Genomic DNA, 237,650 nt, shown 5'->3' with positions numbered 1-237,650 from the left:
AACAGCTGCAGCAAAAAGATGTTTAAATGTAAGATATTTATCCTCTTTGAACACAATTTCTATGTTGCTATTAAGAAACCGGTAAATGATTTGTATATGTGATTGCAATTTGATAATAATAATAAATAACAGTAACAATAATGCATTTTCTAGTCAATGCCACTCCAGAACCAATGCATCATTTAGAAATAGTTCTGGGACGGAAAATAATTCATTATTTTATTTTTCTTTCTCATGAGAACCTCATTGAATTTGTAATGCATGTTATATTTTTTGGCAAAGAACCATAAGGCTTGATCAAAAGCCCACTGAAGTCAATGGCAAGGCTCCCATTGATGTCAGGAGGTTGGATGTCAGGAGGGGGGATTTGATAGCTGCTTTCAACTACATGAGAGGTGGTTCCAGAGAGGATGGTTCTAGACTATTCTCAGTGGTAGAAGAGGACAGGACAAGGAGTAATGGTCTCAAGTTGCAGTGGGGGAGGTTTAGGTTGGATATTAGGAAAAACTTTTTCACTAGGAGGGTGGTGAAACATTGGAATGCGTTACCTAGGGAGGTGGTAGAATCTCCTTCCTTAGAAGTTTTTAAGGTCAGGCTTGAGAAAGCCCTGGCTGGGATGATTTAATTGGGGATTGGTCCTGCTTTGAGCAGGGGGTTGGACTAGATGACCTCCTGAGGTCCCTTCCAACCCTGATATTCTATGATTCTATGATTCTATGATCAGGCCCCCATTTATTCAGCGTCACTTTTGCTGTCCCAGCATCAGGTCTTCTTGAACTGCTGCTCACAAACCGGGAAGAATTAGTAGGGGAAGCTAAAGTGGATGGGAACCTGGGAGGCAGTGACCACGAGATGGTTGAGTTCAGAATCCTGACAAAAGGAAGACAGGAGAACAGCAGAATACGGACCCTGGACTTCAGAAAAGCCAACTTTGACTCCCTCAGGGAACTGATGGGCAGGCTCCCCTGGGAGAATAACATGAGGGGGAAAGGAGTCCAGGAGAGCTGGCTGTATTTTAAAGAATCCTGATTGAGGTTGCAGAAACAAACCATCCCGATGTGTCGAAAGAATAGTAAATATGGCAGGCAACCAGCCTGGCTTCACAGTGAAATCCTTGTTGATCTTAAACACAAAAAAGAAGCTTACAAGAAGTGGAAGATTGGATAAATGACCACGGAAAGAGCATAAAAATATTGCTCAGGCATGCAGGAGTGAAATCAGGAAGGCCAAATCACACCTGGAGTTGCAGCTAGATCGGGATGTTGAGAGTAACAAGAAGGGTTTCTACAGGTATGTTAACAACAAGAAAAAGGTCAGGGAAAGTGTGGGCCCCTTACTGAATGAGGGAGGCAACCTAGTGACAGAGGATGTGGAAAAAGCTAATGTACTCAATGTTTTTTTTTGCCTCTGTCTTCATGAACAAGGTCAGCTCCCAGACTGCTGCACTGGGCAGCACAGCATGGGGAGGAGGTGACCATGTGGAGAAAGAAGTGGTTCGGGACTATTTAGAAAAGCTGGACGAGAACAAGTCCATGGGGCCGGATACGCTGCATCCGAGGGTGCTAAAGGAGTTGGCGGATGTGATTGCAGAGCCATTGGCCATTATCTTTGAAAACTCATGGCGATCGGGGGAGGTCCCGGACGACTGGAAAAAGGCTAATGTAGTGCCCATCTTTAAAAAAGGGAAGAAGGAGGATCCTGGGAACTACAGGCCAGTCAGCCTCACCTCAGTCCCTGGAAAAATCATGGAGCAGGTCCTCAAGGAATCAATTCTGAAGCACTTAGAGGAGAGGAAAGTGATCAGGAACAGTCAGCATGGATTCACCAAGGGCACGTCATGCCTGACTAACCTAATTGCCTTCTATGATGAGATAACTGGCTCTGTGGATGAGGGGAAAGCAGTGGACATGTTATTCCTGGACTTTAGCAAAGCTTTTGATATGGTCTCCCACAGTATTCTTGCCAGCAAGTTAAAGAAGTGTGGGCTGGATGAATGAACTATAAGGTGGATAAAGAAAAGGAGTACTTGTGGCACCTTAGCGACTAACAAATTTATTTGAGCATAAGCTTTCGTGAGCTACAGCTCACTTCATCGGATGTATTCAGTGGATAGAAAGCTGGCTAGATCATCGGGCTCAACGGGTAGTGATCAATGGCTCCATGTCTAGTTGGCAGCCGGTATCAAGTGGAGTGCCCCAAGGGTCGGTCCTGGGGCCAGTTTTGTTCAATATCTTCATTAATGATCTGGAGGATGGTGTGGACTGCACCCTTAGCAAGTTTGCAGATGACACTAAACTGGGAGGAGGGGTAGATACGCTGGAGGGTGGGGATAGGATACAGCGGGACCTAGACAAATTAGAGGATTGGGCCAAAAGGAATCTGATGAGGTTCAACAAGGACAAGTGCTGAGTCCTGCACTTAGGACGGAAGAATCCCATGCACTGCTACAGACTAGGGACCGAATGGCTAGGCAGCAGTTCTGCAGAAAAGGACCTAGGGGTTACAGTGGATAAGAATCTGGATGTGAGTCAGCAGTGTGCCCTTGTTGCCAAGAAGGCTAACAGCATTTTGGGCTGTATAAGTAGGAGTATTGCCAGCAGATCGAGGGACGTGATCATTCTCCTCTATTTGGCATTGGTGAGGCCTCATCTGGAGTACTGTGTCCAGTTTTGGGCCCCACACTACAGGAAGGATGTGGAAAAATTGGAAAGAGTCCAGCGGAGGGCAACAAAAATGATTAGGGGACTGGAACACGTCTGTGGAAGAGAAGAATGAGGGGGGATTTGATAGCTGCTTTCAACTACCTGAAAGGGGGTTCCAAAGATGGATCTAGACTGTTCTCAGTGGTGGCAGATGACAGAACAAGGAGTAATGGTCTCAAGTTGCAGTGGGGGAGGTTTAGGTTGGATATTAGGAAACATTATTTCGCAAGAAAGGTGGTGAAGCACTGGAATGCGTTACCTAGGGAGGTGGTGGAATCTCCTTCCTTAGAGGTTTTTAAGGTCAGGCTTGACAAATTTCTGGCTGGGATGATCTAGTGGGTGTTGGTCCTGCTTTGAGCAGGGGGTTGGACTAGATGACCTCCTGAGATCTCTTCCAACCCAGATAGTATGTGATTCTAAGGTCTAACCCCCTCTACCCTCCCCCACAGCAGTGCCAGGAAACCTAGAGACCTAATCCCCAGAGTAAGGATTATTCACTTGTGTAAGGTTAATAGGGGTAGGGAATATTGGTTTGCCTGGTTTTAGTTTAGAGGACACTGGGTGTTTTTACCGTCTTTAGTATTTCCAGTCTATGCTCCACTAATTGTGGTAATGCCACAGGGCACCATGGCCAGGACGCAGGGCACCTAGGCAGGGCACCATGGCCAGGACGCAGGGCACCTAGGCAAGGCACCATGGCTGGGACACAGGGCACCGTGGCCGGGATGCAGGGCACACATCATAGCATGGATGTTGTTCTTGGCCTGTAGTATTTATTAACATATGAATGGGGTGGTTTCAGTTGCAGCAAGACCCTAATGCTGGATTTCCTGCCCTTTCTGCATTTCCCAGCTGGGACCCAGCACAGGGGAGCTTTGGGAAGGGAAGTCCCACAGCTTCCTCCAAAATAAAGGTCCCTGAGTTGGTATTAAACTAGGCCAACATGAGCCCTCGCCTGGCTGCTCACTCCTGCTGCCTCATGCGCTGAAGTGGCCTGTTTCATTGCGGTGTCTCCTGGCTGGCAGGGAGCAAGGGGAGAAATTGGCAAACTTTAAACATCTATTTCTTAGGAGTTATGAAATTCCGCTTTCCAGTGGGTGCAGCAGGCACAGCTTGCCTGGCTCTCTGGGGCAGGGCCCTCGGCCTGTCGTGCCTGCCCGGCTCTCTGGGGCAGGGCCCTCAGCCCATCGTGCCTGCTCGGCTCTCTGGGGCAGGGCCCTTGGCCTGTCACGGCCTTCACAGCAGCTGTGTGTTAATTTCCTGCTGTTTCCTTGCTCAGTGTTTTGAGCTGCACACACCTTCCTTGGGCTGCCAGGCCTCCACCATAAGGAGCCAGGAAGGCAGCTCTTAAAGAGCTAAACTTACAGAGGGGTATGCGTGTGTGTGAGTGTGTGTGTGTGTATGTGAAATGCCAGGTGTTTAGTGAGGATCCCGGTAGAATGATAACGTCCCTGAGGCTGAGCTCCCCAGCATTGGCCCGGGCAGAGGGACATGTGGCCATGGGAGGCTGGCAGCGTCTGCTAGAGCTTTGTGCTAGAGAGCTGACGGAGTCCAGTGCGAGGTTCCACCCTGCTGCTGCACTGATTCCTCTGTAAGGGCAAAGCAGCTGCTCGCTGAGACCCCAGCACTCGCTCTGCCTCAAGCAGCTCTCACAGCCCAGCTGCCAGCCCCGCACATTTACTCCTCCCAGCATCATGTCTCCCTCTTCTCAGCAACCAGGCAAAGTGTCACATCAAAGAACGGAGCTTTTTGTTTATTCCCCGTTTGAAGTGCTGCTAATTTTCAGTATGCATGCAGCGGCGTTCGGCTCTCCTCTCCCAGAATGGATGCTTATCGCATTGCTCTTAACTGGCTGGAGACTTCCAATTTTAATCTTTTATTCATAATCTTCTTGCAGCTCAGACACAGAAAAAACATGTACATTCAAAACCTCTGGGAATTGAAAATTTCATAAGTGCTGCTGACCCTTCCCTGGCAGCGCAGGATGTGAGAGATATAAAGGAATGCTAATGAGACGCTTTTCCTTTGGCTAACTGACTGAGAGGGGCCCAGCACTGCTGGGTGCTGCTGTCCTCACTGGTCCACACACACAGGGAGAGCACAGCCAGGAGGGCTGGAGCCAGGCCTGGGGACTGCACACTCTGAATACATGCTCCCTCACATGCACACTCCCCTGCTTGCACCCTCACCTGCTCACACATATAATCACGCTCACATCCAGCTATGAGCGTGTGCACTTAGTCACCGACACATGCACACATGCCTGTTCTCCAGCACACTCACCCCTGCTTACTGTTTGCATCCACAAACGCACACCGGCTAACCCTCCCAAATGCATCCAAACTTGCAGGCACACTCCTTCACTCACACATGCTCCCTTGAACATGCCCATTCACTCGTATGCATGTTGGATTACACACTCACCCTGTTGTATGCCCAGCTCCACAGCCATCTATACACATTCACCATTTGCACTAACTTGTCCGCAGTCTCTTGCACACTCACATGCTCAGCCTGACTTGCTCTCCCTCCACATATGATCTTTTATGCTGAACCCTTGTGTGTAGTTGTGAAGGCTGGCGGGCTCCTCTGTATTAAGTGATGAATACTGTATGTGCAATATGATTGGCCCATTGCTGTAAAGGATAGCTTCTGGCTGACTATCTGGAGTTAATCTCTCACCAGCAGAAGTTGGGCCACTAAAAGATATTCCCTCCGCCACCTAGACTCTCTCTAGGGCTTTAAGTCAAAAGGGATTGTTAGGAGAAAGAAATAGGAAGCGAGTCAATGCCTAGAGATAAGATGCCTCTGGGGTAAAACCTTCATGGTCCTTCAGAGACCAGTGACTGGGCTGTTAACTGGGAAGAGCCTGCCTGCCTTGGGACCAACCGCAGAAACAAGGACAGCTACAAGCAGATTGCATGGGGGATGCAGGAAAAGGGGTACACCACAGATCAGCAGCAGTGCCGCATGAAAGCAAAGGAACTGTGCCAGGCATACCACAAGGCCAGGAAGCACGACAGTAGATCTGGTGCTGCCCCCCAAACCTGCTGTTTTTACTATGAGCTGCAGGCTATGCTTGGCGGAGACCCCACCAGCGCCATGCAGACCACCATGGACATGTTGAAGGAGCCAGAGGCAGAGACTCCTGCTGTGAACAGAGAAGAGGAGGAGGAAGGGGACTCCAGCCATCCCGTGAGCCAGGACCTCTTCAAGACCCCACCACAGTCTAGCCAGCCCCACCAGTTGTTCATGGATGAGCCTGATGAAGAGGCAGAGACCTTCGGTAAATGTGAGTGCATTTTTCCTTACGCTGTTTACGTTTAAAGATGGTGCCTGGCCCATCCCCAAGTTAACAAGACACAGGTGTCGGAGGTTTTATTGCTTTACTGATACGAAAAGAGGTAGCGGTGTAACAAACAGAGGTAGCGTTGGGATCTGGTTTTCATTCCCTTGTTGGGCGGGCAGGGGGCAGAGTAGTTTATGTACACATCGGGGTGACCCTTTATCTTCCTGAGAGAACTCAATGAAACATTCATGGAGGAACTCGGCCATACTCTGTAACTCTCCTGAAAGTTTCGAGGGACAGCAGCCTTATTTCTTCCTCCGCTGTGGGACGCTTTCCAACACCACTGTGTGACAAGTTCGGCTGGCACCATTGCAGTAAACAGGCTAGCAGCATACAGGCCTGGGCAGTTTTGGGTTGCCAGTAGCAGCTGTGTTCTCTGTGCCTGTGTGACCCTCAGCAGATATCAGCTAAAACCCCCACTGCCTGTGGACCATCGTGCCAATATCCTGTGCCATTGCCCCATACTCGTACCTGGGTCACTACCTCTGGCGTTGTGAATCCCAGTGATTTTCAAGGTGTGGCGCTGCTGGGTGTCACGTTTCTCAGTGAATCAAGTGCAAGGAGTTTTCAACCCAGTAACTCCCAGGGTGTCACTCAAGTGGGGGTGGCCCCAAGCAAAACTGCAGCGTAGACAAGGCTCCAGCATGCTCAAGACTTTTTCTCATCATGTTCTCTGGGTTAGACGGCCTCGTGGTGAATGCCCCAGCCCCTGGCTCTACATACAGTCTGCGCTAGTGCTGCCACTCGGGAAGCTGCACCCTCTGGGAACTGAATCCAAAAATGACAAGTGTAGACACAGCCTTAACCTGAGGGGGTTGGAAATCTTTCGCTACTTTTCCGAGGCGAGTCTTAATCCCTGTGATCCCGAAGCACTTCCTCCCGTTTGACTAAAGCTGAACCTCAGCTTGGTGCACGTGCCTTGCTTTGACAATTGGGCACAACCTTCTCAGCAAGTGGGAAATAACTCCAGGGTGTAGCTCTGGCCTCTGCTCCCGCTCCTGCGATTACTTGAGGCTCTCCAGAGCCAAGTCTGTTTCCAGACTGGGATGAAATGGGATTATGAGCTTTCAGAATGTATATATTGATGTCCTCTGAGGAGTTCTCAGGCTAAGAGACATGTCTATTGTGATTTACAACATGGATATTGTTTAAGGGAAATTTCTAAGGCAACTGTATCTGTGGAGCCAGCTTTTAACCAGTTTAACTGTTAGAACATCGATAGTGATGTTTCAATCTCCTATCCTTTTATGCGGAGTAATCTTCTTGAACACACAGCTAAGTGTAAAGCGAAGAGGGATGGGGGCCAGGAATCCAGTGTCCTCAGCAGTTGGGCTGATATGTGAGCAGATAGGAATATCAATAACGATCAAGCAGAAATTGCCCTTTGTTCACTTTAGCCACAGAGCGTGTTTGACCTCAGAAAGATTTCATAAAACTGACACAAAGAAGAGGGATTGTGCACGTGTAAAGCCAACGTGGGCAATGTCACGTAGAACTGCTGGGCTGTTTTAAAGTCCTGTACCACAGTGACCAAGCACCTTAATAATGCTGACAGCATGCAGGGGTTTGTATTATTAATGATGTATCCCAGTTCAGCTTGGACAGATAGCAAAGCAAATATAGTGGGATTGCCTGGTCAGTACCTAGAAATGGCACTATCCACTACTAGAGAAGGAAATCTAGTCCACCAGTGAAAGAATGGATTACTTGCCTTGATGCCTGGCTATCACTGGAACAGGATGTCTCTGCTTGGGACACAAACTGCCCTGGGGCCGAACCCTGTGAGGTGCTGGTGGGCACTGGCTTCCACTCTATGAAAGGAATTGATTTGGGCTGCGAGACTGGGCGTGACACTGTCATGATCCTTTCTACCTTTGCTTCTGTTCCATGCAGGGCCGGCCCACAACACTTTGGCACCTGAGGTGGGGAGCTCAAATGATGCCCCCATGCCCCCTTGCTTGGGCCAAAACTTTGAAAGGTCTCAATTCTGCCTTCTTCCTGTTCTACTCCTCTGCTACCAACCCCAATAAAGGAGAACTAACAACTTAAAATGCCTTGTTCAAAAATCTTAAGTAACACTTCACTTTCAAATGCCTGAACAGCAAATGTAACTTTTCCTGTCTGCATAGTAAACACTGGCATTGTTATCTGTTTGAATAATCAAAGTGGTGCTTTCCGTGCTGTCTTGGTTGCAGAGATTTGAACTGCTTCCTGCTGAAGGTCCACAGTCTGCGCCAGCTCATGCTCTATTGACCAGCCTCTCCTGTGTCATTGTGGAGCGTAGATGTGTTTTTATTAACTTCAGCTTGGAGAAGCTGCGTTCTCCACTGGCAACTGTTACAGGAAGTGTTAGACGTATGCGCAGAGCAACAAAAGCATTTGGAAAGAGGGTGGTCGTCTTATTTGTGCACATATATTCCAGAACAGCCTTTGGAGTTTTGTCTTTCAAAAAATCAGAGAAAACTGATGCCAGCTGAAAAGCAATTCAACATCTCATAAATTTACTGGCACAATAGGAATTCTGTTCTGTGTTCTATGTCCTGTCTTGTGGTGTTTGTCTTGTGGCCAGAATTGCTGTGTTTAATTTTTCATAGGACAGTTTAGTTTAAAACTAAATAGAAGGGTTAAATCAAAATGCAGATACTTGTTTTATTCAACTTGGAATATATACTAAAGTTTAATACATTTGCTTAAGTAAAAAAAAAAAAAATTTCATTGGCCAGATCTTTTAATTAAAAAAAATTGTTGTTAAAATTTGCACACCAACAGTCTTTGGAAGCAAGGACATGAAAGGTTAACCCACTCCCCATATTATACATGAGATCCTTCTGGCTACCTCACATTTCTAGCCAGAGGGCTGGGGAGGGAGGAAAGCTATTGGACACCAGAGGTTGTACCAAGTAGACTCTTCAAAAGTGGGTGTGCTTGTCCTGGCTTGTTGCTCCAAAGCTCTGTAAAAAACTCATTTTCCTAAAAGGGTGTATGTGGCATACATTAAACAATAAGACTGAAGTGCTGTATAATGGGCAATGTACAGGTGTTCCTTTTTAAACAAAGGTGTATAAGTAAAAAGTGAAAGTTTCCTTTGCAGGTTAATAAAAGCCAAGAAGGGGAAAAAAAATAAAACGGAGGACAAGCTAATTCAACGCTGTAGCTGGCAGGCTCGGTCCAAAGATAAGACACTGGCCTGCCCAAGGACACTACTTACAGCTAGGATTTGGCTAACAGCCAAGAAAGAGGGGGGCTTGAATGTGCCCAAGCAGCTGTGAGATCTGCAACACGCTGCCAGACATTAATGAAATGTGTTAGGTCTCTGTATTTACAGGTAAAAGAAGTCCTGCTTCAAGAATCCTGAGCAAACCTGCCATTTGTTAAAACCAGGTAACTGGGTCTACATAAAGGTCCATCAACAAAAGACTACTCTGGCCCCATGCTGAAAAGGCCCTTATTAAGTCCTGCTAACTACCAACACCACTGTGAAGTGCCAAGGACTGACTGCCTGGACCCATGCTTCTTACTGCAAAAAGACCCCTCCACCTCGAGATGACTTCACTTCGACTACTGATCAGCCTGTCCCTCCTTCTGGGTTTTTTTTTTCTTTCCTCCTTTTGGACAGCAGGAAAAAAACCAAGGTGAAGTGCTAGTAACCTCTCCCTTGTCCACTGACAAAGCTAACCTGCATTCAGTATTTGCTAAAGAAACCAAAGCACGACAGGGTGACGTGCTCGTAACCTCTCCCCTGTATAATGCAAAACCATGACTGTTCCAAAAAAAAAGAAGAAACGCCTGCTCTGCTAAAACCACCAAAATCCAAGGATTCCTGACTGCAAAAGACACTGAGAATTGGCCTTGATGGCAAAGACGAAGCATTGTACATTGGCAGGGAGGAAGTTGCGGGATGTATTCTTGGGAATGTGAAGTAAAGTGGTGGGGTGGGTTTATTCCAGAGGCTGGAACCTGTGCTTGTAGGCAAGCATAAATACCAAAAACGCCTTACAGCCACGAACATTACTCCCACCATCTGCCACCACTCCTTTGCAGGTAAAGGTTCCTGGATCCATCATAGCTACGTTAAGTTGGAGCTGGGACCCCCACCTGACCCTGACAAGCCATTGGACAAGCCACTTCACGAATAAACACCACGACCAACCCGTGGACTAAGCTTTCCAGCTACTGGGACCTTCACAGCCCACCAGGACTTTTTGTGTTCCTGTTTATTGGACTTACATTGGCTGTAGTGTTTTTTGTATGGTATAAAGGAGGATGCCGACATTGGTATGGTTTGCCTGGGGGGTTCCTCTCCCTATTCCCAAGTCCAGTACAAGGATGGGAGGGTAATAGCTTCTTGAATTTAACCCGCGCTATCAAACAGGGTGTAAATCGAACGCAGTGTTGGATTGGTATTCATACCCCCACATATTTAGGTCAGGGGGTCCCGTTGGTAGGGGTACCTATCCCCCTTAATCGAACACTCTAAACTAAGCTATGGGCAAACACTACATTTAACTGGAATGTTACAATCCAAATATGGTCTATTGATATGGTGGCCCAGGGTAATTATGCTTTATGTGTATCATGACATAAGGGCATAGAAAATACAGTTTTTGTAGGGAATTTTGTGGGGTGCAAGGACACCACCCAAATCAGCTCTGGTGCGGGAGGCCCCTCTACCTACTCCAGGACCCCGTGGCCAGTCCCCGAGGGGTCTGGCTGATATTGGTTATGCAATCACACAGCCTATAAGGTTCTCCCAGCAGGATGGTGTGGTCCATGTACCTTAGGGGCTATAGTACCCGCCGTGACAGTACACCAGAACCTGATCCGGGGAGTGATCCGCAATCTAGTATGGAGGGACAGACGAAGTATTCCTTTAAACCCCCTGTCTCAACGGCCCAAAGGCTTTCACGCCTTTGTGCGTTGGTTTCTGCCATGGTTGGGAGTAAGCGAGCTGGAAAAAGCTATGGTTAACATTTCAGCTGCTTTGAAACTAATGGCAAATGCTACTGCAGATGCTCTATCTGCCCTTCAAATTGAAGTCACCCAGCTATCCCAAACTACATTGCAAAACCGCCTAGCCCTGGATTATCTCCTTGCAAATCAGGGCGGGGTTTGTGCTCTGGTCAACTCAAGCTGTTGTGTATTTGTAAATCAGCACCATAGGGTGGAAACTGACATCCACATCCTCAAGCAACAGGCAGCCCTATTCCACCACATCAGCCTCGACACTACCAGCGCCGGATTCCAGGAGGTCTGGGACTAGCTCACCTCATGGCTACCTGATGTGGGGACTTGGGGACGGTGTATTTTGTATTTACTTTTTTTGACTGTTACTGTTTTTGCGTTATTTTTTGTATGCCTACAATGCTGCAGTATGTGCTGTCGGCAGTTGCTAACCCTGCAGCGCGGTTACTCAGCCCCAATATAGCTTACTGACGTACAAAAAGAAAGGGAGGACTGTTAAGGAAAAGTTAGCACATGTGACTCCATTTTGGTTTGGGGCCCACCATTGTTTAAATGCCAGCACATCATACACCAGGAGGAGTGATCCTTAGATACTGAATCCCTGTGAAAATCCTCCTCCTTGTCTCCAGCCTGCCTTGACTCCCAGTATCTGGTTTTTGTCAGTCTCTAACTCCCTGTCTCTTGGCCTTGATGTGAGGCCTCCCATCCTGATAATAAAGGTTACTGATGCATGGCTTTAGGACCATGCTGTGTAATTAACATACTGGTATAGCACGAGGAATGCACCAAGCAGGGATAGGTGGTAGATAAGACAAGGGTTTGTTTATTGGCTAAGGTTTCCGATGCACGAGGGCAACATGCTTTGCTAAAAAGTATATAACCTTTGTATAATCTGTATTCAGGGTCCCCTCCTGGCTAGCAGGGGGGCACCACGCTCGAGCGTAATAAACTTAGTGTCTTTTGGGAACTCTGCCGTTGTGGACTTTGTTTATGTGCCTCAGCCTAGATTCGAACTGTGCATGACCTATCAGGTATAATTCGCAGTATTTGTGTGCGTGTCCTACCAGGTGTAATTCGTAGCATTTGTGTGCGTGTCCTACCAGGTATAATTCTCAGCAGTTGTGTGTGTGTCCTCTCAGATGTAATTCGTAACAATTGTCTTTGGGGAACATGAAGTTTTTCACTTGCTGTGGCCCATGCAGTACAAGGAAGTCCCTCAGGCTACTGCTCAAGTGGGTCCACAGTCCTGGATCATCTAGACTTAAGGAACTAAACTCAGCAGCAGCTGTTTCTTGCGCCTCCACCACACTCTTCTCTGATCTACACTTTTCTTCAGGAATGTGCATGGCTACATCTATTTGAGATGGAGATATGGATGCTGCAGTAGCTGCCAGGTCACCTGCATTCTGACCGGAAGATCAGGCATCTCCTCACCACTCACATCCTCACTGGGGCCGGAAGGCTCACCATGAACATTTGTGTCTATGTATCTCAGGAGAGCTCCTTCCTGCTTAGATAGAAAAGCTTCCTTTGCTTTCTTTCTTTTTGTGAATGCTGCCCCAGAGGGGCATTTTCTTCTTGCGCTCATGACTGCTGTTCTGGGCCAGCCATAGTGGCTCTCAACACCAGGGGTGAAAGTAAGTTAGAGGATTTACTGGTATGTCGGAGTCCTGAGCAGGGGGCATGGCCTCAACCGGAAGAGGCAGGGCCTTAAATCCCCGGGCCCTTTAAATCTTGATTTAAAGGGCCAGGGCTCCAGCTGCGGTAGTGGCGGCTGGGAGCCTGGGGCCCTTTAAATCACCCCCGAGCTACCAGCTGCAGAGGCAGCTGGGAGCCCCGGGGCTCGGGGGTGATTTAAAGGGCCCAGGGCTCCAGCTGCCACTACCGCAGCGGAGCCCTGGGCCCTTTAAATCACTGAGGAGCCCTGGGGGCTCCCGGCTGCCACCGCTACCCCGGGGCTCTGGGCTCTGGCACAGCTTTAAAGGGCCTGGGGCTCCGCTGTGGTAGCAGCTGCCGGAGCCCCGAACCCTTTAAATCCCCACCTGAGCTCTACCGCCCTGGCCCTCTTATGTCTGCTGGAGCCCCACCACCACTACCCCAGGCCTCCGGCAGCAGGGCTCCGGCGGGGATTTAAAGGGCCGGGGCAGTAGCTGTGGCTGGAGCTCCAGGGCTCTTTAAATCCCCACCAGAGCCCCCCCACCCCTACCCCAGGGCTGGGGCAGCAGGGCTCAGGCGGGGATTTAAAGGGCTTGGGGCTCCAGCTGCCGGTACCTCCCCGGCCCTTTAAATCCTCTCCGGAGCCCCGCCGCCGCTACCTAGGGCTTCAGCAGCAGGGCTCAGGCGGGGATTTAAAGGGTCCCGGGAGGGTAGCGGGGTCTGGAGCTCCGGGGCCCTTTAAATCTCCGCCAGAGCCCCGCCATCGCTACCCCAGGGCTCGGGCAGCAGGGCTCAGGCGGGGATTTAAAGGGTCCCAGGGGGGTAGCGGCAGCTGGAGCTCCGGAGCCCTTTAAATCCCCGCCAGAGCCCCGCCACCGCTACCCTGGGGCTCGGGCAGCAGGGCTAAGGCCGGGATTTAAAGGGCCCCGGGGCAGTAGCAGCGGCTGGAGCTCCAGGGCCCTTTAAATCCCCGCCGCATCCCTGCCACCGCTACCCCAGGGCTTTAAATCGCCCTCTCGGAAAGCCGGTCCTGGTACAGCGCACCGGCTCTTACCGGTTTGCTGTACCGGGGCGTACGGGCTTACTTTCACCTCTGCTCAACACTCAATTGAAGGGGACAAATAAGCAGGCTCGTAGCAGGTCCTGAGTGAGGGAAGATATCAGCGTCTTAAGGGCCTAACTGGCTCCTACTACTTCATTTGACTGCCTGGTCTCCTCAAGTGGGTTCAGGGAAGCAGCAGGAAACAGGAAGCTCCCTGAGAAGTTGGGGTTAATCAGTCCAGGCTCCTGGGGTGCTAGTGAGGTACATAAGAGGCTCCTCCTCCTCTCTCTCCCTGCAGCTCCTGCTGCTTTCTGTTATGCCCTGTCACCTTTTCTCCTGCCTGCCTGTTCTGTCTCTTGTGCCCTCCTTCCTCCAGCACAGCACTCCCCCATCTCTGTGCATCTCGAGCAGAGAGAATCCAGATGCACCAGCAGCAGACACAATTGTCTACACTCTGGGTCCTAGTGGCATTCCCCCCAACCCCCCCAACAGTCTGGCACCTGAGGCGGCCGCCTCAGTTCCCCTCATGGTAAGGCCAGCCCTGGTTCCACGGCGGTTTCAATATAGTAATTCTAGAGACTGAGTGTTTGCAGGTTGGTGTCCCTGGCTCTCTGCTGGGGATGCTCATGGGGGGGGGGGGGGGATGCTGATTGCTGGGGTTTATTTCTGCGATAAATCTTTGGGAAACATGTCAAATTGATACTTGGATGCACAAGCATCTCCGTTTGGCATTGTAAATATGCTGAGAGCTCTGTAGGGGCTCCTGGGTTGGGAGGGTTTGTCTGCTTGGCCAGCTGGTCCCCCACAGCAGGACTGATTTTAGGATTCCCATCTACAACCCCTGGTTTCTTTCTAAACAGATAGACAACATGCCTGGCCTGTGTGTCACTCCTTGGATGCCCCCAACCCTGAGCCCATGCAGCAAAACATCTGTTCCTGTCTGATTAATTGCCCTGCCCTTCCCACTGCTGCTTCCCAGGGAGCTCAGAGATACCCTGACAACGTAGGTAAATGGGAGCACAGGTGGCCTGAACCTGCCAGGCCCACCTGAATGTACAGTCACCTGCCCCTTTGCCCTGCTGCCTGGCTGGCCCCTTCACTGCAAGAACATAAGGACTTGGATAATCTGAAAACTAAACTGTGTCTTCTGGCTTCAGCATCCAGTGGGGCCATGCTAAAACACATCGGGAGATAAAACACATCAGGAGCGAGCCTCTTGGCCCCTGGTGGGCTAGCCCTGGCCGGGACTGTTTTTCTCAGGAGTTGCAGGTACCTCTTAAAGAGGGGGAAGGGAGAATCGTAATGTTACAAAACTGTAAACTCAGGTCCCTTGTCACAAGTGGGGGCTTGGGGGAGGCATCTATCTAGTGAGCGGCTATTAGCATGGACACGTTTGTTTAATTTGCAGAGGTTAATAATATTGTAGCTGTGCAGAGGGCTCTGAATAGTATTCCCCTATAACCCCATGGATATGTCACCCTACACGTTGCACGCTTAGCTGTCAGCCAGGTATGCCTAGGCCAGTCTCTAACACACATAAGCTCCCTGGGAGCAGGTGCTTGCTTTTGGATTGAACGCCTAAGGTGAAACCCCCTAAATCTGGCAGAATGTGAATGTCAGCTTTATGAATCAATGCAATGTGGAAGCTTAACAAACACCCGGCAAATTTCTGCTCCCCACTTCCTGGGGTGAGTGATGCTTTTGACGGGCATATGAAATATCTGCCTTTGACATTTTCACCTTAGTAAGGGTGGCGAGCAGCATCTGTTCACAATAATGGTGCAAGGAAACACGTGCTTCTCATGCTTTAAACACACACTCGTCCCTTTTTGCCCCTCCAGATCTGCAGATTCCTCCGTAGAAGATCCTGGTGGCTTTCTTCTCCGTTATAGCATAGCTAGGGTCACAGGTTCATTGCTCAAAAGCAGTTCGCCTGCCTTTAGTTTGGATATTTATAATGATTTTTGAATTTGCGGGTGGAGCCGGGTATTGTGTCTGCGTAAATCTGCAGTATCCAGAACCTACCGAAAACTGACAAAGGCTACAATTCAGCCAGGCCTGCAGATGAAATTGAACAGACTTGCTGTAGCGACTCCTTGGGACCCTGGCTCAGCGTTAGTGCTTGACATAAGCCCGTTGCTGAGGTTATTCTAGGCTAGGCCTGTTGGAGCCCTAGCAGGAAATGTGCATCCTTGGAGTGTTTTACTTTTCCATTTTGCGTTGGTCTTTTTGTCACAGCTCGTTTCTCTGTCAGGCCCAGAAAGGAATTGCTGCTCTATTCCTGTGGGGCCTGTCGTAGTAACTGGACCTACAAGCACACCCTCATTGTGGGTTCCGCTGGAAGAAGTGAGGGGAAGTTCAGATGATGGCGCAGTAACCGATAACAGCAGGTGGTGATGGGAAAAGGTATGAAAGGGAGACAGACAGACAGCCTGAATGAGTCCAAAGCCAAGCACTGCGGTCAGATCATGCCTGGTAAACTGGAAAGTGCAGAACTGGAAATCAGTGAACCAAAAGTGCCACGTCAGAAACTAGGTGCCGTTGGGCTATTGTGCCCATCACTCCTGTTAGGATATAGATATTCAGGCCTGTCTGTAAAGGCCTAGACTCTAAGAATTTAAGTGTATTCTTATCACTTAGCTAGTTCTAGAGGTATAAAAGAAAGAATCAAAATCACTGTCTGCCGGTGTAAGAGCCTTCTCTTACTGTGACAGTCTGAGGCCCTGTGCTTAGGCTAAGGCCTTTGGCTAAGCAGCAGAGGCAGCCATAAGCTGGGAAGCGACCGGTCACCTCCTCACATTCCAAACTAGTCACACTGAAAGAAGGTGCTATTGGGCTGTTAGGATACAATCCTGTCCTGATGATGCCTATCGCCTCCAGAGAAAGGGAAGTGCCTAGAAGATGTAAAAGGGAAATTTAGGCTGATAGTTTTCTGTTTGGTAAGAACTCACTTATCAATAGCTGAGATGTGAAATCCTCATTTCTTTGTTGTTCTATCACTGGAGTCCCCATTTCCCCATTGTCTGTCTGCATAATCTCTGTCTGGTTCTGTGATTGTTTCTGTCTGCTGTATAATTAATTTTCCTGGGTGTAAACTAATTAAGGTGGTGGGATATAATTGGTTAAATAATCATGTTACAATATGTTAGGATTGGTGAGTTAAATTTCAGGAAAATGATTGGTTAAGGTATAGCTAAGACGAACTCAAGTTTTACTATATAGTCTGCAGTCAATCAGGAAGTGTGTGTGCGCGTGAGTGAGTCGGTGGGTGGGGAAATTGGAATCATGTTTTGCTAAGGGGGAAAATGGGAACAGGGAATGGGGGTGGGGAAATTAGAATCATGTTGAGCTAAAGGCAGGAAATGAGAACAGGGACACAGGTGTAAGGCTCTGTGGTGTCAGAACTGGGAAGGGGACACTAAGGAAGGAAACTGGAATCATGCTTGCTGGAAGTTCACCCCAATAAACATCGAATTGTTTGCACCTTTGGACTTCGGGTATTGTTGCTCTCTGTTCATGCGAGAAGGACCAGGGAAGTAAGTGGGTGAAGGAATAAGCCCCCTAACAACTCCCTTTGTGGGGCCTTAAAGAAAGAGATGTAGAGGAGAAAAATTGGCTACTGGACCAAGCTTCACCATCACGGCTGCCTCGTCCACCATCTCCTGGGACCCAGGGCCTTTGTCCTCCTGGTCCTGAGAGAAGTCCTGACCACACCTGGCCAGAGAGAGGGACCCAGGTGACTCCTCCATCCAACCAGCACCCAGGATGAAATGGGATTGGACTGTAACAACAACAGCAATGACACTAACTCTTCTCTTCCCACCCACCCACACATACAGACACATTCATGCTACGCGCACACACACACACGTGCATGTACTCACACAGATACGCACATCCATGCATACTCATGCTAAGCACACCCATGCTATGCACACACAGTCATGCTACACACATGCCTGCACTTACACACACATGCACATCCATACACATTCACATTACTCAGACACACATCCATACAGTCACGCTATGAACACGCATGCACATCCATGCATACTCACACTATGCACAAAATGCACATGTGCTTGCACTCACATACAAGTGCATCCATGCACACATATGCTTTGCACATACATGCACATCCATTCATATTCATGCTATGCACACACACACATCCATACACATGCTATGCACACACAAACACACCCATGCACACACGTGCATGCACTCACACACTCATGCACTCACACTATATAACTCATATTGGCTTTGCCACCCCCCATTTCTCAGCTCAACATGCTCCTCGAGCAGGGAAACTGCCCACAGAATCTCACACGTAAAATAACCGAAAGGCCTGCCCTGTGTGTGCAGTGCTGTGTGGGGCAAGAGAAGGGAAGGGGTGCTGACTCCTCTGGGCAGGGCCCCTCGGGCGGCCCCATGCCTCCCGGAAGGGATGGCAGCAGCCGCCTGTGGATCCCTTAGCAGCTTCACCAGCCCTTGTGCTCCATGCGAGCAGCCCCACATGACACATTTGTCAATAAGAGACAGAGAAATGGGCAATGGGAAGAGTTTTATTGTCCGGGAAGAGGTGCAGACTCAGACCATAAAAGGGCAAGGAAGAGAGAGGCAAGGGCCATTTAGCAACTCCCTGTCCCTGGGGACCTGGGCCCATCCAGCAACACTCCTCTGCCGGGGACCAGCACCTGGCCAGCAACCCCCCATCCTCTGGGTACCAGGGCCCATCCAGCAACTCCCATCTCCAGGGGTTGGGGCTGTCCAGCAACCCCACCCCCCATCCCTGGGTACCAGGACCCATCCAGCAACCCTCCCTGTCCCTAGGGACCATCCAGCAACCCTCTGCCCTCCGGGAACCAGGATCTATCCAGAACCCTCCTGCCCTTATACCTCCCATGTGCCGCAGGGCGGGTAAGGCCCAGCCAGCACCCTCCCCCGGGCATTCCGTGTGCTGCGTAAAGCTCCGAGTACACAGACCCCAGGATTGGCGCGTGAGGGGTCTGAGTGCACAGAGGGTGCAATGTACCTAGAACCACATACTGCATCTAGCCCTCGTTCGGAAGAGCTTCCATAGGAAGCAGTAGAGTGCCCACGATACAGTCCTAGAGTAGAATTGAGATGTAGACGCCCTGGATAGAAAACTAAACCAAGCCCAGGGAGGGTTTAGTTTAGCCAGGATTATTGCAGATTGGAAAATGGCTTTAACCCCTCCCCCCACATCCCGCCATCCTCCAGTTCATCTGGCGCTGCTGGAAGGCGACCTCGGGCCAAATCCTGCTGTCACATGTGCTGGTGTAAATCCAGAGTATCCCTACTGGGACCAACGGAGTGCCTCTGGATTTCCTCTGCCATAACTGAGAGCGGACTCTGGCCTCACCTGCGAACCGGCATGGGTCTCAGACACACAAGTAACAGCAGCATTGGGTAGAGCTCTTCGGGGCCCCTCAGTGAGCTCTGGCTACACGCCCCCTTGAAGAGTCTTGGCAGCGCGGCCAGCCTCTGGGCTGGGCTTTCTGTGCTTTGAGACCATTTTTGCATGTCTAAAGTCAGACATAGTAAACCAGCTTTGAACACGGTAGAAAATCGTATTTACAAAGGGGAGCAAGAGGCCCGCTTTCCTCTCCAGCCTGTGCCAGTCCCTCCGCTTCGAGCAAGTCTCTGCCTCTGGGGACAGCTCAGTGCATCCAACAACCTCAGTGCACTGGCCTGCTGCCTTCCAAAGCCCCGCATCGTGCCAGGGGCGCGCTCACCAGCAGGGGGCGCAAGCAAGGAGCTGGCGCAGCTCCTGTCGGGGTGGCGTGGAGAAGCCCTCACCTGCTGGGCAGCCAGGATCTGACAGCTGAGCACAGCCTTGGGCAGGGGCATTGTGTGTTCGCAGCTCGGCGTGCTGCTGGGAGCGGTGCCGCTGGTGACTGTCTCCAGGGGAGGCTTGGCCAGGCTCTGTGAACACAGTGAGGCAGACTGGCTGCGGGCAGCCCCTGGCTGTTTTTAGGCAATGTAGGAACAGAGTTCAATACAGCCCCCTCAGATGCGGAAAAAGATGTGACAGGACCGTGAGAGGGGACACAGCCCCTCATGCGGCACAAGACTGACCTCTGCTCCGGAGGAAAACCTGAGCGTGTAGCCCTAAGGCACATGCTCTCCCCTCGCCCTGGCCTGCCTGTGCTAGGTTCAGTGCTGGTGCATTCAGGAAGTGGTGACTTCCTAGCGGGTTCCGGATTCTCCTTTGACAGCACTTCTCACATCTCCCCGAGCATGCGCCAGCGCTCCTGGGCCCCTCTCCCCAGCTCCAAGGAAGTCCCCTCCGCTCACAGCACCAGTAGAAACTACCGCAGGAGGCTCAAGATGGTCCAGTTTTCCAGTGACCCTCCTGAGAGCAGTGGCAATGACCCTGGTAGCCTCATGGTGGGCAGAGGTGAGGGAGGGGCTGGTCTGGAGGTCCTGGGTAGAGCAGGAACCATCACAGGGTGGTGGGAGTGGGCGCTTTGCTGTCTCTGCCATGCAATGGTGTGGGAGGCCCTGCTAGGCTCAGAGATCCAGCTAAGCCTCCAGGTAGTACAGTAGCAGCTCAGACACAGTTGGCAGCAGCGCATGGAAGAGACTTGCCCGGCTGCTCCCGCCATCGCTGTCAGTCAGTGCAACTCCCTTTGCAGGGCCCAGCCTGGTCAGCACGCCCCGTGTGGTTAGCTTGCTGGAGCAGCTCGGTAGTGCTGCTCCCTTCTATGGCACAGCCCCTAGCTAGGTCATGCTAGGAGCCCCTGCCCCGCAGGGATACAGGATGGAAAATGAAGTGGCCTGCCCTGCTCTGGAGGCTGCTCCTACCTTCAGCCGGAGGAAGGAGCCAGCAGATTCAGCAATGTACCTGGAAAGCTCTTCCACTTTCCCTTGGGAGCGCGACTCACAGCAAGGCAACAGAAAGCCACAGTGGCTCGAGGTTCTGGCTCGGCGCTTCTCCCACTGGCTTTGCTCGCCACTCTGCCAGGATCAGTGCTTTTGGACTGCCAGCTGCTGGGTCTGGGGAGCTGGCGATTAGAGATGCCGCCTGGGGCCACTGGTGTTCAGCAGCTGAGACCTCATGATCTGGATGCTGCTCAGAATCTTCTTCTGGTGCCCCATGAGGGTGATCCCCAGGCTCCGAACGTCACTGTGAAAACAAAGGGAAGGTCAGAACCCCGGCTCCCCCTGTGCTGCAGGCCAGGCCACGGGGCTCCCCCTCCACTGGCTCCGCTGCACTCACCTGCCAGTGGCGGAGCAGCCATTGTCTGGTCCTGAGGGCTGACGTGCTGTTCTCAGGAGTGACGCTGTCATTCTCCAGGGCCCACACCAGGGCCCCTGCCCCTGTGCCATCCCCAGGGGGAGAGGGAGGCAGAGGGGAAATGGCTCCTGACAGGCTAAGAGCAAGTAAGAGCGATGCTCTGAAATTGGATTCTGTTTAATGAGCTGCTCACAGATAACCCAGTCAGACACACAGACCGATGGACAGACAGCTCTCTCCACTCAGAAGCTTCTCCGATGTGTCCAGGAAACTCCGATTAGCATCCCCTCATTCTGCAATCATGCTGTGCAATGGCCTGACTGTCGCTGAGCTTCCACTGTGTAGCCTCCCATCCAGCCCTGCTGGACACACCATCTTGTCACACACACACAAGTGCACAGAGCCCTATGCACGCACGCACACACACACACATGGAGCCCTACGCATCACACACAGCCTTATGTATGTGACGCAGCGGGGGGGGAGGAGGGGGGGAGTGTTGACCGGGGAATGTGGCAGGGGAGTCTCACTGGGGATGGGATACCTGAGGGCCTGTAACCTGAGCCAGGAGGGGGAGGGGAAGGTAACACCTCTGCCCGGGAATGTGGACAGAGGCTGCAGGAGAGAGCCTGCTAGGGGAGTTTAGTTTTCAGTTTGGTGCTGGGTGGTGGAACGCAGGGAACCCCAGGGCTGGGGTCTAAGGTCCCTGCTCCCCCAGAAGGACTTGACTGAGGAGTCCTGGTGGTACCCACAAGCTCTGTTTTAGACTGTGTTCCTATTGTCCAATAAACCTTCCGTTTTACTGGCTGGCTGAGAGTCACAGTGAATCCCAGGAAGAGGGGTGCAGGCCCCGGACTCTCCCACACTCCGTGACAACTGGTGGCAGCAGTGGGATCTACTGCACCCCGTGAATGGCGCTTCCTGCAGTAAGTGACTGGGGAACAGTAAAATGAAGGGGGATTGACGGGGACCAGGCATGCTGAAGATTCAGAGAGAGACGGTTTCTGGGGGCGGTTAACCCCTGGGAGTGTGTGACCAGAGAGAAGGACTTTTGCAGTAACAGGGTCCCCTGGGGGATTGCAGCGAGCAGTCCCAGGAGCGGAGGAGTCTGCAGCTCGACCCTGGCAAAGAGGTGGTGACCTCAAGAAGGACTGGCACACGAGGGGTTCTTCCTGGAAACCGTGGAAAGCTGCCCCAGCCTGCGAGTGGCCCGCAGGGAGATGTACACTAAACGCCTTAAGAGCAACCTGGTGGAGTTGTGCAGGCAGAGGGGGCTGCGCATTGGGAGGTCCACCAAGGAACAGCTGATTGTCCAGTTGGAGGAGAGGGATCGCTTGGATGACCCAATCCCTGTCCCTGAGGGAAGCCGCCTGGTGGATGCAGGGTGGGCCCTGTGGCCTGACCGGGCTGGGAGGGTTCAGACTGCCTCCGAGGACATCCCGAGCCCCTTCCTACCTATGCCTAGGGGAGGGGCTAGGGGAAGCCCAGCGAATACCGAGGGCACCCTGACCCCGGCAGCCGGCAGGGGATCCTCCCGGCAGAGCTCCCCATCCCTGGAGCGGAGGCGGCTGAAATGGGAGAGGGAGATGAAAATGAGGGAGCTGGAGGATCATGAAAAGCAGCATCAGCATGAGCGGGAAGAGAAGGAGAGGCAACGTCATCATGAACTGGAGCTGGCAAGGCTGAGGAGCAGTGGGGCCCCGGCTGCCGTGAGTGCGGGGGGACCCAAGACTGCAAGGACCTTTGATAAGTGCCTCCTGGCCCAGCGTAAGGAGGGGGAGGATATAGATAGCTTCCTGACGGCCTTTGAGAATGCCTGTGAGATGCACAGGGTTGACCCTGCAGACAGGCTCCAGTTTCTCACCCCCTTACTGGACCCCAAAGCCATGGAGGTGTACAGCCGAATGAAAGGGGCGGAGGCAGGGGACTACGAACTGTTCAAACAGGCCCTGCTCCGTGAGTTTGGGCTGACCCCCGAGATGTACTGGAAAAGGTTCCAGAGTCAGCATAAAACGCTTGAGGTCACATACCTACAACTGGTCAACCGAATGCAGGGATATGCCCACAAGTGGACAGCTGGGTAGCAGGGAGGAGTCCCAAAAGAACAGGCCCCCCACGATGCAGAGAGAGTCACCATGGGACCTCCCAGTGGGGAAATGTGGAGAACCCCCTCCCAAGGGGAACGTCTGGCGTCAGGACCCTCCGACCCGCTCGAGGGGACCAACGTGACCTGAGCTGCTATCACTGTGGCCAGAGAGGCCACGTACGGACCCAGTGCCCCAGGCTCAGGGACAGACTGAGCAGACCCAACCTACCCAGGGTTAACTGGGTAGGGACCCAGCTGGACGAGGGGCAGACGGCCCAGGCAAGGGGGGCTGCCAGCTTACCACCTGCTCAGGAGGGAAGAGTACCCCCGGCCAGCTCCACCAGAGGGCTGGAGGCTCTGGACTCAGGGTTGTCGGTTTACAGGGTGGGCGCAGGGCTGTCCCTCAGGAGAGAGTGCCTTGTTCCCCTGCAGGTGGATGGGAGGAAGGTCAATGGATACTGGGATATGAGCGTGGAGGTGATGCTGGCCCGGCCCGAGGTGGTGGCCCCAGATCGGGTGGTGCCCAACACCTACCTGACCCTGACGGGGGTGGGTGGGACCCCATTCAAGGTGCCCGTGGCAAGGGTACACCTGAAATGGGGGGCCAAGGAGGGCCCCAAGGACGTGGGGGTGCACCACCATTTGCCCACTGAGGTTTTGATGGGGGGGGACCTAGAGGACTGGCCAAGCAACCCCCAGACCGCCCTGGTTGTGACCCGTAGCCAGAGCCGGCGAGGGGCACTGCGCCCTGACCTTGGGGAGGGTGCCACACCGGAGGCGCAGGACCCTACCCTGGTGGGGAGGGAGCGCCGAGGGGCACGGCTCAGAGAGCCTGTGACCTCAGACCCAGCCAGTGAGAGGGAACCGGTACCCATCCCTTCCCCAGCCGCTGAGTTCCAGGCCGAGTTGCAGAAAGATCCCTCCTTGCGGAAGCTCAGGGACCTGGCCGACCTCAGTGTGGTACGGACCATGAGGAGAGGTTGCCAGGAGAGGTTCCTGTGGAGAAGGGGTTCCTGTACCGAGAATGGGCTCCCCCAGGGGAAGTGGAGTCCTGTGGGATCAGGAGGCAGCTGGTGGTCCCCCAGAAGTATCACCGCAAGCTACTGAACCTGGCCCATGACATCCCCCTCTCAGGGCACCAGGGAATCCGGCGCACCCGGCAGAGGTTGTTACAGAACTTTTACTGGCCTGGGGTCTTTACCACTGTCCGGCAGTATTGCTGATCCTGCGACCCCTGTCAGAGGGTGGGGAAGGCCCGGGACAAGGGGAAAGTGGCTTTGAGACCTTTGCCCATCATAGAGGAACCTTTCCAGAAGGTGGCCATGGACATAGTGGGACCTCCCAGCAAGACGACCCGGTCGGGGAAGAAATACATTCTGGTGGTGGTAGATTTCGCCATCCGCTACCCCGAGGCAGTGCCCTTAGCTTCCATTGAAGCCGACACCGTGGCAGATGCGCTCCTGACCATTTGCAGTCGAGTGGGGTTCCCCAGGGAAGTCTTGACAGACCAAGGATCCAACTTCATGTCGGCCCTGCTCCGGTGCTTGTGGGAGAAATGTGGGGTCCGGCACAACTGGGCCCCAGCTTATCACCCCCCAGTCCAATGGGCTGGTGGAGTGGTTCAATGGGACGCTAAAGATGATGCTGAAAACCTTTATGAACCAGCACCCGCAGGATTGGGACAACTACTTACCTCACCTGCTGTTCGCATACAGGGAGGTACCCCAGGAGTCTACCGGATTTTCGCCTTTCGAACTGTTATATGGAAGGAGGGTAAGGGGCCCCCTGCACCTGATGAGAGACGAATGGGAGGGGAAGGCCACTCCCAGTGGAGAGTCAGTGGTGGAATATGTCCTGATCTTCTGAGAGAGACTTGCTGAACTCATGGGCCTGGCCAGGGAGAATCTGGCCAGAGCCCAGAAGAAGCAGAAGGTCTGGTATGACCGCACGGCGCGGGCCCGTGCCTACGCCACCGGGGATCAGGCGATGGTTCTCATCCCCGTGAGAAAGAACAAACTACAGGCCACCTGGGAAGGCCCTTTCAAGGTTGTCAAGCAGCTAAATGAGGTAAACTATGTGGTGGAGCTGTCGAACCGGGCGCAACACCGCCGGGTGTACCATGTGAATATGATGAAGCCATATTATGCCAGGGGGAATGTGATGTTGGCCGTGTGTGGACATTGGGAGGAGCAGGGAGATGACCCTTTAGTAGATGTATTCCTTGGGACCAGAGCGGGTTCACCCCTGGAAACAATTCCCCTCTCGGATCAGCTAACCCCTGCCCAGCAAGCTGAGGTCAGGGGGGTGCTGCATCCGCACCGACAGCTGTTTTCCAACCAGCCTGGATGCACTAATCTGACTGTCCACCGGGTGCAGACAGGATCGCACCCATCGATAAAATGCTCCCCCTTCCTAGTCACAGGGAAAACTGCTCAGGACCTGGAAAGAGAGGTCAGGGACATGCTGGCTTTGGGGGTGATCCAGCCATCTGCCAGCCCTTGGGCCTCGCTGGTGGTGCTGGTCCCCAAAAAGGACGAGTTGATCCGGTTCTGTGTGGACTATCGGAAGCTCAATGCCATCACTGTATCTGATGCCTACCCTATGCCCAGGCCTGATGAGCTCCTAGACAAATTGGGAGGAGCTCGATACCTTACCAACATGGACCTTACAAAGGGCTACTGGCAAGTGCCGCTGGATGCAGATGCCCGGCTGAAATTGGCCTTTATCACCCCTCTGGGGCTCTATGAGTTCCTGACCCTGCCTTTCGGCCTCAGGGGAGCGCCGGCCACCTTCCAACGCCTGGTGGATCAGCTACTGAGGGGGATGGAAGACCATGTGTCCCAGGTTAGACAAGTGCTGGACCGATTCCAGGGGGCTGGGCTGACTGTAAAAGCAGAGAAGTGCAAGGTGGGGATGGCTGAAGTATCTTACCTGGGCCATCGGGTGGGGAGCGGCCGCCTAAAGCCGGAACCAGCTAAGGTGGAAGTGATCAGAGTGGCCCGCTCCCTACACCAAAAAGCAGGTTCAAGCCTTTATTGGTTTGGCAGGATACTATCTAAGGTTTGTGCCCTGCTTTATCGCCATAGCCACCCCCATCACCGAGCTATGCAAGAAGGGGAAGCCAGACAAGGTGGTCTGGACCAAGCAGTGCTAAGAGGCTTTCCAGGCACTGAAGGAGGCTCTGGTCAGTGGCCCAGTTCTGGCAAACCCAGATTTTGACAAGCCCTTTATGGTGTTCACCGACGCCTCAGACATGGGACTGGGGGCGGTGTTAATCCAGGAGGATGAAAAGGGGGAGAGACACCCCATCGTGTACCTGAGCAAGAAGTTGCTATCCCGGGAGCAACACTACGCAGCCATCGAGAAGGAGTGCCTGGCCATGGTGTGGGCCCTCAAGAAACTAGAGCCATATCTCTTCGGGCGACACTTCACCGTGTACACCGACCACTCTTCCCTGACCTGGCTGCACCAGATGAAAGGAGCCAATGCCAAACTCCTGAGATGGAGCCTGCTCCTGCAGGATTATGACATGGACGTGGTCCATGTGAAGGGAAGTGCCAACATGACAGCGGATGCGCTGTCCCGGAGAGGGGGCCCTGAACTTCCCCAGGTCACTGGTCAGAGTGACCCCGCTCAGTTCAGTCTCAAAGGGGGGAGAGAAGTTGTCACTGAATGTGGGGGAGTCCGGGGCCTGCACCCCTCTTCCTGGGATTCACTGTGACTCTCAGCCAGCCAGTAAAACGGAAGGTTTATTGGACAATAGGAACACAGTCTAAAACAGAGCTTGTGGGTACCACCAGGACCCCTCAGTCAAGTCCTTCTGGGGGAGCAGGGACCTTAGACCTGAGCCCTGGGGTTCCCTGCGTTCCACCACCCAGCACCAAACTGAAAACTAAATCCCCCTAGCAGGCTCTCTCCTGCAGCCTCTGTCCACATTCCCGGGCAGAGGTGTTACCTTCCCCTCCCCCTCCTGGCTCAGGTTACAGGCCCTCAGGTATCCCATCCCCAGTGAGACTCCCCTGCCACATTCTCAGGTCAACACTCCCCCCTCCCTGCTGCGTCACACACACACACAGCCGTATGCACACGCATGCACAAACACACACAGCCCTATGTATGTGCGCACACACAGAGCTCAGCATCAACTTGGTGCATTAGCTCAGGACTGACTCATAAAGAAGAGCACCAAGGAGAGATGCACCAACTCCACTTCCTTCAGTATCTGGATTTTCTCCCCTCCAGGTGCTAACTAGGCCTAACACTGCTTAGCTTGTAAGATCTACAGAGCCCAAGGTAGGAGGGCAGCAGAAGGTGATGGGGTGACCAGTGGTGCCATCCCCTACATCAGTCACTTCTCCCCCTTCATACTCACTCGATGTTCATCCGCATCACCATCCCCAACGAGGAATACCCCGCCACAGCGAAGTTCTCCCGATAGCGTCCCAGTTTGATGGAATCCAGCCAGTCGTCCACGGTGAAACAGCTCGTGAAATCAAAGAAACCTCTGTCAAAGGGAGTTTGGGTGAACCTAGAAGACAAGAGAAAAGGCATAAACTTAGCGCTAAGGGGCGGATCAGCGAGTGGAGTCAAGGTACCAAGAAAGCAGCCATAGCCCAGGCTGTGCAGCTGGGGATGGCAGTCTGACACCCCAACATTATTCTATCATTGCACAATTACCGCTCCCCACGGCTTGTGTTTCCACAAGAAGTGAAGGTCAGGGGTAAGAGGGCTGGGGCCCTCTCTGGTCAGGCAGAGCCAAAGAGAGGGTTACTGGAGGGGTGTCCACATTGCCAGGGCCCAGTATTGTGTATGCACTTCGGTGCCCGTGTGTATTTTGTGTGTACAACTGAGCTTTGTGTGGAGATGGGCTGGGCATGTGAATCCAAGTGTGTGAAATGCAGCTGCTCCACTCACGGCTGAGCTTATTTTCAAGAGACATCTTTTCCTGGCTGGTGTTAGCCAGGCCTGTGGCCAGGACCGCGCTGAAGCCATAAGCACCAGGCTAGGAGGCTAGTGTGGCTCATTATAGTTATGGCCTGGACTGTGTTAGCCATAAGCTTTAGCTTGGACGGAGGCTTTAAGTAGGTCTCTGTGGCTCTGATCCATCCGTTGTGTTGCCCATCACTGTGGCATGTGAGTGCTCAGAGCCTGGGCTTGGCTCGGTCTCTGACTGTCTCACTGTGGTAATGAACTAGCTCACTGTCCGCTCTGGCGTGGTATGAGACTCTAGCCAGCAAACAGGCATAAAGTGGCCAATGTTAGTCAATGAGAAGCCATTGTTGCCATATCGGGCAAGAGAGTCTCTCACCAATTCACTGTGGCTATGATGCACTGACTGGTGCTGTGGCTGGCCCTACCGGGTCACTGTGGCTGTGGCTGGCCCCACTGGTTCACCATGGCTCTGGCTGGTCTTACCAATTTGCCGTGGCTGGCCCTACTGGTTCACCATGGCTGTGGCTGTCCTTACTGGTTCACCACCAGTTTGCCGTGGCCGTTGCTGGCCCTACCGGTTCACCATGGCTGTGGGTGGCCTTACCGGTTCACCATGGCTGTGGCCGGTCTTATCAGTTCGCCGGGCTGTGGCTGGCCCTGCCGGTTCACCATGGCTGTGGCTGGCCTTATCAGTTCACCATGGCTGTGGCTGGCCTTACCGGTTCACTGTGGCTGTGCACTTGAGATGCTCAGGGTTGCGGATGAGCTTGTCCAGGATGCTGACGATCTGGGAGAAGCGTGGCCGCTCGCTGCGATCCTTCTGCCAGCAGTCCAGCATGAGCTGGTGCAGGGCTGTAGGGCAGCCCATGGGAGCAGGCAGGCGGTAGCCCTCCTCCACTGAATTAATGACCTGAAAGATAGGTTTGCTTCGGGTGAGCACAAAGCCCTCCCAGAGCGCACTCTGTGAGGGCCTGGCTCTTTGCTCCAGAGCTCTGTGTAGCCAGCCACAGACTGAAGTCGCAGAGCAGCTGCAGCAGCAGCTCAAGCAGCAACCAATGGCCACCGGTGGTAGCAGGCCCCTGTTCTCTGGAGGTCTCACGCTGAACACACCATCCCTTGGGCTGACTGGCTCTTTGCGCCAACCCCCTCCCACTCTCCAACCCCTCCCTTCCTTTGTCTTTTCCATCTCGGCAACCCCCTAACACAACCTCACCTAAAGCACATACATAACACGCAGTGGGGACACCCAGTAACAAGCAGCGGGGCGGGGACACCCTGTCACACGCAGCGGGGCGGGGACACCCAGTCACACGTAGCGGGGCAGAGACACCCAGTCACACACAGAGGGGCGGGGACACCCTGTCACACGCAGCAGGGCAGAGACACCCAGTCACATGCAGCGGGGCGGGGACACCCTGTCACACGCAGCGGGGCGGGGACACCCAGTGACACGCAGCAGGGCAGAGACACCCAGTCACAAGCAGCGGGGTGGGGACACCCAGTCACACACGACGGGACGGGGACACCCAGTCACAAGCGGCGGGGCAGGGACACTGAGTCACTCGCGGCGGAGCGGGGACACTCAGTCACACGCAGCGGGGCGGGGACACCCAGTCACACGCAGCAGGGAGGGGACACCCAGTCACACGCAGCGGGGCGGGGACACCCAGTCACACGCAGCAGGGAGGGGACATCCAGTCACACACAGCGGGGCGGGGACACCCAGTCACACACAGCAGGGCAGAGACACCCAGTCATAAGCAGCAGGGCAGAAACACCCAGTCACACGTGGCAGGGCGGGGACACCCAGTCACAAGCAGCAGGGCAGAGACACCCAGTAACACACAGCAGGGTGGGGACACCCAGTCACACGCAGCAGGGCAGAGACACCCAGTCACACGCAGCAGGGAGGGGACACCCTGTCACACGCAGCGGGGCGGGGACACCCAGTCACACGCAGCAGGGCAGAGACACACAGTAACATACAACAGGGCGGGGTCACCCAGTCACACGCAGCGGGGCGGGGTCACCCTGTCACACGCAGTGGGGCGGGGACACCCAGTCACACGCAGCGGGGAGGGGACACCCAGTCACACGCAGCGGGGCGGGGACACCCAGTAACACACAGCGGGGCAGGGACACCCAGTCACACGCAGCAGGGCAGAGACACCCAGTCACACGCGGCGGGGCGGGGACACCGAGTCACACGCGGCAGGGCAGAGACACCCAGTCACACGCGGCGGGGCGGGGACACCGAGTCACACGCGGCAGGGCAGAGACACCCAGTAACACACAGCGGGGTGGGGACACCCAGTCACACGCAGCGGGGAGGGGACACCCAGTAACATACAGCAGGGCAGAGACACCCAGTCACACACAGCGGGGCGGGGTCACCCAGTCACACGCAGCAGGGCAGAGACACACAGTAACATACAGCAGGGCGGGGTCACCCAGTCACACGCAGCAGGGCGGGGTCACCCAGTGACACGCAGCAGGGCAGAGACACCAAGTCACACGCGGCAGGGTGGGGACACCCAGTAACACACAGCGGGGCAGAGATACCCAGTCACACGCGGCGGGGAGGGGACACCCAGTCACACGCGGCGGGGCGGGGACACCGAGTCACACGCGGCGGGGCGGGGACACCCAGTAACTTGTCGCCGTGCGCCCTCATGACCTCTCCATTAACATGAGGTGCCGCCCCTAGCAGAGGGAGGGAGGGAACCGGCCTGATACCAGGCCAGCCGGAGGCAGGATGATGCTCCCTTACATCCCGGTTGGTCATGTTCCAGTACGGCCGCTCCCCATAGGCCAGCACCTCCCACAGGACGACGCCGTAGCTCCACACGTCGCTGGCTGAGGAGAACGTGCGGTACGCGATGGCCTCGGGGGCCGTCCAGCGGATGGGGATCTTTCCCCCCTGAAACACAGAACACAGGGTAACCGTCCATGACAGGCGCCACCCAGGGCAAAGAGCTGGCGCCTGGGCAGCAAGTCCATTCCGCAGTTATCGCGGAGAGCTGGAGCTGGGGTCAGGCATGCATTGGGAGTGTCCACTTGCATCGGCCTGGAACCTGCCATTGGCATCTCCGTGACCGCCAGCACGCCCAGTCTGTTACAGAGACCCACCGACTCTGAACCTTTTGTGCTTTCAAACACCATGGAGTCTCCCGGCTCTCCCAGCAAAAAGCTCCCAGGCCTGATCTTGCTTAGCCTAGTTCCCTCCATTCTTTGAGACCAAACAAACAGGCCCCAAGCCCTGTCAGTGCTGAGGGTCCAACCCGCAGCCACTAGGTACACACAGCATTATGTAAGGGGACTGTTGCCCCCTTACTAACATTCAGTGGGGGTGTTTTGGTTGCTAGCTCCCAGTACTCAAAGGGGAAGGGTCGATGGGGAATCAGGACCCTGAGACTGACAGACCCCAGGAACAATGGGGAGAGGCCAATGCTCCAGGTCAGCCTGAATGACAGGGCGGGCAGGCTAATCAGGGAGTCAGGAGGCCAGGGAGGTCCCCTCCTCCGTGTGAGCTGGAATTGCCTGGGTCAGACAGAGGGGGGCCGAGCTAAGGAGAAAGCAGGGCCCAAGCTAAACTGGGGAGCAGAGTTGTGCCAGATCCAGAGAGAGCAGACCCTGTCCTGGGAGCAGAGCTGCAGTCCCAAAGCCAGAGGCACAGCCCAGAGAGAGCAGACTTGCCCTGGGAGCAGAGCTGCAGCAACCAGATCCAGAGGGACCAGAAAGCAGCCCAGGAAGCAGGTCAGGGCTGGGAGCAGAGTCACAGAAGCAGCCTGCAGAGCAGACCTGTCCTGGGAGCAGAGCTGCAGCAACCAGAGCCAGAGGGGCCAGAGAAGCAGCCCAGGGAGCTGGAGGCAGCAGGAGCAGTGCAGAGACAGAGTGGTGGAGCTGGGGCTGGAGCAGTCCGGAGCTGGGTGCGGTGAGCAGCTGTGGAGAGCGAGGGGGACCCTGGGCAGCGGGCCCAGCACAGGGAGACACCTCAGCCAAGAGGCTCTGCAGGCCAGGCTTGGATCGTAACCCCGACAGGGCGGGGGCGACACTGGGAAGAAGGGTCCTACCACTTAGAGCCTGAGAGCTTGTGGCCACCACCAGAGCAAGTGTCCAACCCACAGCATCCCTACAGCACAGCCAGGGCCGGAGAAGGAGGCCTGGGACTTACAATGAACAGACTGTGAACTGCCCTGACGTTCCAGGGACACTGTTTGTGATGTTCCCTGCCACAGAGCGGGGTGATGTGTTTCCTTTAACCTTTCCCATTTTCCTTATTCTTTTAAAAATTAATTGTTGATTAAATAACTTGCATTTGCTTTAACTTGTATGCAATGGTCAGTGGGTCAGAGAAGTGCCCAGTGCAGAGAACGTACCCCGGAGTGGGGACACCCTAGCCACTGTCCTAGGTGACCACAGCAGGGTTGGTGGTCGAGCCCCCCAGGAATCCTGGGCCCAGCCTTGCTGGGGTTACGAGGACTCTGCCAGACAGGAGAGGGGAAGGGTAGTCCTCAAGGGCAGGGAGGCCTCTGTGCAAAGGAAGTGGGAGCGAGGACTCAGATCCTTTCGCTAGCCCACTTCACCGGGGTCATGCAGAAGCCGGGACAGTTCCCCCGCTTACAATTAGCTAGACTTATAGCAGCCCTAAGAACCAGTAGACCCCGGGCAGGGCCTTTCCCAGTGTAACGTTGCTGGTGGGGCTATAGAGACTGAGCCTAGAACAGGCAGCTCCCCACTCACCCCCTCAGGACATGACATGGCTTTCTGGTTCGGTGACCGGCATCAGCAACACTGCAGGGCCTGAATGTAAATCTCCCTTCCTTTCGCTGGGTCGGAGAGCTCATCTAACTGGGAAGGGAATGCGGTTCCTCCTCCCTCCCATGAATTGTTAGCAGCTCTGTTCTCTCCTGGGCCTTGTCTACACTGGCAAAGTGGGACCCATAATTCACTACCGGTAGCAATAGTGTAGGCAGGGGTCAGGCATTTCCATCACTGTGTCAGCTACTCCAGCTCAGAACAGGGTTAGCGAGAAGACACGCTGAGCCCTAGCCTGGCTACATGGGCGCACTCCCAGGGTGAGTGAGGAGTCCTGGCTTTGCCAGTGCAGATGCAGCCCTGCCATCCTGTCGCAGGGGTAACTCTGGAGCAGTTAGTAATGGCAGCATGAGAACACAGGATTGGCTTCTAACGCCGGACTCTGGGCAGGCGCTGATGCTGAGCAAATGTGTTCATTTCAAATATGACCTGACCCAAACCTTGGTAAAGAGGCTGAATTTTAAACACCATTTCTTGCCCCTGCATCAGGCTCAAGACCGGACGTACACCCATCCCTAGCACCCACCGAAGCAAAGCTGAATGAAGTTGTCTGCCCAGAACATCTGGAAACCCTCATCTAGTGACTCTCTCAGTGGCAAATGCCCATGTTGGGTAAAGCTTGCCCTAGTCTACCCTAGAGTGCCCCCAATATATTCAAAGCAAGGGCATGGGACAGGTGGTAGATCTGGAAACTGGAGCAGGATTGACAAGGGCCAATGACCAGCTCAGGGCTTGTGTCATGTGACACACCCCAGCCCTGCCAGGATAATCTCATGGTGTCACCAAGGCCGAGTACCGAGAGTTTTGCTTGCACGCAGGACTGAACCTGAAAGCACCAAGAATTTAGCCTGGCTGCTGGAAGGCCTCCACCAGCAGCTGTCCCACAGAGCTGGATATAAGGAAGACAATAAGGCAGAGAGTGGGCTAATGTTTAGACTCCCCAAAGCCTAGACTCTGGGCCCCTTCTCCCTACACCTCACTGAGGAACGCAGCCTCTGCCCTGAAGGTGTCTGGTGCGGTGCTGCAGGGTGTCCCGCATGCAAGCCCGGCAGGGAGAACAAGCCCAGAAATTATTAGTCATTGGAAGATGCATGTCCCTGGGCAATGCTCTGGAACTGCTCCCCATGAAGCCAGTCAGGACTCTGGGGCAGTCTCCTTTCTGTGAGCAGCCTGTCTTCAGGACACAAAGCTCACACAGCTTCCACCTTCCTGGGTCTGACCTCGGAGCATTCAGCATCCTCTGCCCCTCCGTGCGCTTCCCACAGCGAGTCCACTCAGGCGGGGCTCCTGGGGAAGGCAGAGGGTCCTGCCCCCCAACTTCGCAGTCAGACGTGACTCTCAGCAAGTCAGTAAAACAGAGGTTCATTAGACGACAGGAACATGGTCTAAAACAAAGCTTGTAGGTACAGAGAACCGGACCCCTCAACTGGGTCCATTTTGGGGGGCAGTGAGCCAGACAACCAGGTCTGCCCTTCACTCCATGTCTCCAGCCAGCCCCAAACTGAAACTCCCTCCAGCCCCTCCTCTCCTGGGCTTTGTCCCTGTCCTGGGCCAGGAGGTCACCGGATTCCTTTGTTCTCCAACCCTTTAGCTCTCACCTCGCAGGGGGGAAGGGCCCAGGCCATCAGTTGCCAGGAAACAGGGTGTCGGCCATTCTCTGTGTCCAGACTCCTGCACACACCTGCCCTCTAGGGCTCTGCAACAATCATACACCCTTATCCCACCACCTAGATACTTAAGAACTGCCTAGGGGAAACTGAGGCACCCCCACACTATTCAAAGGAAACATTAAGAACAGTCCCACTTCGTCACATCTCTCCCCCCTTCGAGATCGAACTGAGCGGGGTCACTTTAGCCGGTGACCTGGGGAAGTTCAAAGCCACCAACGTTCCCATGGATGCCCCAACATCTCTCCCATTCCTTGGTTGGAGTTACACCAGGCCCTTCCACTTTCACGCCCTCCCTTAGGTCGGGGGTGATCGATAGCACTCGCAGGCCATATGTGGGAAGGTTTATGCGGCCCGTGTCCTTTGGCCACCCCAAAACCCCAGGGGGTCAAACTGGGATTGAACAACAAGCTGGCCAAACACTGCCACTTGGTTATAGGACTGTTTAACTTTCTTAACAGCTTTCACTCCATCTGAGACCTTCTCAAAGCTATCCACACTGGATCTTTCAACAGGAAAGTCAGTGGCTTCATTCACAACAGAAAATTTCTGGCTGTTAGGAACTGAAACTTTCTTGATTAAATCACTTTCACACCCTTCAGTTGCAGTAAGCTGCTTGCAAAGACTCCATGAGGATTCCTTTCCCTTGGGCTTTTCTATGCAACAATTCACCCCTCACAGAAATTCTGCTCTTACCCTCTTTACCTAGGGCTTGCTCTAGAGGAACACTTTCCTGAGCAACAACAGACTCTTTCTGGGTCTCCCTTACATCCAGAATTACCTCTGGCCCATCCGGCGGATTCCTACACAATCCCCTTTCAGGCAAACTTGCAGACTTCCTAGATAAAAGGTCAGAAGCATTCTCCTTCCCTTTGCCACACACAAGTTCAGGAATCTTTTCCTTCTTGCTACAGGTTTCCACACCCTCAGTAGGTAACACAATCAAATCACCTTCATGCTCTCCTTGTGCCCCGGCTATGATCTCACCCTGATTAGACAGAGTTGCTACACCCTTTCCCAACAACACACTAGCAACAGGCAAAATACAAGCACCAGAATTGTCTGGTCTCTGGGATTTTACATAGACACTAACTGGATGCAACCTAGTTACAGTGCCATTCTCCCGAGCAGACACAAACTTAGGACCCTTCCCTTCCTGGGCTTTAGCTGAATCCAGAACCAGCTCTGAGACAACTGCACTACCCTCAACTGTCACAGGCTGAAAGGCCCCTTCTGTCTGCTCCACAGACAAAGAAGAGCCGGACACACTTTCTCCTTTACCAGACACACAGCTTGGGATCTCATTCCCCTTGTTCCAGCACACAAGGCTGGTCACAGACAACTGCTTGGAGATCAGGGTAGCTCCCTCCATAGGCAAGTCAGTACCCCTGACAGACACAGGCACATTTCCTTCACTGTCACAATTCTCCACCCAGGTAATAGGTAAGGTCCAGGGACACTCATCTTCCACTCTCCTCGCCTTCCCACACTGCTGACTAGACACAGCCATCAGCTCACAAGGCTGCCTAGGCTCATCCAAACTTTCCTTACCAAGCACCTTGCCACTCCCAACAGATACCCTGCCCTGCCTGTGTCTCCCCCCACTCAGCTGAGGTCTCAGCTCCCACTGTGCTCAGCGCTGCCCTTGCTTTCCCAGTGGGGGTAGGCAGCGAGCTCGCTGCTTTCCTCACGGCATCAGAGCCAGCGTGAGCCCCCTCTCCGGTGTGCAAGGGGGGCGGAGAGCCCCAGGGGTTTGGTTACAGGCAGGCAGGTAGCCTGAGTCTAGTAGCTCCTCCCTGCTGCCAGCCAGGTCATCTGCATTTTCACTGACCATTTCCCTCTCCACCAATTTGTTCCCTGGATTCAAATTCAAACCCTTGACCATTACAGGAGAAGGGCCTGGATCCTGTCCCAAAGAGACACAGTCACCCCACAACAGGGTCTCACAGCTGATATCCTGGAGAACCCCAACGGCCAGCCAGCCCCACCCCTCCTGGGTCTGCACAGGGATCTGGGCCATAGACAGGGCGAGGGGCTTCATCCCTGGGACCCTCACCCAGCTCACACAGCCCCTCAGCATCTGAGGCTGCACCACCCAGGGCCTGACAACAGTTCTCTCTGTCCCAGGGTCTCGCCACCCCAGGAATGTCTCCCCATTGACCATCACCTTCCGCTCCCACTGGAGGTCCGAGGGGCCCAACCCCAGAAGACTCCACACAGACATATAAGTTGGGGTCAGTATTGGGAGCCTGTCCACCTCCCCACCCATCTGGCTGACAGAGTCTATGACCTTGGGACCCAGCAAGGGAGCTAGACACCAGGGCTTTTCCGCAGGGTCCCCCTGGTTCAAATTGCCAGCCTGCTCAAAGGCAGTGAGGTGGGCATCCACATCCCCCCCTCCTTAGCCAGGGGCAGCAATTTAGTCTCGAGGTTCCCTGCGGAACTGGCACCCCGGGGTCTATCCCCACTCATCCCTGGGAGGTCCCCTATGCCTCTCCACTCCACCACCGCCAGTTCATGCTGCTGCTGCTTCTGCAGGTCTTTCTTGGACTCTTGCTGTCTCTCACCGTCCTCTTGCTCTCTCAGACTCAGCTCCAATCCCGTCCGTCTCCGATCCCCGGATGGGGAATCCGATCATGAAGACCCTCGTCTGGTCGGGGACAGGAGTCTTGGCGATGCCTGGCTCCCACTCCAGCTGCTCACAGATCCTGCTATAGCCCCATTTGGGGTCAGGAATCTGTTCCTTAGAGTGGTCATCCTCCTCCAGCTGCACGATTAACTGTGCTTTGGTGAACTTTCCAATGCTCAACCCTTCCTTTCTGCACAGGGTTACAATGTCCTTCTTAAGGAGATGGTGACAGGCCATCACTCCGCTCTTCCCGAGTTGTTGTGAACTCACAGGCCTGTGTGCTCTCAGCTTCCCATGGTTTCCAGGGTGAACCCCTAGTGTGCCAGCCCTTCTCGAGGTCACCACCTCTTTGCCAGGGTTGAGCGGCAGACTCCTCCGCCCCTTGGACTGCTCGCTGCAATCCCCAGGGGAACCCTGTTACTGCAAAAGTCCTTCTCTCTCCCAGGGCCAAGCCGCAGGCTCCTCCGCCCCTGAGACTGCTCATTGCAGTCCCCAGGGGGACCCCATTACTGCACAGTCCTTCTCGCTGGTCACACACTCCCAGGGGTTAACCACCCCCCGAAACCGCTCCTCTCTGAGCCTTCAGCACGCCTGGTCCTCATCAATCTCCCTTCGTTTTACTGCTCCCCAGTCACTTACTGCAGGAAGTACCATCCATGGGGTGAAGTACATCCCATCTCTGCCACCAGTTGTCACAGAGTCACTGGGTGATGCTCTGGAACTGCTCCCCATGAAGCCAGTCAGGACTCTGGGGAAGTCTCCTCTCTGTGAGCAGCCTGTCTTCAGGGCAAAAAGCTCACATGGCTTCCATCTTCCTGGTTCTGACCTTGGAGCATTCAGCATCCTCTGCCCCTCAGTGCGCTTCCCACAGCGAGTCCACTCAGGCGGGGCTTCTGGGGAAGCCAGGGGGTCCTGCCCCCCAACTTTGCAGTCAGACGTGACTCTCAGCCAGCCAGTAAAACAGAGGTTTATTAGACGACAGGAACATGGTCTAAAACAGAGCTTGTAGGTACAGAGAACTGGACCCCTCAGCTGGGTCCATTTTGGGGGGCAGTGAGCCAGACAACCAGGTCTGCCCTTCACTCCATGTCTCCAGCCAGCCCCAAACTGAAACTCCCTCCAGCCCCTCCTCCCCTGGGCTTTGTCCCTGTCCTGCGCCAGGAGGTCACCGGATTCCTTTGTTCTCCAACCCTTTAGCTCTCACCTCGCAGGGGGGAAGGGCCCAGGCCATCAGTTGCCAGGAAACAGGGTGTTGGCCATTCTCTGTGTCCAGACCCCTGCACACACCTGCCCTCTAGGGCTCTGCAATGATCATACACCCTTACCCCACCACCTAGGTACTTAAGAACTGCCTAGGGGAAACTGAGGCACCCCCACACTATTCAGAGGAAACATTAAGAACAGTCCCACTTCGTCACATCTCTCCCCCGTTCGAGATCGAACTGAGTGGGGTCTCTTTAGCCGGTGACTTTGGGAAGTTCGAAGCCACCAACATTCCCATGGATGCCCCTGCATCTCTTCCATTCCTTGGTTGGAGTTACACCAGGCCCTTCCAGTTTCACACCCTCCCTTACGTCGGGGGTGATCGATAGCACTCGCAGGCCGCATGTGGGAAGGTTTATGCGGCCCGTGCCCTTTGGCCACCCCAAAACTCCAGGGGGTCAAACTGGGATTGGGTCTTCTCCCCAACAAGCTGGCCAAACACTGCCACTTGGTTATAGGACTGTTTAACTTTCTTAACAGCATGTTTACCCCAGGGGAAGGAGCAGCCAACCACAGAGATCCATGGCTTCTCGCTCTCCCTCTTACTTCCCCGTTGGGTGGATTTAGGTAAGACGTGAAAGACCAGACACACACACATGCAATCTATGTTAATAGAACGCTGTCTAGATTGCAAAGTTGAGCACTCAAAGGTTGAGAAATGTCAGCATTACAGTTACACATGTGGCCTTAATTCTACACCTTTGTGTGTCCCTTCTGTGCACTGAATGAGGCAGGGTCCCATGGAAAATATAGTATGTGACCATGTTCCTACAGACTGTATCAGAATACAAATCATCGCTTTGGCCAATACTTCAGGGACTGGAGCAGGAAACCCTCCAGAGCTGAAAACATGAGCTAAATACCTAGGGTTTGTAATGGAGAGCTGTACCAGACCTATGCCCCATGGGGAGTGGGCTCAGAGGGGACACATGACACAGACTGGCACTGACCAGTGGGTTACGTATGGAAACGGGGGTGAAATTGATGTTGTGTAGACAACTGTAAATTTGGCATTTCCTAATTCTTGCGTGCTTGACTTCGTAATCTAAATCAGTGGCTCTTAACCTTTCCAGACTACTGTACCCCTTTCAGGAGTCTGATTTGTCTTGCCTACCCCCAAGTTTCGCCTCGTTTAAAAACAACTTGCTTACAAAATCAGACATAAAAATACCAAAGTGGCACAGCCACGCTAGTACTGATAAATTGCTACTTTCTCATTTTTACCATATAATTATAAAATAAATCAATTGGAGTATAAATATTGTACGTACACTTCAGGGTATAGCATACAGAGCCGTATGAACGTTTAGTTTGTACTGACTTTGCTAGTGCTTTTTATGAAGCCTGTTGTAAAACTAGGCAAATATCTAGATGAGCTGATCATAGAATCTCAGGGTTGGAAGGGACCTCAGGAGGTCATCTAGTCCAACCCCCTGCTCGAAGCAGGACCAATCCCCAATTTTTGCCCCAGATTCCTAAATGGCCCCTTCAAGGATTGAACTCACAACCCTGCGTTTAGCAGGCCAATGCTCAAACCACTGAGCTCTCCCTCCCCCCAATGTACCCCCTGGAAGATCTCTGCAAACCCGAAGGGTACACGTGCTCCTGGTTGAGCACCCCGATCTAAATTATGTGTGCAGTGTGGTTGTAGCTGTGTTGGCCCCAGGATATTAGAGACTCAAGGTGACTGACTTGTGCTGGTCCAATACAAGATGTTACCTCATCCACCTTGTCTCTCTAGTCTAATGTATGTTTGTTTAACACAGTTTTTGTTTGTAATTTCAAGATTTTCTTTAAAAGAAAAACCAAATTCTGTGATGTATAATTGTGTCAACCCAGCCATCCCATCAGGCATCACCAGGAGGATTTGAACCCTGAACTTCCATGATTGTAACACATACTTAGACCACATTACCTACTGTACCTGCTATATGAGGAGAAGGGTGCTAGCTCAGAGGGGAATGGGGTGGGATCTCTCCCCCCTCCCATGCCAAGAAGCAATAGGCTCCTGCCCCATGTGGTGCCCCTAGAGTGGGGGATGGGCTCCTACCCTATGTGCCAGGTCTGGGAAGGAATGTGGTCTGGGTGGGAGCCTTGTCCAGCTCTCGGCCTCATTCCCAGCACTCCCTCTGCTCTGGCAGCTCCCCGGGCTGGGGCTTAGTCCTTAGACTGTTTATTATGGCAAGCTGCCAACATTTCACTAAGCCATGCAGGCCAGAGAACGGAAATGATGATTTTTATGTTTCTGTCTCAGCCAAACCACAACAGAATTTTATGGGACAAGCAAAAGGCTCGTCTCTAGCCCCGGTGCTTTGCCCCGGCGGAATGTCAAAGGCCTGCACCATATAATGGAGGGGTGAGAGCACCTCAAAAAAAGGTCACAAGAATCTTCTATAACCAAAACATTAGTTTACCTAAATCTAGGAGTCACTGCTAGCTCTTCCTAAAATAAGAAATCCTTTGCTCCAGCCAGCAGTGGGACTCAATAACTTTAAACCATTTTAAACTACTGAACCAATCTACTTCAAACTCAGCTTGTTCTACCGAGCATAAGCTTTCGTGAGCTACAGCTCACTTCATCGGATGCATACTGTGGAAAGTGCAGAAGATCTTTTTATATACACACAAAGCATGAAAAAATACCTCCTCCCACGCCACTCTCCTGCTGGTAATAGCTTATCTAAAGTGATCACTCTCCTTACAATGTGTATGATAATCAAGTTGGGCCATTTCCAGCACATTCCCTCCCCCCCCCAACACACACACAAACCCACTCTCCTGCTGGTAATAGTATACCTTCAGATCAGCGGCACTGCTATGGGTACCCGCATGGCCCCACAGTATGCCAACATTTTTATGGCTGACTTAGAACAACGCTTCCTCAGCTCTCGTCCCCTAACGCCCCTACTCTACTTGCGCTATATTGATGACATCTTCATCATCTGGACCCATGGAAAAGAAGCCCTTGAGGAATTCCACCATGATTTCAACAATTTCCATCCCACCATCCACCTCAGCCTGGTCCAGTCCACACAAGAGATCCACTTCCTGGACACTACAGTGCTAATAAACGATGGTCACATAAACACCACCCTATACCGGAAACCTACTGACCGCTATTCCTACCTACATGCCTCCAGCTTTCACCCTGACCACACCACACGATCCATCGTCTACAGCCAAGCTCTGCGATACAACCGCATTTGCTCCAACCCCTCAGACAGAGACAAACACCTACAAGATCTCTATCAAGCATTCTTACAACTACAATACCCACCTGCGGAAGTGAAGAAACAGATTGATAGAGCCAGAAGAGTTCCCAGAAGTCACCTACTACAGGACGGGCCTAACAAAGAAAATAACAGAACGCCACTAGCCGTCACCTTCAGCCCCCAACTAAAACCCCTCCAACGCATTATTAAGGATCTACAACCTATCCTGAAGGATGACCCAACACTCTCACAAATCTTGGGAGACAGGCCAGTCCTTGCCTACAGACAGCCCCCCCACCTGAAGCAAATACTCACCAGCAACCACATACCACACAACAGAACCACTAACCCAGGAACCTCTCCTTGCAACAAGGCCCGTTGCCAACTATGCCCACATATCTATTCAGGGGACACCATCACAGGGCCTAATAACATCAGCCACACTATCAGAGGCTCGTTCACCTGCACATCCACCAATGTGATATATGCCATCATGTGCCAGCAATGCCCCTCTGCCATGTACATTGGTCAAACTGGACAGTCTCTACGTAAAAGAATAAATGGACACAAATCAGATGTCAAGAATTATAACAGTCATAAACCAGTCGGAGAACACTTCAATCTCTCTGGTCACGCGATTACAGACATGAAAGTTGCGATATTACAACAAAAAAACTTCAAATCCAGACTCCAACGAGAAACTGTTGAATTGGAATTCATTTGCAAATTGGATACAATTAACGTAGGTTGAATAGAGACTGGGAGTGGCTAAGTCATTATGCAAGGTAACCTATTTCCCCTTGTTTCTTCCTACCCCCCGCCCCCCAGACGTTCTTGTTAAACCCTGGATTTGTGCTGGAAATGGCCCACCTTGATTATCATACACATTGTAAGGAGAGTGGTCACTTTAGATAAGCTATTACCAGCAGGAGAGTGGGGTGGGAGGAGGTATTTTTTCATGCTTTATGTGTATAAAAAGATCTTCTACACTTTCCACAGTATGCATCCGATGAAGTGAGCTGTAGCTCACGAAAGCTTATGCTCAAATAAATTGGTTAGTCTCTAAGGTGCCATAAGTACTCCTTTTCTTTTTGCGAATACAGACTAACACGGCTGTTACTCTGAAACCTATCAGCTTGTTCTGTTGATCTCACTGAGATTAAAACATGAGGCCAAGCCTGAGACTGTATGCATGGAATAGTATGGTGGCATTTGTGTGAAACTCCGAGACAGAGGAGTTGTTACCTCACCCAGTTACATGGGAGATGGAAGGAGAGAGGAGCTAGGGTCTGAACTGAGGGTGGAACCAGGTGGGAGGAGGATTAATCTGGCCCCTCCCACGCCCCAGAAGAGGGTGATTTGGGACTCTGCACAGTGTGTGGACTGGCTTTGAGAGGAGGCTGGGAAAGGTGCCAGCTCCCACTGTGCTGCAACTCCCTCCATGAACGGCTGCATAAGAAACGAGTTTGTATTATGTGAAGAATTGTCGGATAATTTATAATGATCTAAAGGGGTCCATATTTCATGGCACCAGCACAAGAGGGTGGAGATCAGACTTAGCTTCCCAGCCTTCATTCCTTGCTTCAGACTGTCTGATTTCTCTCCCTGAAGGGTGCATGGAATTCCTACTGCTCTTTATGAATCAGCCCAGAGAAAAAGGCAAGGAAAGCGCAGAATGTACCGTGGTGGTGTACGCAGCGTCCGGGTCATCCTCGAGGATTCTCGACAGGCCGAAGTCGGACACCTTGCAGACCAAGTTGCTGTTAACAAGAACGTTACGGGCAGCCAGGTCCCGGTGCACGTAGCCCAAATCGGAGAGGTATCTCATGCCGGCGCCAATGCCCCTCAGCATGCCCACCAGCTGGATGAGGGTGAACTGCCCGTCGTGTTTCTGGAGAGAAAACATCCCTGACATTATTTCTGACCTCTCGCTGGGCACCTGACAAACACTGATTCTGCATGGCGACTTGGACCTCGCTGACCTTGAAGGGAGGGATAGCTCAGTGGTTTGAGCATTGGCCTGCTAAACCCAGGGTTGTGAGTTCAATCCTTGAGGGGGCCATTTAGGGATCTGGGGCAAAAATTGGGGATTGGTCCTGCTTTGAGCAGGGGGTTGGACTAGATGACCTCCTGAGGTCCCTTCCAACCCTGAGATTCTATGATTGTAGGACCAGAACCCTGTCCTTGTTAAGCTACACTCACTCAGCTCATCTGTTGCAATCTGTAATGCCCCCACACTTGGGCTCCAAACCCAGACACCTCCCAGTGCAAACCTAGCCAGGCCAGAGGAAATGAAGGACAGGTTTTACTCCTGTAACCTCCAATCTTCAACCCTCCACTCTTCCCACTACACAGCTCTGGCAGATGCTCCTGTGCACTAGGATGTCCTGCCTCTTGCACTCGGATGCTCCTTGTGAGAGCCAGTGCAGATGCCTGGGAGCTAGTGTTCCCTCAGTGCCTGCAGCTTTTACTCAGCGGTCACCGTGGTCATGAGACTGCAGTGTGTGGATCAGCCTGTTCTTCTCCCTCATCAGCCACTCAGCCCTGAGGAATGTGCAATGAATAAAAATACAGAGGAGCTGATTACCCGGAGAAAGGAATCTAGTGAGCCATTCTCCATGTATTCGGTTACAATCATTACTAATTTGCCTGCAGGAGACAAGAGAGGTCAAGTTAATAGAAAAGTCACCTTCCTCTGGGAGCCCTGGTGCCTGCCCAGTGCAGGGAGGGAAGCAAATCCAGGGTCACAGGGACAACCAAGCTGTTCCCACAGCCCTGCAAAGAGCTGGTGAGGTCCCATTCTGGTGACGCGTGTGAACCACACCAGTGTGTGAATATAGCACTAACACATCCTACTCGCATTCACACATCCAACTCGCACTCACACATCCTACTCGCACGAACGCATCCTATTCGCATGAACGCATCCAACTCACACTCACACATCCTACTCGCACACACACATCCTACTCACACTTACGCATCCTACTCGCACGAACGCATCCTACTCGCATTCACGCATCCACCTCGCAGTCTCTCTACAGGTGCCATTGTTGTTGCTAAGTCAGTTTCATTGTCTAAATGAAATTTGCATCCCATTACCATAATGCTTTGCATTTCAATGTGCCTTTTAAAACTAAGACTTCACATTACATTACAATTCAATACGATACGGCCTTTAAAATGAATGCTAATGGGTAGTGCCTCTCCTAATCCAATAACCCCGATCTCTGGCATTGGGGTGCAGAGCGGAGTGGAGTGAGGGGAGCCACCACATGTGATGTTACAAAGGACCCTGTCAGGCATCCCATTTCACCTCCCTCAAATGAATGGTTGGAAAAGCCCCAACTAACAGCATTCTCCCACCAGTGGTTTGAGCTGCAGCCAGGAATAAACACTTCATTTCGCTAATGACATTAGAAGGGAAAGGAGAAGAGCACCAGTCCTGCGAGTGACAAGCTGTCTCCCTCTCAAGATGCTAATTGGGAATGTCAAAAGGAGAGAATGCTGCTGGGCTGAGGAGCCAGCTCCTAGACTCTAGAGCCTGAATCTAGCAGCAGAGACCCCGGCTCATGGTAGGACTTCATTCTGAGCCTCCTGGCGAGTGGCAATCCAAAGGCACTTTATTACCAGCTCCCAGGAATTCGGTGCTGTATGTGCAGCCCTGGACAATGAAGCCCTCAGAGCAGGTATAGTGAGGGCAGTGTCAGGACAAGCTTTGCCCTCGCACTGCCACCTGCCAGTGCCCACCCAGCCCTTCAGCAGGGGCCCTCTAGGAACATGTCTCTTTGGTAGGCCTGCCAACGGGTGCCAAGCCTACCAGCTGTCTCTAATGTAGCACCTGCCTGTTGGGAACTGGTGGGAGCTCCCACCCATGACATGTTTACCCCCATGTTCGGGACACATTTCATATTGGCCCTCTGTGCCCCAGCTTCCTAATTCCCTCTGTAGTTCCCACTGGATACAGGAGCCTCCATTCCTGTCCGACACTCTCCGGTAGCATTGCAATAGACAGTCACGCAGCTGCCGCATTTCACCCCACGGGTGGCTGCATTTCGATGGTGAACAGAGGGATCTCGGCACAGAAGAGTTTGCATTTTGGTTTGTTTTATTGGGGATCCCTGGGGATGAAAGGGGCTAGCAAAGTGCAAGGCCCCATTAGTGAGATATACATTGTGCAACAGCTGGCCAGCCCCTCGGGACCTGATTGTACGGGGGTCTCTGCCAGGCTTGGGAGAGGAAAGCACTTCCTGAGGGCTCTGGCTGTGAGATCAGCTTCCCCTTTGTGCCCGTGGTCCTGCACTGACTATGTGACTGCCCTCTCTAATCTGTTGCACCCAGCCACGTACTCCTGGTGACCACACCCTCCAGGTGGATAACATTGGGGTGGTCGAACTGCGCCATGATGCTGGCCTCGCTCAGGAAGTCTCGTCTCTGCTTCTCCGTGTAACCTGCTTTCAAAGCCTTGATGGCCACGGGAAGCTCCCTCTTCCCTGGCACTTTCAGGTGGCCATAACACACTTCCCCAGATTCTCCTGCAAAGCAAGAAAAGACAAGGGAAAGGGCTCAGCTTCTCAATTCACTGCAGCTCCCTGGCAGCCCACCAAATCAGCACTCCTTCAGCCACTAGGCTAAATGGATGTCCAGATTCAACAGATAGGGGCCTGTTTTCTAGAGCTGATAAAAAGATGCAGCATGGTCCAGTGCTTAGGGAGTCAGGACTCCTGGGTTCTACTTCCTACCACGCACTCACCATAAGGAATTATTGCCTGGCTCTGTGCCTCAGAGGCATAAAGACTCTTACCCACCTTTGTGCTTGCATAGCAATGATGAGGTGTGCTAAGCACATCCTATTATGGGATTTCCAACTTCTCTCAAAACAATGTGGGTACAAAGCCAGGTGAAAAGCAAGAGCAGGGCTGGTTTAGTGAGAATTCCCGACACCTCCCAGCCTGGGCTCCCTGGAAGCTCTGAGCTCTCGTATCCTGGCTGGTTCTGTGCAATTGCCAAGCAGGAAAGTACTCAGACTCTGTGCAGCCATTGGATACCATGGGTGTCACTAGCAGCTGACAGCTGGCTCGCTCACCCTCTCTCTTGTGCGCTTGCCTTCCAACCCCCTATTCTCAGCAGATACCACTTTTCAGAAGAAAAATCAACATTTTTGCTGAAATGGCTCCAGCATCTTCTCAGCCCGGACATGAACTTTGGGGGTGAAATTCAAGGTAGCAGCATAGGAGACACCCGTGCATGGACAGCCAGACCTTCAGCTGGCGCAAGTCGGTGTCCTTCCATTGGCTGCAGCTGAGCTACACCGATTAACACCAGCTGAGCATCTGGCTCGGGATGGTTCATTTCATACATTAAAAAATTCTGCACATGCTTTTTGTGCTCAGAAAGCTATGGAATGGCTTAAACCCTCACTGAGGATCATCATAACACTCAGCACGAGCTGTATTTATTTAGCCCCTTGCATCTCCAGAGTACTGCACAAACATTAGCACCATAGCCCATGGGAAGAAATGGGTTTCTGAAGGAAGTTCTAAGGGTGTGAAATGCGCAGAGCCAGGGTACTCACCGGACCCAATGACTTTCTCAATTTTAATCCTTGAGGCCTCGATCTCTCGTGTGAACTCGTGCACAGCTTGGCAGGGGTCCTCATACGTGTGTGGGTCCACGTAGAACTTTGACTCAGGGAACTTCACTGTTAGAGTTCAGTGGGGAAATAAAAAGAGAGGTCATTCCAACAGCAAACAGCAATGCCGCCTGGGAGCCAGAGAGGCGGCAGGAATCCTTAGGGCCACATACAGAGGAGAGATGCCCCAGTCAGTGGGGACCTGCTCTCTGGCACCCAACTCCAGGGAAAGCCAAATTCCCCCTTCAGAACACAGACCTCTCAAGACCAGCCCAAGGGTCCAGATACCCAGAGGGTCAAAGAAAGTAGCTGGCCCAAAACTCAGCCCCTGCTGAGAGGCAGAGAACAGCTGACCCCAGACACATCTCCATCTACCTACCCTGGCCATTCTGATAGTGCATCTTCTCCTCATCTGAGTCCTGGAAAGCCTTGCTGTAACCACAGTGCCTGCCATGGAGACAGAAGAGGCAGAGGGAAGACTCCTGATCCATCAGTTTTGCTTCCCATCTCACATACACCCAGGCGCGGGTTCCTGGGAAGGGCTGCAAGCGAGCAAGGCGCAGTACCAGAGATTCACCCAGAAGCTGAGCTGGAGCTGACTGCGACTGCTGCACCCCGTCCCCCACTGACAGCAGGGCACACAACAGCTGCACTGCTGATGTTCACCCCCACCTCCAGCTTTCAGTTTGCCCAGACCAGGATATCCTATGTACCACGTCCACGGTTCAACAGCAACCAGCTCAGAGAACACCAGTCCATCCATCCCCCCATCTCACAATGATAATCTGCTCTTCCCTGTTCTGAGTTTGTCTGCTGCACGTGACCTGTAGCCCCATCACAGTCTGGCAGCCCCTCTGGTCAACCTCAATTTAGGGTCCAGACAAGGTGTTTTTGTGGCTTCTGTATCTCTAGACCACAAGTTACACAAAACTGCCTAATGGCACTGTCACTGTTGAGCATTTTGAAACATCAGCATTTCATCCCACCCTTGCCAGCCCTCCCAGAATCAGCAGGATTTCACATGATTTGGAGCAGACAAAATCAAAGCAGCAGAGTCCTAATATATGAAATCCATGTATTTAACATTTGCATTATCAGTCAATAACAACACATATTTGAATAATAGGGCACATGAGGTGGAGGGCTGGGGGTATAGCTTGGATCTTAATTGTCATTTGAGACAGTGACCACTTTTTATTATGTTAAAATATTCAACAAATCATAGAATCATAGAATCATAGAATATCAGGGTTGGAAGGGACCTCAGGAAGTCATCTAGTCCAACCCCCTGCTCAAAGCAGGACCAATCCCCAACTGAATCATCCCAGCCAGGGCTTTGCCAAGCCTGACCTTAAAAATATCTAAGGAAGGAGATTCCACCACCTCCCTAGGTAACGCATTCCAGTGTTTCACCACCCTCCTAGTGAAAAAGTTTTTCCTAATATCCAACCTAAACCTCCCCCACTGCAACTTGAGACCATTACTCCTTGTTCTGTCATTGAATTTGTCTAGGTCCCTCTGTATCCTATCCCTACCCTCCAGAGTATCTACCTCTCCTCCCAGTTTAGTGTCATCTGCAAACTTGCTGAGGGTGCAATCCACACCATCCTCCAGATCATTTATGAAGATACTGAACAAAACCGGCCCGAGGACCGACCCTTGGGGCACTCCACTTGATACCGGCTGCCAACTAGACATGGAGCCATTGATCACTACCTGTTGAGCCTGACAATCTAGCCAGCTTTCTATCCACCTTATAGTCCATTCATCCAGCCCATACTTCTTTAACTTGCTGGCAAGAATACTGTGGGAGACCGTGTCAAAAGCTTTGCTAAAGTCAAGGAACAACACGTCCACTGCTTTCCCTTCATCCACAGAGCCAGTTATCTCATCATAGAAAGCAATTAGATTAGTCAAACATGACTTGCCCTTGGTGAATCTATGCTGACTGTTCCTGATCACTTTCCTCTCCTCTAAGTGCTTCAGAATTGATTCCTTGAGGACCTGCTCCATGATTTTTCCAGGGACTGAGGTGAGGCTGACTAGCCTGTAGTTCCCAGGATCCTCCTCCTTCCCTTTTTTAAAGATGGGCACTACATTAGCCTTTTTCCAGTCGTCCGGGACTTTCCCCGATCGCCATGAGTTTTCAAAGATAATGGCCAATGGCTCTACAATCACATCCGCCAACTCCTTTAGCACGCTCGGATGCAGCGCATCCGGCCCCATGGACTTGTGCTCGTCCAGCTTTTCTAAATAGTCCCGAACCACTTCTTTCTCCACAGAGGGCTGGACTATAGGCACCATAAACGTGTCTATTCAGCAAAATGGTAAATATAATAATAATTGTAACCAAATACTTCATTTTGGAGACATTATAGATGATTACTGGTGTTCTGTCTCATTCCAACAACAGCTGAGTGTCCCAACATGAGTAATACAGGTCACTACTTGTCATCCCTGTTTTCATCTGCAAATGCTGATTTTGTCAGGTCACTATGACACTCCACACCTCCAGAGCATGTTCAGAATATGGTTCCTGGCAATCTGGCTCATAGATTTACAAGGTCCATTACCTTCGATTAACTTCAAAATATCTGTGCGCCATTGTCTGGTACAGTTTTTGAAAATGGAGACTTGGAACTATCATCGCGTATCCATCCATCCATACTGCAGTGGATCCAGCGGTGGGGCAGCTAGATCCAAAGCACCTGAATATGTCCTCATTTGACATTTCCTATAAGTGCTTCGCTTGGTGGTGGTAAGGAGCCGAGCTTTGGTTTTGATATGGTACCTTTACCAATTTTCCCTGCCCATGATTTCTGCCATGCTTCTAACATGGGGCCCAGTTTGATTGTCTGTAGCATACAGCCAGGAATTGGGTGCCTATCCAGCGTCAGCAGGCACTGTGGCATTGGTGTCACCCAGCAGAGAGAGGGAGGACCCAGCTTGCAGAATTTTCAACAGAGTCATTCTGATGAGGCCAAAATAGGAAGCTACTGTATCACAGCCTGAGCGCACGGACAGCGCACAGGCCTGGTGCAATGTTCCGGTGCTGCTCTGCAGTAGCACGGATGTCTATTACAGCTCTCTCTTGGACTCTGGGTTCCATAATCACTAAATATGTTAGGCTCTGTTCAAGGTAATGATGCAAGAGTAAGAGAAATACATCAATGTCATCTGATAATACCGACTTTTCCACCACTTTCTCTTTTGCAACCATCACTGTTTGATATCTGAGGATGTTCTTTGCTTCCTCATGCGAAGTGACCATATCTCCTCTGTTGACCTCCGCACCCCCCTGGTTTATTTCAGCTCAGGTGGTTTCTCTGCCTTTAATAATTCTGCACATATGATGTCAAACAAACTCCTTATTTTCATTAACTGTCAAGACAACTTTCTGTGGAGGTGCCTATGCATTTGTCCTTAAATGATGCTTCTGTAGCTCTGCTCGATTTTGTGACTCTCACTGTGCTGAAGGATTTGCACGTGTCCGAGACAAAGTATACATCACCTGCTGCTAGCTCGTGTTCAGTATAGATTCTGAAATTTGTCACAAAGCCCTTGATGATACCACATGCTGGCAAGTGTACGGCAGAACTGTCAGTGACTGTGCAGGGGACTTCTTAGGAAGGATGTCTAGCTGACACCTCTGTCTGCAGCTGCTTCTTTAGCTTAGATTTAGCCTCGGCAATCCTGTCACCAGAGGCAGCGAACGTTGATGTCGGTACAGGAACCAATCACCTGTCAAAATATTCTTGATGTCAACCTCTCATGAACTTGCTTGTAGGCCTATCACTCTTCAATAGATAAGCTCAGTGTCAAATATCTTTGTTGGACCAACCTGTGCATGCTTTTCACACTGCCAGTGTCTCTGCTCTCCTTGGTATTGTGTCACAGAACCTGAGGGAGGGCCAGCAATGTTCAAATTCACGCATTTGGAAAATTCCAGCTGTAAGTGAATTGTCTACATTGATGGTTGTGCCACTCTACCACTGTCAATATTTACTAATGCCTCTGAGAGCCTAGTGGCGTTTAAGGGATCGATGCACAGGTCTAGCTTCTTACTTATGGCTTCTCTGTATATTACGTCTGCAGCAATCCTTGACTTCATTTTGCCTGTGTGGATCTCCTGTATTGTGTTTGGTGTGTGGTGAGTGTTTGGTTTATAATTGATTAATGTCTATAATTGTCCAGTATTTGAAAATTAATTCGCATGAGTGAAGATGTAAGAATTTGTTGTGAGCATGCTCAGAGAGTACAGGAAGAAAATACCTTGTGTCTCAGTTTGGGGGAGGAGGGCGTTTGCTAGAAAGGTACACAGCTAGTACAAACTCTAATACAGACATCACATATGTACCTCCCAGCTCCATCACCAAACATTAGTGTGCAGTTTTCATTAAAAATATTTGAACTTCAATGAAAATGCTTTCACTGCCACTTGGCTCATATTTCAAAATGCTCAATAGTGACAAGGTATCATCAGGCAGTTTCTTCGAACTTAGGGTCTTGAGATTCAGAATCCACAAAAAAAACCTTATACCAGGCGTAGTCAATTATTTTTTGTCAAGGTCCAAATGTCTTGGCTAAGGTATAGTCACAGTCCAGATTCCAGAGAAAGTAATAAACAAGCCAATAATGATAATAAATAAATGAAAAGATTTCAGGGGATGTTCAAAAGTGCCTGGCGGTCCAGATTTGGCTTAGTGGTCCGGATTTGGCCCGTGGTCTGCCTGTTGACTGACTATCCCTGCCTTATACTGACACTAAAACCCGGTACTAGCAAGGTGCTACCAGACTATTGCTTTCCCAACAGGCCTATTTCAGATCCGCTCCAGGTCCCCCTTCTCCTGTGTCACACTCCTGAGGTGACCAGGAACCCTGTTCTTGTCTATCTGATCTAACTCTCCCCAGGACCACTCTGGTCTCTTAGATCATTTCCTTGGTTTGCTTCCTGCTCCCTGCCATTCTGTCTCCACCATCGCTGCTCTCAACGATGCTCCACTCCCTGTCAGGCAGACCGAACAGAATCCCCAGGTGTGGCGCTAACGCAGCCTCTTGCCCCAGCTCTAGGGGGAGCCAGCATGAAGTGTCTTTGAGTTCAGCATGCAGTAACCTCTGCGGGTCTCCTACCTCTTCTTGCAGATCAGAACCACCAGCAGGATTACAAGGCCAGTTATCAGGGTCAGGCAGATCCAGATGATTGTCATGGTGTCATATCTGAGAGCTACTGGAAGAGAAACATCACAGAAGGGGAACTCAAGGGGCATGTACTTGGTGTGAGGCACCCACTAACCCAGCCTCTGTAAACCTACATTCCATAATATATAACACTCTGCCCCATCGCCAGACCTTCCACTGAGGATCTTGATGGGAAAGGAATTAATCTTCCTGACCCCCTATGCAGGGACCTCTTTGCAGATGGGGAAACTGAGGCATGGACCTAGACTGGGCAGTGTGGCACAGCAAACGTGTGGCAGAGGTGAGTGCAGAACCCGGCAATGCTGGCTGCCACTTCCTTGCGCTAATCATTGCAATGGCATTTCTCAGGGCGCCAGGAGCCCTGGGAGAATTGTTCCCTCTGTCTGACAGTTGCAGTGTCACTCCTCCCCACACAGCGACTCGGCAATTCCTGCAGGGAGCAGCAAGCACTGCAAAGCCCTGCCCGGGTTCCCATGCCCTCACCAGGTCGCTAGGATTTCTGGGGGCATGTCCCGTGGTTCTTTGTGCTGCAGTAAATTGGGACGCTCTGTGAGTCTTTCCCAGTGCATTGTGGGAGAACTTGTCTATCCTTCTGGGCACACGGCAGGATTGTGGGAAAGCCCCGGAGGACTGTCACACCACAGTGATTTCACCTGCATCCTCACTGCAAAGAGCAATCACACTTTGAGAGGCCACTTGTCCGATTTGAAGCCAGATAGTCCTGGTTTTGTGGAGCACTGGCCCTGTCCGGCAGAGACACAGCACCACACATGACTTTGTCCAGGGAAAATGAGAGGAGAGAGGAAGAAACTGTGGATACAGGAGGACACTGGTGGGAACAGGGGTGGGGGCAGCATCTCCGTGCAGAGTGACTCAGCCAGGGCCCACACAGATGGGCAGGTGGATGCAGGCAGGGGAGGGGGGAAGTCCTGTATTCTGGGGATGTGTCAGTGGCCACCTGAAGGTCAGAGGGATTTGTGTGCAGATGGTGGGCATGGTTCGAAGCAACGCCCAGCTAAGAGCTGGGCTAGCTCTGCAGGGAAGGCAGACCCAATGAGGTCTCTTCTGCCCTTCTCCTAGTCTGCAGTGTAGTGTCCCAGGCCCACTCCCCCCGAGCTTTCCCTCCCCATCTCACACCTGTTTACACTATCATGTGCCACTATCCATTTCCAGCTGCTCATAATCCCCCAAGCAAACCCCTCCACCCAGATGCCAGCTGCTGCACCAACATCAGTGCCTGGCACTCCCAGCCTGGCTTCCAGGTCAGCAGAACCACCGCTCCCTTCTGACTCAGCCCTCACCTCCCCGTTCGCTTACTCCTCTCCCTTCAGCCACCGACTGACTGTGCAGCGGATCCCACTCCAGCCGAAGTCAAAAGCAAACAGCCCCCTGACCAAGTGCTGTGCGTCTGGGTCTGCACTTTAACCCTCGTGCCCAGGCACGCACTTCCGCTCTCTCCCCGACCTCATCCTCTCGTGCACTCACTTGCTTTCCCGGTCTCCACCTCCACCATCTGGCTGAACCTCCCACAGCCGGCAGAGGTCCGGGCCCGAACCTGGAAGATGTAGCGGGTTGCAGGCTTGAGCCCAGAGACAGTCGTACTTGTGCCTTTGGATTTTAGAGTGGAGTAACTCTGCATTTCCTTGTCCTGTTGGAGAGCAAGGCAAAGATCTCACTGAGACAGCGCAGGGCCTGGGGAGGGGCCTGGAAGTCACTCTCTCTATGTGTCTGGCTGGTAACAGTAATTACACCATGCAAACAGTAGCCTAAGCTATAACCCTGGCTTAATGCACCATGGCCAGGCTGCGGGGCTGGGCCAGCAAATCGCTGTTACCTTCTCGTAGTACTTGACCTCGTACTCCAGGATGATGCCGTTGGGTTGGTCTGGCTCATGCCACAGCAGTGTGACGCTGTTCTGACCTGTGTTCTCCTGGCGAAGCACCACCACCTGGGACGGGGCTGAGAATGAAGACGACAGAACATCAGAAACTGGACTTGTCTCCAGTGACAGATCGAGCCATGCTGCAGCCTGGGAATCCAAGCATCTGGATCCCTGGATCTCTGGAACTTCCAGAGCCTGTTTGGAGTCCAGCCATTGCCCCAATCTTGGGGTCTCTAGGCACACGCTCAGAGGGCAGCCCAGCTGTCTAGCACCTTCCCTGAGAGCAGGACCTCGCTGTCCAGTTGCCCGGGGCCCTGGCGCAGCACTGACCTGTCTGACTCCCCCACACTAAAGCACAATCTGTCCCAGAACTTCATTCTGTTCCCTAGCGAGGAGGGGCAGCAACCTCCTGCTGCCCCAGGCCTGGGTGCTGCTCTCTCTGTTTTGGGTTCACAAAGGTAGAGCAGATTCACAAACCTTTCTGGTCAATGGGGCCTCAGTTACACCCTTGCCAGCCCATGGCACCAGAGTGCAGAAGAGTCTGTCTAGCTAATTATCAGCCAGGCCAGGCTATGTGCCAGGGGCAGGAAGAGCCCCCCACCTGCACAGCTGGCATCCTCGGGCCCCGGGCACACTCCTTGCTGCTGCCTATCTTTTCACTCCATCATTGTGGATGGATGCAGGGAGGCACAATGGAACATGCCACTGTCACAAGGAGAGAGGGTACCAATGAAAGACTCCAGTGTCATTGTGGGTGGATGGACTGTTCTGATCATCCAGTCTGACCTCGATAGCCCAGGCCAGAGACCCCCACCTAGGGCTCCTGCATCCAGCCCAGAGCACTGAGATAAGAGATGCCCACTCTCGATCTAAAGACCCCAAATGACAGAGAATCCACCACATCCCTAGGCAAGCTGTTCCCGTGGTTAATTAACCCATCTCCACTGTGAATGTATCTCACTTCACCTTCCAGACACCGGACCTTGCTGTGCCTTGGCCGGCTAGATTACAGGGCCCCCCGCTCACAGGAATCTTCTCCCAGAGGAGAGGCTTGCACACAGGATCAAGAGACAATGTGTTACAGTGGGTGCCTGGGGACAATGATAACGCACTACCCCTGGTTATGCTGGGTGGGTAGAAGAGCGATAATGGAATATTCCATTTTTTCAGTTGGTGGGGGGCAACAATAATGGAATACCCCATTGTTTTGTTGGGTGGATGGGTGGGTAGCAATAGAATATGCCATTTTTGGGGGCAGCAATAATGGAATGCCCTATTGGTGTGCCAGGTGGGAGGATCGGTAATCATAATGGAATATTCCAGTTTTCTGGTGTGGGGGGGGTGAGCAGTAACATTACACATACACCCCCTCAGTGCTGTGGTGTGCAGCTGCAGGGGAGCTGCATTCGTGTTTTAGCTATGGACCAGGATGCGTCATAACACTGGCTACCCAAGAGGTCTGGCCGCCTTATGGCCTGTGCCCCCGGCAGGCACTGTCCCATGGCATCACTACAAAGGCTGGCGGACGGAGATCAAACAAAGGGAAACCTTCTTGCCTCCCTGGATCTGCCTGTGGGATTCCCTGCCTCAGGCTTTCAGCAGACAGATAAAAGGGCCAGAGAACTGCATGATGATCAGCATTAACACTGTAACTACGCAGGCTCTGAGTGGGGGCCAGGAAGGGATAGTTCACCCACCTATAGCATTGCACGACTGGCTGGTTTATTACAAGGAAAGGGTCTTGCTATTTTCTAAAGCCTCAACTTGCAGCCCCTGCTGGAGGCAGAATACAGGAGAAGATGGGGCCTGTGGTGTTTGGGCGTGGAAATGGTAACTCCAGGTAGCACTGGCTGCCCTGTTCCTGTGGAGACAAGGCGCTGTTGTTTTTACCGCACTGCAGCTAAGGGAGGTCAAGCCCAGGTGGTGTGTACAGGGCCTCAACTAGCCACAGTCTGCTGGGCTGCAGTATATTTCGCATGTTTCGACAGGGCTGCTTGGTGCCTCTTGCTCTAATGCACACACAAAGATCGCATCTGTGCAGATAATGCCTTTGTCAAAGCTCCTGGGGACACTCCCCACGTGTTTCTTCCTGGTCACAAGGGTGACCCCAGGGATCAGCCTATGAGCTGCCCAACTCCCAGCTTTTGTGCCGCTACTACTGGATTGGGTTAGAACAAAGTATAGTTAAAGCAGCTCAGAAACTATGTGTAGACGGGCCTTGGGGAACACTGACCCGGAACAGACATTCACGGAGCATCCAGACTGGCCCGTCTGACCATATGAACTAACTGGAAGCGATGCAGGGTCAGAATCCCTAGCGAAGACAGAGGCCAGGGGGAAGGTGACTCAGGCCCAGAAAGCCCTGCTGGGCACAACAGAAGGGAATACAAGTTAAAGCAATCACTATGGGCAGAGAGAGCACTGAGGCTCCGCACTCCACAGCAATCCCTGGCACTCCTGAACTCCAGGGATTGGTGAGATTCCCCGGAGAGCTCAGTAAAGATTGACTGAATGGGCCTAGCCAGTCCAGGGAGTATGGTCTATCCGACACAGTCCCCAGCTGGCCCTTCTCCGGAGGAGAAATCGCTGCAACAACACACACTGCACTTCCCAACAGCAGGCCAAAGCGCAGGGTGCAGAGCAGGAGGGAGAATCCACTCCCAGCTCACATGAACTGACCTAAAAACAGCACTGAGAGTCTGATTTCTGCACATTCAAATGGGAGCCGACTCCGCCCCCCTGCTCTGAGTGGTGGAGCTGTCGGGATGACTGAGAACGACTATTGACTATCGCACTGAGCACGGCTCTCCGCTTTGCAGGTTGGTGCCTCTTTTACATTGAGTGTCCCTTTAAACACCTCCAGCCACACGGCTAAACTTCTGTTCTTTCCAGCCTGCCTGTTTCTGCTGCTCCCAGCTGCACCTGTTCAGCGTCACATTCTACGAGACAAGCTAACTAGGGAGCATTCAATATCTGTCTATGCAGCCAGCCATTGCAGGCATTTAGTGCCTGTCCCCTTAGCATGGGTGTGATACCACTGGGGCGGGGCCGGCAGGAGGGGCAGGGGAAGGGCGGATGTCCTCCGAGGGGGGGTCAGTTGGGAGCCTGGCCAGCTGCAGGAGATAGTTTGCAATAAAAGGCCTTGTTCCCCTCACTTATTGTGAGCTGACCCAGGCAACTCCTTTGACCTCTCTGGAGTTATTCCCAATTGACACTTGTACAGGAGAGCAGAATGAGCCCTGGTTTACACTACCCATGTACATCAGTATAACGATGTCGTTCGGGGGTGTGGATCTCTGAACGAGATAGTTGTACCGATCTAACCCTGGGGCTATGTAGATGGGAGGGCTTCCCTCGGGGAGGTGCAGTACTTGTGCCGATGGGAACTCTCTGTCGGCGTAGGTAGAATCTCCACCAAGCACTTCAGCAGTGCTGTCAGTGTAGGCAAGCCCTGAGGCTCCTCATCATGTAATGCTCCCTATGCTTGTTTCCAACTGGGGAGCACAGCTGGAAGAGCCGATCCCTGCACTGGAGATGGGCCCCAAGGTCCTGCTCTGAGCCAAAGTGGGGAACGGCTTCCTGCGGAAAGAGGCTGTTTCTCAGCAAGGGATTGGAAAAGACAAGATATGCATGAGAGAGACTTTCCCCAGCAAACAACACAGGCACCTGCTAGCTGCTGGCCCTTGTGTGAGATGGGAAAGGAGCACTAGATGGAGCATGAACTTTTGCGTGGCCCTTTGGGAAGGGAGGCGAGGAGCAGGCTGGGGGGTTCATGCTCCACTTAGTGTTCCTTGTCAATAAACAAATGTCCAGTGTGCCCCCGGCCTCCTGTGGAAACGGCGCAGCCCAACGTGAGGCCACAGCTGAACGGCCAGGGTGTTGAGGCCGTGGCAATGAAGCAGAATGTGATGGGCTGAAAGCGGACTGAAGAAGATTAATTCCTCGCTCGCTCAAAGCATGTGTCTGCAGATGGTGGTTCAGCGGTGAGCCCCAGACAGCTCCGTCTCCCCAGTGCCGGTGCCACACCGGCTGAGGCGACAAGGGCCATTTCTCACAGATGCCTGAGTAGGAGCTACCATGGTCACCATGACAAGCCAGCATTTGTCACAGGCCCCACACACAGTGACTGTGGCTTATTCCCCTTCTGAGCGCAGGAAAAGCAGGGATGACTCAGATCCCTCGGGGGGCCTTTAGGTAAACGCTGACCCCCCTTGGGAGAAGGTCCAGCTGGACCCAGTGGGGAGCTGTTCACATCAGTTGCCATGGGCCGAGCCTCCTGGGGGTATCTGCTCCTCCTACCTGCCTGGTTCGTGGTGATGTTGACAACGGCAAATCTCTTGGGCTCCAGGCTGAGGTTGGACACGCCATTGACAGCCTCCACCCAGAAGGAGTAGTTCATGTGGGCCATAAGGTTGGCCACGGTGAGGGCAGCCTGCGCCAGGCTCATCTGCTGGGGAACAAAGCGGATCCCGCTGCCGCACGCCTCGCACTGGCCCTGTTCCCATGTGCAGCGTCTGCAGACCACATTGTACGTGATATCAGTGCGCCCCCCCTTGTCCAGGGGCGGAGCCCACTCCAGTGTCACCAAGGTGCCATTCACACTGGAGACCAGGTTCACAGGAGCAGAGGGGGGCCCTGGAAAGGAAGCAGAGATTCATCGAGATTGGTGGGGTGTTGTGCTCGGGGTTGGGGGGGGGCAGGCCGAGAGAAAAGCTCATGGAAGGTGATGTGATCCGTGGGAGAGAACAGAGTGATACTGGCTGACTAGAGGATGACTGACATGCTCTGGGTGTGTGTTTGGGGGGGAGGAAATAACACAACCTAGATACAGGCCGATCTGAAGGTGACATGCCCTGGGTGTGTGTTGGGGGGAAGGAAATAACACAACTTAGATACAGGCTGACCTGAGGGTGCCATGCCCTGGGTGTGTGTGTGGGGTGAAGGAAATAACAGATCCTAGGTACAGGCTGATCTGAAGGTGACATGCAGTGTGAGAACCTGACGAGAATAGGATTGTTGATAAATTGCACAGTCAATTGCTTGACAATACGTTGGTTTGTTACGAAACATACTCAAGAGACTAAATGACCAATGTGTCAGGTTTATTAATCTGGTACAGGAAAGGGCTCTATAAAATACCAGTCTCCAAAGAGCAGCCCTATGCAGCGATGTTACATTCACCTCACGCAGAAGGTGCACTCCCCAAGTCACACATCCCAGCTGGTATTATTTATATGATGATGTTACAAGTTACATGCCACTACAGCCTAAGCCAGCAGTTTGTCCCACTTCCCTAACTTGCTGTTCTGTTCCTTCCTTAGCTTTGTTTTGTATACTAGCTTTCCAGGTACTGGTCCGTGAAGGTACTTCCCTAGCTGGGACTAAGACATAGAATGAATTGACGTTTCTGGATTTTGACAAGTTTCCTGTCTGCTTTTGCCAAATGCTTACTTCAGCAAATGCAAGGAGTTATGGGATACTTAGCATAAGTGAACAGGATTACTGTATAGGCTGGTTTGGGCTATATCACTGTTACGATATTTGTGCTTTATGTTATTGCTCTGTGCACACTAATATACATATATGTATGGTGCAGATAATACATTTTATTAATATGATATATATTTATACGCTAGCCAGCATATATTACTTAACAGGCCCCCCACTTGTTGCCCTGATAATTGTTATAGTCAAGGCCACATCTTTGCCAAATGAACGTATGAATTAGTGGTGAGGGCCTTTATATGTGATTTAAAGTGTTTTAACAAACTCCATAAGTGGCAATAGATAATTAACACAGCTAAAACTAATACACCTTGTAACACAAGCAAAGTCTTAAATGCAACCTCTATCCAGCTGTGGGAAAACAGTATTTTAAGATCCCCAACATGAATAAAAAGTTATTCAAGGCTTGTTCTGCCTTGTGCATGTCACTGTTAATCTGAATGTGTGTGGTTTCGTCTAGTAATATTTTTAAACTTAAAGTGATTAATAAGCACATTAAAACTGGTAGGTAAGTTTTAACTTCATTCCAGTATTTGGGCTCACTTCGGATTCATTTTGAAAACTGGGATAGGAATTATTATAGTGTGTTCCGCAGCGCTATGTACATGAGGGGTAAAACAGAAATGCGGAGTAGTGACTTTATAAGTGAGGCCTCCATGTATAAACTTCTTGTTTTACTACACAGTACTGTCCATCCATGTTATAGGTTACCCTTCCTGCTGGTTAGCACCTGCTGGAAAGCTTTACTGGGCAGGAGTCAGGCGCAGCTAGCTTCTCTGTCTCATACTAGGCTGAACCATTGTGACCACACACATGAGCTGAAATGTCAAAAGCATCCCTGGCATAATAAGCTGTGTGAGGTGCTTTTCAGCTTTGCATGGCTGCATGATACGCTGCTAGTTGACAGAGAGCCAATTGTTTCTTGTCGATGCTGTCTTCCAGATAACCGACTGAATGACCAGTAACAATTTATTAAATATTGCTGTGTCAGGCTCCAATATTGTTAGTGAAGCTATAAAAGAAATGTACCTGGAACCAGGCACTGAGCAAGGTTGTTTTAACAACACATATCTCCATTAAGATAGTGTGTCACTCAACCCGAATTATGACTGGTACTTAAAGGGAATTTGTCTACATGACACTGCCGGTTAGCCATAGTTTTTGTTAAACACTGAGGGCGATACTAGGTAGCTGTTCATCACTAATGAGGTCAGGCAATTTTCCTTCCTCAACGTTTCCTAATGAGTCGGTTATGGTTTCTTTACCAGTCTGGTTTTTCCTTGCCTTTATATCACTTGCTGCAATTAGTTTGTTAACTTTCTTTGTGTCTGATTAAACAGTTTAGCAATGTATGCACATTGCAAATCAAATAGATATCCAGATTCAGATAATCTTGAAATGTAACCAATAATTCCATCTAGATTTTGGAGTCTACTGTTTTGAAAGATACCGGACTATGGAATAGTCTTTTGCCCAGGCCTCGAGTTTTGTGCATTCCTGATAAGGTACTATTATATTAATTAACAAAGTAGTATACAGAAGTGATATATTTGCTTTTACACAATAACCAAATTTAACCATATTTCACTGAGAAAGGATTAAAACTATAGGTATATGCATGAACTCACTTTGCTTAATAATACACAATTTAAATAACAGTTAGACCTGGCCCGACTAGTGATCCATCTTTATATTGTCTCTCTAGTCGATTGCATACTCATTGTTCATATACAGTAGGTTGAGGTATAGTTGACCAGTCTATTATTTATACTGCACTTTATCTTCTTCTTCTGATGCCCGGGGGTTTCTTCACTGTGCACTGATATTTCCTGGTGTCTCCGATCTATGGGATTCATTCTTAAATCACTTAATTTGGTTAATATGATTAATTTTTTGTTTGTAGTTATATTTCTCTTGTTTTTAGAAACCCTAATTTATATACAGATGAACTTATCTTATTTACAGTGTACTAGGGCCAAATCGTTTATAACACAAGCTCTGCTTTTGTTCTAATTTTCTCAGTGCTTTAGCACAAGTATAAGAACATAAGAATGGCCACACTGGGTCAGACCAAGGGTCCATCCAGCCCAGTGTCCTGTCTACCAACAGTGGCCAATGCCAGGTGCCCCAGAGGGCGTGAACCTAACAGGTAATGATCTAGTGATCTCTCCCCTGCCATCCATCTCCACTCTCTGACAAACAGAGGCTAGCGACACCATTCCTTACCCATCCTGGCTAATACTTTGATTAAAAAACTAACATGGCACACATTAAATGGATTAAAAGCTGGCTAACTGATAGTTCTCAAAATGTAATTGTAAATGGGGAATCATCACTAAGGCCTGGTCTACACTGGGGAGATCGATCTAAGTTACGTAACTTCAGCTACGTGAATAATGTAGCTGAAGTCGACGTACTTAGATCTACTTACCGCAGTGTCTTCACTGCGGTAAGTCGACAGCTGATGCTTTCCTGTCAACTCCGCCTGCACCTCTCGCCCTGGTGGAGTATCGGAGTCTACGGGAGACCGCTCGGCGGTCGATTTATCGCATCTAGACTAGACGTGATAAATCGACCCCGTCGACCCAGAGGGTAATGTAGACAAGCCCTGAGTGGGTGTTTTTCTAGTGGAATCCCTCAATGATCTGTTTTTGGTTCTATGCTATTTAAACATTTTTATCAGTGACCTGGAACAAAACAGAATCATCACTGATAAAGTTTGCAGATGACACAAAAAACCGGAGAGTGGTAAATAATTTTGAAGACAGGTCACCAATATCGAGCAATCTGGAACCCTTGGTAAGCTGGATGCAAGCAAACAACATGCATTTTAACATGACGAAATGTGAACGTAGAGATCTATGAACAAAGAATGCAGGCCATACTGGCAGAATGGGGGACTCTGAAAAATATTTGAGGGTCAGGATGTATAATCAGCTGAACACAAGCTCCCAGTGTGACTCTGTGGCCAAAAAGGCTAATGCTATCCTGGGATGCATAAATGGGGGAATCTCGAGTAGGAGCAGAGAGGTTATTTTACCCTTGGTTTGGCATTGGCATGACCGCTGCAGGAATCCTGTGTCCAGTTCTGATGCCCACAATTCACGGAGGATGTTGATAAATTGGAGAAGATTCAAAGGGCCATGAGAATGATTGGAGGATTAGAAAACCTGTCTTATAGTGATAGACTCAAAGAGCTCCATCTATTTAGCTTAACAAAGAGAACATTAAGGGGTGACTTGATAACGGTCTACAAGTAATTACACTGCGAATAAATATTTAATAACAGGCTCTTCAGTCTAGCAGAGAAAGTTCTAACATGATCCAATGGCTGGAAGTTAACTCTAGGCAAAATCAGAATGGAAAAAAGGTGTAAATTTTTAATAGTGAGAGTAATTAAGCATTGGAACAGCTTACCAAAGGTCGCAGTGTATTCTCCATTCCTGATAACTTTTAAACCAAGATTGGGTTTTGTTTTTTAAAAAGATCTGCTCTAGGAATTACCTTGGGGAAATTCTCTGGTTTGTGTTATACAAGAGATCAGACTAGATGATCACAGTGGTCCTTTCTGGCCTGGGAATCTATGTAGCTATGAATCCATGGCATTCACATGCAGAGAGACAGGTCCCATTTACACTAAGAAAAAGACGGGTTTAAAACACGACAGTTACATGCTTTAAAATCTTTGTGGAGTTAAGGCACATTGTAGCTTTGACATGTGAGCTATCCTGATTGAAACACACACCTTTATCCTAATGCAGTCATGCCTCCAGGACAACACAAACACCCCGAAGTACACTCACAGCGAGTGCCCCAGACACGCATACAAACACACACAGAGCATGGCAAATCTCCCATTGACTCCAGTGGGGCCAGGTCTCCAGCCTTATGTTTCTAACACATTCACCCGTGTAGTGTCAGGGTTCCCTCTCATCCCACAGACAGATACTCCCTCACCGACCTTCTGGCCCTTCCCACTTGCATGGGAATCTCCTTCTGCTGCTGTAGTCAGGCTGATTCGGGTTCTGTTCCCTGTGTGCTGTGGAAAGTGGGTGGGCAGGCTGGGGTGGGCAGTCTGAGGCAGATGGGCAGGTACTTACGCGTGCAGGCCGCAGATGGGGGATCTTGTGCTGCCCGGTAGTAGCTGCTGTCACAGTGGCATACCTGTGCAGCCCGGCTCTCTGAGTAACTGTGCAGGGGGCACTTTGCACACAGCTGGTCACCAGGGGCTGACTTGTAAAATCCCAGCTCGCAGGCTAGAGGAGAGGGGGAAGGACGCAGTCAGAAGGCAGCACCCAGCACAGACTCATCCACTGGCTTGGTAAATCCCATATCTAGACACTGAGCTCAATGTCCCTAAGGGAGATACTTGCTCCGTGAGAGAGCTTCGCTCCTGCCCCTCCAAAGGGACCTCCCAGCTCGCTAGCTCTTCCCTGTCTCTTCTAGAAGCCCCAGAGAGCCCAGTGGCAGGGGTCTTTAGGGTCCCCACATACCTCTGCATGAAACTGACCCAGGCTCCAGACTGGCTCTGCCCTGCTGCTGTCTACAGTGGCCTCCTAGCACCATCCACCAGCTGGTGCTTCCCAGCACAAGGCAGGGGAGTGGGCCGAGCAGCAGCACAAAGTAGGCGAGACACCCAGGCAAGGTGAGGGGGGATAATTAATTCCCTGCTAGAGGAGGAGGCATGGCCTGTCCAGGACTCTGCTACTCCCTGCCATAGCATTCCCTTCAGGCCTCCCCATATGGTTCATGTACCACGTGCTGGGTAATAATATGAGAGGCCTCCATGCTTGTAAAACAAAATTAAACTATTAAGAGAACCATTTGCAGAAGTGCAACCAGTGCAGCTGACATTCCAGCCATGTGCACACAGAGTGACTTCCTGGGGCCTCCTCCAAAACTCTGCCCTTCTGCAAGCTGGTCTCCTCCCTCCAAGTTCCAGGCAGGCTGCTACATCTGGCACATGGAGATTTTCCTTGTTGATTAAATGCAGGACAATGTTTTCAGTGGGGTGCAGCTGAGTTGTATACCCCGGGCTGTGTCAGCCCTGCAAGGCAAGGTGGAGGGACAGCTGAGAGCTTTGGCTCCTGATCCCTAATTCCCTTCTCCTTCTCACCAAGGGCAGATAGGCCTGTGTGGGAAGGAGCAGAATTGCCCAGGAGAAGCTGACGGTACTTTTGGGGTAACAGGTGAGGCGGGGAGAGGGAAGGAGGGAGCGGAAGAGCACAGTAGCTCAGGGCCAGTTCTAGTCCCTTCTCTCCTGCTGTGATGCGTGTCCTCCCAGCAGCTCTCCCTCTTCGCAAAGCTACAGTCAGCTTCTCCTGAGCAACTCCTCAGAGACATGGAGAGGGTAGCAAGGGCCCGAAGCTGCCAGAGAAGGGTCTTCTCCCTCCTCCTCCACCACTCCCTGCCCTGCCTCAGCTGCTGCTTCCTGCCCTGACAAGTATGGGACAGCAAGCCTGACTGGCCTTCAGTGTGCTAGGAAGCCTGCCAGGTAGCACAATGAGAGCTCTGGCCGGGAGAATTAGGGTCTTATCCCAGCTCCGCCAGATACCCTGTGTGACCCGAAGCAAGTTACTCAGACCCTAATTTGGATGCCTTCATTTTTGGGTGCCCGGCTTGAGGCACATCAGTTACGTGCCTATGGGGCTTGGCTTGGGCAACGTTGCCAACTCTGGCAATCTCATTGTGAGTCTGGTGACATCTGTCGTTTTCCTTGAAACATGGCGGTGCATGAGAATCTGAGCTTTTATTTCACAAAAGAACGTTTCCAGCCCTCCTGGTGGTAGGGAGAAGACGGAAAGCGTGACCTGCGCACACTCCCCAGAAGGCAAAGAACTAACACTTCTTCTCTTCATAAATCTAGTGATTCTTGAGCCAGTCCTGTGGATTTTGACTCATGATTTCTTAACATCAGAGCCTGGCCATGTTGCTCCAGGCACTTATGTCTGGCCTTTGACCGTCACCTCTCTGTGCCTATTTGCACAATGCAGAGGCCAGTATGCACCTTCCTTCCAGCTCCACTCCCCAGCTGTGGGAGATGCACTCACTTATGCCCCGAGCTGGCAGGGCTCATGCGTGCAGTGTTAGTGAGGTTGCTCGTCCTCTGGATTTGTGCTTTCTGACCAAGGAGCCGGAGCTGATCCCCCAAATTAGGGGTGGTGAAGTCAGAGCCAATTTGTCACTGCATGCTGCTCCCATTTATCAGCTCTGGAGAGACAGCTGGCCAGGAAAAATGGGAACACAAAGCATGACAAATTTTCATTGAGCAGGAGTTGTAATCGTTTAGAATTTAATGTTGTAAAGAAATGTTAATTACCTGTGCCAATGATTCACATTTATTTTAGATGTAGTCAAGGGGAAAATTATGCTAAATTACCACTGTTTATACATGCTCTACATGAAACACAGCAATGGGCCAGAGCTGGTGTGAATGTGCAATGGTGTCTTGGCTATGACACAGGTCAGACATTCAGCCAGATCCATGCGGATCTGTCATCACTAGGATGCATAAAGTCCGCAGAGCAGACCAGGGGATCTTGGTCAAGTCTCTGATGGAGCTAGGACATGTGTACTGGAGAGTTCCTGTTCCAGGGCCATGGGTGTGTGTGTGTGTGTGTGTGTGTGTGTGTGTGTGTGTGTGTGTGTCCCCACATGCAAGTTGGCTTCTGTGGCAGGCATGTGAGACAGTGTCTGTAACAGGCTATGCTAGAGCAGGAGTCCATGTACTAGAACGTATGGATTGTTCTGTGGGCTACATAGTCCTCCCATATCTGCATTTTGGGAGACCGGGTAGATAATGACTGTGTCCTGGAGTTGGCACCTATTCGATCAAAAGCATGTTACCATACCTATTGGGATGTCCCACTCCCACAGCTCTGGTCCTGCTAGGAAACGCAGGCCAACAGAGTGTGGGAGAACAGACACTCAGTGATTAGTGGTGAGAAGAACAAACCAGCAGGGAACTGCCATTGGGTAAAATAATTTAACAAGCCCCACAGACATTACTCTAACACCTACAGAATGAAATAAAGAATGAGATGGTCTCTAGGTTATTTAACTCACCCTGTAGCAGGAGTAGAATTCCACAGAATGGTCCAGAACAACCTATAGCAAAATTATCCAGCTCTATACAGTGCTCCTGGACATTTCCATCTCGGGAGAGCCCTCTGGGGAGTATCCAGGATGCCATGGGGATTTATTTTGATGTACAACAATGCTGCACAAGGTGTGCCGACAGACAGCTGTACGCAAAGAACATGCACATGGCAGCATGGATCAGCAGTCACAAAACACTCCTGTCTGCTCCGTCACCCCTCCCAGAATATCTCCTCCCACATAAACCATGTCAGCTCACCCCTTCCTGGGCTCACAGGCAGGCCTGGCAGTCTGGAGACCAGCAAGCTTGGGTCTAAACTGGGGCTTGGCAGCCTAGCTGGTTCCACTGATCTGAACTGCCACAGGAGGAGAAAGTGAGTTCCTTAGGTCCTAGGTATGGGGACTTGGGTTGAATTCCCTGAGTTTCCATATATCCATAGAATCTGATGACCTGGGGCTACCATGAGCAGAGCTCGGGGTACACTGCCAAACATTTTCAGTGGATAGTCATTAGAATCCTTAAACGATCACATTCTGCTCCCTTCCTAGGGTGAGAAATGGCAGGTCTCCAGTAACTTACTGAATATTCATGGCAAGCCAATGTCAAGTTCTGTTGGGCACCCTCATGCTGAGAGGTTTGTTCATCCGAATGGGGAGTGGGGACATCATGTGACCTATCTGTCCAATCTGGTCAAAAGAGCTTGAATTCTAGCTTTCTGCCACTCACAGAATGGGATTGCAAAAGTGATGCTGTTCCATCCCAATGTCCCATCCCTCCCCACAGACGGACCTCCAGTGAGATGATTGTGTAGCCCAACTCTGGGAAAATCACAGTCCGCTCCTAAAGCAGAAATATTCATCCAAAAAGGTGTTGTGAATTACTAGCCCAGCTCTAGCTAAGAGGCAGTGCCACAAAGTCAGTGCAGGACCTGGGAGGATCATGGGGAGCAGGGTTAATTAGAGCACTGGGGACTATAGTAAGGAATGTTTATGTGGGTCCACTTCCTCCTCTACACACACGCATACACACGCATGGAGCACATATGCATGACAACCATCAGGGTGTGAGTAGGAAATCTCTAACCCAAAGCACTTCTGCCTCAGGCTCTCAAAGCACATACACTTGCATGAAATATACACTTGCTTCTAAACCCATAACCTGCCATTTTAATGCCACTTGGGCATAATGATGCCAACATCACATGGTTTCTGCTCCGTGCCTCCCACCACAGTGATTGGAATCAGTGGCTCTGCTTCCGGCACAGACCATCCACACATCCCAGCCTGGTGCTGCAGCTCCCCCTCTCCACATCCCAGCTCCTGACGCCTCCTGGCAGCCGCTGCCTGCACTGGGAGGTCTCGGGAGCTGGCAGTCTTGTATCAATAAGAGAGAGTGTGGGTCAGGCTCTGCCAAGCCATCTGTAGCTTGGGCCATTTGTTTACCTCCCACTTATCCTCTGGGAACAGAATAACATCTGCTAATAAGTTGGCAGGGTAGCAGAAATGATAGATGAACCTGTCAAGGAAATGATAGCCAAGGATCAGCCACCCTGCGTGTCCAAGTTGGTGTTGACGGGGCCTAGCACTCTGCCTAGGGAAGCGATTTGGAGAAGGAAAGGCAGCTTTGGGAGTGGCGGGAGATGGAAGTGCAGCCTGCTTGGAGTTCCTGGCTGGGGTCCTTCTCTTGTCTGTTCTCCTCAGGAGCATGAAGGCAGGAGTGAGGGGGACATCCAGGAGTAGCAGCGATGCTGGGTAGCCCTCTTGCGCTCAGCACCGGGAGCCGGGACTCAGATTGTTCCATTCGTTGGTCATGCAGAAACCCAACAGTCATGAGAAATGCCCCTTGGTATGTGTGTACGTGACAGACTGACATGGAAATGAGCCACGCAGACAACAGAGCTCAGCTGCCAATCTTCTTGTCTTCTGCATCTCAGAAGCTGCTCGAACATGGTGGCAGGGACATGGCAATGGAACAAGCTCTCATAGGACCCAGAGAGCCCCAACACTGATCAAAGGCAGCAATGAACCCCCTCTCCAAATGCAAATGCTCCATGCTTGAGCCACGTGAGGTTGCTGGGAAAGGGACATGGAGCATTAGGAAGAAACTTGTGTTAGATGGTGTCCTGAGTGACATGGCTTTGTTGAGTTAGTTGGTGTTGCCTGTGTGCAACTCCAATAATTCAGGTGTTAATTTCTGCCCCATGAAGCTGGCTGCTCCCCCCCACACACAAAGATGGTTTCTCCTGCTCCCTCCAACCCATGAAGTCAACTCTTACTGCTCCCTCAGGTCTAGAGCGCTGGCTGTCACTACATCTGCCAATGCACACAGCTGCTGGTAACTGCAACTTTGCAGCACCCTGTGAATTCCCCCTCTAGCCCACATTCCCACAGACAAGCACAGACACCAGTGGCTGCTCCTTGGACCTGCACAGCTGCCTACAGCCCCTCCCACAGACTCACATGACTACCTGCCATCTCCAAATTGGGCCCACAAGGCCATGTGTCAGTGCTAAGCAGCCCTGCATAGCCACTTGTCACTGCCCCCTCACACCTACATAAGCACCCGTCACTGCTTCCATAGCCCACACAGCCAGTACTTGCCCCAGGCCTCACCCCACGGCATCCTCATGGCCACTGCCCTCTATTCCTCTCACCTGCACACCCGCATCTTACTGCTTCCTCAGACCCAAGCTGCCACCCCCCATCGCACCTTCAAACCCATGCAGCTGCCTCTAACTGCTTCTTCAAGCCAGTATGGCCTCCTGTCACTTTTCCCACACAACATACCTGCCTGTCACCCTTTCCCATATCCTCAAAGCTACGCAGATCCTCGGTTGACAAAGCTTTTGGCACAGCACACCCAATCTGCAGAGCCTTCTCTCACTACCTCTTGGCCTGGAGAGTCACCATTATTCAGATCCACAAGGATAAATGTCTCTGTGACTCCCTCACGCGGCCACTTTAATCACCACACCTTCCATCTGCCACAGCCATCTGTCACTACTCCCTCAACCTGACACCGCCAGCCGTCGCCACTTCCCTCAACCCGACACCGCCAGCCGTCGCCACGTCCCTCAACCCAAAACCGCCAGCCGTCGCCACTTCCCTCAACCCGACACCGCCAGCCGTCGCCACTTCCCTCAGCCCGACACCGCCAGCCGTCGCAACTTCGCTCAACCCGAAACCACCAGCCGTCGCCACTTCCCTCAACCCGACACCGCCAGCCATCGCCACTTCCCTCAACCCGACACCGGCAGCCGTCCACTTCCCTCAACCTGACACCGCCAGCCATCACCACTTCCCTCAACCCAAAACGGCCAGCCGTCGCCACTTCCCTCAACCCGACACCGCCTGCTGTCGCCACTTCCCTCAACCTGACACCCCCCGCCGTCGCCACTTCCCTCAACCCGACACCGCCAGCCGTCGCCACTTCCCTCAACCCGACACCGCCAGCCGTCGCCACTTCCCTCAACCCGACACCGCCAGCCGTCGCCACTTCCCTCAACCCGACACCGCCAGCCGTCGCCACGTCCCTCAACCCAAAACCGCCAGCCGTCGCCACTTCCCTCAACCCGACACCGCCAGCCGTCGCCACTTCCCTCAGCCCGACACCGCCAGCCGTCGCAACTTCGCTCAACCCGAAACCACCAGCCGTCGCCACTTCCCTCAACCCGACACCGCCAGCCATCGCCACTTCCCTCAACCCGACACCGGCAGCCGTCCACTTCCCTCAACCTGACACCGCCAGCCATCACCACTTCCCTCAACCCAAAACGGCCAGCCGTCGCCACTTCCCTCAACCCGACACCGCCTGCTGTCGCCACTTCCCTCAACCTGACACCCCCCGCCGTCGCCACTTCCCTCAACCCGACACCGCCAGCCGTCGCCACTTCCCTCAACCCGACACCGCCAGCCGTCGCCACTTCCCTCAACCCGACACCGCCAGCCGTCGCCACGTCCCTCAACCCGAAACCGCCAGCCGTCGCCACTTCCCTCAACCCGACACCGCCAGCCGTCGCAACTTCGCTCAACCCGAAACCACCAGCCGTCGCCACTTCCCTCAACCCAACACCGCCAGCCATCGCCACTTCCCTCAACCCGACACCGTCAGCCGTCCACTTCCCTCAACCCGACACCGCCAGCCATCACCACTTCCCTCAACCCGAAACGGCCAGCCGTCGCCACTTCCCTCAACCCGACACCGCCCGCCGTCGCCACTTCCCTCAACCCGACACCCCCCGCCGTCGCCACTTCCCTCAACCCGACACCGCCAGCCGTCGCCACTTCCCTCAACCCGACACCGCCTGCCGTCGCCACTTCCCTCAACCCGACACCGCCAGCCGTCGCCACTTCCCTCAACCCGACACCGCCCGCCGTCGCCACTTCCCTCAACCCGACACCGCCAGCCGTCGCCACTTCCCTCAACCCGACACCGCCAGCCGTCGCCACTTCCCTCAACCCGACACCGCCCGCCGTCACCACTTCCCTCAACCCGACACTGCCTGCCGTCGCCACTTCCCTCAACCCGACACGCCCCGCCGTCGCCACTTCCCTCAACCCGACACCGCCCGCCATCACCACTTCCCTCAACCCGACACCGCCTGCCGTCGCCACTTCCCTCAACCCGACACCGCCCGCCGTCGCCACTTCCCTCAACCCGACACCGCCAGCCGTCGCCACTTCCCTCAACCCGACACTGCCAGTCGTCGCCACTTCCCTCAACCCAACACCCCCCGCCGTCGCCACTCCTTCAAATGAAAACAACTTCTGCCATTCCTTCAACTCTACACAACCATCAGGACTCCCTCAAAGTAACACAACCAAACATCCAGCCTCAACCTGAACCAGTCCACACAAGAGATGCACTTCCTAGACACTACAGTGCTAATAAGTGATGGTCACATAAACACCACCCTGTGCCAGAAACCTACTGACCACTATACTTACCTACATGTCTCCAGCTTTCATCCAGACCACATCACATGATCCATTGTCTACAGCCAAGCTCAAAGATACAACCACATTTGCTCCAATCCCTCAGACAGAGACAAACACCTACAAGATCTCTATCAAACATTCTTACAACTACAATACCCACCTGGTAAAGTGAAGAAACAGATTGACAGAGCCAGAAGGGTACCCAAAAGTCACCTACTACAAGACAGGCCCAGAAAGAAAGTAACAGAACGCCACTAGCCATCACCTTCAGCCCCCAACTAAAACTTCTCCAGTGCATCATCAAGGATCTACAACCTATCCTGAAGGACGATCCCTCACTCTCACAGATCTTGGGAGACAGGCCAGTCCTCACTTACAGACAGCCCCCCAAACTGAAGCAAATACTCACCAGCAACCACACACCACACAACAAAAACACTAACCCAGGGGCCAAACCCTGCAACAAACCCTGGTGCCAACTCTGTCCGCATATCTATTCAAGGAACACCATCATAGGACCTAACCACATCAGCCACACCATCAGGGGCTTGTTCAACTACACATCTACCAATGTGATATATGCGATCATGTGCCAGCAATGCCCCTCTGCCATGTACATTGGCCAAACCAGACAGTCTCTACGCAAAAGAATAAATGGACGCAAATCTGACATCAGGAATTAGAACATTCAAAAACCAGTAGGGGAACACTTCAATCTCCCTGGTCACTCAATAACAGACTTAAAAGTGGCAATTCTTCAACAACAAAAACTTCAAAAACAGACTCCAATAAGAAACTGCAGAACTGGAATTAATTTGCAAACTGGACACCATCAAATTAGGCCTGAATAAAGACTGGGAGTGGATGGACCATTACAAAAACTAATTTCCCCGTACTGTTACTCACACCTTCTTGTCAACTGTTTGAAATGGGCCACCCTCATTACCACTACAAAAGTGATTTTTCCTCCCTTGGTATTCTACTGTTAATTGAATTGTCTCATTAGCACGGACCCCCTACTTGGTAAGGCAACTCCCATCTTTTCATGTACTGTGTATTTATACCTGCTACTGTATTTTCCACTCCATGCATCTGATGAAGTGGGTTTAGCCCACGAAAGCTTATGCCCAGATAAATGTGTTTGTCTCTAAGGTGCCACAAGGACTCCGCGTTGTTTTTACAACCAAACATTGCGACTACTTCAACCCAATATATCTATCACCACTCCTTCAAACAAACACAGCTGACCATCGCCATTCTTCAGGCCAAGACAGCCATTGCCACTTCCTTCAAAGCAGGAAACTCTCCTGGTGATACAGATGGTGAAACCCAGCCCACACCACCACTGGAGAAGGAGCAAACCACTCCCTGTCAGCAATGCAAATGGCTCCAGAACAACCCCTATACTAACTCAGAAGATGGTACAAACACCCCTCTCCACTAGTGATGGAGATGGTGCCAGAACCATCCCCATGCCAGTGATGGAGATGGACGAGCTTTTTGTGTCTTTCCAATTCAATGTGTCAGGCAGTGAAGCTGCACTTCCTTCCCTTCTTGCTGGGGATGCAATGACACCACACTGCATGGGGCATTCACTTTCAAGCAGACCCAAAGCCCAACTCCTGTGCAGACCCAAAGCTCAACTCCTGACCCTACGCTGCCAGGGCGTGGCAGGATACCAGCCTGACTACTTCTGAGAGCTGAGGGGCCTTGCTGATATAAGTTTGAGTCACCTTGGGCAATGTCAGGGTGAGAGGCAGGTTTCACTGCTAATGATTCCATGGCCATAAAAGCTGTGAATTCATTATCATCAATCACTCCCTCCAAGTTCTCTTCTAAACAGCCTCAAAACTCCACACCTTAGCGCTCCCTGTACAGAGACAAACACCCCTGGAAAGGAAGAGGCTCACTAGGTGTCCCAGATGGGCCCTGTCCTGGACACACTGGCTGTGTCTGCTTGTAGGAAGTTTTCAGCATGCCCAGCCAGTGGCTGGAAAGCCATGTCAATGGAGGGAGCCTGTCCTCCATTGTCAGACACATAGAAGAACATAAATTGTTGCGCAAAAGTCAACATGGTTTCTGTAAAGGGAGATCGTGTCTTACTAATCTAATAGAGTTCTTTGAGGGGGTCAGCACACATGTGGACAAGGGGGATCCAGTGGACATAGTGTACTTAGATTTCCAGAAAGCCTTTGACAAGGTCCCTCACCAAAGGCTCTTATGTAAATTAAGTTGTCGTGGGATAAGAGGGAAGATCCTTTCATGGATTGAGAACTGGTTAAAAGACAGGGAACAAAGGATAGGAATAAATGGTAAATTTTCAGAATGGAGAGGGGTAACTAGTGGTGTTCCCCAAGGGTCAGTCCTAGGACCAATCCTAGTCAACTTATTCATAAATGATCTGGAGAAAGGGGTAAACAGTGAGGCGGCAAAGTTTGCAGATGATACTAAACTGTTCAAGATAGTTAAGACCAAAGCAGACTATGAAGAACTTCAAAAAGATCTCACAAAACTAAGTGATTGGGCAACAAAATGGCAAATGAATTTAATGTGGATAAATGTAAAGTAATGCACATTGGAAAAAATAACCCCAACTATACATACAGTATGATGGGGGCTAATTTAGCTACAACTAATCAGGAGACAGATCTTGGCATCATCGTGGATAGTTCTCTGAAGACGTCCACACAGTGTGCAGCGGCAGTTTCAAAAAAGCAAACGGGATGTTAGGAATCATTTAAAAAAGGATAGAGAATAAGACAGAGAATATCTTATTGCCCTTATATAAATTCATGGTACGCCCACATCTTGAATACTGGGTACAGATGTGGTCCCCTCATCTCAAAAAGGATGTACTGGCATTAGAAAAGGTTCAGAAAAGAGCAACTAAAATGATTAGGGGTTTGGAAGGGGTCCCATATGAAGAGAGATTAAAGAGGCCAGGACTTTTCAGCTTGGAAAAGAGGAGACTAAGGGGGGATATGATAGAGATATATAAAATCATGAGTGGTATGGAGAAAGTGAATAAGGAAAAGTTAATTACTTCTTCCATAATATAAGAACTAGGGGCCACCAAATGAAATTAATGGGTAGCAGATTTAAAACAAATGAAAGGAAGCTCTTCCTCACACAGCACAGAGTCAACCTGTGGAACTCCTTGCCTGAGGAGGTTGTGAGGGCTAGGACTATAACAGGGTTTAAAAGAGAACTGGATAAATTAATGGACGTTAAGTCCATTAATGGTTATGAGCCAGGATGGGTAAAGAATGGTGTCCCTAACCTCTCTTTGTCAGAGGGTGGAGATGGATGGCAGGAGAGAGATCACTAGATCATTACCTGTTAGGTTCACTCCCTCTGGGGCACCTGGCATTAGCCACTGTCGGTAGATAGGATACTGGGCTGGATGGACCTTTGGTCTGACCCAGTATGGCCATTCTTATGTTCTTATGTTCAGGGCTGGGCCCTGGGAGGACCTGCATGGGGCACATGGGATGTGCCTGGCAAAGGGGCAGGCCATATGCACCCTTCACTGGTTTCACTCTCTGCAGCTGGTCTGTCCAGGAGGCACTGGATGTGCCTCACAATGAGGCCGGCACAGACGCATTGGAAGGGCCCAGGATATGGCCCATGGGGTTGATAATACACACTCTCCACTCCATTGAAACTACCCACAAAACTGGCCCCTTCCTGGCCCAGCCTGAGAGCCTGGTCTCCATATTCGTTCTCCTTGATCCCTTCTGCCTTTGACCCTATCGAGCTCTGACTTATCTCTTGCGTGGATGTCCATGATGCTGCCATTCCCTGGTTCAGCTCCCAGCTTGCTAACAGCGCCTTCAGCACTACCTTCAGTGGATCTTTCTCCTCCTTCCCATGACGGCTGTCTTTGGTGCTCTCTTTACTTCCCTTTGCTCTTGCTCCTGTGACCCCATCTGCATTGACAGTCTCTTATCCCCTCACAAATGTACACCACCATCCTCTCCTGCTCTGCCCAGGCCCCTGCTTGTCCTTTCCCACTGATATCTCTGCGGGGATGTGCCAATGCTCCTTAAATGAAACATGGCAAGATATAAACTTCATCTCAACCCTTCCCTGCCTCCTTTTCCATCTCTTTTGTCAGCTCCCAACTCCTGCTATCTCTCCAGTTTATGACCTAGGATTACAGAATTATACAACGGTAGGGGTGAAAGGGACCTCAAGAGGTCATCTAGTCCAGCCTGCCCCCACATACACACGCTGATATAGAACTAAGTAAATCTAGATCATCCTTGGCAGGTGTTTGTCCAGCTTGTGCTTAAAACAAGGCTGGGGATTCCATAACCTATTCCAGTGCTTAATCACCTGTATGATTATAGTTGGAAAGTTTTTTCCTAGTATCTAACCTAAATCTCCATTGCTGCAGATTAAGCTGATTGCTTCTTGTCCTGCCTTCAGTGGACATTGAGAACAATTGATTACACACCTCTTTATAACAGCCCTTAACAGGTGGAGACTGTTACTAGGTCCCACCTCAGTCTTCTTTTCTCAAGACTAAACATGCCCACATTTTTAACCTTTTCTCATAGATCAGGTTTTCTAAATCTTTGATCATTCTTGTTGCTCAGCTCTGGACTCTCTCCAATTTGTCCACATCTTTCCTAAAGGGAAGCCCCCAGAAGTGGACACAATACTTCAGCTGAAGCCTCGCCAGAGTCGAGTAGAGCAGGACAGTGACCTCCTGTAGGTCTTATGTAGGACACTCTTGTTAATACACCCCCAACATGAGCTTCACCTTTTTCACACCTGCATCACCTTGTTCATTCACATTCCATTTACGATCCACTATAACCCCCCTATCCTTTTCTGCAGCAGTCTGCCTTGCCAGTTATTCCCCATTTTTGTAGCTGTGCATTTGATTTTTCCTTCCCAGGTGAAGTACAGTGCACTTGTCTTTAATGAATTTCATTTTGTTGAATTCAGACCAGTTCTCCAATTTATCAAGGCTGTTTTGAATTCTAATCCTGTCCTCCAGAGTTTCTGTAACCATGCCAAGCTTGGTGTCATCTCCAAGTTTTATAAACATACTGTCCTCTCTGTTATCCAAGGCATTAATGAAAATGTCCAATAGATCATCTGGGACCCTTCCCGTTTCTTCTCTCTCCCCATCCAGCCTTGCAGCAAATCCTGTTGCTTCCCCCTCTGTAACATTTCTAAATCCCACCTATCCTCTCTCCAGCCCTCCTGCCAACTCCCAGGGTCATGCCACAGCTGCCTCTTGTAGCTTCAACCTTTCCACTCTCCCTCACACACCCCTCTCCAAGCTTCAGTCTATCCAACAACTTGAATAACCTTCCATCCCCATGCTCCCCATGCGCCCCATTACTGGCCCCATCTCCTTCCACCCACTCTCTGGGCCAAATTCACCATGGTGTAGCCACACAGAAGGAATCATATGAATGGTGGAGTGAGCCCACGTCCATGCATACTGGGTCTGACCCCTTGTGTGGCAGTGGGACCCCATGCACAGTGGAGGTTGGGACTGAATGGAAGAAGCATTTTGCTAGGCACCAGCACCCGTATGAGCAAGAGACAACATAAGCCAATGAAAAGCTTGGACTGGGAGCAGGCCTGCTGTAATAGAAACCAATGCAGCCTGGGCTGAGAGGCTATGATAATTATCTTGCTGCGAGAAGTGGATTGTGTGATGTTACACTCCATATTCTTTATGGAAATATGATTATGATATGGATATGACATAACTAAGATATGTTTTATGCAAGATGGGTCATGTGAGATATCATTGAAAAGGTTATGATTTACTGAATGTGATTATCCAATCTGTATGCATGTATCATTTCTGTGTCTAAAGATAGGAATATGGACTATGTAACAATTACAACTGGGTGTGTATTTGAAAAACACCCACCAGACAACAGGCCATCAGATTTGATGGGCCATTAGAAAGAAAAAGCAAGACTGTGGAGATACTAATCTCTCTCCTTCCTGGGAAGCATCCTGGGCTATAACTGTGACACTACTAGGTCAGGTGGTCTTGTCACCATTATCTTGGACTTCTTGTAACTTTCCACTAAAAGGAGAGGGTGTGTGTGTCAAGTTTGGGAAACAAAAGTTTCCCGTCTTATGTAAATCTTATTTAGGGGTAGGGAGGAAGGCAAATATGACTCTCCTCAATTGCCTACCCAAGAAGAAGGACTGCTGAAAGAACCTGAAGGGACAAAGGAACTAACCTGAAGGGAAAGGCAGGAAGGTCCAGTCTGTAAGAAGAAATAACTGGAACTCTGAGCTACAGAAACTCTGCATCCTGCTTAATTCAACTTTTGGGGTGAGAAATTACATTTTGTCACCTAAAAAAAGAAAAGGACAACTTGTGGCATCTTAGAGACTAACAAATTTATTTGAGCATAAGCTTTCGTGAGCTACAGCTCACTTCATCGGATGCATTTGTCACCTGTTTCTTTAGTGAATCAAACTTAGTTTGCATGTTTTGTTTTATTTGCTCAGTAATCTGCTTTGTTCTGTTTGCTATCTCTTATAATCACTTAAAATCTATTCTTTCTAGTTAATAAACTTGTTTTTTGTTTATTCTGAAACCCAGTTTGTGCAATTCATAATGGGGCGGGAGGGTGGGGGTGTAAGAGGCTGTGCATACACTCCTCCACATTGAGGGAGGAGGCAGATTTCATAACATACCTTTGGGTCTGCACTCCAAGGGAGGTGGACACCTGAGTGCTGGGGCAAGTCCCTTAAACTGAGTCTTCCCAGAGCTGATCTCAGTGTCTGTGTCTGTCTTTCTGCAGCTGGGTGTGGCCCTCTCTGTGTGTGTCCTAGAGGAGGCTTAAGAGCCTAGCTCAGCAAGACAGGGTAAAAGGGGACTGAGGCTGGCAGAACAGGCGGGCTCAGTGGTATCCCAGTACATCCGGTGGCACCATAAAGGGGGCAACCTGTCATAGACTGAGGTGGGATGGACTGAGCTGGATATGCCACAGGCCTTTGACAAACTGGAGAGAACATTGCATATGCTCACATACATTACTGTATGCGGTGCTGTAGCCATGTCGGACCCAGGATATTAGTGAGACAAGGTGGGTGAGGTAATCTCTTCTGTTGGTGAGAGAGACAAGCTTTCGAGTCACATGTAGTAGAAATGGAGCCTGAGACAAGGCCTTGTATCAGAGGCCCGGTGTGAGGCCTGAGGCCTGAACTAAAGTAGTGGTAAAGCCTTGCTAATATAAAGCAAAGTTAGCAAGAGATAAGCTGTGAGCAGGCTCCCAGAACCTGGCAAGAACAGGGCTGGTATTGCAAAAACACACACATTCCTGAGAAGTGCTAGGTACAGGACACTCACACAAGCACATTCCAGAAGGGCGGTACCAGAACACCCCGATATCAAGTATGGTACAAGCCCCCCGCCAAAGATAATGAGAACACAACTGACCCCTCCTAAAGATAAGGTCAGGATGAGAGTGTGACGGATAGAAATGTTTTGGTCGAACCAACGTGTACATAGTAATGGGTGGTAACTAACCGCATCAGAGGGGTAGGGCCGTCCTTACCCATACGCAAAGCATGCAGCTGTGCAGGGCACCAGGAAATTTGGGACACTGCATTTCCTGGTGCCCTGCGCAGCTGCGTGCTGCTCCAGCCCCTGATCCGGCTCTTCCCCAGGCCCCCGCCCCTGCTCCGCCCCAGCCCCCCGTCACCCCAGCACTCACCGGCGGTGCGGCCCCAGCCCTGCCTGCACCCCCCTGAGCTCCGACAGCGGGAGTGCAGCCACCCGGCCTCAGCTGCACCACCGGTGAGTGCTGGGGGGGGGTTCCCCCCTGCCCCCCAAGCCAGCCCCGCCCCCCCCACAGAGGCCTGGGGCCAGCCCCCCTGCTCCCCCCCTTGGAGGCCTGGGGCCCGTCCCCTCCCCCACAGAGGCCTGGGGCCAGTCCCCCCGCTAACCCCCCATGGAGGCCTGGGGCCAGCCACCCCGCTTTCCCCCCACGGAGGCCTGGGACCAGCCCCCCCTGCTCCCCGCCCCTTGGAGGCCTGGGGCCTGCCCCCTCCCCCACAGAGGCCTGGGGCCAGTCCCCCCGCTTTCTCCCCATGGAGGCCTGGGGCCAGCCCCCCCTGCTCCCTCCCTTGGAGGCCTGGGGCCTGCCCCCTCCCCCACAGAGGCCCGGGGCCAATCCCCCACTTTCCCCCCACGGAAGCCTGGGGCCAGCCCCCCTGCTTTCCCCCCATGGAGGCCTGGGGCCGGTCTACCCACTACCCTGCAGCAGAAGCCTGCCCCCCACCATGGGGGGGGGGCTGCGTAGGGCCCCAGAATTGCTAGGGATGGCCCTGCAGAGGGGCAGTACGTAACTTGTTTGTATTGGTGTATAAAGAGGTCTCTCGGGGGGCGGGGAGGGGGTGTCAGTGTCCGGCCTAGGGGGCAGTGGAAAGTCCCACCACTGACTGAGCTGGTCCATTGTCACTGGCATACATGTAACTGTGGACATTGATCCGGGGAGCTAGGGCCATGCTTCGTCCACAGTAAATCTGACCGAGTGCCTTCGCTACTAAACCAAGCGTCGTGGTCTCTCTGGGCAGTTTGATCGGAGCCTGCTGAACGGGCTATCTGGCCAGAGCCTGTGCAGCACGCAGAGAGAACACATGCCCACAGCTAACATATGACGACACTACACAGAGCTCTTCTTCAGGTCTGGGAAAGATACTGAGCAAATACAGATAGTTCAGCATAAGTACGAGCCACTTCACCTTGAATAGTCCCTTAGAATACCAGCTTACTATTTATGCTAAACTATCTGTTTGCTCTTGTATTTAGCTGTGACACTGGGAGTACCTTTCTAGGCCTGAAGAAGAGCTCTGTGTAGCTCGCAAGCTTGTCTCTCTCACCAACAAAAGTTAGTCCAATAAAATATAACACCTCCCCCACCCTGTCTAACATACATTATTTACAGTGGAGCAGAATTCACCCCAATAGGAGAGGAGTTGGTGTCAGTAAGAAAGACAATGGAGAAGTCTTTCCAATATGAGCTTGGCCAGGCTAAAGAAACCCTGAGTGTGGGATTACCAGCCAGTGGCATATGTGCAAGCAAAGGGCATCAAATTCAGCTGCATGGCAAGTTTACAGATTTTGCGGCCAACCAATGGAAAAGGTTGAGTCCCACAGGGCCATGTGCTAGCAGCCAAGAACGGAGAAGTTCTTTGTTTTTTCTAGTTGTGCAAATTGGGGCCACGGCAGTCCAGGCTGGCAGTGTCCCAGACTGAACTGTAGTTGCGGGCAGTGTTCCAACAGGAAAGGGGGAGATGCAAAGTGTGCGTGTTTTTGTGTTTCTGTTGTGAATTGAAGTGGCAGGATTGAGAGGCCTCTGGTCAGCCACACAAGGGGGCACCACAAACAGCACTCACGCAGCTTCCCCCAGTGTCACTTCCCTGCCCACTGGGAACTAAATGCATTTCCCATGTGGGTCCCTGAGTGTTCATCAAATAACGCCTGTCAGTCAGTACCAAGGGCTGATCTGAATGGGCGGCTTCCCAGAGACAGGAAAGATTCCATTGGCCTGATTCTCGTCCGCTTTTCCCTCGTGTTGTCAGTTCTACCTCTGCCGCAAAGTGGGGTATAACACGCCCAAACCACAACCCTCTGGGCCCTCCCACTGCTGCTCCCAGTCTGCACTGATGGCGTACTCATGTTGCCTGGCTGCAACTGACAACATGAGAGGCAGGACAGTGGCCCATCAGTACAAGAGGGAGCACAGCACATAGCAGAGCAGGTGGAATTTTGTAGTCAAAATGTAATTATGGTGGGAAATAATTATTCCTCACAATGACTTTTTGTGTGCGAAGGATTTCCCAGCTGAGTAATACTGCGCTCTGCTACTGCAGAAGGGAATTTCTAGAGTGCTGAAGTCCCCTAATTTACTGGAAACCTGAGGCAAGTGCCAAGACTTGGTGGGCTCAGAACAGAATCCCATGCGCTAACTGCACATGACACAGTGTGCAGGAGATGAGCGGGACCCGTGAATTATCTGGTAGGAGTCTAGGTGAAGGGACTTCTTCTGGGAGAAGGCCCTTTCCCAGGAGCCACACGGCCAGGCTATTTAGTCCAATGGTCAAAGAGGCCCCCAAAGATTTGAAACCAGAAACCCCGAATGACTTTTCTTCACTCTTCAGGCCCGTCTGGGCCTCTCCCTGTCGTCTCTCATACGCTATCGGCCCCATTGCCAGCTTTCAGCGATCATTTGTTAAACATTTTCCACCCAGCTTCATCGCACTTCCCCTCTCCTGTGGGAGGAGTTCGGTTAACATCCACAAAGCCAGCAACTGCCACCTTCAAACCCCTTTTGCTGCCCAGCCTACGAAAAACTCAACAAAGCTGAACAACTGGTGAGCCGTGACCACAGCTCCCTACGATGGCCCAAACACCTCACTGTGTTCCCCCACATGTCTACCTGAGCCCACCACTGCTTTCTGTCTTGTGTTAGACTCTGATTCTCCGCTCTCTGGGGCAAAGCCTACTTGTTTGTTCCTACATGTTTGTACAGCACCTGGCACCACGGGGCTCCAAGGCAATGCAAATAAATATTGGTAAGAATTGAAGAGAAAGGTCAGCAGTGCCCTGGCCTGGGTAGGGCAGGGGAAAGCTGGCTATCTCGGCCCTGGCCCAGCGGGGTTCTTACCATGAAGCCACATGGGGCGGGGGTGCTTTTCTTCCCTCTGAAAAATAAAAATATCTTCCTGCATGTGAACTGAATTACCAGGCGCATCCTGGCAGGATCTTCCAACCCTGGCCCAAGTTGGAAGACTCTTGGCCAAAGTTCCAGAGCTAAGCTACCTTGGGAAGCGGCAGGGCAGGGCATTGTGCGCCCCAAGTATTCCCAGGCCAGCTGTCCAGCTGCCTCTCCACCCCACCCCTGGCTTGGTGACAGGGAACAGGGGCTGGGCTCTGCTGTCTTGAAGGAAGCCCTGCTACCACAGGGTGACGTTCCCTGGTGACCAACGGGAACATCCCTTTAAACCGTAGCAGTAAAGGTCTTTAGCATCCTCCGGCATTCTCTCCCCTTCCCCATGGCTGCTGGGTGCCTGCCCCCTCTCCAGGGAACATTTGTACCCTCTCCCTTACTCAGGGGCTGGCGGCACCCATGACCCCTCTTCTAACTCAGGGGCTGCCTGTGCCCATTCTTCCCTCTCATTCCAGGGCCGGCTGCACCACAGCCGTCTCAGCTTCCCATCCATGCCCCAGCCCCGACCATGGAGAAGGCTGAGCCCCCTCGGGGTGGTGGAGCCCATGCTGGGCTGGCCCCAGCCTTTTCGCTGCTCCAGGATGCCCCACACCTACAGGGAAGAGGGTAGGTGGCCAGAACGCCACAGTGGCCTCTGGTTCATTCTTGTGACTGCTGCCCTGTGCACTTGCCATTCAGTGCAGGGACAGCAAATCAACAGAGGACTGGGATCCTTCAGAGCGGGCGACAGCCTGCGCTGTGTCTGCGTGACTGGCCCTGTCTCAGGGGACCCGAGGAAGGCCAGTGGCAAAGCTGCTCAGGCAGGGGCTGCTGTGCATAAGGCTGTCTGTCTGACGGATTCCAGGCTCAGAGGGTTTTGCAGGGGAGAGTGAGAGGGTAGGCTCACCAGCCTTGCCTGCCAGCCACTTCAGACCAGGAGCGGGGTCACGGCCCGGTTACGGTGCTGGGCAGAGGCAGGTTGCAGAGGGATCAGACAGCCTTTGAAGGGCTCCCAGCCAGAGGAGAGCGAGGAGTGAGCTGCATTTCCCATGCAGTTAAGGGAACAATAACCAGCTTATTGACTGTGAAACAGGAAACTCTCTGGAGAGACTGCAAGCAGCAGCCAGCCTAGCAAGAGCCAGTGCCACTTCGCCAAGTGCAAGAAGCTTCCGTGCCAAGCCCATCTGCTGAGATGGCCAATTCTTGCTCCGCCTCTGATCCACATTACTGGGGAGGCCACAGCTCCATTTCTGAGCAGATCCCTGGGGCCTGAGCCCAGCTGTTCATTCCCAGGGTTAGTGGATGGGGGGGGCAGGAGAGGGGACCCCAGCCCCGGCATGCCGAGAGGGAGATTGTGTGGCGCCGCTGCAGCCCTCTAGCCCCAGGAAGGCAGGCGGTGTGGTCCCAGCCCCTGGAGCCCAGTGGCGCAGCCAAAGTGGGGGTCTGGGGGCAGAGTGTGGGCGGGGCCACGCCTGGCTGTTTGGGGAGGCACAACCTCTCCTACCCACCGCCCATGAGCCCAGGAATCTGCAGCCACCCATCTGTACTGAGCAGCAAACGCCCTGTGCCTGTCCCAGCAAGCCCAGGGTGCAGTGCCTCTTCCAAGGCCCTTTCCTCAGTGTTGCAAACCACAAGCCTCGCTTTCAGCTATGGCTGGTGAAAACACTAATGCGTCAACATTCATTGGGGGCCGATCACATTCCCCAGCATTTGGACGAGAAGGGCACAATCAAACTGAGAAATGTCGAGTTTCCAGTGTGCTGGGACTTCCCTATGGAACCTTGTTTGTGCGCACTGCTCACTCAGCTTTCTAAGCACCTGCCCCCTCTCAGCAGTGGTGCAGCCTGTTCCAGAGAAGGCACACACTGTGCTCTCTCCTGGAGACCTGGATCTTTCTCCTTGCTTTCCTCTGTCTAGAGTAAAGGGCATTTTGAACTAAAAGTGCTTCAGTAATCTGTGCCCGGGGCGCTCGGATGTGGCCAATCCCCATGCCCCGGAGTGCTCGGACATCGCTGGTCCCCGTGCCCGGGGTGCTCAGACGGGGCTGGTTCCCATGACTGGAGTGCTCAGACATGGCTGACCCCTGTTCCCAGAGCAATATTGTGGCATTTGCCACTTGACCATTACCAGAAAGGTCAGCGTAGAACAGGGGTTCTCAAATTGGGGGTCGGGACTCCTCAGGGGGTCATGAGGTTCTTACATGGGAGGTCATGAGCTGTCAGCCTCCAATCCAAATCACGCTTTGCTTATAGCATTTATAATGGTATTAAATATACAAAAAGTGTTTTTATTTTATGGGGGGGTCGCACTCAGGCTTGCTATGTGAAAGGGGTCACCAGTACAAACATTTGAGAACCACTGGCATAGAAGGAAAGGCACGAATACATAGCTGTGACTGAGCAAGGCCACCAAGCTGTGAGAGCTGCTGACTTCTCCCAGCGCCGGTGCCTTGGAGCTTGGCACACAGCTCCCCTCTGGGCAGCACTGGGAGTTTGGCCTCAGAGTAAGGGCAGCCAAGGGCCTCAGGAGACAAAGATCCTGGCTTGTGAATAATGCAAATGAGTGAAGAAGAGAGGCACAAACAGCAGGCCCACCCCGGGCCCTCCTGCAGCTGGCATGCTGTCCTGAAGGGGCAGCCCAGGATCTGCCCAGCCATGGAACTCCTTGGGTGGTGTGAGGCTGGGGACAGGAGGGGGGCATGGCCAAATGCACAGTGCTGCACCAGATCCTCATCAGGCTGCAATCTGCTGTGTGCAAATGTAGGATGGTGTGACTTGTACCAGATTGTGGCTGTGTAGGTGTGAGGGAAAAGGGGTTACACACACACACACACCACCCTGCTCTAGCTCCTTCCACCTCCCAGGGCATTGCAAATATCCATGAGACTCGCCTCGTCACACCCCCAGGAAGGTGCCTAGGGCAGTGTTCTCATCGTCCCCATTGACACAGGGGCAAACACGGCACCACGGGACTTGCCCAAGATCACACAAGTCCATGGCAGAGGCCTGGGTAGACTCCGGGTCTCAGTCAAGGAAGAGAGCTGCGAGAGCGCCCTCCTCAAACGAGCTGGTTAGAGGACAGATCCTCGAGGTGAGCGTTCTCCACTCTGGAGCCAGAAGGGTAATCTTCCTTGTGTGTTGGGACTGTGCCCATGCCCAGCGTGCGCCCAGTGAGGGTTAGGTTTACACTGCCTTGCACCTGGGCTGCTTGTATATACTGGCATCAAGTGTGAACTGCTAGAACTGGAGCAATTTACACCGACATCATGCTGGTGTCCACGGGCAGGCAAGGTGCAGGGCAATGGAAAACCAGGCCCAATGAGCAAACTCAGACTGAGCTGCAGAGCCTTCTCTCCAGGCCTCCTGAGCTCCACTACACACCCCGCACTCGCATGGGAGTTTAGAAGTGAAGTGGCCCTGCCTGACCTCAGAAAGCCTGGCTATGGGTGTCTTGTGTGAGCTCTTAGCCAGTTACATCTACTGCCAACATCCCGCTAGGACACAGCCTCTGCCTCATTCCCTACGGAGGAGAGGTACCTCTGGATGTGCCTGCCTTTCCCATGCACGCAGCGAATGCTCCACACGCTCCTGAGCCCAAGAGCCCTTTTCCAGGAACCTCTGACCCTTTCCCAGTTGGTCAAACTCCAGTGATTCTGCTTCACTACCCAATGCTGATGGCTGAAGGAAAAGAAACAGATTCAAACCCCAAACTCTTAGTCCCCAAACCCAGTGAAGGCAGCTGGGTGACAACAGCAAACCTGCCTCTTGTGCCACTGACAAGGCCCAGGTGCTTAAAATCAATGGAGTGCATTATTCTTCCATCACAGCACAATCTCCTTAACTCTGACCTGAAATGCATACCAGCCCTTCATCAGGACTGTCAACATACAGACAACTCAGGAAAAAGACACCAGTAGTTTAATATGTTCCCATTAATGAAACGTCCTGGGTTTGGTTTTATGTGGGCAATGTAAGATTTATTATTTTAACTGTTCTTCGCGTTGCTTTCAGGTAATAAATGAAGACACAGGTTTACATTTTGTACAAATAAATGAGATGGGCCAAATCACTGGATTATTAAATTAAAGGGGCGAGTGTTGCTGGCCAAGCTAATAACAGCGCCTGCAGAACCCAGCCTATTCCAAAGCACACCTGACGCGCTGACCTAGCTAAATTAGCCAGGCAGACACAGCACAGCCAGCCAAGGACCTTGGCCTAGAGCCCAGATCACTGAATTCCACCGACACTGCTGAGCATCCAAATCCCTGGGGCTTCTAAGCAGATGGGCTGCACCTCTCTGAGCCTTAGTTACTGCCTCTAGGCTATACGGCTAATAATGCTTTGTCCGTCCATCTGCAGCTCTCCAAGTATGTGATGTAAGTGGGTCAGCACCACCAGACTGATGCTACAGCTGGTTTAACTGAGTACAGAAAATGGGCCCACCTTGCTGTGGTCTGGCAGAGATGCATTTCCTTCCAGCCGGGGGCTTCAGGTGGAGCTTGGAGGGAGAGGACTCTTCTTCCCAGATCCTGGGTTCCTTCACTTTCAAAAACCAACCCAGGTCAGTTCAGAAGCCAAGGATGAAAATATTGTCAGCCAGGTGGCCTGTTTGTTTTTCCGCAGTGACAGCATCGACAGAGAATTGAGTCTCCTTTTCATAGAGCAGCACCTGTTTAAACATGTTACTGCACCATCCCTTGAACACTGCACTTTGCAGGAGAAAATACAGAACTCTCCCCCTAGGATGTTCCAGGGCTGTGGGCTCCCGTGAATCCATTGGGCAGATCAAGGGACACAAAGAAACACCCAGGAATTTGCAAAACACTGATAATCGGAGCCATTTGAAAGTGTTTTACTCTCAGACAGTTCTCACTCAGCGTAATCAAAAGTGTCAGAAAATTGTCAAGCTGCCAATGAGCCTCAACCCACATTTCTGAAAGCACCAGCGGGTTTTCATTCTTTTAGTGGAGGGCTGGGGGAGGCAGGAGGAAGGACAGGAGTTACACGGGGATCAAATGATAATGAGAGATTGGTTGCAGCCTTAACATGGGGTGCGGTGTACACAGGAAAGTATGTTAAAAATGACAAACGATCACAAAGTGTGAGGGATTACCTGGTCCTGCTTATGGGCTAGAGAACTCTAGGGAAGCCACATGCTCTGAGTCAGTTACAATAAGGTGGGGGGTGAATTGTGCCTCTGTTTCCAGAAGCAGCCTGCCTTGTCTCTCTCTGTTTTGGGTTCTTGTGTGTCCTTGTTCTGAATGCTACGAAACAGCCATGTTCCATTACAACCTTCCAGCAAGACTCTTGTGTTGATCTAATATCTCTGGGTGTCTCCAGGAATGTAACAGTGAGGTTATCTCTTCTCCATAAGACAGCCCAACAGACCCCTGGTCTGTCAGCACAGCCCTCAGCCACTTGAGCTAAAGGCCCCAGTCAGTTAGCACTTAAAGAAACGCCCTTGTGCTCAATCGAAGGCAATGTGTTCACACAAATACAGGGCCAGTTCTGCTCCCATCGAAGTCAGCGACAGCAAGATTGCGTCTGTAGCTCCCAGCTCACTCATCCTAGATAGTAGGCCAGAGCCAGCCCCAGTCACAGAAAAGCGGAGGATTTCTGCAGGTGTGTCTGGATCCAGGTGGGTTGTTTCGGAGTCACAACAATACATGGTTTTAATAAACGTTTCTCTCTCTGAGCTGCTGTGTCACAAACAGTGTGTGTGTGTGTGTGTGAATGAGCCTCATCTGCAGGGTGGACCAAGCCAGGCGAATGCCACTGAGGTGCCAGGAGCCCTTGAATCCGGGTGGCTGCACTTTAGGTGACCACTGACTGGGCATGATAGCGAGATATCTGTGATGCATGCACAGTCCCCAGGCAGTGATCTGACTGGCTGGGACAGAGCCACCAGCACAGGAAGACAGGGCTTTCCACGTAGGAGCTGGTCAGTGCCCGGTCTCCACTGGCGTGGCCAATCCAGGCTGCTTCCTAGGCACCCGGAACACCCCCCACCTCAAGAGCCCGAGGTCACTGTGTGAGGCTGCTACACTCAAACCAGCAGCATGAAAAGGTTGTTAGAGAAAACAAAGGGCCTGAGCCCATGGGACCCTAATTCAGCCCCTCAGGCATACCCAGGCTTGTAAGGAGTCTATGCCTTGACTCGCTGCCTCATTCACCAACCCTCCTGTGCGTCAAGGGCAGCATGTGACCCTGGAATTAGAGACTCTATCAGAAGAGGTGACTATGCTGAGCCCTGAGAAACGGCACAGCAAATCCTCCTCATGCCCAGTAACTAAAAGGCTCCTTCCAGCTGCAGGGAAATTAATGCTCCTGCAAACTCCTCTCTTGCCAGTTTTGCAAAAATCCCCCACAAAGTTGGGCTCTTGGAACTATCCTGAAAATGTCCCAAGTGCCTCAAATGCTCTGTGGGGCCGGGATGATTCTGTTTGCTGAGTGCAGCGAACAAATATCCTGCCATCCATCCCTGCAATCCTAACAAACTATGCCAGGGTTCTCCACCACTTCCCACCAGCCAGAAACATGTCTCCGGGTTTGCACACACCACCCACCCTCTAAAGTCGCCAAGAACTCCCTGGAGCCCTGCAAAGGGGAACTTTCACAGGCCGCTGCTGTGCTATTTCTGTGCCAATGTCCGCACCCACTTACGCCCGCTGGGGGTCTGGCCTAGGACATTTTGCCCATATGTCTAGTGCTTCCCAGGTTTCTGTACGGGAGGCAGTCTTGCCACTAGCATTCCCAGAAAGCATCATTCCTCAGCAGTTACCTCACGTAGGACAATCCAGTGGTGCCCTTCCCCTTCCCACTCACTCCTCTGCTCCCCCCGCAGCCTCCCCCCATGTGTAGGACACTAATTTTCCTCTCCTGACTTTGTTCATCAATGGCTATGGCCGCAAAACTCTATTCACAAGCACCTAATTATCAAACCAGGTCTTTCTCCTGGTAATTAGCAATGCCGTGGTGCTTTAATTGCTCGCTTAAAGTTGCCCACAAGGAAATTTAAGGTCCATTAAATTTGTTGATTGGTTCGTCAGCATGAATCCCACAGACTGGAACACAATGAACCGGCTTCCAGATTGTTAACCAGGCTCCCAAACCCATTTTCTCCACCCCTATCCCACCAGCGCCAGAGAACCAGCCTGGGCGGGGCCCTATAACCTGTCTGCTCTCTGCGGGTGCAAAGGCCCCCTAGCCCTGGAGGCCTAGACTGGCCATTTCCTATAAGAGCCATAGCCTCTCTGTGTCTCATTGACTCGGAGGGATCACAGATGGGAAGGACCTGCCAGGTCACCTTCCCCCATCCCCTCCAGTCTCCCTGGCTGGAGGACAGAGTCTGAAGGCTCCAGGAGCCATTCCCAGCCCAGGCACCATGTCCAGACAGAGTGGAGTTGGTCAAGATCTGCCAGTGTTTCATTACAGGAAGCTCATGTTCTGTCTCCGTGTCTGGAACCCGGTCAGCATTCGCTATGGGCAAACAGTGGCCCGTGCCCAGTCGGCGTCGCTATGGGTCAGCACTGGCCTGTGCCCCATTGGTATTCACTATGGGCCAGCTCTGGCCCATACCCGGTCAGGGTCGCCATCGGTCAGCACTGGCCCCTACCCCATTGGTATTTGCTATGGGTCAGTGCTGGCCTATGCCCAGTCAAGGTCGCTATGGGTCAGCACTGGCCCGTGCCCGGTCGGTGTCACTATGGGTCAGCGCCGGCTCGTGCTCGGTCGGGGTCGCTATGGGTCAGCACTGGCCCATGCCTGGTCGTGGTCGCTATGGGTCAGCGCTGGCCCATGCCCAGTCGGGGTTGCTATGGGTCAGTGCTGGCCTGTGCCTGGTCGGGGTCACTATGGGTCAACACTGGCCCCTGTCCCATTGGTATCTGCTATGGGTCAGTGCTGGCCCGTTTCCAGTCAGGGTCGCTATGGGTCAGCGCTGGCTTGTGCCCAGTCGGGGTCGCTATGGGTCAGCGCTGGCCCATGCCTGGTGGGGGTCGCTATGGGTCAGTGCTGGCCCATGCCTGGTGGGGGTCGCTATGTGTCAGCGCTGGCCCGTGCCCGGTCGAGCTTGCTATGGGTCAGCACTGGCATGAGCAGGGGTTTGTTCACCAGGATATTTGGGGAATCGTGGCTGTTCTACTGCTAAACACCCATATTCACATGCCAGCAAGGGAGTTTGAGGGTGAGCAGGAGTATTCGCTCTTGCTATCCTTGGCTTACTGTTCTGCAGTCTGAAGCAAAGGCAATCCTGCATCTCTTAGGTGACCCGTCCCGCAGTCAGACTGCCCAGCTAACGGATACCCTGTGGGCTAGAATGATGCATCCAAACTCTCCAGCAAACAGGCACAAAGAACAAAACTAACCAGAGAAATCGGGGCCAGGCCAAAAACAAGGCCCTAATTTCTCCACGAGCATTATTCCTACTGAACAGTGACCAGCTCTGGTCCTAAAGTCAGCAAGTTCCATATGCCTCTTGCTCGTGTTTTACACATTTCTATTTGTTTGTTTGCATCAACACTTCCCCGAAGACACTGCAGAGCCAGATATCACCACGCTGCCTGAGTGAATGGATATAGGTCAGTTTCCAGAGAGCAGAGATTTGTAGTCACATGACTATATTCCTAATAGACATAACAGATTAGCTACATGCACATAACTCGCCATCTGCTAAACAGACTTTAACCCAACTTTCCGGAATAGCTCATTTATACCTTGTGACCAGGAAAAAACAGGCCCTGGAGTCAATTTTTGAGAGTGGTACAAGCCACGGGGAAGAGGAATTTGGAAGGACTGGCCATTTCACCCCAAATTCCCAGCAACTCGGCGTGTCTCCAGGGGAGTGAGTGACCATGACCTGGATGTGCACAGTCCTCGCCCCCAAAGGACCCCTCCACACCACAAACTGGAACGAATGTTCCCAGGCACCAGCACGGTGGGACCTGGGAGCGGTGAGTGAGTAAAAACGCACCCTGACTCCAGCGGAAAGTGCAAGTCCAGGCAGCAGGACGTAATGGCCCCGGCACGACTGGCTGGTGTTCCCAATAGAGCAGCCCAGCTCTGACACAGCGTGCCAGAGGCCCTTTGATGACTGCAAATGGCCGGAGTCTCCATTTTATTTCTCCGGAGAATGACGTGTCTCCTACTCCCACCTGGTGGCTGCATCCATTGGTCCAGGTCCCACACAATGGCTGGAACAGAGGCACAATGCAGTTTACATAGGGACTGTCCAGTCTGGCCGATGTGCATAGCAGAGGGGCATTGCTGGCACATGATGGTGTATATTACATTGGTGGACGTGCAGGTGAATGAACCGGTGATGGTGTGACTGATCTGGTTAGGTCCTGTGATGGTGTCACTGGTGTAGATATGTGGGCAGAGTTGGCATCGATGTTTGTTGCATGGATTGGTTCCTGAGTTACTATGAGTTACTATGGTGTGGTGTGTTGTTGCTGGTGAGAATATGCTTCAGGTTGGCAGGTTGTCTATGGGCGAGGACGGGCCTGCCTCCCAAGGCGTGTGAAAGTGAGGGATCGTTGTCCAGGATGGGTTGTAGATCACTGATGATGCGTCTGAGAGGTTTTAGCTGAGGACTGTATGTGATGGCCAGTGGAGTTCTGTTGGTTTCTTTCTTGGACTTGTCTCGCAGCAGGAGGCTTCTGGGTACACATCTGGCTCTGTTGATCTGTTTCCTTATTTCCTTGTGTGGGTATCATAGTTTTGAGAATGCTTGGTGAAGATCCTGTAGGTGTTGGTCTCTGTCTGAGGGGTTGGAGCAAATGCAGTTGTACCTCAGCGCTTGGCTGTAGACAATGGATTGTGTGGTGTGTCCAGGGTGGAAGCTGGAGGCATGAAGGTAGGCATAGCGGTTGGTGGGTTTTCGGTATAGGGTGGTGTTAACATGACCATTACTTATTTGCACTGTAGTGTCTAGGAAGTGGAGCTCCCATGTAGATTGGTCCAGGCTGAGGTTGATGGTGGGGTAGTAGATAGAATAGCCCAGTTGGGGCTCTAAGGGTATGTTGATTTGTTCTTTCCCTTTCCATGGGAAGGAAACCCTGGAAGAATTCCACCATGATTTCAACGGCTTCCTCCCCACCATCAACCTCAGCCTGGACCAATCTACACGGGAGGTCCACTACACGGGAGGTCCTACCTTCATGCCTCCAGCTTCCATCCTTTGCTCATGTTTGATTGGTGAAAATCAGGAGGGGAAATCTGAGGTTGCTATAAAATATGTACGTTTGTCAAAAGGGAGCAAGAGCGGAGAGACTGAATGAAACCAGAAACCTCAGCAACATGTCAGCAGGTGGGTTGCAATGCAGAGAAGTGCAGTGAATGCTTTTCAAACCACAAGGCCATAGTAACATGGCATGAATTAATTGTAACCCCTCCTGAAACAGTTCTGGTGCAAATGTCAACATGGCCAGTTCAGTAGAGGACTCTTCCATGCACAATGGCTGCTAAAAATTGACCATCAAATGTGAGCATTGGGAAGGAGGTAGAGAATAGTGAAGGGTACATTGTAATGGTAATTTTAGACATGGATGGTTCGATGTTACCTTGAACATCGCGATCAGCTTCGGATTCCTCATCTTGAGAAACATCAGACCAGAAAATGGAGAGGTCAAGAGAAAGGCAACAGAAATGATTGGCACACAGTGGAGGTGGACTTAAATACAAGGTAAATGAAACAGAACATAACCAGTTAGTTTGGGAACAGGAAATAGTAAAAGGCAATAGCGGCGAGGTACATGCAATGATAAATGGTCTCCTGTCTGCCCCATCCCTTAGATAGATGACATGGGGAATCAGTGACACTAAAAAGCAGCACAATGAGAATGTGTGAAAGCGAAATCAGTTCCAGCAATACGATATTGAAGCCAGTAACTTCCGGCCAGATTCTGGCACAGATACAAAGTAGCACCTCTCCGTGCGAGGATGCCCCCAATCTAGAGAGGACTCCCTGTTCCCCCTGCCACTCTGTGTCCTTCTCAAGAACTAGAATGTTCTTATGCTCTTATTAGAGTAGAAAGATCCAGTTAACATGCTTCTCCCACAATCCCACACTGCCCCCCATGCCTTCCCAGGCACCGACATAGAAGTAGAAATCAGCAAGTGCTAGGAAATTGCTTTCTAGTATAAAGCATTTACCCCAGAGTTCGGGTTTGCTTTGGATCATTATATTTTGTAAACTATGTCATATTTTTAAGGCTATTGTGACACCCTGGTACCCCCTTATTCACTACTGTCATATAATTAGGATATGTTTTGTACAAAATATGTCTTGTGAGGTATCATTCTAAAAGTCTCGATCTGCTAGACGTTAATATCCCGTTGGATTGTATGCGCTATCATCGTCGTGTGTGAAGTTATGAAGTTTGGCTCTGTGTGTGTTACTGAAACATGTGGTGAGGTTGAATACACCCACAAGCCGCCTTTCGGGTACAACAGTAAAAAGGCCAAACAGTGTGAATGGCTTATTCAGAAAATGCACACAAGCACCAGGACTACCCCAGGAACTGTGGACAACAGAAACCTCTCAGAGACAGCACTGCACAATGGGGACTGTTTGACCCAGGTCACAGCAAAGGAGCTTTCCAACAAATGGGAAGAAGATATAAAAGGGAGAAATGACATCATGATGGTACCTCACTCTCCCTACAACAACATACCTGGAAACAGCTGAGGAACAAAGACTAAACTGGGGGAAGTGCTGGTCCCAAGCTAAAGGGATTTTTAGCCTGTGAATGGAACACCTGGGGATTCCAAGCTATAAGCAAGTGCAGCTTGCCCCTTAAGAATCTGCAGCCTGCTTGTATCATCTCTTTAGGGTGAGAATCTGCTATTCATACCTGATCTATGTAGTATATTAAGTTTAGTTTGTTTTTTATTTGCTAGATAATCTGCTTGGATCTGTTTGCTATCACTTATAAACACTTAAACTCTATCTTTTATAGTTAATAAACTTATTTTTGCTTTATCTAAACCAGTGTGTGGGAATCATAAAGCAGGGGCAAAAACCCACTGTATATTCCTCTCCACATTGAGGAAGGGGGCAAATTTTATGAGCTTACGCTGTACTTTTCCCTGTGCAGCGCAAAATGGGATAATTTTGGGTTTATACTCCAGAGAGGGTCTGTGCCTGAGCAGCAGGTAATTGCCCTAGCTGTAGCTTTCCATGCAGGGGCTGGTCAGAGAGCCTGCATGTAACTGCAGCTGTGTGTGTCCCTACCTGTATGCTGGTGAAACTGCAGGTTGGAGAGGGCTTTGCAGCTTATCACAGCAGTACAGTGTAACAGGGAGGCTGGTGGGTCAGGGGGGCTCAGTGGTACCCCAGTTCCAGTTGGCACCCCGGGAGGAACCCATCACAGCTATGTCTACACTACAAGTAGAAACTGTCTTGTTCCCTCTCCCCATCTGGTTTAGCGCTGGCACGGTTCTAACCAGGGAGATGCTGGCAGCTTACAATGAGCGTGAGAACCAGACTTCAGGAGTGCAGCTGTCAAGGCTACTCGGCTAGCTGAAATCTGCAAGACACACTAATGACCTTTGGGTGACATCTGATCGAAAGGTCCAAGTTCAATGTTACTTCCTACCACCCCCCCCTTCAGCAGCTCACAGTGGAGGAACGCATCATGGGGCCCACAAGCCGCTGTGCAAGCCAGGAAGAGGTTAATGGACTACTGAAGGCCCAATTAGCCCAAATTAAGACACCTGGAACAGGAAAAGTCTTCCAGGGAGGGGCTTAAAAAGAAGATCCCTGCTCAGCTGGAGGAGAGCAGGCACAGAGCAACTGTGGGGCTCTGACTGTGGGAGAGAAGGCTGGGGGCAAGGAAAGTAGGAGCCTAGTAGATTCCCTGCGGGTAAGGGAAGAATTTGTTTATGTTGCTTCAGACTTGTGCACTTTGAATGCACCGGGAGGGCAAACCTGTCAGTGACCTCACCTGAGGGCTGAGTCTCTGCAACCTAGAAGGTGAGGGTGGGTGGGCGGAACAGCGGAAGATCAGCTGGGAAACCAGGATTGAGGGGCTGCTGCACCACCCGGTGCCACAAGGGGCCACTCTGATAAGGAAGCACTGTAACGAACCTGTAGCAAATCCCAATATTATTTTGCAGCAAGAACACGGGCAATAAGTGACGCAACCAGTCAATCACCCCATTACCAGTGTCAGCCGGGGGGAGGGTGTATTCAGGGAATATATTTACACACTCAAGCAAACGGATACAGATCTTTGGATCTAAGGTTTGCGTGCTGGATAGGTGCAGAGTTCATTTTTCATAGTGAAAAGGGCCTTTCCGGAAAGATTTATAACCTGAGTGGATCTGTCGAAATTGGAAATTAGCCGTTTTAATTGTCAAGCGGACAAGAGCAAGATTCCAGCGGCTGGCGCCCCAGCGATTTTTCATTTTCTGCCATTGGGCCGAGAGGATATAAATCACTCTGTGGAGACCTAATCATCTTTCTATAAATATCAGGGAAATTCCGTTTTGGCTTGGAGAAGAAATGAAAGACGAGATCCTTTGCCTTTACAGCAGTGTTTAAAATGTGATTCTGGATTAATTTCCTTTTGCCTTTCACAGGCGGATGCCTTATTTGTCAAAGCTAAAGATGTTTGAAGAGTGGAGGGCTTTCCACTCAACCCATTTTTCTAAGTACCTACCAGAGTGATGGAAGACAGGTCAGGAAAACGGAGCCGGTCAGTACTGGGGGATGGGAGGCTAGATCAGCAGAGCTGGGGGCCGATGAACCTCAAGCCCAGGTGTGGGATGAGGCAGATGGGCACCCAGCTTGCTACTTCCTACGCACCATCCCTCCTACCTTCTGTAGTCACCTTTTGGAGTCCCTTTAGCCTGGGCCTCAGCCCAGATTTAGCCTCCTGTCACTCAAGTCATTAATGTTAATCTGGCCTGTTTGCTGCGGGCACCTCCATACCACAGCTGCCAGCTGCCAAGACCCACATCTGCCCTCTCATTGGAGGGAATCACCAAATGCCTCTTGCTGCTGCATACCTGCCCTGCCCCACTGAGGTCAGTGGGAGCTTTATCACGGCCGACAGCAGGGGCCTGATCCACTGAGGTCAGTGGGAGCTTTATCACGGCCGGCAGCAGGGGCCTGATCCAGCCTCAGGTGCGCACCCCTGCCACGGTTTGGTGCCTGCTCCCATGCCAGCAGGGTGCTATGTTCTTCCCTCCGGCAGGCCTGGAGGCTGCAGCTCCCGCTCTCTCTGCTTTTGTCCCTGGGGAGGGAGCCAGTTTTAGAGCAACTCTCCCACCCCACTTCTCCTTTGAGTTGAAAGTAATTCAGAACCAGAGCCTTGTCTGACACCAGCAGGGCGTTCGGCAAGAGCCTGAGGTGAGGCCTGCAGCCTCCAGCCCCAGTCCCTGCGGCAGAGGGGCACCAACCCCGCCAGTGTCTTGCGGAGTGGGTTCCTCAAGCAGGGTGATGTGACCCGATCACTACCCTCCATGGCTCCCCACCTGCCACTTGGAGGCTGAGCCTCGCCCCCATCCTCCCCTTGTCTTTGTCCCCTCCCTGTCCCTTCCACTCCGCCAGGGCTCCAGCCTGGCTCCCTCTCTGGCCCATCACACATACTACCACCACTCTGGGTGGTCCGCCAGCCCCTCCTCGTTATCCCTCTGCAGCAGGGGCAGTTGTACAGTGTGGGGCTGAGAGTCATTGAACGAAACTGTAAACCCTGCATATGATGGAAACCACTTTAAACCAGGGTGTGCGGCAGGACCCCCTTTGCCCCAGTTCCAGCCCCACTGCTCTGCAGTGTGCTGCTGCCAGAGAATCCAGACAACTGTGAATACAGCTGTGCATCCAACTGGCCTATTCTTACTCCCATTCCCTTTCCTCAAATGCCTGTCGTTAGATCGTGGGTTTCTCTGAGCATCGGACGTTGGTGTTTGGAAAGTGCCCAGCATGCAGTGGGCGCTGCTGCTAATGCTAATTAACATTCATGATGATGATGGGTCAGCGCCTAAGAGATGAACATCCAACAGCAGAACTTCCTCCCTGGCCAGCAGGGTCGGGATGGAATTTGGGCCCTGGATGGTGGTAGTAGAAGAGCACAACTGAGCTGTGCACAGAAGCACTGAATTCTGTTCCTTTGCTGTGTGTGAACAGAGCTGCCAGCAAGCTGTGGAAATGGGCCAGGTTCTTCCCTGGTGTCGAGCCACTGAGTTCAGGCTCTGTGGGCTTCAACGGAGTTGGCCCAGCAGAGAGCCTGGCCCAGGGTTTTTTGAATCCTCAATGTGTAATGCATTTCAGCAAAAAATGATTCATTCTGCAACATGTTATTCATGATTCAGTATTGCCCTGGTTAAAGCGTGTCAGCCCAGGTGAGGACCAATACCTGCTCCATGCAGCCAAGAGCGACTAGTCAGAGCAAACGGCCCACAGCTGCACAGAATCCGTCTGCAATGTTTAGTGAATTAAAACGACATCAGGATCATTCTTGTTTTGTATATAACTCTGCTGCACAGACCAAACACAGACACACTCCCTGCTTGGAAGAACTTAATGGGCTCACGACCGATTTGCTAACTGAAAAAGGGGGATGCTTTTCCTACAGAGCAGCTCATCTAGCTATGCACCTGTAGAGAGGCAGAGACAGCCCGGGGTAGGGGAAGTGGAGAGTGCTGTCAATTCCTAGTCATGAGAGCAGCTTGCAAGAAAGATTCCCTTTCCCTTTGAGCTCTCCAGGGGGTACAAAGGGAGCCATAAAGGCAGTGAAGAACTAATACCAGGCTCTGACATCTATAGATGTGACATGCTTATAACCTTGGCACACGAAGCTAGAAACCGCGTCAGCTCTAATTAACAGCATTCAGAGGCCTGGTCTACAGCTAACATGTAGGTCAACCGAGAGGGTGTGAAACATTCACACTCCTTAGAGATGTAGTACAGTAGACCTAAGCCCTAATGTGGACGCTCCTCGGTCAATGGAAGAATTCTGCCATCAGCCCAACTACTGCCTCTTGTGGGGATGGATTCCCACCACCCCAGAAAGCCCGCAGCAAGTGTACACTGCAGCACTACATTGACAGAGTTGGGGGGGGGCAGAGTGTCCAGGCGGCCATCTGTTCTTCTAAGGGACCTATCCCCAGGAATCAGCCAAAGGAGAGCGAGTCTTGCTGAGGCTGGCACCAAGAGTTACATCCAGCTGCAGAGTGAACTGCTGTTAGCTAGTGCAGACACCAGTACTGGCCCCTGTATACGGTGTTGTCGCACTCTGTACCACCAAACAGCATCCTGGAGCTGCCATATTCACCCCTGTCATATAATTATGACATATTTCATACAGAACAGGCCAGGTAAGATATCATATGAAAGGTCATGATCTGCTGAAACCCACTGTTCTGTCCAAATATGTATAGCATCGGTGTGTATGCCGTTATGAGACTTTTCTGTACGGTTGTTACTGAAATATGCTGTAAATTTGAGAGTCTCTACTGCCAGGTGAACCACTCCCAGGAGGGTGTCAACCGACCACTAATCAGCAGGGGAGGTGGAATCAAGGAGTTTACAATTCAATGACAGTGGTGCAAGCACCACACAGTGGTGACTGCTCAGCTCAATGACTCAGCTGCACAAGACTACCAGGGGGATTGCTCAACGCTGTGACTCAGCAAAGCCCACCAGGACATGTCTGTGCTTGTATTTTCCAGGCACATGGTCTGAGGGTATAAAATAAAGGACAGTGGCATCATTCCTTTGCCTATCTCCTCCCCCATCTATGCTGGAAGCAACAAGAACACTGGAAAGATAAAGACTTTAACTGAGGAGACTGGTCCAGGCTTAAGGGAGAAGCCTGTGTATTAAGAACTGTAACATCCAGTGGGGTGAGCAAACTGCTTGGTCCAAATACTGCCTACTCTAATAAGGCTTAAGATTTAGACCGTGGGCTTACCTTTCATTTTCTTTGGTAACTAGCTCTGACCTTTTATGCCTCCCACTTATAATCACACAAATCGATCTGTCTGTAGTTAATAAATCTGTTTTATATTTGACCTAACAGTGTGTTTTGGTTGAAGTGCCTGGGAAACCTCAGCTCGGTTTACAAAGGCTGGCGCAGGTCCTCTCCACATTGAGGGAGGGGCGGACTGGGTAATAAACGTACACTGGTCAGGCTTCTGACCAGGGCAAGACGGTACAGTTCTGGGGTGTAAGGCTGGGGAGCTGGGGGGAACTGGCTGGTGCGTTTCCCTGTGTGATTTGTGTGTGTCTCAGGGTAGCTGGGTGTGGGGCTCCACATGCTGTTGTGCTGAGTGATCACAGCGCCTGGAGGAGTTTGTTGCTTGTCCCTAGCAAAGCACTGTGAGAGACAGCCCAGGCTGGAGAGTTAAGGGGGCACAGCTGTACCGCAGTTCCAGGTTGTACTCTGGGGATCCCATCACAGCTGTATCTACTCACACACATCACATACTTGTGGCCGTGCACCACACAGCACTGCAGGGTACAAGGCAGACACCAGGGGCAGAGGAGGCAAGGAACTTTGCAGACACAATCACAGCTTTCCTCTAGACTTGCTACAGGAAGCATGGGCCAGCCACTACGTGGGTTCAGCTGTGGAACCCCGGGGCTACCCCTGTCATGCCACGTGTCTAGTCATGGAGAGCCACAAGGCAGCTGCAGTAGAAGAGCGGCCCACAGCACCACAGATTTAGGGGGAGGGGGAGGCTCTAATGACTCTAATCTCTTTGCTCTGCCAAGATAAAGATTTGTTACTGCTATTGCCTGGCAGAGGTCTGTCTCAGGGCCCGGGCACCTGGGGTGGAGGATCTGACACTGGATCTGCACAATGGACTTCCGATAAGAACAGCAGGGTTAGTTACAAATTACCTAGCCAAAGGTGACTTTCTGCCTAACCGGCCCTAACCTCCCCCCACCCCTTTACACACACCATGGCACCAGAAACCCTTTGCTAGCAGCAATAACTCCCCCAAGACACCCAAGGAAGAGTTAAGCCAACGATCCTAGGTATCCCAGGATAACACTAAAATCAAAGACACCAGGAGAGGTGGAATTTAAGAAATGAGCTCTTATTCTGGCTGTTCTCCCAACTCCACAGAACTCTGGACTCCCCAGGGCAGAAAACGGTCTCAACAGAGCCTGGGTCTTTTCCAATGTGATTTTGAAGGTTCTAACCCTGCGTCAAGTCTTGTAAGATGAATGACACCGCTTGCGTGGCCCCTAAATTCAAACAAAGCCCAGTGTCCCTTGTAAGCAGTGTCAGGATGAGCTCCGCCCTGACATCTGGTGGTGAGGTGTGGCAAGTTGGAAAAGAACTTCAGGGGCCGATCTCATTTGCATAGGCACACCCACCCCGCCTAGAATGAGGCCATAGCTGCCCAAATGGTCACTTTGGCTGCTGTGGGATCCCCAGTGTCTCTGTTATTGGGGCAGGAAGAATAAATTGTTATTACCCTGATTATGGGAACTGTGCTTGGAACTGTACTTGGCCTTTTGTTATGATGGAGGGACTCACCATCAACTAAGTAGCACTCGCTAGGCAAGGGTCATGGGTTCCAAAACTGTGAATTGAGAGAGGTTGGGGACAAGTATTAATACTTGGGGGGGGGGGGGGGGCCCCTTGGTAAGGGCCTTACATGCTAATCAATCAATCTCTCTCTCAACCAACATCAAAGCTAATTTTGATTTCATTAGAAGTCTAGCTACAGGCTGCTGAGCTCACTTTGGGCTAATGGTGCACCAGCACTGAGGCTCCCCTACTACAAGCTGAATTCACCAAAGAGCTGAACTGACTAAGACCTGAAATCACTGAGTGTTGTGTTAAGTAGTGGGGGAGCCTGAAGATATATTGTGGAGTAGTTTGTGGGATGGCTGCAGTGCCTTGTGGACAGGCTGGTGGAGCAGTTCATAGGACGGCAGGAGCTGCTGGTGGGATGTGGAGCAGTTCGTGGGACGGCGGGAGCTGCTTGTGGGCCGTGGAGTGGAGCGAAGGAGTTTGTGGGGCGGCTGGCGGAGCGGAGCGAAGGCCTATGGAGCTGTGGGGCGGTCAGCTTCAGATCATGTAAGGTGCCCCTTACCCCCGCCCCCATCTCCACCCAGGTTGGGAGGTAAAGCTCTGCAGATAAACTTTCGAACCCTGGGGCTGCCCTGACCAGGGACAGAGACTTTTGGGTCATTGGACTTTTGGGTGATTTGGGGTTGCTGGACTCAAGAACCAAAGGGAAAGGGCATGCCCCAATTTGCTTGGGGTGGGTTTTTTTGCTCATGGGTTGTGTTATGAATCCTGTTGGTGGTGTTTCCCCAACACAATGCCACATTGTTTCTCTCTGTTATTAAAAGGCTTTTTGCTACACTCAGACTATGTGCTTGCGAGAGGGGAAGTATTGCCTCTTGGAGGCGTCCAGCAGGGGTGGTATATATTTGTCCCAGGTCACTGGGTGGGAGCTCGAGCTGGTTTGCATTGTGTTATTGGAATGGATCCCCTAGATATTGAACCCTTGTTGCTGCCAACTCTGATGGGCAGAAGGGTTACACCCTGTTTGCAGAGTCGAAGCTCTGCTCCTCTAAAAACCTCGCATGAAAAACCAAAAGCAAACAAACCTGCACAGAGGGGTCTCCCAGGGAGCCCAGTGCATGCAGTGCTGTACACACGCAGCCCCATGCCAGTTGCGCAGCCTGCTACAGGGCTATTGCCTGCTCACCAGACTCCTTATCACAGTTTATACAGTTGGCAGCATGAACCCCTTCCTGGGGCGGGGGGGCTCTTGGGGAAGTCTCCTCTACACCCCTGGAGGCTGCAGGGGTAGCTCTGGTTGATGATGGGATTAAGGCGATAACCTTGTTTTATACATCTTAGCGTCTCTCTTTTGTTCGCTTTGCTGTCAACTCCCTGCCAAAGAGAAGTGAGAGACGCAGCGCTTAGCTATGCAGGAGGGAGGGCTCTTCTCTCTGGCCATGAGCTGCTAACAGCCAGTGCACGGAGCAGCTCTCAGCTGCTGGAGGGACATTCCCAGCGTAAAGTCGTAGCTTTTTACAAAGCAGGTTCCTTGCCTGTGTCATCAATAACACTGATGGGGATAACCCACCCGGCTTCCTGACCCGCTCACACGCTCAGCCGTTCACACGGCCAATTCACTTTCAATGTTTCCCTCAGCTTGGAAAGGAAAACAGACCAGGACGTTTCACGTCTGTTTTGTCAGTTTCCAGCCAATGTCACTGTCAGGTTCCTGTGCCCTAGCACAGTGCTGCAATGTCTGGATTGCAAATGCAGCAAGGTAGGGTGAGCAGATGTCCCAGTTTTATAGGCACCTATTACCCCCCACCCCTGTCCTGATTTTTCACATTTGCTATCTGGTCACCCTGCTGCAGGGGAATGTCTCCTTGTGAATAAAAGATCAAATAAAATAAATAAAATCCCTCCCTTACCCACTGGAATTTATAAGAAGGTTCACGGGACCATTTCTGCTGTGAGAGTTCATTGTGCAAACCCTATATTCTACGGCTCATTTTGACCTGTTGGTATCTTTGCCCCCAGCCCTCCCCTTTAAGAGGTAAAGAGAGACTTACCCACACAGAAATCTCTCTGCTCTTGGTAGCCGGCGCTGCACACACATTTCCCAATGGGCACCAGCCATTCCCCCTCAGCACTGCAGTACATTTTGGGGGTGTCTCTCTCCTCAGAGTGCCTCACACATTCGCCCCGCACCTCCACCAAGGAGGAGGAGTCCGCCCCGGTAACCACCTCAGAGAAGGACGCCAGGTTCCTGACCATCGCGGGGCACTTCTTGTAGAATACCCGGACAGAGACGATGGCAATGCAGGCCCCTATGTCCTGGAAAGCCAGGTAAAAGCCCCGCTTGCTCAGGGGTCCCACGCCCCGCACCTCGGTGTTGAGCTTGAGCCGCCTGACCCCCAGGTCTACGCTGGTGAAGCTCTCGTCGGCTGCTATGGTATCAATCTTCACAAACTGGCTCTCCCGGGTGCTGGTGCCCAGGTCCCGGTCCGACTCCAGGTAGTAGAGATTGAATGTCTCCTTGCAGGTGCCCAGCACCCCAGGCATACTGTTACAGTCCCGCAGGGTGAACTTGATCTCAGCATAAACCCGACGGGCACCGTCCCGTTGGACCCAATTGCTGCGCAGCCAGTTGTTCTGGTTTGGGGTCATGACATTACAGACTTGGTAGGTGTGGATAGGGGTGAAAAATTCATCCATTTCATTGATAGAATCCCACTGCGGGACAGAGGGGGAGAGGTTAGTATGAACACGCACATCAGCCATTCACTGATACAAGCCCTCGGACGGGGGGAGAAGGGTGAGTGTGAACATGCCCTTCATCTCCCCAAAACAGAACGGTTGTAACTGCAGCTGGATGAATGATCTTTTATGAATAAAGCTGATTATGAATTTAGGGGGACACTTTGCGGGTCTATGGGATTTAGGTGCACAAGCCCTGTTTAAAGCCGCTGGGATTTGTGCTCCTAAATCCCTTGGGTGCTTCTGACAAATCCCCCTTTCCTTGAGCCCTTTTGCTGTTTTCAAATTGTTGGCAAACTGTAGCCAGACAGCCAGCCCCCCCTCTCAGACCAGCATTGCTGGGAACACACGGGAGCCAAAACAACAGCGCACTTAACATAAATTCCAGCACAGCCTTTAGAAGCACAGGTGTGCTGCTACAATGTGCCTCTGGGAACATACACAACGATTAGGCTCACAGCAGACAGAGAAGCTGTAACAGACATGGCTCTTAGCCCCTACTAAATAGCGTGATGCACACACCCCAACATCCTAGGTGGGAAAATATTTACCCTAATAAAAGGAATGTCCAGTAGTCGAAACTTATTGTTTCTCTCCCTTGCAAGTGTAAACTACTCTTGCGAGAGCTGGCGTCGCCCAGACAGACCAGCCCCAATTTGGCATAAGAAAGGAGAAAGAGAATAAAGGAGTACAGAGGTATAAGTATGGGACCTACAGCACCATGATTTTTGAGTGCTTTTCACTATCTATCTGCTGGTCAGATAAGTGACAGCCTCCCAAGGCTTCTGCAGCTAAGAGGGTCCCTAAGCCTTGTCCCTTATTCGTCTTTCCGCGGAATTGAGTGACCGATCCTGGCTTGGCACCGCTGGAATCGAGAGATGCAAGGAGGGTAAGAAGCACCCACACCTGATCTCCTATTCTTAGTGTACACATATTTTGAAATAGAGCTCTATACTTTTTCTTTCTTTGGGATTGTGGCTTCAGTTTTGTAATTTGTTTGTGTGTGTAACATCTCTACATTTAAATAAGTAGGCACTAGCAATTTTGTAACCACATGATTAGAATCTAGTTTAATAAATTTTGGTAACCATTTGTGCATAAGCCTGACTTGTTTCTCTGGTTTACTGTAAAGCAGCCAACACAATTAAAGAACCTCAGCCGTTTTGGCTATAAAGCCTGGCCATTAGGTGAGAGTACTAAGAGCCTAGCGTTGAGTTGTGCCGCCTCCACGGGGCAAACTCTTGGGGCGCCTGTCAGTCAATCCTGACTGCCCACTGCGAAGGAGCTCTGAGCTCTAGCAGTTAAAGTCACGGGTGTGGAGAGGCTCTTAGTGCTGCCATTGGGGCACCTGTCAGTCAGTGTTGACTGCCCACTGCGAAGGAGCTCTGAGCTCTAGCAGTTAAAGTCACGGGTGTTTAGGACCTTGGGGCATCCGTCAGCCTAGCCCGGGCTGCCCACCGCGAAGGGACAGTGCGTCCTAGTGGTTAAAGTCACGGATGGTATAAAACGGGCATAGCTGGCACCTCACCAAACATCCTTGGCCATCGGCTAACACAAACCCACCCTGATTTCCTTGGGCGTGTTCCCTGTTCGTGAGGATTCACCAGAGTTCCTGGGAGCAGATCTCAGGTTCTGGGAAGCTCACAAACCGTCCACTGCAGCTGGACACGGTTAGTAATGGTGTGTGATTGGTCCCTTCGGTCCCAGCTTCTGCTCCCTGACTGGATGACAAACATTTTAAAGAGGTGACTGTTGAATGACAAACAACAAAGAGCAAAAAATGAAAAGCACACAAGCTACCTTTCCTGCAGAGTTCTGTGACGTCGGGACTGGAAAGTGCATTCTTGCATCAATTAGCCAAGCTCCTATCCCTGCCAACAGACCCGTTCCAGCTTCCTTCCTGCCCCTGGCACCGAGAGCTGGCACATGGGGCCTCTGACCAATCTCCTACCTCGCTTTTTCTCCTCCTTAACTAAAGGAGCACATTGCAGGTTGCTTTTTTTTTTTTTTGGAGGGGGTTCCAGAAATCAGCCAGAGCCACCAGAAGGGGCCAGGTCCTGGCATAAAACAAAGGTTTGGGCTCCAGAAAATCTGTAGTAATAATCCCTGCTCAAGCCTCCCTCTCTGCGACTTGTTTGCTGTGCCTAGTAGAGGCCCTAGACTGAGGGGCAGCACAAGATGTCCTGCTGCCATCTAACTCGCAAACACTGCAGCTGCAATGAGAGAGGCTGACCGGAGAGGTGCCTTGGGACTCTCCCGTATCTTCCTTGCACACTGCTCCTTGAGTGGCTGCCCTGACCAGTGATCCCCCCAGACTCAGCCATCAGCACAGCTCTGAACACAGCCCGGTGAGTGACTGTCATGCTGAAAATGGGGCTCTGGTCTGGGGCTCCTCCAAACTTACCTGGTCTCCTGCCTTGCCACCTCCCACTCTTGTCCTCCTCCCTCTCTCTCCTTCCACCGAGACTAGCCCCATTCTTCTACTTTCTCTGGTCCTGAGCCCTAGTCCCTCTCCCCAGCCCAGGGCATCCCAGCGCACGCCACGGTGCCACCCAAGTGGAAGCCCCACAGGATGCAGCAGTGGGGCCCAGCCAATGGGCTGAAGGGCCCAATCCCCCAAAGGCAGGGATCCTGTGTGTCTAGGTGGGGAAGGGAGGGAGGGCAGGAGGGAGCCAGGAGCTCTGGAGCAGAGACTCGTTTGAATGTGGTAAGGGCTCAGACCCTGCTGGGAGTGGGCTGGAGCTTTGGAATGATACTGCCCCCACCCCCGGACGCTGTACTTGCCCTTCGCATGAACTGCCAGAGAGTGACATGCAGAGTGACACTGGGGGCAGGCCCCTGGCTCAGCCATGGCCCTTGCTGATGCCTTGCCTGCTACGGAAGGCCTGGACTCTGTCAGGACACTGGGGCTCCTGGCAGATCTGCCCAAGTGCCACGGACACTATAATACTTATTGCCACGACAACAATGCCCCGCCCCGTGTTTCAGCAGTGGTGTTTGAACTCAGGACCTTCAGATCCACAGCAGAGACCTCGACCACTAAAGTCGAAGGAGTACTAGAGTAGAAGTAGCAGTAGGCTGTTACCCTGTATGTGGAGGAGCCGCTAGAGGGCAATATGACACAGGGTGCAAGCACGTTTCACTAGCAAAGATCTTTGAGATCTGAACCAAGCCCTTAGAAATGTCACTTGTGTTTCAGAATCTGACCCCTGAATCCATGTGTGCTGCCTCCTACCCCCAAGGCCTCTGCCACAAACCCACTTCAGCTCAAGCTCTTTAACCCAGACACCAAGCCCATCAAAATGGCCCTGGCCCTGTCACCCCCAGATGCTGTAAGCAGCCGCATGGGCCCTGCTTTCCCAAGGTGCAGGACATGCTGGTCCCTGGAAGTGCGAAGCCACTTGAGCTGAGAACTCTCAACTCTGCTTTGCCAAACCGCATATTATCCTGTCTAGCCCTGCTGACCTCAGGCCTGTTGGCTCCTTCTGCACCACATCATGTGAGCACATGGTTAGTAGGGATGGAATGACACTGGGACAGTTCACGCTTCCTACTGCCTCTATCTCCAGCAAAAACAAACCTCCTTTCTGGCAGAAATTTTGCATCTCTAGTCTCCTGCAAGAGGAGAACTTTTTTGCATCTCACAAGGTTTAAGGAGGGTTGAACCTCCAACTTCCAAAATGCACCTGCAACTTCCAAAATGCACTCACTTCTGGAAAAGTCTCCTAACTTTCTATTGCTGTCCTAGAGCTCAGACTTGCCTGGAAAAGAGAGGAACTTCCCGTGTGTTGCAGTCATTAGGCCTCAAGGAAAATGAGTTCAAAGGGGATATTGAAATATGCTGATGCATAATTGAAAAGTTAGTCACTCGCTCTGGAAAAATGAACTTCTGCTTACTACAAAAATCACCTCCAAAATTATACAGCTGCATTGAGGCGTCTCGTGCATCCACCCCACAGACACCATGTGACGGGCATGTTAGAAATATGCCCAGGATGGCATTCAGAAAGGCCATGTGTCAGCTGGGTAGGACCGCTTTCCGACCCCAGCAACTGTGCAGCACCAGAGAGAATGGGTATGTCTACCCAGAAGTTTATGGGGTGATTGTAAAACCATACCCTGCTAGCTTTCATCTATCTAGCCCAGATAACAGTAGCAGTGAAGAGGTGCAGGCTAGCTGCCCCTGTACAAGCTCATCGGCTTGCTAGCCTGCGCAGGGTCCAGGCCGTGCACCTTCACTGCTATTGTTACCCAGGCTAGATTAAAGCTAGCTTTGGTATGCCTACCTGTGCTACAATCAGCCTAAAGTGCAGTTGACATACCCAGTGGGCGCAGGACTCCTGCAGAGTTCATAGCCCCTGCCTCTGGCTACCCTGAATTGTAGGGATTCCATCTTCAGCACATTTGGGGACGTGGAGTGAAACTTAACAAACAAGCCTCTGGCAGCTGAGCATTCTGGCTTTGTCTTCACTGCAGGGTTTACTTGAGTTATCTGCATTCAGGTTAACCCCCCCCCCCCATAGAATCATAGAATATCAGGGTTGGAAGGGACCTCAGGAGGTCATCTAGTCTCCCTGCTCAAAGCAGGACCAAATCCCCAATTTTTGCCCCAGATCCCTAAATGGCCCCCTCAAGGATTGAACTCACAACCCTGGGTTTAGCAGGCCAATGCTCAAACCACTGAGCTATCCCTCGAGTTAGTCCAGCTCCAGTGAGAGTGGACACACTGCGAAGTAACACTGGAACTGCACAGAGCGATTGGGTCAGCAGCCGATGAGCATTAGCCTGCGCCCCCAGCCAGGGCAGCCAACTCGAGGTCAGGCTTGTCTACCTTGCACCACAGTGCAGCCACGGGAATTGCAGAGCGCACCAAAGTGTTGCAATCTAGCTGCCCCATGTGGACACTGCCGCACGAACTAAAAGGCACCTAGCTCACGTTAACACAGTCCTGTTCGCTAAGGTGAACTAGGTACCTGTTAGTTTGTGCCAGCAGCATCCACACAGGACAGTTCAAGTGCAACGCTCTGGTGCACGCAGCAGTTCACACCCCCCCGTGGGCCGCACTGTAGCACACTGTAGACATAGCCTCAAAAGTGCAACACACTCAAGTGAAAGGTTTGTGTGTGGATGGGAGACAGGACAGGGCCGACACTTAAGTTAACTCTGCAGTGAAGACAAGGCCTCAGCAGGTTATAACTTGAACTAGCAGGAGTCTAGAAATCCTCAAAGAAAAACGGAACCCAACCTTCTCTCTGGCCTTTTGCCCCAGGCACCACATCCACTTCCCATTGACCAATGGCTCACAAAGACAAAGCGGCAAACCCAGTCCATGATTACAGCCCCTCTGCCATCATCCTGGTCCAGGACTTTGATGGCCTCATTCACTGATGCAATCGCTCCCAAGCCAATGCTCCAGATTGGCCAGTTGAACTTCTCCACATCCGCCATGATCACATGGAAAACACCCCACCAACCCCCACCTAGGCAGGCTCCTTCCCGATACACTGGGGAAGAGTGAGGGGTCGTGTCACTGCATCAGACCAGGCTGTTAGTATTCACACAAACAGAAACGCATTTGTGAAGTAACAACATGGGGTTCTCTCTCTGGGGTGAGAAAGGGCTGAGTTAAGATTGGTAAGTGAACGTTTCCAGCCCCTGTTCGCCCCCAATCTGCCGGCCCTGTCCAGGGCCCTGTCCTACCAAAGCAATAAAAAGAGTCAGCAAACCCCATGGGCCCAGGGGGAGCTGAGGGGACAGGAGCCAGGACATGTACCACGCTATAGCACAACACAACACAGCGCTGGAGGGAGTGGCACATCCCACTACAGCACAACAGGGCACTCCCCTCCCTGGAGTGAGTGGAAAGCCGTTCTCCAGCGCGCAGGGAAATGTGCGGGGGAGGACGCTAAAGCCATTGTCACAATTCATTGGGCACAAACGACACCAATGTCTGTTTTCTGTCTTTTCCCTGCTGAGCCCATTGAGACATTAATTGCAATTGTGGGCTGGAAAAGGCGCCTGCCCACCCCACTGTCAGTGCCATGAGGTGCAGCCCCAGGATCGCTCACTGCCCCCAGTGCTCACCAGACACCGCGTGAGCTCTCCGCTGCGAGGTGTCACTGGGAGCTGGGGCTCAGGGCAAGCAAAGAACAGGGCTCTCTGGGGAACGTGACAAGCCAGAGTCCAGCCACTTATCCCCTGAACCCTCACAGAATCACCAGTCCCGCGGTTCCCAAAGGAGCAGTACACTGCCCCTAATGAGTCCTACCCTAGAACACAGCTTCTGCGGAACACACAGCACTGAGATATATTTATAGTGAAAACATGGATCCGGGTATTATCAAAGAACAGAGAGTGACGTGATAGTGAGTAAAAATATTGGGAACAAATGGCTACATATAAAACAAAATCACAACACGCTTCCTAGAAACTACACTTAACTCACAGGCTAACCCCCTGTCTCAGACACTTATCTCATCCAAAGTTCTCCTCAGTGTTTTCACCCAAGCCTGGCTGAGATCCTTTTTTCATGAAGCAAACTCACTGTCCATTTACTTACCCAGTGAAGGATGCTAGGGTGTCTTCTTTGTTCCCTAAATATACTTGACAAAATCTTTGCTGTGCCCCTCCAGATAGGGTAGTGTCCCCCCACAGCTGCTTGCTTCCCTGGTACTTTTCTCTCTTTGAAGTTTTCACAACCCTTTGTTAGCATTTTGCTCAGACTGGTGAGTGGAGCCGACTGTGACCTGTGCAATACTTAATTAACATGTAAACAGCCAGCTAGAGAAACACTTCTTGTCTGATAACAAACCTGGTGACCTGTCCCTACGCACAGACCATAAGAACATAACATTCAACCTACGTACATCCCTACTTATAACATCCAAACATGCGTCTCACCATGATTTTGATGACCAGTATGACACTCGCTTTCAGTTGACACCTCCCATGACACTTCTTGGATTGTGTATACGAGGCCCAGAAGATCCCTGTTACCCCTCTGCACCCTCTCCATGCCCCTTGTCGGTTGGCACTAAGAGGTTCCTGGGTCACACACATTCACCCTGCTCGTGCCACGCCCAAGCCACACCTGCCCATGCCTGATGGCAAGGCCTCTCTACAATACTGCTGAGCACCTCTCGGGCATGCTCAGGTGGGTGGTCACTACGCAGGTGGCTGGGGGTGATACTGTTAGCCCAGCCTGTTCCCTGGCTGGCCTCAACCCAAGGTCAAACCTGCAGGGGACCTTCCTGCTTTTCAGGTGTTCTTTGCTTGCTCTTTGCCCCGGCCCCCTAATAAGACCACGTCAGTGGGGTCAGACCTTACTCCACCTCCACAGGGCCTCTCCTGTGCGGCCTCTGCCCTTGGCACCATGGCTTGGCTTTCAGAGCTACATGGCTCATTCTCTGCACTGCAGGCCAGCACTCAGCATGGTGTGGTGCTTGCCAGCCAGCAGGCCCATGACCTTCCCAGTCTGGCCTTCCCCACGCCTCGCTCTCTCCTCCCTTTGCAGGCATCTGACGGCTCCTGAGAAGAATTCTCACCCTTGACACTCAGGCTGCTACTGGAAAGCGGAGGTGGGTCGGGGGCCTGGGACGTTTGCGGGGAGCAGCAGGCAGGGAGGCTGGGCAGGTCTTTGAGACTGACCTACCTTAGAACTGGAGTGCAAAGCAGCGACTCTGGGCTGCCCCAGCCTCCCCTCCGTGATGTAAACAGGTTTCCTTTCTCAGGGCTCCGCTAATGTGCATCGCTTGCCTCTGGGGCGGCAACCAACATGCCTGACTCAGCCTGCCACTCGCTGCTCCGCCTCCGAGCACAGACTGCACGGGGCTTCTCTAGCAAAGACTTCTCCAGCCTAATGGGTGGAGCCATGGAACGACCCCAGCCTGGCTGCAGGCGGCACACACGGGGAACCAGCACCCAATAACAGCGCTGAGATACTGACGCTGACCTACACTGGGTCTGGGAAATAACAGAATGAGGGAGTCGAGTCCTGCCTGCTACAGGCAGCGCAGACCCATCCTCTCTGGACTAGTCCTTCGGGGCCAGGGTCACTGGGATCACCCAGCAGCTCTAGCAAGGCCCTGAGCCCCTGGGGGGATTCGCCATGAGGGGTGGTGGGCAGGGGTCCAGCCATCCTGGCCTCCACTCCAGGGTCTGAAACCAGGGACGCAGGGAGAGACACGGAGCAAGGAAAACTTCAACAGAAAGCAAGTCAGGATGGCCACCCTCTGCTTCAGCATCTCTTAGTGTAGGAAGATTCCAGCTCGTGGGCTAAGGATTCCTCCTGCCCCGATCCCAGCTCCTGGGCAGAAGACTGAACGGCTACTCCCCTGCTGCCATTCTAGCGCAGAGCGTGCCGTGCTCAGCCCTGCTCCCTATGACCAGCTACCATCCTGTTCATAGAATCATAGAATCATAGAATATCAGGGTTGGAAGGGACCCCAGAAGGTCATCTAGTCCAACCCCCTGCTCGAAGCAGGACCAATTCCCAGTTAAATCATCCCAGCCAGGGCTTTGTCAAGCCTGACCTTAAAAACCTCTAAGGAAGGAGATTCTACCACCTCCCTAGGTAACGCATTCCAGTGTTTCACCACCCTCTTAGTGAAAAAGTTTTTCCTAATATCCAATCTAAACCTCCCCCATTGCAACTTGAGACCATTACTCCTCGTTCTGTCATCTGCTACCATTGAGAACAGTCTAGAGCCATCCTCTTTGGAACCCCCTGGCCTGGCAAGGCTGCCACAACCTCCCTGGATGCTCTTGGTGCACAGGTGCTGACTTCCCAATCTGCCCCAGGCCCCGCCCTCCCGACCCCTTCCCCGAAGTCTGCTCCCCGCCTCTTCTCACCCTCGCCCCACCCCTGTCTCTTTCCGCCCTGTTCTACCCCCTCCCCCGAGCATGCCTACTCCTCACTCTTCCCCCTCCCACCCAGAGCCTCCTGCACGCCGCGGAACACGGGGAGGGAAGAGGAGGCACTGATCGGTGGGACCCATCAGTGGGTGGGAGGCTCTGGGAAAGGAGTGGGGCTGATTGGGGAGCTGCCGGTGGGTGCTGAGCACCCACCATTTTTTCCCCAGGGGTGCTCCAGCCTGGAGTACCCACAGAGTCGGCGCCTATGCCTTGGTGCCTTATGTATCTCTCTATGCCTTGGTTTTCCCCTCTGTAGAACCCCTCCCAGCCTCGCAGAGAGGGCGGCGGTGTAGCTCCTTCAGGGTTTCCCAAGCACTCTGAGCTCCTCTGATGCAAGCTGTTAGAGATCAGCCAGTCGTCACCATTATCCGCTGCGCCGTGTAAACATGTCGGGCCCAGGGTGTGGCTCCCAGGTCCCACCCTCCATCATGCCAAGCTGTTGGGGATGGGGGCAGACACAAGCAGGCCCAATGGGCACCACTGAACACTTTCTTTTACCTTGCTGCGGGCAGGTACGACGCTGGGTGGGTCAGTTGCTCCCTCTACTTCTGATGGGCAAGACAGCCAGAGCCTGAACTACGAGTGATGCAGCGGGAGGGAACAGCTTTCTGCAGCACCTCTGCAGGTGCTGGGCGCGATCAGCACAGCGAAGGGGGAAGGCTCAGCATCTGGAAACACCAACTCAAGAAACCCCAAGGGGCTCATTCCTCGGGGCAGGGGCCGTCTTTGTCTCCTGTTTTCATATACCATGATGGCTGGGCCATGACTAGGGCTCCTGGGTGCTACAGTAACACAAATAATTCATAGTAACAACAGGGGAGGTACTGTCTCTCTGCCAGAGGGTCTGTTGGGCCGCAGACCAGACCCCCGTGGGGAGTGGTGGATGTCCTATCATTTGGGATTCCCTGGGAATATTCCCTCTGGTTGGAAGGAATGATCTGGAGAGGTCTTTCCCATCCCTGATAGCTCACTCTAGCAAAGGCTACCAAGAGCTTGTCCAAACCAAGTGTCTGATCTCCTGGTAACTTCTACTGATGGGAAGCTAGTGCCACTGATTAAAAGAACTATATCAAAGCTAGGTCTTTTTATTAACCCAGAGTGTGTCCTGCCTGAAGAGGGCCTGGAGTGATCCCGCATCAACTCAGGAGTGTCACTAGGTCCCTGTGCTCCTGGGCCACCAGCGTGGGACAAGATCCCATCCTGTGTGTGCGTGGAGAGATTCAGCACCCAGGGACAGGCGTTAGGCAACTCTGTGACTTTAAGGGTTTCTCTCTTTTACTGTAATTACAGGGCCTCCAGGCTAGTTGTCCTTCCCGGGAGAGGCGTCTCTGCCTGGCAGAGCTGACTTTGAGTGAGGGGCTGAGGAGGAGGGGATAAGGATCAGTTCAATAATGAGGGCGCTGTGCGTGCACCTGGCCTCTCCAGCCACGCTCACTTCGGCCTGCTCCTGGCTGCTGGTTTGAAGTGGCTTTTATTAAACGAAGCTCAGCTCGTCTCCCGTCACTGTGATAAGATCCCCCAGAGAGATGAAAATGAGGACATCATAATTAGCGCGGCGAGTGCGCGGCGGGGGGAGGGAGTGCGATTCCATCAGCATTCAGGGGCTCGTTTAATAGTTTAAATTAAAGTCAACATAAGTTATAAAAAAAGAAATACCAGATTATAAAAGGGAAAAGATGCAAACAGCAGATAGCTCTGCGGCTGAGCAAGGTCTCCGAAATCTCCCCAGGGCCTGCATGGTGCAACGGAGGGGGACGAGGAGGAAGAGGGGAAGTCGAAGGGAACGAACACATAAGGAGAAAAGCCTGGCTCCATGAAAGAGCCTCAGCCTTGCTATTTTCCATGACAATCCCCCAAATGGCTCCCACCCTCTGGCTGTGCCAAGCCAGGGGACCCCAGGCCTACCCAGTCCTGGGATCATGCCTACGGGGGACAGCCACGGAGCCTTCACTGCTGGTCCTGCCAGCATGGTAGAGCTGCCACTGCCCCCAGAAATGTCCTGAGCTCTTCCCTGATGGGCACTGCGCCGCGAGTCCTTCCCAGGAGCCAGCAGCACAGTCAAGTGGAAGAGGGAAAATAACCCACATTATTGTAGCAATAAAGCATTAAATGGGGTTTTTAATAGCGACAATCCCCATAAAATCAGTCACTGTGATGGCTAACAAGGGATTTGTTAGGCAGTTAACTACCCTGAGCTTTACCTCAGGCCCTTAACTGCTGGTAGTTACCAGCATCCAGGGAATTAGCTGTAAGTGCTTTTATCTTGTTTAAAATCTTTATTTTCAAAGGCTCCGCTCCTCCTGACGTACCCATTTTTAAATGAATATTAGCTGCACTGTGGTGTGTTCTGTACTCTGCTTTCAGTGCCAATATTCATGCAGGCAGAGCCCAGACCTGCCAGAGAAACCCCCGGAAATCTCATGGCAGGCCAAGGCGGTCCTGGGCAGCTGTAAAAGCCTAGATATTCCTGACCATTGTTGCCTGATACTCTGCTGCACCTGCAGACCCATGGCTCAGGGGTCCCCTCCGGAGGGGAGGGCCCCACCCCCATGTTCTGTGCTAGGCAGTTACAAACAATGCAGATGGGAGTTCCTGCATTCAAAGGCTGTCTGACAAGGGCCACTGTCCTTGTAAGCAGCAAAGCGTCTCCGTTCTTAGCCCAGGCCTTCCGGAGCAGTGAACTCTCCCAGCTGATAGCACCCAGGATGGCTGAGGGGTTGGCCATGGGGTAGGAAGCCCCTCGCCTCTAGTGTGATGGTACAAATGCCTTGTAGAAAAAGAGCCGGCCTGGCTCACTCCGACCCAAGAGCTGTTGCCATTGACTGGCTGTCCGGTGGGAGGCTTCAGGTCCCAATGGCTTTCCTGGCAGCAGGCTCGGGAGAGAGGCCAAGGCCTCTCCTGCCAGAAGTGGGAGAGACCTTTAGCGGGGCAATGAGCCAGACGCTCCTGCTGTCTGTGCTGTGACTGCTCCGTTGATGCAGGAGATCAGCCCCCGGCTACCCCGCTAGTGCTTCACCAGCAGGAAACTTTCATCAGTAACGCACAAACACGACAGGCAGCTTCTCCTGTGGCGTGCATCTCAGCTGGTTGTTTAAGCAAATTTGGTGCAATTCCACTGATACTTTTTGGATTATTCCAGAGCGATGACAAGCTGGTTTGGGGGGTTTTTGTTCCTGGCCTGCGTTCAGGGCACCCAAAAGCAGCCGCACAGTTCAACCGAGAGTGACAGAGAGTGAGGCACCTGCCACGTACCAGGAAATCAGTCTGGAAAACAAGCAGCGATTTCTTCTGAGCAACACACTGCGGGCAACTGACTGTTACCCAGACAGACAGACGGAGAGATTACAAACCAGGCTCTACTGCCAGATCACCAATGGAGTCCGTGTTCACAGAGCAGTTGCCAGGATCCTCGCTAACAAGCAGATGACAATGACCAGGATATTTATCCAGGATCTCACAACACTTATAAAATCACTTGTCAATCACTGAGTGACTAACCTTCACAAACTGCCCCCTGTGGGGGAGGTCTGTATTATTAGCCCCATTGTGCAGAGGGAGAGATGAGGCATGAGGAAGTTGAGCATCTTGCCCAAGGCTACCTGGTAAGGTGAATGGTAAAGCTGGGGGTCTATCCCGCCTCCCTGCTCTCACCACTAGAGAAAGCTGCCCCTCAGTTCTCCTCCCCGGACTGACAGGAGGCAGGCGGCCAGATCCTCTCAGAGCTAAGAGCCTTCACAAAGGCAAATGTGTCCGTGTTTGTGTGTGGTGAGACTGTCCCGCTGTGTGTCCACGTGTGTGTGCATCCAGGTGAGAGAGGGTGGGGTCAGGCAGGGTAAGTGCTTTGACTGCCATGACAGAAAGAGTCCCACATCGACCACAGACTGTGAGTTACATGAGAACCAGCACTGGCCACACAGGCCGTGAGAGAGAGGGTGGCCCTTTGTTCACTAGTGAAAGGGCAGTTTTTCAGTCTGGTTGGAGGCCTGGCTAAGGCTTCTGGAAGTATCTAGATCCCACTGGGCATGCTTAGGGATTTAACACAGCTATTAGCATAGTCACACCCCTCTGGCATGACATCTTCTTCTTTGCATTGTCCCGTCCATATAAGTTGCCTGGTCCTTTCTGTCCCCTGGGATTGAGCAGAGCAGGAGGGAGGAGGCTGCAGCACCAGCTGCCAGAGGTCCTGGTGGAGGTGCAGGGGACATCATGGGGAGTGGGGGCGAGGGGAGGGGAGGGGGGGTTGTGCCATCCAGGCGTTCCCTTCGTAATTAGCATTGCAAGAATCATTCAGCCTCTTTAGATACTCGGTATCTGAACAAAATCATTTCCTGTTTGACTTTGTAAATCAAAGGAGATGATACAATAATTAATAACATGTTGACTCATCTCATCAGCATTTTAATTAGTCAGTAGAAAGGCAATTTGCAGAGGGGCTGATGGGTCATATGCTATGCGGCCACAGGGGAGGAGGGTACTGGGGCACTTTGTGGCAGGGACTGGCAAAGGGCAGGGCGAGAAGCGGGAAATGAGGCTGTTTGACGGCACTGAGAAGACTTTAATTGTCAGCGTGAAGGGAATGGTTCCAGGGAGGGAGTTGGCCGTGAATCTCTCAGGAGCGCTTTGAAGTTTTAATTGAGAGGAGTGGAAGCCTGCGGGAACAGGGCGGCCCCCACTAACCCTTCCTCCCCCTGCATGTGTCACCGAGATGGAGGGTGACAGTCAGTGTGGCTATTACAGCCAGTTACGCACCCGTTAATCACCCAGAGAGAGGAAATGTCAAACCAGACCCCAACACTTCCCGCTGCCTGCCCTTCCCTGGGGTCAAAGGGCGCCCAGCCCGAGCGCACTCAGGCGGCTGCGTTTGTGCTTCCGGCCCTGGCACCTCTGTCTGTGGGGCTCAGACAGAGCAACTCACCAGCGCCTCCCACCAGCTGCAGCTGAAAGTGAGGGAGGAGGTCCTTTTTGAGGCTGCCGGTCCAAATCCAATCTAGGGCAATGATGACTGAAAGTTATCACCATCTGCAGCTACAGCTTGCTAGGGGCCTCTTGGAAATATGGTTGTTAGCCTCTTGGTCCCGCTCCTAACAGACAACGGTCCACATGAGAACACACACCATCCCCACGGGCGCTTGCTGACCCATCCCAGCCTAGGGGCAGGCACTGTTTGCAGAGAGACGTGATGGAGGAAGCCAAGGCTGCCATGATACCAAGACCACATTGAACAGTAAAGAAAAACAAAGCCCAGTTTTCACAACCCCCTGACTCCCTCAGAAGACAATGATCCTCCTGAAATTCGGCATGCTGCAGCTCATCCCTGGGCAATTGCCTTTCCAGAGCCATCAGAGTTTCAACCTGGCTGGGCCCAGAAGGTCCGGGTGTGTTTTGTTTCCTCTTGCTGAGGAGAAACCAGCCAGTGTTTTGGGGAGAGTCGGGGTGAGCATCAAAAGTAACAAGCTGTTTCAAACTGGGTAAAGCGCAATGCATATAAACACGGACTGGTCTAAGCTGCCTTTCCGAGCCAGTCTGCTGGGCTAAACCAGGACGTGGAGGACAGGAGAACCGTGAGAGATGCAGCAGGGCAGGCGTCCTGGAGGGGTGTAAAGAGGGGCCCAGGGGAGTAGGGGTCTCAGCTGGGGGAATCTGGGGAGGCAGGAAGCGGAGTGCATGGACGAACAGCGGGGCTAGAAGCCTCGAAGGCTCCTGTTGCTCTTAAGCGAAAGCGGAGCTTTGCTGTGACATTCCTAGAGGCCTCCGAGTGGAGGAGCAGGGGCTCCAGCAGCCTGCTCTGTGGGGCCCTCATGGCAACTCTGCTAACATTAGCACTTGAACAGGATTGCCATGTTCCCCACCAAGCGAATACCATTGGTACCAGGCTGCCAAGGTCCCCTGGGGCATCCCATGGAGCTCCCGCCTTGTAATTAGGCAGAACCTGATAGATGATGCTAGTTTGGGGTTATCCTTCCCTTGAGCCCCCGGCAGATGGCGCCCCTTTAGGGGCTGGTGCTCTGTGCTCTTGTAGTGCACACAGAGCACATTGGCAGCTCACCGGGTGCCCGTGCCGAGGGAAACCCACCAGCGCTTGGTGTGCGCCTGGGGGCTGCACCTGGCAGCAGGCTTAGAGCACGGCCCTGCTGGGAGGAAAGGGAGGCAATGAGCGCGCTGGGGGGCGTGGCTCGGGGGGTGAAGGATGAGATGGCCTGTCTCTTGATGGAAGAAGCTAGAGTGGGAAATTCCATCCCTCGACAGGAGGCGTCTATGACAGATTAGTCTGGCCGTGAGCCATATTTCACATGGGACAGAATTAATGCTGGGAATGAAGGCTCAGCATTAGAGGAGACCTGCATCTTCCACGCAGGCTGAGATGCCTTCAGGGTGACCCTCCAGCCAAGGCAATTAACACCCTGAAGCCTGGTCATTCAGGCCAGGACCACGGAGAGCCAGCCCTAGGGGGGAGAGCAAGAGCTTTATTTAGTTAGGTAGCTTTTCAGAGAGGAGCCTGAGCTCAAGACGCCTTTGCCAAAAACAACCAGGCTCAGTAAAATCCCAGTGTGACAATATTCCCCTTCCCCAGGCCAACAGCTGCCCCCGCAGCCCCTCCCTCCCACAGCTTGGGTCAGTAGCTGGTCTGAGAACAGGCCCTGATGGGCAGCAGATGCCAGCGGGGGGAAGAGCGGGTTACATTCTAAGGTCTGGGGCCCTGACAGAGACTGCCCTGCCTCTCTGTTATGCAGCAGGGGGAGGGGGCAACTCAGACATCCACACTAATTTCAGCGGGGGCAGGATGGCACAAGGAGACGAGCATCTCTCAGGCAGGCAGGTCCCAAACCACTGGGGGCTCCACAGGGAAAAAACAATGCCTTAAATTCTACCCCACGACCCTGGCACCACATGGCTGTTGGAGCTGGCACAGTGGCACAGGCTCCCTCTGAGACACACTGCTCCAGGGAGAAGCTGCAGCATTCCGCACCAGCTCCTGTCTCCAGGTTGTCACGGGGTCCGTCTACACAGCTGCTGGGAGGTGTAATTCCCAGCGCAGGGAGTTGAATATCTGCTAGCTCTGCTGGAGCTAGCACCTAAAGATAGCAGTGGGGCCATGGTGACATGGGTGGCGCAGGCTAGCCGCCTTAGTACAATCCCACCTGACTCCTGGGTATGTTCCTTAGGTGGCTAGCCCGAGCTGCCCGTGCCCTTGCAGTCACACTGCTATTTTCAGGTGCAGGCCAGAGCACAGCTAGAGGATGCATGTCACCCTCCCAGCAGCTGTGGAGACAGGCCCTTGGAGTGCAGCCCCTGCAGAGCCCCGTGCAGCGTCTAAGCGAGCGGTGGCAAAAGCGTGGACGATGCAGTAAGGGCTGTATCTGAAAGAAATGGTCACAACTGTCTAGCCCCGAATGAATGGTAGAAAGCCACCCAGATAGTGCTTCTGCATGGTAGTGCTTCACAGCAGCTAGAGCCCCAACTGCCCCCCAGCTTGGGAACTCATGGCAGACGCATCCTCAGCACGTGGGACAGCCATAACCCTCAGCTATCTTCTGCTTGCTCCCCAACCACGAGCCGCTATCTTACCTAGATTGAGCTCAGCCAACCAGCTCTCACCCATGTGCCAGTCTCATCTGCCCCTGGGCCAGGTCTTAGGAGTTCTAGCTGGGCTTGGGGAGGCAGTGATGGAGAGCTGGGTGCCATCAGCAGCCTGCAGGCATATCGCATTGCAAGCCCTTCCAGCGGCCCCCTACACACTGAGAAGGAAGGGGAGGGGCATGCCGTGGAGCTCCACACGAGAACACCCTCAGGGAGCAGGAGCCCTGCCCCATGCCGCCCGGTGATATTGTGCTGCTTTGGCCACTCCCAGGGTAGCAATACTGGCGTGGGCACACAATCTTAACTCATCGCCAGGAGGCCTGCCAAGGCCAGCAGTGCGGTACCCAGTCCTGAAACCACACCGCCAGGACTCAAGGCTGCCAGAGGCATCAAGCTGGTCTGAAAATTGTTGGAGCCACAACCTTCGTAGACTCCGAACCAACAATGCGAGATGGCAGACAGGGCAGTAGCTAGCCAGATCATCAGTGCAGCGAGTGACATTCTCTGGACACAGCAGCTGCCCTCCCTATGGACAGGTGTTGACAATCCCCATCAGCATCAGACACAGCATCCCCTGCTGGCCCTCGCCAGCCAGGACAGACCTGGATTCAAAGCACAGGCTGTTGGACAGAGGGTAATGAGATGCTCATTTGGGGTAACGTTCACCGGTCAATGGAGAAATCGTCACGAGGGCACATCTTCAAAGGGTATTTTAAGTGGCAAATATGGAACAGGAAACACAGGAAGTGAAACTGTTTATTCAAAGCAACAAATGGGTTTAGGACAGGGTGCAGGAACAGAGGGAGCTAGGGGGCCAGGGTCCTCCCACTTTTTACCGGGCATAAGGGCAAGTGACAGAGTGAAGGAAGCAGGGGACTTGGGGAGAAGGGGCAGAGTGAGGGCAGGATCTTGGGGGAATGGGCAGCATGGGGGCGGGGCCTCGGGGGAATGGGAGGTACAAGGGTGGGGGTTCAGGGAGAACGGGTGGTGCAGGGACCAGGGCACAGTTGGGACGCCATCGCCCTCCCCCCCACACACACTTTTAGGGACCTTCTGCCTATCCTAGTTTAGGAGGCCAGGAGCTGGGGAGCTGGCATGCTAGGAAGCCACCATTGCTGAAACCCAGACAGCGTAAAGGTGGAGTTGATCGAAAGTTTTTCAACCAACCTTTTTTCCATTGAATAATGCTGTTCTGTTTAAACCAAAATGTTTTGCAGAAACCTCCTGGTTTTGACAAGCCTAGCCTGGCACTCACCAGGGTGTTAAGAGACTCACCTTCAGGCCCAGCTCTGCCTCATTTGACATAGAGACTTGAGCTGGAATCTCCCAGATCGCAGGTCAATGCTCTGCCCACTGGGCTGCCTCCGTCCTGCTCAATATTTAATTATTTATACAAAGTGAAACAGTTTTGATAGACTGACTCTAGCCTGGAGGTGACCACATGGGAAAGAGGAGAAAGCCGAGTCAAGGACACCACAGTCACAGGCCTGGGAGACAGGAAGGCTAGCGGAGTTGTCAGTTAAAGAAGTTCATCCTGGAGAGAGTGAGTGTGAGTTGGTGGCAGGACACCTGAGAGAAGCCACCAGCGGCTGCAAGAGAGGGTGGAGGCTGGACAGAGAGGTTTGGATGTTATCAGCATGGAGGTGGTGGCTCTAGCTATGGGAGTAGCAGAGGTCGCCCAAAGAGGCAAGAAGAGGAGGGAACTAAAGACAAATGGCACAGGAGCAGAAAGAAGAATGCGGAGATGCTGAATGAGCAGTCAGCACAGCGGGAGAGGAAGCAGGAGCCAAGAGACGAGTGAACACAAAGGCAGAGGATGTGCTCAGCTGTGTCTCAGGCAACAGAGGGACCCAGGAGAATAAGAAAATTAACTTAGGATGCAAAACTACACATCAGGGCAGATCCTAAGCTAGTGTAAATGGGCAACGATCCACTGCAGTCAATGCAGATACGCTGATTTACACCTGCTGGGGTCTAGCCCCGGAAGATTAACCAAAAGGATTCACTAGAGAGCTGGTGGGAGGGATTGAAAGGGCTGAATGCGGCAGATAGAGCTTGGCAAAGGAACAGTCACAGGGCAAGATGTGACAACAGTCCTTGAGTGTTTGAAGGATGTGACTACCTAGGAGGGGAAGGAATTGTGTTACAAAGGATGTTACAAAGGGGAGCGGAATGAAAGTGAACAAAGGAAAATTGACTCTGAATGTCAGAAGCAGCACCGAAGCAGGGTTGTCCTGTATGAACATGCGGAAACTGTTTCCTGAAGGATGTGGCAAAAGCCTCATTGCCTGAGTATTTAAACCTAGGTTGGACAAAGCATTGGAGACCATATTGTGAGGTCTGACGCTTGTGTGCAGTAAGGCAGCGTGGCTGGAAAAGGTCTAACCACCTACAATATATTCTGTTTGCAGGGTACTCATCATTGCAGTTTCTAAAATTAAAGTCAGAGCTGAGCCAAGGATTTGATGTACTTACATATTTGATAATATTCTACATAAAATCTCCTCATCGTTATTATTAAGAATTCACAGTTCGGATCACTCCTTCTCAAACAGATAGAGCAGAGAGAGAAAGACTCCAGCAACAGATCAGAGAAAATGGTTGGAGCCTTGGAATGATTCCTCTATGAGAAGGGATTGAAGAGATTAGGGCCATGTAGTTTAGAGAAGAGAGGAAAAAGAGGGGACCATAAAAACTCAACACTTTTGAGAAGGCCACTCCGGCACATTTCAGTTCCGCTAGAAGCTGTGTTGCTTCGTTCTGATTAGCCACGTAACGAGTGGGACTGTTTTTGTTCCCTGATTGGATGAGCACAAGTCTCAGAGCAGGCACCAACACCACCACAGCCAACAGCCGCTGATTAGTGGGAAACGGCTGGCGGCATTACCTAACAGCCCCTCCCTGACTCACAGATGTGCACATGTGTGGCCAGATGCTGATCCCGTCTCATCCTGAAGTGCACCTGAGTCCGTGTCTGGCCCAGGAAGGTGCTATTCAGTGTGAGGGAGGCTCAATGTGCCCAATGGAGACAATGAAACCACAGGGCTATGGCTAAACCCTCATGAGAACCTGGCCCTCTCCAAGTCCCATTTCCAGCTTGTGACTCTGGCTTTGACACTGGCCTGTTGCAGTGCTCAGCATAATGCCAACAGGGAGTTGGGGCACTCGGTGACACAGGCATCCGGGAGAGGAGCAGATGGGCTGCAAATCACAGCTGAGAAGGCGCAGTCTGCAGAAGGCAAACAGTAACTGGGCAAACAAATTGGTGTTGGTTGGTATTTTGCTCCCAGGCTGGGTCACTATAAACGTGTGTTGTCAGGGGTGCTGTCCATGGGTGGGGGAAGTCGAACATGGGGAACTCTGTGTGTGTGTGTGTGTGTGTGTGTGTGTGTGTCCACATGAGGGGGAGGGGAGGTGTGCACATGTTTGGAGCACAGTTGCTGTGTTTGAATACAGGTGTGTCTGCATGGCTTGCTTGCTTGTGGGTACGCGTGATGGCGACAGCTTGTGCTGTTCCCAGCTGGGGGTAGAAATCGGGGGATCGTGGTTCCAGCCCTTTCATGGCCCGTCAAGGTGTGTCACCAGCGACGCGGTCTTACAGAGTTGTCTTTTAACAATACCAGTTTCCTGCCACACAAATATCCCTGTTGCTCTATTAGTGCAAATTGTAATCTTGAGGCTGATAAGAAACTGCCGTGTAACGCCAACCTCCTGCGTTGTGCTAGACAACAACCAAAGGAGACTCCAACTCCTGAGCATGCTCAGCCCAGTACAGCCGCGTGGGGCCTGAGAACACCTCACCACGGAACACCCACCCGTGCCGAGGAGACGTCCGAGGGCAACAGGACTGTGCTACAGGCCCTTCTGGCAAACTCTGCTAGGCTCAGCTGCAGGCTGAAGAGGCTTGTATGTTCAACAGGGAGAAGGCATTGCTGTCTCCTTTCCATTTACACCAAAGCTGCCCAGAAGGGCCACAGGCAACATGCCCTGCCGGCTGCCATAGACCCCATTTCGTCAGTGTGCCGATAGCCTCATACTCACCCCGTGCGATGGGTAGGTCAGCCAGCCCCAGTCCCCGGGGATCATTGCTGTGTCCAGCAAGTTCACTGGAAAACATGGGAGGAAAAAATGCATTAGAAAACTGCTCACCTTTCACAAACACCCTGAAAAGCAGCACAACCCAAGCTACACCGTGACGCTCTGTGCTCCCACCCCGCAGCACAACCCAAGCTACACCGTGACGCTCTGTGCTCCCACCCCGCAGCACAACCCAAGCTACACCGTGACGCTCTGTGCTCCCACCCCGCAGCACAACCCAAGCTACACCGTGACGCTCTGTGCTCCCACCCCGCAGCACAACCCAAGCTACACCGTGACGCTCTGTGCTCCCACCCCGCAGCACAACCCAAGCTACACCGTGACGCTCTGTGCTCCCACCCTGCAGCACAACCCAAGCTACACCGTGACGCTCTGTGCTCCCACCCTGCTGCACACCCACCTACACCGTGACGCTCTGTGCTCCCACCCTGCAGCACACCCACCTACACCGTGAGGCTCTATGCTCCCACCCTGCAGCACACCCACCTACACCGTGAGGCCATAGAATCATAGAATATCAGGGTTGAAAGGGACCTCAGGAGGTCATCTAGTCCAACCCCCTGCTCAAAGCAGGACCAACACCAACTAAATCATCCCAGCCAGGGCTTTGTCAAGCCCGACCATAAAAACCTCAAATGAAGGAGATTCCACCACCTCCCTAGGTAACGCATTCCAGTGCTTCACCACCCTCCTAGTGAAATAGTTTTTCCTAATATCCAATCTAGACCTGCCCCACTGCAACTTGAGACCATTGCTTCTTGTTCTGTCATCTGCTACCACTGAGAACAGTCTAGATCCATCCTCTTTGGAACCCCCTTTCAGGTAGTTGAAAGCAGCTATCAAATCCCCCCTCATTCTTCTCTTCCGCAGACTAAACAATCCCAGTTTCCTCAGCCTCTCCTCAGAAGTCATGTGTTCCAGCCCCCTAATCATTTTTGTTGCCCTCCGCTGGATGCTTTCCAATTTTTCCACATCCTTCTTGTAGTGTGGGGCCCAAAACTGGACACAGTACTCCAGATGAAGCCTCACCAATGTCGAATAGAGGGGAATGATCATGTCCCTCGATCTGCTGGCAATGCCCCTACTTATACATCCCAAAATGCCATTGGCCTTCTTGGCAACAAGAGCACATTGTTGACTCATATCCAGCTTCTCGTCCACTGTAACCCCTAGGTCCTTCTCTGCAGAACTGCTGCCTAGCCATTTGGTCCCTAGTCTGTAGCATTGCATGGGATTCTTCCGTCCTAAGTGCAGGACCATGAGGCTGTGTTACTCCTGGGGAATTCTGCACCACTGTGCATGTGCAGAATTTATGTCCCCCACAGATGTCTTTGTTTCCCCGCAGAAAACTGACTTTCTGACAGGGAAGCAAAGGGAAGCCACAAGAGCAGTCATGCGACCCTCCCCAGCAGTATGTTTCAGGTACCCAGGGCAGCCAGCAGAGAGATAAATCACTGTGAGGCAAGGGGTGGAACTGAGGAAAGCCTGGCTGGTGGTTCCTACCCTGCACCAGGCTCAGCTACTAGCTCAGCTGGGCTGGGGAGGACAGGACGTCCTCTTCCCCTGCACAGCATCTGGGGCTGGGTCAGACTTACCCCAGATTTCTCCCGCAGCTGCAGGAAGCTCTTCAAACCCCCTCCCGCCACTTTCTGCACCCATCACTCCTCAGCTGCAGGAGGAGGGATCCCTCTACAGGGAGCTGTTCCCCCATCCATCCAACCCCCACGCATCCAGACCCCCTCATACCCAGGCCCTCCTGTCAAGCCTCACCCCCACACGCAGAACTCCCCCGATGAGCCCCACTGCCCCTGCACCCCACCGAGCCCCAACCAGTTGCACCCGATTCCCCACCCCACTGAGTCCCCCACACCCAGAGCCCACACCAAACTCTATCCCCTCCACACCAAGACTCCCCCATGCTGAGCCCCAACCACCTTCACCTGGACCCCCCTGCAGAGTCCCTTTACCGTTGCACCCAGAACTCCCCAACAAGCCCCTGTGCATCCAGATCCACCCCACATACACAGATCCCCCACTGAGCCACCCGCACCCAGATTGCCTCACACAGAACCCTCTCAACCCACACCTGGATCCCCCCACACTAAGCCTCTCCACACTTGCATCCTGCTGGGCTGAGCCTGCCTGCCCACGCCTGGTGCACCTGGCACAGAGGGGAAGGGCCCTCATGTTTTTCTGGGACAGGCCCGGTCCTTGTGCTGTGTCAGGGTTGGGTGCAGCCTCACGGCTGAGTCTGTGTCCCGGGGTGGGCTGCATAGTGATCTTCCACCTCTGTGCAGCCAGTGGCCTGTGTTCCTCAGTGCTACGCTGGAGCCTCCACATTTATTTGACAAATAAAATTTGCAGAATTTTAAAATATTGTGCACAGAACTTTTATTTTTTGGCGCAGAATGCCCTCAGGAGTACTGTGTGCTCCCATATCCACCTACACTCAGAGCTCCATGGATTCCAAGGCCAGAAGAGACCACTGTGATCACCTAGTCTGACCTCCCATATCCCCCAGACCAGAAAACTTCCCCAGAATAATTCCTAGAGCAGATCTTTTAGAACAATATCCAATCTTCATTTAAAAACGGTCAATGATGGAGAATCCTCCACAACCCTTGGTAAATTGTTCCAATGGTTATTTACCCTCACTGTCAAAAATGTATGTCTCGCTTCCAACCTCAATTTTCCAGCTCCAACTTCCAGCCATTGGATCGTGTTAGACCTTCCTCTGCTAGATCGAAGAGCCCATTATTAAACATTTATTCCCCATGTGGACACTTACACTCTGTGATCAAGTCACCCCTTAATCTTCTCTTTGTTAAGCTACATAGATGGAGCTCCTTGAGTCTATCACTCTAAGGCAGGTTTTCTAATCCTTTAATCATTCTTGTGGCTCTTGGCTGAACCATCTCTAATATAGCAACATCCTCCTTGAATCATGAGCACCAGAAGTGGACACAGGATTCCAGCAGCAGTCACACCAATGCCAAACACAGATGTAAAATGACCTCTGTGCTCCTACTCGAGAGTCCCCTGTTCTTGCATCCCATAATCACATTAGCCCTTTTGGTCACAGGGTCGCACTGGGAGAGTGTGTTCAGCTCAGTATGCACCCCCTCCCACAAATCTTTTTCAGAGTCCCTGCTTCCCAGGAGAGAGCCCCCCATCCTGCGGACTTTGTTCTAGAGGTGAACATTTACAGCTACCTGGATTACAACTGTAGATGTCTTGACTAGCTCCTCTGATACTAATGACAGATGCCGCAAGCCCCTGGTCCAGACCTGACAGGCAGGAGCCCTCAGCTACTGTGGCCGCAAGGGTGACAAGAGCTGGACAATTAGCAGGGTGCTAGTTCTGCTCTCAGAGTCTGTGGCTGAGTGGGCTGGGGCCTGCATCATCATCAGGGCAAAGCAAGCAGGTATCAAGCGGTGAGATGTAGGCAGAGGGAACAAATGCCCCCGGACCCCTCTCCCAGCGTCTCTCCCCACTTACCTCCTACGGGAAGGGACAGTGCAGAGCTGGGAGAGGTGAACGGTGACTGCAGAGCAAACCAGAAGTGAAGCCAGCATGACAGATCTTTAGGGGAGCTGTGAGTGTGGGGGAGCATGGGTGCATGGGTCTGATTCCTGTTTGCTCTGCCCTGACCCTCACCCATCCCCGCACAGGGCAGCACCTTGCACCCGATTAAACCCTGCTGAGGGTCTCACCCTTTGGGGCACTGAGGTCCACGGCTGTTACTCAGCTCACAGACAGTGAGGAGCTGACTAAGGGTAACAGGCCGATTTGCAAGGGCCCTTCTCACCTGGGGTCACTGAGAGTTCATAGTGCAGGTCCCTTGCTGGGCTGGGAAGGGACACAGCTCTAGCTCTGGTGATGTTCTGCTAACAGGGGGCTGTGTGCTCAACCAGGCTCTACAAACTGCTGCAGATCAGGGTCCTCTGCAACAAGGATCCATGCAACGTCCAGCACAGGGGGCACTTCCATGTATCAGCCCCTCCTGAGGAAATGGGAGGTGGGAGAGGACAGAGAGCAGGAGGGGCAAGGAGAAGACGGGAAGGACTTGAGACATTCTTCTGAGCCTGCCCCAGCCCAGTGCAGCACTCACCTCGCTGGGCTGGCAGTTTCTCATTGTCTTCTGGAGGCTCAGCTGAGCCCTTTCAACTCACTTCATGCATGGTGTGATCTGGCTTTGAAGTCTGCAGACCAAACGCTGCCCCACTTCCCAGCCAGAAGCAGCTACCCCCCTCCACGACTCTGCTAACACCACACGAGAGACTGGAGTTCTCAAGAACAGACTGCAGGGGAGAGACTGCAAGAGGGGTGCCATCAAAGTCACCCCTTCTAATGCCCTCCTACTACTGGGAGCCCAGCTTAAGGAAGAGGCCCAGACAAATCAATCCAGGGAGAGGAAAGCTGCTTAGGCCAGGGGAGGGACAAGGATGCCTTTACACACTCTCAAGAGTTTTCTATTTAAGCCAGTTCTATGTCTTCTGGGAGAAGGAGAGGAAACCAGCATGGAATAAAAGCAGAGAGGGGGGAGATTGCCTGCGGGCTGCAATCTGATACGCTTGGCTCCCATTAGCCCCATACTGATGTGCCCAGCAGCTCAGCTACTGCTTGGAATTAGCCTGCGGGAAGCGCACGCCTGCCCCAGAAACGCTCTGCACCTGGTATGTTTCCCTGGATGCTTCAGTCAATAAAGCTTGTAAGGCAAACAGGAGATTGCGGATTTCCGGAGTCTCTTGGCAGGCTCAGCCTTGTATCAGGAGCAGGACAAACTGACCTTCCATTGCTTCTATCGACCAGCAATCGATCCTCCCACCCGCTCTCTCCAGCCTTTCCCTGCTTCGCTACTGCTTGATCTTTGGCTTTCACGATCTCTTAACCCTCTGGCATGGAACCACCCCTGCCATGGCCTGTAACACTCCCTCCACTTTGCCAGCACCGGGCCTCAGACCCCCACACATACCGCCCACCACCAGCTCGACAGCCCTTTGGTAGCAGACACAGCTGGCACGGCACCCACACGCCCTGCCCACATGCCGTGAGCATGCGAGTGAAACGCTGCTGGCTCGAGCTTGCTCTGGCGATGTGGCAGGCAGGCGAAAGGTGCTCAGAAAGGCCAGACACTGACTCCCTCTCGGATAGGGGTGTCTACAGCCCTGCTCAGCGGGATGGTACCTGGACTCTGGGCAGGGCTGCCACGCATTCAGGTTTTACCCGGACAGTCTGGTTTTTGGCTTCTATGTCCGGGTGCCAGTTAGGGATGCCAGGTGCCTGGGTTTTTATTGGAAACTCCAGTTGAAAAGGGGACCTGGCAGTGTCCAGTCAGATGCACTGACTGGACACTAACAGTCTGGTCACCATGGGGCAGGGGGAGGCTCCAGGTCATTAACCCACGCCAGCCCCTGCTCAGCCAGGGCCACCTTCTACCTGCAGGCTGGCTCCTTGTCAGGCTGCAGCAGTTCCCAGAGCAGAGGGAGCCCAGCTGTCAGGGGAGGGAGGTGGAGACAATCCAGCAAGCCAAGGAGAGGGGGAGGGGAGAGAGGCACAAGCGACAGGGGTAGGGCCTTGGGGGAAGAGGCAGAGAAGGGGGCATGGCCTCAAGGGAATAGGTGGGGCAGGGGCCGGGCCTCAGGGAAGAGGTGGGGCAGGACCTCAGGGGTCCGGCTGCCAGTGATTAGAAAGGTGGCAACCCAGTCGGCACGGCCCCAAGGCACATTGGCCAGAGAGTGTGTGCTCCAGTGTGGCCACCCCCATTGCATGGCTTTGCAGAGGCAGCTCAAAATATCAGCCAGCACCTGCAGGCACAGAAATAGGGACCTTTGGCCACTGACGATGTCATCAGACAGCTGCCAAGCGTGCACCCTGATCCTTCTCTCCTCTCTGCTGATTGGCTATTGACTCCCACCCCCTCTGAGGCAATCCCAGGATCAGGCTCCTTTGCACTGATATAACTGTGTCCACACTGGGGGTTGCACCCATTTCACTATGTCAGTAGAAAAATCACAGCCCTAAGTGAAATAATTCCATTGGTACAAAAGTGGTGTGGAGACCAGACCTGGCAGGGGACTCCAGGAACCGGAATACAAACAATAAACACCACTACTGAACCTGCCTCGGCTGGGCTCCCTCAAGGCCAGGAAGGAGACTCCAGCAGGCAGGGCATTCTCCTCTAGCGAGGGCGGGCTCCATGCAGCCAGAGGAACAGTGCCACTTTCACTTCCTATTACAACTCAGGGAACGGTGGCGGAGGCAGGTAGCGGGGAAGCGAGCTGACTGCGAAGGGCCCAGGCATCACGCTCCTGACAGAGCAGATTCAGGGCTCTGGAGCCATTTATTAATGCTAGCAGAACAATTGGAAAGAATTTCCAGGGTTTCGTTGGCTCAGCAGCAGGACAAGGCCCTGTGCGCCTGGCAGGCGCTGCATAGACTGCCACAGAGCTGCCTGCCCTTGGCACACAGTAATTACCCCCGAGATCTCACATCCATTGTTATTTGTCATTGTTAATTGGAAGATTTTCTGCCGATTTGCCCTGGGTAATTCGCCCAGCAAGGGGCTGGGTCCGGAAGATTTCCTGCTCGGAATGCTGCAGCAGGCGACCTGCGCCCTTGGCGACACGCAGGACACCTTACTCGCCAGCCAGGCAGCAGGGAGGTCGCTGCTAGCATAGGCCCTGCTGGGACCCTCCGTGGGAAAACAGTGCCCTAGGCAAGCAAAGACACGGCCTCTGATCTCACTGTGAGCGACCGGAAAGGCTTTGGAAGCCTGCTATGATCCACGGTTAAGGTTCCATGTGTGACGAAGTGGGATTGTTCTCAAGGTTTCCTCTGAATACTGTAGGGGTGCCTCAGTTTCCCCTAGGCATTTCTTAAGTCTCTAGGTGGTGGGATAAGGAGGTGTGATTGTTGCAGAGCAAAGGGCCAGTGTACATAAATGGCCGACACTCTGTCTCCTGGCAACTGATGGCCTGGGCCCTTCTAGGTGAGAGCTAAAGGTGTTGGAGAACAAAGGAATCAGATGACCTCCTGGCCCGGGAAAGGGACAAAGCCCAGAGGAGGAGGGGCTGGGGAGTGATTCAGTTTTGGGCTGGCTGGGGACGTGGACTGAAGTGTAGACATGGTTGTCTGGCTCACTTCCCCTCAGAATGGACCTGGCTGAGGGGTCCTGTTTTCTGTACCTACAAGCTCTGTTTTAGACCATGTTCCTGTCATCTAATAAACCTGGCTGAGAGTCACATCTGACTGCGAAGTTGGGGGACAGGACCTCTGGCCTCCCCAGGACCCCATCTGGGTGGACTCGCTGTGGGAAGTGCACGGAGGGGCAGAGGATGCTGAATGCTCCGAGGTCAGACCCAGGAAGGTGGAAGCCGTGTGAGCTTCTTGCCCTGCAGACAGTCTGCTCCCAGAGAGGAGACTTCACCAGAGTCCTTCCTGGCTTCGTAGGGAGCAGTTCCAGAGCATCTCCCACAGTCTCCGTGACAACTGGTGGCAGAGGTGGGATGTACTGCACCTTGTGGATGGCGTTTCCTGCAGTAAGTGACTGGGGAACAGTAAAATGAAGGGAGGATAACGAGGACCAGGCGTGCTGAAGGCTCAGAGAGGGACAGTCTCAGGGGGCGGCTAACTCCTGGGAGTGTGTGACCAGCGAGAAGGACTTTTGCAGTAACAGGGTCCCCCTGGGGATTGCAGCGAGCGGTCCCGGGGTGGAGGAGTCTGCAGCTCGACCCTGGCAAAGAGGTGGTAACCTCAAGAGGGGCTGGTATACTAGGGTTCTCCCTGGAAACCGTGGGGAGCTGAGAGCACACAGGCCTGTGAGTCCACAACAGTGGAATGATGGCCTCCCACCGTCTCCTTAAGAAGGTCATTGTAACCCTGTACAAAAAGAGAGGGCTGCGCATTGGAAAGTTCTCCAAAGCACAGTTAATCGTGCAGCTGGAGGGTGATGACCGCTCTAAGGAGCAGATTCCTGACCGAGATCGGGGAGGATCTGGGAGCAGCTGGAGCAGTAGCCAGGCATCCCCAAGACTCCTGTCCCCGACCAGATGGGGGTCTTCATGATCGGGTTCCCCATCGGGGGATCAGAGACGGATGGGATTGGAGCTGAGTCCAAGAGAGCAAGAGGACTGAGAGAGCCAGAGAGAGCCTGAGAAAGAGCTGCAGGAAAAGCAGCAGCAGCATGACCTGGTGAAAATCATGGAGCAGGTCCTCAAGGAATCAATTCTGAAGCACTTAGAGGAGAGGAAAGTGATCAGGAACAGTCAGCATGGATTCACCAAGGGCAAGTCATGCCTGACTAATCTAATTGCCTTCTTTGACGAGATAACTGGCTCTGTGAATGAGGGGAAAGCAGTGGACGTGCTGTTCCTTGACTTTAGCAAAGCTTTTGACACGGTCTCCCACACTATTCTTGCCAGCAAGTTAAAGAAGTATGGGCTGGATGAATGGACTATAAGGTGGATAGAAAGTTGGCTAGATTGTCGGGCTCAACGGGTGGTGATCAATGGCTCCATGTCTAGTTGGCAGCCGGTATCAAGTGGAGTGCCCCAAGGGTCGGTCCTCGGGCCGGTTTTGTTCAGTATCTTCATAAATGATCTGGAGGATGGTGTGGATGGCACCCTCAGCAAGTTTGCAGATGACACTAAACCGGGAGGAGAGGTAGATACGCTGGAGGGTAGGGATAGGATACAGAGGGCCCTAGACAAATTAGAGGATTGGGCCAAAAGAAACCTGATGAGGTTCAACAAGGACAAGTGCAGAGTCTTGCACTTAGGACGGAAGAATCCCATGCACGGCTACAGATTAGGGACCGAATGGCTCGGCAGAAGTTCTGCAGAAAAGAACCTAGGGGTTACGGTGGACGAGAAGCTGGATATGAGTCAAAGGTGTGCCCTTGTTGCCGAGAAGGCCAATGGCATTTTGGGCTGTATAAGTAGGGGCATTGCCAGCAGATCGAGGGACGTGATCGTTCCCCTCTATTTGACATTGGTGAGGCCTCATCTGGAGTACTGTGTCCAGTTTTGGGCCCCACACTACAAGAAGAATGTGGAAAAATTGGAGAGAGTCCAACGGAGGGCAACAAAAATGATTAGGGGACTGGAACACATGACTTCTGAGGAGAGGCTGAGGGAACTGGGATTGTTTAGTCTGCGGAAGAGAAGAATGAGGGGGGATTTGATAGCTGCTTTCAACTACCTGAAAGGGGGTTCCAAAGAATCATAGAATAGAATATCAGGATTGGAAGGGACCTCAGGAAGTCATCTTGTCCAAGTCCCTGCTCAAAGCAGGACTAATCCCCAATTTTTGCCCCAGATCCCTAAATGGCCCCCTCAAGGATTGAATTCACAACCCTGAGTTTAGCAGGCCAATGCTCAAACCACTGAGCTATCCCTCCCAAAAGGATGGATATAGATTGTTCTCAGTGGTAGCAGATGACAGAAAAAGGAGTAATGGTCTCAAGTTGCAGTGGGGGAGGTTTAGGTTGGATACTAGGAAAAACTTTTTCACTAGGAGAGTGGTGAAACACGGGAATGCATTACCTAGGGAGGTGGTGGAATCTCCTTCCTTAGAAGTTTTTAAGGTCAGGCTTGACAAAGCCCTGGCTGGGATGATTTAGTTGGGGATTGGTCCTGCTTTGCGCAGGGGGTTGGACTAGATGACCTCCTGAGGTCCCTTCCAACCCTGATATTCTATGATTCTATGGTGGAGCGGAAAGTCATAGGGGACCTGCCAGGGGTGAGTGGGGATCAACCCCGGGATGCCAGTTCCGCAGGGAACCTTGACACTAAATTGCTGCCCCTGGTTAAGGAGGGGGGGATGTGGATGTCCACCTCACTGCCTTTGAGCAGGCTAGTGATTTGAACCAGGGGGACTCTGCGGAAAAGCTCTGGTGTCTAGCTCCCTTGTTGGGTCCCAAGACCATGGACACTATCAGCCAGATGGGTGGGGTGGTGGACAGGCTCCCACTCCTGACCCCAACCTATATGTCTGTGTGGAGTCTCCTGGATTCAGGCCCCTCGGACCCCCAGTGGGAGCGGAAGGGGGCGGTCAATGGGGGGACATTCCTGGGGTGGTGAGACCCTGGAAGAGAGAGAACTGTTGTCAGGCCCTAGGTGGTGCAGCCTCAGATGCTGAGGGGCTGTGAGACCTGGGTGAGGGTCCTAGGGATGAAGCCCCTTGCCCTGCCGATGGCCCAGATCCCTGTGCAGACCCAGGAGGGGTCGGGCTGGCTGGTCATTGGGGTTCTCCAGAATATCAGCTGTGAGACCCTGTTGGGGGGTGACTGTGTCTCTTTGGGACCAGATCCAGGCCCTGCTCCTGTAATGATCAAGGGTTTGAATTTGAATCCAGGGAACCAATCGGCGGAGAGGGAAATAGTCAGTGAAAATGCAGATGACCTGGCTGGCAGGAGGGAGGAGCTGCTAGGCTTAGGATACCTGCCAGCCTGTAACCGGACCCCTGGGGCTGCGTGGGACAAAGAGATGTTCCCTGCCCCCCTGCACACCGGAGAGGGGGCTCACACTGGCTCTGATGCGGTAAAGAGAGCAGAGAGCTCGCTGCCTGCCCCCCCCGGGACAGCCAGGACAGCGCTGAGCAAGGGGGCAGATAAGACCCCAGCTGAGGGGGGGAACCCACAGGCAGGGCAGGATGGCTGCCAACCAGGTTTGCCTGGTCCAGAGGCGCTGCTGGGAAGTGATCCCACGGCAGGGAAGGGGGCTCTGGACATAGTGGGCCCCTCAACAAGGCGATCTGGTTGGGGAAGAAATGCATCCTGGTGGTGTTGGATTTTGCCAACCACTACCCAGGGGTGGGGGATCTGCCCTCTGATGAGGCAGACATGCTGCTGACCATCTTCAGCAAAGAAGGGGTCCCCAGCGAGATCCTTACAGACCAGGGGTCCAATGTCATGTCAGCCCTGCTCCAGGGCTTGTGGGAGAATTGTGGGGTCTGGCCCTGGACGTCTGCATATCACTCTCAGTCCAATGGGCTGGTGGAGAGGATCAGAGATTGGCCCATTCTCCAGACCGAGAAAAGGTCCAGGCCTTTATCAGGAGGGCGGGATACTACTGGGGGTTTGTACCCCACTTTAGCTCCCTAGCTACTCCCATCACTGAGCTATGTACGAAGGAGAAGCCAGACAAGGTGGTCTGGACCGAGTAGTGCCAGAGGGCTCTCTGTGCACTGAAGGAGGCTCTAACCCAGGGCCTGGTAAACCCGAACAGTGCCAAGCCCTTTACAGTGTTCACCGATGCCACAGACACAGGGCTGGGCACGGTGCTAATGCAGGTCGATGCGAAGGGGGGGAGACACCCCATTGGGTGCCCAAGCAAGAAGCTGCTGCCCCGGGAGCAGAATTACGTGGCCATAAAGAAGAAATGTCTGGCCATGGGGCAGGCCCTTAAAGAGCTGCAGCCGTATCTATTGGGGCGGTGCTTTGCGGTGTATACTGACCCCTCTGCCCAGACATGGCTGCATCCAATGAAAGGGGCTGATGCCGAGCGGCGGGTGACAGAGACACATGGCCAGAGGGTGGCCAAAGTCAAGATGGGGGCTCTTAACCAAGAGAGCCCGAATCACAGCCCTCCAGACTGGAGCGCTGGGAGAAGACCTGATCTCAGTTTGAACCCCAGGGGTTTTGGGGTGGAAAAAGGGCACGGGCGGCATAAACCTTCCCAAATGCGGCCTGCGAGTGCCATCGAGCACACCCGACCTAAGGGAGGGCGTAAAATAGGAAGGGCCTGGTGTAACTCCCACCAAGGAATGGGAGAGATGATGGGGCATCCATGGGAACATTGGTAGGTTCGAACTTCCCCAGGTCACCAGCTAAAGTGACCTCGCTCAGTTCGGTCTGGAAGGGGGAGAGATGTGACGAAGTGGGACTGTTCTTAATGTTTCCTCTGAATACTGTAGGGGTGCCTCAGTTTCCCCTAGGCATTTCTTAAGTCTCTAGGTGGTGGGATAAGGAGGTGTAATTGTTGCAGAGCAAAGGGCCAATGTACATAAATGGCTGACACTCTGTCTCCTGGCAACTGATGGCCTGGGTCCTTCCCCCCTGCAAGGTGAGAGCTAAAGGGTTGGAGAACAAAGGAATCAGGTGACCTCCTGGCCTGGGAAATGGACAAAGTCCAGAGGAGGAGGGCGGGGAGAGTGAGTCAGTTGGGGCTGACTGGGGACATGGAGTGAAGTGCAGACGTGGTTGTCTGGCTCACTGCCCCCCAAAATGGACCCGGCTGAGGGGTCCTGTTCTCTGCACCAACAAGCTCTGTGTTAGACCATGTTCCTGTCGTCTAATAAACCTTCTGTTTTACTGGCTGGCTGAGAGTCACGTCTGACTGTGGAGTTGGGGGGTAGGACCCTCTGGCTTCCCCAGGACCCCGCCTGGGCGGACTCACTGGGGGAAGCGCACGGAGGGGCAGAGGATGCTGAATGCTCCGAGGTCAGACCCAGGAAGGTGGAAGCTGTGTGAGTTTCTTGCCCTGCAGACAGGCTGCTCCCAGAGAGGAGACTTCCCCAGAGTCCTGCCTGGCTTCGTAGGGAGCAGTTCCAGAGCATCGCCCGGGGACGCCGGGACACCGTGTATGCCTGGCAGCCGCTGCTTGTGCTGCATGGCTCCTGCAGCGCACTCCTCCCACGGCGCTGTGCCTTGGTGAGTGGCAGGAAACGAATCAGCTACATTCTGTCCAATCTCGGTCCCATCCAGAGCTGCTTACCCAGGTCCCCGTGTGCAGGGGGAGAGGTAATGAGCATTTCCATTATTGTAAAATAAACGGCTATTGGACACATGTGTAGTTCCCATCTAGCCCTCAGGATGCAGTCTCCAGACTATGTGCTCATGTATGAAAGCAGATATCCTGTTTTATGGCATAAGAACGAGACTCACAATCCCTTAGACGTGCGACAGGATATGATGCTATTGGCCCAGTCTGCAGAAGTCTGACTGGTTTTACTTGTCATTATAATAATGATTAGATTTTTCACTTAATCTGTGGCTTGTAAGAGTGAGTAAACAGCCTTCTCCCTACTTTACAGATAGGGAAACTGAGGCAGGAGGTGCTGCAAGTCTTACCCAAAGTGACACAGTGAGACATTGGCTTGGATAGGGACAGAGGCCAGCTCTCTTGACTTGGATTTCTTTGCTTTAACCACTAGACATGCTGCCTATGGGTAACGTGTCAGGATTAATTGAAACACAGAAGACTGAACAGTCCAGTTAAGGGAAGTTTCTCACCGTGGCGAGGGGTGACTTAGCCACACAACAGCAACTGACGTTAATGAAAGGCACAGAATTAAAGATCACAAGAAGCGCAGAAAATACCTCCCACCAAGCCTTGCTCCTGGGTTCGCAGTGGGGAAAAGAACATAGGACAAGGCCTGCCCCACGGCAGGTGAGCTGGACTAGACCCACAGCTAGCAGCGACGGTACAGAGACAGAGCAATCAGCCCTGCCCCAGTGCAGATGGCCGTGCCAGATGCTTCATAAGGGGTCCCTTTCATCCAGAATGTTTCTAGGCATATCCGAAAGCAGCAGGGGAGCAAGAGGAGCTCCAAGATCCCTCACTAACTGCTAACCTGCTGCAGTCCTCGGCCCACTGATTAGATCCTCTCCCTCCCAGGCAGTCCTCTCAGTAGCACACACATGGAGAGGAAGGGTCAGTGGGAGCAGCCCTGTCCCCTTGGGCTTCAGTTCTTCACCATTAGAACTTCAAAGGCCTCCCAAGATTCCCAGCCAGGCTCTGTCCCTGGAACATCTTTTGCATTGATAATTAAACTCTTTGCTGTGTTTTCCCGACATGTCTGTTCTCTGCCTCTCAGTTACTAACCCACTCAAACAGCAGAGTGGTGAAACTGAGCTCCCCTCTCCGGGCACCCTCGCCAAGCAGGGCTCTCAGCTCCCCCACGCTCTGGGTTCTCCCCCCTACTGGATCCAGCACAGCACCATGAATAAACCAAAGCAGAAAGCAAGCATCAGAGTCACGGCCTCTCTATCACTGGCCTTTTTTGAGTCAAGTTTGGATTTTTTCTAAAATATCTGCTCTCATTCCAGCAGGAATGGTTGTGGTAGAGTTCCAGAGGGTTGGACTGAATGATCACAGTGGTCCCTTCTGGCCTTGGAATCTATGGAAAGGTGGCAGGGAATGGGCGCCCCCTGCAGGAGGCAAACCGGGCAGTGGCATGCTTTCCCCATAGACCAAAGCAGTATTTTCAAGAGACAGGTTTTGGCCAGGTATCTGTAGCCAACCATTTAATCAGTGAATCAGCAGAGCGGCCAACCCCGCAAGCCTTCAACACCATGAATCAGGCCTCTAAACATTATCAGACTGGCTTAAAACCCATGAGATTTTAAACAATAACAAAATGTCAGGTCTTTTTCTTGGCCTTCTGTTCTCTACAGGGTCACACTTTCAAGCTTTTCTCCACAGCAATGAGGCCTAGAAATGTACCTTCTCTTGAAAAGAAAGATGAAATTCTCACGACTCCAGGATTTAAGAAAAAATCAAATCCTGAAAAACTCACAATAAAACTGGGAGTGTTGGTATCACTGGAATATGGAGTTTGTCCTGTCCAGGAACAACCCATGAATGGCTCCAGATTGTTTGTTATTCATAGAATCATAGAATATCAGGGTTGGAAGGGACCTCAGGAGGTCATCTAGTCCAACCCCCTGCTCAAAGCAGGACCAATCCCCGACTAAATCATCCCACCCAGGGCTTTGTCAAGCCTGATCTTAAAAACTTCTAAGGAAGGAGATTCCACCACCTCCCTAGGTAACGCATTCCATTGTTTCACCACCCTCCTAGCGAAAAAGTTTTTTCCTAATATCCAACCTAGACCTCCCCCACTGCAACTTGAGACCATTACTCCTCGTTCTGTCATCTGCTACCACTGAGAACAGTCTAGATCCATCCTCCTTGGAACCCCCTTTCAGGTAGTTGAAAGCAGCTATCAAATTTTTGATTTTGCAGTGGATCGTTTGTCCACACCAGTTACAGCCTCCGGACTGGTTCGCTAAATCACATGCTATTCTTACTGACCACAATGTCCAAACCTGGATGCCTGAAGTTAAGCACCTCCCAAGCATGGGCAGCGAGTTCTATGGGCCCGTGGTGCCTGGGCACCAGGAATATTCCAGGGCCTGGCTCCAGCACTGGTCTCTCCCTCGGCCCCACCTTCCTCCCCGGGTGTCCCCGCCCCGTGCATCCCCCGGGCCATTTAAAACAGCCCGGGGGCCCCCACTCACCACTGGCAGCACAGCGGAGCTGAGCGGCTTCCTGCCTGCTCGCGCCACATGGCTGCTGGCACCTCCGTGCAGCCCCTGAGTGGGGTTGGTCTGTGTCCCGCCCCAAGCACCCCAGAGGCCAATGGGAAGCTGCGGGGGCAGTGCCTAGGGGTAGCAGAATGTGGAGACTCCTGGCCCCCCCGCTCTCCCCAGCTCCTCCCAGAGCCTACACCCCTCCTTTGGCCCCCAAACTCCCTCCCAGAGCCTGCACCCCCTCCCTCCGCCCCCCCTCCCGCCCCCAAACTCCCTTCCAGAGCCTGCACCCCTCACCCCCTCCTGCACCCTCACCCCTTGCCCAAGCGTAGAGCCAGCATCCAGCACACAAACTCCATCCCAGAACCTGCACCCCAGACCCCCTCCCCCACCCAAACTCCCTCCCAGAGCCCAACCTCTCACCCGTCCTGCACCCCAATCCCCTGCCCCAGCCCAGGGCCTGCACCCCAGACCTCCTCCCCGCCACCCAAACTCCCTCCCAGAGCCTTAGGCAGGTGAGGGGTGGAGTTTGGGGGTGGAGCTTGGGGGGCCGGGTTCTGGGCACCACCAAAATTTCTACAAACGTGCCGCCCCTGCACCCAATGGGCCTGATCCAGAAAGGTGGTGAGCACTCCAGGCCACTACTGCCTGCAATAGAAGCTGCAGCTCCTCAGCAACTTTGAAAACCTGGGTCTAGCCCAGGGATGGGCAAACTTTTTGGCCCGAAGGCCACATCTGGGAATAGAAATTGTATGGCGGGCCATGAATGCTCACAAAATTGGGGTTGGAGTGTGGGAGGGGGTGAGGGCTCTGAGGTGGGGCCAGAAATGAGGAGTTCAGGGTGTGGGAGGGGGCTCTGGGCTGGGGCAGGGGAGTGAGGTGGGGGGATGAGGGCTCTGGTTGGGGGTGTGGGCTCTGGGGTGGGGCTGAGGATGAGGAGTTTGCGGTGTAGGAGGGTGTTCTGGGCTGGGACCTACGGGTTCTGAAGGTGGGAGGGGGATCAGGGCTGGGGCAGGGGCACGGGGGAGGCTCAGAGGTGCAGGCTCCAGGCGGGGCTTACCTCAAGTGGCTCCCAGAAGCAGCGGCATGTCCCTTCTCTGGCTCCTAGGCGGAGGTGCAGCCAGGCGGCTCTGCATGCTGCCCTGTCCACAGGCACAGCCCCTGCAGCTCCCATTGGCTGTTGTTCCCGGCCAATGGGAGCTTCGGGGGTGGCACTTGGGGCAGGGGCAGCTTGCAGAGTGGAGCCCCCTGGCTGCCCCAACATGTAGGAGCCAGAGCGCGGCCATGCCACTGCTTCTGGGTGCCATGTGGAGAGGCCACTGACCCTGATCCCTGGCTGGAGCGCGGCAAGCCCCATACCCTGCTCGCCAGCAGGAGCTCAAGGGCCGGATTAAAACAGCTAGTGAGCCGGATGCGGCCCACGGGCCATAGTTTGCCCACCCCTGGTCTTGCCCTTAGCAGCAATAGCACTCCTGCTGGGAAACATTGGTCTTGGGGGTACCTGGAGTTTTATTTTTCACCGGGAGAATAATGAATGACAAATAAATCATCCCCACCGACTCCAGGCAGCACTCTGTCCCCCTCTAGTGGTGACTGGGCCACATTTAGAGATGGATGAGCCTGCTAAGGTAGCTGGCCTTCTAACTCAGACAGCTGAGTCCCCTCCATTTAGCTCCAGAGGACCTAGGTTTGATTCCTGCTGCCAGCAATCCAGCCAGGGCGGGGCATTACAAATCCGTTCGCTGGCTTGTGAATATGGCTCTTTGCAAATGAGAGGGGCTCCAGTAACTGTAGGTCAGGGGCCAGCTGGATGCTGCCCCGCACATTGCTGGAGCCTGGCAAACAGACCAGGATCAGAGTGCTGAACGACAGCCCCAAGGGGCCTGAAAGCAGCATGTGGACTCTGGGAGGGGCCTGACCAACATATGCACAGATGTCTTGTCTGACTGCTCCCCAGCTCTCAGGTAGGAGTGCCCCTATGTCACGGGCCTGCTCCTTCCCCTGCCCGGCTCGCTTGTCAGCGCGCCCCTGGCTGGCGAATGTGGGAATCCGAAGAAGGGCTACGGCTTGTTATACATTCAGGGCAGGAGACTGAGGAGGGGGTGGGAAAACCCAGTGGGCTGGAGGTGAAATAAGCAGCTCCATGGAACCGTTCAAGGCCCGGAGGCGTGAGACAAGGGGAAGGAGAAGGAACCCTCAGGAGCCATGGGAGAGGACAGGCATTGTGGGAGCAGATGGATCCAGGTCATTGGATCCAGTGCCCATGAAATATGGGAGTAGAGACTGCCCCAGTGAGGTGGTGATCAGGAGCTGAGCTGCCATGTGGTGTCCCTCATGCTGACTTTACTGTGTGAGGGGGGTGCTGGCCCCACAGGGCAGCTGTGTGTGTGACATGCCGGAGAGCCAGCAGAGACCCAGAGCCCAGGACAATACCTGGTCGAAAGACAGAGAAGATGAAAGAGCCCTGGGTGCTCTCAGGAGTGGCTCCTTTAAGTGATTATGAAAACTCTTGATGAGCAGCATCTGCCACGGAGCTCGCCAGGAGAAAGGAGCCTGGAGCAGCACAGGGCAGCGTCTCACGCTAAGAGTCGTGCACTAGCAAGAAGAGAGAGCTCTCAGTAGCGAGAGCGCAGACAGAGCCTCCCAGGCACTCGGGCTCCCCAATCGCACTGGGTGCAGGGGGAGCATTAGCTTGAAAAATGAGCCTTGTTTTCTTTACTCTCAGCTCCACCGTGATGCGATCACACTTCTCTCCTTTCTAACAGAGCCTAACCAGCTCTGGACTGTGCACGGCGGTTGACAAGATTCAGCTCTGTTCCATTCAGAGACTCTTGCAAACCAGAAGCATGAGTTACGCATCGTTTGGGTTTTTAGTAAAGTTCTGCTGAAAATAGTCCAAGCAAATGCTCAGCCAGTTGGCTGCTCTGTGCGCTGCCTTAGCTCTGCTTTTTGTACGTCCTTCAACAGTTCTTACTGCACCTCTGCAGAGTGCTCACACAGACAATGTTTCCAAAAGGGGCCACAGATTTTGGGTGCCCAAGTCAAGACACCAGCCCCCTGGGTGTCATCAGTCATGCTGAGCACCCCAGCGCCAGCCAAAGTCTGGGGGAGCGGTGGGGTCTCAGAACATGGGAAAGTCAAGCCCCAGGTGTCTTGAGAAAAATCTGAGACACCCACATTGGAAACCCCTTTGAAACTGATCCCTTCCCGCCCGGAACGAGAGACATGGGAACAACTAGGAGCATTTCGTAGGTTTGGCTCAGAAGCACTCACCTGAACTTCTCCCCTTTGCACAAATACAAATGATGGGTGTGCAAACACGCTGAGCACAAATGTGGTATTTATTCACTCCAGCGTGTGAGAATAATTTCCACCACAATCTGCTCAGTTCTCTTTCCTCCGAGGGCTAGATAAGGTGTGACCCCTGGTCCGGGATGGTGGAGTGGCAGGAAGGAGAACACTCCATGCACAACCTGCACCATCAGGGATCCTATTTTACTGGAAAAATCTTTATATTAATAACAAAGTGCAGTTCAGCTTTACTGTCCAGCACCACCTGCTGGCAAGCCTGTCAAATCTCAAGGCCTTCTCCTGCAAACCTGCACGTGTGTAAGGTTACTTGAGTAGTGCCAAGGGGGTCACTCAGCTGTGGAATTTCATCTATCAGTATTTGCAGGATTGGGCCCATAACTGGTCAATTTTTCCATCTGCTCTCGTTGCTCAGTCCGGGGACGGGGGCGGAGATGGAGTGTTGATTTCCCTTTAAGCAGGACCCCCTCTTCAGTGACAATCCCCACAAAACTCATCCTCTGCTGGCTGGTTTTGGTGCAGCCCACGCACTAAGAACTTCTGGGGAGATTATCCCTCCTTTCGAAAACCTTTTCTTCCCCTAGCTCCTTGAGTTACCGATTGGCAGCATCCCTCCGTACGCATGCTCTGCCTTGCCAGGATCTGAAGTGAACAGGTTTGCCTTAAATTCTTTTAATCAAACCTCTTGCTGGTTGATCCCAAGCAATAGAGATGAGGATTTTCAAAGGTGCCCAACTCCCATGGGATTTGGGCTCATCATTCCCTTGGGCTGCTTTGGAAATCCCAGCCTTAGTGCATCAATCCTCTGGATCAGGTCAGCTCCCAACCAGCCTCCCTTTATTCTCTCATTCCTCTCCTGCCTGATGGCAACACTGCGACATTTGTCACCTGACACCAATGCTGCGCTTTGCTGCCCTTTCCCCTGGATTCTGGAGCTCTACATTGAATGGGCAGAGGTGTGAGAGTGGTGAGTGATCTGGGATGCCTTCATTTTTGGATGTCCAAGTCTGAGACACCTAGGCCCAGATCTTCAAATGTATTCAAGGCACCTAACTCTCATTGGAATCACTGGGAATTAGGCACCTAAATACCTTTGAGGACCTGGGTCCTGGTGCATGATTTTCAGAGGAGCCCCACAGGCTCCTACTGGCTTTATCTGGACTTGCTGATGCTTGGTATCCACTTGGAGGTAATCAAACTCTGTGGCCACTTTGCAAAAGTGTGACGTCCGTGTGTTCAGAGACATGTTGCTGGGCTGCAATTTAAATTTCCTGGATATGTTCACACCTAGTCTTTCAGAAGTCACCACTCTAGTAGGCACAGGACCTACAGATACAGGTTCTTACACCACATGGTTCAGCATCACCTACACACACTCTGTAGGTACGCTATCAAGTGTGCACAGCAGTTCCTGTAATCTGTACGGTCGCTGCGTCGGGGTCTTGGCAAGAGGCGTGGCAGAAAGTGGTTCATCCTTCACAACTGCAGCTGTTTTAGGGGTGATGCCTGCCTGGTCCTTCTGCCCGGATCCCCATGAGAAGGACAAGGCAGCATGTTTTCAGGCTGCCTCAACATGTCCCTACTATGGACGCATCCCACAGTGGAATTTCTTAGAGCTAATGCTCTTTTTACTTTGCCCAGCATTCTCGCCCGAGACCAATGTTCCCAACAGGTTGCTCTCGATAACTTCCCGTGCCACTCGTGGCTACTAGTTTTGTGTACCCATGGAGCTCAGCTCTCCCTCTAATATTGCACCGAACCCACACGTAGACGCCCTGGCCTTTTATACCTGCTATAATCCAGCAGTTTTTCTCCTGTCTATAGTCTACAGATGTGGAGGTTGCAAGTCAAATTCAGCACTGGTGTAAGGCAATTCAACCTCCAATGATGTTAATGGGAATTTACTCACAGAGGTGAATTTGGCCCTGTACATTTCAGCTAAACCATTTATCTTAGGGAAACGAAAAGTGTGTTACACTTTTATGAGCCACTGAAAGTGCATTTCAGCAATCTTTGCTTCAGGAGCCCCAGAGTTCTGTAGCAGCGTATCCCAGTGGTGCCCCAGGTGGAGGGGCAGCCGGGGCAAATGGTGCTGTGACCACAGGGAATATGTTCCTATATGGCAGAGCGCAGGAGAGTCCCCCGAGAACACGACTTCTGGTGGCTCAGGCTCACATACTTTGTGGATAAAAGAGAGGGAAGACTCCCCAGCCGAGGGAGACCGGGGTCCCTGTGGAAGCAGAGGTCTTGAGTGACTGGAACTGTACACAGTATTCCAAAGGAGGTTTTACCAGTGCCATGTACAATGGCGTTAATACTTCTCTATCTCTACTGGAAATGCCTCACCTGATACATCCTACAAACATATTTGCCTTTTTCACAGACACATCACACTGTTAGCTCATAGTAATCCTATGATTAGGGTGACCAGATGTTCTGATTTTATAGGGACAGTCCCTATTTTGGGGTCTTTTTCTTATATAGGCTCCTATTACCCCCCACCCCTGTCCCAATTTTTCACATTTGCTGTCTGGTCACCCTACCTATGATCAGCCCACACACCCCAGTCTCTCTCCTCCTCTGTCGCTTCCAACTGATGAGCCCCCTGCTTGTGCATTGTTCACTGAGAAATTTAGATTTTTTCAAATATGTTTGTTAGTCATAATCATTTTAAGGACATGTCTTGGGGAGGTGATTCAGTCCATTAGGGGTTTGTCCACTATTTGCTTTGATTACACCTTTAATGATGTGCTATGTGGCATTCACTGTCCGATTGGTCACCCTACAGTGGTCACCCCATAGGGGCATTTCTACCCCTAGGTTGGAATTTTTAGAGCTGGTTGAAAGTTTTTCAATGGAAAAGATTTTTTCCTCAGAAAAATAAATTTGTAATTGACATTTTTTACAACAATTATCAACACTGTTAACAATTTTTAGGATTTTTTTGCAAAAATGTTCATGTTAATTTCAAAACAAATTCTATTGAATGATTCTTGAATTCGTTATCAAAATGGTTATTCACATAACTGGGGTTTTGGTAACCAATAAACAGAACACTTTTGGTAATGAATTTAATTTATCTTCAAGTTTGATTTAAATTTATATTTATCATTATATATGTTTATATTTATCAAAATAGTTATCCACATTTGTCATTTACCAAAAACTGGATTTTCAGTACACAGCAAATTGTAATAATTATTTTGATAAAACAAAAACTGTGAAAAAAATTCTTGAAAACTACGTCTATTTTGAATTCTGCAAGATGAAAATAAGTCCAACATTTTTGTAAACATTTGTTTTCAGTTTTGAACCAGCTTTAGAAAATACTATTAACAGGAGAAATTAAACAGCCTTTAAGATGTGCTCAGACCCCATTCTAGCATGAACCCTTTGGCACCCCCATAGAGTCACACCAGTCTCTGCTTTCCACCAACATTCTTGTAAACAGAAAACAACAACAAAATAAAACAACAAAACCACTCATGCAGGCATTCACAGGAAACAAAGAACAGGGTTTGCAAATTTTGTCCAAGCCAATTCATAGGTTTTATTCAAAAATTCACAAGTCCTTTTTGCACTGTTCATTCATCTCTAATGATCTACAGGAAGAAAATCTTTGTTATTTTCCCTATTCCTAAATGCTAAAACTGAACGTAGCATCCTCAAAGCATTACAGCCGTAAAAGCCATTCCCTCTCTCTTTCAGATATTTACTAGGTGAATGATCGCTTCCTCATCACCACTGGAAGCAGGGCTGAAAAAATAATGCACACTGAATAAATTATCGGATGAATTTTGCCTCATTTTCTATCTGAGCACAGAGCCCATTAATGAGATTACAACTGGAAGATTAGGAGGGGAGAGAGGAGTCTGTGAAATGATCTCTCCATTAAGCTGTGGTCCACATGATGCTCCCATTTAGGCACCACAATAAAGAGCCAAGTTTTCAAAAGAACACTAAACACTGAGCTCTTTTGAAAATATGACCCCAGCTGTGGGAAGGAGCTGACTACTTACAAATCTGGGCCTGAGCACTTTTGAAAATCTGCTCCTGTAAGCAAAGCCCATTAGGCAACTTGGAGAATCCCTCTGTTAGCTGTCTAGAGGGTTTCCCCCTGTTGCTCTATTTTACAAGTTAGATTTGTACAATGGGAATTACCAAGATCACTCTTCCCTTCTTCTTTGAAGACTGGTACCTGTATTTGCTATTCTCTAACTCAGGGCACCTCACCACTTTCCTTGATTTTTCAGAAATTGCTATCAGTAGCATTTTCTCTTCTCCCCTCACCCGCCCCCACCTCCCTTCTCCCCTATGACTGAAGGGGTGTTAATGGGCCACTTCGCCTTGAATGGTCCCCTGAAATATGGGTTAACTATTTATGCTGAACAATCTGTCGCACCTTGTATTTAGCTGTGACACTCTGAGCACATTTCCCAGATCGGAAGAAGAAGAGCTTGAAAACTTCCCACCAGAAGAAGTGAGTCCAATAAAAGATATGATCTCATCCACATTGTCTCTCTACTATCCTGGGACCAATATGGCTCCAACAACACCGTGAGTATCAGTAACACAGTAAATTTATCTGCTGCTTCTCTAAATACCCAGGCATGCATTTAATCCCAGACAGCTAATTTGGGCATGTTCAGATTATACAAATGCTTCCTCAGCTCAGGTGTGATTATGTTACGACTTTTGAAGCAGATTGCAGATTTGAAGCATTGATTGATATCAATGGGGATTTCTGATTAAAACCAGATGATAGAATATGGCCTATATTCTTTGTCAATAGTTATTTTTACAGGTTCTTCTGCACTCACTAATTGACCAAATTACTTTCCCCTCTTTTTCTGCCTGAAGATAGATTTTCAAACAAGTTCAGTATCTCTACTATTTCAGAGTGATCATTAATTTCTTCCTCTTCTATCAATGGATCTAGTGCTGGCCTGTCTCCGTAGTGTTTCCTTTTCCCCTGATATATTTGATAAATGCCCTCATTCCCCCATTGGCTGCGTTAACTCATTCTGATCACTGGCTGCCTGTAGCTTTTCCCTTCAAGCTTTAATTGACTCTCAGCTTTCCTGTTTACTTGCCTTTAACACTATCCTGGTCACTCCGGGTTCCTTGCACAGGAAGGGTATTATGGTTATGTCCAATACATCATAAATATGCAACATCACCGAGTCCTGATGCTGCATAGGAAGGTCTGAAACAAATCAGACCACGCTATAAGCCTAGGTTGGCAATACACAGGATGAACCCAGGATAACTGCACAATCACGGCTCTTGGGCGTGGAGTAGTCTGCATAGCCCAGTCGCCTTTGTTCCTGGAGCACCATCCTCTGCCTTTGGGACTCTATTGGGGTGCTGTGATCTCCACATGAGTGCAGAAAGCAGCTAGCAGTTAGCACCTTGCTTATCCATCTGGAGAGGCTGTGATGGGTAAATATGCTCCAGGCTGCAATCAGAGCGGATGGAGGAGAAAGCTGGGCAGCTTAAATGGAGCTGCTTCCCTTTTACAGAGATGCCAAGAGGCTACATTTAGGTGCACCACTTATCAGTCACTCCCTGCCGCAAAGGGAAGCACGCATGGGATGTCCCACAAGAGATGCGATGAGGGACACAGACAAAGATATGCATGCACACACCTATCTACACAGACAGACATAATGCCCTCCCCAAAGTCCCTTAGGGGATGCAGTGGTATTATAAACACATTCATGCCTGTAGCGGTAGCACTTTAAACACTGCTGTCAGTTTGAAAGACTCCACTGGTTTGACAGATCTTTCCTAAACTTGAGAGGAAGAATGCAGGGCTGCTGGTAGCTCTCAGGCCAGAGGAAACACTGTAAGTACAGTGGGTTGAAAATGTTTTGACAGAACAATTTTCCATATGAACTTGCAGATTTGTCAAAAATCAAAATATTTTGTAGGAACACATCATTACTGAAGAAATGTTTGATAGGAAAAAGTCAAGATGAATCTTGCAACTGTTTTATTTCATTTTGAAAAGGTCGAAACGTTAAGTTTCAGTGAGATAAAAATGTTTCGTTTCAGTTTTATTGTTTTGATTCGTTTCATTTTGACTATTTATTAATTACATTATATTATCCAAACAGAACATTTCATTTTATTGAAACATTATGGGTCCATGATGCTGAAGCAAAAGTTTTCAGAATTTTTGCTCTGTGGGAAATTTTGGCTTTTAGTTCTGATTTGGAACAAAAATGATTTTTCAAAATGTCAGAATTTCCTGCACAACAGAAAAAGAATTTGTCTTCTCCAAACAGCTTGTTTGAAGTTCATCACTGAACAAGTCATATCAGCCCCCCCACTCACAACACACATCCGACAGCCCCAATCCTGCAAAGACCTAGCTCAGGGGAACTACTGACAGGCATTAAGTTACCCACAACTGTCAGTCTTTGCAAGATTGGGACCACATACGTAGGCAGAATCCTTGAGCGTGGGGAAGGGCCCTGCAGGTGAAAAATTGAGCTCTTGTTCAATCCCTTTGGAAAGAGAGGGCTTGTTAGGTTTTGGTGGAATGGAAGGAAGAGCAGCCTGGGGCAACCTCTCCATCTTACACACACAAACACACCAAAGACCATCTGCACGCACACACCCAATGTGTGCATGTTAAACTAATTGATGCAGATGTGACTGAGAAGGACTCTCTGCTCTGCAGCTGCACTTTCCACCTTCTGGATTTACACCAGGTTCTAGCGCTCAGAATAAAATCAACTAGATCTCTGAACAATTCACCCCTCACACAGTGCACACAGGGGCAGTGATGCCAGGTGCCCACCGTGCCCAGCAGGTTGGTCACTCGGGGATGGTGGGAAGCATTCCAGGGAGCGGTGTCACTCTGGCACAGAGGCTCCGGTGGGCTGTGGCTTGCCCGACTACATGTGGGATGCAGACACCTGAGGGCCCAGATTACAGGCTACAGATTATGGTGGCTAAATGCAAATTAGACCCTCCGGTGCCAGGAATGGAGCCCAGTGCCCGGCAACTGCTCTCTGTACCCTACCATGGCAAAGCCAAGCCACAGAGAGGTTGGGAGCAGCCACCTCATTCACACCCGAGGAAGAGAGTTTGGGGAGAGAGCTACATGGGCTTTGATTCTTATTGTAGTGTCTGAGTCTGGAGCAGTATTAGGATGTGTGTGGGGAGGGGAACGCTGGTGGGAGAGGGTTAGACTAAGGTGGAGTGGCCAAGGTCCTTACAGGATGAGTGGCTAGGACAAAGGAGGGAGTGGGAAGGGGGATGGGAAGTCTGTGGAGAGAGGGCTGAGCCAGGGTGGGGTCAAAGGAATCCAGACAGGACTATGTGCAAGGGTGCTGGGCCAATGTGTGTAATGGGGGTGCTGAGAGCCATTGAACCAAACTGTAAACCCTGTATAGAATGGAAACCACACCACTGCCGCACCCCCGGCTGCAAGTGGTTTCCATTATATCCAGGGTTTTCAGTTGGTTCAATGGCTCTCAGCAATAAAAATTGTTCCAGCCCCCCTGCCTATGACTCTGAAGCAGGATGATGCGGTTGGGTAGGGGGCCTGAAAGCGGGCACATGAGGGTGCTGAGCTGCAAAACGTGGGCAGTAAAAACCCAACCGCAAAATTGTCCCTCTCTAGAACAATCCAGCCCTAACAGACCTACCCCCGCCCAGTATAACCCTGCTCCAGGGAACTACCCCCATTCTAGGAAACTATCCCCACCCAGTATAATCCCATCCCGGGAACTACCCCCGCCCAGTATAACCCTGCCCCGGGAACTACCCCCGCCAAGTATAACCCTGCCCCGGGGAACTACCCCCGCCCAGTATAACCCTGCCCCGGGGAACTACCCCCACCCAGTATAACCCTGCCCCGGGGAACTACCCCCACCCAGTATAACCCGCCCCGGGGAACTACCCCCACCCAGCATAACCCTGCCCCGGGGAACTACCCCCGCCCAGCATAACCCTGCCCCGGGGAACTACCCCCGCCCAGTATAACCCTGCCCCGGGGAACTACCCCCGCCCAGTATAACCCTGCCCCGGGAACTACCCCCACCCAGTATAAGCCACCCCATACCGAGTGTAATCCTGGCTCCATACACACATGCCTGCCCAGTGTATCCTGGGTGCCACACACACACATAACCCTCGGGGGTAGGTCATAGCACTGTCAGGCACAGACATGGCTCCACAAAACCACCACTGCCCAGTGCACCCCAGGCTCCACTGACACATCACTGCCCTTTGTAGCTCTGGCCCCACGGATACATCACTGTCTTGTGTGCGGGCAGCGGAGCAGTCACATCCCTGCCCCCAGCTACCCTGGCACCAGGAACAGATCCTTGCTCAGTATAACCAGAGGAGCAGAAATACTTTGCAGCTGAATATAACTGTGCCACCATGGCTGAACCCCAGCCTCATATAACCCCAGTACCATGGGTACCCATTATACACTGGGCATCACAGGCTCATCAATGGCCGGGCATCCAAGACACATCAAGGCGCTTTGTATCCCCTGCATCCCAGACTGTCATATCCCTGGAATCACGGGCACATACGTGCTCAATATAATCTGAAAAGACTGGCAGAGTTCTGCCCATTGTAGTCCCAGAACCACAGTCACATCCCAGCCCAGTGTAACCCTGGCACTGTGCTAGTCCCTGGCACTACATTTATTGCCTGCTATGATTCTGGCAACACAGACCTTGCTGCCAGCTTTTACCCAGGCAGCATTGACACATCTCTGCCCCACAGAAATCTGGTACCATGGACATATCCCTGCCCCACATTACCCTGGCATCAGTCACACTCAGCTACCAAGGATATTGCAGCATCAGAATCAATCAGTGCCCAGCATGCCCACGGCACCGCTAACAGGCCACTGGTCAGCGTAACCCTGGAACCATAGACACTGGGATCGCTGTGGTCCCATGGACAACTCTGCCTGGTATTTTCCCAACACCACTGACAATGTGCTGCCCAGTCTAACCCTGCCAACACAGACCTAACCCTGCCTGGCATTCCCCCGCATTACTCCAATATCGCTGACATCACAGACTCCACACTGCCCAGTACCATATCTCCCCATCACATGATCCACGCGTACCCCAGTCCCCACAGTCCAGCATTCCCCAGTGTGAGCCCCGCAGCAACAAATCAAAGCTCTCCCACCATTTCAAAGCTGCAAACAAGCGGTGGGGTTTGGGGCAAGGGTCTGGGGTCTGAGGACGAGGGCAGATGAATGCATGAGAGTCAGGTAGTCCCTGCTGGATCAGAATCCAGTCCCTGGTCCCAGAGAAGTTAGCAGTGTGAGTGAGAAGCCTGCCAATGGTCTCAACTCTTGGTACCTCTGTAGCTGATCAAAGGGTGGGGGGCCTGCCCCTGTCTGAGCAGCCGGGCAACCAGCAGTGCTGCGAGATCTGCGGTGTGGGGAAACGGGCACATGGGGCCAGGGGATGAATGTGGGTAAAGGGATGAGTGAAGCTGGGCTGCGGGAGAGCTCACCTGGCCATGAGACAGAGCTAGTCTGGCAGGGACACAGAAAGCCTCCCAGCTGGGGAACCCAGCCCAGCACACAGCTATCTCCAGTGGTGCTTGCTCAAACACCTGCCAGCCCGGGAGCCATTTGCGTGAGGATGGGTTCAACAGGGACTCTGCTAAGACCTGAGCTGCCCCGGTGGCACAGCAGGGTAAGGGCCCCTGCGCACGGGCCACCCCTGGGGCAACAAGGGGTCAGCTGAAGCCTGGTAAGGATATGGCGACACTGCAGGCCTGGGAGACAGACTCACGCTAGCAGGGCTCAAGCTAGCACAGGGAAAACAGCCATGTGGATGGTGCGGCTCCGGCTGCAGCTCGGTCTCCCACACGCATCCCACCCCCTAGGCGTGAGTCCCTGGCAGGGGGAGACTCAGGGGAAAGGGCAGCCCAGCCCCACGTTGAGCCACAGGGCCAGGGTGACAGGACTCTGTCGATACAGGGCTTGCACATTGTTATCTGAGCAAGACAGTGACCGATCCCCCAGGGTGAGCTGGTGGCAATGCCCCGACTGCTGGGGGGCCCAGATCCACAGTGGTGTTGGCCAAGGTGAGATGTGGGGAAGAACTCCAGCGGCAGTCGCGTACCTTTCCCACACCACAGCCGGACCGCAGCACATCCAGCACTGCCTCCTCTCCAGAGGGCCTTTCCCAGGGGGCAGGCTGCCTGAGGCCGTGCCCCTAGGGACCTGCTCTTCTCCCTCCATACTAAGCTGGTTCCCAGCCAGCACGCTCCAGAGGCAGCTGAATTTCCAGCCCCCGCCTCACTCTCCTCCCTGTGCTGTAAAGAAGCCAGCACATGGGGACGTTCCCAGGAGCACAAGGCAATGGAGAGCAGCTTCCCTGGTTTCGCTGCCTGGGAGCTGAGATGCTCTGTCTGGGGGCAGGGTTAGCTGAGCTCAGGTGCCCAGCGCTGGGGTTAGTGTAGCCGCAGTGCTGCCCAGGCTCGCTGGCTGCTGCCCTTCGTGTGGCTGCTGAGAGGGCAGGGACAGCCCAGCAGGCAGCTCTGTGTAACGGGAGCTGGCACTGGGCTCTGGGGGCAGGGAGCTCCAAAGTGTGTGTGGTGGGGGCAGCAAAGGGTCACACACCCAGCAAACAATGTAATTAAAATGGAGCTGGGTGGCCACAGGGCACTGTCTGACCCAAGCTGCAGGTCCCAGATTATGAGCCATCCACCCCCGCCCCCCCCCATGCACTTTTTTCCAGACCACTTTAAACACCACCTTTGAGTAAGAGGAGAAAGTTAGCACTTGGGCTCCACTGCTAGGATTCCCCTATGGCAAAGAGAAGCAAGAAACCAGCCAGGTAGCTGGGCAGCAGGGGGGTCAGGGACAGGGGTGATGGACCAAGGGGTAGAAAAACCCGCATAGAGATGAGGAAACTGGGCAGCAAGGCTAGACGAGTGCTGGGCCACAGGGAATGGGGAGAACCACTGCTCTCAGGGTGGGGATGTTTGGCCACCCAGTGTGGAGGGTGCCAGGTGAGGCTGGCAGATGGGGCAGCAGGGAAGGGGAGAAAGGCTGGGGAAGATGGTAGCTGGGGCAGCAGGGATCTCATGGAAAGGCAGCCCAGACCCTGTGGTCAGCGCTGTGGGGGCGATAGGCAGCTGGAGGGTCAGAGATGGCGCAAGGATGCCAAGGCTGCAGGGGACAGAGGCAGCAGGAATGGTACTGCCAGCGCCCAGGGGAGCCGGGCGGGGCCGGGCAGGGGAGCTGCGCTGCAGGGTCCCTGGAGGCTTCACAGCTGGCCACGCTGGAAGTTTCTGCCATTCCCTCTGGCCGCGTACCCCGGGGGTGCCCGTCTGCACCGCCCGCTCTGTCCCTCCAACGCCCCAGCACTGACCGCCCCAGCCCCACGGTCCGGCGCGCAGATGCGCGGCTCCGGTTTGCGCCGTAGCGCGGGCAGCGGAGACCGCCGCGGTTCCGGCTGCTCCGCCCGGCCCGGCAGGCCCTTGGCATGTGCCACGAAGTCCTCTTGCCCGGCGCTGAAGTTGGGCCGCAGAACTCGGGCACTCGGGCGCCCGGCGGAGCGAGCGGTGCCAGCCCGGCCCCTGGCCGCCCTCGCCGGGCCACCCGGCTCCTACCTTCGCTGGTGGCGGCCGAGGCACAGGCGGCGATGGCGAGGAGCAGCGAGAGCGGGGGCGGCCGGGCCATGGTCCGCGGCGCGGCGGGGGCCGGGGCAGCCCGCCTGGCCGCGCTCCTGCGGGCGCTGGCGCGGGGCGTTCGGCGGAGCCCAGCCGAGCCAGCGGCACTTTCACACTCTTGCTCGCGTACACCCAGGCAAGCTGCATGGGGGGCGGGAGCGAACTGCCCGTCACCGCCTAGAAGCCAATGGGATTCCTGGGTTTCAGAGAGCCCCCCTTGTTACGGCGGATCCATCCTCGGGCCGGGCTCCCTCTACCCCGGGCTCGTGCTGCTGAAAGCGACCCCGGCGCTCGCTGGCTCCGGCTCAGCGCGGGGCAGGCTGCCGGGACGCCCAGTGTTACAGCCACCGCCTCCTTGGCAGGGGCCGCAAGGTGGCTGCGCTGCTCCTGTCCCGGGCGGACCGTGCCCGGGACGCGCAGCAGGGCAAGGGCTGGCTGGGAGAGAGAGGCAGTGGATGGACGCTGGACAGAAGAAGCCGAGCTCTCAAGGCGATCCCTCCTGTGGCGAGCCCGGGCTGGGGTGCGGGGGGGGGGGGGGGGGGGCTTTGGGAGAGGCTGGAAAGTTCTTGCAAAGGTTCTCCTGAGTCCCAGGCTAGCGTTTCTTCCGCAGCTGAGGGGGAGGGAGTGGCCCTCCAGGATAAATCCCACACGTCTGGGGATGGGCCAGAGCACTCCAGCGGGGTGGACTCTATGGGAGGGTTTTCTCTGAGCCCAGCACCCTGCTGCACAGAGATGCACACTCCGGGCTCTCACTCTGGTGCGTCTCTTGTTCTCTTTGGCCTGGTCTAGACGGGGAGCAAGGTGTTAACTGACAGGGTAGAATGAAGTGCAATTTAAAAAGGTGTCAGCCCAACTACCCTGTTTCGAAACGTGTCTGTACTAGGAGCGAACACACTCTAGAGCAGCGCTGAATCAACACGTGTTAGCTAGGACCTTTCCCTGGCCTGGCCACGATTCCAGACGAAAGGCCATTCTGCCAGAAGGGACAGGGCAGCACTTTGCCTACAGACTGGTCTTGCAACTGCTGCTCCAGCCACTGTCACGGCAGCATGCTGGCTGGTAATGCGGGTGCTGTAGTGTTTGCACGGTGCAGTGATCCGATGGTGCTGGGAGAACGCAGACGCTGGCAGATACAATGGTCAGCCCTGAAAACCCAGCATTTGCCAACAGCTGCCACAGTTGTTTCCTGGACTAAGTATGCTCTCCGATCTGTGCGAGGAGTAACCATTGGCAAATCCTGACATCTGAATGCATTGTTGTTGTGACTTAGTATTTAATGTGCTCAGTATTGTCAGCTAGACACAAACTGCAGACAGGCCTGTCCCAGATTGCTTAGCCTGGACAAGACAGCTGCAGACAGCCGGACCCAGCCAGATGCGGACAGGGGGCGCTAGGAAGCCCAGAAAAGGGAATGGCTGAGACCTTTAGTCCAATGATTAATGTCCCATTTTAAGCCTATTTCAGCACATAGCATCAGCTGCGGTGCCACTCCTAGGACCCACTCCGGTCCTCACCCCAGTCCGAATGGGTAGCGTAGAACATGAGTCTTTTGGGGGGATCTGAGGAGACACCATTGCTCATGAAGGAGGGGCTGCTTTTCAACTCTTCCCTCTGCAGTACGTACTTCTGTAGTGTGGGGCCAGTCCATCGTGGAGTAATCCCACGGCCACCCGGACAGCTGCACCAGGGACAGTGAGACCATCCACCAGCTCAGGCTCACTTACTGAGATACAAAATCTTTCTCTTCCTCTTGAATGTCGGGGGCAGGGCAGATCCCTCCTGCCTCAGTGGGGAGTCCCCTCTTGTCCTGGGTTAGGTACTGGGACTGGGAGGACCGCTGTTGTCTGGGTCTCAGGGAATAGAGACCTGGCTGGCCCACTCCTCCAACTGATGCTGCTTCTCTTGTTGGTGAAGGCATTTCCCTTCAGAGGGCCCTGGAGACTTTTATAGTCCATCCACAGCAGGTGAATGGGAGTGCTCCAGCCTCACAAGGTGCTGTGTGTGGGGGCTGACAGGGTCCTGGTGCTCAGGGCCGGTTCCCTGCTGCTGGATGCAACACCACCATTGGGGGGAGGGATAGCTCAGTGGTTTGAGCATTGGCCTGCTAAACCCAGGGTTAAATCCTTGAGGGGGCCATTTAGGGATCTGGAGCAAAAATTGGGGATTGGTCCTGCTTTGAGCAGGGGGTTGGACTAGATGATCTCCTGAGGTCCCTTCCAATCCTGATATTCTATGATTGGCTTCCTGAGGGCCTGATCCACTTCGAACACCTCCTAGGGGAGGTGCTCTTGCTGCAGAGAATGCTAGCCCTTCCTCTCCCAGTGCAGGTTCAACAATTCCCCCTTCAGTGAAATGAATCCGGAATCTGTCTAGGCATTTCCTCTGCACTCAGCATTGGAATGGCCTTGAGGTACCAGTCCCCACCAACTTGTTCGTGGCCTGTCGCCCTGGGTAGCTGGCTGTCTGGAGATGTGCCGTAGAGCAACTGTGTCATCAGGGGCTTCATGGGATCAGCCTTCAGTTTAAGTCTGGGTCAGGGCTATAGCCATGGTCAGGTTTAGGGGCAGGGCCACATTTGTGCTCAGGAACAGAGAGAATTAAAGGTAGGGACAGTGTCAGGATTAGTCCTTAGGGTTAGGATCAGGATTAGGGCTCTAGCTGGATGGAGTTAGAGTTCAGATCATGCTAGAGGGGAATTTGGAGCTGTCTCACTGCGATGAGGCTCAGGGTGCTTCCCCCTAGTGGTGCTGGCCTAGGTAGGGTCAGGTGATCAGTGCCCTCAACCCCCATCATTTATTACGAGGATCCGGGGATCCCTTTTCCTATTGGAGTTGCCTGTTCCCCAGGCACTGGGTAGGGCTGAGCTGGGACCTATCAGTACACATTGCGTGGGCCTTTGTTTTCAGCATGTAAAGCACAAGGAAATGAAGGGCTCAGCCATCCCCCGTAATGCAGGGTTGCACTGACCATTAGACTCTGTATTAATTCTGCACCAAAAAATTAAAAATTCTGTGCCAAAAATTAAAAATTCTGCACAATTCTGCATATTTTATTTGTTAAAATAACACAATATAAACACACCAGTTTCAATTATGTTGGTAGTTTGTTTCAGAATACCTGTCTGCAAGTATGTCTGTAACAATATAGACAAAAAACATTCAGAAAACATTTTTTGGGGACAGATTCCTTACTAAGCATATTAATACAGAACTTTGAGTAATTCATTTAAACTACAATATAGAATGGTATTTCTGCATCCCTCAGAAGCAGTGCAAAGTCTTGGGGGAGTCAGGGTAACGGAGGAGCTGTGGGAGAGGAAAGGACTGGAAGTGGACCTAAAGGATTGTTGGGTGTGGGTGGGAGAAGTATGGAACAGTTTCTTTTGGGGGAGGATTGTTAGGGAGTTGGAGAGCCTCCCCCATGCAGACCCTGGTTGACCCCGAGCCTCTCCCATTCAGTCAGGCATATTGGGCCCTGTCCCCATGTGATCCTCAGTTCCCCCACCCCCATCCCCGTGTAGCCCTGGAGCCCCTGCTCCCCCATTTTCATGTGGCCTTGGAGCCCCCGCTCCCATTCAGCCCCAGGCTCAATGCTGGCACCCCACTAGCTCCTGAACCTGTGCCCTACTCTGTCCCCCCAATAGCCCTTCTGAACCCATCTATGTATGACACCCCTCCCAGCAGCCCTGTGTGCCCCACTCTGGCTCCAGGGGCAGGCTGCTGTAATGAACACAGCTGGCTGCTAGCTGTTACTGTAGGTCAGCCACCTGTTCTGGTGCCACTGCGGCCTCTGGTGAGAGAAAGGTGGAACTGCAGCACTTCTTGGCCGAATGTATTTTCTGCGGGGGAAAAATGCTGCACGAGACATGAATTCTGTGCATGTGCAGTGGTGCAGAATTCCCACAGGAGTACTATATCATAGAATCATAGAAGATTAGGGTTGCAAGAGACCTCAGGAGGTCATCTAGTCCAACCCCCTGCTCAAAGCAGGACCAACACCCACTAAACCATCCCAGCCAGGGCTTTGTCAAGACAGGTCTTAAAAACCTCTAAGGATGGAGATTCCACCATCTCCCTAGGTAACCCATTCCAGTGCTTTACCACCCTCCTAGTGAAATAGTGTTTCCTAATATCCAACCTAGACCTCCTCCACTGCAGCTTGAGACCGTTGCTCCTTGTTCTGTCATCTGCCGCCACTGAGAACAGCCGAGCTCCATCCTCTTGGGAACCGCCCTTCAGGTAGTTGAAGGCTGCTATCAAATCCCCCCTCGCTCTCCTTTTCTGCAGACTAAACAAGCCCAGTTCCCTCAGCCTCTCCTCATATGTCATGTGCCCCAGCTCCCTGCTCATTTTCATTGCTCTCCACTGGACTCTCTCCAATTTTTCCACATCCTTCCTGTAGTGTGGGGCCCAAAACTGGACACAGTACTCCAGATGTGGCCTCACCAGTGCCGAATAGAGGGGGTGTGATGAGCTGCCAAAAGCTGAAGAACCAGTTCCTTCAGGTGCTCCGGGTCTTCGGCAGCACTAAAGGACCCTGCCGCTGAAGTGCTGCCGAAGACCCAGAGCTAGTGATGCAGCTGCCACCAAAGTGCCTCCGAAGATACGGAGCACCACTGGGTGAGTAAAAATTGCCTAAAGCCAACTAGACATGGAGCCATTGATCACTACCCGTTAAGCCCGACAATCTAGCCAGCTTTCTATCCACCTTACAGGCCATTCATCCAATCCGTACTTTTTTAAGTTGCTGGCAAGAATACTGTGGGAGACCGTATCAAAAGCTTTGCTCAAGTCAAGATATATCACGTCCACCACTTTCCCCATAGCCACAGAGCCAGCTATCTCATCATAGAAGGCAATCAGTTTGGCTAGGCATGACTTGCCCTTGGTGAATCCATGTTGGGTGTTCCAGAGCACCTTCCTCTCCTCCAAGTGTTTCAGAATGGTTTCCTTGAGGACCTGCTCCGTGATTTTCCAGGAACTGAGGTGAGTCTATTCCCTGGATCCTCCTTCTTCGGTTTTTTAAAGATGGGCACTACATTTGCCTTTTTCTAATCATCCGGGACCTCCCCCAACCACCACGAGTTTTCAAAGATAATGGCCAATGGCTCTGCAATCACATCCACCAACTCCCTCAGCACCCTCGGATGCATCAGATCTGGCCCCATGGGCTTGTGCACGTCCAACCTTTCTAAATAGTCCTGAACTTGGTCTTTGACCACTGAGGGCTGCTCCTTTGCATTCAGCCTCAGCATCTGGGAACAGGAGATCCCAGAGGTATTTACACTGAGTGGAGCATTGCTGAACCTGGCTTCTGCCAGCCTTTCCTTCTGTAGAACTAGAAAGGAGAGGTGCCCACCCATGGCAGACTATGGCACTGGGTCAGCTCCACCCCACAGTCCTGCAGAAGGGAGGCATCTGCATGTCAGTACCCCAGTACACCCTCCCTTGGCAATAGTGGGGGGATGAGCCACCCCCAGCAGGCCATTGGCTCACTGTGCCATTGGACTTGGCTTGTCCCAAGTCACATCCATGGCAAGCTGCTCGCACTGTCTGGGCTCCTCATGGGGCTGTGCCAGATGCTCCCGATAACTTCCGCATCCCTGTACCAATGAGCAGAAGTGCCCATGCTGGATGGTCTCTTTGTGGTGAATCTTGTGGGTAACTTGTTTTCTAATACTGCAGAAGCACAGTGGTGTCTCCATGGCACTGTGCCCAGATGCCTTGGGTCAACTGGGAATTGGTCCTGCTTTGAGCAGGGGGTTGGACTAGATGACCTTCTGGGGTCCCTTCCAACCTTGATATTCTATGATTCTATGATTCTATGATCCCTGCTTCACAGCACTGGTGAGAGGGGGTGCCCACATCGCTACCTGGTCACTCAGGTGAAGACTTTCAAAGTGCAGATTCCACTTCAGAGGCGCTGGATTAGGTTAGGTCTCCAGGAAAGTATTCTGCCAGGCTCATGTAGCACCCAGCCAGCCCAGGGTGGAACAGCATTCACATAGGGATTCCTCCCACCCAATGTCTGTCCCAACCAGCACTCACTCGCCTACCCCCTTAGCCACCCACCCCATCCCTGTAAGTTCTGCCTCCATCCTACCCTCGGAGCCAGGCTCCTCCCCTGGGGCAGCTCCTGGAGGGTCCCTGGCTCCCCAGCACAGCCAGGGTGCAATTTACACCCGTGAGGCAGCCCATACCAGAGTGGCCAGCTGCAGACAATGTCTCCCCACAGGGCAGTGGTTCCCAAACTTTAACAGACCTCGAACCCCTTTCACTAAATTGTGAAATCTTGTGAACCCCCTCCTAAAAATGACTATTTCCAGGGATTTAAGTTTAAATTTCCTCTGCACTTCGCACTGCGTGGGGCTCCTGCTGCTGGACCCCGTTGACCACCCCGGTCAACTGAGCTCCACTAAGCTTGGGCTGCAGGTCCCGCTGACCGCCGGGGCTTGGGCTGCCAACCCCAACTCCCCGGCCCTGCTCTCCCTGGGGCTTGGGCTGCCAGCCCTGCAGCAGTGTCCCACCTGCTGCCTCCAATGCCCGGGGTCCTCCGGCTGCCATTAGTGAAATTTTTCTGGCGAACCCCCTGTAAAGTTTCGCGAACCCCAGTTTGGGAACCACTGCAACAGGGTAGTATGCAAGCTTGCACGGTGCTGTTGCTATTGCCCTCTGCTGGATGGGGCTGGTCCTGCACCCAGCACCCAGTGATTTCCACTTGGCCCCACTGCCTGGAGGCCTGGGATGTTATCTGATCCTATTGTGGGGCACAGCTGCAGAATTTCCCAGATGGGGTTCACAAGGGAGCAGGATGTTATGAGCTCCAGCTCTGTGGGCCGTGTGTGCATGTGCATGCCTGTGTGGGCAGTCATGGGTCACTGCAGCTTGTCAGTCCTTCTCTAGAAAAAGACAGGCAGATCATCGCTCTGAGCCACTCAGATAGGCAGGCAAGGAGAACCAGGCCACAGAGAGGGGGCAGGGGCAGGTCCGGGCACAGTCTCCTCCCACTGCCACTGTGTGTGCTTCCTGCCCCAGCAGCACCGGCCCGCCGGGGCTCATTGGACTCCGGCAGGCCTCGGTGTCTGTCAGGGACAGGGTGTCTGTCAGCCGTCTGCTGGGGGTATTTATAGAGCGTCCATCACCAGAGCATTGGGTCCAACTGGCTGAGAACCTGATCCTTCCAGGTCTTGTTGCCTTACCAAAGCCCAGCACCACAGGGGACAGATGGGACACAGGTAGGGAAGGTTGGAAGAAATGGTAATGAGTCCCTGAGTCACGGGGGGAGGGGCAGGAGAGCCAGGAGAGAGGTGTGCTGGGTCCCATTGGCAGGGATTAAGTGGCTCTGACAGTGTCTTTCAGAGACCCCTGTTCCTGCCCCCACTGGCTCCTTCCTGTGGGGTCCCAGCTCCCTCCGGCCAGCCCAGTGTGTGGGAACTCTGCAGACCCTGCCTGGACCCAATAAAACTCCTCTTTCCCCACTCAGCCACCAGCTCCTCCAAGAACCCGGGACTAAGCCCTGGGTCCCATGCTTGGGCAGGGGAGGTGCGGTGGGTGCTGCCTTCACCCCGCTGCCCCTCCCTCCAGCAGCGAGCTCTCGCTGTCGCTGTCACACGTCCTCCGGCTGTGGCTCTGCCGCTTCCTCGGTGTATCTCTTGTTATCCGCAGCGTCCCCTGGACGTGGTTCTGCACCTGACTGCCACGGAGACAGAGAGGATATTTTTAGATGCAGGAGAGAAAGGAAGACAGTTGAAACTAATAATTCCTCTGGGGGCTCCCTCCCTTCAGGATGGTTAACACTTAGCAGCCCAGCAGCCCAGACTGGGCCTGCAGCACTGCTGCTCTGAGCCAGGCCAGGGCAGGGGCCCCTCAGCCATGCCGTCGGCCCAAGCTTTGCACCAAAGGTCCAGCAGTCACACCCTAGAAGGGCCCTTGGGAGCATCCTTCCACCCTCCCAGTGCATCCCGGTCTTGGAAGCACCCAGCATCAGGTCTGTGATGATGCTATAGAAATGCCTGTATCAGGCTCGGTTTCCCAGCTGGGCTGCCCCTCAGAGCTGGGGCTGAAGAAGGAAAGTCCTGACCCTCCCTCCTCCCATGTCAGCCCACTTGGTCTCTTCAATCTTAGTAACTTCTGGATCAGTAGGGTCAGCCCAGTAACAAACTGCCGGGGTGCAGCTGCATCTCCTGGCTCCATCACAGCCTCCCACTCTGCTCTCTCCCCCCTGAGCCTGGGCTGCCCGTCGGTAGCTGGGAGGCAGCTTTCTGCTGGGCAGTGCAAGTGGAAGCTGGTGATTGAGTCATTAAGTGAACAGCACCACCTCCAGGAGCACTCACTCAGCTGCTCCTCCATCCCCCACCCGTTCTCTTCACTCTGTATCAGAAAGGCTGCAGCAGAGTGGGCGTTCCAGCCAGACTCAGTTCTCTGCCAGGCGGGACTGGTGGTTGAATGACAGTCCTGCGCTTTAGGAGGGATTGGTGCAGCGCACTGCTGGGGGTTAAAGGGGTGCAGGCAGAGCGCTAGAGACCACAGGTGTGAGAGGCGTATGTCTGCTGGGCGCCTGCGCAGACTGAGAACCTGAGACATGCCCTCAGGTTGGAAAGAATGCCAAGGCTGCACATCTGTCTGGGTCTCTCCTGCCAAGTGCCCTGCCGGGTCTCCTGTGCAGGAGGAGGAGTTTGAGAAGCAGCCAGAGCACATGGCTCTCGGGGAGTACCAGACTCCAAGGAGCAGCCTGGCTCTTACCTGGTCACTGGTAAACCCTGCGACTGCCCCTCCCTGGATACGAGACATGTTTCCATCCTGCTCCTGAGCTTCCAGCTGGGAGGAGGGAGGATAGGATAAGAGGAGGGAGGCTCTGAGCTTGAGCTGTACTCAAAGACTCTGAAAACCCAGCCCCTGGCACCTCCCCACACTGACATGGGCCTCCCTTCACAGGGTGTGAGCAGCGGAGGAATCAGCCTGTGGAGCTGGGACACAGAAAGGGTGCCCCAGGCCCTCCAGGCTCCCTCCCTCTTTTCCCTTCTCATGCACACACAAGGGACTGTTTTAAAACTGACATTTTATTAAACTTAGTATCCCAAACCAAGCCCCCAGCTTGCACACATCCCAGGGCTGTGAGTCCCTCTGGACGGGAGTACATCAAACTCTGCTGCCACAATCGGAGCTGTCCCCTTTGACCTGCTGAGCAGCTCCAGCCCCTAAAGGGACAGGGTACAGGTCCATGCATCCCTGGCATTCCCTTACTCAAAAATACGATCATCCCAACATTGCTTTTACCAAACCGTAACATTCAGTTCATCCAGTCGACTCACCAGCAGTCGTGTGTGAGTTGCCCCTACTCATAACTGGTGCTCTTAGGTGAATCTTTGGGCCTGTCTCCGTCACAAGTTTGGGAGCCAATGGCGGACATATCTATATCTCCCTTCAGTTTATTCCACATTATAGGATGTTTCCGTGGCCATTGTAGTTTCGCTGTCCGGCAGAACTGAGTGTGAGCTGTTTTAATTCCCAAAGCTATTCATATCTTATGAAATAACAATCCCTATGTATCGGTGGGACAGTCATGGAATTCCAAGTCACTGCCATGTGGTATGCCAGTTAGAAAAATATCCATAACTACAAACTATCCAGAACTATAAAGCCCTCCGTTTAGAGCAGCAGCCACACCAGAAGTCAGTATCACTTGTTTACCTAAATTCCATCAGTCTTGGGGCTAGAATGCAGAACAACCTACCCGCAGGGGAGCTGAACCTGGCCAAAGAAGTCACAGGGAAGTAAAAGATTGCGGAGAACTCTAACACCTCCTTTTCCATCTTCTCTTCTGTTCCAGAGACTGGATTATCCCCTTTCCTTTTCCATGCTGCATGGATATTATTGTCCCAGTAGGATCTTAATTTTCCTGGTCCCTCTCTTGGAAAGATTCCTCACAAGTACTTGGTCTCCTGGCAAGGGGGCAGCACCAGGCCCCTTTTGACCATAGTGATTCTGACCACAAGCCCTGATTTCTGAGTACTTTTGTTGCCAGTTAATAAGCTTTCATCTATTGTTTCCATTTCTCGGTGTAATCTGTATTGTCCCAGCTGCAGATTCAGAGTTTATAGGGAAACCAAATGTGATGTTGACGGGCAGACATGGAGACCTTCCACAGAGTGAGCAGAAGGGTGGAAATCTTCTCTGCTCCCAGGTTATGCTGGCCTCTCTGTCACACTCAGTTCACCTCTGTCACCTGTCTGGAGCAGGCCTCTGAAAGGAAGCCCTGCACAGGATGGCTGGTGTTGAAAGGAAGCCTGTAGGAGCGTATTCACTGGGGCAAAGGCAATAAACCCCCAAGTGCTGCTATGGGGCTTTCCATACCAGGATGCCTGAGGGAAATGAGCTAATGAGCCCCACCCTCCCATCTGGACCCATTCAGCTACCAGCCTAAAGTGCCTTCTTCCTCTTTCTCCTTTCCCTCTTTGAGCCTGTTCCTGCCAGCATCCCCTAGTTACGCCACTGCCTAATCCCTGCTGGAGCTATGAGGGGGAAGCCATCACGGTGCCATGCTGGGCCCTTGCAGGGGAAGCAATGTGCCTCTCCAACGCTGGGATGGCCCTAGGAGCTAGCTGGGGCCCTAGGACAGGTCAGAGCAGCCTTAGAGCCACTTCCCTTGCACACAGACTGCAATTACCTCAGTGGGCCATCGAATCTGCTGGAGATAACTGGAGTTCAGGGATACCCCTGCCTTCCCAGGTGCCTCCTTCTGGAAGGGCTCCTGCAGGGTCCTGTGTATTTCTGGTTATGCCAATGCTGTGCCTGCCAGGGAGGAACAGCCGTCAGGGGTACTCCCAGGGAGGCCTTACAGCCATCGCAGGGGTATATTTCCCCAGCCCCAAGCAGTCCAGGTGGCTGCTTCATGCCCTTGAACAAGGCTCCACCTGTGAGTCCCAGAAGGTGCAGCTGATGAGTGCTCTCAGCTTCTCACCAAGGCAAGAAGAAGGCCTTTCAATTACCCTGAGCAGGCAGTGTGCTCCTTTCATTAACACGCCCCCCCACCCGGAAAGGGGCCTGCCCCTTTCGGCCTGCCCCTTGGTGCACTGTCATTAGGGGGCATTGCAAGTGATGGCCTCTCTCCGGAGTGCCAGGGGCCCCTGGCAGGCGCAGCAATCAGTGCTTGATTAATTCAGGTCAGGGCTGCTGAGGCCTGGTGCTCTCTTCTCCCTTGTCATTACCAGAAATTGTGTGTATTAATATCCTTTATATGAAAAAAAAATAATCTTATCATAATTTTGCCTGGTTAATGGAGATGATTTGGAATTGGAATTCAGACAAACATAAGCCAGGAGTGCTGGCTGAAGAAGGGGGGAGAGTTTAAGGAAGGCTTTATGGTAATATCCCTCGTTCCCTTATCAGTGAGGATATTAAACGTATTGAAATGCTAAACAGCTCTTTAATGCCTGGCTCTGATTTTCATTAAATGGGAGGAGGATGAGCAAGCGAGAATGGGATACTGTAGTGTTCTCTCTCGAAGAAATTCTGATTGCTGGATATGAAAGGTATTAATGTCCTTTTCTCCACGCACGCCCGGCTGGTGCTTGCTGCCTTGCTTATTTTCTCTCTGGGTAAAGTGGAACTTTCAAAGGCAGCTGCAGTAGCACTGAGATGCCACGACAAGAGACTGGGGCACTCAGCAGTGGGCCCTGACAGAGGCTGCTGCTGGTGCAAAGAGGCCAGGCAGCTCCACGCTGTAAGACACTGCACAGCTTCCTGCTCAGAGCAGGCAGTAACTCTGAGCCCACTCCACACTTGCCCTCCCATTGCTGCTTCAGCAGATTTCCGAGGGCAGACTGAGCCATAGAGTCTACCAGCGTGAACCAGAGCAGGGGGCTGATGCTGCTCCAGTGCAAAAGGGCTGCAATGGTCCCAGGGAAGCACAGTTGGGTTGAAAGGGTGTTCTGGGGGCAGGTGGGGGAGTAGCTCTCATGTTCTGTGCTTTGGGGATTCTGGGCTGTGATTTTATTAATATAACCTTTCATTAATCCTGAGATTTTCCCCCTACTGGTTTTTTTTACTTTTGAATAAAAGCCTTTTATTGATAAAAGAAAAACTTTTTTGTTTGCAATTCCATTATTTATTAAGGCAGAAATCGATGTACATGTACTGAGAACCGAAGCCTTTTTCAGCTTTGCAAAAAAAAAAAAAAAAAGAACTGGTGTTATGATGGGTATGGCCTCACCAGAGTATTAAAATGCAGATTTATAATTATGAGTGTAAAACTGGCTTCTGTTGCAACAAAATAAAAACAAAAATTAGTCCTGTGACACAACATACAACATAGGACAGCATACCGATCATATATAACAAACTTACAATTAAAGATGAATGGTGCCAAAATTGTATTTATAACTATATAAGATATGACATTAAGAGCTTAACATTATTAAGGCAATGCATTTTGGAAAATAAAAAAGTAAACACAAGAATTAAACATTTAAATTAATTTAATTAAGTCATTATTTAAAACTTTTAATAAGAATTGATAAAATCCCTATTTAGCTATTTGCCCACTTTGTTGTATTAATTTAGTTTAGTTTCATTACTTTTATCTTAAGAATACTACTATATAGTAATAGGGGAAACATATGTTTCATATGTTAGTGGCTAGGATTAGAAGCAAAGTTAGCATTTCTGTTGCTTGGCAACCATATCTTCAAGAAAGTTAGGTGCTTCTTTAGCTGTTACATTCCTGAAGGGTTAAAATCATTAATTTTATTAGACTTATTTAAAGTTTTTATCTTAAGCATTTTGATGATTTATTTGTTTCAGTTTCTCCATCTCCATCTCTTTCTATGATGGGTTTTTCTGTAATAACTATAATATTTAACTTTTAAAACAAAGAGAGAGTGGAGAAGTGAGGAGAAAGCAATGTAGGGAGACATGAGAGAGATTAATTAATTCTTTGAGGACATTTCAAAGTACAGGCAGCAGTGACAAAAGACATAAAGGAAAAATTTGACCTGTACATAACAATATTGGAGTGAGAGCTTATATTATTAGCTCTGAGAGGAGAATGGGGTTCTGTGGGTTAGAGCAGTGGGGCTGGGAATAAGGTTTTTCTCATTTTTAGTCTAGCTCCGGGAGGAGAGTGGGGGTTGCTACCTGTTCCCACAAAATCTGAATTTGTTCCCCAAGTGCCTGTTGCTTATGTCTGCACTCCAAGTTCATTACAGGAGTGTTCTTCCTTGCTGCAGTTAGGAGACACTTTCATACATATTGTGATGGGTTCCCCTGTGGTGCCACCTGGAACTGGGGTATCACTGAACCCCCTGGCTCATCATCCTGGGCTCCATCTCACATGGTACTGCTGTGACAAGCTGCAAAGCCCTCCAGCCTGCACTTTCACCAGCATTCACACGGGTAGGGACACACCCAGCTGCAGTTACATGCAGGCTTTCTAAACACCAGCTTCCCAGCCTGGGACCCCAGAGCAGTATTGTCCTGCCCTGGTCAAGTCTGGCCAGTATACGGGTTTAATACCCGGTCTGCTTCACCCTCAGTGTGAAGAGGACAATGCACACTTGTGATAACCAAGCAAAGATTTCCCCCAAGCACTTTATTAACTACAAAAGATAACTTTTACATGATTATAAGGGATAGCAAACAGATCAAAGCAGATTACCTAGCAAATAAACAGAAAACACAAACTAAGCTTAATATACTAGATAGATTGGATATGAATAGTAGATTCTCACCCTAACTGATAGTACAGGCAGCCTTGTAGATTCTTAAGGCCCAAACTACACTTGCTTTGCAGCTTGGAATCCCCAGGTGTTTCATACACCGGCTAGAAATCCCTTTAGCCTGGGTCCAGCACTTCCCCCAGTTCAGTCTTTGTTCCTCAGCTGTTTCCAGGAGCCTTGTGTGGGGAGTGAAGAACCATCAGTGATGTCACTCCCTGCCTTATATATGTTTTGCATATTGCGGGAACCCTGTGTTCCAAAGCTTGGTTCCCAGACCAGTCTGTGGAAAAATACTGACATCCCAAGATGGAATCCAGCATCATGTGGCCTGGTCACATGTCCTTGTAGAGTCATAGCAGCCATCACTCACAGGCTGTCTGTAGCATTCTCAGGAAGGCTCACCAGGTAGGAGATGAGCTTTTCCTAAGGCCTATTGTTTCCCCTAATGACTCATTGCCCTGAATAGGCCCTTCCCAACCAGCTTTCTAGACTGAAAGCATCTTGCCTAGTAGTCATCACCCAGGTGTAACTACATATGAAATACAGATACATAGTCAATATTCATAACTTCAGATACAAAAATAATACATGCATACAAATAGGATAATCATATTCAGAAAACCAGCACTTTTCCAATAACACCTCCCATGACTTGTCTTGTATAAAATGCATCCTAATTATGCTATAACCATATCCTAATAATATCACTATGAAGAATATGGAATGCAGTGTCACACATATTTTTAAGATTTTTAGCCTGTCTTTGCCAGTCTAATTTTTCTCCCTCTTGCTGGCTGCATCTCACCTGTCAATCTCCTTGTCTTCCCTTAATTTCTTGTAAACTGTAGGTAAGAAGAGTATTACAGGTTTTTATACCTTCCACTCGCTGTTTTTATTTCCCATTTTGATTTTGTTCTAGTTTTAAATTCTTTGTCAGCTCTCTTATATTACTGTTCAAATCTAAACAAATGAGACACTGCGTTGCAATACCATTTTGCTCCTTATCTTTCCCTTTTTTATGTTTCCCCTCAATTTCCGGTTTAAACAAGTAAAAATACATGACTCCAAGGCTCAAGATTTACACTAGTGAGCAAAAATGACAGATTAGCATGGCTATTTACAACTTGTAGAGCAAAGGGTTCTGTCTTCTGTCACCTTTCTCCCGTTTTCATTTGCCATGGCTTTAAGTTTGGAATCATAGAATCATAGAATATCAGGGTTGGAAGGGACCTCAGGAGGTCATCTAGTCCAACCCCCCCGCTCAAAGCAGGACCAATCCCCAACTAAATCATCCCAGCCAGGGCTTTGTCAAGCCTGACCTTAAAAATATCTAAGGAAGGAGATTCCACCACCTCCCTAGGTAACGCATTCCAGTGTTTCACCACCCTCCTAATGAAAAAGTTTTTCCTAATATCCAACCTAAACCTCCCCCACTGCAACTTGAGACCATTACTCCTTGTTCTGTCATCAGCTACCACTGAGAACAGTCTAGATCCATCCTCTTTGGAACCCCCTTTCAGGTAGTTGAAAGCAGCTATCAAATCCCCCCTCATTCTTCTCTTCCGTAGACCAAACATCCCCAGTTCCCTCAGCCTCTCCTCATAACTCATGTGTTCCAGTCCTCTAATCATTTTTGTTGCCCTCCGCTGGACTCTTTCCAATTTTTCCACATCCTTTTTGTAGTGTGGGGCCCAAAACTGGACACAGTACTCCAGATGAGGCCTCACGAATGTCGAATAGAGGGGAACGTTCACATCCCTCGCTCTGCTGGCAATGCCCCTACTTATACATCCCAAAATGCCATTGTCCTTCTTGGCAACAAGGGCACACTGCTGACTCATATCCAGCTTCTCGTCCACTGTAACCCCTAGGTCCTTCTCTGCAGAACTGCTGCCTAGCCATTCGGTCCCTAGTCTGTAGCGGTGCATGGGATTCTTCCGTCCTAAGTGCAGGACTCTGCACTTGTCCTTGTTGAACCTCATCAGATTTCTTTTGGCCCAATCCTCCAATTTGTCTAGGGCCCTCTGTATCCTATCCCTACCCTCCAGCGTATCTACCTCTCCTCCCAGTTTAGTGTCATCTGCAAACTTGCTGAGGGTGCAATCCACACCATCCTCCAGATCATTTATGAAGATACTGAACAAAACCGGCCCCAGGACCGACCCTTGGGGCACTCCACTTGATACCGGCTGCCAACTAGACATGGAGCCATTGATCACTACCCGTTGAGCCCGACAATCTAGCCAACTTTCTATCCACCTTATAGTCCATTCATCCAGCCCATACTTCTTTAACTTGCTGGCAAGAATAGTGTGGGAGACCGTGTCAAAAGCTTTGCTAAAGTCAAGGAACAACATGTCCACCGCTTTCCCCTCATCCACAGAGCCAGTTATCTCGTCATAGAAGGCAATTAGATTAGTCAGGCATGACTTGCCCTTGGTGAATCCATGCTGACTGTTCCTGATCCCTTTCCTCTCCTCTAAGTGCTTCAGAATTGATTCCTTGAGGACCTGTTCCATGATTTTTCCAGGGACTGAGGTGAGGCTGACTGGCCTGTAGTTCCCAGGATTCTCCTTCTTCCCTTTTTTAAAGATGGGCACTACATTAGCCTTTTTCCAGTCGTCCGGGACTTCCCCCGATTGCCATGAGTTTTCAAAGATAATGGCCAATGGCTCTGCAATCACATCCGCCAACTCCTTTAGCACTCTCGGATGCAGCGCATCCGGCCCCATGGACTTGTGCCGAGGTTATACACCAGAGGCACTCTAAACTGCTGCATACCACAGGGCCCTGGGCTGGAACCCGGAGTAGAGGGCTGGCCCGGGTTCCCCCCAAACCTCCCAGCTCCTGGTCAGACACAGGAGGAGTGGACCTGGACTGTTGGTTCATGAAAATGGCCAAACTGAGGGCTGCTATGAAGCTCCAAGGCGAGCAAATTCGCCAGTAAGCACAAGACCCACCAAGGTAGAGGAGGAACTTTGTCACAATATATATATATATGGTGAATATCAGACATATTATTAATAGGATATTAGATAGGTAGGTAGATAGATATGCTAGCCAGCATATATTAGTAAACAATTCAGTGTCATGAGAAAGGCTTTCAAGCCACCATCCAAAACTGACTCTGCCCTGCTGCCTGCACTGGAATGCAGTAACTCGGGAGAGAAAGGGACATACCTTGCCAGACCTGCCCGCTCTCCCATTCCACCCAGTTCTGCCTAGGTTAGTAACCCAGCTCTCGGTCTGACAGTCCCAGCCAAAGGCCAGGGAGCTGGTGGAGCAGTTTGATGATGAACATCCTGCCCATACAGGACACAGGGCAGATCAGAGAGGCAGCCAAGAGCTAAGCACCCGTCATTCCAATCCCTGCCTCAGCCTCTCTGCACTGAACAGCAGTGAAGGCCGGCTGTGCAGAGAAGGGAGGACTTAGCTTTCAACTGCTCCAGCCAGCAGCAGGGGAGTCCCACCCTGTCTCCATGCTATGGTAAGAGAGGGAGGCAGGTGTGGGGAGAGCAGATGGAAAAAAAGGAAAAGGGCTCACAGAAAGAGACCCAAATGGAGAGATGTGAGAGCACATAGGAAAGGTTGGTGGAGAGAAATAATACCACAAAGGAAGGAAACTCCAGGGAGGAGGAAAAGGTGGGTCACCCTGCCTGGGAGAAGCCCCAGGCAACCAGGAAGGCCCAGGCCCCTGAAGGAAAGAGAGGGCTTATGCTCCCCACAGATGCTGTGGGAGCCGGGACAGGTGTGCCTTGCTTCCCTGCACATATCCACGTACTGGGGGGGACCCAGAAACCCAGAGCTTACAAGTGCCCAACAGCCTCCACAACCCCCAGCAATGATCACTGTTGACAGCTCTGCCCGGTGACTCTGCTGTAATGTACTGGCCAGAGAGCACTTTCAGCAGGGACAGAGCAGAGCCAACAGCAGGCTGGGGCTGTCCCTTTGAAACAGCACAGCTGGCCTAATGCTGGTCGCGAGTGCCAGGCAGCACCTGGGTGCGTTCCAGGTGTGGAGAGGGTGTGTTTTATCCCTAGGGATTATAACCTGCTCCAAAGCGGTGCCCTGGCGAATGTGCCCACCATGAATCTGACCAGCCCTGCCCGGCTCAGTCAAACACCCTCCAGCCTCCTAAGAGGTCGTGTTTCCCTCAGTGATCCGTCCCCTGGCTCTGCAAAGGCAGGTGCTGCCCTGAGGGCCAGCTGGGCTTCACTCCATGCACAAAGGTGTGCTTTAGGAGTGCAGTTGGTGGCACCCCTCGTCACAGTGGGGGGCAGGATGCGGGCATCATTAGGTTAATGGGGATTGGGCATTTACTGAGGCTGCTCTTTGGTTTTCTAGTGCCACAGCCGGAGCTGCCTAAAGTCACCACCTCTACAAAGGAACTGCCTAAATCCTGGCCTGAATTCTACAGTCATGGAATGGATTACATGTTTAAGTCAGGTTGCTCAAATCCACCCAGGGGTTTGACACCAGGTGATGTACTGGAAATCTCTCTCTGGATTTCTTTTTAAATGATCCCAAGTGGTTCTTTTAACAATGACATTTTATCAGTTGGCTAAGAAAGGAGAGACACAATATTATCAACCCCAAGCACTGAAAACCCTTGAGTCAAGTGTCAAAAATCAAGAGATGTATTAAAAAATTATAAAATTCAAGTTCTTTTTCTCTGCCTGTGCAAAGGGTGCATGTGGTTCTTGTTTGCAGGCTTTTCTATGCAAACACAAGGGCTAAAAGCTCATCTTTATTCTAAAATGAAAGCTGAGATTCTCACCTAATCATATGCATCCAGGAGTTGGAGCTTTAAGCAACACATAAAATATTGCAAGACTTACAATAAAATCACAAGAGTTAGCAGCACTGGAGACAGACCCTGCCAAACAAATTGTTATCAGTCTGCTGGCTTCAGTCCTTGCGGCTCTCTCCCCTGAAAGGCATATACACTGTGTTGATTGTGCATGCCCAAGAAGGGAAGGGGGCAGTGTTCTGGGGAACTACGGAGCTCCGAAACAAGTGATAGTCTCACACATCCAATCCACCCAAAATTCTGCAGGGAAGGGAAAATATAAACAAACAAAAATTAGCCACAGCTACTAAAATAATAGCTGTAATAGCACAAAAGATTCCAGCATGTATTTCCTCAGAGTCTCCAGAGTGTAAGGACAGTGATATCACCGGAGGGGATGACTTTGTGGGCTAAGTAGGTGGTTTGCAATATGTAGACTTCTTGAAACCACCGGCCCCTTGCAGGGCTGACTCAGCCTTTCCACCTTCTCAGGCAGATCAGCTGAGCTCCTGCCACTTTGCTGTGTGGGGTCTTTCGGGTGGGATCTCAACACTGAGGCCCTTTCTCTCTGCACTGAGGGTAAACATCCCATGGCACATTTTTTAAGTGTCTGGTGCTGTTCCATCTGGACAGCAGGAGAAAATGCCTGGCCTTAGTATCTCTCAGCCTCAGTTTCCCCATCTGTAAAATGGGGATAATACACACCCGCTGCCACACAGACATTAGGCTAGATGGACCTTGGGTCTGATCCAGTTTGGCAATTCCCACATTCTTATGTTCCTGCCAGTGCTACAAATGGTCCCTGTGCTCTGAGAGTCAAACTGACTCTTTCTCTGGCTCCTGTATCATCACTGATAATCACTAATAAACCAACCACAGTGTTGTGAGCCTGCTAAGGTTGCTAGTCTCTACATATGCCACCAGCACCAAGAAGCTGAGGTGATTCATGCCTATTTTTCTTCAGTCTTCACTAAAAAGGTAAATAGTGACCAGATACTCAACAACATTAATATTAACAACAAGGGGAAAGGAACACCAGCCGAATAAGGAAAGAACGGGTGGTACAATATTTAGATAAGTCAGATGTATTCAAGTTGTTGGGGCCTGGTGAAATTCATCCTAGAGTACTAAAGGAACTACCTGAAGCAATTATTTTTGAGAATTCATGAATGACAGGTGAGGTCCTAGAAGACTGGAGAAGGGCAAACACAGCACCTATCTTTAAAAGGGGGAACAAAAAGGGAATTATAGACCAGTCAGCCTAACTTCGATACCTGGAAAGGTACTGGAACAAATTATTAATCAATGTGTAAGCACCTATAGGATAATAGGGTTATAAGGAATAACCAACATGGATGTGCCAAGAACAAATCATGGCAAACCAACCTAATACTTCTTTGATGGGGTTACTGGCCTAGTGGATGGGGGGAAGCAGTAGACATGATATATCTTGATTTTAGCAAGGCTTTTGGCACAGTCCCTCATGACATGACATGACATCCCCATAAGTGAACTAGGGAAATGTGGTCCACATGAAATTACTTTCAGGTGGGTTCACAATTGATTGAAAGACCGTACTCAAAGAGTAGTTATCAATGGTTTGCTGTTAAACTGGGGTTCCACAGGAACATGTCCAGTGTCCAGTACTATTCAATATTTTCATTAATTACATGGATAATGGAGCAGAGATTATGCTTATAAAATTTGTTGATGACACTAAGCTGGGAGGGGTTGCTAGCATGTTGAAGAACAGGATTCAAATTCAAACCAATCTTGATAAATTGGAAAATCGATCTGAAATCAACAAGATGGAATTCAATAAAGACAAGTGCACAGTACAGTATTTCACTTAGGATGGAAAAACCAAATGCACAACTACAAAATGGGGAATAACTAGGTGTTAGTGCTGCTGAAAAGGGCCTGAGGGTTATAGAGGATCATAAACTGAATCTGAGCCGTCAATGCGACGCAGCTGCAAAAAAGTTTTTGTTCAATATCTTCATAAATGATCTGGAGGATGGTGTGGATTGCACTCTCAGCAAATTTGCAGATGATACTAAACTGGGAGGAGTGGTAGATACGCTGGAGGGGAGGGATAGGATACAGAAGGACCTAGACAAATTGGAGGATTGGGCCAAAAGAAATCTGATGAGGTTCAATAAGGATAAGTGCAGGGTCCTGCACTTAGGATGGAAGAATCCAATGCACCGCTACAGACTAGGGACCGAATGGCTAGGCAGCAGTTCTGCGGAAAAGGACCTAGGGGTGACAGTGGACGAGAAGCTGGATATGAGTCAACAGTGTGCCCTTGTTGCCAAGAAGGCCAATGGCATTTTGGGATGTATAAGTAGGGGCATAGCGAGCAGATCGAGGGATGTGATCGTTCCCCTCTATTCGACACTGGTGAGGCCTCATCTGGAGTACTGTGTCCAGTTTTGGGCCCCACACTACAAGAAGGATGTGGATAAATTGGAGAGAGTCCAGCGAAGGGCAACAAAAATGATTAGGGGTCTAGAGCACATGACTTATGAGGAGAGGCTGAGGGAACTGGGATTGTTTAGTCTGCAGAAGAGAAGAATGAGGGGGGATTTGATAGCTGCTTTCAACTACCTGAAAGGGGGTTCCAAAGAGGATGGCTCTAGACTGTTCTCAATGGTAGCAGATGACAGAACGAGGAGTAATGGTCTCAAGTTGCAATGGGGGAGGTTTAGATTGGATATTAGGAAAAACTTTTTCACTAAGAGGGTGGTGAAACACTGGAATGCGTTACCTAGGGAGGTGGTAGAATCTCCTTCCTTAGAGGTTTTTAAGGTCAGGCTTGACAAAGCCCTGGCTGGGATGATTTAACTGGGAATTGGTCCTGCTTCGAGCAGGGGGTTGGACTAGATGACCTTCTGGGGTCCCTTCCAACCCTGATATTCTATGATTCTATGATTCTATGAAAGTCTAATATGATTCTGTTGTGTATTAAGAGGAGTGTCATATGTAAGATGGGGAAGACAATTGTCCCACTCTACCTAGCACTGAGGCCTTTGCTCGAGTATTGTGTCCAGTTCTGGGCGTCTCACTTTAAGAAAGATGTGGACAAATTGAAAAGAATTCAGAGGAAAGCAATACAATTATTAAAAGGTTTAGAAAAGCTGATCTACAAAGAAAGGTTAAAACACTGGGCATGTTTAGTCTTCAGAAAAGAAGACTAGGGGGGACCTGATAGTCTTCAAATATGTTAAGAGCTTCAATGAGATAGTGATCAATTGTTCTCCATGTCCACTGAAGGTAGGAGAAGAATTAATGGGCTTAATCTTCAGCAAGAGAGATTTAGGTTGGATATTTGGGAAAACTTTCCAACTCTTAAGGGTAGTAAAGCACTGGAATAGGCTTCTCAGGGAGGCTGTGGAATCCCCATCATTGGAGGTTTTTAAGAAGAGGTTAAACAAACACCCATTGGGGTGGTCTGGGTTTACTTGGTCCTGCTGCTGCACAGGGGGCTGGACTTAATAACCTCTCAAGGTCCCTTCCAGCCCAACAGTTCTATGATTCTATGACATGGACATGATAAGGCAGAGAAGGGAGCAGCCATCATGTCTAGAGGAGCTTGCAGACACAAGGAACAGTGCTTGCAGAGCACGCTGAAAGCAGCACTCAGCAACTGCACCAGCTCCCACCAAAAGTCCGGGTTATCTTTGGAAAGACAAGAGGGGGAGGTAACATCTGTTATTGTACCAACTTCTGTTGGTGAGAGAGACAAACTTTCGAGCTTACACAGCGCCCTGCGTCTGGTCTGACTTTTTATTATTAGGGTGATTTTTATAATTATTTTTATTATTTTATTATAGTCATATTTATATGTATTATTTTGTAATGTTTGTATTATTATATATAATCATATTGTAATTGATCATATATTTATATATAAATATAACATGTATATTTATATTATATTTATTATTATATTTAGTATGGTTATTTTTTGACATTTTTAAAAATTAGCATCCCTTTGAGTTTCAGACAAAATAAAAGGATATTAGCCTAAACTGTTGCCTTTATTTCAAGGGTTTTGTCTCTTTTGGAACTGGAAATCTCAAAGAGCCCCTAATTGCAGAGCAGGCCAACGCAGGCTAAATCCCTTTGCCTGTTTACAATAACATACACTTTAAAATTAATTTCAACACTGCAAACCATTGAACTAATGCTCCATTTAAAGCTGGAGTTTGTAATAATAAAACAATGGCTAAACAAATGGAAACATAATCGCTCACTTCAGTGTTCACTTGCGATCTCACGTAGGAAATCTGTTGATCCCTTGAATGGGTAAAGAATGAGACGTGAGCTTCATTTGGAAATGTCATGGCTCAGCCTCTACTGCCCTGGGACCTACTTGTGCCAGAGGGCAGTGGGGACACACTCACTGCTTTGGCTGCAGCGTAAGGGTATGTGTACGCTTTGAACGGGGGGTGGAATTCCCAGCTCAAGGAGATCTGCCTGTGCTAGCTCTTATGGAGCTAGTGGGCTAAAAATAGAGTGTAGCTTTGCAGCATGAGCTGCAGGAGGAGCTAGCCCCAAGTATGCACCTGTATGAGATGCTAGGCACCAAGATGATAAGAAAATGGCTAAGGCAAGAAGTAATGCTGGTTACAGAAGACTCAAGAAAAACAACTGCCATGGTTTGAACACATGCTAAGAATGGACCTGGAAAGGATACCATACATGGTGATACATACCAGAGTGCAAGGAAATTGAAAGAGAAGAAGACTGAGGATGCATTGGATAGCCATGGTGAAGAAAGATATAGAAACAAAAAAGGCTTAAAGGTGAACAAAGCCATGAACCTGGTACAAGACAGAAAGTGGTGGAAAGACTTCATTTGGACCTGTCATCGCTGCTGAGCTGACGGAAGGGAGTAAAGAGGAAGAAGAAGAAGAAGATGCTCAATCAGAGCTAGAGCAGATATGTCTCCTTGAGCTGGGAATTACACACCCAGCTCAAAGTGTAGACATATCCTAAGTCAGAGCAGCCTAGGGGCTGCTCTAACTTAAGGCAAGCTGAAAATTGGCAGAGCAAAGATGTGCTTCCCTCCAACACCCCCTGCTCCCAACATACCCTCTGCCCAGGAGTTCTGGGGCAGGTGGCATAGGAACTGGCTTAATGACAGCTGAGAGGTCCCCCATGCCAGGGAAATTCTCAGATAGGCAGTTAGGGCCACCTGAGGAGTGCAAAGGGGCCAGAAGATGGGGAGAGATTCCAGCGCAGAGAAGTCTGAAATTTCCCTCCATTAACACATCACCACAATGTGGCTCATGGGCATGTAAACAACGCAAACAGCAGCATTTCTTTACCAGGCCATGATGGATGGGAGCTACGGGTGCAGCTTTGGGGTGTGACATTCAGTTTGCTGAATATGCTCTGCAAAGAACATGTCTTATGCCTGCCAGATTCTGATGAGCTGTGGATGGCTGATGACTTCTCTGGTCACTTTCCTGTTTGCACATGTTCCCGCAGGGGAGCTCACGTAGAGGCTCCACACCCAATGGCCTCACCAGGCAGCCTTCCTGATATGAACTGCCGACTTTTTCCCTTGCACATAGCTTGTCATGTGATCACAAGCATTACACCCCTGCCCCCCCCCAATACACACACACACACAGAGTTTTGTGCTCTTTTTATGTCATTTGTCGCATTTCCTTTCTGGTGCTAGCAGTGTGCATTGAGAGACCCTGGCTTGTTAATGACCAACGGTGATGGATGGCTACCAGCTTGTGCTTTGTCTAATTGTGAATTCCTGAAGACCCTCTTTTGAGAGTGTATTCCCGCAAATAAAACCTTTCAGGATTCCCCGTCTTTATCCTCATTAGCTTCCTTTCCCACCAACTCTAATGAAACAGTTCAGTTACCCTGAGGGGAAGCACCACTACATGCGACCATCCTGGCACATGCCCCTTGGTGGGGTGTGTGTGTGTGTGTGTGTGTGTGTGTGTGTGTAAGTGTAAGTCTGTTGCCTACCCCCCAGCATAAGAATTTTGGAAGATCCTGCTGCCCGTGTCTCCCCCATGATCAGACAACCACATGGCCCTGGGAAGAGGGTGAAGATTCTGTCACAGTGATACTGTTTGTGAATGACCCAAATTATTGATCCAGCCCTGACTATAATACAATCAGGTATAAACAATAATCATTGATCAATTAGATTAATTACAACCTAGTTTCTTCAGATGTAGCCTACTGACCTGTTTTCAATGAGTTTTGACTTTATGGGAAGTTAAAAGGCCAGTAAGAATCCATCTGTTCGTTAAAGCGGGCTGACAAAAGGTTAATAAACAAATTGCAATGTCTAAAAGGCCTGATTTTAATTAATTTTAACTCATAAATTAATTAACAGATTTACTTGTAAATGGTCAGAAACATTAATATGTGCTTAGAGAGGAAGTGCTGAACAAGGCTACGCTGTAATCTTCATGCAGAAAGAAGAGCTTGAATCCTGGCTTCAGCTAAAATATGGAACCCGACCTTAAGTACGGAGCTGACCCAGTGCTGCTCCATCACAAAGCTCCAGCAATAGAAGCCAGCTTAGCACAGCTGTGCTGATGCAGGAGGCATCTTGTTCTCCCAGAGACCTACTCACGCCACAGGGCTAGCGGGAGGCAAATACAGTTCAAAATCATTTTCCGTTCCCTACCGTGACTCTGAACCACGCAGGGAGCAGAGCTGCAGCGTGAGCAGCACCATTTCTTTTCTGAACATAGTCACCCCGGATCAGGGAAAGTGAGGTCTGTTCCTTAGGGGGCTGTAGGTCTGAGGTGTACGTATGGGGGTAGCAAGCAAGGCAAAAATAACCCACCTCCAGTGCTAGCTGCAGTGCCCCAGAAGGACCCAGGTGGCCTAGGTTACACCTCTCTATTACACTGCATGGGAGGAGGCTTTCACCACTGGCTGTCTGGATCTGGGGAATGCCGTGGCTGTGGGCTACTCCAAGCGCTGGCCTACAGGCACGTTCCCCTCATTTCCAGCCCCTGTGCTATGGGTCTAGCACCTCACAGATTGTGGTCTGTTCCCAGGGCTGACTCAGGTATTCTGGTGTATAACCTCGGGCAAGTCTCCTCACTTATCCCACATGGAAAATCCTGCTGTGCACATTACACGTCCCCACAGACGCTTTGGTAGGGCAGGCGGGGGGATGTTTTGCCACATCCTGGAGTCAGTCTGAACAACCCCAAGCATTCGAAAATCATGAGACACCCCAAACAATCATGAGATTGGCTTAAAAATCACAAGACTTACAAATGTAATTAGCTCAGGGTCTTTTTACTCACCTTCTGGCTTTGAGTCCTTAGGGGTCATGTTTTCAGGGTTTTCAGGGGTTTTCTCTGCCACCAGAAACTTTTTTAAACATACAAATTTAGATTCTTACGTAATCACCTGACTCAAGGAGCTGGGGCTTTAAGGGAAACACCAAATACCACAAGATTCATTATAAAACTGAGTGCTGGCCGCGCTGTGGAGTTTGGCAAGGCAGCCCTAGCTGGATCGGAGATTGAAGATGGAAATATTTTTCATCACCTTGTGTTTTTCAGGCTCATGTTAAATGACAGAGAGACTTGTCTCATTTTCAATTATGTCAATTTCTTAAGCATTTTCCGGTTCTTGCCCTTGAAAACAGCCTCTTGCCAAAATCAAACCCTAACTACATTATCAGGTCATGGGGTAGTTTCAATTAGATGGGCAGATCAAGGGGTACAAAGAAACATTAGAATCTTGGGAAAAAATGTCCAGAAGGAGCCATTTTAGGGTGTTTTCTTCTCAGAAAGTCTTCACTGGATGTACTCAGAAGCGCCAGAACACCAGGCAGCTGCCAGGGAGCCTTCACAATGCCTTGCTGGGAGTGTAAGAGAGCGTTTCTTTTTGGAGTTACCCGGGCGGTCAAAGTCATCTTGTAACAGGACTGCAGCTGCCCCCTTCCCTGCTAAAGCCCCACACAGCTGCTGAGCTGAGACCAAAGCCTGTTCTTAGAGCTACAATGACAGAGGCCTCAAACCCTGGAGCTAAAGATCCCTCCAGGCTGCTACTCACACAAATCAACACCTTTATGTTCTCTCTCAGCTGCCACTGACTGATAGGAGGCGACATGATCACCCCCACATATGATAGCGTCTAATCCTGAATAGGGAATATTCAATATGATAGTAAATAAGAAATATACCACCATCATCAATGGAGGCAGCATTGGGTTCATATCTCCCACTGAAACTAGCAGGACTAGGATTGGGACCTACAGGATCCATGGCAAACATTGCTTAATTACTGTCTTTTAATTACAACTTACTTTCCTCAAACATACCTGGTGGCCATATTGTCCAGGAGCTTTCACACTCCAGGAGGTTTGAAGGGGGCAGTAACTGGCCCTTACTGAGCTAGCAGGTGACAAAGAAACTTTAGACAGAAGTCAGAATTTCAATTCAGGGTAATTTCGAGGCCCTGGAACTCAAACCTGCGTAAGGAATCTCCTTCAGATTTTGCACAATCCTCCTCTTTGATCTTCAGAGGGAATCTGGTGATTTTCAGACCAAGGGAATTTCCCATGTCAGAGCAACAGGAGGGCAAGGATCATGCTGCAGAATGGGGGCTGGGTGCAATCTTACCTGAGGAGAAGGTAACCTCACCCACGCCATTGGCATGACTGATCGGCAGCATTTCAGACAAGGCAGCAGCCCCCGCGCTCCTCTGAGTCCCAGGAGCCCTGACACACTAATACAGATTATGTCCAAGAGCTAATAGCCCAGGTCCAGCTCAAGATTCCTTCTGAAGCCCAGCCCATGTGGGTGTGGCCAGAACCAGAGGTGGGCGATGCCGGGAAGAAAAGCATCTCTTGAGTGTATTAGGGGTAAGGTTAAGATTTTGTCACAGTTATTTTTAATGAAAGTCAGGAACAGGTCACGGGAAATAACTGTGACTAAATGGGCTGAAGGGGGGATGAGAGCCCAAGCCCCGGGAAGGGAAGGGGCTCCAGCACCTGCCACCACTGCGGCTGGGTCCGTCCCCCACCCCCGGGCCCACGGCGGCTGGAAGCTCCGGGGTCCCCCTGTCACCCGTGGTGACTCGGAGCTGTGGAGACCCCCCCACTGTCTGCAGTGGCTCGGAGCTCCGGGGCCAGTGGCTCGGAGATGCAGGATCCCCCCTCTGCCTGCGGCAGCTGAGAACACTAGGGTCCCTCCATCACTCATGGTGGCTTGGAGGTGCAGGGACCTCCTGTCACCCGCGGCGGTTTGGAGCTCTGGAGCTGGTGGCTGGGACCTGCGGGGTACCCCTGCCGCCTGTAGCAGCTCGGAGCTCCAGGGCCCCCACTGGCTGACTGCTCCAGCCCAGCTGCTTCCAGGACTGAAGAAGAAAATGTTGTGGAGATCTCTGGACGTCATGGAATCCGTGACCTCTGTGACATAATCTTAGTCAAGGCAATTACAGTGTAGTCCCACTGATCTCTAACAGCCCCAGCAGCACCACTCTCTGTAGCAGGAGTTGCTGTTACCAGCAGTTTAGCACGTGGATTGCGTGACACTTGTACCTGCGTCCGGGCAGGGCTCATGCCGCCCAGGGCTGACTGACAGGGCCATAGAAATGTGAACTCAGGAATGAAAGTTCCAAACACAACAGCAAAGAGCAGTGAGCCCCCGCTTGCCCTCAACCCACACAACGGCCTGTCCTGGCTGGATTGCACCTTGTTGGAGGCAGTGGGCCACAGGGACATAAAAGGAGCAGCACAAGACCCCCTGGGACTGCCCAATGCACTGGGAAAACCTCCTGACCCATGCTCTAGGGCGCTACCAACAGGCGGCACACTCTACCTTCTACTGGGAGGAGGAGGAGGGGCCCGCTCCGGGGCTGTCCGGCAGAGAACAGGAGGGAGAGCCTGGGAAGGGGCATGGGTGGGCCCCCTGGCCAATATGCAGAACTGGTGCAAGGCTGGCCTAGTCCAAGTGTGTGTTTGTTCAGAACAAGACAGCGACAACTTGGGGAGAGGCTCCAGTGCCGTGGGCTGGATCTCTGGAGAGGCGAGGCCAGGTGTGTGGTAAGGCCAGGTGTGTGGGGCACTGCTCAGCTGCAGGAGCTGTCACCTCCTTACACTGGTGGTCCCAGTGCACCCTTGGCATCTTACCCAAGCTGCAGGTGGAACAGCATAGGAGCTTCCTTGACACAGGCCGGGCCAGAGGCACCCAGAACCCCTGGGACACGGGGCTCACAATGTCTGCAGACAGATAGGACAGCCCAAAAGGGTCCAGAGCTAATGGCTATGTACAGGAGGGAAGGTGGGACCGCAGTTGGGCTCCAAATGCCTTATTTGCTGTCTAGGCATGGTGCAATGTAACAGACCCGAACGCTCACGCAGCCCTGGGTCTGCCATATTCCCACTTGGATCCAGATAGCCCCAAATGCCAGGTCTCTTTCCCTCCTATGACACAGAGCTGGCACCACCTGCTCTTAGGGAAAGTGCCCAATCAGTGCTCTGTCTCGCCTTACCCAGATACCCACCCAAGCTACGGGCAGGTTAGCTCTCCACTAATTCCCTACCTCCAGGACACAGCCACACAGACTGCCCTCCTCTCCTGCTCAGTGAGTAGCGTCAGGGATCCAGCCAGCCAGCGCTCCCCCTTCTCCCTTCAGATCACAGCAGGTCTACTCCCTTTGAAGAGTCGAGATCTCTGTCTCAGATCAGGGGGTTATTGCTTGCCACACCCCGGGCTGCTCCAGCCAGTACTGGGAGAGATAATTGCTAGTGATAGTTTATTCATTACTAGATTCTTTAACACTTGTAGCCAGTATAAGCCTGGCTCTCATTAGGAAATAAGGACCAGGCTGCATCTCCCAGGTGGTCTCTTCCCCCAAAGAGGCTTCACCATTAGTGAGATGCATTCCTAAGCTGCAGCATGACAGTAAACAGGCCTGGGAGATTTCCCCACAGTCCACCCACTTGGTACTGGAAGGATCAGGATCCACAGGGAAGCCAGGGGAATCATTCTGGGGGCTAGTAACCCCTTAGCACACCCCAGAGAGAAATCTGCCAGCCTTTGAGGCAAGATAGTGCTGTAGCTATAGGGAGACAAATCTGCCAGGTATCACCCCTGCTCCAACACTGTGAAGCACACTCACACTCAGCACTTAGACATTATTGGCCAGAGCTCAGCTTGCTCTGGAAATGGAGGTAAGAACCAGCAGCCACACCTTAGAGACAGGGAGCAGGTTGGCCAAGGGGACACAGACAGCTACTGAGAGGTGCAGGCCTGGAATGCACAGCTCTTGGCTCCTGGCACAGTGCCCTACCCACCAGGCCAGGCCACTGCCTGCAGGGACTGGCTCCCAGTGTTTGCCCTGAGTCCCTGGGTGTAGCATGGGTGGGCCTGATGGTCCTCTCCAAGTAAAACTGGGGTGTTTCTAGCATAATACCACCACTCAAGGGGACCTGTGCCCGGGTGACCCCTAAGGTGATCCCACTGGAGGCTGCATTTGGGCTGAGCTTTCTGGAGGAAACGGCATTGTACAGCTCCCTGCCCCAATACTAGAAGATACATCTGAGCGGAACTTCTCTGGGAAAATCCCTGGCCCACTTCCCCTTACCTAGCCCCAAACCACCCTGCCTCCCTGTGGAATTACAGCACCCCCAGCACAGGGCAGGCCAGATGGAGACACTGAGTTCAGCCAGCTACCCTCTGACCTGACTCCTCCAGACGCAAGCCGTAAAGCCGTGAACTTCCCTTGCTGCACTTGGTCCCTGTCCCCTTGGGGGTGAGGGAGCAGAGCGGGAGGGGGATGATGGAGCCCAGAGGTTTCTCTGCATTCCAGAGTATGCATGTGCAGGCTGCAGCTTTGCGTGAGGTGGCTGCATGTTTAGCATGTCGCCGCATGAGCTGCACACAGCTGTTCCGTGACTGCCAGACCCCCCTGCTGGGGACCAATCTTCATCTCTTTGAAATACGCATTAAAATACATGAGCCACACTCTCTGGCCAGGGCTCCCAGCACTGGATAATTGCTTCTTAAGTGCTTTCTAAATGCAAACTGCACATCATTCCTCCTGCCAGGGCTGCTCCCTCCCCTGTACCCAGCCTTTGATCCGCTGCCTGTCATGACAATATTGGAATTACCCGGTCAGTCTTACAGCGCAGGGACACTCCCCCTCAGACAGCACAGGGGCCAGGCACGTGCCCTGAGAGGCATGTGCATTGGGCCGTCTCCAGAACCCTGAGAGTCCAGGCTGTCCCAGGGCCTCAGGCAGGGTCTGTATTGCTGGTCCGTCAAAATGCCCCAACCCTGGGACTGCCGGAACAGCCCAGCCTGGTCTCCCAGAAGTTAGTGAGCAGTGTTCGGAGGGGAGGAGATGTGCGTCGGGCTCATCCCCTCACTGGACCCTTACATCAGCCCTGTCAGGAAGCTCACACGCAGGAAGACACAGCTGAAGAGCAAACCACTTCCTTGGCAAGGCACCTGATTGCACTAAACTACAGGGACGGCACCAACAACCCTCCTGGGGGGACATGCTCTGAGCCCCCTGCGCTCCCCCAGGCTGCCAGCCCTGCTGCCCCACCCCTTCTACTGCTGCCCCATTTCCATGCTGGCCCCAGGACATGCACGCCCACACCAGGCCCTTCAGCTCCATGGTACTTTCCATCCCCGTACCCCCTTGATCTCACCTTGGCCATTTCCCTGACTCTGCAGGGCCAGCAATCTCCAGTGACAGTGCATTCACTCCGGGAACTGGGCACTGATACCAAGGGGAATTGTGCCAGAGGGCTTCTGGGTGCTCGGTGCAGAGCAGCTGGCCTGGTCTTGGACCTGTGGCCTTATGTCTCATGCCCAGGGAGGACAACAGTAGCTACCTATTTGTACCCAGTGTGCAGCCAGCCACGAGACATAGAAACCCTGGATTCAATTCCCCGCTCTGCAATGCTGGTCACTAGCCTGGTTCACAGCAGGGCTGGCTGGAGAACTGTACAAGTGCTGGGTTTAAGCACCTCAGCCAGGCATGACACCCACCGCCCTGTACTGAAGCCACGGGGCTGTGTTCTGGAGTCAGGGGGATGGTGTGACAAAGTGCTGGCATCATCTCAAAGCCAGACTGGGGTGCAGTGTCCCCAGCGAGCCAGGCTGATGAGCTAGTGCAGTGCTGTGATGGCAACGGCACCTCCCTGTGGCTGTGATGGCTGTGGGCCACTCTGGCCGCATCATTGAGTTGCGGAGCATGGCTGCAGCTTGCTGTGCTGCTGGGAATAAGCCGACGAGATGCCTTGGGTCTTGTTGAGCACACAAGGAAGACACTGTTGCCTGCAGATCTATTATATTCCCAACTGCTCCATCTGGCCCCAAACCCACTGCTCTGAGTGACAAATGTCAGTAGGGTGTCCAGACAGCAAGTGTGAAAAATCGGGATGGGGGTGGGGAGTAATAGGAGCCTTTATAAGAAAAAGACCCAAAAATTGGGATTGTGCCTATAAAATCAGGACAGCTGGTCACCTTAAATGCCAGATACATGTGCCGCTCTAGCATGGGGATGGAGGGCATAATGTAAATGTCATACATCAAAATAAGAGAGCATTCCTGACTCCTGCTCTAGCAGCCTCAGGAACAGCCACATTAATTAGGTGCATTGGCTGGGGTGGAGAAACATATAAACACAAATCCCAATAACTGTTTCAAGCCAGGCACTGAAACAATCTAAACAAATGGTGTAGACGTCAGCAGGCTGCCTACTCCACCCTGACATTTTACTCATAAAGGCAAACTTTCCCTACGGCTGCTGTTCAGACTGACTGGACATTGCTGCACCCGGTACCCGTCACTCTAGTGGGTCACAGGTTGGCACCCACTCTGGCTGGGGCACTGGGGGTATTGATTGTTCTGGCAGAGTAAAGCTCCCAGAAGGAGACTCAAGAAAACAGATGATTTTCTGCTCTTTGACTCAGATGACAGTGGGAGTGACAGAACTCAGAGACTTCAAGGCCAGAAGACACCGCTGGGTAAAATTTTCAAGGATGCCTTGGCGACAGAACCACCCTTTTCAAAAGGTAACTTTCAATTTTTAAGTCACTTTTGAAAGTGGTCTGAAGGCTCCTAAATCACTTAGGTGCTTTGGAAAGTTTACCCCATTGTAATCATGCAGTCTGACCTCCTGCTTAACACATCAGAGTGAGTCCTGCTTTCAGCCCAGAGCTTCTGGGTGTGCTCAGGGCCAGATTAACCCATTGCTGGGCCCAAACATACACTTGGACCCCTGTCCTCTAATGTGAATCACCACGAAGAGCTGGACAGTACACCCACTTTGCTGTGGATCTGCCAGGACCGGCTGCTCATCCTGCTGCTGCTCGGGGTGCTGCTCACCATGATGAAGAGGTGGCTGGGCCAAATTTGAGTGGTGCCGCGATGCCGTGCGCCACGCCAGAGTGCCACTAGCTCAAGTCTTTCAGTTTGCATGCAAATCTGCATCGGCTAAAAAAACTGAAAACATTTTGGCTTTACCCCTCCACCCTCCCATAAATTCAGGCCCTAGGCATGTGCCTAGTTTGCCTGTGCCTTAGAATCATAGAATCATAGAATATCAGGGTTGGAAGGGACCCCAGAAGGTCATCTAGTCCAACCCCCTGCTCAAAGCAGGACCGATCCCCGACTAAATCATCCCAGCCAGGGCTTTGTCAAGCCTGACCTTAAAAACTTCTAAGGAAGGAGATTCCACCACCTCCCTAGGTAACGCATTCGAGTGTTTCACCACCCTCCTAGTGAAAAAGTTTTTCCTAATATCCAACCTAAATCTCCCCCACTGCAACTTGAGACCATTACTCCTTGTTCTGTCATCTGCTACCACTGAGAACAGTCTAGAGCCATCCTCTTTGGAACCCCCTTTCAGGTAGTTGAAAGCAGCGATCAAATCCCCCCTCATTCTTCTCTTCCGTAGACCATACATCCCCAGTTCCCTCAGCCTCTCCTCATAACTCATGTGTTCCAGTCCCCTAATCATTTTTGTTGCCCTCCGCTGGACTCTTTCCAATTTTTCCACATCCTTCTTGTAGTGTGGGGCCCAAAACTGGACACAGTACTCCAGATGAGGCCTCACCAATGTTGAATAGAGGGGAATGATCACATCCCTCGATCTGCTGGCAATGCCCCTACTTATACATCCCAAAATGCCATTGGCCTTCTTGGCAACAAGGGCACACTGTTGACTCATATCCAGCTTCTCGTCCACTGTAACCCCTAGGTCCTTCTCTGCAGAACTGCTGCCTAGCCATTCGGTCCCTAGTCTGTAGCGGTGCATGGGATTCTTCCGTCCTAAGTGCAGGACTCTCCACTTGTCCTTGTTGAACCTCATCAGATTTCTTTTGGCCCAATCCTCCAATTTGTCTAGGGCCCTCTGTATCCTATCCCTACCCTCCAGAGTATCTACCTCTCCTCCCAGATTAGTGTCATCTGCAAACTTGCTGAGGGTGCAATCCACACCATCCTCCAGATCATTTATGAAGATATTGAACAAAACCGGCCCCAGGACCGACTCTTGGGGCACTCCACTTGATACCGGCTGCCAACTAGACATGGAGACATTGATCACTACCCATTGAGCCTGACAATCTAGCCAGCTTTCTATCCACCTTATAGTCCATTCATCCAGCCCATACTTCTTTAACTTGCTGGCAAGAATAGTGTGGGAGACCGTGTCAAAAGCTTTGCTAAATTCAAGGAACAACAGGTCCACTGCTTTCCCCTCATCCACAGAGCCAGTTATCTCGTCATAGAAGGCAATTAGATTAGTCAGGCATGACTTGCCCTTGGTGAATCCATGCTGACTGTTCCTGATCACTTTCCTCTCCTCTAAGTGCTTCAGGATTGATTCCTTGAGGACCTGCTCCATGATTTTTCCAGGAACTGAGGTGAGGCTGACTGGCCTGTAGTTCCCAGGATCCTCCTCCTTCCCTTTTTTAAAGATGGGCACTACATTAGCCTTTTTCCAATCTTCCGGGACTTCCCCCGATCGCCATGAGTTTTCAAAGATAATGGCCAATGGCTCTGCAATCACATCCGCCAACTCCTTTACCACTCTCGGATGCAACGCATCCAGCCCCATGGACTTGTGCTCGTCCAGCTTTTCTAAATAGTCCCGAACCACTTCTTTCTCCACAGAGGGCTGGTCACCTTCTCCCCATGCTGTGCTGCCCAGTGCAGTAGTCTGGGAGCTGACGTTGTTCGTGAAGACAGAGGCAAAAAAAGCATTGAGTACATTAGCTTTTTCCACATCCTCTGTCACTAGGTTGCCTCCCTCATTCAGTAAGGGGCCCACACTTTCCTTGACTTTCTTCTTGTTGCTAACATACCTGAAGAAACCCTTCTTGTTACTCTTAACATCTCTTGCTAGCTGCAACTCCAGGTGTGATTTGGCCTTCCTGATTTCACTCCTGCAAGCCCGAGCAATATTTTTATACTCATCCCTGGTCATTTGTCCAATCTTCCACTTCTTGTAAGCTTCTTTTTTGTATTTAAGAGCAGCAAGGATTTCACTGTTAAGCCAAGCTGGTCGCCTGCCATATTTACTATTCTTTCGACACATCGGGATGGTTTGTCCCTGTAACCTCAATAAGGATTCTTTAAAATACAGCCAGCTCTCCTGGACTCCTTTCCCCCTCATGTTATTCTCCCAGGGGATCTTGCCCATCAGTTCCCTGAGGGAGTCAAAGTCTGCTTTTCCATGACTCCCTGACTTTCCATGACCTCCAGAGCTTAACTACCCTTAGTTCCTCAATATCCAACCTCAGTATCTCTTGCTGCAGCTTAAGCTGATTATTTCTTGTTTTAACTTCAGTGGACAAGGAGACGGTGATCAGTTGTTCCTCTTTATAACAGCCCTTAACATCCTGGAAGACTGTTATCAGGTCACCCCTCAGTCTTCCTTTCTCAAAACTAAACATACAGTTTTTATAACCTTTCCTCATAGGCCACGTTTTTTAAACCTTTTATCATTGTTGTTGCTCTCCTCTGGACTTTTTCCAGTTTGTCCAAATCTTTCCTAAAGTGTGGTGCCCAGAACTGGACACAGAACTCCAGCTGGGGCCTCCCTAGCACTGCGTAGAGCAGAACAGTTACCTCCTGTGTCTTACATACGACACTTCTGTTAATACACCCCAGAATATTAGTCTTTTCTGCAGCTGCATCACACTGACGACTCAGATTCAGTTTGTGATCCTCTATACCCCCAGATCCTTTTCAGCACCACTGCCACCTAGATAGTTATTCCCCATTGTGTAGTTGTGCATTTGATTTTTCCTTCCTAAGTGAAGTACTTTACACTTGTCTTTATTGAATTTCATCTTTGAATTCAGACCAATTTTCCAATTTGTAAAGGTCATTTTGAATTTTAAGCCTGTCCTCCAAAGTGCTAGCAACACCTCCCAGCTTGGTGTCAACAACAAATTTTATAAGCAGATGCTAGGCTCCATTATCCAAGTCATTAATGAAAATGAAGACTGTCAAGCGATTAAAAAATTAATCGCGATAAATCACGTAATTAAAAAGATTAATTGCACAGTTAAACAATAATAGAATATCATTTATTTAAATGGTATTGAAGTCAGGCTGACTGGTCTATAATTCCCTGGGTCTTCCTTGTTTCCTTTTTTAAAGATAGGTACCTTCTTCAGTCTTCTGGGACCTCTCCTGTCCCCTAGGAGTTCTCAAAGATAATTGCTAATGGCTCCAAGATTGCTTCAGCTAATTCCTTAAGTACCCTAGGATGAATTTCATCAGGGCGTCCTGACTTGAATACATTGAACTTATCTAAATATTCTTGAACCTGTTCTCTCCCTATTTTGGCTTGCATTCCTTCCCCCGCTTGTTAATATTAATTGTGTTGAGTATCTGGTCACCATTAACCTTTTTAGTGAAGACTGAAGCAAAATAGGCATCAAGCACCTCAGCCAGATTGATATCATTAGTTATTAGCTCTCCTTCCCCGCTAAGTACAATACCCACACTTCCTCTTTCTCTTGCTCCTAACGTCTTTAAAGAACTTCTTCTTCTTGCCTTTTATGTCCCTTGCAAGATGTAACTCATTTTGAGCATTTTTCATTTTGTCCCTACATACATGTGCTGTCCTTTTATACTCCTCCTTAGCAATGCGTCCGGGTTTCCACTTCTTGTAGGATTCCTTTTTGATTTTCAGATTATCAAAAAGCTCCTGATGGAGCCATGTTGGGCTCTTTCTATTCTCCCTGTCTTTCCTTTGCATCAGAATAGTTTGCAGTTGTGCCTTTAACATTGCTTCCTTGAGCACCTGCCAGCTCCCCTGAACAACTTTTTTCATTAGATTTTCTTCCCATGGGACCTTACCTACCAGTTTTCTGAGTTTTTTAAAGTCAGCTTTTTTGAAGTCCATTATAATTATTCTGCTGCTCTCACTCCTTTTCCTTAGAATCATGAAATCTCTCAATTCATGATCATTGTCACCCAAATTGCCTTTCACCTTCAGATTTGCTATGAATTCCTCCCTGTTGGTCAGAATCAAGCCTAAAATGGCTGTCTCCTGGTTACTTCCTCCACTTTCTGGAACAAAAAGTTGTCCCTGATACATTCCAAGTGTAAGCAGAGTCAGGATGAGCTCCACCCTGACATCTGGTGGTGAGGTGTGGCAAGTTGTGGAAAAGAACTTCAGGGGCTGATCTCATTTGCATAGGCACACCCACCCCGCCTAGCATGAGGCCATAGCTGCCCAAATGGTCACTTTGGCTGCTGTGGGATCCCCAGTGTCTCTGTTATTGTGGCAGGAAGAATAAATTGTTATTACCCTGATTATGGGAATCAAGGACAGTGGAACTATACTTGGCCTTTTGTTATGATGGAGGGACTCGCCATCAACTAAGTAGCACTCGCTAGGCAAGGGACATGGGTTCCAATTCTCTGTGAATTGAGAGAGGCTTGGAATAGGTATTAATAGCTGGTAGCATGGGCACCCTGGTGAGGGCCTTACATGCTAATTGCACTTCCTCCTCTCTCCACTGTGGAATATCAGAGCTAATTTTGATTCCATTAGGAGTCTAGTTACAGGCTGCTGAGTTGAATTCACTTTGGGCTTATGGTGCACCAGCATTGTGGCTCCCCTACTACAAGCTGAAATCACAAAAGAGCTAAACTTACTAAGAGCTGAAATCACTGAGTGTTGTGTTAAGTAGTGGGGGAGCATGAAGATATATGGTGCGGGATGGTGAGCGGAGCGGCTGGTGGAGTGGAGCAGTTTGTTGGATGCCTAGAGCAGCTCATGGGGTGGCTGGCAGAGTGGAGCTCCATGGAGAGGTGGGGCCATCAGCTTTGGACCACATAAGGTACCCCTTAACCCCCCCCTCCCAAATCTCCACCCAGGTTGGGAAGTAAAACTCTGCAGATAAACTTTCAAACTCTAGGGCTGCCCTGACCAGGGACAGAGACTTTTGGGTCATTGGGCTTTTGGGACTTTGGGTGATTTGGGGTTGCTGGACTCAAGAACCAAAGGGAAAGGACATGCCCCAATTTGCTTGGGGTGGGTTTTTTTGCTCATGGGTTGTGTTATGAATCCTGTTGGTGGTGTTTCCCCAAAGTAATGCCACATTGTTTCTCTCTGTTATTAAAAGGCATTTTGCTACACTCAGACTCTGTGCTTGCGAGAGGGGAAGTATTGCCTCTGGGAGGTGCCCAGCGGGGGTGGTATATATTTGTCCCAGGTCACTGGGTGGGGGCTCGAGCTGGTTTTGCATTGTGTTATTGGAATGGAACCCCTAGATACTGAATCCGGCCCTTGTTGCTGCCAACTCTGACGGGCAGAAGGGTTACACAAGAATTTATTTGCTTCCCCCATAGTTCTCGCTGTTTTCCAGTGACTGTCCTCTGGTCTCACGCTGCATTGCTAGTGCTCAGCAGAGATTTGCCGGAGAAATGCTTTTGGTGGTGGTATTTGCCTTTGCCTGGCTAGGATTCATTGCTACAGGGTTTCACTTGTGACGCTGGCATACGAGGTGCCAGCCCATGCCAAAGCCCCAGGCCTATTCACTTGTGTTAGTATAGATCAAAGTGATTGTTAAATGCATAAGTGTAGTTGGTGTTTAAACTTCATGAAAACTAATGGGATGTTACTTGCATTGTTTTCACTTATGTGTATCCCATTATAATGTAATAGCAAACATTCACACTGTATACACCCTTGTATATATCCCCTGTAACTAAATAACCCATCAACCAAGAAAGAAATCTCATGGAATGCAGATGAAGAACTTTCACAGAAAAGTGCTAATTTCAAAGCAAGTGGTCATTGCCAGCAAGTTAAAAAAGTATGGATTGGATGAATGGCCTAGAAGGTGGATAGAAAGCTGGATTGTCACGCTCAAAAGGTAGTGAGCAACGGCTCAATGTCTAGTTGGCAGCTGGTATCAAGAGGAGTGCCCCAGGAGTCGGTCCTGGGGCCGGTTTTGTTCAACATCTTTATTAATGAGCTGGATGATGTGATTGATTGCACCCTCAGCAGGTTCGCAGATGACACTAAGCTGGTGGGAGAGGTAGATACTCTGGAGGGTAAGGATAGGGTCCAGAGTGACCAAGACAAATTGGAGGATTGGGCCAAAAGAAATCTGATGAGGTTCAACAAGGACAAGTGCAGAGTCCTGAATTTAGGAAGGAAGAATCCCATCCACTGCTACAGGCTGGGGACTGACTGGGTAAGCAGCAGTTCTGCAGAAAAGGACCTGGGGCTTACAGTGGACGAGAAGCTGGATATGAGTCATCAGCGTGCCCTTGTTGCCAAGAAGGCCAACGGCATATTGGGCTGTATTAGCAGGAGCATTGCCAGCAGATCGAGGGAAGTGATTATTCCCCTTTATTCGGCACTGGTGAGGCTACATCTGGAGTATAGCATCCAGTTCTGGTCCCCCCCACTACAGAAGGGATATGGAGAAATTGGAGACAGTCCAGTGGAGGGCAATGAAAATAATTAGGGAGCTGGAGCAGATGACTTACAAGGAGAGGCTGAGGGAACTGTGGTTATTTAGTCTGCAGAAAAGGAGAGCGAGGGGGGATTTGATAGCAGCCTTCAACTACCTGAAGGGGTGTGGGTTCCAAAGAGGATGGAGCTCGGCTGTTCTCAGTGGTGGTAGATGACAGAACAAGAAACAATGGTCTCAAGTTGCAGTGGGGGAGGTCTAGGTTGGATATTAGGAAAAACTATTTCACTAGGAGGGTGGTGAAGCACGGGAATGGGTTACCTAGGGAGGTGGTGGAATCTCCATCCTTAGAGGTTTTTAAGGGCCTGCTTGACAAAGCCCTGGATAGGATGATTTAGTTGGTATTGGTCCTGCTTTGAGCAGGGGATTGGACTAGATGACCTCCTGAGGTCTCTTCCAACCCTAATATTCTAGGATTGTGTGTGATGATTGGAGATCAAAGACTTTAGATGCATTCCTCACTCTCTATCATCAAAGGAAAAGCCCAGGTGTGTAGTGACTCTGGCAGCTTGTTTTCTGTGAGAAGAAGCTATAAGTATGGATTCAGGGAAAGATCCTTCATCTCTGGACTGTGTGGCTTCTAACAGAGCAGAACAACTGAACGAGAAGATGGAGATCCCCAGAGTTATTCTGGGTAGCCCTGAGAGATTTGGGGAAACTGGCAGATTGCTACATCTCTGCTACCACTTGGAATTATAGACTGTGACTTACCTGTCCATAATGACAGGTTTCAGAGTAACAGCCGTGTTAGTCTGTATTTGCAAAAAGAAAAGGAGTACTTGTGGCACCTTAGCGACTAACCAATTTGTTTGAGCATAAGCTTTCGTGAGCTACAGCTCACTTCATCGGATGCATACTGTGGAAAGTACAGAAGATCTTTTTATACACACAAACCATGAAAAAATGGGTGTTTACCACTACAAAAGGTTTTCTTTCCCCCCACACCCCACCTGGATTTGTGCTGGAAATGGCCCAACTTGATTATCATACACATTGTAAGGAGAGTGATCACTTTAGATAAGCTATTACCAGCAGGAGAGTGGGGTGTGGGGGGAAAGAAAACCTTCTGTAGTGGTAAACACCCATTTTTTCATGGTTTGTGTGTATAAAAAGATCTTCTATACTTTCCACAGTATGCATCCGATGAAGTGAGCTGTAGCTCACGAAAGCTCATGCTCAAATAAATTGGTTAGTCTCTAAGGTGCCACAAGTACTCCTTTTCTTTTTACCTGTCCATATATTTTATCTGCTTTAACCTCTGAATAACTCTCATTTCCTTTTCATGGCTAATAAACCTTTAGTTAGTTTACTATAGAATTGGCTACCAATGTTGTCTTTGGTGTAAGATCTAGGGTACCAATTGATCTGGAGTCTTTTGGGACTGAAAGATTCTGACCTGCCACTGCACTACTCTCCCTGTTCCACCAGTGGGGCTCTCCCGAGGTCAGTAATGGATTGACTTAGCCTAGTGGCCACTCACACATTATGCACAACATGGACTCTTGATCTCTGCAACTGGAGAATCAGCTGCCTGATGCTATACAGTGGCGGGGGGGGGGGGGTTGGTTTCAGGGCCAATGCGAGGGGAGCATGGGGCTCAAAGTCAGGTCCCCAAGCAGTCCTCAGCCTAGTGCTCCCACCCAAGCTTGTTGAGACCAGCAGACCATGGGGGCTGGTGGACCCTAGCTCATCAGAGGCACCATCCTCGAAGCCCCCAATTGGAGGAAACATCTGGCCTTTCCTGTTGGATAAAACTTGCTCTTTATGCCAGGAGGCGGCACAGGAAGTTGTCTGAGCAGCTGGGTGAATTGCTGGCTGGATGCTGTACTGGACCTGCCTTCTTGTCTGACTCCCGAGTACTACCTTGTTCTACTCTCTGCTTCTGTGCTTCACCCAGCTACTGAGTCAGGCTCTGACACCTGGCTTTCAATGCCTGCTCTGACCACAAGGCCTGACTTCCTATGTCCCTGTCCATGACAACTGGTTCTCAGGGTTTCTGTTCAGACTCTCTACATATGGATGAAAGAATCTGGAGCTAACTGCAGTAGGGTATAGTGCCATTTCTGCTTCTGCATAGGACCACTCTATTGGTACAATTTTGATGTGTAATATCCTGGGTGGCCTTCTGGAGCTGTACTAAATTAAATCCAATTTTAGCCTCAGCTGCTTGTCAAGTCAATGCTTTATTAGGAGTAAAATGGGCAACACTGGCCCTTTTGTGCTCCGGCTCTTTGTATTCTGCAAAACAATATAAACATGTATCTGAAGTGAACCCATTATGTTGCATCAGCAGCTCTCACTGTGGTAATTTACCTTCAGTCATGCTGGGGTGAATTTGGACAATTCTACCTGGAAGTGACTGTAGTTCTGCAAGGCCCAGAGTTGTTCTAGGTGCTTTGTCTCAGGGAGGTTTGGGGGATTAGATGCATCATCTACCGTGAAAGGGTGGCTCAGTTCCAGAACACAGATCATGCTTTGCTCTGGGGTGAGATGTGCACCTTCTTCTAGACCTCTAGAGCACATGGGTCCTTCATGTTTTTAATTGGTTGGTTATTTGGTTCATTGCAGTGTGCTGACTGACACTCCCTGGGCAAGATTTCCCACCACATGCCTGCTGCTTTGCACCACTCTGGCTGCCTTTGGCTTAACTGGCCGGTCTGTGGCAGCTTGACATCACCAGAGAGGCACAAAGATGTTGGCATTTACCCCGTCTCCTGGTGCTAGAAGTGTAAATGCAAAATTCTATAACAGTTAAACCAAAAGCATTTACCAAATACTATGGTGCCAGCAAAGGATGATCCAATACCCCACAAGCCTGCTCAACACCTGCCCCCACCTCATGCCCTGGAACAACAGGTGGGGCTTGCAGTGTGCCATGAAGGGAAGGAGATCCTATCTCCGGCAGATGAAAGGGGAAAGTAGACTCCAGTGCTGAGGCCATCTCATGGAGAATGCCCTGCTGGCAGCTGACCAGGAGGCACTAGCTGCAGCCGATCTGGACTTTGGTGGTATCGCATGAGGAGAGCAGCGTGCGCTCGCGCTCTCTCTCTCTCTGCTCAACCCACTGAGCATAAAACCAATGCCTTGAACTCCACCCAGCAATCTTCCAGTACCCAGTGTAGATCACAGGTGCAGTGTGGCTCCGACAGGAAATGCCACAGAGCAGACGGTGAACAGCATGGTGCCCTAGGAGTCTCTGTCTGAATGCTGGGAATGGGCAGCCCCTGCAGAGCACAGAGAGCCGTCCAGCAGGGGACATCCACAGCCAAAAGAAATGACTACAACTTTCTTGCTACATGTAGATGATATAAAGGGTTATGGGCCAGAGCCACACCCTGAGCATCCAACAATGGCTAGGGCGCCCATAGGTATCTGGCCTGTATAACGAATGGCAGGTGGCACAGGCTGGCAATCAGAGCTGCTGCTGCCACCATCTCTGCCCTTTCTTCCATTTGCTTTCCCTAACCTACAAACATTCCTGAGCCTCAGCCAGCCCAGCCCCACCATCTCCGCAAGAGCCTGGTTAACATGTGGGCTGGACTCTCTTCCGTCTTGTATTGGGATCCACATTGCGCTAAGACATTGCCAAACAAACAAGCAAAAGGCTCTGTACTGAGCACAGTCTGTGCTGGGCATGGCAAGTCTGAGTGACGCAGTTCCCCAAAGCACCGATTGTGCATCTCACCCAACACCCAGGAGCTTGGCTGCAATGTATCCCGGGAGGCAAAGGGTAATGGCGTAACCAATGGCCTGGATTTGACACGACTCACAGCCATCTTGCAGGCTCAGCCACCATACACTGAAAACAAAAACTACAGAGTCAGGAGAATTCAGCTTGGATGCAGGCAGACAGATAGAAAAGTATCAGCTGCAGCATTACTGACCAGGATAGCTAGATATTCACAAAGCCGTGAGAATGGGGACAGAATGGACAAACTAGCTTTGAGTTTCTGCAACTTCTTCCTGATAATAAAAGGTATAATACAAGCTTTTGCAGTTGCAAATGTATTCCCCTAATGAAGCATGGGGGCCATTGCACCCCAAGGGGGAGGAGAGAGCCCTAAATTGTTTGGGTAACCATGGGATGGCTTAATGCTTGGATGAGATCACAAGGATCCAGACAGACTCAATTTGCCTCTCCAGGGCTTTTCTACAGCAATGGGTATGTGAATGCAACCTCCACTCCCTTTACTGAGGAGCTCCACATGAACCTGGCCCTAGCTCTTGCAGGAGGCAGTCACAGAATGCAGTGGTACCTTCCTGCTCCCGCAGGAAGGTATCTCATGAGGAGAGCCGTCCTCTTTTGGGAATGGCCGGTGTCCTAGTTCCCACAACATTGAATTCAGGCTTTAATAGGGGATGGCCAGCACGTGCCCCAGCCTGTGAGCTCCGTGGGCTGGAACGCGGGTTGGAATCTGCAGTGTATGCTCACTTGGGCTCGGTGTCAAGGTTAGCAGCAAAGTGTCTGCTGCTCGGCTGGGAGAACGCTGCTGAGCTGACAGACTCTGCTGATGGGCTGGAAGGACCCCTGTTCTCAGCAACCCATACGGTGGCTCCTAAGCAGCCTCTGTCCTTGGCTCCGTCTGCACTATGTCACCATGCTGTTGAGATGGCCCGAGACAGACCAAGTGATGGAAAAGACGGCTAGCAGACTGGTGTTGGTAATCTCATGCCAACTCAGACCAATGTATTGGAGGCCAAGGAGGGATTCTTCACCTCCACCTCAGGGCCTGGAAAGCCCCAGTCAGAGGGACAGCTTGGGGAAACTAGGTGTCTCCACTTGCTGGCAGTTGTTTTCTTGCTGGGAGGAATTTCCATGTTACTTTGATCTGAACTGAGCCACCTGCCTCCCAAGGAGCAGAGCAGGATACAACATCCTCTTGGCTTGAGTGCCAGCCCTTGTCCACTGATGTTCTGGAGGTCCTGACGTAGCTTTGGGCTGCACCTTGCTAGCTGGACCCATGGCCTTCCTGGCTGCAAGGGCTGCAAGTGCCAGGTCACTTTTCCTGGAGATTCTCAACATATTTCGATAGGGCAGGGTGCCAGTCAGTTCCCTTATGGCCATGAACGTGAGGGCCCCGCTTTAGAAACCATGTCCAAGAGGGACAGTTTTGTTAGTTATCCTCCTGTTTCAAAACTCCTATTTCAGGGGAAAGTGGCTGAGTAGGTTGGGTTGAGGCAATTCTGGCAAGACCTGGAGGCCTCTGATTCTCCTGCCCCTGTTGCTCTGGTCTCGGGCTTAGGTATGGGCTAGCTGAATTGGCAGTTGATCTTCTTCTGGGGATGGGCGAGGAAGAGGCATTGGTGCTGAATCTTCCATGTCTGCCATTGGCCCTTTGATCATGTGCTTGTGGGTACACGTTCATGGTTATGGTGACACAGCTTCACCCCTGTCAGGTGAGAGATCCTAGGGGGTAGCACTGGTGTGGTGTTTAGATGTTGCTTGTAATTATCAGAATTGGGAGCACTGGCTGTTGGGAGTCTGAAAGGACAGGAAACAGGAAGGGGGGGAGGAGTTGAGAGGCTGGGAGAAAGCTACAGAGGGTGCAGCAGCAGCTTGGTAAAGAGGTTTCCACTTTGAAAATAAAGTCCTGTTGAAGCTTGTTAGTACCTTGCCTGGTTGATACAACATTTTGATGACAAGGATGGATCTTCTGCCTCTGAACTCACCTGCACCTTTTCTGCAAAACCCAGGTGAGCCTCCAATTACTTTTACTACCTGGATCCATATGTTTGAGACTTATCTGCTTGCAATCAGTGCTACAGAGATTTCTGAAGTAAGAAAGCGTGCTCTGCTAATCCACTGCCTTGGAGTAGAAGGGCAGCATATATTTTACACTTTTCCCCTTGCAGATGATAAATATGAGACTGCACTCACTGCATTAAAGAACTTTTTTGTGCCAAAAGTGAATGTAGTAGCTAATCGCTACAAATTTCGCCAGCGTGAGCAGAAACCAGGGGAAACTATAATGCAACATATTGCTTCCCTGAGGAGTCTGATTGTAATTTGTGACTTTGGGAATATGGCAGATGAGATGATTAGAGACCAGCTCATTGGGAAAACCACCATGCTTCGTGTAAGAGAACGCTTACTTCTCGAACCACAACTTACACTAGAAAAAGCAATAACCATTGCTACTCAGATTGAGTCAGCTACAACAGAAGCCAAAATAATGAGCATGGATACAGGAGGCACAGTCTAGGCTGTGACTCCTTTGCAGAAAAGTTCACTATCACTGCAGACACACAATTGCAAGAGGAAAACTAATGTATAATCACCAAATCAGCAAATTCAAAATACAGTAAAAGCCTGTTTTCGCTGTGGATCCCCACAACACCTTGCAAGCTACACAGGATGTCCGGCAAAAGTAGCTCAGTGCAATCATTGCAAAAAGATTGGACATTTTGCTAAATTATGTCACAGTAGCCAGTTCAATCAACATGCAGTTACAATACCAGATGTTACTGTGCTGAGCGTGGACAAAATCACTACTGCACATATTCCAGAACAGATAAAGTGCACTGTAAACGTTTCCACCGTAACCTCAGGCAAACCACGCTCTATTCAGCTAATGTTGGACACTGGCTCAGCAGTATCTGTACTCCCTGATTCCATCTATCTGCATTACTTTAAAGATGTGCCTCTTACTGAACCCAAACTTCACTTGGTGTGCTATTTGAAAAACCATATGCCAGTACATGGCTGCCTGCCAGCAATCGTTACATCTGGTGATTGCTGTGTAACTGCAGAGTTCTACATTGTCCACAAAGGCACTCCTATCCTTGGCAGAGATTTATTGGCTGCTTTAAATCTCAGGGTAGTTAATGGACAAATGGATCTTCCTCAGCAAAGCACTCTTGGGGTACACACACCAGTTTCAGCTGGGACCCAACACCAGGTTGAGGAGAAACTCAGCTGTGCTTATGGGTTTCTGCATAAAGTTAAAATGCGGAATAATGTGATGCCTGTATGACAGAAGTTACTGCACTTACCATCTTCAGTCAGGGAAGCTGTTTCAGAGGAACTTAGAAAACTTTTTCAAAAAGGACATAATTGAAGAGATCGACTCCTCAGAATGAGTTTCACCTATAGTAGTGACGCAGAAGAAGGGTGGAGGCGTTCGCCTTTGTGTGGACTTAAGGGAGCCAATGTTATACCAATAAAATAAAAACCAGCAGGATCTTATTAAAGGGGAAAAAGGCAAAATGCCACATTTATTGTGAATACAGAAAGAATCATAGTAAGCAGTTAGCTATAGCTATAACTTTCCATTCAATTTCATATTTATTCACACATTCATTCATACACACACACACACACACACAGGTTCTGCAAAGTTGTTATCATAGTTACCAGCCTTAGAGTTGCTCATGCCAAGCCACTGGCTAGGTGGCCTGGACATGAGGAGGGAGCAGGGCCTTGTCAGATGCTCATCTGACGCTCCTGGAAGTTGGTTTGCAGAATCAGACCCCAAAGTTCTCACTTTCTAGAGTCCATTTTTATAGGAATTTCTTCCTATGCCAGTCTATGGGAATTGCTTCATCATACTGTTGCTGAATCAATCAGCAGATGGCACATTCCTGACAGCTCCATGCTGCCAGATGTTATCTTGTTCTTTGATTCTCCCATTTTGAGGCTGTTGGGTGGATTCCAGTCTGCCCTCCGGGGGTCCTCTGGTTATTTCCACTTGACGCCTTCTTCAGCCGTTGGACACTGGATTCTTAGGCGGGCACCTCCCTGATCATTCAGTTATTATCCACACCAAACATCCATCCACATTCATCCTCTATCTCTATTTTAAATCACAATTATTAACAAAGCGAGATGAATACAACAAAAGGGCGGGGAGTCTCTGGGTGCTGTTTCTGTTGTTACAGAGTATTGCTTTGAGTCTCTCTCTGTGTGAGTAGTTGTTCTTACAAAGAATTGCTTTGAGAACAGACTCTGTCTTAGAATGTACTAACACAATTAGCAGCTTGCAAGTTTCACACAGAGGGAGAGAAACAGTACCAAAAACCAAGAGACCTCTTAATTAGTAATACCCTGGAATTTAAACTATGGGGAATCAAACTCATTTGTGATTTTAATACAGAACTTCTTTAATATGATCCAACACCAAATAAAGCTATTGTGATTGACAGCCATCCTCTTCCTCACACAGAAGAAGTATTTGCAGAACTCTGTGAAGCAAGGATGTTTTCTACTCTTGATTTGCAGAGCGCATACCACAAGGTGATGTTGCATGAAGATAACAGAGACCTCACAGCATTTATTACACATAAGGGACTATTTCATATTAAACGTGTTCCATACAGTCTCGCATCTGCCCCAAGTGCCTTTCAAAAAATGATGTCATTGATTCTGAAGAATCAACATGGAGTTCAGTGCTATCTGGATGACATTATCATATTTGGAAATACTTCTGAGGAGCATGACAATAACCTGCAGTCTGTACTAAACTGCTTCAGCAAAGCAGGCGTCCAGCTCAATAGGTCTAAATGCAAATTTAGACAAACTGAACTCTCCTTTCTGGGGCATACAATTTCACAGGCTGGACTAAAACCTGATCCAGGTCATATCCTGGCAATTTCAAATGCTCCTCGTCCAACAGATTTGCAAACCTTACGTTCCTTCTTGGGTCTTACCTCCTGGTATGCAAAATTCATTCCCAATTATGCTTCTGTCATTGAACCGTTACAGGAATTACTAAGGAGAAGTTCAACCTTAGCGTGGACAACGGATGCACAAGCTAGTTTCGAAACGGTGAAAGACTTGATTGTACATAGTCCAGTACTTGCACTATTCAGTCCTGCATTGCCCACAGTTGTAACTACAGATGCTTCTGATTATGGACTTGGGGCTGTTCTCACACAACTGCATGAGGACAACACAGAGAGGACTGTTGCATTTGCTTCAGGGACACTAAGTAATGCTGAGAGAAAATATTCTACAGTCGAAAAAGAAGCATTTGCTTGTGTCTGGGCTACTGAAAAATGGAGAACTTACCTGTGGGGCCGCACGTTCAAGTTGCGCACAGACCACAGCCCTTTGCCGACGTTGCTCACCACGAAAGGACTGGGAAGAGCAGGATACCGTATTGCTAGGTGGTGTGCAAGACTACTCTCTTTCAATTATGAACTGGAATATAAGCCTGGAAACCAAAATGTGGACGCTGATTGCCTTTCTCGCCTGCCTTTGCCTTCACCAGAGGGTCCACCGGAGGATGAGGATGTAGTGGTTGGGCTTATTACAAGCGCTCTCACTGCAGTTACAAGAGAACAATTTCAAGCCGCTTGTGCAGCGTGTCCAATTCAACAAAAACTATGGGAATTTCTGACAAAGAGATGGCCCAGTCAGCCTAAAAACCTTGACCCAGGTTTGCTGCCTTATTTTAGAGTTCGGGATGAACTTTCTTTGTTTGATGGCTGTGTGCTATGAGGTACACACCAGCTCCTTGTGCCAGAAGAATTACAGTCAAAACTCATACACCTGGCCCACGATACTCATCAAGGAATTGTCCGAACCAAACAATGACTACGGGATCTGTATGGTGGCCAGGGATGGACTCGCAAACTGAAGCACTCATAAAATCCTGTGTCACTTGCCAAATGCATGATAAGACAGCAGTGACATGTACCCCTCCATTACAGCCTGTTCCTCTTCCTGAATCTGCATGGGAAAAAGTGGCGATTGACATTGTAGGACCCTTTAATACTGCTCCAATTGACTGCCATTATGCCATCACTTTAATAGACTATTTCAGTAAATAGCCTGAGGTAGCGTTTACATCGCAAATCTCTTCTGCTACAGTAATTAAGTTCCTCTCTTCAGTTTTTAGCAGGGAAGGTAACCCCAAAGAACTGGTTTCAGATAATGGTAGTCAATTTTCTTCCCTGGAGTTTGAAACTTTTCTAGCACGGCAGAACATTTTACACAGAAGGTCATCCCTATATTACCCTCAAGCCAATGGGGAAATCAAACGGTTTAACGGAAGTTTGAAAGAGCGTTTGCAAACGGCTAAACTGGAAGGGTGATTGTGGATACCCTTCACTACTGATTTCTTGCAAGCATTCCAGGCTACACAACATGCCACAATGTAAAGATCACCCGCAGAGTTACTGCATGGGAAACAGATGAATACTGAACTGAACATTGCTGGATTGTTAAAGGCAGGATCTGATGCCCCAAATGAGGATGATGTGAGAAAAACAGTTGAACAGAACCAAGCAAAGTCTAAGGCTTTCACAGACAAGCGGCGGGGTGCCAAGGAACCAAACTTTGAGTGTGGTTCCTTCGTTAGAATACGAAAACCTGGAATTTTACGCAAAGGGGATCATAAATCCACAGCTCCTCTTAAAATCCTAGAGAAGAAGGGACCTTACACCTATTGACTTTCTGATGGGCGGGTATGGCATACTTCTTATCTTGCACCTGCCTATGCACCAAGAGGAGATTACGCCAACACCCAGTCTGCATTGGATGACTTCACCGTAGTACCAACACAACTAGACATTGCACTGGAACTGGGGCTTGAGAGACGGCCTGTCAGACCCAGACGACCACCTGTCTGGACTAGAGACTATGTTTGTAGTATCTACAGTGTTTTCAGTGTAATATTTCTGCCAACAGTATAGTGTCTTGTTTCATATTTGTTCCTGTGGTTAGAACATAATGTTTATTTTAATTGGGAGCGTTTCTTAGGAGAGAAGGGAATGTGGTGTTTAGATGTTGCTTGTAATTATTAGAACTGGGAGCACTGGCTGTTGGGAGTCTGAAAGGACAGGAAACAGGAAGGAGTGGGGAGGAGTTGAGAGGCTGGGAGAAAGCTACAGAGGGTGCAGCAGCAGCTTGGTAAAGAGGTTTCCACTTTGAAAATAAAGTCCTGTTGAAGCTTGTTAGTACCTTGCCTGGTTGATACAACAACTGGGCAGTGGCTAATGCCCCACTGGCTCTCTCCAGGTGTGCTGCCAGGCTCCTGCCTGTTCAAAGCAGATGTGAGGCCATTCCTATGGGGGGGGTTAGAGCCAGACGGTAAACGCGGGGGGGGGGGGGGGGGGCTTCACCTTGCACGCCCGCTCAGGGCTGGGCACTGTTACAGCCCACTGCTCTGTGGAGTAGCAGAAAACTGTCCCCATGGGATGGGCCCAGGGATGCTCAGATCCGTTCAGATACAGAGCAACCCATCCCCCAGCCAGGACACCTGAGATCCCTGCAACACAGCACAGAAAAGCTGCTGCATCTCCAGATCCATTGGCTCAGTCTGGGTTCCCAGAGGGCGGGATGAAGGGGCACAGGACAGACTGGGACCCCAGGGTTGCATTTGCAGTGAGGCAAATTGGAGGGCTTAGCCCTCTGTTGCCTGAGGGAAGCGGATGCTCCTCTGTAGAGGCTGTCTGACTGCGGTTGGGATGAGCTCGCAGTGCCCCCTGGGGACATGCAGAGTACCACTCTGATCAGCCACAGAACAGACTTTGATCTATTGCACAATGACAAATAAACAACTGTCCAGGCTGATAATTCCTCAGCATGACTCACTGACAAGGAACCAGGATGGACCTGAACTTCCACCAAGCCAGTGGAAAATGTATTTTTAAAAAGCAGATTATCTGGTGAAACAGAGGGCAGGGGGCTGAGCCGAGGGATAATGGGGGTGTCTGTGACAGCTTTCTTAAGAAGGGACTAATGTCGGAGCGATTTCACGGTGGCTCTTACAGGGACAGGATGATTCCAGGCACGGAGGTCTCCCCCTGCAGAGTCGCAGCATCACTGTGCTTTACTCTGAGAGCCAATCAAAGCAGCAAGGTGTCTGCATTCCCATCCCCTCCCTCCCAGGGGAGGCCAGGCTGATGAGTGTGTGTACAGTACCTGAAGATCCTGGGATGGGAGGTGCTATGAGGAAGCAAGGGACTCATTGCTATTAATTAGTACTAGTATCAGTCCCGGTGATCGGGACTCGGAATGTGCACAAATATGTAGGGAGAGGCTCTGCATTGCCTGGTGTATCTTTGCAGACAGTGACAGAACAGAGGAAATTCACTCCCAGTGACCCAGATAACTAACGCTGGGTCTGACACATCCCATGGGGCCAAGCCCATCAGAACCATATAATCATAGACTTTAAGGTCAGAAGGGACCATTACGATAGTCTAGTCTGACCTCCTGCACAACACAGGCCACAGAATCTCACCCACCCACTCCTGTAACAAACCCCTAACCTACGTCTGAGCTATTGAAGTCCTCAAATCGTGGTTTAAAGACTTCAAGGTGCAGAGAATCCTCCAGCAAGTGACCTGTGCCCCATGCTGCAGAGGAAGGCGAAAACCCACCAGGGCCTCTGCCAATCTGCCCTTGAGGAAAATTCCGTCCCGACCCCAAATATGGTGATCAGCTAAACCCTGTGCATGTGAGGAAGACTCACCAGCCAGACACCCAGGAAAGAATTCTCTGTAGTAACTCAGATCCCACCCCACCTAACATCCCATCACAGGCCAATGGACATATTTACTGCTAATAGTCAAAGATCAATTAATTGCCAAAATTAGGCTCTCTCATCATACCATCCCCTCCATAAACTTATCAAGCTTAGCCTTGAAGCCAGATATGTCTTTTGCCCCCACTGCTTTCTTGGAAGGCTGTTCCAGAACTTCACTCCTCTGATGGTTAGAAACCTTCATCTAATTTCAAGTTTAAACTTCCTGGTGGCCAGTTAATATCCATTTGTTCTTGTGTCCACATTGGTACTGAGCTTAAATAATTCCTCTCCCTCCCTGATATTTATCCCTCTGATATATTTATGGAAAGCAATCATATCTCCCCTCAGCCTTCTTTTGGTTAGGCTAAACAAGCCAAGCTCTTTGAGTCTCCTTTCATAAGACAGGTTTTCCATTCCTCGGATCATCCTAGTAGCCCTTCTCTGTACCTGTTCCAGTTTCAATTCATCCCTCTTAAAAAGGAGAGACCAGAACTGCACACAATATTCCAGATGAGGTCTCACCAGTGCCTTGTTTAATGGTACTAACACCGCCTTATCTCTACTGGAAATACCTCTCCTGATGCATCCCAAGACCGCATTAGCTTTTTTTTTCATGGCCATATCACACTGGCGGTTCATAGTCATCCTGTGATCAACCAATACTCTGAGGTCCTTCTCCTCCTCTGTTACTTCCAAGTAATGCGTCCCCAGCTTATAACAAAGTTTTTTTGTTATTAATCCCTAAATGCATGACCTTGCGCTTCTCACTATCAAATTTCATCCTATTACTATTACTCCAGTTTACAAGGTCACCCAGATCTTCCTGTATGATATCCCGGTCCTTCTCTGTATTGGCAATACCTCCCAGCTTTGTGTCATCCACAAACTTTATTAGCACACTCCCACTTTTTGTGCCAAGGTCAGTAATAAAAAGATTAAATAAGATTGGTCCCAAAATTGATCCCTGAGGAACTCTGCTAGTAACCTCCTTCCAGCCTGACAGCTCACCTTTCAGTAGGACCTGCTGTAGTCTCCCCTTTAACCAGTTCCTTATCCACCTTTCAGTTTTCATGCTGAGCCCCATCTTTTCCAATTTAGGTAATAATTCCCCATGTGAAACTATCAAATACCTTACTGAAATCGAGGTAAATTAGATCCACTGCATTTCCTTTGTCTAAAAAATCTGTTACCTTCTCAAAGAAGGAGATCAGGTTGGTTTGGCAAGATCTACCTTTTGTAAAACCATGTTGTATTTTGTCCCATTTACCATTGACTTCAGTGTCCTTAACTACTTTCTTCTTCAAAATTTTTCCAAGACCTTACATATTGCAGATGTCAAACTAACAGGCCTGTAGTTACCCGGATCACGTTTTTTCCCTCCTTTCCTAAAAATAGGAACTATGTTAGCAATTTTCCAGTCATACGATACAACCCCCGAGTTTACAGTTTCATTAAAAATTCTTGCTAATGGGCTTGCAATTTTGTGTGCTAGTTCCTTTAATATTCTTGGATGAAGATTATCTGGGCCCCCTGATTTAGTCCCATCAAGCTGTTCGAGTTTCGCTTCTACTTTGGATGTGGTAATATCTACTCCATATCCTCATTCCCATTTGTCATGCTACCATTATCCCTAACCTCCTCATTAAAGACTGAGGCAAAGTATTTGTTTAGATATTGGGCCATGCCTAGATTATCCTTGACCTCCACTCCATCCTCAGTGTTAAGCGGTCCCACTTCTTCTTTCTTTATTTTCTTCTTATTTATATGACTATAGAACCTTTTACTATTGGTTTTAATTCTCTTTGCAAGATCCAACTCTACATGTCTTTTGGCCTTTCTCACTTTATCCCTACATGTTCTGACCTCAATAAGAGCTTTCCTTGCTAATCCCTCCCTTCTGCTTTTTCTTCATCACCTCTCTGAGATGCTTTCTCATCCAGCTTTGTCTACAACTTCTGCCTGTGGGGGAAGACGAAAGGAGCAAATGGGGTGCAGGCCTTAGTAGGGGGGTGGAATGGGCGGGACTGTGGGTGGAAAGGGGGGGACCCCAGGCGAAGGGGCATAACGGGGTGGGGCAGTGGCGGGGCCGCAGGTGGGAAGGGACAGAATGGCAGAGAGACTGCAGGCAGGAGGGGTGGGGCCCCCCCATTTGCTCTGGCCCAGGGCCCCACTAAACCTTAATCTGCTGCTCCCCAACCCACCCACGGTAACTGGATTTTGGTGTCCGGTCAGTATATCTGACTGGACACTAAACTGGTCCCCTTTTGACCGGACTTTCTGGCCAAAAGCCGGATACTGGAAACCCGAATGCTGTGGGCTGCGCTTTTTCCCCCCCTTTCTTGGGATGCAGGCTTTCGATAGCTTCTGCAACTTTGACTTGAAATAATTCCAGGTCTCCTCAGCCTTTAGATCCACAAGTTCTTCAGTCCAATCTACTTCCCTAACTAATTTCCTTAATTTTTTTAAAGTTAGCCCTTTTGAAATCAAAAACCCTCATCACAGATCTATTTTTGTTTATCCTTCCATTTAGTTTGAACTGAATTAGCTCATGATTGCTCGAACCAAGGTTGTCCCCGACAACCATTTCTTCTTTGAGGTCCTCACTACTCACCAAAACCAAATCTAAAATGGCATCCCCTCTAGTCGGTTCACCAACTACTTGGTGAAGGAATCCATCAGCTATCGCATCTAGGAAAATCTGAGCCCTATTATTATTACAAGCACTTGTCCTCCAGTCTATATCTGGGAAGTTAAAGTCTCCTATAATCACACAATTCCCATTAGTATTTACTTCATTAAAAAGGGCTCTATCCATATCCAGATTGGATCCCGGCGGTCTATAGCACTCCCCAAGCACTATCCCAGGGGAGGCTCTAGTAGCTTTCTTCCCCAATGTGATTTTTGCCCAGACGGACTCTGTCTTATCCATTCCATCGCTTCTTATTTCTTTACAGTCTACCTCATCATTGATATACAGTGCTACTCCACCACCTTTGCCTTTATTTCTGTCTTTCCTAAACAGCACATACCCTTCAATACCTGTAGTCCAGTCATGACTACTATTCCACCATGTTTCTGTTATCCCTATGTAACCCTTCTGCCCATCAGAGTTGGCAGCAACAAGGGCCGGGTTCAGTATCCAGGGGATCCATTCCAATAACACAATGCAAAACCGGCTCGAGCCCCCACCCAGTGACCTGGGATAAATATATACTGGGTGCCTCCAAGAGGCAATACTTCCCCTCTCCCAAGCACAGAGTCTGAGTGTAGCAAAGCCATTTAATAACAGAGAGAAACAATGTGGCATTATGTTGGGGAAACACCACCAACAGGATTCCTAACACAACCCATGAGCAAAAACCCACCCCAAGCAAATTCATCCGTGTCCTTTCCCTTTGGTTCTTGAGTCCAGCAACCCAAAATCACCCAAAGTCCAACACCCCAAAAGTCTCTGGTCAGTGCAGCCCCAGAGTTTGAAAGTTTATCTGCAGAGTTTTACCTCCCAACCTGGGTGAAGATGAGGGGGCAGGGTTTAAGAGGCACCTTACGTGGTCCAAAGCCGATTGCTCCACCTCTCCATGAGGCTCCGCTCCACTCTACCAGCCATCCCACGAACTGCTCTGCTCCAAGAGCCGTCCCGCAAACTGCTCCACCATATATCTTCAGGCTCCCCCACTACTTAACACAACACCCAGTGATTTCAGCTTGTGGTAGGGGAGCCCCAGTACTGGTGCACCACTGGCCCAAAGTGAGATCAGCTCAGCAGCCTGTAACTAGATTCCTAATAGAATCAAAATCAGCTCTAATACTCCACAGTGGAGAGAGGCAGAAGTGCAATTAGCATGTAAGGCCCTCACCATGGGGGCTCATACCACCAGGTGTTAATACCTATCCCCAGCCTCCCTCCATTCACTGGGAGTTGGAACCCATGACCCTTGCCTAACTAGTGCTGCTTAGTTGATGGCGAGTCCCTCCATCATAACAAAAGGCCAAGTGCAGTTCCATGTCCTTGATTCACATAATCAGGATGTCATAAATATAAAGGGAAGGGTAAACCCCTTTAAAATCCCTCCTGGCCAGAGGAAATCTCCTCTCACTTGTAAAGGGTTAAGAAGCTAAAGGTAACCTCGCTGGCACCTGACCAAAATGACCAATGAGGAGACAAGATATTTTCAAAAGCTGGGAGGAGGGAGAGAAACAAAGGGGGTATGTGTGTCTGTCTATATTTTGTCTTTGCCGGGGATAGACCAGGAATGAAGCCTTAGAACTTTTAGTAAGTAATCTAGCTAGGTACGTGTTAGATTATGATTTCTTTAAATGGCTGAGAAAAGAATTGTGCTGAATAGAATAACTATTTCTGTCTGTGTATCTTTTTTGTAACTTAAGGTTTTTGCCTAGAGGGGTTCTCTATGTTTTGACTCTAATTACCCTGTAAGGTATCTACCATCCTGACTTTACAGGGGGGATTTTTTTTAAATTATTTCTATTTACTTCTATTTCAATTAAAAGTCTTTTTGTAAGAAAACTGAAAGCTTTTTCATTGTTCTCAGATCCAAGGGTTTGGGTCTGTGGTCACCTATGCAAATTGGTGAGGCTTTTTATCCAACATTTCCCTGGAAAGGGGGGGTGCAAGTGTTGGGAGGATTGTTCATTGTTCTTAAGATCCAAGGGTCTGGGTCTGTAGTCACCTAGGCAAATTGGTGAGGCTTTTTACCAAACCTTGTCCAGGAAGTGGGGTGCAAGGTTTTGGGAAGTATTTTGGGGGGAAAGATGTGTCCAAACAGCTCTTCCCCAGTAACCAGTATTTGTTTGGTGGTGGTAGCGGCCAATCCAAGGACAAAAGGGTGGAATATTTTGTACCTTGGGGAAGTTTTGACCTAAGCTGGTAAAGATAAGCTTAGGAGGTTTTTCATGCAGGTCCCCACATCTGTACCCTAGAGTTCAGAGTGGGGGAGGAACCTTGACACAGGATAATAACAGTTTACTCCTGCCCCAATAACAGAGACACTGGGACTCCTACAGCAACCAAAGTGACCATCTAGGCAGGGTGGGTGTGCCTATGCAAACGAGATCAGCCCCTGAAGTTCTTTTCCACAACCCATCATGACTCACCACCAGATGTCAGGGGAGAGCTCATCCTGACTCTGCTTACACCTACAATATCTGGTTTCACTTCCTGCACCAGTAGCTCTAGTTCCTCCATTTCGTTACCTAGGCTCCTCACATTGGTGTACAAACATCTTAATTTTTGCTGTTTGGCTTCACTCACATTCTTTACCCGATTGGCCACAGACATTACATTCTACCGCCAGTATCACCTATTAGACTGGTATCTACACTACCCTTCCTCCTTATGTCCATTCTCCTACCCACGGCTGTATCCTTTCTTACTTTGTTTTCTTCCCTCTCAATGTTAAAATCTGGTGTGGAGATTACCTGGACATCTCCCAACCGTCTCCCCCAAATTCCTAGTTTAAAGCTCTCTTAAACAGATGTGTCAGCCACCATCCTAGAAGTCTATTTCCCTCCCTACTTAGGTGAAGTCCATCCCAAGAGAACAGTCCTCTGTTCATGAATGCTTCCCAGTGGCCATACATCCCAAAGCCCTCCTTATAGCACCACTGCCTTAGCCATCTGTTGATCATAATCTTGTCACCTTTGTTGCCCTTTTCTAGGAACAGGCAGAATCCCACTGAAGATCACCTGAGCCTCAATTTCCTTTAGCGTCTTCCCCAGCCTGGCATAGTCTCCCTTGATACATTCTAGCGAGAATCTAGCCGTATCATTTATTCCCACATGAAGGGCAATCAGTGGATTCTTTCCCGCTCCCATTAGGATCCTCTTCAGCCTCAGGTCCACATCCCGTATCTTAGCACCCGGCAGACAGCACACCCTTCTGTTCTCTGAATCAGCTCTGGTTACAGGCATGTCTATTCTTCTCAGTAAGGAGTCCCCAATCACATAGACCTGCCTTTTCCTGGCAATGGAGCAATTCTCTGGTCTATCCCCTGTTCCCTCTGGTTGCAAATCCTCTCGATTCCTATTATCCCTTGCAATCCTCTGCAACCCATCCCATATCCTCCTGGGCCTCATATTTGGAATTATCTCCATTGACTCTTCCCCTCTTCCTATAGGGCTAGCTGCTCTTCTCTTCTTCCTTGCCCTCTCACCTTCAGTGACCACCTGTTGTGCCCCTTCTTCATTTTCCAACTCCGCAAACCTATTCCTGAGCTCTATTTCTCCTTCACTAGCTAGTCTTTTCCTCTTCCTAGTTCTCTTAGTCACATGCTTCCACTGTCCACTTTCCTCACCCAGCAGTCTCCTCTCAGAGTTCTTTGGTCCTGCTTCCATCTGCAAGTCTGAGCTTTTCCCTGCCATTAACCACTGGTCATGACTCCCCTTGTTCACAGCACCTTGAGTCTGGGCCCCTCCTGACCCCTGGCCTCTTCCCTGCTCTCCTTTTCTCTCCCAAAGAGTTTGCTGGCTGCTTTTTTCTGTGCTGTGCTTCTTGCTGGCACCGGTGTCCTCCAAGATGGCACAAAGATCCCTGCAAAACTTGACCTGAGCCAAGGCTGAGCCTCACTTTAGCAGATACCACATTCAGGAGCCCACACACTATGGCAATTTCTGACCCATCTCTCTAGAGCTGTTCCCCAGCACTCAGGCACTGGAAGGTGGGTCCAAACCCCACTCTGCAGCATTGTCTTTGCAGCTCCTGCAGTGGGTTCTAAACCCATGGAAGGCCAGTGTGCAGATCCCCAGATAGAAGGCAGGTGAGGCAGGATGGAGGAGTGGGACAGTGCTACTGTCCCAGTAACTGTGCTGGTAATAACTGACACAGAACAGTGCTCAGGGAGCTTTGGGCCATGACCTGGTACTTGGACCTACATCCATTTGGGTTGGTGAAATCAACCAAGGAGCCTCGGGTCTGTTACTGGGGTGGAATAGCAGCAGTTGCCTTGGGAAGGGCAAGGTGCTGGCATCGCTTAGATGAGCGATCCCTAGGCCTGTGCTCAGGGAATCACCCCTCGGAGCCAGTTGCTGCCCTGTCTAGTCTTCCTCTGCCCCTCCTCTCCCTGCTACAGAGCAGGGGTAGGAGAGATGATGGAGGCAGAGGATGTCAGATGGCTGCTCACCTAACCAGAGGGCTCTCCTAATTCCCCAGGAGCTGCCCGAGATTGGGGTGCAGTGAAAGCTTCTGGCAGAGGCTCAGTGCAGGCAGGAGAGAGGATGCTGGTTGGCTGGAAGATGATGTCTGAGATGGTGGAGGCAACATCTGCTCCAAGATCTCCATTTGCTGCATAAATTCACAGCCTTGGAGTCCTTGGCCACCTGTGGATGTGCAGAACCAAGCACTGCATCCCTCACTTGGACAAAGCTGTTGCTGTAGGGTGCCCTGGGGTCTCAGCCTACCCATCTTCATGAGGCCCATGGGGCAGATCTTCCCAGTGAAGGGCCCTGGGCTCTGGACCCGCCTCTCCCCCTGGCCCAACAGAGCCCAAGTGAGTGGAAGCTCTGAGCTCTTTGCAGGGCCTCTTTCTTTCCCTGGGCATTTCTGCAGGGCGGGTTGGGTTGGGTGAGGGGCCTAGGGATCCTTTGTTGATAGTACGGGGATTTTGTCCTGCAAGAGCTCGGTGGTGGGAAAGGTGCACGCCATGTATCAACCCATAACCAAGGAACACCTGCAGCCCACATTTCAAGCTTTCCTTAGTCCCCATTTTACGCTAAGGGAGCTCCCAGGCCTACACAGAGGGGACCAGGAGAGGCCATGATCCCTGGACAGCCTTAAGGTATTAGACAAGCTAGTAGATGTCAAGTCCACGCAATGTAGCAGAGGGAAGAGACACCCTTCAATAAGTGGCATGAACTCAGGCATAGCCTATCTCCAGGGAGCAAAAAGCAGGATAAGGGGAACCCTGAGCCTCATGACAGCTGGGGAGAAGTGGGGATGGCACTTTCCCAATGACTGCCCTGTGTCCATGGAGACTTGAACCCCTCATGCTTTCAGTCTATGGTCTTCAAGGGCTGCTGCAGTCTGTAGCAGGGGGCACATTGCCTACTCTCTAATCCTGGATTCTCCCCCAGCCGAGCTGAGGCCTGATCGGGATGCATTGTGCTTACCGCGGGGTTGACAGAAGTCTTCAGGCTGCTCTCAAGCTGCCCGTCAGAGCAGACGCCCCCAGCCTGTGGGAGCAGCCCCTCCCAGGCTTTGAGTGGCTTTTCTCATGCAGCTGAGCACTCCTGCTAATCAGAAAGTGCAAGCTCTGCAGAAGATGATTGATATTCTGCACAGGAGGCCAGGCCAAAGCTCCTTTCCTTTGTATCAGACGCTGGATGTGGATCTGGGTCTTGGGTAACAAAAGGACAGGGTGCCCCTGCCCCCCGAAGCTGCCATCTCAGCACGGTGGGCCTCTCAGACGCCGGGGATGAAGCTGTCTCTGACAGAGGAAACTAAAGATATAAGGGAAGGCATGAAATTGCCTGTGACAGCCATAGCCATCGCAGCTCCAGACATTACACAGGGAGCCAACCACGCTGCAGTTACACCTGGGGCACTTGCTCAGCCACCAGGCCCCTCTTAAAGAGGCACACATGCATAACAAGAGGCATGAAGCACCAGGGGTGGAAACAAGCCACACTGCACCCTGTGCTCGCAGGGAGCATGGGGCCTTCAACACTCGAGCGTCCATGGGCTCCTGGGCAATGGCATGTGGCCACAGCAGATATGAAGATCCAAAGCAGAGACAGGCTGGACTGGGGAGGCACCGCCCCTGCTCCCTACTAATGAATCCAGCTAATTGAATAATAAATTCATTGGAAAATGCATTCTGTGGGGCACCAAAACTATCTGTGAATTTGGCTCTAAAGGCTGGTCCCATTGGCTGGCATCTCTCTAGCTCTGTGCTGGCCCCGTCGGCTGGTGCATCTCACTGCCTCTGTGGTGGTCATGCTGGTTGGAGTATTTCATTGATTAAGCTCTGGGTCTGACCAGCATCTTTTCCAATTTTGTTTGACACTGGCCTAGACTCTGGCCACTGTGTTCCTTTTGCTCACTGATCTCATGCGTCGTCTGTATGAAATGCATCAAATATCAAGTGCCACCAACGTCCCCTGGGGTGCGGGCTGGGGAGATTTGAGCAGGCCACGGACAGGGGTTTGTTTTGATCTGTGAACCCGCAACATGTAGGTGGCTTCCCTTGTTGTGAGGCCCCATCTCCTCCAGGCTCCCGCTCTGAGTGGCTGAGCTACACCAGACACTCTCACTAATTTCAAGATGAATCAGTTCCTGCACCATTATCAGCTTACCCAAAATTGGCCAAGCCTTTACGCTATTTGGCTGGAACACCGACTGTCCCCACGTGAGCTGCTAACCAGCACTAGGGCCTGCAGCCTCCCCTCCTGGCCACCAGCACCTCCTGCTCTGATTTATTCAGCTCCCTCTTCCCAGCCCAGTCCTTTTACACTCAATTCTCTTTCCTCTCTATCATCAGTTGTTTATTTCTCCTTGGCGTGTGCATTGCACATGCACTTTATTCAAGCCACCCTCTCTTAACTTTTCCCTTCCTTTTTCCCCTCCTGTAACACATCAGCACAATGAGGCGAAAGATAGAGGCTCCAATGACAGGCAGCACTAGTTCTATCCTCTCTCCACTGTCACTGAGCAAATCACGCAGCAGCCACTGAAATTCAAATTAGAGTTTTGCTGAAGCTGCTAAAACTCATCAGAAGGGATCTTTGGAGTCCCCTGGCAGGCTGGTCATTTCTTTTAAATTAGTCCCTGTTGAAATGAAATTGCAGTGAGACGGTGCATTAGCATAGCGGACAGTCAGGCAGCACAATGCTCACTGCCCAGGAAGCAGCACCAGTTTGCTTCCACACAAAGAACACAGGAAAATTGGCCGCTTATTGCATTAGTGCAAATGAAGGAATAATTTCAAAGCTGACAATTAATGGGGACGGGCAGGCTCGGTGGCAAACACAGGTCAGCGCAGCCCACAGCATTCGGGTTTCCAGGTATCAGGCTTTTGGCCAGAAAGTCCGGTCAAAAGGGGACCAGTTTAGTGTCCAGTCAGATATACTGACCGGACACCAAAATCCAGTTACCGTGGGTGGGTGGGTGGGTGGGGGATAGGCAGATTAAGATTTTGTGGGGCCCTGGGCCAGAGCAAGTGGGGGGCCCCACCCTGTTATGCCCCTTCCCCCATGGTCCCCCCCGTTCCACCCACAGTCCCACCCATTCCACCCCCCTACTAAGGCTTTCACCCCATTTGCTCCTTTCTGCCCCCAGCCCCAAGACTGGAGAAGCTCTGTACCCTCCCACCATAGTCCTGGGGCTGCAGCGGGGAGTGAGAGCTCCCCCAGCCCTAAGACCGTGGCAGGGAGCTAGAGCTCCTCCAGTGCCGGGCCTGCAGTCGGGGGCCAGGCACTGAGGCTTCACCTGCTGCCCCTGCCAGGAAACAGAGTCAGGGCACAGGGGAAACCTTTTCCCACTGCCCCTCAATTGACCTAGTGACTCACTGGTGCGGCGCCTCCTGCTGGTTGTCCGGGAATTAGCTCTTTTGCAGCACTCTGAGCGCCCTCTGCTGGCCGGTGTGTCGCCTGCCTCAGGCCCAGTGTCCCTCCCAGACCCCGGTGCCCCTTTACCTCAGGGTTCTGCCCCCAGCAGTACCCCCCACACTCTGGGTCTCCCCTCCCCAGGGGAACTCCCAACCTTCTAAGCCCACCTTGCCTCAGTGGTGATTGCCAGTCATCATCTAGCCCCCTTTCCCTGGGGCAGACTGCAGTCTGTGATGGTCACTCATCGTTGGCAAGGGGGTAGGATCTGCTGCCTTTGCCTATCCCCAGGCTGCTCCTCTATAGCCCCCCATATCCCTTTAGGCCTTAACCAAGGCCTCAGCCTGGGGAGTTGCCTGGCTGGAGCTCCCCAGCTCCTCTTACCCTTCCCACCGCAGTACAGCTCTGCTTCAGGTACCCTGCTCCCAGGCAGCCAGGTCCTTCCCACTCCAGGGCTAGAGTGAGACTCCTTCAGCTCCTGGTCCCCAGCCCTCTTATCAGGGCCAGCTGGGCCCTAATTGAGCTGGCCACATCTGTAGTCAGCTATTCCCTCAGCTGCTCATCCTAGCCATAGGCCTCTCCGCGGCTGCTTTCAACCCCTGTTCTGTAGGAGTGGGGCAGCCACCCCATTGCAAGGAGAGGTCAGTCCACTTGGGCTGCCCTGCTGGGTGGAGCTCCCTCCTTCTTTAGGCTGCTGCTACTGGCTGGAATGCTTTCCTTCCCTGGGCTGCTTCTGCTGGCTGGAGTCTCCTTCCCTGGACTTCTGCTGCTGCTGCGGGGGGCTTGTCATCCTTCCCCCCCACCCCCCAGAGGGAGAAGCACGGGCCCTGCCACCACCTAAGGGTCCCTCCTGCTTGACCAGCTGACTGCTGCTGCACCAGAGACACTGCTGTCGTTGCGGAGGAGGACACCTACCAAGGGACATCATGGTGGGGGTTTGTCCACAGACTGAGCGACTTTAACGTCTCTGCTCCTGGGGTGGTGGCAACTCCTGTTGCTGTTGAGGGGAGCGCGGAGGAGAGGTGCGGAGCCCTCCCCCTTGCCCATCTGCTCCCTCCTACCTCCCCCTCCGTTGCTGCCGCCCCCTCCACCACCCCGCTTACCATCTGGACCCACTCTTCGCCCCTTGACATGGCTGCTTGTTCTTCCCCCTTCGCTACCTGGGACTGTGTGCAGCAGTAAGCAGCAGAGACTGAGTTATATAGGCGCATGTGGGCGCACATGCCCCGCACCTTAGATTTACCCCACCCCCCCAGCTGCGTTTGGCTGGTGGGGCCTTTCCCTGCTGTCCTCCCCAGCTTCCCTGTGTTAGTTTGCCCCCGCCCCACTTGTTTTGACCCTTTGGGAGTTCCCCTTCTGTTAGTTTGCCTTTCCCGCCCTGGCCCTTTGGCGTTTGCTACCTGCCCCACCCCAAACTTTGGGTTTTAGTTTGGTTGCCTGCCCTGCCCTTCCCCTTGTAGCTCCCATTTGTGATTTGCCTAGCTTTCCCCTTTTTCCCCTGTCCTCCCTTGCTCCCCCGGTTCAGTTCCTTCTCCCTGTGCGCCCATGCCCCATCCGTAAGCCCTTGTGCCCCTTTCAGTTGCCCCCCCCCGCCACTGTTCACAGCCTTCCTAATGGAATTGTAATCCCTCCCTTTTCCAGTGCAGCCAGAGGAGCCGGTATCCCTGTCCCGTAACTGCACCCCCCTTTTTTGCCCCTACTAGTGTCCTCCTCCCCTGCCTGCAGCCTAGAGGGAAGGAGTGGTTGCTTCTTCCCTTTCCCCTGTCCTTGGGACACCTTCCTCTCCTGCCTACAGCTCAGCAGGGAGGAGTGGGTGGTCCCTCTCCTCCCGCAGGACCCTCCTCCCCTACTTGCAGTTTAGCGGAGAGGTGTGGTTGCTTGTTCCCTTGCTCCCCCTTCCCTCCCCTGTAGTTCCCCCCCCCCCAACCCTAAAGGCGCCCTCTTTCCCTGAATAGAGCTTAGCAGGGAGGAGTAGTCGCCCACCCCTCCTGTTAGCGTCCTCCTCCCCTATGTGTTGCCTAGCGGGGAGGAGCGGCTGTCCATCATTCCAACCCCATATTAAGGCCTCCTCCTGTCTTTTGCCAGCATGGAGGAGGACCCTGCCCCTACTCCTGCCCCTGCCCCTGCTGACCCTGTGGTCCCCCCTTCGACACCATCCCTACCTACCCCTGTGGCTGAACTCTCGGCCACCATTCATCCAGACTCCGCTGCTGCCATGTCCCCCGCTTCCAGTGGTAAAAAAGGCCAGGGAAACAAAAAGGGCAAAGGCCCTGCCTGGCAAACAAAATCTCCCGCCGGCAGAGCCGCTCCCCCTGCCACGGCCCAACATCTGCCACGGCCCCTCCTTCCCCGGCTGTTCCTGCCACCAGCTCTGGGGGTGCTCAATTCCTAGGCCCCAGAGCGCACACCCAGGTGGCTGCCGCCCCTCCACGTGCCGCCGCGCAATCTGCCCCAACTGCCGCCTCCGGTACCATCCCTAGCAGCCGGGGTCCCTTCCCCTCGCTGACCAGGAGGCACGGTGTCCGCTGCCTCCTGGTGCCCGCCTAGCCCCACGTTGAAATGTACGTGCGGGCACTGGCAAGGGTGGTGGGGCCCACGGCCATTGTGGCGGCCTCCAAGATGTATGGTAAAGTTGTGTTCTTCCTATCGTCGGAGGCCGCTGCTCAGGAGGCGGTAGAGAAGGGCCTGGCGGAGAGGGGGGGTTTTCATCCCCCTAGAACCACCAGAGGACTTGGGTGTATGGGTAGTATTGACCTCCGTCCCACCCTTCCTTCCCAGCGCTGCCCTGTCGCCTGCCCTCTCCACCCTAGGGAAGCCCATTTCTGCCATCAGCCCTCTCCTGCTGGGCTGTGTCATGGAAAAATTAACCACGTGTTGTGTTTGGATCAGAACAAACCTGAGGTTCCTTTATTCAAGCATGCACGTGCAGGGAGAGTCAGCCGAAGCTGCTCTGCCGTAAACAGAAATACAGGAGCTTATATTGCTGAAAACCACAATTTGTCAAACCCACTTCCTTCAATAGCATTTTCCTTATTTGGCATATAGTGCAAGCTTTAACAGTAGCTTTGCCTTACTTGGAGTTTAGAAAAACAAGCTTTTCCTGTTACTGACAGGTGTTTTCTTTGCGGTTAATGGTTTTTTCTAACTTCTAGCGGTTATGGTTACATTTTTTAAGCTATGGTTACATTTTTTTGCAATCGTCCCTCAGTGGAATTTTCCACACTCTCTTCTTATGCTTCATATACACAGTTAGCTTGACCAAAGTTTTAGGCCTACTTGGGAAGTTTAGGCCTACTTGGGTCCACTGAATTTTTCCTCCACAGCTGCAAGGACCCCGCCCTCCGCCGCATTCTGTCCTTCCACCGGCAGGTGCAGATCCAAGTGCCGCCAGCAACGTGTGGTGGGGTGGCACTTGAGGGGTCCTTCCTCGTGCCCTATCAGGGGGCCCATTTCCGGGTCCATTATTCGACTGGGGAAGCCTGGTGCTTCCTCTGCTGGGCGATGGGGCATGTCCAGAGGGACTGCCCCCTGGTCCGGCTCGGAGGGCCGCCCGGGACCCCCGAGACCAGGGAGGGAGCCAGCCCTGTCACTGCCAGTGACCCTGGCGGCCTGGCTGCCGCTGCCCCTCCTCCCATGGGGGAGAGGGCGGTGAGATCCTTGCTAGCTGAGGGAGAGGGCCTGCCCCAGAAGGAGGTTTCCCTTCCCCCCGCTGTCCTGCCCTTGCCGCCCCCTCGCCCTGCCCCTGCTGACCGGCCCTCCACCTCCACCTCGGAGGGCTGGGTGCTCGGCCGGGGGAAGCGCGGCGGCCGCAAATCGTGGGCTCGATCCCTCCCCTCTGACGAGGAGGGAGAGGAGGCCCCCCAAAAGATGCTGCGGGGGGCTGATGTTGCTACATCTTCTGCCACACCCCCGGAAGGAGCCCAGCAGGAGGCGCTAGCCACGGGAGCCATGGCAGCAGATGGAGCTGCCACCGCCCCCCTTGTTGAGTCCCTTCCCCACCCAAGGAGGCCTCTGCGGAAGTTCCCATGGCCCCTATACCACCTGTGTCCCCTGCCGCCGCCAATACCGGGACAACTGTTGCCCCTGTGATTGGCAGGGAGGTTGCCGGGGCCGCAGGGACTGAACTCACCTGGGGGAGGATGAACCTCCACCAGCGGGCCTCGATCCGGGCAGCGGCTTACTCCTGCTGCCCCCTCCTCCCCCTGCCCCTCACCCCCAACTTTTGCCCCTGCTCTGGTCCTTGGGGCGCCTCTGGCCCTTCCTTTCTGCCCGGCCGCAGATGGCACCTTGTCCGAGGCCGCCAAGCCCCTCGGGGCGATGGCCAAGGCCGAGCAGCCAGGCCCTGGGCCTGCGGGTGCACCGTCCACAGCCCAGACATAGCGGTTGGCCTCCCCTTTGGAGGGGGGCCCCCACTGTATCATAGAATCATAGAATATCAGGGTTGGAAGGGACCTCAGGAGATCATCTAGTCCAACCCCCTGCTCAAAGCAGGACCAATCCCCAATTTTTGCCCCAGATCCCTAAATGGCCCCCTCAGGGATTGAGCTCACAACCCTGGGTTTAGCAGGTCAATGTTCTGCAACCTACAGAATTGGCATCCCATCTCACTCCTCACTACGACCTTGTAGTCCATCTCGCTGCGGCTGGGGTCTGTGCTGGCAGACGTGGTCCATCCCGACCAGACATACTCCATCCCAGGCCAGACCATATTTGATGATTTGTATTTGATCCGGGACCTCTTGAAGCTGGGGCATAGGGATGGTCTGTCATTCGCCCTCCTGACCCTGGACAAGGAGAAGGTGTTCGACAGGATGGACCACGAGTATCTCCTGGGCACCCTGCGGGCATTTGGCTTCGAGCCCCAGTTTGTGGGCTTTCTCCAGGTGCTGTACGCTGATGCGGAATGTCTGGTCAGGCTCAACTGGACCCTGACGGAGATGGTCAGCTTTGGGCGGGGAATACGGCAGGGGTGCCCCTCTTGGGCCAGCTGTACACTCTGGTGATTGAACCCTTCCTCCATCTCCTCTGCTGAGGTTGACGGGGTTGGTGCTTCGGGAGCCGGAGCTGCAGCTGGTCCTGCCGGCGTACACCGACGACATGCTTCTCGTGGTCCAGGACCCGGACGACCTGGTGTGGGTGGAGGCTTGCCAGGCCATTTACTTGGCAGCCTCCTCTGCCCGGGTCAACTGGGTCAAGAGCTCTGGCCTGGTGGTCGGGGACGGGTGGCAGGCAAGCTCCCTCCCCCCCGTGCTTCAAGCCATCCAGTGGAGCACGGGTCCACTGCTCTATCTCAGCGTTTACCTTTCTGCCACACATCCGTCTCTGCCGGAGAACTGGCAGGATTTGGAGACCAGGGTGGGTGAGTGGCTGCGGAGATGGACAGGACTGTTTCGGTGTCTCTCCCTGTGAGGGAGCGCGCTGGTGCTGAACCAGCTAGTCCTGTCCATGCTCTGGCATGGGCTCAACACCCTGAGCCCAGCCCCAAGGATCCTGGCCAGGCTCCAGAGGATGGCTCTGGAGTTCTTCTGGCCGGGGCTGCACTGGGTCTCTGCAGGCATCCTGAGTCTTCCCCTGGAGGAGGGAGGACAGGGCCTGGTCTGCCTGTGCAGCCAGGTCCATGTCTTCCACCTCCAGGCCCTGCAGAGACTCCTTTATGGTGCAGGTAGTCCGGCATGGGGCACGTTGGCACACACCTTCTTCCGCCGCCTCCGAGGGCTCCGATACGACCGGCAGCTCTTTTTTCTCCACCCGAGGGGCCTTCTGTGAGACCTCTCAGAGCTGCTGGTCTTCTATCAGGACCTCCTCCAGACATGGAAGCTTTTTTCGATGACCAGGTCCTTTGTGGCCACCAAGGGGGAGGACCTCCTCGCAGAGCCTGATCTATGTGTGTAGGTGGCGGAGTCTCCCTTGGTGCGTCGGAGGTTGGTCCTGGCAGAAACCACCAGAGTCGGAGACCTTCTGGACTACATCGGGGGAACTGGGTGGCGCTCGTGTGCTTGGTCGACGCATGGGGCTTTCCACCCTTCCGACCCCCAGGCGCGTACTCCAGGAGGTGGAGACCACCTTGTCACCAGATTCTCTCGTCTTCCTGCAGCGGGCCCTGCAAGAGGGCGCTCCCCGCTCACCCCTGGCCCTCTGGACATTTTTCTTCAGCCCCTGTTCCACGAGCGCCCCCCGGCCTCCCCGCTCCCACACTCTGAGCCGGCTGCACACCCTGCAGCCAGTTCGGTTCCAAACCACGCCTGGAGTCCATCTGTATACACTCGTGCGCCACACACTGCATTTCCTCACCCTCGTGTCCTGCCCCAACACAAAATGGCGGGACTATCTTCCACCTCAAGAAGGTGAGGAGCCCCGGTGGGCCAGCCTTTATTCCACCTTTGTCCCACGGCTCGACGGGGACATCGGTTGGCGGCTCCTTCATGGAGCCGTGAGCACAGGCGTGCACCTGGTGCGGTTCACCCCTATACCCAAGGCCTGCCCCTTTTGCGGCCTGAGGGAGAACCTGGCGCATGCCTATCTTGAATGCACCAGCTTGCAGCCCCTATTCCCTCCTCCAGAACTTCTTGTTGAGGTTCTGGCTGCACTTTTCCCCGCACCTGTTCCTTTTTACACACCCCATCTATGGCCCCACAAAGTCGCGAGACCTCCTCGTCAACCTCATCCTGGCTCTGGCTAAAGTCTCTATCTACAACACCAGGAGGAGGCTGCTGGACGAGAGGGTGCTCTGCGACTGTGGGGCCTATTTCCGTTCCTCCCTCATCTCACGCATCCGGGCAGAGTTCCACTGGGCTGCGTCCGCTGGCTCCCTTGATAGCTTTGAGGAGCAGTGGGCGCTGTCTGGGGTTCTCTGCTCGGTATCCTCATCCGGTACCCTCGTTTTGAACCTATGACCTTCACTCCGATCCCTGTTTTTCTTTAGTTGTCCCTTGCGTTCACTTGGTCCCTGGGTCTAGTGGTCCCTCCCGCTAGGCTGGGGGAGGGGCCTTTAGAAGTGGGTGGGCTTGCACCTTTAGAAGTGGGTGGGTTTCCAATAAAACTATACAGTGTAAATTAGAGCAGAATCTGGCTGATGACATCGCCAGAGCCTGGGCTAATCTCCCATCAGCCAGGAGAGAGCCAGCTGTAGGTGAAGTCATGTAAGCAGAGTCAGGATGAGCTCCACCCTGACATCTGGTGGTGAGGTGTGGCAAGTTGTGGAAAAGAACTTCAGGGGCCAATCTCATTTGCATAGGCACACCCACCCCACCTAGAATGAGGCCATAGCTGCCCAAATGGTCACTTTGGCTGCTGTGGGATCCCCAGTGTCTCTGTTATTGGGGCAGGAAGAATAAATTGTTATTACCCTGATTATGGGAACTGTGCTTGGAACTGTACTTGGCCTTTTGTTATGATGGAGGGACTCACCATCAACTAAGTAGCACTCGCTAGGCAAGGGTCATGGGTTCCAAAACTCTGTGAATTGAGAGAGGCTGGGGATAAGTGTTAATACTTAGTGGCATGGGGTTCCTTGGTGAGGGCCTTACATGCTAATTGCACTTCCTCCTCTCTCCACTGTGGAATATCAGAGCTAATTTTGATTCCTTTAGGAGTCTAGTTACAGGCTGCTGAGATCACTTTGGGCTAATGGTGCACCAGCACTGAGGCTTCCCCTACTACAAGCTGAATTCACCTAAGAGCTGAAATCACTGAGTGTTGTGTTAAGTAGTGGGGGAGCCTGAAGATATATTGTGGAGCAGTTTGTGGGATGGCTGGTGGAGGAGTTCATAGGACAGCAGGAGCTGCTTGTGAGACGTGGAGTGGAACAGTTTGTGGGACGGCAGGAGCTGCTTGTGGGCCGCAGAGCAGAGCCGAGTGAAGCAGTTTGTGGGGCGGCTGGCGGAGTGGAGCGAAGGCCTGTGAAGCTGTGGGGCAGTCAGCTTCGGATCATGTAGGGTGCCCCTTACCTCTCTCTCTCTTCCCCCCCTCCCCCATCTCCACCCAGGTTGGGAGGTAAAGCTCTGCAGATAAACTTTCGAACTCTGGGGCTGCCCTGACCAGGGACAGAGACTTTTGGGTCATTGGACTTTTGGGACTTTGGGTGATTTGGGGTTGCTGGACTCAAGAACCAAAGGGAAAGGACATGCCCAATTTGCTTGGGGTGGGTTTTTTGCTCATGGGTTGTGTTATGAATCCTGTTGGTGGTGTTTCCCCAACATAATGCCACATTGTTTCTCTCTGTTATTAAAAGGCTTTTTGCTACACTCAGACTCTGTGCATGCGAGAGGGGAAGTATTGCCTCTGGGAGGCGCCCAGCGGGGGTGGTATATATTTGTCCCAGGTCACTGGGTGGGGGCTCGAGCCGGTTTGCATTGTGTTATTGGAATGGATCCCCTAGATATTGAACCTGGCCCTTGTTGCTGCCAAGTCTGACGGGCAGAAGGGTTACAGTCATAAGGAAAAATGCGGCTGATTTTGCTAGGGAGGGTGGGCGTTGAAGGTGATGCTGATCAAGGCCTACTTGATCTCATCACAAACTCTCAGTACGCGGAGACAAGACACTCAGCCACCTTTTGCCCCGGCGTCTCTGCCCAGTATATCGCTCTGGCTCTAACGCACAACGGATAATTTGGTCATTTCTTACACGTGTGTGTGTTAACTACACATGTCTCTAGGGACTCAGGAAGATTCCCGTGGCCAAGATTCTGGGGGGTCATTGTTCTCCTATCTTCAGCTGGGGCTGATTGTTGAGGGCCTGGATGTGGGGATCAGGTAACAGGGTCCTTTTGGAGCCAGTCCCTGCTTTTGGTATCACTCAGCCACATCAATAAAATAGATCCTGTCCAATCCTGTTCTAAGTGGGGAGTTTGCACAGCAGGCAGCTGGGTGTCACCTTGCAGCCATCTGGGCTTGTTGAGGAGCTGTTGCACTAACAGGCTGGTTGGGTTCATGCCTTTACCAAGACGACACGGCTCAGAGGCTGGTGCATGAAAGAAGTTAGAGGGGGAGACACGCATTTAGGGCTCCAGATAAAATTGCTACCTAAAAGATGACCAAATGCTTGGACTGCCAAACACCAGCTGCTGGGTGCAGAAGACTGACAATTGAGTTTTGAAGTGCTACCCCTACTTTCCAGTATTAGCGGACCTACACGTTTTTAATCCAGCCATCTAGCTTCTTGAAAGCCTCCAAAAGACAGGCTTCAGAACCATAAACATCAGCTTCAGGAATGTGTAATTACTACACTTTTTTGGAAAACAGCTAAAATACTAAGTGCTTGCTAACTATTTAGGAGCACCAGAAGCTGTATCACCTTATAAAAATGTCTGCTTCCAAACCGTGTCAAGGAAGAGACTGGGGGATGTAGTCGCCAGCTGAAGGAGAACAGGTGACTGGTATCTTCCTGCTTTCTGAGGATGGGGTCGGGGGGGAGGGGCTACAAGGGGCTGCCCCGCCTGCCCGGCGCTCTGGGGTCAGGGCGGCACTGTCACTAAGTCTTCCCCTGCCACCCCCGAGTAGATTTCCACTGGGCCCCAGGGTGCCCATTTTTCTGGGGGCCTCCAATTGGCCAGGGCCCTTGGGCACAGGCCCCGTGGGCCCAGTGGATACTCTTCTTCTGGGTCGGGGGAGGTGCTGGGTCATCAAACTGTGCCAGCTCCTGCTCAGCCAGGACCACCTCCATCCTGCATCTCATGGCCAGGCAGGCTCCCATCCCAGCCCTGGAGCAGAGGAAGCCCAGATGGGGGAGGGGAGAGAGGCGGAGAGGATCGAGCCACAAGGAAGGGGGAGAACAGAGAGCGGGTGGCAGGGCCTTAGAGATGGAAGAGATGGTCCAGGGGGAGGTTGTGGCTTGCCTGCAGTAGTGTCTGGTTTTCAGAAATTAGAAGGTTGGCAGCCTTACACAGCATGCATGCTCCAGACATACTTGCGCATCCACCTGGTCTCGGACCCAATGGCCCACAGAAAGCAGGTGCCATCTCATTAGCTGAGGCTGCTTGGGGATGTGGAGGGAGATGCCCAGGGGGGATCCCATGCCCATGGCTGGCTGCATGACAAAGTGAGGCTGGCGCTGGGAGAAGGCATTCAGAGCTGTTAATCTTGAGGTCACACGGGGAGCCTGGCTCAGGTAGTGGCAGTTCAAGCCCTGCATGCAGGGAGCTGAGGGCTTCAGCCCAGTTCCTACTGGGCAGGGTTCACGTCATCGCTGGCTCAGTCTCAGCAGAGGTTGTGAGGATGTGACGCAGCAGGGAGAGGGGAGTGTTGACCTGGGAATGTGCCCTGGGGATGGGAGACCTGAGAGCCTGTCACCTGAGCCAGGAGGGGGAGGGGGAGGTAACACCTCTGCCTAGGAATGTGAACAGAGGCTGTAGGAGAGAGCCTGCTGGGGGGGTTTAGTTTTCAGTTTGGGGCTCAGTGGAGGAACACAGGGAACCCCAGGGCTGGGGTCTAAGCTCCCTGCTCCCCCAGAAGGACTTGACTGAGGGGTCCTGGTTGTACCCACAAGCTCTGTTTTGGACTGTGTTCCTGTTGTCCAATAAACCTTCTGTTTTACTGGCTGGCTGAGAGTCTCAGTGAATCCCAGGAAGAGGGGTGCAGGACCTGGACTCCCCCACACTCCGTGACAACTGGTGGCAGAGGTGGGATATACTGCACCCCGTGAATGGCGCTTCCTGCAGTAAGTGACTGGGGAACAGTAAAACGAAGGGGGATTGACGGGGACCAGGCATGCTGAAGATTCAGAGAGAGACAGTTTCAAGGGGCGGTTAACCCCTGGGAGTGTGTGACCAGAGAGAAGGACTTTTGCAGTAACAGGGTCCCCCGGGGGATTGCAATGAGCAGTCCGAGGGGCGGAGGAGTCTGCAGCTTGACCCTGGCAAAGAGGTGGTGACCTCAAGAAGGACTGGCACACGAGGGTTTTTTCCTGGAAACCGTGGAAAGCTGCCCAGGCCTGCGAGTGGCCAGCAGGGAGATGTATGCTAACACCTTAAGAGCGACCTGGTGGAGCTGTGCAGGCAGAGGGGGCTGCGCATTGGGAGGTCCACCAAGGAACAGCTGATTGCCCAGTTGGAGGAGAGGGATCACTTGGATGACCCAATCCCTGTCCCAGAGGGAAGCCGCCTGGAGGACGCAGCGTGGGCCCTGGGGCCTGATGGGGCTGGGAGGGGTCAGACTGCTGCCGAGGAAAACCCGAGACCCTTCCTATGCCTGGGGGAGGGGTTGGAGGAAGCCCGGCGAATACCGAGGGCACCCTGACCCCGGCAGCCAGCAGGGGATCCTCCCGGTGGAGCTCCCCATCCCTGGAGCGGATGTGGCTGGAATGGGAGAGGGAGATGAAAATGAAGGAGCTGGAGGATCATGAAAAACAACGTCAACATGAGCAGGAGGAGAAGGAGCGGGAACGTCAGGAGAAGGAGAGGGAACGTCAGGAGAAGGCGAGGCAACGTAGGCATGAGCAGGAGGAGGAGAAACAAAGACAGCATGAACTGGAGCTGGCCAGGCTGAGGAGCAGTGGGGCCCCGGCTGCGGTGAGTGTGGGGGGACCCAAGACTGCAAGGAGCTTTGATAAGTGCTTCCTGGCCCAGCGTAAGGAGGGGGAGGACATAGATAGCTTCCTGACGGCCTTTGAGAATGCCTGTGAGATGCACAGGGTTGACCCTGCAGACAGGCTCCAGTTTCTCACCCCCTTACTGGACCCGAAAGCCGTGGAGGTGTACAGCCGAATGACAGGGGCGGAGGCAGGGGACTATGAACTGTTCAAACAGGCCCTGCTCCGTGAGTTTGGGCTGACCCCCGAGATGTACCGGAGAAGGTTTCGGAGTCAGTGTAAAACACCTGAGGTCACATACCTACAACTGGTCAACCGAATGCAGGGATATGCCCGCAAGTGGACAGCTGGGGCCCAAGCTAAAGAGGACCTGCTTGACCTAATCGTACTGGAGCAACTGTATGAACAGTGCCCTTCCGACCTGAGACTGTGGTTGGTGGACAAAAAGCTAGAGAACCCCCAGCACGCAGGGCAGCTGGCCGATGAGTTTGTGAACAGTCGGTCAGGGGGTAGCAGGGAGGAGTCCCAAAAGAACAGCTCCCCCTCCCCCCCCCGATGCAGAGAGAGAGTCACCATGGGACCTCCCAGCAGGGAAATAGGGAGAACCCCCTCCAAAGGGGAACGCCTGGCGTCGGGCCCCTCCGACCCGCTCGAGGGGACCAACGTGACCTGAGCTGCTATCACTGTGGCCAGAGAGGCCATGTACGGACCCAGTGCCCCAGGCTCAGTGACAGACTGAGCAGACCCAACCTACCCAGGGTTAACTGGGTAGGGACCCAGCTGGACGAGGGGAAGACGACCCAGGCAAGGGGAGCTGCCAGTTTACCACCTGCTCAGGAGGGAAGAGTACCCCAGGACAGCTCCGCAAGAGGGCTGGATGCTCTGGACTCAGGGTGCTCGGTTTACAGGGTGGGCGTGGGGTTGTCCCTCTGGAGAGAGTGCCTTGTTCCCCTGGAGGTGGATGGCAGGAAGGTCAATGGATACTGGGATATGGGCGCGGAGATGACGCTGGCACGGCCCGGGGTGGTGGCCCCAGATCGAGTGGTGCCCAACACCTACCTGACCCTGAATGGGGTGGGCGGGACCCCGTTTAAGGTGCCCGTGGCAAGGGTACACCTGAAATGGGGGGCCAAGGAGGGCCCCAAGGATGTGGGGGTACACCACCGTTTGCCCACTGAGGTTTTGATGTGGGGAGACCTAGAGGACTGGCCAAGCAAGCCCCAGAACGCCCTGGTTGTGACCCGTAGCCAGAGCCGGCGAGGGGCACTGCACCCCGACCTCGGGGAGGGTACCACACCGGAGGCGCAGGACCCTACCCTGGTGGGGAGGGAGCGCCGAGGGGCACGGCTCAGAGAGGCTGTGGCCTCAGACCCGGCCAATGAGAGGGAACCGGTCCCCATCCCTTCCCCAGCCGCTGAGTTCCAGGCCGATTTGAGGAAAGATCCCTCCTTGAGGAAGCTCAGGGACCTGGCCGACCTCAGTGTGGGACGGACCATGAGGAGAGCTTGCCAGGAGAGGTTCCTGTGGGAGAAGGGGTTCCTGTACCGAGAATGGGCTCCCACAAGGTAAGTAGAGTCCTGTGGGATCAGGAGGCAGCTGGTGGTCTCCCAGAAGTATCACCACAAGCTACTGTACCTGGCCCACGACATCCCCCTCTCAGGGCACCAGGGAATCTGGCGCACCCGGCAGAGGTTGATACAGAACTTTTACTGGCCCGGGGTCTTTACCACTGTCCGGCAGTATTGCTGATCCTGCGACCCCTGTCAGAGGGTGGGGAAGGCCCGGGACAAGGGGAAAGCGGCTTTGAGACCTTTGCCCATCATAGAGGAGCCTTTCCAGAAGGTGGCCATGGACATTGTAGGGCCTCTCAGCAAGACGACCCGGTCGGGGAAGAAATACATTCTGGTGGTGGTAGATTTCGCCACCCGCTACCCCGAGGCAGTGCCCTTAGCTTCCATTGAAGCAGACACCATGGTGGATGCGCTCCTGACCATTTTCAGCCGAGTGGGGTTCCCCAAGGAAGTCTTGACAGACCAAGGATCCAACTTCATGTCGGCCCTCCTCCGGTGCTTGTGGGAGAAATGTGGGGTCCGGCACAACTGGGCCTCAGCTTATCACCCCCAGTCCAATGGGCTGGTGGAGAGGTTCAATGGGACGCTAAAGATGATGCTGAAAACCTTTATGAACCAGCACCCGCAGGATTGGGACAAGTACTTACCTCACCTGCTGTTCGCGTACAGGGAGGTGCCCCAGGAGTCTACCGGATTTTCGCCTTTCAAACTGTTATATGGAAGGAGGGTGAGGGGCCCCCTGGACCTGATGAGAGATGAGTGGGAGGGGAAGACCACTCCCAATAGAGAGTCAGTGGTGGAATATGTCTTGATCTTCTGAGAGAGACTTGCTGAACTCATGGGCCTGGCCAGGGAGAGTCTGGCCAGAGCCCAGAAGAAGCAGAAGGTCTGGTATGACCGCACGGCGCGGGCCCGTGCCCACGCCACCGGGGATCAGGTGATGGTTCTCATCCCCGTGAGAAAGAACAAACTACAGGCCGCCTGGGAGGGCCCTTTCAAGGTTGTCAAGCAGCTCAATGAGGTAAACTACGTGGTGGAGCTGTCGAACCGGGCCCACCACCGCCGGGTGTACCATGTGAATATGATGAAGCCATATTATGCCAGGGGGAATGTGGTGTTGGCCGTGTGTGGACAGTGGGAGAAGCAAGGAGATGACCCTTTAGTAGATCTAGTCCCTGGGACCAGAGCTGGTTCCTCCCGGAAACAATTCCCTTCTCGGATCAGCTAACCCCTGCCCAGCAAGCTGAGGTCACGGGGATGCTGCATCCGTACCAACAGCTGTTTTTCAACCAGCCTGGATGCACTAATCTGACTGTCCACTGGGTGCAGACAGGGTCGCACCCGCAGATAAGATGCTCCCCCTTCCGAGTCACAGGGAAAACTGCTCAGGACCTGGAAAGAGAGGTCCGGGACATGCTGGCTTTGGGGGTGATCCAGCTATCTGCCAGCTCTTGGGCCTCGCTGGTGGTGCTGGTCCCCAAAAAGGATGGGTCGGTCCGGTTCTGTGTGGACTATCGGAAGCTCAGTGCCATCACTGTATCTGATGCCTACCCCATGCTCAGGCCTGACGAGCTCCTAGACAAGCTGGGAGGAGCTCGGTACCTTACCACCATGGACCTTACAAAGGGGTACTGGGAAGTGCCGCTGGATGCAGATGCCCGGCTGAAATCGGCCTTTATCACCCCTCTGGGGCTCTATGAGTTCCTGACCCTGCCTTTCGGCCTCAAGGGAGCGCTGGCCACCTTCCAGCGCCTAGTGGACCAGCTACTGAGGGGGATGGAGAGTTTTGCCGTGGCGTATATTGATGACATCTGTGTCTTTAGCCAGACCTGGGAGGACCATGTATCCCAGGTTAGACAAGTGCTAGACCGACTCCAGGGGGCTGGACTGACTGTAAAAGCAGAGAAGTGCAAGGTGGGGATGGCTGAAGTATCTTACCTGGGCCATCAGGTGGGGAGCAGCCGCCTAAAGCCGGAACCAGCCAAGGTGGAGGTGATCAGAGATTGGCCCACTCCCCACACCAAAAAGCAGGTCCAAGCCTTTATTGGGATGGCAGGATACTACCGAAGATTTGTTCCCCACTTTAGCGCCATAGCCACCCCCATCACTGAGCTATGCAAGAAGGGGAGGCCAGACAAGGTGGTCTGGACCGAGCAGTGCCAGGAGGCTTTCTGGGCACTGAAGGAGGCTCTGGTCAGTGGCCCAGTTCTGGCAAACCCAGACTTTGACAAGCCCTTTGTGGTGTTCACCGATGCCTCAGACAGGGGACTGGGGGCGGTGTTAATGCAGGAGGATGAAAAGGGGGAGAGACACCCCATCGTGTACCTGAGCAAGAAGTTGCTACCCTGGGAGCAACACTACGCAGCCATCGAGAAGGAGTGCCTGGTCCTGGTGTGGGCCCTCAAGTGAGCCCTATCTCTTCGGGCGACACTTCACTGTGTACACCGACCACTCTTCCCTGACCTGGCTGCACCAGATGAAAGGAGCCAACGCCGAACTCCTGAGGTGGAGCCTGCTCCTGCAGGATTACGACATGGACGTGGTCCACGTGAAGGGAAGTGCCAACCTGATAGCGGATGCGCTGTCCCGGAGAGGGGGCCCTGAACTTCCCCAGGTCACTGGTCAGAGTGACCCCACTCAGTTCAGTCTCGAAGTGGAGAGAGATGTGACGATGTGACGCAGCAGGGAGGGGGGAGTGTTGCCCTGGGAATGTGCCCTGGGGACGGGAGACCTGAGAGCCTGTCACCTGAGCCAGGAGGGGGAGGGGGAGGTAACACCTCTGCCTAGGAATGTGAACAGAGGCTGCAGGAAAGAGCCTGCTGGGGGGGTTTAGTTTTCAGTTTGGGGCTGGGTGGAGGAACCCCAGGGCTGGGGTCTAAGCTCCCTGCTCCCCCAGAAGGACTTGGCTGAGGGGTCCTGGTTGTACCCACAAGCTCTGTTTTGGACTGTGTTCCTGTTGTCCAATAAACCTTCTGTTTTACTGGCTGGCTGAGAGTCTCAGTGAATCCCAGGAAGAGGGGTGCAGGGCCTGGACTCCCTCACACTCTGTGACAGAGGTCACAGGAATCTTGGATCTGCCTCAGAAGTAGCTGGCGCTGGCCACTGTCACAGATCAGACACTAGACTGGGTGGGCCTAGGGTCTGCTCCCACCTGGCCTATCCTATGCTGATGTTTTTAGTGCTGGGTCTTTGGACATTGATGAACATCCCACAATTCATGCAGCCTTTCTCTGAGTGGGGCCTGCCAATCACAGGAGAATGGGAGTCAGGCTCGTTCATGAACAGGGTGGAAGTGCCATAAGGAGGATGTCAGCGTCAACACGTCCTGCCCCTGACAATACCTGGCTGGGTGTAACAACGGGGAAGGAGCAGCTACCTGGCTGTGTCTGACCCTCGGACAGTTCGGCCAAGCATAGGCAGCGAGTTATAGGGGCCCGTGGGTCCCGTGCTCTGCCAGTGTTTAGGAACGTGGGCCTGGCTCTACCAATGTTTGGGCTTTGGGGAGGCCTCACACTTCAGGGGGACGCAGGGTCCAGGGCGGCATGGGAGGTTAGCAGGAGGCCTGGTGCCGGCAGCAGCAAGTGACCCGGACCCAGCCCACACCTGGGGGGAGCAGCGGGTTGCTCATGCCGGGGGATGTGCCCAGGACTATTGAGCTGTAGGAGCAGGTAACACGGGTGTGTGATTTATTTCAATGGGATCTCTCAGTCTGTACCGTGACGGGGAGTTTGGGACAATTTAACTCCCACCTGACGATGGGGGGAGTGACAGTGGCAGCCCAGGTGCCAGCTGACACTAAGGGCCCTGGCATCACTGAACACTTTCCTAAAATTGGTTTAGTCCAGTGCTGAGTGTTCCCCTGAGGAGTGCGCTGATCCGTGGGCCCAATGAACCGAACGAAGAGCTGGAGCAGCCCTATGCCGGGGGCCCCCTCTCTGTCCCGCCCTTCTGCAGGAGCAGAGCTGGGGCAAATGGCAGCAGCACACTGGACTTTACCTTTTATCTCCCTCTACCGTGGAAAAGTCTATGTGACGCAGCTGGGCGGGGGGGAGAAGCACTCCCTCTGGCTGTCCCAGATGGGTCTATTGGAGAAAAAAGTCCCCTCCCCCAGGGAATGGGTGGGAGGTTCGAGCCCCCAGAATCCAGAGAGCTTCCGAGACCTCATGGTATCTGCTGAGCTGTCCTGTGCTTCCATGCTGGCTCCAAGGCCCCTGCTCCCCATGGTTGGGTATCTCCAACGTAGCATGGCTCCCCGACCTGCCACAGGTCCCCAGAGGGGGCTCCCCAGAGCTGGGGGAGCTTTACACATGTCAATAGAGCCTGCAGTTGCTTTACCTTTTGGCTGGATTTATCATAGACTGCTGTGGGCAGGGAGAAATGCACATTCCCTCTCCCACCTCTTAGCAGAGCTGAGCTCGCTTAGTCTAGCTAGCTCACGTACGGAGAGCCAGGAAGCCAGCAGTATGGGCTGAAGAGTGGGCTGGCTGCCTGGGTAATGACCCAGGGTCCCGCCCAGCCTGCGCTCAGGCCTGTGCTGGCACAGCTGCACCACTCGTGTTGTTCGAGCTGGAATCCGGCCACCCACCCTGCTCCTGCCCCCACTGCAGCCTCTGCAGCGAGCAGGGACGGCTCCATCCTACCGGAAAAGGGCTTAAAAATCACATTCATTTCCTCCCCATCCCCTCCCCATGAAGCTGATCTTGGTTCCTTCTCCAACAAACTCTGCCTAACTCTGCCAGTCTGGGAGACACCGGCCCCGGGTGTGTGTAGGGCTGGAAGGATGGGCCCCAATGCCTTCCAACATGCTTGGGTGGATCCCTCCTGCTCAGAAGGACGCCTCTGTTTGTGCCAGAGCCTCTGTTGCTTTCGCACACGGATGGGCTCACTGCTGTGTGAAGCTCGCGATGCACCCCTGGCTGCTGAGCCAGGCAAGGGAGCCCTGGCTTTGAAGGAGGTGTTTCTCCTTTCAGAGATGGGATGAGGCACTACCCCAAAAGGCACGCACAACATGGACGCTCTCAGGCATATTTCTCCCTTCTAAAGTGCACCATGCTCCCAGAGAGCAGCTCCCTGTTCCCCAGGCTGCTGCCCCAGAGAGGGGCCCCAGCGCTTGCACTGAGAACAGTAGGGCAATGGGAGAGCTGGGGTTTCTGGCAGGAGACATGTTTCTAGCCTGTTAAGCACCTTCACTCCACGCTGGCACCAGCCATCGGGTGCCCGCGCTACCTCTAGCTTTGCTTTTCATTGCGAGCTGCTCTACCGTTTCCTGCCAGCAGCCCAGGCCCCGCCCCGCACAAATCTATTCTCCACAATACCCGTGGTTAGATCTGCAGTTTGCCTTCAGCTCCACAGCCCCGCAGAAGTTGTGGGGCCGAATGTACAGCAGGCCGGAGGGTAAATCTGGCAGTCTGCCGTGCACAGCTTGGGGGTTGGAACGAGACCTCCCCTGCTACAGGACAGGCCCTGGGCTCCCAAGCACAGGAAACCCCCTTCAGGAGCATAATAGCAGTCCCTGGGCAGTATGTACTTAGTCCTCCTTGTAGCAGTTGCAGTGCTTGGCTCGCAAGAATCCTGCTCTAATGAGAGGGGAGGGAGTGGTGTGAATGAGAGGCACAGGGGGTCTCTGTTCCCTTCTCAAACACATGGAAGATTGCTCTTTTCATCTGCTTTGTGCCAAGAGAAGGAGCAGCTGGCATCTCCCCCATTCCACCCCTACCCCCACAGGCCCCCTATCTTGGCAGATTCTTCACAGCCTGGCCATCCAGCCAAGATGTTAATTGGAGAATGGAGAGGCCGGCAGGGAGGGGAAGAGCCCAGATTCTGTGAGACACAGTTACCTTCATTAACTTTTCATTTCATCTGCCATTTCCCATTAGGGAGAAAGGGCTTAAATGTCACCGTTTTCTTTTTTTGACTAAGTTAGAGGAAGCCACTTGCTGAGATTCCTAGCAGAGCAGCCCCCTCGCTGGGGAGAAGGCTGCAGGAGGCCAGGCCTGGGCTTGCATTACAAGCCCTGGTCGGCAAAGGCTTCGCACTCGGCCCTGATGCCCAACGCTGGCTGATGAGCATTTAGCCTCAGAGGGAATTAAAGCACCACTGCCTACCTGAGCATCCCATTCTGTCTGCAGCTGCCCCGATCCACTGCCAAAAGAAACCTGAGATTCCTGTAACGGACAGAGGTAGAGGCAAGCGTCTGTTCTCTCTGTTCCCAGGGTGACTGTGACAGCCTGTGGTGTAAATGCAGCGTTGCTTCACTGCATGGTCAGCTTCCTCCTTGTCAGGGCATGGGGTAGTTAGGCATGGAAGGACTGTAGGGCAGGGGCACCAGCTCTCCCAGTACAGGCACCTTTACACCCAGGTGACTCCATCCCCGCATGGCTTGCACCAGTTAAACCATGTTGGTAGGAAGCCACCCCATGCCCAACACAGTTAAATCCGTATGCTCAGAGAAGGCCTTACAGACCTCAGCAGCGGAGAAAAGACAATTCACTGACCAATTTAAGGCAGCTTTTAAAACTTGTTCTTGCTCAAAGCTGGATTTTCAAAAATTTGTTATTTGAAAAAGCGCAAGCTGAGAACATCCCATTGGTATAATGCAAATGGTGCTGGGTTGCAACCACTTTGATACTTTTTCAGCTGGATCATCCTCCCCCCACCACAAATTAGGGCTCATTAAAAAATGTTGACCCTTCCCCCCCGCTGTGCAGAACTTTAACAAAAAAAAAGGGGGGGGGGTGTCCTGAATGTTTGCCAAAAAAAAAAAAAATTCCTTTGACATTTTCAGGAGTTTGTCAGGAAAAGCAAACCTGAAAACCAAAAACGGTTTCTTGTCTGGCAAGTAAAAATTGGTGGTCAAAGACTGAAGGACGTTACACTTTCATTAGAAATCTGAGAATTGGCAACATACTCCACAAAAATTTCTGTTGCTCAAAAGCACGTTCCCTGCCCCCCACCTTTGCATGGAACATGTGTGACCAGCTCTAGCACAAATAGATGCTCTTGGGCTTCAAACCCTTTTCTGCGCCTGCGACAAGCCACTTTCCAAGGGTCAGGTGGAGCCGCTGGGGTGTGGAGAAGAGAGCCCAAGCTACTGAGAGGATGGAGGGTCTTTTAAAATGAGCGCCGTTGTGCTCAGCAGCAAGCTGTCTGGAAGGACAACTCTCCTATCCCGCACAGCACTGGCTGCCTGATGGGATGCTTCAGGCCCAGCGTGATGGTTTGGGGTCAGGAGGGCCCTCCCTGTGGAGACTGGCAGCTCCAGCGTGACACAGAGTCAGTACAGCTGTACAAATACTTTACTAGCTGAAAACACAGTTCAAAGCCCTGGTTCACGTCAGACAAAGCCAGATTTCCCCCGTCGTGGACGACTGGGCTGAAAGTTACAAAGGGGAAGGGCTAGAGATAGAGCGACACCTCCACCCCTCTTGGCAGC

At 51.9% G+C, this 237,650-nt stretch overlaps 1 protein-coding gene across 2 annotated transcripts; it reads right to left on the bottom strand.

Moving 5' to 3' along the window:
- Positions 1–18,293: 18,293 nt before the first annotated feature.
- On the bottom strand, positions 18,294–154,611 carry EPHA8 (EPH receptor A8). 2 transcript variants are annotated; one of them, XM_074934118.1, is made up of 17 exons: positions 154,554–154,611; positions 124,316–124,380; positions 103,096–103,759; positions 63,907–64,062; positions 58,601–58,936; positions 54,254–54,378; positions 53,905–54,067; positions 52,351–52,444; positions 47,600–47,667; positions 47,164–47,289; positions 45,938–46,123; positions 44,176–44,237; positions 43,270–43,479; positions 30,770–30,919; positions 28,719–28,909; positions 27,440–27,595; positions 18,294–20,870 (listed from the first exon to the last, which is right to left on the bottom strand). In XM_074934118.1, exons 2-17 carry the CDS (start codon positions 124,358–124,360, stop codon positions 20,756–20,758), a joined length of 2,847 nt encoding a protein of 948 aa, XP_074790219.1. In that variant the 5' UTR covers positions 124,361–124,380; positions 154,554–154,611; the 3' UTR covers positions 18,294–20,755. The 2 variants fall into 2 exon arrangements, with proteins under 2 accessions (XP_074790219.1, XP_074790218.1); XM_074934117.1 differs by having other exon boundaries at positions 18,295–20,870; positions 52,351–52,447.
- Positions 154,612–237,650: the final 83,039 nt, after the last annotated feature.

The sequence above is a fragment of the Natator depressus genome, chromosome 18, assembly GCF_965152275.1.
Source record: "Natator depressus isolate rNatDep1 chromosome 18, rNatDep2.hap1, whole genome shotgun sequence".
NCBI lineage: Eukaryota > Metazoa > Chordata > Testudines > Cheloniidae > Natator > Natator depressus.
The sequence above is the reverse complement of the archived record's forward strand: the minus strand, read 5'-3'. Positions and strand labels throughout refer to the sequence as shown.

What these genes read in the sequence shown, in the direction of transcription:
- EPHA8 (XM_074934117.1), bottom strand. Translation starts at nt 124,360, where the DNA reads ATGATCCCCGGGGACTGGGGCTGGCTGACCTACCCATCGCACGGG. An exon ending in AGGTCAAGTACTACGAGAAG is followed by an intron (nt 54,068 to 54,253) that starts GTAACAGCGATT and finishes GCTCTCCAACAG; the next exon opens with GACAAGGAAATGCAGAGTTA. An exon ending in TGCACAGCCACAGTGAACCG is followed by an intron (nt 27,596 to 28,718) that starts GTAAGGCCAGCC and finishes CTTGTCTTCTAG; the next exon opens with GTTCACCCAAACTCCCTTTG.